Source organism: Delphinus delphis, chromosome 13, assembly GCF_949987515.2.
Source record: "Delphinus delphis chromosome 13, mDelDel1.2, whole genome shotgun sequence".
In the NCBI taxonomy this organism is placed as follows: Eukaryota; Metazoa; Chordata; class Mammalia; order Artiodactyla; family Delphinidae; genus Delphinus; species Delphinus delphis.
Window position 1 is genome coordinate 14,309,384 of NC_082695.1, and position 286,000 is coordinate 14,595,383.

A 286,000-nucleotide genomic window follows, 5' to 3' on the forward strand; every position below is an offset into this window, starting at 1 on the left:
CTAGAAGTAGCCCTGCTTACTGAACTGGGAAAACAACTCAAGAAAATCCATGGGGGATGTATGGCATCGTGAGGCTGACCCGCTTGCTCCCCTGCTTACAGTTGTGTGTAGATCTGATCTGCTTTGAATGTAACAGACACCACCTGGATGCACTGCAGCTCTGGCTTTCCGAGGTGTCCTGAGGCTGCTGCCTGGTACTTGCTCGGAGAAGTCTTTCACGGTAGAAGGTGCCAAGATCCTTGGTTCTCTTGCCCAGCCTCTTAGATGCTGGCTTTGTCCTGAAGAGGCTCTCTCAAGTGGAGACCCTCATGCTTTCTTCCCTCTTATCTGTCTCGCCTGTCTTGCTGTCGAGAGTGTTCTTGGGATTCATCCCTGTGGAAGCCAAGAAGGAAACAGGATTGGGTAGGTAGAGGAGTTGAACTGTCCGCCTCTCTTTTGGTCCAGCAAGCGGTTTTAAAGAGGAAGATCCTTTAAAGCTGTCCCGAGTGGCGGCAAGAGCATCGGACCTCTCTATCCTGTATTGACTAGTCACTGGCAGGGGCAATGTCAGGAAATGGGCATGTAACCTAGGCGAAGGCAGTTCTTTGGCTGAAATAATCCCCCCAGGGAGCTGACTGCTAAGGGCTGTCTGCTAGCAAGTGAAGTCATCAAAATGAAGGGTGTCAGGGGAGCTGAGTGGCACGTCACAGCATATCGCTCGACAAGCATAAGTTTCCCAGAGACGGCATCTCTTCCTCACTCAGTTTGCTTTATCCCAGTCTCCCATGTTGTGAGTGATGGGACCAGCCATTTTTTCTACTTTTTTTTTTTAGCAAGTGAAGCTTGTAGAACTAGAGATTGCAGCAAGGTAGGTAAAGCATGGTGATGGCCGAAGGGATGCTATCTCATTGCCGCTTCCATTCAAAGGAGTACCTTTGTCTTTGAAATCAAGGTCCACTTGCGCTTATTCCTGAGCTCAGAGCAGACAGTCAATCTAGCGAGGCTTGCAGGTAGTGCCAGGTTCTACCCAATTGGCTGGCGGGGTCTAGTTTTGTCACTTCTGGGTCACCAACCCTGAGTCAGTGGATGATGGAGCCATGGCAAGGGTGTCCCATCTGCCCCATGGAGCCCTCAAATCCCAAACTGTCATTCAAGGGTTTCCTCATACATTCTAAGCTTCAGACCCCTGTGGAACGGACAATGTCTGACTTCAACTGGAATTGTCCCTCTGGTCACCTCTGAGTATTTCTACCACACGTCCAGAAGGTCAGACCATAGAGAAGGTCTACACCGGGCCCCACTCGCTGTGAGCTTCCGAAGTCTCAGGATGGGCTCATCCAGAACGTCAGATAATCTGCAAGACAAATAACTCGGTCTCTTAAATGACAAGAAATAATTCACTTTAACCCTGATGATGGGATTCCTGCTGTTGGTTCCTTCCGGAGGTGGTGGGTATTTCTTACGGCCTCATGTCTGGGAGGCACGTGCCAGGACGGCCCACCTTTAGGGATGCTGAGATTTCTCACTCAAACATCTTTTCATTGTAAAGGTTCCTCTCCCCACTTTGATTCATGTGTGAAAAATGTGAGATCCCTAAATGGTTTTGCATTTATTTTACTCAATTCCTGCCCTATCGATTGATGGTGCTTGTAAGCTCGCAATCTTCTAACCCTATCATTCAGTCTACACCTATTCGTGAATAATTATTATCAAAAAGCAAAGCACAGCAATGCAAAAAGCATGTCCAGAGTTCTGCCCAAGGGAATATCTCATATAGAAAAAACTTATAGCTGCCACTCTAGTTCTTTGAACTAACCAATAGAAAGACCAAGTTCAGGGGTTATGGAAAAGATACAAATATTTTGGAGGGGCTTAGGCGAAGACGGTAGCTCTACCCTCATGTCGTTATTCAAAAATTATCTCATGGTAAGTCTTATCTATAATCTATCCACTTCCTGTTCTGTATTTGGAAGCAAACATCATCTGTTTGTATGCATTTCTTAAAAAAAAAAGACATGCAGAGGTGCCCTTCCAGCATGACAGCATAAAGAGTTCTGGGGTGGACCTGTTCCCTGGGGAAAATATTAACCATTTAAAGTCTCTGGAAATGGCCCAAAGGTCCTACAGCAAATGAATATACATTTAATCAAGAAAATCTACAATTTAGAACCGCAGAGTCTTTGGTTTTTGAACCAAGACCTGCAGACTCCCTTCTCCCATCTAGCTCAGTGATAGGTTAAACTTCACTCCAGCATAGAACAGCCGAGGACCCAGGGCCCCCTTTCCCCTCAGCTCCCAGCTTTCTTTTCAGGGAGGTGCAGGGCGTCAGCATTCCTCATCCTGTCCCAGCGACTTGTTGCTGAGACTAAGCCCTGTGTGCGTACGGCTGAGATGCAGGGAACCCCCTCCTTCTACCGGACCACCACCCTTGGGACCGAGGTTCTACCTTGGGTTCTGTGCTGCTGAAAATACTGGGACTCATGGGGCAGGGGTTTCATGGTGAGAAGCAAGCCGAGGAGACCTGGAGTTGCTGGCCCCATCCGCCAAGGGCTCCCCTCCTAAAGTGAGGGTATAGGAGACGCTCACAATTTCCCCCACCACTAGCACTGGAGCTGTGTCTCATATTCTGCTCTCTGGATTGAAAGCCGTAGAACAGAGCTCCAAATCTCTCGGCGTGGAACTGACTTCAAACACAAGAATATGGAGACCTCCAGGCCGGAGGGCACTCTTAAACATGGTAGAAGTTAGGGTAAAAAGCAATTGGGACGTTGATAGCTTCATGGGAGATACAGGCTAAACTACAGGCTGGCTAGTTTACCAGGAAATGGGGGGAAGAGCACCTCAGCTGGGAGGGGCCCTTCTGGGGGAAAGACAAATCTTCAATGCTGTCCGTGGGCATCCGGAAGAGAGGGAATGATCTCCTTTGAGGTTGGATGGATTGGGGTACCTGATCAAGCTTCAGATAAGCCCAACCAGTTGAATCTCCAAGGAGACATGTACCATGTAACAGACACCTCGATTTAGAGATTTCTCAAGTCAAGAACTCAGAATGGGGTAGAATAAATGAGTCCATTTGCCATTTTTTAACAGAATTTTATGCTCTTTAAAGATCTAATTTGTCTTATTCAAAAAAATTGTCTTCTGGAGGTGTCTTTAACAATAGATGAGGTATCTAGGTTGCAAGCTGAGATTAACGTGTTTGTCTCTCTAGGGGACATTGTGAAGAGATTGTTCTACCAAAATGTGGTTATTTTTAATGGAAGCTATTAGGTCTTTGCAATACTGGAGTATCTCTCCTTTTATCAGTTCTGGGTCAAAACAGGCAGAAGCCAAGTGCATCGGGCCTCCTGTGACTATCTCAATGGGTGACAGTTCCTGAGTTCCAAAAGGGGTGGGTCTGAGGTTTAGAAAGACCAACAGTAATGCTTTTGGCCAAGGTATCTGGAGGGCCTGTACAAATTTTGCCAACCGAGTCTTCATGTCCTTAGTGTGTTCGACTAAACCAGAGGACTGAGAGTAGCAATGGCAGTGAAAGTGTTGTCACACCAGCTAAGTAGTGCAGACTTGAAGTACCTGACCAGTAAAACGGGCTGCTCAATCATTGAAATTCGAGAGGCGTTCCCCGGGTACGTACGGTCTTTTCCCAAAAGGACTTTAACCATGGAAGAGGCAGTAGCCTGTCTGCAAGGGAAGGCTTTGGTGCAGTGTGAAAACATAGACCATGACTAAAATGTATTTATATCCATGGGATCGAGGAAGTCGTATGAAATGCATTCGCCGATCTCAAATGGTCCATTAGGCAGTTTAAAATGTCTGGAAGCAGCATGAAAGGACTTCCCCGGGTTGTATTTTGCACAAGCGAGGTGGGCACGCTTTTTCAGCCTTGTTAGCGTTTCCCCATATCTATTCACGCATGTTGTCAGTAGCCGGTGGTTTAATACAGGCACAGTGGTGAGGGGTGGGAATTTGAGTGTCTGGCAGCTTGGGTTTGGACTAAACAACTCAGTTGTATCCCTTTTGCCAAATCCACCAGTGGAATGGTTGCGTTTCTGATCTCTTTTCCTTTCTGAGGTTGATGGTTGGGCTTCTCTAGCCAGTTTTTCTAACTTATCACTTGGGGAAATCTCCCTTTTGGACTGTGACAGAGGTTTGACTGCTGTTGCTTCCTTTTAAGGGTAGCATTCCTTGCGGAAACGTGAGCAAGGTGATTTCCCTTAGCTTCCAGAGAGTCACATTTAGAATGCTCCAGAATCTTACTCGCTAAAGCAGCAGGGAAAAGTACTGCATCCAATAATTCCTAAACGTAGGGACCATTTTAAATGATTTCCACTGGAAGTAAGGACGTCACATTGCTTCCACGACATTCCAAAATCATGAGCTATTCAGAAAGCATGCCTACTATCAGTGCCCTTGACCAAAGTACAAGCCCATGCAAGAGACTATAATTCAGCCTATTGGACAGACGTAGCCGTAGGTAAAGGTGCTTTCTCAGCCTTAACCAAATGGGCAGTGGAAGTAATGGCTCTAAGGCAAGGGAGATCACCTGGGTCACAGGGTCCCCTTGCTGCCTATAATATCTTGTGGGTTGATGGTGGTCCCTGTCTTTTTGGATGAGTACTCCAAGGGCATTCGCATTTCATATACAAAAAGGAAAAAAAGAATCTTGACAATTGGGATACCCAAGAGTCTGTGGGTTCATCAAAACTATGTCATCCAGCTCTTTCCCATAAAATTCTGTAGGGGTGGTCATTCTTTAGGAAAACATAGAGGTTTGGCCATAAGAGAAGTTTGGAATACACTTGCAGCAATCACCAACTAACCCGAGAAAAACTTGCAGTTGACGCTTAGTTTTGGGTTTGGGAGAACTTAGATGCAGACAGACTTCATGGCATCCTAAGTGCAGCTCTTGTCCTGAGATCAGGTGCCCTAAATGGAAAACTGCAATTCCAGTGAAACCGCCCCTGTTCCCAAAGGAATCAGGCTGAAGGCTGATGCAGTTCCAGTTGGAACCCCGTGATTTCAAGAGTCAGGTCGAAGTGCTAAATGAGTACTTGGAGATACAGAAAGCCTTAACCAGAAAGGATGAAGCCTTAAAACAGATCCTGAATAAAACCTGGAGAGCTTCAAAATGCAAAGAGGGTGGAAGCGTGGATCCAGGAGAAAGACCTACCCTCAAACCCCAGGGTCAGCGAGAAAAGCAGCGAGCATCGATTGCGTTATTATGGGAACTGCACCTGTTTGCTCACCTGCCTTAGCACCATCAAGGGTCTTCTCTGGATCCCTATATGGGCCACCAAAATGTTAACCTTAAATACACTGCCAGGTATCTCTCCAGAAAAATTGGGTCTACTCGGGATTGGCATAGGGGTGCCATTCGGGGTCTGCATCCCTGGCAAGCCACATGTAAGTCCCGTGCAGCAAGGACAGAACTCTTTTGTTGAGGGGAAAAGGAAGTTGGGAGGGCTATAGTAAACAGTCCATTGGAGGAATTGAGTGTGTTTTCATTGGCTAAGTTATGACAGTCTCTCATTGGCTGAGCTCTTGCCATACAAAAAGCGTTCTTCCTGTTGGGTTCGAGTATCACTGTAGGGCATGAGATTCCTCTCCTGGCCTCCCAATTCTAATTGAGTTTTTTGTTGTTTTTGTTTTGTATTTACCAGTAGGAAGGGTCTAATTTTTCACATTATGGTCACCAGCTTGGAGAGTCTGCATGGTAGAGCTTTGCTTCTGGCCACCTGACGGAGCTCCTGCCTCAAAACATCACCACTAAAGACCACACACCACCTGTGGGTTTGCCTCTCTCTATATGTTCTCACTGTCACCTCCACATGGAGGTGGTCTTTACCTTGGTCACCTCCAAGCACTCCATGTGTCTGGAAGGTAGGACATAGAAGGTAGGACTTAGGTCTATGCCCAGCCCTTCTTACCATGGTTTTGTCAAGGTTATGACATTCTAATCCAGAATGTAAAGGGAAAAACTTGACCCTTCTACTCAGTACTCTACTACAATAAGGTGACCCTTGAATAATATGGATTTGAACTATGCAGGTCCACTTATGCTTTTTTAAATGGTAAATAAATTGATACTACCTGATCAATGGTTGGTTGTATCTGCAGATACCAAACCACTAATACGGAGGGGCCAAGTAGATGGAGAGCCAACTATAAGTTATACGTGGATTTTTTTTTTCAACTGCATGTAGGGTCAGTGCGCCTAACCCCTGAGTTGTTCAAGGGTCAATTGTTCTACTTCACCCAGATGTGTGGTTTTTCCACACATAAAGCAATTCTGCATCACCGTCTGGGTGTTCTATCATTTAACTCAATTCTGACACCATCTACCTGGAGATGAGTATCAGATCCCCCATGGGTTCAGGTCTCAGTCCCACAGGACTGTTCACCTCCCACTTCAGACACCAATCACAATTCCAGGTTGTTACCTGTGCTTCTGATCGACTGGCTATTAATCGGTGGTTCCCATGACCTCCTCCTAAACTTGCTAGAGCAGCTCACAGAACCTAGAAAAACACTTACTAGCTGACTAATTTATTATAAAAGGATATAACTCAAATCTCCAGGTGGAAGAGAGATATAGGGCAAGGCGTGTGGGGAGGGGGCAGAGAGCTTCCATGCCATCTCCAGGATCACCATCCTTCCAGAACATGCATGTGTTTACTGACATGGAAATTTCAGCCAGCCCTACCCATCACCTCCACCTCCAGGGAGGGGAAAGGGGCTGGAGATAGATTATATCATCGGTTATTAGTGATCAGGTCAATCATGCCTACATAACGAAGCCTCTATAAAAACCCAAAAGGATGGGGTTTGGAGACTTCCAACTCCCTAATCCTAAGGTTGGCTCCCCTGGCAACCAGCCCCCATCTTAAGGGCTCTCCGGAAAGTAACACCGTTAACATAACAGTGTGGTTGAAAGGGGCTTGTTATGAATAACAAGACACCCATTTTACCTCTGGAGCTCTAGAACTATTTCAGGAACTGGGAACAAAACTAAATACTGTCACAAGATGCTCCGATGGCTCTTGTAATTTCCTATAGAAGGGTTTCAGGAGCTATGTGCCAGGTTGAGGCCTAAGACCAAATGCATGTTTATATTACAATATCACAGGGCATAATCTGCAGGATAACCAATATAGACACTTCAGAAAGTCATCGGCTCTTCCTTGCACACAGGGTTCAGCCACAATCCTTATAAAGAGGGACCCACATATCAGAGGCTGCGATGCCCTGTTGTACATTCCAGGCTTTGTCTTGGAAGAACTTCTTGTTTTTGCTGTTGCTACTTTGTCCTTTACTGGCATCTCCCTCTTTCTCCAGCTCCTCTGGCTTCATGGAGAAGCCTGGAGAGACCTCATGAGAAGACCCAAGGATTAGCTTTTTCAGGCCAAGTAAAGTAAAGCCTTCCCTTATGTTAGTGGGAATCAGGATTGGGGGCATCTCAAGCTGGAAACCAGAGAAGATAAACTTGGTGATTCTCTCATGTCTGTAGCGCCGAGGACTTAGCGGTAGGATAAGGGACCAACTCTGAACGGGTGAGGATCTGTATGCCCTTCCGGCTCTTTGTACCTGGTTCTCTCCTTTATATCATAAAATCTGGTTTCTGAACACAAAGAACATGCTATACGGTCCTCTTAGTCTGAGGGTGGGGGATTGTATGTGGGTAACCTCTTCTAGAACAATCTATTTCCCTTGATGCTGCATTGGTGTAGTTACCTGATAATCGAGTTTTAGGTGAACTCAGCCATTGCTGTCTTCTGCAAAGGTCTCATAACATGTACCATCTTGGTCCAAATTCTTAAGTTAAAAACTCAGAAGGGGTAATAAAACTCACTGAGGCCACTGCTGTTAGGGTGTTTCAATCTTTCTCTTCTTAAAGGCAATGTCTTCAACGACTTTGGATTAAAGGGTTCACCTCAACTCTAGAAGCCTGGTGGGAAGAAGGGCCCTAGTAAGAGCTTTTGTTTCTGTTCTAAGCCTTTCCAGAGGCATTGCCAAACTGCTCACCATTAAGGCTCTCCCCGAATGTGACTTTCTTGTTCACTGCTTATGTGGGAATCACTCTGGGGGAGAGATGAGTGTACAGTCTCCACATAACGTCTCTATTTGATTCTATTAATCAAACAAAATTTCAAACACCACTTCCCTATTTAACATTTAATGAACTACTTAATGTGTAGATGTGGGCAGTACACAGCTGTGCAAGGGACTGAGTCCGTTATGAATTGTGACTTCCTTCTGCACTGCAATAAAAATACTGCAGATAAACAATGTGATAGTGCAAATAACACACATTTCAAAGTGAGACTCTGGGCTTCATAGGAAGTAGACTGGAGTCTATCCTCAGGATTTCTGTGCAGGTAGGTGAAGAACAAATGAATAGTCCATGACCAAGAGTCAACCGTGCCTGAAGCCAAGGAACAAAGGGACAGTCCTGTGGCCCAAAAGCAGATGCATGTGACCCACCCTCTGAAGCCACGGATGTAGCCATAGGATGAAAAATTCAGAGGATGCCCGTTTTGTCCTCTCTTTGCTTGCAGTTGAAAAGTTAAGAGACCCCACGTGCCCTTGCAAGTGAGTGACGATGACAAGAGCAGAGACGTGACATTCAACCTGCAATCACTTGGCAGTTTTTAAAGACTTGGCCTTGAGTATCTGGCCTCTTTAATAATGAGTGTCGCGTTGAGTGAGTTCCTCGCTGGCGATTTCTTGGCTGTCGCTGAGGTGACTAGAGTGAGTTAAGTGTTGAATATTCGGCACCACCTGGAATTCTGCAGTCTTGGGAGCTCTTGTAGGGATGGCGGGATCTGCCAGAAGCAGAGGGACAGACTGCACTTAAAGAACGATAAGCTTTGAGGTCTTGTTTTAATGGAGGAGGTGGAGGAACCGAAGTGAGATAAACTCAGAAGGTACAAGGACTTCAGGTTCCGGCGGATCCCGCGGAACGCAGTAGAGCAAGTTCTGCTGGAATATTCCGAGACCACAGACCCAAGTTCCCAGCAGTGGGGCCTTGCTCGGGATGCCCTTGACTTCAGAAGTGAGGTCAGGCTCCTCGGCAGAACCTAGGGAATCTCCTGTCCTATCCCGTGGGGTCCAGGATGGTACTAAATGGGCCTGAAAATGGACTCTGCGCTACCTAAAGTACTCGTCTGGCTCTCTTCCTGGGGGCCTTCCCAGCGTGCATCGGGAGAATCAACTTGCCCTTGGAAAGGGTCCTGAACTGGAACTCCTCACCAGAGAGTCACCTCCTCCTAAAGAGGATAAGTCCCTTCTTAAGGGGATTCCTGCATTTCTTCACTGGACGGAATTCTTTCTCTTTGGGGAACCTCAGATTTCTGAACAATGCTTCTGTGTACCAAAGCCTTCATCCTGATTAATCTGGAAGAAGGACCCTTTGAGTTCCAGTTTCTGCATGAAGTTGTGCCCCTGCTCTTCATCAAAAAGTCTGCTGGTCTACGAGCTGACCCAGTCGTAGGAATCAGCTCGCGTTGTGCGTGTCTCTTATCAGCCTGCACACTACATGCCTTGAATCCTGAAAACGAAATGCCCTTCTTCTCCATGAGGGTCCCAACCGGAGATAGCATCCGTGTCAGATGACTACTCATAGGCATGGGCTGGGTTGAGGGAACCAATGAGAGATGGCCTCCCTCTGCTAGCGTCTCAAGGCTTCATCACACCACTTCCCCTCCCAGAACTGAAAAGGCAGGGGAAATATCCAGGGCTCACGGGGCCCGATTGTGAGCTGGAGCCATGGAAGCTAAAGTCCGAAAGAAATGCGGCCGCTGGTTGGAGGAAGGGGACTAAATACCCCAGCCTCTCTCCTCTTGTGTATCATCTGCTGGCAACTCTCACTGGGTCCATCAACTGGTTCTTTTGCCCTCTGTCTTCCAGATGAATATAAACAAATGATCCTCCCTCTCAGAGCACAGAACCAGGGGCAGAATGCTAGAAAGAGTGGGTCTTTGGAGGCAAACGAGATCAGGCTGACAGCAGGATCTGAGCGGGTGTGCTATTTCTTGGTTTATACTCAACTATGAGGATTGATGGTTTCTGGTATATAGAGCCATGTATGGTTCTCTGCCACTGGGGTCCTTTGCACTGAACCGGCTCCTGTAGATCTGGAGCCTTTCACCTTTTTGTTACAGTTCTCCTGCCTGACCCGGTCATAAGGAGATTCTCTCCAGGCTGCTCCCAATACGCTGCCCTTTCTGCTCTGTCGACCACTGTCGCCGTCACAGCTACCATTCCTGCTTCCACTCGTTCTGCCCTCAGGTTCCCTCTGACGCAGATCTCGCTGCTATGCCGTCGGCTCCACACCTGCTGTCCCTGACAGCAATGCAGATTAGAAATCAAGTGCCTGGTACGTTTTGCAGCAAAATTATCCCTGGTTCTCAGTTTTCACCAGAACATCGTTCTTCGGCTGTGGTTCTCAGCACAATAAGAGCCACGTGTAAGAGGGTGGGACTAATCCATGGCTCAGAAGGCTGGCAAGGGTACAGGGATCTGGACTCTCAGCCCCGAAATGGTCTCTTCACGAACCGTAACAGGAATTATCTAGCATCTCGGAAATGTCTACAGTCTCTGTGGCATGTCCTAGTGTTGGGGGGCAGGTAGATGCCCTATGCAGTCTCTCTCCTGACATCTCTTTGCCATTTTCGTGCCCAGTGGCTCCTGAAGCACTTCTAACAGTCAACACTGGCATCTTATTGTTAGAGGCCGGAACTCAAGGTGTGGTCAGTACAGACGTGAAGTATAAACACCTTATCCAATGACTGGTGGCTGCAGGGGTATAAATACTCCAGCTCCCTCACCGCCATGAGGCCAGCTGGGGATGATTTATATGGTCTCCGGAGCTCGCCCGTAGAACTGAACGCGTTACCCTCTGTGGAACCAGGCTTGATACTAAGGCTTCAATGCTTTCTTGCCTTCCTGGTCCCATTTCCTTGCTCCCTGACTGATGGGTCTGGAGGCCACTTCCTAATAAGGTCCCCTCTGAGATTCCGGCCAAAGCTAAGGCGGTAGGCTACCTAGGTTTCTCACGTGTTTTTTTTTTTGCTTGGAGTGTAGCGCTTTGGAAATTGTCAGGAGTGGATGTAACTGTTAAACTCAGTTTCCTGAATTTTAATATGGGCCTAGCGCCTTTAAGACAGAGGCAGAGATGGGCTTTAAACTTGGAATTCCCTAGATCCTGGCATCAAACCACAAGTGTGACGGGGTTGAGAGGAAAACGGAAGTGAAGACAGCAAGAGGAGATGGCAAAATTGCCAACTAGAATATCAAATAATCCTAATTGCAAGGGACCCCAGGCTGTGACTGACTCTGGTTCCTTATGCTGGGGTCATCCCCCCACCAGGTAGCTAAAAAGCCTGTAAAGTAAGTTGAATAAACCAGACGAGATTTTCTGCATGTAGGAAGGAAACCTACGGTAAATTCTACAGGAAAGCAGGTCTTTAAAAAGAACACTAAAGGGCTTCCCTGGTGGCGTAGTTGTTGAGAGTCCACCTGCAGATGCAGGGGACGAGGGTTCGTGCCCCGGTCTGGGAGGATCCCACATGCTGCAGAGCGGCTGGGCCCGTGAGCCATGGCCGCTGAGCCTGCGCGTCCGGAGCCTGTGCTCCGCAACGGGAGAGGCCACAACAGTGAGAGGCCCATGTACCGCAAAAAAAAAAAAAAAGTACTGACTTGGGAATTCTGCCCACGATCCTATTGCTGCTAAAATGAAAAAAAATAGGGTCCAGGATTCAATCATGGATAAAGGGGTAGGACCTCACATGCCTCCTTCTCATGCCACTGGCACATGCTTTGCCATGACTTTCCCTCTCTGTCCCCCTTTTCCAAGGTCAACTGACTTAGGGTAGAAATAAGGGGGATGCAGAAAAGACTTGTTTCCGCCTTAAATAGAGAGCTTGGCCTCTGTCCTTTCCCAGACACCAGCAAAGACTTCAACTTCGAAATCTCCTCCTTGATGACAAAGCCTGTGGTCCCCCGGCCACTGGGGGAGGATGCCATTTCTTTCTCTTGAAGAACCCTCCTCCCTGGTAACCAGACGCAGTGGCTGAGAACTAGCCGGGCATCTGTTCATGAGGCCATAAATCAGGAGGCCTCAGTTGGGGTCAGGCCTGGTCAGATTGCTGATGGCATTAGGGTAACGAATGGGGAGTGGGGTGTTTATATTAGTTTTGGCTCTCGAGTTGAGGGGAAAATGCCAACGTTTAGCTTCATGATAAACTCAGCCCCAACACATCCCGGGTCAGCAATTTATGTTTTAAAGATCCCTTGGGAGGAGCCGGGGCGGAAGCTCCCTGGGAAATCATGGCCACCTGAGCAGGGCTGCCCTGATGTGGGAGGAGGACAAGACGAGACGCGGATGGAGGGAGGGGGGCTGGACCGGGGACTGGAGCGGAGACTGGGCAAAGGTGCTTGTAGGGAGGGTGGGGGATGCCTGTGTGAAATAAAGGGAGAAGAAGCAGAAACAGGCAGGGAGAGCCTCAGATCCCAGCGCAGATCTGATAAGGGCTCAACTCCATAGGGCCTCCTGAGAAAAAACTGCCCATTCGGGAAGCTCCACGGGGATAGCAATGGCCAGGCCCTTGGACCACCCCCCGCCCAACTCTACTCAACCATCAGCTGGGGTGACCTGGGAAGACCATGGAGACAGCATGGGTGCCGTGATGGGTTGCAGAAGCACTACTGCTATGTGCTCTCGTACGACTGAACAGCAAGTTCTTTCTTGAAGGGGGATGGACATCCGTGGCTGTCACACGGAGGTCTCCTTACTCGCACTTCCCCTTCCAAGAATTCAAGTTCTTTGGAGGGTCTGGCTGATGCATGCAGAAAAAGTGCCCATTTTGATGTGACCCTTGTAGAACACGTGGTAGCTGTAGCTCTTTTACAACTATATCTGCAAGCCTAATGGCACGTGTAATTTGAGAGGTACCTTAATCACCTCGAATGGCGGCAGCCCCCTTATAACTCTTTGAAAAGCCAAAAGTCAAAGGGGCTGAAGTTATGTATTTAGTAAACCTTAGTGTCTCCAAGTGCCCGCTTTGTCGACCCAAAAAGCATAAGAGGGGGGATGGGAAAGAGCCAGTAGGGTTACGTGTTGGTTGAGGTTGGCCTCAGAAGTGTCAAATCCCCAGTGCTTTCAGGCTGGTGCGGAGTGCTGGCTTAGCCCAAAGCCCAGCAAGGTGGAGAAAGGTAACAGGCAAAGAGGCAGAGACTCCAATGCTCATTGTGGCCAGCTGAACTGAACCCAAGACAGAGTGACAGATTGCATTTTCCAAAGATGATCACAGTATTTCCTGTCCACTTTGCCAAGCCCACTCAGTAGCTGGGATCTGCCTCCTCACCCCTGGGTCCTAAACCAGGCTTTGCAGCTGCCTTGACTCATCAAATATGGCAGAAATGACCATGTGTCTTCCAAGACTACATCACAAAAGAGGACACAGCTTCCATCAGGCACTCTTTTAGGATGCTTGTTCTTGGAAACTGCAACCATGCTGTGAGGAAGTCCAAGCGTCCCTGAGGAGAGGCCCATCTGGTAGGGAACCAATAACCAGCACCAACTCATCAGCCATTTGGGGTAGGCGGAAAGAATCCACTTCCAAGAGTGCTCAGTCAAGTTGTCCCAACTGATGACATGGGGAAATGTGGTCCCCACCCCCATCCCATGTCCCAGCAGATCCGTGGACAAAATCAATGGCTTCTGTTTGGTTATGGCATTCAGTCTGGGCAAAAGATACAAAGAGCATCCCAGCTCTGAAACACCAATTGTGAGGTCTGGGAAAAGAACCCCTAATTTTACAGATGAATAGAGGTTCAGAGAGGTGAAGTCATATGCCTGAAGACACAGGACTCATAAGAGAACAAATATTCAAGCCCAGATCTGCCTGACCCTAAACCCTGCACTTCCCTGTGCTACTAACTAACCTGATCATTGACTGTCCTCACGACCTTTCCATACAGAGGTCAGTCAACCCCACATTCAGCTCACACAGTCCTTTTTGGCCTCTCGAAATCAAGGATTCTTAGGACATACAAGATATGAAAGACACTCTCCCTCTCTGCAGACTTCACGGTACGGAGAGGGGGCACCACCATCTCTAGTTGCTGAGTCTCAGAGTTAGACACGGGGTTGCTGAGAAAAGCATGCGTGTTTCATAGCACTGTAAATCGGGCACTTACTCTTCAGGACAGAAGGTAAGCAATGCCTGCCCATCTCCTAGCTGAGCCTCCGTTTTCTTGGCTGTAAAATGGGGATGAGGAACTTGCCCAAGTCTACGCATCCTGGAAGGACTAGTGGTTCAAATCCTGACCCCCTAATCCATTGCTCTCCCTACTACATCCGAGCTACCCCCAACGCCAAGTAGAAGGGAGATGCCAACAATCTGAAACTTATTTCTACCCTGAGCCCCAAAAGATCTCGACCTATAGCTTGCTAGCAACTGCCGTGGACCCTTGTTGCTGGCTCAGACCCCAGAGCTGGTCCCCTCCTATCATACCTTCAAGTCCCTACAAGCACAGGCACCTCGGTATCGTCAAGATGGAAGCTAGCCCGCACGAATGCTGTGTGATGGTGAACAAGACACACTCCTTCTCTGAGATCCTGTAGTCTTTACAGATGAAGGTGTGTTCATTCATCAAGGGGCAGGACCTTTGCTGGTAACAGACGGTGGTTATGGGCTCTGCACTGAGAAGCACGGAAAGGAAACATAATCCACAAGCCAGGAAAACTCATAAGGATGGGACATGGGATGGTACCAAGGAAACTAGGTAATGGCTGATGACACGCTGGTAGTGTCCGTCCCAGGCTCACAGGTACCTTGGAGAGAAGCAGACCCAACTCTTGGGGGCCATGTAAGTGGGAGGCCAGGTCAGTGACCCATCCTGGGATCAGGAATGAGACAGAGATAGGCCAGCCAAGAAATAGGGAGCTGTGTTGATTAGTGCCTGAGGCCACAGGTTTGGTGTCAGACCCTAGCTTGCCTCTTGTCTGCTAGGAAACCTTGGGTGAGCTACTTGAGTCCTTTTCCCCCCAATCTGTAAAATGGGGATAAGGTTACCCAACTCTGAGCACTTGATGACAGTCTATGTAATCACACCCAGTCCTTATTAGTGCCTCGCATGCTGAATGCTGAATAAACTCTTTTAATGAGACTGCAACCGTCTGCTTGTTCATGGCTGCTACTACAATGGGCTGTGACTGGGGCCCCTGGAAAGTCACAGGCTGAGTTTTCTAGGAAATGGACTGAAGTGAAGTTTAGAGGGTGACCTTGGGATCAACCCCTAGGGAAGCGGGGAGAATTGATCTCCAGTGTGAACCCAACGAGAGTGTTGGCCAATCCCATGGGAGCCCTGGAATGACCCTTCTGAGGTATCCTGGGATGGTCTGGCCAGGCCTTTATACCCCTGCACAGGCATGTCACTGTTTGTGGGCTACACAGGGAAGAGCATGACCTTGGGTTGAGCAGCTCTCTGCAGCTGATGTGATCTATGAAAGGGGATCTGTGTGGTACCTCCCAGATATTTGGAGGTGAGGTGGAGCAAGGAAGGCTTCCTGGAGGAGGTGGCATCTGAGCTGAGCTCTTAAAGGTTCTGTGAATAGGAGTTGGCCAGGTGAAAAGTCTTGGAGGGAGAGTCTAGACAAAGACATCACAAGTGAAGAGTAGAGGGAAGGTGGGGGAAGAAAGCAGATACCAGTCCCACTGATGTCCTTGGACATACAAAGTGTGTTCCTATTTCAAGCCTCTGCCCTGGGAACACACTCTCCTAGACACCTGCGTGGCTCACTTCCCGTCCACATACAGGAAGGCTTCCTAAGGAGGCTGATGGCTCCCTAAAACGGCCCCTGCTGCACTCCAAGCCTTACCCTGCTGGACTTCCCAGCTCTCATTGTTCCCTGATAGGGAGGTAGTTCTGTCTTCTGTGATGCTCGTTTCTCCCCCCAGAATAGGAAACTTCCCAGGGACCCTGCCTTGGGCACCCACTTTGTGTTTTCCGCATCCCCAGCACACACACTTGCCTGCAGTCAAGGGCTTTGCCCGAGTGAGGGAAGAGATCGGAGAAAAGCAGGGGCCAGGTGGTAAGACGAGATGAAGCGTATGCGGGGAACTGGGTGTGAAGGAGCTTGTGTAGAAAACACAGTGCAGTATGATGCATTGCCGGGTGCGTTGACAACTGGAATGGATGTCCTGGGGAGGACAGAGTGGCCTTCCTCCCGGAGTCCTGGAGAGACAGGGACTTGCGCTGCAGCTGACGAGGTCCATGTGCCTGTCTCCGGGCCAGATGACACCTTAAGCCATCCCAGGTGTGGACCGTGCCGGACTCCCCAGAGAAGGCCCTTTCAGAGGTCTCTCATCAGCTTGCCTTGAAGTCTCACACCTTCCTGGGCAGGATGTTCCTTTATTGCAAACTCCCCAACTGATTGTTCTTAGGACCAAGCCCTTTGATGGTTTTATTGTCCCTAAATTCACACCAGGCCCCAATAACTTCAGAGCAGGTAGAGAATGCAGAACAGGGAGGGTGCGGGAAGTGAATGGCCCAGGGTCAAGGCAGGAGATTGCAACCTATAAATCTGTGGGCACAGACTTGCCTCTGAAGGCTTCCACGTGTGGGGCGGGGCAGCTCCTGCAGTCTCAGCCCAGGATGCCAGGGCTAAGTGGATCAAGGTGGTCCTCCACCTTCCAGGGCTCCTGCGCGCACCTGCTTCGGCTGCATGGGAAACGGTTGGTCCACGCAGCCAACGGCTGCCCTGCCCAGCAAGGACCAGCTCTAGAACCAAGTGTCGTTGGAGACTTGAATCGGCGAGGCTTCCTATTGGGTCCCACACATCCAGCTCGTGCTGGGACCAGCTTAGCCGACTTGCTGACTCAGGGTCTGTCTGAGGGATCCCAGACTGAGAGAAGAATTTGGGTACAATCGCGTTTGCTAATTTTCCTCCCTTCTCTGTCACATTTTCGCACTCCGTCACGCTTTCTGGGGTGACCGCCCATTAAAGGGGCTTGTTGATAATGTGACCACCTTTGACATTAAGGTTTATCCTATTGGGAGCCTCTCAAGAAACTGCTTAGACTGAACCTCAGGATTGTTCTCTAAGAAGGAAGCTGGGGGTATTTAACCGCTAACCCCAGTGGTCTTTCACCGGCTGGGAGGATCTCTCTGGGCGTTAACTGATCAGCACTTCTGGATCGTTCATGATTATTGTGGCCAGAGAAAGCCCTCAGGCAGAGGTGCTGGGGCTTTGGAAGTTGGGGGGCAGGCAGCATGAAGGCCACAGGATGAGAGTGGTCCACTGATGCCGTAGGTAAATTTCAGGGTGGGCCAGGAGGGTGTAGGGAACGTGTGCTACATTCAGAAACTTGGGTTGCATAGGGTTCCAGCTCCATGAACTCCAGCTTGGGCTGGGAGTTTAGCAGCCGTCATTTATTCAGCCAACAGATATTGAAGTAACTGCTGTGTTCCAGCACTGTTCAAGGTGCTGAGATTGTGGACCTAAAGAATACAGGTGCTATCTCCTATCTCCGAGAAATAGCCCTAATTCTCCTCACCCAATAGTATATAGTCACACTTCATGATATCGCCCTACTTGGCCTCCACGAATACTCAGACAAACGAGGAAATATGAAAGGTGGCCTGCAGCTGATTAGGCTGAGATCTGAAGAAGAGGAAGCCAGATAAGCCAACAGCAGGAGTGAAGAGAATTCCAGGTCAAGGGACCAAAGAGGAAGGGAGGGTACGGTGCGACTGGGTTTGGCATCAAACTGCAGGAGGGCCAAATCTGGCTGGTGGAGGGTGGGTGGGAGATGCCTTTGGAAAGGACAAAGGGAGTTGGATTGCGCAGAACTTTGTAGGTTAGTTAGAGAAGGGGGTTTGGCTTTTATTTTTTAGGCCAGTGGGAAACTAGTAGAAGCATTAAGATGAGATTTTAAAATGTTATCACCATAGGTGAAGCCACCTGGTCTTCCTCCATTCTCTCTAGAATAGTCAGCAGGAAGGAAGTGGGCAGATTCAGGGTATATTTGAGAGTCTGTGACTTGCAGATGGATGGGATATGGGAAGAGACCTTTGGAAGCTAGAATTCTCAAATCTGTTTGTTTGGTCTTTCAGAAAGTAAGGGAGAGATGGAGTTAGAAGGGAAAGTGTCTTATTTAGGGCAATTCCCAGTGCTAAGCTGGGGCTGGCATCACTTCTCAACTCTACGTTCAGTGATACCCAGTGGATAGGCTGAAACTGGTTGGGGGGTGGAAGTATTTACACCAGAGAATTTGGCAAACGCCGTCCATCAGGGCCAGTTGTTAACCACTTTCCACAACACCACTGATATGCCTCCGAAAGACGAGGGTGGGAAGAAGAATTGGCAGGGAGGGCCTCAGCCTCTGAAGCAGAGCTGACGAAGTATTAGGTAACCCAATAGGGAGCTCGAGCAAAGATTGTGAGACCCTTCTAGGAGGCAGAAAGCGCGAGACCCCAGTCCGCCTGCCTTTGCTCCGACACTGCCAATGAGCGGCCCAGGAAGAGCACGATCTCAGCTTGGAGGCTGATCTCAAATCTGTCAGCTAAACCACGTTTCTGCAGCTGAACAAAAATCTCTTTTTTTTTAAAAGAGATCTGGGAGGTCCATCTCCATGGCAGGTCTGCTCTGCATATGTGGGAGGGGGAATCGGTTTTTGTCAAGTGAGACGCACACGTACACAGACCTACTCACTAGGTCCTGCTATTAGACAAATGGGTATCAATTCCCACTTCTGTATCTCCACGTCCTATCTGGACCAGACCTACGTCATTTCCTTCCTGTGCCAGTTACACTCTGTTCTTTTGCATCCTATGGAGTCCAGCCAGTGGACGCAGGAGCCGATCAGAACGTGACAGAGGTGGGGTCACTGACGGATTCCAACAGCAGAACTTTCGTACCTGCTATTCCCTCTGCGGAGGTGTTTGCCCCAGATATTAGCGTGGTTTACGCTTACTTCAAGTCTTTACGCGTGAGAACTTTCCTAGCGTATTTTAAATTGCCACCCTACCCGCATGCCCCTGCGCCGTCTCCACCCATGTTCCTGCTTTATTTTTCTTCATAGCTCTAATCACCAACTGAAGTTGCATATGTTTGGCTTACTTGGCTCCCCCAGTATGGGGAGTACGAGCTTGGAAGTTGAGCACTGAAAGGATGAGATTTCATTGTGTGCGCTGCTGCGTCCCCGGCACCCAGAGCGATACCTGACCGCAGAGCTCTGGCACTGAATAGGTCAGGGTAGGCACCATGTGAGAGGTGCCCTGGATGTGTGCCTTGTATACCTGAATGGCCCAATAGGGTGTCCCCATCAGCAAGGTCCCAGGCGGGGGGGAAATGCCAGGGAATTTAATACAGAGAATCCCTTTCAAAGCCCCTAAATTGTTGCTGGAGCACACAGGGTAAGGTGAGGCAACCCAGGGATAAGCAATAGCTGGGGGCCCCTGCTGCGGAGGATGGAGGGCAGAAGAGGTGGCCTTGACCTCTTGCTTTGGGTGGAGCCATTGGGCTGATTCTGGAAAGGCACTGGATTTCCCCAGCTGTGGCTGGGGACCAGGGAGGGATGGAGGTGGCGTCAGGACCTGGAAATAAGAACAAGGCAGCACCTGAGGAAGAGAGGAAGGGGTAGAAATAGCCTGGTTCTCCTGCTCTCCTCCGCTCCCATTGGATGGACCCAAACCGAAGCCAGCTGCCTAGGAGCCTGGGGAAGTCTGCAGCCGTCTTCACAAGCTGAGCAGAGGGAAGGGTGAGAAATTGATGGAGAGGCAAACAGGTAATGACCAGCAAAGCAGTGCTGGCCTCGCACACAGTAGGTATTCAGGTATTTGAAGACTGGCATTTTCTATCCTCTCAAGGAGGAACAGAATGGAGCAGACCTCTAGGCATGGAGGGGAGAGGCCATGAGGGCACAGGGAGATGGAAAGTACCCTCTGTTACTGACAGTCTTCTGACTCCTAGCCTGCCCAGACATCTCATTTCTTGTCCCTAGATTTTGAGATCCACACCCTTTAAAAAAAAAACAAACAACAAAAAAAACAAAAACAAAAAACCCCCCACCTCTCTCCCCTCTATTTTTAAAAACTGTGAGCTGGCTTGAGTGAATGTTTCTAGTGCCCAAAAAAGTCTTGATTGGAACAGTTTCTGATTCCAGAAAGGCAGCGCTTGGGAAGGGATACCCCCCTGCTCAATAACCTTCTATGGCTCACCACTGCCTTCAGCATCAAGTCCATTCTTTTCTCTGAAAGGCCTCCAACATGGCCTGTAGAGGTTCAGCTCCGTGGGCTGAGATAAGCGTGTATGATTGCTACTGGGGTTTGTCTAGGTGTGTATTTTGGTGTCAGCTGGGCTCGCTCATGCATCTCTCATCAGCTGGGTTTGCGTGGGCAGCTCTGGGCTTTCTCATGTTTTTGAGGGTCAACCGGCTCTAGGTTGACCTTGGCTGGAACAGCTGGCCCTCATGGCCACTGTCTAGCGTTAGGTTCATTCACAGGGTGGTAGCATGTCTACTCCTTAGACTCCAGCTGAAGTCGTAGATCCTTAGTGTGCTACTCAGATCACCTCCCTCAGGACTGAAACAATCCCCCCAGGGGCTGCTAATGGCTCACAGATCAATTGTCCTCTGGGAACTGGCTTCTGGCCCTAGAGAGCCGCTTCCCCCCAACATCTGCTACCTTCTCAGGGGCAACCTACATTCAATGCCTAGTCTGTGAAGGGCACAAAGCTGATATCTTCTCCGCTTTGAAACTGGAATGGCCTTTCAGACTTGTCCCAAGGCTCCCCATGGGGCCCACGGAGGCCTCTGCAGCAGCATGCCAGTTCCGTTTCTCCCAGAAGAAGCCCAGCCCTTCTTCCCTGGCTTCCACAGGTGCTACTGCTAAGGGTCCTCCCCAGGAAACCCACCTGCATGCAAATCCCAGGAAACTCAACCTACAGCACGTGACCTTCTTACTAACAGGTCGAAGAGTTTGACACCCGTCCTTAACACTGACCAGACTACCGCTAGTTACGTGTTAACAACCACCTCTCCAGGGGGAAAAGTTCTGATTTGCCAATTTCCAATTTCCAGGGTGTAAATACTCCCACCATGCCCACCTTCAAATTATCATCTTGAAGTCACCGAATGTGGAATTGGGACGAGAGGGGCAAGATGGGCTTATAGGTCCGTAGGGAGTCAGCCCCAGGACGCTGCATCCCCACACACGTGTGCGTATGTAATTAAACAAGTATCTTGGAGCAATACCTGCCCTTGCTATACGGAGTGATGATGATTTTTCTATCCTTTCACTTTTTATTTTAAAGTGCGTCTCACATATATACACTACCAAACGTAAGGTAGAGAGCTAGTGGGAAGCAGCCGCATAGCACAGGGAGATCAGCTCGGTGCTTTGTGACCGCCTGGAGGGGTGGGATATGGAGGGTGGGATAGGGAGGGAGACGCAAGAGGGAAGAGATATGGGAACATATGTATATGTATAACCGATTCACTTTGTTATACAGCAGAAACTAACACACCATTGTAAAGCAATTATACCCCAATAAAGATGTTTAAAAAAATAAAATAAAGTGCGTCTCAAGTCACGGATTTAAGGCCTCTAATGGGTCCTGACCGTGGTCTGAAATGCATGCGTCAGGAGCGTGTCCTGCTTAGCAGAGCAAGCAGCAGCTGAAGGCTGGAGGGAGGGAGTGTCTGGGGACGGGAATCTTCCTGCCCCTCCAGGGTGATCCGAGAGTTCTTAATTCAGGAGGTGGGGAGGGTAGGGTGAGTGGAGAGTTGGTTCGTTTTGTTTTGTTTTCAAACATTGAAACACTTGCAAAGCGTCCTGACTTTTCTTGGTATAAGCCCCCCTACAGAACTGGTTCCCGCTGGACAACCTAATTCTCCCCACTTGCAAACACACTTCTCAGGGCTTTATGAGACTGAAATGCAGATTTAGTTCCCAAAAAGTACTCAAGACTCTCTCTCATCCAGTACCTCCCCCTCCCCCAGCTTCAGAGAACCATTGGGTTCTTCCAACACCACGGGTTAGGCCATCAAGCCAGGAGCTTGTTGGATAAACAAAGCCATATTCCGCCATGAATACCCGGCGTTGATTGAAGTCACCTCCCTCAAGATGGTGTAAGGCTTTCGGTACCGCCAACAACTGGCCAGCTGGCTATAGCAGGGCTCAGTTCAGCTGGAGGCATGTCAACTGGCTTGTGCAAACTGGAGAAATTGGACACAAACCTGGAGATGGGCTTCCTGTGAGCAAAGTCTGGCAAGACTGGGTCTGTGCTCTTGCCTGGCCACAACCTAACGGCCTTAAACTGGAACTCTCTGCCCTGAAAACCAGGGTCCCAAGAGGGGGCAAGAGTTTGAGACCCCAGAAGAACAGGGGTGAACATTTGGGCATTACAGCCCTGGGGTAGATTGGAAACCAGCGCCTTTCCACGGCCTGTGGCTGGATCTGAGCGCAACACCCGAGGGGCAGTAGCTGACCTGAGCTAGGTAGGAATATAACTCGTTCCCAGCCCAAGGCAGTCCACCAGCTACAGCCCTCACTTTAGCTGTTTGCAGTTGCTTAGAAATGGTGCTGTCCCGGGGAAGTTTCTCTCTTCCCGGGCAGCTGAGCCTCTTCTGTCTCTTTGAAGATTATGGGGCTTTAGGCTGCCTTTAAAGTGAATTTTTCCCCCTGTGTTTTATTATAATTAATGACCAGAAAACTCTTCTCTCTTTTCCCCCTCCTTTATCTCTTAAATATGTTGCTTTCCTCTTTAAAAACGCAATATTTCTTTTAACCCAAGATATGGATGAGTCTGTCCCTAGCAGGGCAGGCCAGGCTTCATCTGTCAACTTGATTATGCAAAGCCTCTGTCTTCAGCCGGCATCTGAGGTGGATTTCAAAGCCATGACTCACGTGCGCTTCCAGGCTTAGGACTGGAGAGCGACCTCCACCATGAGCTCTCCACACAGGTTTCCCTTCTTGAGAGGTTTCCTCCGAGGCCCCGGGTGGCTAAATGATTCCGAAGACTCTCGGAGTACACACGTGTGTAGACACACAGCCACGCAGCGTACGGTTCTGCCGACCTGAGCTGCTTTTCTGTTAGTGGTGTTTCAGAGCCGTCTCTCTTGGCTACGAGAGCCACATCTGCAAGAGCTCAGACGGCTCGGGGATTCAGTGGATAAACGTGCAAAGATGTAGGTAATAAGCACTAGATTATTTCCAGTTTTCTAAAATGCTCTATGGGACGCGCGTTCATCAGAACAATAGACAGATGTCCTCAATATTAAGTGCAAAATTGCAGAAGAGTAACAACATGCGTGCCCGCGTATATGTGCACAGAATAGATCTAAAACAAAGTTTCTCAGTCTCAACAGTAGAGGTATTGGGGGCTGGGTAGGTCTTTTTGGGGTGCTGTCCTGTATGTACTGCATCCCTGACCACTATCCGCTGACGTCAGTAGCAACCTTCAGGTGCATCTGCAGGCGTTGCTGAATGTAGGCTAGAATAGTGGTTCTCAGCAGGGGGGTGATTTTTGCCCTGGAGACAAAGGTACATACCAAGATGTCAATAGTGAATTCTTCCCGGTAGCGGAATTGGAGGAGGAGGCTATTTTACTAATTGACTTTTTAAAGTTGTCTTCCTTTGGTTTGGGGAGGGGGGAGATGCTGAGACAAAGTTTACATACCCAATGTAATAAATATAATTTAAAAACTAAAGGCCAGGTATTTAAAATTCAGAAAGCCCGTGTACTTAACGGTTCTTGCTGACACTGTTAGTACCCAAGTGTATATATATTACTTAGATTTAGGAACGTGATTTACATACTGAGCCCTGTGCGTAGATAGGGCCCGTGAAGTTTTTCCTTAGGGCGTAAGTGTTCTGAACGTGAGGCAAAGTGAGTGTGCACATCCTTCGTTAGTCATACTGTGCCCTTGACAAGAGCTTAATTTGGGTGGACGAGCTTTTGCAAAGTTGAATCTGTTACATACTCTCTACAAAGTACCATCATTTCATCGTCATTGTTTGTTCCGGAGGTGGGATGCCGTTTCCCATCAATACAGTGAAGAAAGTGACGTGTTTGCTGTGTCTCTAGAAGGACCCCTGTGTGCGAGGAGTGGTACAGGAATAACACCAGGCAGAGGCCCAGTCCACACAGCACACCCAAGGTATCTTTAAGGAGGCCTCCCTTCCCAAACCACTCCTTGAAAAGATTCCTGTAATCTCGGGAAATATATCCAGGATCATGCCTCCAACTGGCTTTGATCCACCATTTGAGAGATTGTAAAAGTCCAGAGGCCTGAGCCCCACTCCCGGGGACGATGATTTCACTGGGTCTGGAGCGGGGCCCAGGCCTCTGGACGCTTTGAAAGCATCCCGGGGGATTCTAATGTAACCATACCCGATTTCTTGTGGACCATTTTCTGCCCGAGCCCGTGGTTAGAGGCCCTCTGTGATAAATGAGGGGTGGAATTGAAACCACAATAAAATATTCTTCCACTATGACAGGCCACGTTGAGGATGCCCGGGTTGGAAGTTTTACAGGTGGGCCCCATGGCCTTTGGCCATCTCGGAAGATGGATCTAGGTTGAGGGGCCGACCCACGCGTGCTGTGCAGTCAGCAACAGCAAACGTGCTTCTGGAGGGTTTGCAGACCCCGTATCTGAGCCATGTGGATGAATTGCCACCTGAATTTGATCAAAAGCACAGAGATCTAGAGGTCCAAAGCCTCCAGGCCCAGGGTTTCTCACTTATTGAGTACTAAGTCTCTCTGGGCCTAAAATTGTGCTCCCTGGGAGGGAGGGCTGTGACAGATGGAGACACAGGAGGTCTCCGCTCAAAGCCAGTGATGGATCCCATGCCCTGCCCCCCACCATCCTGCCCATTCCTTAAGGCCCAATTCCAATCTCATCGTTAGAATTAATGATGAACACATTACGAGCACATCGTTGCATCGGCCGTTGAGAATGCAAATGCAAGATCACTCAGCAAGGTCAGAGCACCGTCTGGCTTTGGACAGGCCTGGGTTGGTGACCAGAGTTCCCTGAGCCTCCTTCTTACACATCCTTTGTAAAATGGAGCAAATACCTACAGACAGGAGTCTGATCCGTGGTAGGCAGTGACAAGGACAAGGGGGGAAACACTGCCGAAATCCAAATAGTCGGGGTTTCAGTTAGTGGTAATAGACCAGTGCTAACGTCTAGCTTTTATAAGTGCCCTGGGGACGTAAGACATTAACACTAGGGGAGGCTGGGTGAAGGGTATATGTATTTCTGTGCAGTTTTGCATGCCCGGTCACAGGGGAGGCACAGGTGGCTGGCATGGGTTAGGACCATGGGTTCCATGTGGGGTTCATGTCCCAGCTCTGCCACTGACAGCTGGGATTTTCTTTTTGCAGAAACAGAATGAGGAGGTTCCCTAACCCTTCACCTCAGTTTCTCCATCTGTAAAATGGTGATGATAGAACCTACCTAGTGGAATCGCTTTGGATGAAATGGCATCACGTAAAGGGTTTGCACACTGCTGCCGCACAACTGCATTTTTAGAACTAACTACTGCTATTTCGTACCATGTAATTGGTATTTGCCAATCAAACCATGTAATTCAGACCCTCAGATACTGTTCGGATGCCGTTTTCTAGTCTGGGTATCACAGTGCTTTACCTGTGAGTGGCCAGTGGGTGTCTCTGGCTCACGCCTCTCAACAGTGGCCTGAGATACATCTGACCTCTGGGCAGCCCCTGGCATCCTGCCCACACTGAGGCATGACTGAGTTTCTCTCCTGTGTCACATCTCACATGACTGAGTTTCTCTCCTGTGTCCATCTCAGGGTCATTGCCTGAAACACAGTTCTGATGGTACAGAACTCTTCTGGGGGAGTATCTCTTATTAGCTAAGGTCACTCTACTCCGAATTAAGTCAATTTAGAGCGCTCTTAGAAAGAATAAGGGGTGTTCCTTGTAGTCTTTGTTGCAATAGGTTGTTCCCAATTTCCTCCTAAGTGCCCACGAAGAGGAGATGACTTATATGATGGTAACCCTCACTATGGGCCCCCATTTGCTGCCACAAAGATGAGGCAGATTAAATGTACACACTACTGTATATAAAACAGATAAGCAACAAGGACCTACCGTACAGCACAGGGAACTCTATCAATATCTCGTAATAAGCGATAATGGAAAGGAATCTAAAAAAGAATAGATATATATGTATAACTGAATCACTTTGCTGTACACCTGAAACTAACACAGCACCGTAGATCAACTATATTTCAATAAAATAAATTTTAAAATGTACTGATGTGGAGCGATGGCTAAAACACATTAGGTAAAAATGTGATGTGCTAGGCAGCCTACAATCTTTATGTCAAAAATTAAAGGCATGTATTTCAGCATATATTTGTAGGAAAACACATAGAAAAAGATCCAGGACAGTGCTATATGACAGAACTTTAGGTGAGAGTAGAAATCTATATATACCTCTGCTGCCTGGTACCATAGCCACTAGTAACACACACTGTTGAGCACTTGAAAGGTGGCCAGTGTGGCTGAGGAATTAAGTAGAATTAACATTGAAATGGAAATGGCCTCATTGGCTACTGGGTACCATACTGGATGGCAGAGGTCTAGAAGGTAGAGAGCAAACTTAATAATGGCATTGGGGCGGGAGAATAGGAGTCACAGGGCTTTCCCTCTTTTTATTTGGCTTATTTAGGAAATATACTACAGCACTGTATTACATAAATGAACATTCTTCTACATGCAGTGTGGTGCCCTGGATTGGATCCTGGGACAAAAACAGGACAGCAGTGGAAACACTGAAAATTTGGATAAAGCCTGGAGTGAGTTCCTGTTAACGGACTCTTTTTTTAGTTCTGACGAATGTTCCGTTGTGACGTAGAGCATTAGGGGAAGCGTGTATGGATACGATCCTCTGGACTACTTTGTAACATTTTTGTAATCCTAAAACTATCCCAAAATAAAGCTTATTTTAAATAATACTGATAAGTTTGGTGCTCAGTCTTTCCTAGATGTTAAAAAATCAGACCCTTGCAACTTCTCTGATCAAGGAAAAGAACACACACTTGAACCCTTGTTGGTTCTGGGCTCAGGAAGCTTTGGAACCCTCGACTAATAGGGGGTAAGCTGTTCAGCTGCTCAGGAGCACGATGGGAAGTGTGATACCTGCCTCTGCCTGGTGGCTGGTCTTACGCCCCTACAGTGGCTACCCAGAGATGAGGGTGAGAACCCAAGACACATCTGTCCTGATGGCCACAGCTCCATGAAAAGGTGTCACCAATGCTGGTGCTACACTGAGGTCCCTTTCAGCTCATTCTGAATGTACCTCAAATTATGAAAAAGCCTTGGACGTAGCACTCCACGTTCATCACCTGTGCTGTTGACAGAGCCACCTACTGGTAGGTGCAAAGCAGTTTCACTGTTTCCATTTTAATGAAGAAATGGAACTGAACTCCCATCACCTCTCTGAGCTTCCAGATCCCAGGCCTGAGCTCTCCTGGGCCCGACACTGTTCTACAGTGCAGAAGACAGGCAAGGTCCCTGCCCTCATGGAGTCACAGAATCAAGAATTGTTGGATCCCAGGACGCACCCTCCGCAGGGACGTAAAGATTTGGGGTGAACCTGCCTCATGAGCTTCTAGGAGCCTCCGTTTTCTCGTATAATATGAATGACGACGCTCACGGCCACTGGGATAAGAATTTACTGTGCTTGAAATTAAAACATCAATTTTAAAGACCTGATACGTCATGACAGCTACCATTTCCGACATCCACCATATTCCCCTAAGTGGAAGGAGTCTTGAACCACATACTCTTCTGGAAAGTTCCCTGGTTGAGCTGGGAATAGGGGAGGGAAAAGGCTGTAACTCTTGATGACTTAATTTCTGGCTCGATCCTCAATAACGTAGCAATAATAAACCCAAAGATGGAAAAGTCTGGAATCTGTTTTAGTTTTGTCTTTGGTAAAAAGGTCCATGAGCATTCTGAGTGGGCTCTCCAGTCTGAAAGGCTAGAGATCAGCATTTTCCTGAGAGGAATAACGACATCTTGAGATAAGCGTCTGTTTCAGTAGGGGCATCACAGGGATTTCATGGGGCCTTCCAGCCATGTCGGGATCATCGCACAAAGTGGAGGCAACATAAGGGCATCGTGACTTTCTGGGTTGGCAGGGCTGCCGGCTCCCAACCCCGCCTGTGGGTCACGTGACATCTGCCTTCCCCAGCATTGTTCCTGACGTGAGTAAATGATGATTGTTTAATCAAAACCAGACCCTGCCTCTCACCCGGCGAGCACCTCACCGGCACCAGCCTTCCCCCTCCGCCTGTGAGCTTTTGTGCCGAGGGTCTGTGTCCTTCAGGGAGTTGCTTCTCTCTCCTTTCCTCTTAGCACAAGCCAGCCAGGCTGAGGGCAAGACCAGGGAGGCAAGTTCTTGAGGGTCATCTGCCCGTCCCCGTTTCACGAAGTGAGCTACTGGCCACCTCTGGCCCTGCTTCTTCTGCAAGGATGATCCCAAGGCTGGGTTGGATGATACAGGATGTGAGCAAGGACATTTGAGATGCATTTGCTCCCACGCCTCGTGGAATACCCTTAATGGCAGAGGAGATCGAAGGCATACCCTTCTGTTCAAAAATAATATCATTGACTGCATGATGCTAAAATCTGATGCCAGTGGGCCCTGTTGTCCTGTTATTGGTGGCAGGGCTTGTAGGGGCAGCCGGGATGGTGTGAAGCAGGTCCCAACTCCAGGCCACTCAAACCAGAAATTCCAGCAACCCCTCGAGCTCTGGGAAACCCCTTGCCCCACTCCCAGGAGGCCCTGTAGAGTCTCTGGGAGCTGCTGGACCACTTTCCCTGCTGCCCGTGAGAGCCAAGAGCCCAGCACTAGACTTGCTTCTCCCCCAAAGGAGCAGCCTGGCCTCGCCTGTGTGTTCCCAGGGGAGCCCTACTTTCTCCTGGCTCTCGTGGGCCCCTGAGGTCCAACAGCTAGAATCTAGCTGGTCCACAGCCCTTGCAGCGGGACTTTGGTCCCTGCCGCTGCAGGAGAGGTAAAGTGGAGAGCCTGGGTCACCTCTTCGCCGAGACTTGAGAATTTCCAACCCTCACCTCCCTGTCTGCAGTCTCCGGCCGAGGGCCTTGGCATCCTCCTACACCTCTTTCAGAAGAGTCGTCTCTCTGCCTGTTTGTGTGCCAGAGTGCCCTGTCCAAGGGGTTATAGCATGAAGCAGCCCACGTATTGCAATTCTGAACCATTCTTGAAGACACGAACGTGAGAAATCTTAAGTGTCCAGCCTCTGTGTGCGCCCCTCTTGTGTGTCCTTGGTAGTGTTATTCTGTGTAACCTTACGCGTTTCTGAGCCTCAGTTTCCTCATTTGTAAAATGAGGAGAATAGCGCCCAGCTCAGAGGCTTGTTCTTTTTTTTTTAATTAATTTTTATTGGAGTATAGTTGCTTTACTATGTTGTGTTAGTGTCTACTGTACACAGCAAAACGAATCAGCTGTGCATGTACATATATCCCCCTTTTTGGGATTTCCTTCCCATGTAGGTCACCACAGTGCATTAAATAGAGTCACCCGTGCTATACGGTAGGTTCTCATTAGTTATCTATTTTATACGTAGTATCCATACCGTATATGTGTCAGTCCCAATCTCCCAATTCCTCCCACCCGCCATTTCCCCCTTGGTGTCCATACATTTGTTCTCTACGTCTGTGTCTCTATTTCTGACAAAGCTCATCTAGACCAGAGGCTTTTTCTAAGGATTAAATAAGCAAATATTTTATCAGGCAGCAAGGACAGTGCCTGGCACATCATGTTATATAAATGTTATTTAATAAAGAAAACCCCCGAGTCTTCACAGAAACCTCACGGGGGAAGGGACGAGGGTCTCCCTCTTACCAATGAGGAAACCGTTAGCTGGGGTCTCTGTGCCTCCCAGGCCCCACAGCCGGCCCACGGCAGCCTCCGAATTTTGAAGCTCGGCGTTCTGACTCTAGTCTTTGCCTCAACCCCCGGTTTCACGTTGCAGTTAACTGATTTGGTGACCTGACGCCAGATGGTTTTTCTCCTTGAACGTGGGCATCTCGCATTCTGTAGCCTCAGCGTCCATCCGCCTCAATACTGTCCATTCAAACTACTGATTTTTAAGCAACTTCTCAGACTATTGTCCCGTTAAAACAGATTATGAAATCGTGTCTTCAGCTGTCTACCAGTTAACTAAATCATGGGGGGCGTCGGCGTGGAGAGAGCTGATGTTTAAGGGGGGCCACGGTAACCCCGTGTAGCCCTTAGCCAACTGCTGGTTTGCAAATAACGTTTATATTGGCCTTACTAGGTACTGAGCATTCATCTAAGTTCTCTGCATATGTTAACTTCTTTGAAGCGCAGTTTCTCCATCTGTAATGTGGGGAAGGAGAGTTGCTTTGAGGATTAGGTGAGTTCACTTGCCCGTGATGGTTGCAAAAACTAGTAAGAGAACTAGCATTGGAAGCCCGTGGTTCCGCTCCTGGTCTGTGTTCGTAACCAGCCCTCTTGAAAATGAGGGGGCCAAGAGGAGGCTCAGCTGGGCCCAAGGCTTCTCTGAAAGCCAAGTGCACCACGGGGCCCCGGGCAAGAAGGGTGTGCCTGGCCGTGGGCGGCGTGTGTGTTATTCCTGCCCCACGTTGTGGAACGAGGCCATTTGGTCTGTAGAGGACGTTGAGTAATAACCAGAGAAAGGGCCACTCTGGTTCCCAAATAAACAGCCTCATGAATGATGAGGGGACCCCCTCCCCACCCCTAACCCCCCCTCCCCCCACCCCTCCCCCGCCAGGGCAGCTGCCGCCGCCAGCACTGTGCACACGTTTCCTACACGAAGGCGAGTAAACACCACCAGGATCCACTTCAAAAGGCTCCGTGGGCAGCCGCGGCTGATGGAACCGACGTGCCTTTGGGGGGCTGGGGTGGCCTCCAGTAACAGACGGCCCCAAGATGTCCAAATACATCAGCGTGGAGGCCTCAAAGGCCCAGAGCCTGAGAGCAGGAAAAATAAATAATTTCGTTATCTCTGATGAATTTTTGCCTTTGATCTCACACCCCCCTCACCTCCTTCCATCTCTCTTTCTCCCCACCCCCTCCCCTGATTTTTCTCTCCCCACTACCTTTTTTTTTTTTTTTTAAAAAAAACCTTTCCTCCTCGTGGTTTGATTTATGCCCAAACAGCTCCGAGAGGCTGACGTCCCCTGATGAATCGATGGGGTTGTTCTGTTCCGAGACCCCTAGCAGGAGGCTGGGAGGGGGCAGGGGAAGAGTTGGAGGGTTCGTTTCAAACAGGGAAAGACCCGGCTCCAGTGAGGGGGTTGCTGTGTAGACACACGTGGACACGCATGTAGACCCCTGTTCCATGGCACGTCCGGGTACCTCGAGCTGAGGCAGTCTCTGCTCCCCCTTGTCTGCTGGGTTTGAGCCAACCTAGGGGTGGGGAGAAGGGTACCTTCCTGCCTTCCCTTCCTCACTTGAGGGCTATTCATTCAGAAACCATTAAGTGCTTACTGCATGCAAAGCCCTAGGAACCGAGGGCTCAAGCAGGGCAAGACGGTGCCCAGATCTCAGGCTCTGGAGCCAGACTGCCCAGGTTCAAGTTCTCGCTCTGCAATTCACTAGCTGAGTGACATTAAGAAAACGACTCCACCTCTCTGTGCCCCAGTTTCCTCACATGTAAAATAAGTAATAGGGTCCACATCATAGGATTAAACGAGTTAATACTGAAACCACTGAACAGCAGCTACTGGGTGCCGAGCACATTTCTATGCCCTATTAGTGGGAGAAGCAGCAGAAAAAGCGAATGAGGCCAACCTGGTTTCCAAAGCAGTCTGGACACTCCTACTCACCGTTCATGAGAACCGCGGACCCACACCTCTGCCAATGCTCATCTGCTTGGAAGCGACCCGTTCCCCTATCTCAGCAGGTCCTACGCGTTTGATACCCCTTCCGCATACCCCTGTACCTACCTTCCTTTCATGGACTTCGTTTTATCCCCAAACCCATCCTCTAACGGAGGACTTAGTAGAATCCCTGTGTCAAGAACAAGCAAACTGAGGGGGAACCCAGGTCACACTGATGGAAAGGAGGCAGATCCAGATCTCATTTCCACCTCACGCTTAGTAACAATCATGACCTTCAAGAAATCACAGTCCCTCAACCGTATAAGGGCATCCTCTGTACCCCCTGGAGTGTATAGCTCAACGGTCCCTTCCCCAGATAGGCAATAACTTGCATGGTAGGAGTTTAACTCCATTCTAAAAGCTTGTGGTGGCATGGTGTTGTGGCTTCGGTGATTCCAGACCATCACAAGGCTAGTCCCACACTTCGGGCTATTGGACGGGCATCCAGAGGCTGTGAGAAGCTCACCCTTTCGAATGAGACTGGGTGGGTAAGTGCTGTCCTCCATTAGTGAGAGCCGCGTGACCTTGGGCCAGTTCCTCAGCTTTGCTGAGCCTCCCATCTCCATCTGAAAATGGATAGAGCACCTGGCTGCTAGAGCCACGGTGCAGATCGGATACAACCTTGGTACATTTGCAGATGTCAGACATTTCACTTAGGACCTTGGGAACATGCAGTATATGCAACCACCACTTTAAAGAAAAGAGGAAAAAGAAAAAAGAGGTTACTTTGAGAAAGTAACCTAGTTCCAGCAGTGAAAGTATAAATGCTGAGGAAGTTGTCTTCTTGATAACGCAGATCCCACAGCATTTTGAAGTGTGTGTGTGTGTTTGCTGAGTTACTAAGAGCTGCTGGAAGGGGCGGCGGAAGGGCCACCTTGATTAGAGTGTGGACTCTCCTTACAGCGGTCACCTTATATCCACACTTCCTGCCTGCTACTCCGTCAACTAAGAATACAATTCTAAATGGATAACATTCCAAACAAAGGATAAAATCAACCCAATTAAAGAGGCGGATAAAAGTAGAAGAGGTTAGAATAACAGAATTAGTGTAAAATAACTCCCTTGAGTAGGTTAAGACCCCTAGCTGTCGGTCCTCAAAACACGCGCACTCCCCTGGCTAGAACGTCTCACAGTCATAAAGGACATATATTTGCTGACTACCCCACACCCAGAAGAATGCCCGGGAGAGGGGAAACGTAGGGACAGTGGCTGCCGCCTTCAACGTTGTATCCCACACACGTAGATTCTCACTAGGCATTTTCCCCTTTTTCCTGCCTGCAGTTTTATTCAGTGAGGCCCCCCTGGACCCAAAAATCTCCAATGAAAGGATAAGATAAAGCTTAGAAACTGACATCATGCGTAAGCTAAGATGATAAATGATGTAATCATGGTCTGAAATGAGAAAATAGGTGAAACAATTCTAAAGTCCAGTTAAGAAGCCAAGAACTTCATCGGCTAAAAGGAAGCGTGGTGTCAGTCCTGAGCTTTTTCCTTTGTGTGTTTAAGCTCCCAGGGGACCCTCTAGGTTCAGATGCCTGGATGTCTTCAGACCGAGGTAGCTCGACTCCAGAAGGGAGACACTTTTACTCACCTGTGTTCCCAGGGTTGGACTTGTCAGCAAGAGGCCACGGAAGCGCTGTCTCCTAAGTTCCGGCTGAGCAGGACCCTACGCCACTCTCACCTCGTGCCCCGGCGTGAGCCTGGGTGTCAAACTCTCAGGCTTGGCTTCTCCTGGCAAATCTCCCTCCATCAAAGAAATGAAAAAAACAGGTGTGTGCCCGTAATTCCCAAGCATGGCTTCCTTCCTGCAGCTTCCCTTCTAGAAAATCTCTTGCCCTCCCTTCCTGACTTAGGTGGTATAAGCCTGCCACAGTGATTCCCTCTTTTAGGGATGTTTTCCCACTCAAACCAGTTTGCACCGGCCTCAAAATGTCCCTGTGGTTTCTAGGGGCATGTGTAGGGGTGTCTGGACGGGTCAGAGCAGAAAGGAAAAGGAAGGTAAGTTGGCATGGGATTCCATAGGGTCTGCTGCAGCTGGACGTCCAGAATTGTTCATCCGTGAGCACCAGGTGACCCCACTGGAGAAAGACCTTGACGTTGGGGTCCTGCTGACCAGGGTCTGCGTAGGAAGGAGAAGAGTGTAACAGTCACGGATGACATAGGCTTACCGTGTCAGGTGGCTGTGATTTCAACCTGCTTTTAACACCCACCAGCAGTTTGCTGTTGGACATACTTTACATACCTGAGTCTTCTTTTTCTCTCCTAAATACAATATTATTGTTATTTATTGTTATAAATAACAATAATAGTACCATGAAATAGTATTTCTTTTTTTAAAAATTTATTTATTTTATTTATATTTATTTTTGGCTGCATTGGGTCTTCGTTGCTGCACCTGGGCTTTCTCTAGTTGCAGCGAGCGGGGGCTACTCTTCGTTGCGGTGCACGGGCTTCTCATTGCGGTGGCTTCTCTTGTTGTGGAGCACGGGCTCCAGGCCTGTGGGCTTCAGTAGTTGCCGCACGCGGGCTCAGTAGTTGTGACTCAGGGGCTCTAGAGCACAGGCTCAGTAGTTGTGGTGCACGGGCTTAGTTACTCTGCGGCATGTGGGATCTTCCCAGACCAGGACTTGAACCCGTGTCCCCTACATTGGCAGGCAGGTTCTTAACCACTGCGCCACCAGGGAAGTCCATGAAATAGTATTTCATGTGGCTGTTGGAATTAAATAAATCCATAGGTAGTAAAGGGTTTTGAACCGCCCTGTGCCAGACACTGTTTAGTGTTGTTATATTATTATTCCCCCTGTGCTTGACATTTGCTGACTGTGTGACTTGAAAAATGAAAGTCACGTCCTGAAAATCATATAAAGTGGGGGAGGGTCCATTCCTTCCCTGAGGTTACTGTGAGGATGAGGTGAAGTTTACTCAGACCTGCCTCATGCACAGACCTCGGAGTCTGTGGCGCTGTGTTTGGACCCTGGACCCTCCACACTACCTGTAGCTTTGGGCAATGACTCTGCCTCTGTTTCCTCACCTGTAAAATGGGGATAACAGGACCCCAACGTGCGGCAGTAAGGATTAGCGGAGACAGCACTTGGTGCGTGAGAAAAGCTCTTCAAACGTAAGCTACAGTTAAGTGCCGGGAAGACCTTTTTCTGAAAGTGCAGTAATGAAAGTTTCCATGATGATGCGTCCAGCATTATAATCATTCAGTGTGTGTTTGGCTTTTTCCTCTCTTCTCTAAGGAGCTCTCCGCCGTCCCATCCTATCCTATCATTGTCTTTCCTTTCTCTCCATTCCTTTCCGTTGAGAAAAAAAGGACACCGTCTGAGAAGCTCTCAGCCCATCTGTTTCAAAACTCAGGGAAAGATGCCAAGCAGTCTTCCCAGCTGGGGACTGGCTCGCCTCTGATAAGGATGGAGAGAGGTGAATTCTGAAAATTAAACAAATCCTGGTGTCTTTGAAAGGTCACCCGGCTCTGAGGTTGACCATCCTGTCGGTGACAGACTGCAGGGCCGGCCAGCCGGAAGTGGGGGGCCTCGGGAGCAGAGGAAACCAAAGTCTGGGGCGGCCACAGAGAGAGGAGGTCCCAGGATGTCACTCTCCATAGGTGAGCCGCCCAGAGGATGGAGGGACCTTCCACGAAGCTGGACGTTTGCCAGCGTGTGTGGTGCGCCTACATCCAGGCACCGAGAGTGCAGGAATGACTCCATCCCCACCCCGCCCCCCTCCTGGAAGGACTCACTTTCTGGCAGAAAGGCAGTGCTTTTCCAATGCCCGGTGGCAGACAAGAGTGCCACGTCCAGAGGTGGGCTTCAGATCTCTCAACAGCAACACAGAGGATGGTGCAGGGGCTTCCACTGAGCCTGCTGTGGCTGCCCCTTTTCCCAGGAACCTTCATGAGACTCACGATGCCCATTGCTTCCCTGGCATTGGACGTGGCAGTGGGGATGTGTTACGTTTCCCAGCAGCCTTGCCCCTGGGCACAGGATAAAGGGTCGGCTCTGAGGGACATGCTGTGCTCAGGGGGTGAGAATGGAGGACAGGCACCACACGGGCAAAGGAGGGAGCCCAGCTCTTGGCTACAAAGTATTGAAAACCTCCCATAGCCATAAGGAGGTGGCTAGAACCACACGTTTCCTTCAAGAACTTTTCCTGTGTAGTCACAACTTGGCCAACTGTCAGGCCAAAACCTAGGCATCTTGTGCCCGTCTCAGCTTTGGACATGCCCTTCCTCACTAAGTTAATCGTTCCTTGCTTTCGATTTAAAGTGAGAGACGTGCAACTCTTCCTTTCACTTGAACACGTAGAGGTCACTGTATTAATTGGCCTAATTTCAATATTGTTGTGTCTCAGGGAATAGGGAGGTCCAAGAAGGGGGAGAGACTGGGACTGGCCGGTCGGTAGAGCAGTCAGAACACACACAACGTTTATCGATTAAGTTCCCTGTCTTATATGGGCGCGGATCGTGGTGCCCCAAAACAAGTACAGGAAGAACATCAAAGACCACCGATCCCAGATCACCATAACAAATAGAATAATAATATAAAAGTTTGAAATATTGTGAGGATTACCAAACTGTGACGCAGAGACAGGAAAATGAGTAGAATCCGTTGGAAAAATGGTGCTGGTGGGCTTTCTTGATATAGAGTTGCCACAAACCTTCAATTTGTAAAAAGTGCACTCATCTGTGAAGTGCAGTAAAACAAGGTATGTGTGTCATATACATGTGTATGTTATGTGTTATATATGTTATAGTCATGTATATAATACATGCATATAATATTTTACACAATACAATATAAAATGTATGTGAATGTATGTCCATACAATACATTCATATAGATGCGCATGTACATATGAACACGTGTATCGATTCACGTATGTGTATGTTGTACATGTGAACACGTGTATCGATTCACGTATGTGCATGTTGTACATGTGAACACGTGTATCGATTCACGTATGTGCATGTTGTACATGTGAACACGTGTATCGATTCACGTATGTGCATGTTGTACATGTGAACACGTGTATCGATTCACGTATGTGCATGTTGTACATGTGAACACGTGTATCGATTCACGTATGTGCATGTTGTACATACGGACACGTGTATCGATCCACGTATGTGCATGTTGTACATACGGACACGTGTATCGATCCACGTATGTGCATGTTGTACATACGGACACGTGTATCGATCCACGTATGTGCATGTTGTACATACGGACACGTGTATCGATCCACGTATGTGCATGTTGTACATACGGACACATGTATCTATTCACACATGTGTATGTTGTACGTATGAACACATGTATCCATACATACATGTATATATGAACACATGTATCGATTCACTTATGTGTATGTTGTACATATGAACACATGTATCCATTCACTTATGTGTATATTGTACATACGAACACGTTTTCATACGTATGTGTATATATGAACACATGTATGTTGTACATGTGAACACATGTATTCATACATATATGTACATATATGAATGGATGAATGAGTGATACGGATTGTGTTCATCACATGGGATGCCATGAAGTTTTCTATCTTCCAGTGGTTCCTGGATCAGTGTAATAGTACCTTGTACAAGGTAAAGACATAATATGTGGTTTTGCCGCCAGGAAATATTCAGTGGAGCTGGGGAGATAAAATTATACAAGTGTTTTATACACCTCTGTGGCCCACCATCTTATTTTCGTGTTTGTATTTAATAGGAAAGATGGCAAATAAATGATACTGTGTATCACCTGCTGTTTCTATCACGGGGGGCTCACGGGGCCAAGGAGAACAGGACATCACTGGGGGAAGGGCCTGGGTCATCCCAGGGTTAGAATCCCAACTTGGCCATGATGTGACCTTGGATAAATCACTTCACTTCCCTCAGCGTCTCTAAAAGGATCCTGAGGATAATGGCCATGTCACAGGTTGTCCTGAAGTTTTGAGACAAGGTACTTAGCAGGCGGACTGTCAGCTTTTATATTGTCTGCCATGTGGCTTGGTGGTGAGACGGGGACTGCAAGAGCTGGGTGGGCAGGGCACCAACTCAGTTCTGTCACTTGCTAGCTGTGGAGGACAGAGAGGTGAAGGGGCCTTCCCAAGGTCAGTGTCATCAACGGTAAAGATGGATGACAGGGTCTACTTCACGGGATGACTGCGAGGTTTCAGTTAGTTGGACCACAGAACAGTGCCTGGTACATAACAAGTGTTGGCAGGCAATTCTTCATAGGCATCTCATGGTTCTACCTGTCTTGTGCGTGAGGCACTCACTGCCCTTTCATTCTGGGCTAACTTTTCAAGGATGTGTATAAAGCACACTGCCTTGGAAGAGAGAATTCGTGTCTCGCTCCAGAGCAGGGAATAGTTTTGTTTGGTGTCCAATGCAATAAAGGTAATGTTTCATCTGGGGCAATTTCAGGCAGGTTTGCTTGCAGCCTGTTATAAAAGAGTCAGGCTCCCTAAGCTCGGGGCTTCTCAACTGGGATGCAAACTCACTGAGTGTGCAATGTTCACCTGGGTCACTCCTTGAGGGACGACGGGGACACCATGATAGTGCTGCTTGCAGCGCTGTGACCCAGGAGTCTCACGACCTCTTGACAATGAGTGTTCAAAGTATAGCTTTAAAATAGCCACTATAATAACTATCATTTGCTTCCCATTGCAGATAAGGCCAACCTGGGATGATTTTCACCCATAGAGATGGACAGGTGAAGTTTAATTCATCCATCCCTTGTGGATTTCCTCTGTCTCAAAGGGTGTTTTGAACCTACATGCTTTCCAATTATCTGTCATCTGCCAGGAATCAAACTTATTCCTGTAAAATGGTGGCAAAGGGATCATGTTAAGGTGGGGACAAAATTCTGTCCCTCTAGCTACTTGGGTCAATTGGTGGAAAAGGAAGACTTCAACAATTAAGTCATACATCTGCATCTGGAATATTAACATAAAAATGGCTGTGAAGTCATGCCCGGTTACCAAACCCTAGCCCCACAACTAACTAGCTCTGTAACCTAAGTCATTTCACCTCCCTCAGCCTCAGTTTCCTCATGTGTATCATGGTTATAACACTTACATCATTTAATACTTGAAGCTAAACAATCATATAAACTTAGATATGTATCATCATAAAATATCCTTCCTACCACCACCTAAAAGTATACCCATACCTCAGCTGTGAGCAGCATTTCACTCATCCTCCAGACTGTTTTCTCCTTTACTGTGTTTAATATTCATTGCTGAGTGTATCACTATCTGAAGTTACGTATCGGGAAAGATAGTCTCCAAAATTGGTCACCAACAACTCCGTCTCCCCCCGGCACCGAAGTATGCACCTGCCACTCCTCATAGTAAGAGGTGGAGTTCTTTTCTCCTCTTCTTGAGTGTGGACTGGACTTGGGACTTGCTTTAATCAGTAGAGAGTGGTGGAAGTGATGTTCTGGGACTTCTGAGATTTTAAGAGGACTTGAGCTGCTGCTTTCCCTTCTTGAAGCCCAGCTTTCATGTTGTGAGGAAGTACAAGCTGGACCACTCAGTGATGAGAGGCCCCACACAGAGACACCTCGGAGGATGAGAGGTCATCTTGGCTTCCCATCCGAACCACCAGGTAAATGCAAACACACAGATGACTCCAGCTGACATCACCTAGGGCAGAAGAATCACCCAACTGAGCCCTGCCCAAATGCCAGACCCACAAAATAATGAGCAATCAGTGTTTTTTGAAGCTACTAAGTTTGGGGATGTTTGTTACTCAGCAATCATGATTCCCCTCACCAAGATGTGAGCCCAAATGCTAGGATTTTGTCTTGTTTCTACTGTATCCCCGAGTCTAGTGTGGTACTTGGTACTGGATAATTACTCAAGTGTTTTAATAGGTGGTTAAAGCCCTTCAAGTAGGTGCAGTGTCTTGTTCACCACTGTATTTCCAGTTCCTGGGCAAAAAAGCTTCCTGCCCTCTTATTGATTAGAGATGACTTGTGTACATTCTTTATCTGGAGTTACCTATTCCTGTTTAGTAAGGGCAGACAGACCATAGTGGTATAAGGTAGACCCATGAGGCAGGACAATCTGGGAGTATCTTCACATTTAACCCAGGCTGCCAGTGCCTCACATGTCCACTTTCCAAAGAGTATACTTCTCCCTAACATCTGATCCCAATTCTTTTAGCTGGCGAACTGCACCCCCTTTCTTCCTCTACCTTATAACAGAAGGGGACCCTTCTGCTTCCAATCCATGCTGAGGAGGTGTGCCCTCCTTCTCAGCTCCCATGGTACTGGTTTTCACCAGAAAGAGGGTGTATGAGTCTGTATTTCTCACTGGTTCATCACCTCTGGGTCCTAAGAATAAGATCTGAAGAGAGGTGGTTTCTGCTCACCTTGCCCCTCATCTTCCAGCCCATGAGTGCTTTGGAGGAAGGCTGTGGATGAGAGGTGAGCAAGGGAAAGAGATGCCCAGCTTTACTGTGGCAGCTGCCTCTCCCTTATCTGTCCCCCAGCATCAGATCACTGCTTCAGCTCCCCGAGCTGAGTCTGACAAGCTTGTACGTTAGCACATTTCAAAAGCAGCGTCCACTTTGGGAACCGTGCTGGTGCCCAAGAGCAGTCACTTCCTTTGACAAATGCCAGTGCTGACAGCTGGACTGTGTTTTACATACCCTGGACCCCTGCTGCTCCCCGGGTGGTGCCGGGTAGAACAGGAAGGAGCTCAGAGGCAAGTCATTCACCAAGGGCAGTGACACTTGAAAGGACATCCACTTGGTGGAAATATGTGCACACAGAGGAGGGGCAGTTAGCTCTGATGCCTGACAGTCCTCAGGCTGCCAGTTTCCTAGATGTGTCCCTTGGGCAAATTAGCTCACGTCTCTGAACCTTACTGTCCTCACCTGTAAGACAGAGGCAGTTATCTTGCTGTGTCGTTATCTATTGCTGCTTACCAGATTATATCAAACCCAGCTTAAAATAGCACATGTTTATTCTCTCAGTTTCTGTGGGTAATTGGTACACTGCTTGGCTGTCTTCTGAGGCAGGGTCTCTAGTGAGAGGACAAAACAAAGCGTCAGCCAAGGCTGGGGTCTCAGCTGAAGGCTCAACTGGGGAAGCATTGGCGCCCAAGCTCCTATGTTGTTGGCAGGACTCCGTTTCTTGCAGGTTGCACGTTTCTTGCTGGTTACTGGCGGGAGGCTGCCCTTGGTTCTTTGCCACGTGGGCCTTCCCAGCATGGCCATTTGTTTCATCAGAGCCAGCAAAGGAGAAAGTCTGCTAGCAAGATGGAAGTTACAATCCATGTAACATATCACAGATGTGGCATCTCATCCCCTTTGCCATGTGCTGTTGCTTAGAAACAAGTCCCAGGTCTTATTTACACTCAAGGGGTCGGGATGGTAGTTTTACAAGGGCATAAATACCATGAGGTAGGGATCATTGGGGACCATCTTAGAGCATGTCTGCCGGGCTTACCTCACTCACAGTGGGGGAGTGAAAGAGCTGATGTATGTGAAGAACTTAGTGTAGGGCCTGGATTGTCTTTTTAATAAATTCTCCTAGCATTCAGGGTCCCAGCAGGACATGGATGGCACATTCAAATGATTCAACTTTCCCCCAAAGGGATGGCAAGGGAGCATAGAAAAAAAAAGGGGGGGGGATGTGAAGTACCCTGCGGCTAGTAACAGCAGACACTGTTAATGCCCCTATACCTGAAGAGTATATACTTGTAGACTGAATATTTATATCCCCCCCCCAAATTCATGTGTTGAAACCTAACCCCCAAGCGGATCGTATTAGGAAGTGGGCCCTTTGGGAAGTGATTAGGCCATGAAGTGGAGCCCTCGTGAATGGGATTAGTGCCCTTATAAAAGGGACCCCAGAGAGCTCCCTCACCCCCTCTGTCATGTGAGGACACAGTGAGCAGATGGTAGCCGTGAACCAGGAAGGGGCTGGTTCCTGACACTGAAACTGCCAGAACCTTGATCTTGGACTTCCAGCTTCCAGAACAGTGAGAAACAAATATCTGTTGTCTAAGCCCCCAGTCTGGGGTATTTTTGTTATAGCAACCAGAACTGTCTAGGAAGGAGGGCGCAGTTCCTGGAACTGGAAGAAAAGATCCGTACGGAGAAGGCTGCCTGATGAGAACTGTAGCCCTTGGTGAGGTAGCAGTGGATGGGAGGGAGCGGCCCAGCACTCCAGTGGCCCGGCAGGGAGGGAGCCAGGGGGAAATACGCTGCACTCTCTCCTCCTCTCCCTGATACCCTGCTTCACCTTCCAAAGCAGAGCCCCACTGGAAGTCAGAGGGCAAGTGAGCCCAGGTGATCTGTGCCCCCCTGGTCAGCCTCTCCATAGAGGTGCAGGGAGGATCTGGGGGTCAACAGAACATCCCTTGCAGTCATTCACACCAGCCCATTTCCTAGGCAACTAGCGAACGGAAGGAGAATGCGTGTTTCCTGTTTCCAAAGATTGGAACATCTGCTTGGTTTGAGGATCACGGAGATCCAAAGACCAGTACAGCATAGTTCATGATCTAGTGCAAGGTCAGCATACTACACCTTGTGGTCCAAATCTGGCCCACCGTGTGTTTCTGTAAATAAAGTTTTATTGGAACCCAGCCGTGCTCTTTCATTAACGTACAATGGCAGCACTGAGTAGTTGTAATAGAGAATGTACGGCCCTCAAAGTCTAAAATATTTACCGTCTCGTCCTTCACAGAAGAAAAATTGCCAACCTCTGGTCTAGTGGAAAAAACATATTACGGTTAGTAAAATAAGTTTAAGTTGTTTACAGGACAGCGTAGGAAGAAGTTAAACGTAATCCCTGTTTTTAAATGTAGGTATGTGGTTGGCGATCAATAGCGTCTGGTTTCTGAATTAGCTGCGACACATCATGAAAGCCTCCAAGTGACACTGCCTTTTACAGGAAAGAGTTCACATGCATTGCAGAGGTTTCTATTTTATTTTTCTTTTATGGCCGTGCGTCGCAGCTTCCAGGATCCTAGTTCCCTGACCAGGGATTGCACCCGGGCCCCGGCAGTGAAAGCGCAGAGTCCTAACCACTGGACCGCCAGGGAATTCTGCGATTTCTATTTTAAAAGGTAAACATGAAATGGCTTCATTCAAGGCCCACTGAATCCTGGCATGTAGGTGGCACATGTGTGTACATATAGCCCTGCGTGATCAGCGACAAATATGGGAGACCCAGCAAAATCCATGAAAGCCTTCTGAATTCGCCGTGAACTTGATTTTACAAAAACCACACGTTTCTATTACCCAAGCTTCCTTGAATAGATTCCCCATCTTGTCTTAGCAAACTCATTCTTATCGATCATTAAAATGGGAAAGAAAATAGTCCACAGTTTACTTACTCAACAAATATCTCAGCATCTTTTATATGGCAGGTACAAAGACAGGTGCTGGGGAGGTTTGTAAGCTACAGTCATTCGTTCCTCTCGGAGCCCTTGATCTCAGAGACGATCCCCCCCCACCTCCCCATGTCCCCTCAGTCCTGTTCCTTCCTTTTCCAGCCCACCTTCATGGCTGGTGGGTCAGAATGTTCCACAGCAGAGTCATGATGGTCTCCTGGTCTCCCTGACTCTACTGAGTGTGCCATTGACTTACTAGGTGTGAGATCCAGGCTCAGTGATTCACCCCAGGCCTCAGTTCCCTCATCTCTACAATGGGACTACCATTTCCTGCTCCATCTGGTTCAGAAGGCAGTCGTGAAGATGGAAAGAGATCCTGGAAGACAGATGCTGTGTGATTCCACTCATATGAGTTTCCTAGAGGGTCAAACTCAGGGACAAAAAGTAGAATGGTGGTTGCCGGGGGCTGGGGAGAGGGGAGAATGGGGAGTCATTGTTTACTGGGTACAGAGGTCCAGCTTTGCAAGATGAAAAAGTTCTGGAGGTGGATGGTGGTGATGGTTGCCCTACAGTGGGAAGGTATTGGATGCCACCCAACCGTACACTTAAAAAAAATTTTTTTAAGAGAGATAATGGCGTAGTTAAGCTTTTGTGAACACTGCTGCAGGAAGAGAGTAGCGCCTACTCTCTCGTGGCTGTTGGGCTTTGCTGCCACCCACAGTGGACTCTTGAACCCTGAGCCCTTTGCTCCTTGCAGCTGTCAAGCAGCCTTCCCCACCCCAGCCCATCCATCACTGGGTCCCTGCTCTCATCTGTCTCCTCAAGGCCATCCCAGACACCACACGCTCATCTATCAGTGATGCTGATACCATCCGCCTCTCGCCCACCTTCCCCAGCCCGCCAGCCCTCCTCCAACCTCAGGCTTGTCCCTGCTCCACCTGGCTCTCCCGCCTTACCTCCGTGACCCTCACTTCTGCCCTTCCTAATTGTCCTCCCGCTGAGCAAGATGCAGCCCGAACTACAGCAGGTGCGGCATTGATAGAGATGGGACCACCCCCTGCTTGGAGTTGATCTCCCTGCCCCGTTTCCGGAGACCCTGGGATCCTAAGACAGCACTTCTCAAATGATGGACCTGTGCCCCAGTCACCTTGGGGGTGACTTGTTAAAATGCAGAGTCTGAATCAGGCAGTGTTGGTGGGGCCTGAGTCTCTGCATGTCTGACCAGCTCCCGGGTGCTGCTGGCGATGCTGGGCCAGGGGCCACAGTAGGAGAAGCCACATCTAAGATGCTACCCAATTCCCCTGCTGATGCCTGACCCCGGGAGGCTTTCAGAGAACTCTGAGAAGGAGCTCAGGGGATATTGGGGATCTTGCTTGAGAACTTTTGGGGAAATTCCAATCGATCAAATTGAATGAAATTGGAGTGCGGGGTGGAGATCTTCAATTCATCAAGCGTGCTGTTATCCATCTTGGAGAAAGATAGGTATTTTAGTGGAATTTGAGAAATTCTCTTTTTACAAAAGTGATTGATGGGGGAAGTGGGACAAACCCTCATTACAGGAGAAACCAAAGAGTAATAAGTAAACGCCTCCCTGTCCAAGCGGCGGGGCTTAACCCCTTCCCCTCGTCCCCCCACCCCCCACAAATGAGAGCATGTGGAAAGGAGGAAAATGCTAGCTTTACAGTGAAGAAACCGGCAGACATCACCTTGACCACGTGGTCAAGGTTACCACCACCTGTGAGGGCAGGTGAGCAATGGTGTTCGCACGTCTGTGGTCTTCTTTCCAGTAACCCATCAACCCAGTCTCATCATGAGAACAGCGTCAGTGAAACCCCAGTTCAGGAACATTCTACAAAACGCCTGACCAGTAGTATTCCTCAAATCAGTCAACGTCACAAACAACGAGAAAAGACTGAGGAATTGCCAGAGATCGGAGGAAACAAGATGAGTAATTACAATGTGGGATTCTGGATGAGACGTTAGAACAAAGAAAACGAAATACGACTGTGTGAAAGGTGGTGAAATCTGAATAAAGTCTGAATAACATTTAGATAATTGTTACGTACTGAAGTTGGTTTCTCACTTTTTTAAAAAGAATAATTTTAATTTTTTTTTCAGCCGCGCGGCATGTGGGATCTTATTTCCCTGACCAGGGATCGAACCCGCACCCCCTGCAGTGGAAGTGCGGAGTGTAAACCACTGGACCGCCAGGGCAGTCCCAGGTTTCTCAGTTTCGATGAATATTCCGTGATGTTGGAAGATGCCAGCACAAGGGGCGAGGGGATACGGGAATTTTCTGTATTATCTGTGCAGTTGTGACATCAATCTAAAATTATTCCAACACTTTTAAAGTTGTTTTTAAAGAAAGTAATTAACCTCTAACATTGTAGGCAGAAATATAACTTGGAACCAGTCTCGTACTGGGAGGGGTGGTATGTGCAACAGCAGAAAGGAATTATTTTTATCGTTGGTATTGTTTTAACTTTTACTGTCTCCTGCCAATTCTCCAAAATACTTCTGTGCCAATCACTGGAACACTGTGGGGAGCTTAAGGGAGGGGCACAGTGAAGTGGTTGCCCTGGGCAATAAGAAGACACATTCATCTGTAAAGAAAAACAACAATAAAATGGACTAACAGTTGGTCTGCTTTTTATTATTGCTTGCTATATGCTGGCGGTTCTAAGCAGTCATACTTTTGATCCCAAAATTCACCTTGCAGGCATTGAAAAATTGAAACCAACATCAATTTCTGTTCCTGTGTGAAACAACGCTGAGGCCAAGCAGAAACCAGCTGCTGGTTTTAGGACATACTTGCCCCTTGAAGACAAGACTAGACAACTTATCAAGACCATTTGCTCATCAAGATTCACCCTAAAGCCTAGCCTCACTGTGTCCACCTATCCAGAGCCACCATGTCATAAGCTCTGCCAACTTTGAAACCATTCCCTGCCCTGCAAGACCCACTTCAGAATCATCCAGCCCAACTTCTAAAACCCTGTCAATACTCTGCCCTACTTGCCTTTTGAGACACGGCTAATACTGTCCCTTACTGCAGCCAGTCTAATAATCTTAGCCTTCTTGGTTATCTATTTTAAACCAACAAGGACCTACTGTACAGCACAAAACAAACACACAGACCTAGAGAACAAACTCATGGTTACCAGGAGGAAAGGGGGGCGGGGATAGATTGGGAGTTTGGGATTGACATGTACACACTGCTATATTTAAAATAGATAACCAACAAGGACCTACTGTAGAGCACAGGGAACTCTGCTCAATATTCCGTAATAACCTAAGTGGGAAAAGAATTTGAAAAAGAATAGATACATGTATATGTATAACTGAATCACTTTGCTGTACACCTGAAACTAACACAACATTGTTAATCAACTATACTCCAATGTAAAATAAAAATTAAAAAAAAAACGTAACCTTCTTGACCTACGGTTTTCTCTGCGGGGTCTTTAGGGGGGGTCAGCAGATGTATCATATAGAAATACTACCACAGGTGCACAAAGATGAACAAGCCCAAGATGTTCGTGTGCAGAATGACTTCCAAAGGAAAAAGTAGGTAGTCACCTAGGTGTTCATCAAAGGGGGAACGTTAAATGAATGCTAACTACCGAGTGGTAGGTCATAGGACAACATGCTAACGGAGCCGTAGATATTGATGCTGAAATGTTCTACCCCATTCTGAGATGCATTACATAAAAATCACTAACTTGCAAAACAGGTAGAATACGATCCTCTTTTTCAAAAAACATACTTTCCAGACTCTCTAGATGTACATTTATATTTGAAATATAAAAAAAAATGCATTGAAAGAAAAACTGGAGAGCTCCCCAAACTAGTTATAGTGGTAACGTCTGGGGAGGGTCAACAGAGGCTTTTGTTTTCCTATATTTATTTGTTTGGCTTTCTTTTCTCTTTCATTAAAAGTCTGCTGAGTTTTTTCATAGATTGTCTGTTTTTCTCTCCTGGTCCTACGTCTGGTATGTCACTAGGTGGCCCTCCTGTGCCCAGGTGATCATAAGTATGAGTTATGACAGAGCTGGGAACTTAACTCCATGCAAGGCCATGGTCATGACCTTCCACTTAATGGTCATGACAGTCCTAATGAGAGAAGGAGTTGTTTCTAGTCATAGAGGGGAAAACTGAGACTCAGATGTTATCACGTGGAGAGTGAGTGGTGGGGTAACCATCTGACCCCACGTTTTCTTTCTGCTGAAACAAGCACTGTAGAGACAAGCGTGAACCCCCAGCCCAGACTACAGCTGAGCGCAAAATTGGGAAAGCCCCAAGGTCATTCCAAGGTTACCCCAGTCATATCCCCCACCCAGACTCTTCCGACATAGACCCCGTCTGACCAGTTATGACTCCAGCGTCTCGTAGATTCGGTAGAAATGCAGTAAAACATCTCCTGGAACCCAGACGGCGATCTCAGTCGCATTCAGCCTCTGACATTATAGTTGCTCAGGGCCAGGCGAGGGGGCTGCCGAGTCCTATTGGACTGCTGAGCAGAGGTCCTGACCAGGGCTCTAGGGATGACATAACCTGCTCCAGGACCCACTTCAAGCATTACTTGAAGTAGCAGCCTAGGAGGGCTGGGTTTTAAGCCAGCCAACAAGATCTCAGGTGAAAATCTAGTTCCAGCTCTAGAATGATCCAGGCCTAGGAGAGAGGGTCTGAGTCTAATAACTTCTCCCCCAGGGCCCACCACGGCTGTCTCCTGTGTCAGCTGAGCTGACCGTGAAGCGCTGCAACTTGGCCAGGTGTGTTCCAGACCCTGAGCCCCAAAGCCCTTGTGGGTTCCAGTCAGGGACTCCTAGCGGCAAGCTTGGAGGCTCAGACCTGGAGCCGAAGGCCTTTCCAGTGTCCTGGGCTAGGTCATCACTTCCCCAAGATTCAGATCACATAGTTCATCGACTTCAGAATCAGAGACTTGGTCCCAGGCCCCGGTATTTTCCTCCCCACGGTCATTAGTCCAGCACGTGGATGAGTAAGGTTTTATGGATTGGAGGACCAGTGCCTTCTATGGTATGTGCTCCCAAAATGAATGTTTTAAAGCTATCAGTGTCATTAATGATTAAGAGCATGGACTCTAGAGCCAGTCTTCCAGGGTTCAAATCCCAGATCTGCCTCTTGCCAGCTGGGGGACCTGGAGCAAGTTGCTGAACCTCTCTGTGCCTCCTCTTCCCCTCTTTGAAATGAGGCCGATGACAGTAGTTACCTCACAGAGTTGTTGCAAAGATGAAATGATTGAATATTTCTAAAAACTTAGAACACTTACCATGGGCCGGGCCCTGTGTCATCACCTGGGTAACCCCTGCTGATGCTGTGTTTTTACACTTTCTGACGGTCTTTTTATTTTTAAGACTGTCAGTACAAAAGGGAAGGAAATCCAGATGAAAAGTCCTCCTTATCTAACCACCACCACCCACCTCTCCTGTTTCCCCAAAATAACCAATGCTAAGAGTCCTTTATATTCTTCCAGGAAAAAAAAATTCTACTTAATAATATGGCCTCATATTATTATGATAGCAGTTAATAAGTTTATTAATCCCTGAGCTTGAGAGACATAAATGCCCACATGCTGTGAGCAGGAGATACAACAGCGTTTATTGAGCATTTACTCATTACTCAGGCCCTGGGATGTAAGCGATGAAATGCATTATCTTATTTAATTCTCACCGGCTCATGATATAGGCACTATTACTATTCCATTTCACTGATGAGGAAACTGAGGGTTATAGAGAATGAGCAAACTGTACAAGGTTACCCAGTTGGCACATGGTGGACTGAGTGACAGCTCTTTTTTCAGGCTGCATTCTTGGATGTAGAATGACGAGTGCAAGAAGGATACAGTCTCGAGGCTTCCCGGTTCACACGGCCAGACTCGCTTTGGGAGGCTGACTTTACCTGTTCTGCAGCAGCGTGTGGGAGTTTGACGTCTGGAGTTTGGATGACGGCTGAATGAAGACAGTGCTCCCAACAGAGGGCTTCGCGGTATTGCCAGGGTTCCGGTGCCTCAGGTCTGCACAGCCCGAGACAAGACTTGTGTGTAAGGTATTTATTAATGGGTTGTCCCCAGGAGAAACTTGTAAGGCAGAGGGAGAGGCAGGAGAGAGGGTCCAGCAAGGATGCGATTTCAGGCAAAGTCTCAACCTGATCCCACAGGGCACTCTGGAGTGTAAACTGTACCTTTGAGTTTGTCCCAACTCAGGCGAGGGACCTGGGCTTCTCTACAACCCACCAATCCATCACAGCCTAAGGGCCGCCCCGGTAAAACATGGAGTCCTAGATTCTTCAATCCGCCTGGCAACGAGGGCAGAGCAACTCCAGTGCCCCGGGGGCCACCTGAGGTGAGGTCTAGATTCGGGCCAATAGAAGCACAAGGGCACAGACGCTGGCGGTGATGGGGACTCAGGCAGAGTAAATGGCACCCCAGGGACCTGGGCGGCAAGCCAGTGGAGGCTTCTCCACTGAAGATTCTCACTCCTTCCATCCTGAGCACTTCATCCCGCCCTCTGGATCGTCAAGTTGACGGCAACGTGCACCTGAGTCCCCACCTCCACCCCCATCCCAGGCTGCGTCCCTTCTTCTGGACACCACTGTCCTAGTCGCAGGACCAAGCCATTCCCTTTCAGATCGCAATCTCCTTTGTGAAACAAGGCTGTAGTGTGACTAGGACACTATGATTTTTATTTTCTTCTCCCTTTAAAAATGGCAGAAGATTTGCTTTCAAAGGCATATGACATAAAAGTCTTAAATATAATTTTGTTTTCAGTTTTCATCTACCAGATTCATTGATCCTCTCTCTCTCTCTCTCTCTCTCACACACACACACACACACACACACACACACACACACACACACACACAGAGATAACACTCAGGCTGTATAGAAACAAACACTTCAGCGGACAAAGTGTAAATTGTCAGAGCCCTTTTGGCAAGCAGTCCGATAAAAATCGACTACAATTCAAAAATTCTGTGGCCTCTGACGCACCTCTGGAACTCTAGAAGCAGCAGTAAGGGCTGAAGGAACACGGGCAAGGGTATTGATCGCAGCACGTTTTATAACGTGAAAAAAAGCTGGCGTGACCTTCCTGTCCATCAGCAGGGAAATGGCTGAGTGATGACCCAGCCATAGTGTGGAATATTACGCAACGCCTAAAAGAGAACGGGCAGACCCATGAATTTTAACTTGAAAAGTGTCCGGGACCTATCAGTGAAACAGGCATGCCACAGAATAAGAGTTTGATGTGATCTACTTTTTGCAAAAGGGGGGAAATCCTATGTGTCTATATGTTTCTTATCTGGAGGAGGAAGAAGTTTGGGAAGGTCACACGTCCAGCAGTTCTTGTTGTCTAGCTCAGGGTGATAGGATGATACATCCCTCTGCATTTCGCATTTTTCCTTAAAGAGAGATCATGAGCGCTATTCAGTTACAAAATGAAGACTAAAACCTTGAAGAGTGGCTGGTCAAAGAGGGAGCATTGGGGAGGGGGCAGAATTGGCCTTCCGCCTGCCCCTCTGTCCTCAGTCTGCTGTCCCAGGCTGGAGGGTGGATTGCAGGGCATGGTCCCCCCACCTCTCTGCCGCCCCCTGGGCCCTCCCCAGCGGTCCTCCTGGGATGTCTCACGTTGACAAGCTTCATGCTGCCCAGCCCTCCAGCCCTCAGCAGGCCTGCTGCCCCGGCCCTGACCCCAGCCCTCCCAGAGGTTGAAAGGCCACAGTGAGATAACCCAGCTCCACGCCCCCACCCCGCAGAAGGTCAGTTAAAAAGCATCAGCCTGGAGGAACCCCCTCGGCTGCCTCTCTGGGCTCTTCGGAGCCTCCTAGGAAAACAGCCACCAGGCACTGAGTCCTTTAATGCTCAGTGCCAGGCACTGCACGGACCCCTTGAATGCTTTACCGTGTCACAGCCTCCTCAGCAGAGGGCACAGTTAAGAGCATGGACTCTGAAGACAGACACCTGATATCTCTGGGACTTTGTTTGCTCATCTGTGAAATGGGGATGAGGATAATAGTACCTTCCGCAGCGGGTTGTTGAGAGGATCAAAAGATTGTGTGTGTGGGTGTAAGATTATATGTGTGGATCAAAAGATTGTGTGTGTGGGTGTAAGATTATATGTGTACATGTACGTATTCATATATTCTTTCATCTAACCTCTTAGCTATATCCTCATAGATATAGATATACATATATATTTATATATATTCTCTTATCTATAGTTATGTACATATATATGTTTTATACATTTTATATATTATAACATATGATATTGGCTCTGTTCTTACTATAGATAAGAACAGAGCCAATATTTATTAAGTGCTTACTCTTTCCAGTAACTTCTCTTTCAAATAGTATTTAAGAGCTCTGGTGTCGAACTCAGACTGGACCTGGTTTCAAACCCCGGCTCCACAGATAACTAAGTCTCCCCAGATGATTGCCAGGGAGAGGCTGGGAAAGCATCCCCCTATTGCTACCCCTTGGAGAGTTGGTGTCAGGTGGGAAGTGCCCCTGCAAAATGAGGGACCACTTGGATGAATTTCCCCAACGAGAGAAGACGGTGTGGGCAGGACTGTTGAAAGGGCTTCTGTGCTGCAGGGTGAATACTTGGTCTTCTGGGGAGACGGGCAAGGAGCTGGGTCATTTTGCTACACAGCTGCGGGGGAGGGTGCCACTTATACTTCACGCTGGGGGGCCTCTCTGTGACCTTGGGGCAGCTGCTGCTCTTGGGGCAGCCAACACAGCAGCACTATCAGGACATTTTTAGTAGATGCCACTGGGCAGTGAGCAGAGGATGAGCGGGGGAAGGGGGATCAACTCCTAGGCCCCCAGAAAGCTCACTGCCCCTTCTGACCTCCTGTCAAAGGCTCCTTTCCTCTTCTGTAAATGGGGACAGCAGCAGACAAGGACCTTACAGTAATAAAAACCACAAAATTATTTATTAACGGTTAAAAAGTTAACAATTCAATCAATTGAAACTCCTGGCTTGGCACATTACGTGTACTATCTCATTTAATCCTGCCCACGACCCCCATGATCTGGGGACTCTTCTAATTCCCATTTTCCAGGAATTGGGCAGCAGAACTGAGCACATTATAAGGAGCTGTCACTTACCCAGCACTCGCCGTGCACCGGGCACCATGCCCAACGCTTTCCTTTCAAGGTGGCTATGATGCTTAGATAATGTGGTTCAAGGGAGTGCTCTCCCCAGTCCTCAGACAGGAAAACTGAGATGCATAGAGGTCGAATCCCTTGTCCAAAGCCTCGGAGAGAGCGAGTGTCAGAGCTGAGCTGCAAACCAGAGTTTCTCAGGCACCAAATCCCTTTCTACTCTGAACAAAGGGTTGCTTCCGCCTAAAGAGTATGAAGGACCCCTTGTGGCAAAATTCTGCCTCACTTGAAAACAACTCCAACAGAAAAGGGCAGGATTGATGGGGAAGAGGAGAGAGGGGTAGGAGGGATTGTTTCTCCCCCTGTGCGGAGAGAAGAGAGAGGCTCCCATGAATGCGACTCAGCTATTCCATCCCAGCATCTATAAGAAGGTGAAAAATTAAAACAACACAAATGTGCCACAACAAGAGATTGGTTCAATTGATTCATTTATCTGATGCAATTCAAGAGGCCATTCAGGGCTTCCCTGGTGGTGCAGTGGTTGAGAGTCCGCCTGCCGATGCAGGGGACACGGGTTCGTGCCCCGGTCCTGGAAGATCCCACATGCTGCGGAGCGGCTGGCCCCGTGAGCCATGGCCTCTGAGCCTGCGCGTCCGGAGCCTGTGCTCCACAGCGGGAGAGGCCACAACGGTGAGAGGCCCACGTACCGCAAAAAAAAAAAAAAAAAAAAAAGAGGCCATTCAACCTGATGTCACAGCTCTTTGAAGGATTTGGAAAGAGTCCGTTGAAAAGGTTCTTGAAAAATTGGGCGGGAAACAATCATGTACGGCTGATCCATCTTTAATAGACACAGTCTACATGTTACGTCCTTTGAGTCATATATTAAATCAATGTTGCGTGGTTATACCTGAATGGTAAGATTAATTATAGGCAATTTTTAATATCCTTCTTATTTGCATTTTCCACATTTGATAAGCCTAAATGCTTTATTTTTCCTCTGGAGAAAAACACTGTCCTACGAAAAGATTAAAAATTCTTTTTATCATACTATTACAGAAAAAAGCCTTCCATGGGGGGGCCTCAGTCCACCCAACCTATAAAATGAGGTTGGACTAGATGAGCTTCAAAGGACTCAGTTGTGTCCGACAGAAGGCGAGTCACTGCACTCTGGTTCCTCAAAGTCCCTTCATGACCTGCAGCTAAAAATCCTTCCAGTGGGGACTTTGCAGCCCCCACTGGAAGTGGAAGGGCAAGATCGTCTGGGGACACCTTTCTGGGGGTTGGGTCAGTTCTCTGATCTGGGCCAGTGGCTGCCAACGTGACAAGGATTTCAATCTTGTAGACACAACACGCCTCGATGTTGCTTCTGTTAAATGGGACAACAACTTGCCTCTTGAACCCTGCCCACTGGAGGTGAAGGGAACAGGCAAAACTCACACTGTATGTGGCTCATCCAGGGACCTGTCCTTCCTCTAAGCCTGTCCTCAGCATCGGTGTGGAACGTGGTAAGGGTAAAATCTGGAGAACGGGTGGGAAGTTTGAAAGCCCCCAGGGGAAACACCCGTATGCATTTTAGAATGTCCCCCACCTGGGATGCTGTCACACCCACTGCCTGACACTTGGTAGGTGCCCTGCAGGTGTTTCAAGAAATCCAGCCCTGCCTCACACTCCGTCAGCAGCTCCATCCTCAGGCAAGCGGGTAGCCACTGGCTCTAGCCAGCAAGCCCCGCCCACTGTGGCATCTTCTTCCTTCCAGACCATTAGGTAGGCTTTCTACTAACCTAGCCTGCCACCTCTTCCTGCAGAAGCATTTTTAAACCCATCCAACAATCAACTGACTGATATTTCATAGGACAGTAGGAACCTACCTACAGACCTGGTAAAAGTTGTGCGTGGGTGTTAGAAGGCTGCCCTTGCTCTTTGTGAGACCTTGGGCACTTCCTTTCCCCTCTCTTACCTGGGAAGACACTGAGGTTCAGAGAGAGGCAGTAATTCCACCAAAGTTCACACAGCTGCTAAGCGGAGGACTGAGGGTTTGAAGCCAGATCTGTCTGGATTCAAAGCCTGCTCTCCTCCCGTTCTGCCACCTCTGCCCTGCATCCTAACACAGGACCACACCTTCAATGGAAAAAGAGGGCATTCCAGGTTAGAGTAGGCCATCTGGGCGGCAGGACCCTGGCATAATAATTTGAGAAATGCAGGGGTGTCCTGGTCCTACCGCCTCCCCAGTCTCTCTGCCAACAATCACCCACTGCAAGCTAGTCCTGGATTTGAGATGCTGCCCCAGCGCTTGGTCGCAAAGGCTGGTGTGTGGACCACGGGGCCGAGTCCCTGGTCTCAGTCCAGCCCTCCTGAATCCAAATCCTGATGAGAACAAGATACCAGGGGATCTTGCATGCTGCCCTAGACACCCCGTGAAATGCAGGTGTAATTATTTTTACCCCCGCACCCCACTGATGTTTGTTATAAGCCCCTTGACTTCTCCATGGAGGAGGGAGGGGGTACCATGAGGCATCCTAAAGTTAAACCAGGCGTTACTTTTTGAGCGAAGCACTCACCTTATTTATTGAGCACTTACTACATAGTACGAGGCACTGTGCTTGAGGCGCCATGTCAAACTCTCCAGCCTGATAACGGAAGAGAGGCACAGTTAGCTGAATAGCTCTCCCCAAATCCACGCCGTAATCGGCAAAGCCGGGACTCAAACTCCCACACTTTTTCTAGCGTCTATTCCTCTGGGGCTGTTGTGCGCCTTCTGTGAACACTTGGGCCCCTGAGCCCACATGCCCCCAGTCATGGGCCCTAGACGCCCCTTCCAAGGAAGAAAGATAAATTGAACCACTTTTGCCCATACTTAGCCAAAAAGCAACAAGTTCTTCCCAATCAGCGTCTATCTGTCTCTGTCTCTTAGATAGGTAGACGATGGATGGACGGATGGGCAGGTGGATAGATGGATAGATGGCTATGTCTTCTCTCCCTCTCCCTATCTTTCCCTTTCTCTCTCTCTCCCTCCCTTCCTCCCTCCCGCATCCATCCATCTCTCTCTCTCCATGCTCCCCACATACACATAAATCTTAGCCTTCAATTCTTCAACTGTACAGTGGAGGTACTAAAACTCCATGCCTCATAGGTGTGTTATGAGGATTAAAGGAGTTGATACAAGTAAAGCACTTAGAAGGCATTCATCCATCATCATAAACACTTAAAGCCCCTCATCACCATCATTATTATCCTTAAGCACTCAACAGTGATGCTGGCAGACTAAGCCAGAGCCGGTCCTCAAACCCAAACCCTCTGATCCCATGTATGATGCCCCTCCTGTCACTGGATTCCCTGATTCTTTACGACTTCGTTTCTGATGGAGGGGCATCAGCACAGAGGTGGGCTAGCATGCTGGAGAGATTTGGGAGGGGGATGAAAAGAGTTTCCCAGAGGCCTCGGGGAGATGAACACAGCCCCCTGCCCTCAGCACCCTCCAGCTTCCGTGTACTCATCTCCGTCCTTTCCCAGCAGCTGAAGGTTTCTGCTTCCCTGATTCCGGGGTCCTGTTTCTGCCTGAGCAGCCCAGCTCTCTATGCTTGCGCTCCTGGCTGCCTGAGAGAGGACCAGGTGGGCATAGAGGGCTTTTACTTCTGAGAATAACTCAGAAGTGACAGCAAGGGCAAGAGGAAAAGGAGGAGGCTTCCAATAGGACCCGATGCCCAGCTCCCACTCTGTTCTCCCAAGACTCCTAAGAAGGATTCTCATCATCGGGAAAAGATGGGGGAGGGAGGAGAGCTCAGCCTGCTCTCTGCCTAGCCGGCCAGAGGTTTAAACCATAACTCCACCCACCAGGGGTTTGCTACCTAAATTGGGGCTACACCGAGGACACCCATGTGCAAGGCTGAATTTAAATGCTACGAGATTCACGGAACACAGAGACGTGGAAAACAGAGTGTGAGCTCAGGACGGACTTAGAGAACATGACGCCTGTGTGATGGTTTAAGGATGGCTGCTCCATGGAGAGATGGAGTCTTATATTCCTCGCCTGGAATCTGGGCTGGCCTTAGGGACTAATTTGATCAGGATAGTCAAAGCTATCCTAAGAGGTCATAAGAGGCCTTGCACCTGCCCCCTGAGTCTCCAGAACAAGTCGCTGCCTCCATGCTGTGAGGAAGCCCAAGCTACACGGGGAGGCCCTGGGGAATAAGACAGCACGTGGAGAGTGGGGCAGGCAACAGAGCTCTGAGGCTCCAGATATGAACAAAGAGCCATGCTGCTGTCCCAGCCACCCCAGCAGACCCAAGTGAATCAAAGAGAAAATGCCCAGCTCACCCCTTCCTGAATCTCTGACCCACAAAACCGTGAGCAAAATAAAATGGTGTTCTAGGCCACCAACTTTGGGAGTAGACTGTTATACAGCTGTAGATAAAACGGACTGGCATTTGTCTACCATTTTAAGAATTCTGTCACACCAAATTATTTACGTCTGATTTTCCTCCTTTAAATGGACTGACCTTTTTTACTTTATTTTTTAAATTTTTTTGCCATGCCATGTGGCATGTGGGATCTTATTTTCCCGACAAGGGATTGAACCCATGCCCCTTGCATTGGAAGCGCAGAGCCTTAACCACTGGACCGCCAGAGAAGTCCCTACTTTATTTTTTTATTTTTATTTTTTTGCGGTACGCGGGCCTCTCACTGTTGTGGCCTCTCCCGTTGCGGAGCACAGGCTCCGGACGCGCAGGCTCAGCGGCCGTGGCTCACGGGCCCAGCCGCTCCGCGGCATGTGGGATCTTCCCGGACCGGGGCACGAACCCGTGTCCCCTGCATCGGCAGGCGGACTCTCAACCACTGCGCCACCAGGGAAGCCCTTTATTTTTTAAATACTTAATTTTGGGAATTCCCTGGCAGTCCAAAGGTTAGGACTCTGCGCTTTCACTGCCGAGGACACAGGTTCGATCCCTGGTCAGGGAACCAAGATCCTGCAAGCCATGCTGTGCAGCCACAAAAATAATAATAATAAATACTTAATTTTTTATCAGTACAATAAAATGGAAAACCAGTATTATTAGTCACAAACAGAAGGTAAAAATGAAACCTTTTTCCTTTGTTGTATTTTTATTATGCCTCCAGTGGTAAGTATACCACACATTGGGAAAAACTATGTATTCTCATCTCTCCCTTGGGCTGTCTGGGAGATCTGAAAATCATAATTACACACGTGATACTCCCTGTGTCTGCACTGTCCCTTCTCTTCTTTGTCCCTGAGTATTTTGCATTTGTCCTCCAAGATTTATCTTCGATGTCACCACCTCTGTGAAGCCTTCCAGGGTTCCCCTTTCCAAACATCTGGCAATGGCTTCTGTCTCCAAGCCCCCATACTATGTTGTACCAATTTCTTCTTTACACTCAGAACCCTGTCATACAATGGCATTTCAGTACCCTGGTCCAGGAGATGTGTCCCCACATGGAACTGTGTCTAATCCAACTCAGAATCTATTCCTTGTGCACTAATTCATTCAACTGCTGCTCTGTCTACAAAAACAGGTCTGACTCCTTGATTCTTTTGTTCACAGGCAAATAAACATTCCCTGATGTGCAGCCCACCAGAGAGTTTAGGGGAAAAGGATTGTTTTCCTAATTAAATGGTGCACAAAATGGGGTCCATTTGCCCCAACGGGTGGAATCTTGACACAGAGGTGGTTGGTGGGGATGGGAGCCACTGGGCATCATGTAACTACAAGCTTCCATGGCGGATGGCCCCATGCTACATATGCACACGTTCCATAGTCTATACAGGTGTGTGAGTCTCGTGTAAATCCCAACAGCACACTTGAACATAATCAGGTGTAAGAACAATTTCCTGTAGAGACTCAATGTCAAAATGCTTTCCATCAATGAACTCATTTGAACATCACAACAACACGGTGAGGTTTATCCCATCCAAACTCCATCATTGTCTTTTTCCTATTTCATCTTATTATATGCACACAACCATTATTATTAATTGTCACTAGAAAGGTATGTGATGATAGTTAGACTTTTATTCAATAGTACACCAGATTATCTCTGATTTGATTGTGAAAAAAAAAAAAGAAAAATGTCTTTGCAAAAAGTGTTGGCTTTTAATCACGGTCCTGCCCATGTATATATCGGGTCTCTCTCCTGAGCTGGGATCGAAGTCCAGGTGCCCATCCCCTCAGCTTCCACAACATTGCATAGGATTCCCTGTTGTTCCAGGTTATCGCTCCCACCAGGCACCTGGGAAGAGTTTGCGCATGCTCTTCTTCTAGAACAGAAGTTCTTAACCTGAGCCTGTGGACTCCAAGCGGCTTCCCTGAACCCCCTGAAACTGAATGCAAAAGTGTACATGTGTACACATGCCTGTGAGATGCTAATCTGGGCAGAAGCTTCTAATTTTCATTCAATTCCCAATGGGATCTCTGACTCCCTCCAGCCCCAACCAATGTTTATAATCCCTAAACTTCTCAGCTTTGAAACTATGGACATTTGGGGCTGGAATAGTTCTCTCTCTTTTTTTTGCCAGGTGGTCATTCATTAATTCATTTATTCACTTGTTCTGCAATCATTTATTTATCGCACACTGTGTATTGAAAGAAAACTAACCATCACTGAATATTTACCACGTGTCAAATAATTGACTAGGTCATTTGGGAAACATCACCACATTCAATACTCACCCTAGCCCTCTGTGGAATATGTTATTCCTGTTTTCAATTGAGAAAACCGTGGTTTAGTGGGCATGAATAATGTGTGCACTGTCCAGAAACTAATAGCTGAGCCAGTGGCTGAGATGGGCTTTGAGTCCAGGACTGAACGACTCCAGCAGCAGGACTGTAACGTGTGGGGCGGGGGGTTGATCCAGGCACTGGGGAAGGGGACAGCAGTCCCAGGAAAGGGTACAACAGAGTCTGGGACCACAGAGAGCTTTACTATCTGGTTAAAGAGATATGAAAACAACAAGTATCAATCTCATAGTAAAGAGAATGTGGTACACATCATAATTGAGATGCAGGATCTAGGTCTTCAAAGGAGGGAGAGATTACTTCCAGCTATGATAATTAAAGAAAGTTTCTGGGAGAAAAAAAGTTAAGTAAAGATCTGAAGCATACCATGTAAACTAAAACCCATGATCATGTGTTCATACAACAGGGCCTGGATGAGTCTTGGAGATGGGGGCTGTCCCAGGCATGGGAGGACGTGTGGCAGCATCCCGGGCCTCTCTGAATGCCAGTCACATTCAGTTTCTATTGCTGCTATTGCACCATCCACACAGCAGCTTAAACCACACACATTTATTATCTCACAGTTGTTTAGATCAGATGTCCGACAAGGGTCTGACTGGGTGAAGGTCAAGGTGTCAGCGGGGCTGCATTCCTTTCTGGAAGCTCAAGCGGAGCGTCCATTGTCTTGCCTCTTCCTGCTCTGAGAGGCCACCCACATTCCCTGGCTCTGTCTTCAAACCAGCGACAGCGCGTGTCTCTGATTTCTGGCCCATGGTCACATTTCCTCTGCCTCTCTTCTGCTGCCTCTCTTCCCCGTTTAAGGACACTCGTGATTCCATTTGCCCACCCAGATAATCCAAAAGTATCTCTCTCTTTTAAGGTCAGCCAACAGGCAACCTTAATGGCATGTGGAACCCTTCGTTCCCCTTTGCCTTGTAACATATTCACAGGTTTCTAGGGATTGATAGACGGACATCTTTGGGGCAGGGCGGAGGGGCATTATTCCGCCTACCACCCTTGTAGCTACCCCACCCCGAGTTGTGACAACCAAATACGGCTCCAGACGTTGTCAGATGTCCCCAGGTCACCAGGGGCAGGGGCGGTGGTGGATCACCCCAAGCTGAGAACCACTGATTCCGAAGATTCTCAAACATCTTAAAGCCCAGCTTCTGAGAGTCATCGTGCTCTTTTTTAGTGAGCTCATAAGAATTGCAGAGTCCGAGGGAGAAAAGCACGTGTCCAGCAAATAGTGAGTCTCAAATCGTGGAAACTTCCCAAAACCCCCATGAAGTCATTGACACCAGATGAGCAAGTGACTTAACCCTTCTGAACCGTCACTTCTTCATCTGTACCGAGGGGAAAATAAGAATTACCTTAGGATCATGGAGAAAACGAAAGGCTCCCACAGTGCCTGAGAACAGAAAACCTCATGGGTCAGATGCTGAGGAAGACTGTGAAATAGATGAACAGTGTTAACTTTCTTACTGGAGGTACCCTCAAGTCAGAGCCCAAGATGAAGGTTATTTTGGGAAGTGATCCCGGGTAGCTGGAGCAGTGGGTGGTCTGAGGAGGGACCGGATGGGTGAAATAGGGATGAGGAAAAGCCAACTCAAAGGTGCATTATTGAGCTGGGTGCCCTAAAGACACCTGGGCTCAGTCCCACCCGGGCCCCCTCTGAGGAGCCACGTAGAACACACCTCAAATATTTCCACCCAAGTCACAGGAGGAGGGTATGGGGAGTATTAATCCACCAGCTTTTGACCCCGTGAGTCAAGGGTTTTCCCGGAGAATGTTAACTCCTGGATTTTCCAAGTATGTGTAGGTGTCCACATGGTAGAAGGATTTCTTGCTGTGGGCAGAGAAGCCCAGAGAAGAAAGCAAAAGGTGAGAAAGACAGATGAGGTGAGGTTCTGTCTGGCTACGGCTGCGTGCAGCTGGTTTCCATGGCAATGGGATGCTGGAGCAGAAAGGGAGATGGAAAGGAAAAGAGATGGGGCTGAGAAGTTGCATTCTGCACTGCATAGGTTACTGAGTCACCATGCCATAGGAAGCCCTAGGTTCAAACCGCAGCTTCGCCTCTGGGTAGCCACGTCACCTTGAGTAAGACACATCACCTCTTTCTGCCTCATCTGTTAAATGGGGATGCTGATGGTGTCAATTTCATGACGTTGTTGCAAAGATGAGAAGGCATCGTGTATATTAAGTGCCTAGCAGCTTGCGTTTAATGGAAGGAAGTTCATGATATGGAAGCAACTCGAATACGCACGTTGAACCCAGTATCTGGAAGAGGACCTTCACTTGCTCTTCTTTCTGGAAATATCTGCAGAATGGATCTGAGTCTCCTTCTCTGTAAAATGGAAATAATAATAAAACTTAGCCTCTAGGGTTATAGTGAGGGGCAAGTGAGATAAAGCACGGACACATTCAAATGGGTACCCAGCACATAACCAGTGCCAGGCCTTGGCACTAGTTAATTACACTAAGGGGCAGCTTCAGGGAGCTAAGGTACTGGGGCTGGGTTTTGTGTGTGAACCCAAAATAAGCCAAAAGCAGAGAAAGGTTCTGCCCCGGACTCTGAGGTGATGGGGATATGTTGGAAGGGGCCAGCGCAGAGCTGATGCCCTCTCATCTCACATCTCTAGGGGAAGCTGGAAACCCAGGCAGTACCTACAGTAGGGTTCAGCTGTATATAGAAAGGAAATATGGGGGACCCACAGGGATGCCTCTGTCACTGAAAGACCAGAGTCCCAGTCCCCGCTCTTCCCTGCCCTCGTCGTGTGACCTTGGGCGAGTCCCTTCCCCTCTCTGGTTCAGCATTCCTATCCGAACAGTGAGACTGCAGAACAGCCCAGGATTCTCCAACCAGACACGTCAGGACCTGTTTTCCTCTCTCTCTTCCCTGCCGTCCATCTCTCCTTCCGTGGATGCTAGCCGGGTCCTGGGTGGTCTCAGACACCGGGAACCTCTGGACTATCAGGTCCCTGGCAGGGTTTGCCCGTTCTGTGATTGTCAGCTGGCCACCTCGTCTCCTCCAGCTGTCTGTCTGATAGGACGTGGTGCTCCTTGGTCATCTGTGTCTCCCTGCTCTTCATTTCCTTCCTTTCCCTTTCCCCAGCCCTTGGCTGGTTCTGGTCTCTGGGGAACAAGTGCCACCTGGGGACATTAGCAACTCCATGACCACTTTTACGATAGGTGGAATTTAACCAGACCTCCACCTGGCCTGGGGGTGGGGGGAGGTCACCCTGCCTTCCCTGTCCCTCTCTGCAAGGTTACTGCGAGGCAGGTGTATTAATCACATTTTTTCATTTGCTATATTTTCTGATGTTTTGATGTTGGGAAGTCATACTTACTCTGGAGAGACCGTCCCGCCCAGGGCTAGCTGATTCCTAGAGACAGTAAAGGACTTGCCTGCAAGTGTATCTGTGCAAACCAACCAGTCCAGAGCCCACACGCCAACCTTCTCCTTTACTGGGCTCTCACACTCCAGGTGACTATCCCCCTGCCCTAATCACCCCCAGGGCCAGGTACCAGGCAACTAGGGACAGTCCCTATGCCCCAGAACCTGCTGAAATTACTCAAAGTAGCCAATCTTGAGCCTGCTTACTGTGCCTTGTTTTGCCCCGCCTTTCCCGATGAAATCACAGGAAAAGCTCTTGCCCACGTTTTCTGCTCACTGACTCTGCCTCCTGACAGACCCTGGTGCATACCCATGGCCCCGCAGTGCCATGCCATGCCTCCTGCTTCTCGGAAGTTCTGAGTATAAATGCTTTCCTTCATGGTAGTCAATGTCTGTGTCTACGTGTCTTATGAGACCTGATTAAACCAAAACCCAGGTACATTTTAAACTATATGTGCATCGTCTCCCACGGGGGATTCAGGAAGGGATCTATTGCATGGGCACAGCATCAAATAACATTGGGAAAGTCGATTCCACGTTCACTAACTCATTCGTTTATTCCCATTCCATCTTTGGGATTACCTGGACGGGAGAGTCTCAGCTTGGTGCTGGTGTGCCACGAACGCCTCTTGATCACCTGTTCATCTCTGGTTAAACACACAAATAAGCTTCAAGACTCTGGCTGAAGAGCATACGGTTAAAAACATATCACATTATTTTCATGGCTTTCATGAAGGAGGAAACTTCAGTCATCCCAAGACAACCTCCCAGGGAGGGAGCCACACAAGTCAATACCCCGATTTCATTCTCCCTTTTCTTTTCTCCTGGCAAGGCTCCATTATGGCCAGAATCAACCAGAAGCCAAGTGTAGGGGGACCCCTTGATGGTTCATATAGGTCAGCCTTGCAGGACGCAGAACAGAATGGAGAAGGATGGCAAGACGGTGTGGAGAGGTGGAGAGTAGGGGCAACAGAGAGATCATATAGAGAAGCAGAGGGAGGGGGCAATGGGACCAACTTACATGTAAACCACATTACTGCTGGTGCCTGAGTAGAGGGCAAAGAATCCCTCCCCACCCTGGGAATAAAACCCCCAAAATCCCTTAAAGAAGAGTCACTTGCATTATATATGAATGATCACAGAGTCTCTTTATGACGGGAGCCTTCTCAAATCTTTGACTTTGAACCACAAAGTATTATTGGGGGACACATTAGCCTAAAAAAGGTGTTTCTCAAGCTTTGGCAGTACACTGGAATCACCTGGGAAACTTTGAAAAATTCTGATGCCCGGGTCCCACCTGCAGGGAATCTGATGTAATTGGTCAGGGGTGGAGCCTGGGCACCGGCATTATTCAGAGCTCCTCCCATGACGCTCATGTGCACCTGAGTCTGAGAGCTATGGATTTATGGCAATCTCAGTCCCTGCAGACGATGCTCGTGGAAGCCACCTGGCATTTGTTCCTCCTCCTTCACCTAAACCCCTAATTCACAGGGATTCAGTAACTGTTCACAGGATGCTGGCCTCAGCATGGCATATGCTGGATGTCACAGGCCAGAAGTCTCTTTTTTAAAAATTTTTTATTGGAGTATAGTTGATTTACAATGTTGTGTTACTTTTTGCTGTACAGCAAAGTGAATCGGTTATACATATATCCACTCTTTTTTCAATTCTTTTCCCGTATAGGTCATTACAGAGTATTGAGAAGAGTTCCCTGTGCTATACAGTAGGTCAAGTCTCTTAATGAAATACAGTAAATGGCTGCATTGTAGAGGATAAATACACCCCCAGGGATGAACTGGAAACTCAACCATCCTAATATTGGGTAAAAGGGTTCCTACGGTTTGCATTCCAATTGCTAGTGTCAACATCTGTTATGGGTAGAATTGTGTCCCCTAGAAATTTATATGTTAAGCTCCCAACCCCCAGGACCTCAGAATGCTCTGGCATTTGGAGACAGGGCCTTTAAAGAGGTAATTAAGTAAAAGGAGGTCATTAGGGTGGGCTCTAATCCAACATGACTGGTGTCCTCATAAGAAAAGGAAATTTAGACAGACATACACAGAGGGCAGCTGATATGAAGACACAAAGAGAAGACGGCCGTCTGCAAGCCAAGGAGAGAGGCCTCAGAGGAATCCAACCTGTCGAGACCTTGATCTTAGACTTCCAGAACTGTGAGAAAATTCATCTCTGTTTAAGGACTTTGTTATGGCAGCTGGAGCAAACTAACAATGTCATACACGTATTCAAACAACGCTGCATTCCAGACAACTTAGTTTTGTTTTTAAGCACAGGGCTGCCCAGTCACCAAACTGACGCTTTTCCCACTGGGAAAGGAGAGTGAGAGACAGGGATTCTGGATCCTCAGGCCCGATTCCATCTCTGAGCAGTTGCATCTCAGTGCCTTCCCCTCTGCCCAGGGCTTCCTGGCATCAGCTCCCAAACATACTTGCACTTGATTCCTTGCCTTAGGGTCTGCTTCTGGGGGCATCCAGCCTAAGACACCTCCTAGCCCAGGAATCTGAGTCTTTGATCTGGCCTGACCAGGGGCTGAGGTCACTTTTATGTGCGTGATGCACTTGGCCAGGTTGCCTCAGCCACGGCAGCTAATAGGAGAGGATGGTTTCCCAGGTGGCATTCGGAGCTGCTCCATTTCACCACTTTCCTCTGCAGCAGAAGGCAGCCTCCCCTGCTCCTGTCTCATCTCACACAGGCAAAGCGCCTGCAGTTCTGGACATCACAGACTCAGGTGTAGGCTCTCAGCCTTCACGCCTCACCCATCCTCAACATGCTACATTTGCTGTGACAGGTTCCTACGCAAATTCCATTCAAAAGGGAGGGACCATGAGCCGACAGAGTCTTACGGAGGACAGGGGATAAACTGGGATATTCCCAGGATCTACAGACCTGGAGGTCACTAAAGTGACGGAGAAAGACAAATATCATATGATATCGCTTATATGTGGAATCTTAAAAAAAATGATACAAGTGAACTCATTTACAAAACAGAAACAGACTCAAAGACATAGAAGACAGACTTACGGTTACCAAAGGGGAAGGGGAAGGGGAGGGATAAATTAGGAGTTTGGGATAAACAGATACTACTATATATAAAGTAGATAACCAACAAGGACCTACTGAATAGCACAGGGAACTATATTCAATTATCTTGTAATAATCCATAACAGAAAAGAATCTGAAAACAAATAGATTTTTATATATAAAACTGAATCACTTTGCTGTAAACCCGAAACTAACACAACATTGTAAATCAACTATACTTTAATGAAAGAAAGAAAGGAGAAATAAAAACTTCCCTAAAAGCTGAGAACGGAAAACCAAGTTGCTGTCAACTTTCTCAAAACACCAGGCAGAGGGGACTATAACATTTAGAATGGATAAACAGCAAGGTTTTACTGTATAGCACAGGGAACTCTATCTAATCTCCTGGGATAAACCATAACGGAAAATAATATTTTTTAAAAAGAATGTATATATGTGTAAAACAGAGTCACTTTTCTGTACAGCAGAGATTGACACAACATTGTAAATCAACTACACTTCAATTAGAAAAAAAAAAAGGGAGAAAAAAATCTCTCATCAGCTTGCCCAAACATGGGCAGTCCCCAACCGAGATGCATTTCCTTTGGCTGTGAGAGTGTTTTAGTAGGCTCTTTTTGGAAAAAAAGTCAAATAAGGTTTTTGAAAATTGTCATCATGTGCTTCCAAGAAAACTCAGAACTCTGACCAGAGTGGGAGGTAGTGTGGCCTCTCCTGGGCAGGAGCCTGGGAGAGTCAGGCCAGTTTTGGCCAGAGCTAGCTGAGCCCAGGGCAGAGGAGGTCATGCTCTTGGACGTGCCAATGGACCACTTCAGGCAGGGCTGCCCTGTAGGACTCACAAGTGGCTCATTCTCTCCGAGACAGCTGGGCACCAGGCTCGGGAGGAGAGGTGGTGACTGTGTATCTTGGCAAAGCAGGGAATAGGGTCTGGGAGATAGTTCACAAGACGGGCATTTGCATCTCCTGTCTATGTAGAAGGAGCTGACTCAAGGCTGGAGCCACTGGTGGAGCAGAAATTTGAAACCTTCAGGATCTAAGTCGGTCAGTCTCTCTTTTTAGAGAGAGAGAGAGAGAGAGAGAGAGAGATTCTGGGGTAAAAAAAAAAAAGGGGGGGATATGTGGGAAATCTGAATTCCAGGATCCCTCTAACTTCCAGACTGCAGTTAGAGAGCAGATGCGTGAGGAGGGGTCTTTCACTCATGGGCCATGTGACTTGGGCACTGGAGACCTTAGGACTTCGTAAATATCTCCCCACCTTCAAAACAGGGGCTTGAATTAACCACCACCAAACTACCATCTTCTGATGTCTTTAGGAGGAAATTTAGGTCATGTCTGGAAAATGCTTCCTGCTGTTCGGTTTATCACCACATAAATACGAGAAATAGACTTTGTAAAGGCGTGCCACCTGCATGCAGTCTGTAGGTAAAGCATATTTTATTATAATCCTATGTAATAGGTGCCTTGTCACTTTTCACTAGCAGGGTGACTACTGCCTGGGACTCTCCTGGTTAGCACTGAAAGTCCTACATCCTGGGAAACCCCTCAGTCTTGGGAAAAGCACTTGGGTTGGTTAGGCAACCCAAACACACACACTCCAAGGCCACCCCTGATCTTTTCAAGGATTTTGGCGGTTCACTTGCAAAAACTAGTCCCACACCCCATTGGACCTGTTAGGCACCACATGGAGCCCTATGTACATTCCAAAAACGTGATAGATGGAGCTGAAGCCCCGCCCACATCCCCTTTATCCCTGATGCACCTGCCCCTGAGCTTCTCCGAGTGCTTCAGGAGACTCACAACCATGCAACCTTCCCTGGGAAATTGACCTGGACTGAATCAAGCCACTTCGCCCAGAGATGGACACCCCTGGGAGGCTGTGCCCCACCTACTGGGAGCAGCTGATAATTGACTGACTTGGGGGGCAACTCTGTAATGCAAGTTATGCTCCAGAGTCCCCCGAGGGTGAGGTCGAGGCCAGACTTCACCTGAGGCCACACCCTGACTGGGCCCCCATCCCTGTCCCTTCCTGCTTGCCTCACTCCCTCTCCCTGACCCAGCGGTCTCCAGCAATCAATCAAGTTCTCCTGAATCCCTACCTCAGACTCTGCTTCTAGTAATCCTGCCCTAGGACGATGCATACGGCCGGGTGCACTCCCTTCGGTGTCCCCTTTCCCGCATCTCTTGAAGCTCCTGAAGCTCTACCCTTCTTTCTATGGCCACCAGCAGCACTGAGGCCACCAGCACCCCTCACGGCCTGCTCCCTGGCCTCCCTGCCTCCACTCCGGCCTCCTGCAGGCCACTCTCCTCTAAAACGGCCAGTGGAGGCTTTTCAAAGTAAAGGTCAGCTCAAGGCAACTCCTCTGCAGATCCTTCTGGAATCAAACACTTTTGTGAGGAAAAAGAAAAAAGCAAACTTCCTCAACCTGATTACAAGAAATCCTCAGCAAGCAACAGGCTTAATGATGAAAGACTAATTAAAAGCATTCCCCACTCTCCCTAAGATCAGGAGAAAGACAAGGATGGTCACTCCTGCTGTGTTTATTCAACACTGTACTGGAGGTTGCAGCCAGGGAAATAGGCAAAAAAGAAAGAAGGAAGGAAGGAAGGGAGGGAGGGAGGGAGGGAGGGAGGGAGGGAAAAAGAAAAGAAAAGAAAAGAAAAGAAAAGGCAACCAGATTAGAAAGGAAGATGTAAAACTGTTTCTGGTTGCAGATAACATGATCCCATGGGGCACATGGTGGGGGAAGTCCTGATTTGCAATATTTACTGATTTCTGTGGCTGATTTCAAAACATCAGTATGACGTTCCTGAGTCTGGAGCTGGGAATGACCATTTCATATACGGAGGTGACCTCACCACTCATTGTGATTCTTCCTCTGAAAGCCCTCCTCTGACTTTCACTTACATGGTATCTGGCATGGAGTAGACATTCAATAATTACATGTCGAATTAGGGGGGAAACACTTCTGCGGCTTTCCATTGCTTTTAAGTTAAAATCTGAAGTCTTTGCCACTCAAGCCCCTGCGCGATCTGGCCCCTGACCCCCTTCCCAGCTTCCTCTTGGACCATCTCCCCGCTCACTCACTGCTTTTAGCCACACTAACCTCCCTTCTCTTCTTCCAATGATTCGAGTTCTTCCCACCTCAGGGACTTCGCACAGGCTGTTTCCTCTGCATAGGACGCTGCTTCCATTGACCTAAGTCTTACTCGGCGCTCAGGTCTTGGTTTAATGCAGTGGTTCTCAGCTGGAGGGCATCTGCCAATGTTTGGTGGTCACAACTGGTCAATATCCTCCAATGCCCGGGACAGCCCCTGCCACAAAGGATCACCCAAGCCCAAATGGTAATAGTGCCAAGATGGAGAAACTCTGGCTTATTGCCAGACCTCTTGCTTTGATCACCTTAGAATGGAAGGACGTTTTCCCTAATACTAAAAGTTTTCTCATAATAATATCTCCTGCTATTCTTTCTCCTCTTATCACTTAAACACAATCTGGGTCAGGCCCACAGGAGACAGTCCAGGATATTTGAGAAGATATTTGGGATCCTCTGAACGGACTAAACCATCCCACTTATGTCAGACTCGCAGAAGCAGGAACGGACACTAGGAGTCTTCTGCATGTGATTTATTAAGGAAATGCTCCAGGAGGAAGCAATAGGTGATGGGGGAAGCAGAAGGGGGACAGGGAAGAAGCCAAGCCGGGGTGAGGTTTCCACGAAGCCTCAGATTAGCCTGATCCTGTGGGGAGCTTGGGAGCGTAAATTATACCTCAGAGCTCCTCTCAACTCATCGAGGCAAAGAAGCCGAGCTTTCATGCTCCTGGACCAGTCTGTCATCAGCTAAGGGTGGTGCCCGGGGTGTAGTCTATCTCCTGGCACCTCAGCCTTCTGGGTTTGCAGGCAGGGCAGCCGGTAGCCTGGGAGCAGACCTCCAAAGACAGTTCCAGGTGCAGATGCCAGGAGCGAAAGGTCACGGAAGCTAGAGGATGATCGCACAGATATGCCAAAAAATAAAATAGTGGGGGTGCGGGGGGAGGGAATCTGGATGGAGCAGTGATGGTGCATATCTGCTGAAAATCTGGGTAATCTGGTTAAAATGAACAGCTCCATGTAACTTTTTCTGGTCTGCAAGTTCCAGATCCTGCTTATATGTCTCCCTTTCCTGGGGGCCAGCAGAAAGGGACCAGCATTGGTGGGCCCCTCCTGGGAGCCGGAAGCTGTGACATGACTCAAGGGGCATTATTTGTGCCAACCCCTTACCCACAGTTCTTGCCGTTCACACTCCTTCCATCATGAAAGGTTTTGGGCTTCTCTCCCTTCTCATGATTTATGTTTCAACAAAGGTTGTTCATACAAAGAACATCTGTATATCAAATCCACTTGACTTAATCAGCTCAGAGATGCTTCCTCATGTCTGCCTGAAACTGCTCTGAGCAGTTACATGTCTCCAGAATGTCTTTTAAGACATGGATGGGTTTGAGGATATTTGAGGACTGCCCAAGGTTGTTTCCAAAATCCTACGTGCACATGAGATCTTTGTAGAGAGGGTCTGCTGTTTTATTTAATGATGAGGCTGGCCCATGACCCAAAACACACCTGAAGAGAAGCTCCTGTCCTTGGCAGCGCACAATTTTTCTATTTTAGGATGTTTACTAGTTTGTTAAGGCTGCTGTAACCAAGTACCACAAACGGGGTGGCTGACATAATAGAAATTTATTCTCACGGTTCTGGAGGCTGGAAGTCCAAGATCAAGCTGTCGGCAAGGGTGGTCCCTTCTGAGGCTCTGAGGGAGGATCCGTTTGTTCTTTGCCTCTCCCTTAGCTCCTGGTGGGTTGATTGGCAATCTTCAACATTCCCTGGCTTGTACATGTTTCAGCTGGATCGCTACCTTCATCTTCGTGTGGTGTTCACCCTGCGTGCATGTCTGTGTCCAAAGTTACCCTCTGTAGAAGGAAAACAGTCATGTTGGATTGGGGGCCCACGCTACCCCAGCATGACCTCATCTTAACGAATTATATCTGCAATGACCCTGTTTCCAAATAAGGTCACATTCTGAGGCACTAGGGGTTAGAACTTCAACATGAGAATATTTGGGATACACAATTTAAGGATGTCCTAAGGTCAGGCAGGTGCTGTCTTGTGCTGTCAGAGGCGGTATGGAGGGAGTATGTTCACTAGAGTAGAGGATGGGAGGAGGAAGGACTGATATGGGTGGGGTTGACCAGTTGGCTATGGAGGGCATGAGCCAGCCCCAGCCCATGGACTCTGAGAAGAGTGGCATCCAGGGTTCCAGACCTTCTGTGCACCTCTTATATCTACTCAATCCCCCCTCTTGCCCCTGCCACTGATGTGGGGACCAGTTCACCAATGTGCAACCTAGAAGTGGGTGGCAGTTAACAGTCGTGAGGTCACTTTGACCCATGGGGGATAGGAGCCAATGGAGAAATGCTTCCCTTCTTTATGCCATGGATGAATGCTTCTGAGATGCATTTCATGAGGCTTCCTAGGTCCTGCAGAAGCCACACCAGTTGCCTGTAGCCATGGCCAAATCAGTAACACATGCCCACACTGGCTCTCCTTCCTTCCCTGTCCCTCATTCCTGCTCCTTGGGATCAATTCCCAAGTCAAATGCCTGCACATGAACCCTTGCCTCAAGCTCTGCTTTCAGACCCAGGCTAAGGTATTCTGTAGGCTAAAACCACAGGGAAAGGGGAGTGGGCTTCTCCCTGGTGCATCTGCATGTCCCCTCTATGAACTGATGGAGCTCTTGGAGGAAAAAATTGGTGAGAGGAGAGAGGTCCAGGGGCTGCCTCCAGTCCCTCAGAGCAGGCCACTGGCCACGGCTTACTGGGAACTCAGGAGCAACCCTAAAAGCCCACAGGGCCACTGAACAGCTCTATTTCCTAAAAGCCCTGATGCATCCCACAACTATTGTATGTAAGCTTGCTTCTTCCCTAACACCCCCTCTCCTCCAAAAATTAAAAACGCTCTCCCTACTGACCCACTTCCAAGAGGCATCATCCCTATAACAGCAAGAGCTCACAGTCCTGCAGCCACGGCTTAAAGCTTTGAAGCCTCGCTGACCAGTGTGTGACCTTGGGTGATTTTGTTAGACTCTTTGTGCCTCTGTCTTCTCATCTGTAAAATAGGGATCTTTAACAGGGCTGGCCTCAGAGTGTTGTTGCAAGGTTTAGATGAGGCCAGTGCCTGCCAGGCCACTTCCTGTCCCTCCTAGTTCCTGGTGAGCATGCAATGCATAAAAACAACTTGAGAAGTTTCCATGGAGAGGGTAGTGACCGGAAGGGCTCACGAGGGAGTTTTGGGAGTTGGGGAAGGGGGCAGCTGGGAACATTCTGCTTCTCCATTTGGCTGTTGGTTCCATGGGTGTGTTTAGTTTGGGACAATTCAGTGTGGTGATATGTGCATTCCCCTGTGTGTATGTTATACTTTAATAAGAAATCAAAAGCCTAAAATAAAATAAAATAAAATTATAACCTGGTGCTGTTGGTTGTAATGTTATTGAACCCAGCCTGTAGGAGATAATGGGAGAATTCTTGGCTTGAGCAAAAAAAAACAGTGACTCAGCATTGGGCCCACCAAGCAGCAGCCCAACCCTCCAGTTAGGGAGAGCTCCCAGGTGGTGAAACTCTGAGCTGGTTCCTGGTTGCATGACTTCCCATCTCGAGACCTCGGTTTCTCCATGAGTCAAATGGAAAGCAGTAATCCTTACTGAATTCCAACATCTTGTGTGGTTCTCCATTTTACTGATGGGGAAACTGAGGCTCAAAATAGATCATTACAAATGAGTAGGCACTACAGCTTTGGGGACTACGCAGACTCTATCGTTCCCTCCCAGACCCGGCTCTAGGAATAAGAAGAGCCCTAATAGCACGGCCACAACAGCTGGCATTTATGAGCTCAAACTGGGATCCAGGCTTCTGTTCTAAGTACTCTTTCTTTTTTGAACTCATTTTGTCCTCACGTTATTATCCCCATTTTGCAGAGGAGGAAACTGAGGCACCGCGAGTCAAGGTCAAGAAGCAAAGCCCATGCTCCTAACTGCCCCCCCCCCGCGCCGCCGCCAAGCCCCTGGGTTGCTCCTCGCTCCCGCCCCCCAACTCCCTCTGTCCTTCCTTCCCCTCCCCCACCAGTGCATTTAGCCGGGCTGGGTCCTTGCCAAGTCTCCGCTGTCACAGCGTTCCCATCTTTGATCACCAGTCAGCGTTCTTGAAGTGCCGAGTCTCCCAGATGTTGGGCTGATCAAAGGCAGCTGCTGCCCGGACCCTCCCCAGAGCACAAGATTATAGACGCACGTAGGGTAGAGGCGGGAGGGTGGGAGGGACGCACACGTGACCGATGGAGCAGGGCAGCCCTGGGGGCGGGGCTCGGCGGGGCGATGGGGGACTCCGGCCCCCCGCCCCCCAGCCGGGGTGCTGGTCCTGTCAGTGCAGGTCTCAGAAGGACCGGGGTCCACCGGCGCTGCGCAGAGAAGCTGATGCGGGGGCAGATATGCAATGAGCTTAACTTTGAAAACGCAGAAGCTTCAGGGGCCCAAACCTCAAAAGGAGATCAGAGGCGAAATCTCAGAGATTAATGTAGAGTTTGCCAGTAGCTTTTATAATGACAATAATTCCCTGCAGTTAACATGATTCGCCCCATTGACTCCATCTTTTCTTGCAGGTCGTCAAGAGCTGAATTTTATGTTTACAATTAATTAAATAAAAAGCAGAGCATGAAACAGCATATACAAGATAATCGTGGGAGTTTTGGTTTTGGGTATTTTTGTGTGTGTGTTTGTTTGTTTTTAATACAGTTATGGGAACAGAGTAGAGGCGTGTACACCAGAAAACCTACAGTACTCGTATCTGGGCTGAGAGAAAACATTTACTTTTCATCTTCTTTCATCAAGGCAACAAAATGTATGGCCATGTTCTCCAATAATAGTACCTAAGTTTAGTAAATGTTTGCTGGATTCCAGAACTGGCTTATCTCTACCTTGCACTTAGTATATGCCATTTTTGTAATAAGAATTTTGAAATTTAGGCAAAATAGAAAATGGTGTAGATACTTGGATACCAATTTTCTAGAAGATGATATAACTATCATCATCAGGTAGATAGATGATAGATACATAGATAGATATATGTATAGATAGACATATATAGATACATAGATAGATAGACAAGATATAAGGGTGGAAAAATTGAGCTGAAGTACACAGGGAGCCCCCAGCACCCGTCATCTGACTGGCAGTAGCAAACCCATCTCCCTGCCTTACTCCAGTTTCTGTTTCCCATGGGAGAAATGGAAACGTATGGTGTGCTGGAAAAGCTGTGTTCCCATCCTCAGAAACCCCAAGGCCACAAACGCTAACTGAACCTCAGATAATGACAGCTCCCGTTTCTGAGTGTCTGTTCTGTGCCTCGCCCTGTGCATACTTTTTCTCTAACCCTCACAACTACTGTCATCAGTGGTATCATCCTGGTTTTACTGGCTGCAGAAACTAACGCACAGAAGGGCCAGTGACAGGGGTGCGCTGGAGCTGGCCACACCCACTCTTGAGAGCTGATTGTTCAATTTTCAGGAACTTTGGTGAGTTGTTAAACACGGTCATCCTTCCAAATTAAATTATAGAAAGTTACAATTAAATAAACTATGTTACAAACAAAGGCAATTACTCCAAACTCATCCCTTCCTAATTGTCTTATGACGTTTTGCTGTTATCTTTGTTCTTGTGGTTACTTCTGGCTGGTAGAAATTTTATACAGTGGGGCGTTACTGTGTATCTCTTCCCAACTCCACATTCAGTGACATGGGTAGATCAGCTACAACAGAAGTTACACCATGGTAACTGACAAATGCTACATGTCAGGATTTTGTTTTTTCCAGAGAACCATTATAGAACATTAACCAGCACATACTATAGGCAGTGGTAGAGTCAGGATTTGGAGTATCAGTATATAAGCACAGAACCTGTGCTCTTAGTGCCTGCACTATATTGCAGTCACCCCAGCCCCGATCAGAGTTCCACACTGTCCTCTAAGCCTGGCCTCAGAGCCACCAGGATGCCTCGTCTTCCAGGTACCTAAAGAAATAAAATGCAAGTTTCATGTAAGCAGAGAGAAATCATTCTATGGGGAATAAAAAGTACATGATTTGAATCCTGTTCTATGGATGCTACAAGCTTTAAACGAAGGTCTCAGCCCCGACGCCAGCCCTGATAGGGGGGGATGGATGGTGACCTCACTGGGCAGACGGCTGAGAACTACCCAATGTTGATGAGAATCATGGCTCGCTTTATTGAGCGCTGACTGTATGCCAGGGTGTGTGCAGAGCCCTTTAAGGGAATTATCTCATAGATTCTCCAGGACGCACGTTTTTCCATTCAAATATGTTTAGGAAAACCCAGCCGCTTCATTTTTCTTTCCCCTGATCAAGGTCCAAACATCACATGAATCCTGAGCCTTGGCACTAGAAGGGCGAGCTGAAGCACACACCTTAATTGCGATTCCTCACTAGGTGCTGTATCTGCCTACAGTCCCCAGATATTTCCTAAGACGCAAGAGTAGCGGTAGAGGAGTCACTGCTGTATAGTTTGGAACCCGAGAACCGCGTCCTGGCGCAAGGATCTGACTTCACATGGTCCTGGGAACTGTACACGGTCAAGGGGGTTGAAATTCCTCCCCTGCCTCAAATTTTGATGGGGTAACCCAGAGCTCTTTGGTGAATGTCCAAACGCCCTAGCAAGGTCAAGGTCCACTCTGGACCGCATCTATGTGTCCAGTGTGATCTTTCAAGCATCTCAGGCCCTCGAATGCCTCCTTCATCCACACCTCTGCTCTGTACACACGGGTTGTTCACCCTCCCTCGAGGTTTATCTTCACTGAGCAGCTTGGAGAGGTAAGGGCTTCCTCTGTGCCCTCCAACCATTCATAGAAACCACCAAGAATGAGTGATATTCGAAATATCTAACCAACTGGTCAGAATGGCCATCACCAGTCCACAAATAACAAATGCTGGAGAGAGTATGGAGAAGAGGGAACCCTCCTCCACTGTTGGTAGGAATGTAAATTGGTCCAACCACTATGGAAAACAGTATGGAGGTTCCTCAAAAAACTAAAAATAGGGCTTCCCTGGTGGCGCAGTGGTTAAGAATCTGCCTGCCAATGCAGGCAACACGGGTTCGAGCCCTGGTCCGGGAAGATCCCACATGCTGTGGAGCAACTAAGCCCATGCGCCACAACTACTGAGGCTGCACTCTAGCGCCCGCGAGCCACAGCTACTGAAGCCTGTGCACCTAGAGCCCATGCTCCGCAACAAGAGAAGCCACCGCATTGAGAAGCCCATGCACCGCAACGAAGAGCAGCCCCCACTCGCCACAACTAGAGAAAGCCTGCTCACAGCAACAAAGATCCAACACAGCCAAAAATAAATAAATTAAAAAAAAAAAAACTAAAAATAGAACTACCATATGATCCTGCAGCCCCACTCCTGGGCATATATCTGGAGAAAACTCTGCATGGACCCCAATGTTCATAGCAGCACTATTTACAATAGCCAAGACATGGAAGCAACCTAAATGTCCATCAACAGATGAATGGATAAAGAAGATGTGATACACACACACACACACACACACACACACACACACACAATGGGATACTACTCAGCCATAAAAAAGAATGAAATAATGCCATTTGCAGCAACACGGATGGACCTAGAGATTATCATATGAAGTGAAGTAAGTCAGATAAAGACAGATATCATATTACTTATATGTGTAATCTAAAAAAATGATACAAATGAACTTCTTTACCAAACTGAAATAGACTCACGAACATAGAAAACAAACTTATGGTTACCAAAGGAGAAAGGGGACGGGAGAGATAAATTTGGAATTTGGGATTAACAGATATACACTATAAAATAGATAAACAACTAGGACCTACTGTGTAGCACAGGGAACTATATTCCATATCTTGTGATAATCTGTAATGGAAAAGAGTCTGAAAAAGAATAGAGATATATATATGTATAACGGAATCACTTTGCTGTACACCTGAAACATTTTAAATCAACAATACTTCAAAAAAAATTAAAATTAAAAAAAAATCTAACCAGTAAGCCTGGGATAAAAACCCATCAGAACTGACTTTGACTCAATCAGAAGGGAGGATTTCTAGTATAAACAACTGGTCTACCCATACTGAGCGTCCTCTCTGCCTAGCCCTGTCTTAATACTCATCACGCTGGATCACAGGGTCTCTTCTTCTTTCTGTCGCCCCCTGAGGAATGTGAACAACTGGAGGACAGGAACTGTGTCCCACAATCTTGCTCAATGAATATTTGCTGAGTGCTAAGTGGCATCCAGCCTCACTGGTTAACAGCTCTGTGCTCTTAGCCTCGTCTGTAAAATGGGCCAATAAAGATACATGCCTTGTGATCTGGCTTCAATGCATTTAAAGTGCTGAGCATGATGAGCGTAATCCATCAGTAACGGGTAGCTTTTCATTATTATTTTGTGAGTGTTGGTCTCATGGGCTTGTCGGCTGAAAGGGGAGTTTTCTAGAGGCTGGAGAAAGTGTGACGGTACCGGCTTGGTAGCCCACCGCTCTGCCTCGATGCCCCAGAGCGGGAGTCTGCCCACCCCTCCATCCTGGCCCCTGAGAGCATGAGACCCAAGAGGGAGCTGATCAATCAACAGGACTTGAAAGGCCAGTCGGCTTTCATACACTGTGTCCTCCCAGTGTTTCTCTTAGCTACATGCTAACACCCGTTTGTTTAGAACTCACAGCAAATACATCTCGGAGAGGACTTTGATCCCTGGCAGCTGTGTGAGTGAGGCTGGGTCCCAGGGGCAGACAGAGTCTGGAAAGGAGGCAGGCTGGACTTGCCTCTCTCATGCCCTCTGGGCTTGGCACTTAATTTCCCAAGCCCTGCCCCAGTGTGCTGTCCTTGTAGACAGAATCAAAAGCAAAAGCCCGAGCTCCAAAGTCAGAGGGTCTCCGGTTCACATTCTACCACTTTCCGGCTGCATGGCTGTGGGAAAGTCACTCTACCTCTCTGGGCATGACTTTCTTCATGTGTAAAATGGGCATAAGAATAGTTCTTGAAGCCAGTAGTTCGCACAGCAATAAGTAAGATCGCACATGGAAAGCACTTGGGATGAGCTAGGAACTTAACAAGTATTTGAATGGGCAAATACTTTGCCTCTGCTTGTGAGAAAGGCAGTACAACATTGTAATTAAAAGCACAGGATCTGGGCTCCCCTGGTGGCGCAGTGGTTGAGAGTTCGCCTGCCGAGGCAGGGGACACGGGTTCGTGCCCCGGTCCGGGAAGATCTCACATGCCGTGGAGCGGCTGGGCCCGAGAGCCATGGCCGCTGAGTCTGCGTGTCTAGAGCCTGTGCTCTGCAACGGGAGAGGCCACAACAGTGAGAGGCCCACACACCGCAAAAAAAAAAACTTCCTAAAATAAGCTCCAGGAGATGCAACTGTTGTGAAAAAGTCTCCTATGTGGTTTTCAAATCATGATCCCGCCAAAATGTAACAATTTCGCACAACTTTTTTCAGAATATTACAGAATGTCCATTTCCCAACACCATCAGCGATACTGATTATTATATTCTTTTTTTAATTTTTACCAAATCAGAAATGATAAGTTAATCATTAAAGATAACTTCAAGAAAGTGTTCCAGAAGCGTCGCACTGTGAGGTATATATGTTGTCCTGTGAAAGAAAGGAAAATCCATCAAAATATGGGGCTGTCCTGGGAATGGGAGATCTTCGCTGCTAGCACAGAGCTGGCGGGCTGGTTAGGGTCCATTGACCCCCCCAGGCCCCACCCTTATCCATCCTTCACCCGCCTGTTGGGCTCAGCCAATGGGAGGCACCATCAGGCAATCGGAGGCGGGAGAAAAGGCAGTTCGGTCCCGCCCACGCCCAGCTTGGACCGTGTCCTGAGACAGTGGCTGAGTCTCACTGCGCCCATAGCTCCTCTCTAAGTGGCCCCCGGTCGCCCCCCTCCCTCTCTCTACCTCTTCAGTCCTGGAGTAGCAATGTCTCTGTATTAGTGTCTTGTGACCGCTGTTAACAGATCACCACAAACTTGAGGGTTTAAAACAGTACGCACTTATTCTCTCAGTTCTGGACGCCGGAAATCCGGTTCACTGGGCAGACACCGAGGTGTCCGTGCGGCCAAGCTGCCTCTGGAGGCTCTGGGGAGACCCCATCCCTTCCGTCCTCCAGCCTCGCGTGTCTGCCAACATCCTCTGGCTTGTGGCTGCATCGCTCCCACCTTCAAGGCTGCGCCTTGAAGTCTCCCTTTTCCCCATCTCGCATCGCTCGTCTTCTCTGTGGGACTCAGATCTCCGTCTGCCTCCCTCTTCTAGGTACACACAGAAATCTCAAAATAATCACATCTGCAAAGACACTTTTTTTCCTGTTCTTTTTCTTTCTTTCTTTTCTTTTCTTTTTGCCACATAAGGTAGTGTTCTCAGTTTGCAGGGATTAGGACGTGGCTATCTCGTGGGGGGGCCGTTTCTCAGCCTGTCGCATGCATACCCGTTGCCTTTGATCCTTGGATCTCCTAACCCTGCCCATGACCCTGTAGATGGTCCCTACCTCAAACTATCTTCAAGACCTCCATGGTCTTTTCCCTGCTTGCTACCCTGCCCAGCAGTGTCCTTGCCTCCCATCCCAGACAGAACTCTCCCTCTTGCTTTCTGCAGTTAGACAGCTTTCGTGCACTTCCTCTGGGTTCAAATCCACTTGTTTATCCAGAAATATTTACTGACAAACTCTAGCCAGGCGCTCCGTTGAGCAGGGTTCTGCTGGCAAGGATGCAGGGTTCTGTCTCCCTAACGAGGTGAAATCAGGAATAAGCCCCACCCATTGTGACCAGGTTAGGCCCGTATGTCTGGGGGCCCAGTGGACAGTGTCCTTGAAACCTTCCACTCTGTGGATTCAGGTTCACAAGGATTTTTCCCCTTGTTTCCGCTGCTCTGAACGTGTTTATACATGATCCTCTGGCGCCATCTGCTGGTCAATCTCTAGAACTGCAGACAGGCTTTCTAAATGGGCAGCGCGAAGACCCGAAGCCTCTTACCCAATAAGGAAAAGCAGGAAAAGGATGGGCGGGGTGGGGGTGGGACATGATGGACATTAACAAGAGCCCTGATCTTGGGAACAGGTAGCACCTGGGAAGGGAAGGAAGCAGGAGTGCGCAGAAGGGGAAGTCAGGCTGTGCTGCGGTGTCACAGGAGGCTTCAGCTGACCTTCCAGAGAATTCTGAAGATGGGCTGAGACTTCAGGGTTGCCCCTAGTTGGACAAGGAAGCTGGGCTTCTATAACCGCTCCCCCCCACGCACATCACTCAGTCACTGGACCAGGGCCACGCAGGACGGGGTGAGGCAGCCTCCTGCCGCGGAGGAGTCCTACAAACCATCCTGAATTCATGGAAGGGGAGCTGGGCGGCCCTTCACATCACCCACCCGAGCGAGCAGAGGCAGATGCAGTCCCCGCCCAGCGAGGCTTCCGTCTGGGGGCAACAGGCATTAAAAATGTGGACAAGCGAATATCTATGGGATGACAAATGGCTGAGGGAGGTGGAGGGTGCTTTCAGAGGCCAAATCAGCGTGGCCCTAACGTAGATTGTGGTGTCCTCTCTGAGGATGGGGCATCTAAGCTGAGGCCCCGGGGATGAGCTGGACTTGGGCAGCTGAAGAGTTGAAGGGGGAGCCCAGGATATGCAAAGGCCCTGGGGTGAGGTGTCTGTCTCCGAGGGCTGCTGTAACACATCACCACAATCTGGGTGGCTTAGAACAACAGAAATGTATCCTCTCACAGTTCTGGAGACTACAAGTCTGAAATCAAGGTGTGGGCAGGGCCATGCTCCCACTGAAGGCTCTGAGGGAGAATCTATGCCTGGCCTCTTCTACTCTGCTGGTTACTGGCAATTCTCATCTTGTGGCTGTATGACCCAGGTTCTGCCTCTGTCACCATGCAGAACTCTCCCTGTGTTTCCACGTGGCCTCCTCGTAAGGACACCGGCCATTGGAATGAGGGCCCACCCTAAATCTAAAATGACCTCAAATGACCTCATCTCCAGATCCTTCACTTAATGACATCTACAAAGACCCCATTTCCAAATAAGGTCACATTTACAGGTTCCAAGGACTTTGGGGGTGGCGGGACACGATTCAACCCATGGCAGGTGAGAACAAGGTTTGCACATCTGAGAAGCAGAAAGTGGCTGGTATGGCCAGAGCTGAGTGGAAGGGGAGCAGAGGTCAGCAGATGGACCTCGTAGGACCTTGAGGCTGAAGTCAAGAAATGAACTGTCTTTTCAACCCAGATCCTCTCTGGTAATCGGGTAGCTGTCACCGGGGGCAGTGGGGTGACGAGGCCATGTGTCTCTCTGGGTGTGTGGGGCTCCCAGAGAGCGTGGCGGCACACGGGCCCCGCGTCTTCAAGGCTCAGATGTGGTACCGCTGCTTCTGCCTCATTCTGTTGCTTAGTACCACTCTCCCAGCGGGTCCTGATGCAAGAAGAGGAAACGGGCTCTCTCCCAATGGGAAGAACTCTGAGGCTCCACGCCGAGGATGTGGAGAAAGGGAGGGAACAACGGAGGTCAGCCTAGCACTCGCTCCATCAGAGCTGGATTGGAATCGTGGCTGTATGACTTCTGAGCTGTGACATTTACATTTCCCTTTACTCCTCTCAACAAACAAACGTGGGTAATAGCTAGTTTACAACACTGTTGCCACGTGGATCAGGGACCACGTCCAACAAAATGTGGAGTCCCAACTCTTCCTCCCCAACTTAATCACATCATTGCCTTAAGCCCCTTCTCCGCATAACCCTCCAAACAAGTCAATTGCCAGCTTTCAAGGCTCACCGCCTCCAGGAAGCCTTCCCTGATAGCACGCCGACCCACCATGACCAGAGCGCTACCTTTGGAAAGCCTTTCTAAACAGTCAAATAAGTGATGCCTAAAATGCTTTGGGGCGTTACCTTTTCTACTTCAAATGTCTCAAGCCCCCAACCCATGTGCCCCAAAGAGCCCAGCTTCTGCCTTTGGTAAATGAATTAGATTTTTTAAAATATAGATCAAACACTCACCCCTTCCGCCAGCCATCCTGTTTGCCTTCCTAGAGAAAATCACTGTTACCAATTTCTCGTCTATTCCCCCAGAGATAGCCAAGCACGGGCTCAGCAAACATTTTCTATAAAGAGACAGGCAGTCAATAGATTCGGTTTTGCAGGCATATGGCCTTGGTCACCACGACTCACCTCTGCTGTCTCCAAAAGCAGCCACAGACAAGACATAAGTGAACATGTGTGACTCGGTTGCAATAAAATTTTATTGATGGACAGGGAAATGAGAATTTCATATCATTTTCATGAGTCATGCAACGTGATTCTTCTTTTGATATTTTTTTCAACCACTTAAAAATGTGCAAACCCTTCTTAGCTGTGAGGCCATGACGAAAAACGGCAACAGGCCACATCCGGCCCAGGACACGGTTTGCTGCCCCGCGGACAGAAGCAGGCGTGCAGAGAGACCCCCGCGCCTTTCTTTTCTACACCAACGGGAATATCCTTGTGCACCGTGCTTTTCGCCCTTTTATAATATGCCTTGGCAATTATTCCACCTCCATAAACACTGACCTCCTCCATCCTTCTCTTTTAATCTTCAAAATGTCTTTTTAAAGAGATAGTTAATAAACTCTTTGTTTTAGAATTGCTTTCAATGTACAGAAAAGTTGTGAGGATACTCGAGTTCCCACGCACCCTGCAGCCAGTTTCTCCTACTGTGAACATTGCTGTGGTACGTTTGTCACAAGGAACGAACCCATATTGATGTGTTATTACTAATGGAAGTCCGCGCTGTGTTTGGATTTCCTCAGCTTTCCCCTGATGTCCTTTTTCTTTTCCAGAATCTCACTTGGGACCCCACATTCCACTGGGTCAGCCTGCGTCCTGAGGCTGTTCCTGGTTGTGTCAATTTCCCAGACGTCCCTGGTTTTGGAAGACCTCCACAATTTTGAAGAGTTCCGGTCAGGGATTTTTGTAGGATGTCTCCCCTCCCACCCTATTGGAGTTTGTCTGACATTTTTTCATAATTAGACGCCTCAGGTGGAGGAAATCAAGGGTCCAACTTTCTCTCCATCCTCCAACCCTTCCAAGATCTCTCCCCACGGCTGGCCTTTCCCTGGTGGGACATTAATTACTGCAGAGCCTAGACAGACTTCTCATTGCCTGAGTACATTTGTGAAGGCAGCCGTGATTGATTGGAGCTAGTTCAGATTTTAGATTTACCTGCTTTTTTTTTTTTTTTTTTTAAATCCCCATGTCTAATCAGAGAGCTCAGCCTGGTGGGGGCCAGGTGCCCCTGGATAATAGTTGGTGGGAGAGAAAAGGAGGCTGGAGACAAAACGGGAAGGCAGGAAAGCAGGAAGGCTAATAATAATGTTACAACCTAGCTGTTTATTAAAAGCCCAGGGATATACAGCCCAGGAACGGTTCTTCCTTTCCCCGACATGTGGGGACCATATTTTCTTGGCCCAGAGTTGGGTCGTGCGATTAGCCGAGAGCATTCCATTTTCTTTTAATACCTTTGAAAGGCCTTCTGATTTGTGAATTTCTTTAGGGAGGGCTACGTTTAGTTGCACATTTTAATAAAGGCAGTTCCTGAAAATAATAAAAGAAAAGTACGTGAAACCAGGCCTGGCTGGGCAACCCACACTTGCCCTCTCATAAAAGGCTAAGATCTCAGCACTGCCTCGTAAAGCTTGCTCCAGCCTGTTCTGACCGGGGTTGCGGTGTGCAGAAAACAACCCCCTAATTGTCATTTAATTAAAGAGCACTTTCATACATATCAATAAATAGCTGTTGAATAAAAAATGACTTGGAAACACAGTGACCCCTTGTCACCTACTCTAGGCTTGAGGGTACATTTTTACATGGGTGTGTGTGTTTTCTTTGAATAGACAGTCTACTGTAAGAGGTGGACAGGGCGAAGTCTGACCTTCAGAGTAACCTATTACCAAGCAAGTAAATCCTCAAGTAATAGGTTGAAGAGACACGCCCACATCCTTCCCCTGGAACCTGTGAACATGACCTTACTTGGAAAAGGGTCTTTGGAGACATCAAGTTAAGGATCTTGAGATGAGACCATCCTGGATTTAAGATGGGCCCTACACCCAATAGCAGGTGTCCTAATGAGAGAACAGAGGGGGAGATAGATTGATTCAGACACCGGAGGAGAGAAGACCACATGAAGACAGAGGCAGAGGTGGGCGTGATGCAGCCACAGAGCCAAGGCTCCCCTGGAGCCCCCAGAAGCTAGGAGGAAGGGTCCTCCCGCAGAGACTCCGGGCGCAGCTCAGCCCTGCTGACACTTTGATTTTGGATTTCTGGCCTCCAGAACTGTGAGAGAACACATTTCTGTTGTTTTAAGCCACTAAGTCTCTGGAAACTTGGAGTAGGTGGTAGGGAACCAATACACCCCATAATCCTATGTCGACTGAAAACAAAAATGCACAATCTAAAAATGGAGAATTGTGTTTTATTCCGCAGACTTACTGAGGACTTAAGCCCAGGAGGATACAGCTTCTCAGATAGCTCTGAGCGACTGTTCCAAAGAGGTAAAGGAGATGACAGGATATATGACTTTTTCCGCTGGGGGGAAGAAAAATGTAGTTGAGTATCAAAAGATTACTGCTTGGGCTTCCCTGGTGGCGCAGTGGTTGAGAGTCTGCCTGCCGATGCAGGGGACACGGGTTCGTGCCCTGGTCCGGGAAGATCCCACGTGCCGCGGAGCGGCTGGGCCCGTGAGCCGTGGCCGCTGAGCCTGCGCGTCAGGAGCCTGTGCTCCACAACTGGAGAGGCCCCGGAGAGGCCGCGGCAGTGAGAGGCGTACCGCAAAAAAAAAAAAAAAAAAAAAGATTACTGCTAATCACAGAAACAGACATCTCGAGTTAATGACTTTTGCACTTTTAGTGTGGGAAGATGCAAGAGCCTAGGCTCATTGAAATTATTCCTCTGATTGCATCTTAACTATCTTGGGCCAGGATCCTGTTTAAATACAGGAAGTGGCTAAAACGATTTCCGAGCCTAAGCAGAGCTAAAACGCTGTTCTGCCTACGGGCAATCCCCCGCCAATGTTAGGGACCAGCGTCCCCTGGCGGCCCGGCCACTACGTTGGTCTCTCCAGGCGCCGCCAAACAGCCTGTGCCTGCGCAGAATGCAAGCGCTCAGGCCCGCCCCTTGGAGGGTGTAACTTCCTTGGGTTGATCTCTTTGGCCACGCCTACTTCCGGGGGCGGGCTACGCCTGGAGCACGTGACTTGGTTCCGGCTTGCGGAAGATGGCGGCGCCCAGAGCCGTAGCGTGAATTTTGGTGGTGGTAGTCGCAGGCCATTCGTGCTGGAATCACAACAGTGGGACCGTGCGCCATGTCGCGACTGATCGTGAAGAACCTCCCAGATGGGGTGAGTGCAGAGCCTGGACTTGAGAATCTGAAATTGGGACCAGCTAGGAGCTGGAGGTTGGGAGGGAGGTGCCTGGGGAGAACTGAAGGGCTTTCGATCTCGGGAAGGATTCCCGGAGGATTCAGAGCCCGAAAGGGGCTTCTCGGCAGATTCCCCGTTGACATTTGGGAGAGAGGGACAGTGCCTGCTCAGGGTTTCACAACCGACCCGATGTATGTGATCCCAGCCAGACACCTCCTTCCCCGGGACATGCCAGCCCCCACGCTGTGTCGAATGTCTTGCTCCCACAGCCCTCTTGCCAGTCGCTTTTTTGGGTTGACTCGTGACTGGGTACGACACTGCGCCTGTATCCCTCTCCCACTCGGCACACTGTCTGGGAGGAAAGTGGGGAGCAATAGACTGAGGACCTGCGTTCCAGTTCCCACTCCCGCCTTTAGAGAAGATAGGAGTAAATAGTCTAAGAAAACTGAGTGAGTGTGCAGGGCTTTAAACAACTTATCCAGTAAGTGGGGAGGGGTGCCCCAGTCGTACTTGTCTCCGCCTAGAGTCCGCACAGAACTTGGCACGTGGTAGGCATCCAGTAAATACATGCTGAATGAAAGAGTGAAGAAATAGTTGAATGCGTGGTGTCAGACGGTTAGTGCATTGTGCCCAAGTGAATCATCCGTACCTATTTCACTATGACTTTTCTTGGATAGAGAGCCCCTACACGACTGGTGTGGCCAGTATACTCATTCCCAGAATACAAAATGTGCCGTTTGGATGGCGTGAGAGATCTTGTGTACTCCTTAGAAAGAGTGAGAAAATAAAACCATTTCTGTTTCATTGTTGTGGTTTTTTAACTTTACCTTCCCCCCGCCCCGGCGGATGGGGGGGGCACCTATCATACGATTTTTAAAATTCAGTATAAAACGAGAAGCACAGTCTTTTGTTCCATCCTATCCTCCATCTGTCTCCAGGAGTAACCATCTTTACGGCTTGCATCTCTTGACAAGTTCCTCATCTCAAAACCCTTAATGTAATTACATAGTAAGCTCTCAAAGCGTTAGCTACTACTACTACTGTTATTAACTCTTTCATTCATCAAACAAGACATGCAATGGTAAGAGACACAGCCACACTGAGAAGCGAAATGAGATGGTAGTGGAGAGGGGAAGGAAGGGTAGCCATGCTAAAATCCTCATCCATCAGAGTGAGGCATCAGGAGACGCTATCTAAAGCTGACAGATGGATTAATAATAGATATTTTTTAAGTGTACTATTTAGAATAAATGATGGAAGAATTAGAAACAATAAGTAACAGGCTGGAGGGAAGGGATAGTTAGGGAGTTTAGGACTGACATGTACACACTGCTATATTTAAAACAGATGACCAACAAGGACCTACCGTATAGCCCCGGGAGCTCTGCTTAGTGTTACGTGGCAGCCTGGATGGGAAGGGAGTTTGGGGGAGAATGGATACGTGCATATGTATGGCTGAGTCACTGTGCTGTGCACCTGAAACTGTTACAACATTGTTAATCGGCTATACTCTAATATAAAATAAAAAGTTTTAAAAAGCCAATAAATAGCAGAGACTAGAAGGGAGAAATAGATGACGTAGGTTTCTTATTTTTCATAGTGGGAGTCAGCAGATAGTCATTGGGTAAATAAGCCAAGAAATGAAAGTGAGAGCTCAGTATAGGGACATAGAGCCATGCTTATGAGGAGTCCTAAAAGCAAGCTATAAAGATAGCTTGAGAGATCTTGTGTACTCCTTGTGGTAGAAAGGATACTCCTTTGTACCACAATTAGCAGGCACTGTGTAGTTTACCATTTCCTTAGTTCACACATCACTGTGACAGGCATTTATTAGGTGTCTACTATGCAGCAGCCAGGATGCTGGGCTGCTTGTACGATGGGTCTCAGCCTCCTAGCAGCCCACAGGATAGAAAGATTTCAGTGCAGTCATTCTGAGTCTTGATTTCCTTATCAGTGAAGTGGGGAAGGGCCTTGCTCAAGGTCACACAGCGAGTAAGTGTTGGAGCCAGAGCTGGAACCGGGTCCAGCTACAACGCATGCTCTGCAACCGCCCCTTCTAAGGTCACCTCCGGGGAATCCCAGGGCCTCAGGTTTCCAGCCCTTTTTGTCCCCTTGGCTCTGAGGGCTCCCCGGCCCCCCCCCCCATCGTCCCCCTTCCACCCTAGATGAAGGAGGAGCGTTTCCGGCAGCTGTTCACCGCCTTCGGCACACTGACAGACTGCAGCCTCAAGTTCACCAAAGGCGGCAAGTTCCGCAGGTTCGGCTTCATCGGGTTCAAGTCCGAGGAAGAGGCCCAAACAGCGCTGAACCATTTCAACAAGAGTTTTATCGACATGTCCCGGATCACGGTGAGTGGGTGTGAATCTCGCCCTCTCCTGCCTGTCAACAGCGACCCACTGGCTCTTTCTCTCCACGCTCAAGTCCAAAGCCTGTCCCCTTCCAGACCGTGGCATCTTTGGTCTTCCTCACAGTTCTCAAGCTCCCATGCTTGTGAATCCCCTGCAGCGTTTGCGGAAACAGTTTCCCCAGAGTTTCTGATTCTGTATGCTGGGGGAGGGAATCCAAGAATTTGCACGTCTCACGGGCTTACCGGTGATGGTGATGCTGCTGGTCCCAGGATGAGAAGCGCTGGTCTCCATTATTCATCCACTCGCCCAGTCAGTGGCTGAATTGCCTGTGCCGGGCGTGGTGGCAGGTGTCATCATCCCTCTCTCTGTCCCTCGCAGGTAGAGTTCTGCAAGTCGTTTGGGGACCCGACAAAGCCCCGAGCCTGGAGCAAGCATGCCCAGAAAACAAGCCAGCCCAAGCCCCCTCCGAAAGACAAAGACTCCATCTCCCCAGAAACTAAGAAGGTGCATGGATGGTCACTCCTGGCTGCATCCGGGTGTCAGCAGGGTGGTCACCCCGGGAAGGCAGGGGAGGGGGAGGGACCTGAGAATCCCTCTCGGATGGTTCCCGAAAGCAGCCCTCCCAGGGCAGTGCGTTTCCATCTCCTTTCATCGTGACCCTCACCACCTGTGCCTTCTGTTTTTAGGATGACAAGAAGAAAAAGGTAGCAGGTGAACTGGAGAAGGTGAGTCTGTCCTCGTGACAAGCGGAAGGCGGGCGGCGAGGGCGGGCCCGGCAGTCAGTGCCTTGCCATGGCTGTGGCGCCTTGGTCTTTCTGTCTGATGAAGAATCCATGCCGCCCTCCCTGGGACTGACCCAGCTGGCCCCAGAGGTCCTCTAGAGACTGGGGGAAATGGCCTCGGAAGATGTGCTTACCCTCTGAAGAGTTAGCAAGGGTGAGCCCTGCCTGAGCCTTCTCTGCCTGTTCTCCCTCCTTCCTGCTTCCCTGCCACCCGGCACCTGCAGCTGAGGGAAGATAACGAGTTCCAGGAGTTCCTGTCAGTTCACCAGAAGCGGACGCAGGTGGCCACCTGGGCGAATGATGCCCTGGACGTTGAGCCCTCGAAAGGGAAGAACAACTTGGCCAAAGACTACCTGAACTTTGACTCCGACTCAGGGCAGGAGAGTGAGGAGGAGGGAGCCGGAGAGGCCCCGGAAGGTAAGGGTGTGGCCCCTACCTGAGTGCGCGCCCTGCAGCGCCCAGGCCTGTGCACACATGACCTGGGGCCCCTGCGCGGCGGGCCCAGGAGACTGCGAGTCAGCCGCTGCCCCGTGGAGCAGTGATTATCCCGCTTGCGGGTACGTCGGCTTTGACCGATCCTGGTTCCTTATTCAGTCAGTTGATTACTCACTCAGATATTGATTGAGCACCAACTGTATGCCATGCGCTATTTCAGGCATTGGGGATATAGGAGTGAGCAAAAGACAGGGAATCCTGCCCCCGTGGAGCTGTCGCCCTGGTTGGGGAGAGAAACAATAAAGACATTGGTCTCCTATTTAGTATATGATGTGAATACTGGTGCTGCAGGGAGAAAGCAGGAAAGGGAGGAATGTAGGAAAGGGGGACGGGAGAGTCACCGGGGAAGGCCTCCGAGGAGGTGGCCCTTGAGCACAGGACTGAGGGAGTGAACCTCTGTCCTCAGAAGGGGGTCACAGTGTCATGGGGGGGCGTGTGGACCTGTGAGCGACTGTGGCTCAGCGTGGTGACTGCCGTGGTCGTGGGTGGGAATCGACTTTGGTTAAAAGATGAGGGAATGAATTTAACGTGAGTTTTATGGCTGGTAAAGTCTCTGCAAAGCTGGGATCCGAAGGACTCACTGGGAGTTGGTGCGACTCAGAAGGGATGGGGTGAGGGAAGGGGTTCCAGGCAGAGGGAACGGCATGGCAAAGGCACAGAGGGAAGGAAAAACAGGAACTTGGAGGGGGGTTCCACATGGCTCAGGGTGGCTGCAGCAGTGGGAGCCGGTGAGAAGCCAGTGAGCTCACCGGGCCCGACGAGGAGTTTGGGTTTCACCCTGAGAGCATCTGGGAGCCCCTGGTGTGTTTTGATCGAGGAGTGAGAGTCCTCTCTGTAGGCAGTTGGCGAGGCTGGTGAGGGAACCCCGAAGTTCTTAGTGTGTAGCATGGAAACTGTCAAAACTCCATCAGTTTCTCCCCACTTGACGGTATTTATTCAAGGACCTACTGGGGACTGGCTGCTTGGCACGGGGCCCCTGGTCACCTCAGGCTTGGCACCTTACGTGCCACCCACCGGTCACACCCCCATGCTGTCTGCCTCCAGCCCTCTCGTTTGCTCACAACCGTCACCGGCTCCCAACCTCTCCGTTTTTCCAGAGGAGGACAGCAGCCTCGAACCCAAGGCAGCCACACGGAAGGAGCTGTCAGACATGGATTACCTGAAATCCAAGGTGGTGGAGGCCGAGTCGCCATCCTCAGAGGAGAGTGAAGATGAAGCCGTGAACTGCGAGGAAGGGAGCGAGGCCGAGGAAGAGGGTTCCTGCACCCCCGCCGCCCAGCAGGACAGGGAGGCGGCCCGAGCCGAGGTGCGTGTGCATCGGGGTGAGCTTGGGAGCCTGGGGAGGGAGGAGGTCTGCTTGGCCCTCGCCCACGTTCCCTGCAGCCCCTTTGTCGGGGCCTGTAACGTCGGGGAAAGACAGCTCAGCGGCCCAGAGACCTGTCTTCAGGTCTCGGTACTGCTGCTTGCTTGCTGTGTGACCCTGGGCAAGCATCTTCCCTCTCTGAATTTATTCCCTGTCGCTAACGCAGAGGCTGCCTGCCCCTCTTGACTTGGGGGGGAGGGGGGCATAAATGAGCGGAAAAAGTATCCCAAGCATATTGTACTTCGCAGTTACTAGCAAAGTAGACAGGTGCGAGCCCGTGATCAACAATAATGGATGAAATTAATTGAGCACTTACTGCATGTGAGGTTCAGTACCTGGCATGTCATTTGTCGTTGAATCTCATGGGAATCTTGGGGGATGGGGATTCTTGTCCCCTTTTACAGGTGAGGAAACTGAGGCCCAGAGAAAGGAAGTGACTCACTCAAGGTTTTGGCTGGGAAGCGGTGGGGTCAGCACCCAGACCCAGGTCTGCTGGGCTCTGGAGTCTAGGTCATAAATGTGGGTGCTTCCTCTGGGGATGGCCGCCCCGTCTTCCACCCAGGGGTCCGCTCTGCTTAGGGCAGCTTCACACATCCTTTGGGTCTTCATTCCTTCATCTCCCTCCTCCTCTTTCTCCTTCCCCCTCTCCCTCCGTTCATTCTCTTTCCCTTCTAATTGCCATCTCCTGTCCTTTTCTCCTAGAAATTCTAAAGAGGTAGTCGAGTGTGGCTAAGTCAGGGAGCCGTGGGTTCGCATCCCAGCCCTGATGTGGAGTGGCCGTGGGATGGGGTGAGGCGCTTCTCTCTGGGCCTCTGACCTGATGTGGAGTGGCCGTGGGATGGGGTGAGGCGCTTCTCTCTGGGCCTCTGACCTGATGTGGAGTGGCCGTGGGATGGGGTGAGGCGCTTCTCTCTGGGCCTCTGACCTGATGTGGAGTGGCCGTGGGATGGGGTGAGGCGCTTCTCTCTGGGCCTCTGATCTTCGTCATGTAAGGTGATGCCCAGCAGAGCACTGGTCTCTGTGTCCAGTTTCCAAAACCCCTGCACCTGGGTGCGCACTGGAAATCAGAAGCTCCAGGTTTCAGGGAGATACCCCATAACTTATACGGGTCCATAAAAGCACAGGACTGTTTCTGCAGTGAAGCTAGAAATGATTGCTCATCTACTTGGGGTAGACGTAAACCCTAAATTGTGACGTAACAGCTCAGAGTGGGCTTTGCCGGCAAATGAGTCTAAGTCAGGGCAGGTTTTGTTACCAAACGAATTAACCAAAAGATTAGGTTCCTCAGAGCTGTTTCGATTCTAAAACTACAGAAGACGTCCCAAACCCTGTAAGATTGTTTTAAAGATTCAGGAGGACAGCTGTGTCTGCAAAGTTCACAACATCTGGCACAGAATACGCCCTAAATAAGTGGTAGCAAATGTCACCGTACCTCAGGGCTCCTTCCCAGGCTCTGCCCCTCCGTGTGGCCTGGCGCCCCTGTGAGCAGACCCCCAGTGAGCCGGCCTGTGGTTCTGGCCCTCATCTCAGGGGCACGTGGAGGCTTGGCACCTCCTACCGCAGGCTCTGGCCAGACTCTGCCTCCTTGGCAGGCACGATGCTTCCGGCATTGCCAGCTGGCCCTGGCGCCAGGGGCCTTGCAGCGTTCACTGCGACGCCCGGGTCGGCACCTCCTGCGGCTGCACCCGGGAGCTCACTGTGGCCGTTTCTGTTCTTTGCCATCACTCAGACCGAGACACCAGCCAACCAGAAGGAACGCACCACCACCCACACCGTGAAGCTGCGGGGAGCCCCGTTCAATGTCACAGAGGTACGCGCCAGTAACGGGGCGGGGTGAGGAGCCCCCGGGGAGCAGGAGACAAGGGTGAGGGTCCCAGGAGCCTCTGCTGCACGGGAGCTTCGGGATCAGCTGAGGACTTCAGCCGGAGGGAACTGGGGGCCAGAACGACTGACACACAGGATCTCGGGCATCGTCACGGTCGGGAAACAGGGCCGCCTATATGAGACCAGGAAGGACTGGTCTCAGTCACCAGTCACCTATGCTAGGGGCGGGCATACTTCTGCTGAAAAATTAAAAAGGACCAGCTAGTGAATACTCAGGGCTTTGTGATCAGTATGGTCTGTGCTACGACTACTCAACCCTGCTGTAGCACAGAGGCAGCCCGAGGTGAGAGGTGGCCAAATAGGCCTGGCCGTGTGCCAGTAAAGCTTTATTTACAGAAGCAGGCAGTGGGCCACGTTTGGCCTGCGTACTGTAGTTTGCTGACTCTGGGTCTACACAGGAGAGAACACTTTGTCAATTTCCCTCCTCGTGAAAGTAGTAGAAGTTCAGCCTAGGAAATGTTTTTTAATGTAGCTAAACAACAAGAAGTAAAAATTACCTATCACTCTATAAATTGCCAAGCAAACTGTGTTGAGAGAGAAGTGCTAACCAGATGGGGTACCAGGATGCAGAGCTAATTACCTACAGGTCTGATTACTATAGGAGTAAAGACTGTCCCAGGCAAACTGGAGCAAGCCCCCCTCAATCCCCCACGTCTATATTCCTGACAACCAGTAATGAATTCTCAGTATATCTTCTTAGACATCTTTTTCTTTGTATAGAAACGTTGACCTGTGTTTTTCTTTTTTTTTTTTTAATTAATTAATTAAATTATCTTTGGTTGCGTTGGGTCTTCATTACCGCGCCTGGGCTTTCTCTAGTTGCGGTGAGAGGGGGCTACTCTTCGTGGCGGTGCGCGGGCTTCTAATTGCGGTGGCTTCTCTTGTTGTGGAGCATGGGCTCTAGGCACGTGGGCTTCAGTAGTCGTGGCACGCGGGCTCAGTAGTCGTGACTCGCGGGCTCTAGAGTACAGGCTCAGTAGTTGTGGCGCATGGGCTTAGTTGCTCCGCGGCATGTGGGATCTTCCCGGACCAGGGCTTGACCTGTGTCCCCTACGTTGGCAGGCAGATTCTTAATCACTGCACCACCAGGGAAGTCCTGTGTCTTTTCTTTTTAAAAAGCAATCCTACAGTAGGAACTATTTTGCAACTCTTTTTCCTTCCTCATCACATTATGTCATAAATATCTCTGAATAGTGAATATTCTGTTACAGCATCATTTTTCACGTTGCATGCTATTCTTTACTCTGGACACACTGTGTTACGCTCACCCAACCTCCTAAATTGAGACATGGGGATTGTTTCCAGTCTTCTGCTGATTTGAATAATAATGCAGTCAGCGCATTTCTTGAGATCAGAGGTCAACAGATGTTTTTCTATCAACATCATTTAGTGCATATTTTAGGCTTTGTGAGCTATATGGGCTATTGCACTTTTTTTTTTTTTTTTTGATAATCCTTGGAAAATGTAAAAACTATTAGCTTGCAGGCCGTGGGCAGTATTTGGCCTGTGGGCTATCGTTTGCCAACCCTTGCTCCAGATAAGTACTGTATTAAGCACATCCGTGTATTCAGTACATTTTTAAGTCTTTGATACAGAGTGCCAGTTGCCCTCTGGAAGCCTGGCCAGTTTATACTCCCTTAGCAGAGAATGAGAGTGCACATTTTTGTGAACCCTGGGTATTAATCTTTACCAATGTGACAGGTCAAAATGGTATCTCATTTTGATTTATATTTTCGATGATTCGTGAGGTCGATCATTCTTTCACGTTTGTGTATCATGTGTGTATCCTCTTTTGGAAAGTGCCTGATTATATTTTATGCTCTTTTTTTCTCAAAGTACTACCTTTTTTGAGTCTGTATATTTGCTAATTATTTTTTTAAATAAAACTTAATCGGATTTCGGAGTAACAAGCATTTGGGTTCTACCGGACTATGTGAATTGTCTGCTAATTTAGAGTCAGAGTTCTGTCAGTACCAACCATGCAGAAAATCATGTGCTTCAGTGGGGACGGGGGACATTAGATGGACTTTTGCAAATAAATACATGAAAAATGATCACTTTTTTCCACAAACGGTAACAGAAAATGTAATGGAAAAACAGATTACTTTTATGAAAGAGAAAGAAAAAAAGGAAGGAAGGAAGGGAAGGAAGAAACGGAAAGACAGTCTATTTCTAGATATTCTAATGAAAATTATGTATTGGGGACTTTATAGGTATTCTAATAAAAGTTTTATAGGTTCTATACAAAGAAAATGTTCAATTCCACTGAGGGATTTAAACGAATGCTAACATAAATGTAAAGCCATACATTCTTAGAAAGTAAAAATGCCAGTTCCTCCCTAATTAGCAAATAAATGAGTAAATTCAGTGGGATCACAGAGTTTCGTCAGGATTGGGGGAGTGGGGGTGGGATCCCGGAGAACAGCTGGGAACATCCTGTGGGAATAGACCCTTCCCCTGCAAGATGTTGAAACATGTTTTAAAGCTACAGTAATTAAAACAGTTTGGTTCAGGTGAAGCTGTTCACAGGTTAACTCAATAGAATTGAATTCAGAAATAGACTCACATATGTATAAGCATCTAATTTAGGATAGGGTGTCTCATATCAATGAAGAGAAGAGAGATTTTTCTATAAATAGTAATGGGACAACCAGTTAACTTTTGTGAAGAAAAAAAAAAGGTGGAGCCCCGCCTTACTCCTCATAGCAAGCTAAATTTCAGATGCATCAAGGATTTAAGATAAAAAACTGAGCCAATAAAAGTTCTAGGAGAAAGCATTGAATTTACTTGTAATCTTGGAATGAAAAATGCTTTTCTGTATTCCATATCCTGTAATAAACCATAATGGAAAAGAATATGAAAAAGTGTATGTATACATACACGTATATACACGTATGTACACACACACATGCGTATACACATACATATATATATACACATATAACCGAATTGCTTTTCTGTACACCAGAAACTAACACGACATTGTAAATCAACTATACTTCAATTAAAAAAAAAAAGAATGCCTTTCTAAGCAGTTTGCAGAACTTGGTAGTCATAAGAAAAAGATGGATTAATTGACTAGATAACATTTAAAACTTCTCTAAGGCAACTTTTTGTCATAAAGTCAAAAGACAAACAACAGACATGTATAACACAAACAACAGACAAAAACCTGCTTCTTTCATTTACAAATAGGTAAGTAGATATTGGGACCTACGTATGACCCAATAGAAAAGTGGACGAAAGATAGGAGGTCTTCTAAGAGAAAGAATTCAAATGGCTGGGAAATATGCCTGAGTTCACTCATAATTAAAGAAATACAGATCAAAACAGGAAGGTTACATTTTTGCAGAAATTTTTTAAGTTCAGTAATAAATTGTTTCACGCACTGTTGGGGGAAGTTTGCGGTGAAGCCTTTTGGAAGGCAATCTGGAAGCATCAGTCAGAATTTAAAATATATGTACGTACCTTTGACCTAGCAGTTACCTTGCTGGGAATTTGCACTACAGGCGAATCAGCCAGGTACACCAAGAGGTCAGTGCAAGAGTGTTCATTGCCGCATTTTCTAATTCTAATTTTATTTATAAATTAATGTATTAATTTGTGTCATTTTATTTATAAAAACAAAAAACTGGAAACAACCTCTACGCTATATCACTAGAGAAGTGGTTAAATTAGTGGGTCTCAGCGGGGGAAAGTCCCCACCCCACCCCCATCAGGGAACACTTGGCCCCGTCTGGAGTGCCAACAAGGTGATCTGGGCCTTGCAGTTAGGACCATTTTTGTTTTCTTCTTGGGGCTTTTCAGTATTTGCTAAATTTTTTACTCTCTGTGTTTGTGCATTTTTTAAAAAGAGTTTAAATCACCCTCACGTCCAAATAATAAAGAAGTAGTTAAGAAAATTGGGAACCATCTACAACAGTACTCTATGTGTATCATCCCCGTGAAGTAACATGGACAAATAATCATGCTTTGATGACACGTGAAGAAAGCTGGATTTTACCCCAATTAAGTAAAAAGGTAGTTGGGAAAGAAAGATCAGAAGCAGTACCTTAAAATACCAATGGTGCCATTACTATTCTGTATTTACACTCCTTGTTTCTTCTCCAACTTAAAAAAAAATTTCTTTTCCAAGGCGGTTTTAATTTACGATGGAGAAAATGTGTATAATTTAGAGGAAAGAGAGAGACTACAAAAGGTGGAACACTTCGGTGTCCTTTCTGAATTCAGAAATTTGACCCATGTTTCTTTATTCGGTTTGCACTTTTGGGAAAAAACTTTTCTTCTCCTCACAGAAACATGTCATGGAATTCCTGGCACCCCTGAAACCGGTGGCCATTCGAATAGTGAGAAATGCCCATGGAAACAAAACAGGTAAGGTCTGGGCTGTTTCGAGGGGGCTGGAGAGGCGGATGCTAGAGCTGGAAGCTTGGGGCAGTGGAACTGTGGAGGTGTTTGGAGGGCAGCTACTTTCTTTCCTATTTGTGGTCCCCACTTCTGTGGATGTGGTGAAGGTGCTCAGGACAGGGGTCTGCCTCTTGTCCCCTGCCGCTGGCAGCCTAGTGTGAGGTTTTCACCTGCGCAGGCAGGGCCCAGTCCCCAGGCCTGGGGGCTCAGTAATGACTGCGGCCTTCAGCCCAGATGCAGGGGCCCACCGGGGGCTCAAAGCAAGGGGAGGCCGTGATCAGATTCAGGATGGCCCCCTGGCTGGTGAGGGAAGGGTCCAGGGGCGGGGCCCAAGGACAGGTGGGCTGGGTGGGGGCTTTTGCAGCCCCCCAGGGGAGGGTCTTGTAATAGAGACCAAAACCCACAGGCTTTGGCGCAGGTTACGGCACGGCCACGCGTTAGCTGTGTGTCCGAGCGCACGTCGCTTGACTCCTAGAAAAGTGGGGAGGCGAGGTCTCTCGTGTTCAGGGAAGACTCCACACGCTCGTCTGTGCAAGTCAGGGCCGCGGGCACTGACGGGCAGTCACTGTGGAGGTGGCCCCTTGGTGCCAGGCTGGGTTGCAGCACCGCACCCACAGGCATTTGTCCAGAGAAGGTCAAAGAGCAGGCACTGGTCAGGACAGGGTGAGGCTGGGAGGCAGGCCAAGGCCCTCCCGTTTCCGAACGCTGCCTACAAAGGGAAATTTGCCTGGGGGGCATCAGGGAGTGTCTGCATTTTGGAGATTGGGCGAAAAGTACAGGTTCCCCCCCCTTTCTGCTCAGATTCCCCCAAACACCTAGCACAGTGTGGGTGTTCCTCCGTGACTCCCACGATTGTCTGCAGGGCCTGCAGCCCTTACCTTTGTCTTGGTCCTTTCACAGGGTACGTCTTTGTGGATTTCAGCAGTGAAGAGGAAGTGAGGAAGGCTCTGAAATGCAACAGGGAATACATGGGTAAGGGTGCTCGGCGGCCCCACGCCACGAGGTGGCAGGGGTTCGCTCATTCAGTTGCTCTGTAAGGTTATATTGAGGGCCTGCTGTGTGCCTGCCGGGCACTGCCCTGGGCACGGAGGATACAGCCGTGAGCAGAACAGACCAAAGCCCCCGCCCTCCTGGGGCAGAGATTAGGCTAAGTTTCCTGTAGAGGAAACTGACATCGAGAGGGGAGAGACAGGCGGTAACCAGAGGGGCCGTGCTGTGGACAGATGCAGGAGAGGGCCGGGATTGGAGGAGGCGCATTTTAAACAGGATCGTGTCAGCTTGGGCCACACTAAGCCGGCGACACCAGAACAAAAGCCAGAGGGGTAAAGGGAGCCAGCTCTGGCTTTGTGGAGTGGGGCCGTTCCAGTACAGGGAACAGCAAGTACAGGGTCTGGAGCTGGGAGGTCACCTGAACAAGATATCCAAGGACGTGCTCTTTGGCCTATCCCTGGTATGGACAGGTGATTCAGGTCCAGCCATTGACCCCTTGTGAAGACACAAGTTCTGTTAGGGAAGAGGAGAAACCTAAGCGGTCTTGCTAGCAAGTCAGGTGGTAGGTGTTTACTGAGCACCTGCCGTGTGCATGTGGAGGTGATGGTGGTGGTCGTGGTCTAATCAGGAGCCCGGGGCAGTGCACGGACGCAGTTCAGCAGCAGCACAAGGTGGCTCTTCAGGGTTGGGCTGTCACGTGAGATGATTCCCAGGGCAGTGCCAGGGGCCGTGCCCTGGAATTGGGAGGATGCGGCCCCATGGGCCAGGCGGCCCAGGCAGGCTCCCCCCTGAGCTAAAGCCGAGCTCACAGGATAAGTGAGATTGAGGCCTGGCTTTGGCTGGGGCCGCCACCCTGGTTAACAGAGCCTGGTGTCTGGCGCTGTCACCAGCCACCTTCACCATGGCTTCCGGAAGGCAGCAACAGAGTCTGGAAGCTGGCAGGTTCCGGGCCTCCCCCGGGGCCCTGACTGCCTCTCCTTGTGCAGGTGGACGCTACATCGAGGTGTTTAGGGAAAAGAACGTCCCCGCAGCCAAGGTGCCCCCAGAGAATAGCGCCAAACCCTGGCAAGGCCGGACACTCGGGGAGCATGAAGAAGAAGAGGACCTGGCCGACTCTGGGAGGCTCTTTGTGCGAAACCTGCCCTACACCAGCTCCGAGGAAGACCTGGAGAAGCTCTTCTCCAAATACGGTAGGGGCGTGGCCTCCGGCTCACCACAGGCACCTGCAGCGGGTGGTCCGAGTCCCCATGTGCCTCCTGCAGCTCTTGACCTTGGGCTAATGACGGCCCCCTCTGGCCTCAGTTTTCTCATCCATAAAATGGGCCTCACCATCTCTGAGCTGCTGTGAAGATTCAAACAGTATGTAGACAGCAGAACTCGAAGTCCTAGATGGCATCCCAGGCACCTTTCGTGGTCTGAACCCAGACTCCCTTAGCTTTCACTCACTAAACTCAGAACTGACGGGGTTTGGGTACAGTTTTCTGAGATGTCCCTGGTATCTGAACCCTTGCTCTGCTCTTGGAAGCCCACTCACTGTGTGTGTTGATATGAAGTGCTCCCCAGTCTGAACTCTGCTGTCTAAATAGTCTTGCTCTCCAGACCGGGCATCCGGATGCATTTGCTAGTGAGGGCCGTTTTCATTGTTGTGGTTGCTGGCTTTATTTTGCAGGACACAGACTTGAAGGCCTGTAGTTCACCTTGGCACATGGAGCTGTGCTTGTTTGTAAGGTCGTGGTTGTTGAAGGGAAGGAAGTTAGGGCTCAGAATGGCAGGGCGAGGTCTAGGTGCTTTTAAGATCCCCTGGAGCGTCTCCCCGCTTCTCTTCGGAGACCAGTTGTGGGTTGCAGGGGATCCGAGCTCAGCCGAGTGCTTGTCTTCTGGACAAGGAGGCCCTGAGTAGGATTCTGCGATCAGACAAATTGGTGTCACCTCCTGGCCTGTGTCCTGCTGTCCTGTCGCCAGATCTTCCCGCACAGGCTGGTGCCCTGGTTTACGTGGCAGGGCCAGGCACTGGAGAGGGGGTCATCAGTAGACTCGAAGTATCCATCCGGGAAGATAAAGCCGGGGAAGGAGGACTTGGTCACACCCTGGTGTTCAGAGTGGAAGGTGTGTACTTTAATGTGAGCATCGTAATAATATCCCAGCAGACACTTCTGTGGCCCTACGTCACCAGCAGGCACTGTTTAGTACATGACACGTATTAGTGCGTTTAACCCTCCCCGCCGTCCTCCGAGCTGGGTATTCTTAACGATACCATTTTACAGATGAGAAGCCTGAGGCCCGTAAAACCCTGTGGCTTGCCCGAGGCCACATGTATAGTATGTGATGCAGGAGGATCCAGGCCAGACACCTCTGCTCTCAGAATAGACACACGAAGGGTTGTGGAAGGACACCCTGACCCATGAGGGGGTCTCACGGCAGCCCCTTGCCACCTTCTGTCCTGGGCCAAGCGGCGGCAGCAGCTCCACACTCTCCCTGGTTAAAACCCATAGCTTGACTAGTGCCCAGAGTTTTCTCACCCAGCTCTGGCCTGCAGGACACTGACGCCCTTCCTACCCTCAGGTCCCCTGTCTGAGCTGCATTACCCCATCGACAGCCTGACCAAGAAGCCCAAGGGCTTTGCCTTCGTCACCTTCATGTTCCCGGAGCATGCTGTGAAGGCCTACGCGGAGGTGGATGGGCAGGTGTTCCAGGTGATGGCCCGTGGGGTGGCGGGCGGCTGCCGGGCCCAGGTGATGGGGAGAGGCTGTGGGCGTGTGCGCGTGCGGGCAGGCACGAAACCACACCCACGCTTCTAGGGAAGCACACCTGATGCACGTGAAGCTGCCTCCTGATCCGAGCTGCCTCCAGGGGCAGGGTCTGCTCTGTCCTGTTCACGGGTCTATCGTTAGCCCCTAGAGGAGCACCTGGCCCATAGTGGGCCCTTCAAAAGTGTCTGTGGATTAAATGAACATGCTCTCTCAAAATACCACTTGGAAGAGGAAGGAGTAAGGAAAGAAAGAGTTTTGACCCAGTCATTGAAATGGCCACAGTAGAATATAAGAAACGCTGCTTTCTTCCAAATACCGTGCTTAGCACACAAGCCGAAGCCCCAGGCTGCCTCGCCTCCCTTTCCTGTTCGTTCGTTCGTTCATTCATTCATGATTTATTGATCCCCTGTGACTGCAGGCTGAACCTGGCTCCTGCCCGCGTGGAGCTCACACCCTCACAGGGACAGAGTTGGGTGGGGAGCCCTGCAGGTGTCACTTACAAACCGATCAGCGTCCTCTGTGAAGCTTTGTCAGGTGTCCCCCGACACAAAGTCAGGCCCCTGTGCCACATGGCCAGGCCCCCGTTCTGGGTTCAGGGCGGCCTCGTGGGCATCCTGCCCGAGGCCCCCGTCTTGCGACAAGGGTCTCAGTGCTGGGTCCAGCCCCCTCGTGGAGAGGCCGACATACCCGGGGCAGGATGTAGAAGCGCCTGCCCACTTCCTGTCTTTACCCCCTTCCCCTCGTCCTCCTCCAGGGCAGGATGCTCCACGTGTTACCATCCACCATCAAGAAGGAGGCCAGCGAGGACGCAGACGACCCAGGATCATCGTCTTACAAGAAGAAGAAAGAGTCAAAAGACAAAGCCAACAGCTCCAGGTCCATACCTGCCTCTGACCCAGGCTTTGGCTGCCCCTCCTTGCCTAGCTGCCAGGGTACCCTGACTCCTCGTGGTGGCTTTAGCCCCTCATCCGTAACTTTGCTGAGCCTCAGTTTCCTCATCTGCAAAATGGGAAGGTCAGCGGTGCCTCACTTTTGTGGTGTCGTAAGGATTGAGTCAATGTAAGCAAAGTGCTTGGTCCCTGGTGCTGAGTAAGCGCTTGACAGACGTTAGGGCTTATTAATACCATCGTGGCTTTTGTTGTCTTCAGGCCCTGGTACTTGGCCCACGCCAAGTAAGATGGGGGAGAGGAGGCTTCGGGGACTTAGGAAGGCAGGCCCACAAGCGCGTTTCTTCCAGGCTTTGCATCTGCAAACAGTTGCCCCCAGTCAGCCACGGTCTGACCTCTCTGTTCTGCCTCTGACTCAGCTCTCACAACTGGAACACGCTGTTCATGGGCCCGAATGCAGTGGCCGACGCCATCGCCCAGAAGTACAGCGCCACCAAGAGCCAAGTGTTTGACCATGTGAGTGGGCGCCCTGTCTGATGTGCCCCCGGCTCTGGGCAGGGGAGCGGGTGGGGTCGGGCTGGGGTTGTCCACCAGCTTGTCCTCTGGGGCCTCCCCCATGGAAGCATCCACCCTGCCCTGGCTTCTCGTGGGCGAATGTGGAGCCACGTGCGGAAAGGAACTGACGATGAGCGCTTAGCGTGCGGTGCTCCTCTCGCCCCACTTCCCAGATGAAGAACTGGAGGCCCAGGGTCACACGCCTGGAAACAGGCAGAGGTGGGGTGACCCAGGTCAACCCGAATCCACTGCCCTTGCTCTGAACCACTCTCCAGAGGTGGTCCCACCCACTTCTGGGCCCAGCCAGCCCAGGTCTTTGAGACGAGCACGGGGTAGGTCGTAGGTCTCTGACAGTCCCCCTCTCCCAAGTCTAACCTTGTTCCTTCCGACCTTCCCCCTCCGTCCGTTTGGCTTCTCCAGGTCACATACCTTCCTTTAAATGCTGTGTCTCCAGTTAGGCCGTGGCCAAGTTCATCTTTGGCAAAACCTGGGAGTGTGTTTTTCAGCCAGCAGGCCAAGGATATCCATAGATTTGGTCCATAAACTCGCTGGCCATCGTCATTTACTGCCCCTGCCCCATGCTGAAGGTCAGCGCTGTCCCCCAGAAATAGAATGCGAGCCCCACACAGAATTGTAAATATCCAAGTGGCCACATTTTTAAAAAGCAAAGAGGAACAGGCAAAGTTAATTTTCAAAGTTAATTTTTCAGAATAGAATCTATTCTATTAATTCGATACGGCCAAGATATTATTAGTTCATTATCTACAATATAAAAAATGACAAGCAGTCTTGCACTGCTTTCTTTCCCCTCACTGAGTGTTTAAAATTCAGTGCGTGTCTTACACTGGGTTCGGAAGCGCCGCGTTTCAGGTGCCCAGTGGCTGAGCTTGTGGGCACCGTGTTGGCCGCACAGCTCCGGACCTCATCCAGTCGGGAGGGGATGCAGCTGGTTCAGATCCCACCAGTGCTCTGAGCACTGGGAAGAGAGCAGGGCCCTAAGGGAAACAGTCCTGCTCTTCTAGAGCCTTCCAGCAGAGGAAGACACTAGCTCATTAAAGGTGCCGCATGTTGGCGTGATGGCTTGAAGAAGACTTAAGCTGAGTAAGGGGAGAGGGTGTGAGAGCGAGGCAGGAGGCAGGCTGCTCAGGGGTGCGACATTCTAGCAGAAATTGAATGGAGGGCAGAGGTGAGCTCACAGAAGCCCTCAGGTGGGAATGAACTTGGCATGAGTCCCGTACATATGACTGGAGGGGAGGGAGCAGGCGGGAGATGGGGGAGGGGAAGCTGGAGGGGAGGCGTGGGGTTCTTGATTCACCCCGACAGATGCGGAACCCAGAGCCGTCAAGCCAGAGTGGGTGTCCCCGGGGGGAGCATCCCAGAGCCATCAAGCCAGAGTGGGTGTGTCCCCGGGGGGAGCATCCCAGAGCCATCAAGCCAGAGTGGATGTCCACGGGGGGAGCATCCGCGGGGTCCGGCTCCGTGCAAGCCTCCTCCTCGGGCTGTTGGGAGATGGGACAGCCGACCCGTCACCTGCCCGACAGCCAACAGGGCATCTTCCCTTTCTCTCCCACAGGAGACCAAGGGCAGCGTGGCCGTGCGCGTGGCCCTGGGAGAGACCCAGCTCGTCCAAGAGGTGCGGCGCTTCCTCCTCGACAATGGGGTCAGTCTGGACTCCTTCAGCCAGGTGAGTGCCCGCTGGGCAGCGAGCCGCTCAGAGCTCAGCCCCCCCCCACCGGAGAGCTGGGGGCGGAGTCTCACATCAGCAGACTGATGGGTGGGAGGGTCACGCCTTTCAAAGATGATTAGCATTAACTTTGCAGCTGTCGCTTAAGAGAGAAAGAAAGATCACCAGCTCAGACTCGTGGCCCATCGGACCTGGATGGTGTCCCTCGGGGGCCGTAAGCAAGAGTTTCTCCATGCAGGTGGGGGGGGCCCTAAGCATCCTGTTCCCCGACCTAGCACCTTACTAAGAGCACCTGTTACCTGTTTCGGGATCGAGACCTTTCTTGAATCACAGGGGAAGGTTCCTCCACCTGCTTATTCCTTAGCAGGTAGAAGTTCTTAGGTGTCTGGATGATGAAGTCTTGGAGGGCCCGCTGAGAACACCTGACATCCTCCCCTTCGTCTTACAGACTGGGAACCTGAGGCCCAGAGAGTGGGGTGGGGACTTAAAGATCGGACAGTGAGTCTGTGACAGGGGCCTGGACTCAACCTCAGGGCTTCTGACCCCCAAACTGCTGTTTCCTCAGCCTCACCAAACCTTAAGAGTTTCATCTTAAAAGGACGGTTAGGATGCACGCACCCCAATGTTCATTGCAGCTCTATTTACAATAGCCAAGACGCGGAAGCAACCTAAGTGTCCATCGACAGAGGAATGTCTAAAGAAGATGTGGCACATATTAACAATGGAATATTACTCAGCCGTAAAAAAGAATGAAATAATGCCATTTGCAGCAATATGGATGGACCTAGAGGTTGTCATACTAAGTGAAGTAAGTCAGACAGAGAAAGACAAATACCATGTGATATCACTTATATGTGGAATCTAAAAAAGAAAAACCTGATTTCCAAAACAGAAACAGACTCACAGACTTTGAAAACAAACTGATGGTTACCAAAGGTTAAATGTGAGGGAGAGGGATAAATTAGGAGTTTGGGATTAACAAATACACATCACTATACATAAAATAGATAGTCAGCAAGGACCTACTGTATAGCACAGGGAACCCCACTCAGTATTCTGTAATAACCTATGTGGGAAAAGAACGTGAAAAAGAATGGATATATGTGTATGTATAAATGAATCACTGCTGAACACCTGAAACTAACACAACACTGTAAATTAACTATACTGCAACGTAAAATAAAATTTTAAAAAAAAAGAAAGAAAATTGAGGCGCAGAGGGAAGAAAAGCACTTGACCCAAGGTTTCAAATTAGATTGGTGGCCAAGTGGAGACTCATACCCAGATGTGCCCTATGCCTGGAATCCTCCCATTAATTTTTTTGGGCTCTTTTATTCTCCATCCAGCATGCTTTAATAATAAAATAATTGCTAATGTTAGCAATTGCTAAGCAGCGTGCTTACGTCAACGCTTTTGATTGACTCCTTTCCTGGGACGACCCATGAAATAGGTGCTGTGTCCTCATGTCAGGTGAGGGGCTGAATACATTTCAAGTGCATTTCTCAAGGCCGTACATCTGGTGTCTTCGTTTGGGTCCTTCCAAAAGCCGACTGAGACAAAGATTCAAGCGCAAGTAGTTCACTGGACGGAGAACACTGGCGAGAAGGGACAGGGCGGGGGACACCAGCAAAGGGCATGCTCGTCCCAGTGCCACTGGTAGAACAGTGGGCTGGCACCTTCCCCGGGGGACACCGCCCAACTCGGAGTTGTCCCACCCAGAGGACAGGTGACACGCCAACTCCTGAGAGCCACGGGCAGCTCCCACGGGGTGTTAACTTCTCACGTGTGGCGTCAGGCGTTCTGCAGATCCGGGAAAAGACCCCTAGCACAGAGATGCAGATCCCGGCCCTGGGCTGGAGGGTCCTGGAAGGTCCAGCGAGGGCTGTGGTTGGGCGCTGTCAGAATTTGCCTCGGCTCAGTAGTGGAGGGGCCGGGATTTGACCTGGGGGGTCCAGTTGCAGAGCCCTCTCCCTCATCCACTCCTCGGGGCCGCCTCTCATCCACAGGGTGACGCACCCGAGAGGGTGGGGTCTCCTGGACCTGCTTCCTGAGGGCCTGGCACCCGAGGTCCCACGTGGCCGCCTGGTCCAGAGTCACCCACCGATCAGTACTGGCGTCGGGGCTCAGTGACCCTCCTTTCCATCGTCCCACGTGAGCTGTCCCCTCCCTGCAGGCCGCCGCTGAGCGAAGCAAGACCGTGATCCTGGTGAAGAACCTCCCGGCCGGCACCCTGGCGGCCGAGCTGCAGGAGACCTTCGGCCGCTTCGGCAGCCTGGGTCGCGTGCTGCTGCCAGAGGGCGGCATCACGGCCATCGTGGAGTTCCTGGAGCCGCTGGAGGCCCGCAAGGCCTTCCGACACCTGGCCTACTCCAAGGTAGGGCCGCCCAAGCCCCGCTTCAGGGAGAGGACGGAGGGAGCTGACGGGCGGACAGTCTTGGCATAGACCTGGCACGTGCGAGCACTTGCTGGAAACCAGCCATGTCTGTCGGGATTGTGAATGTCATCCCGCCCCTGGAAGCACCTCTGGACGGGGCAGTGTGAGGGGCAGGCTCAAAACATCCTCCGGAAAGCCTGCCTCAGTTCCCTGCCGATTCTGGCTTTCCTCAGCTTTCTATTCCCCCATGACTTTGAACCATCATCCTCGGCGCTTTGGATATCTTATACCTACAATTAGTTGAAAGTCAATTCTGTAGGTGGGCTACCTCCTGATTTTTGGTCATAAGGAAGAAAAAGTTACATGTGTCAGTGCATTCCTTTCTGTGGCTGCCATAACAAGTTACTACCAGTTTAGTGGCTTAAAAGAAGAGAAATGTATTCTCTCACAGTTCTGGGGGTCTGAAGTCTAAAATCAAGGTGCCCAAGGGCCATTCTCCCTTCGAAGGCTCTTGTGGGTGGGGGGAGGGATCTTTCCTTGCCTCTTCCGGTGCCTGGTGACTCCAGGTGTCCCTTGGCTTGTGGCCGCATCACTCCAGTCTCTGCCTCTGTCCACATGGCCTTTTCTCCATCTCAAATCTTCCCTCTGCTTTTCTCTTACATGGGCGCTTGTCACTGGATTTAGGGCCCACCCAGATAATCCAGAATGATCTCATCTCAGGATCTTTTATTTAATGACATTTGCAGAGGCCTTTTTTCCAAATAAGGCCACATTCATAGCTTCTGGGAGTTGGGATGTGGACATATCATTTGAAGGGCCACCATTCAGCCCACTGCAAGTAGCTTCTCTTTATCAAGGACTTTAATGCTTTGCTGACTGTTTGTCAGTGTCTTGTTTATCCTTCTTTTAAAAAAAACTTCTCTGCATGTACGTATGTGTATACTCACTGCCTGTGAGTGTACGTATGTGGAGGGAGAGAAAGCATGGTTGGTGTCCGGCGGCCCTGTTGCACTTCCTCCAGGAGGGCTGCCCTGTATCAGTGATTCTGCTCCCCTGTCCCACTCCCTGTTCACACCCTTGATTAGAGAAAGCACCGGGGGATGCAGACGTATTCAATGACGGCAGATGCTCCAGCCTCTCACCTGAACCCTGAGCTGCAGCAAGGGGATCAGGCAGCACATAGAGTTCTATACTCTGAGCCTCAGGCTCTTTGTCTGTGTCGTGGACTGAGTCCCTCCCCCGCCCCGTCTCTGCAGTTCCACCACGTCCCCCTGTATCTGGAGTGGGCTCCGGTGGGCATCTTTTCCAGCCCAGCCCCACAGAAGAAAGAACTCCAAGATGCACCAGCAGAGCCGGCCGGAAAGGACAGGATGGAGCCAGAAACAGGTAAGAGCTGGGCCTGAGATCAGGATGTCCTGGGGCAGCAGGCAGGGGAAGGACAGAGGGCTAGGAGGCAGCACTAAATTGTTTATCAGGTATTTCTTTTCAAGTTCTGTATTCATCCTGAGACTGGTGGGTCCCCATCTCTGGAATTTTATAGGCACATAAAATGTCCTTAAAAAAAATAGAGCATAAAAATTCTGGATACAACATAAGGTAGCCAACTATCTTGGCTTATCAAATATAGGTTGTGAAAGGAAAAATTAAAAAACCCACTAGAATCTGTTAACAGGGATTCGGAACAGAGCAAGAGAAAATAGCCTTCTGGGTCGCATTGATACATCCGCCGGCATGGATGAGCAGGGCTGTTGGAGATGTTTATTCTCCCGGGTCCCTGGGATGGTATGGCTCCCTCTGGTGCCCAGTGGCTGCAAAGGCAGGAAAAGGAAGGGAGGCGGGGACCCAACCCTCAGCTGATGCTTCACACTCGGGTGAGGAGGGGGCGCTCCTGGCACTCAGGGCAGCGCAGTTCTTCCCTGTCGGGACTGTTCTGCGAATTGTAAGACATTTTGCTGACCCTGCCCACTGAATGTCAGATCTGCCCCTGTAATTGTGACGATCTAAGATACCCCTTCCCTGTATGCCAGATGCCCTCTAGGGGGCAGTGCAGCCCTCAACTGAGAACCACTTAGGGGACCACGACTCCATCCTAGAAGCAAAGACCTTTAGAAAAGCTTTGAAGAACACCCTTACCCAGACATTAAGATCTTGCCCATCGGTAATATCCCTCCTCCGTACCTCCATCTTAACGTAGGGTTGCCGGCTGATTGAAATAAGGATTAAAAGAAATACATCTCCTGTATACCCTCTCCATTGTCCTCATAAAAGAATGGGGGTGGGGATGGGAATTCTCAGATTAAAGAAGAGTCCTTTAACTGAATAGACCTCCCTGTCCATAAACCTCCCTAGGCTGTCTGCACTTCCCAGTTCATCTTGGATCGGTAAAACCTCCTCAGGACCGGCCCAAGCCACTACAAGGCATTTGGGAACCCCTGGTCTAGAAGCCTTGTTTCAGTCAGGAAGGAAAATTCTTCAGTCTCTGCTTTCTGAGGTCCCCGAAAGCATCCCTTAGCCATTGGGGTTACCTACTGACCACTGATATAAATCTTTCAAAAGCCCCTCACTAGCCCCTGTTGAGTTATTTTTGGCCACAGATTGGATTAGCGTTCTCTTCCACCGTGCTTATGCTTCCATCAAGAAGAATTCTCTTTATATAGTCACAGTTTCTTCTTAACTAGCCATCACCCCCAAATTATCAGCGACCTTGGTTTCAACTTCAGTCACTAAACTTGGACATGACTAATGTTTTTCGGCCAAAAGCAAGTCCTCCTTTAAAGCACAGACTTGCCAGGAGCGAGGGCCCTGGAAACAGATCCAGCAGAGGCCTCTCCTAGCTTTGGCGGGACCACTAAGTATGGTGCCTCCCCGGGGGGCCGCTGCCCTGTGGCCACACTCTTTTGCAGGTGTCCCGGTGCTTCCCTCCCTTCTCTCTGTTGTTTTCTTCTGTGACACTCGTCACAGTTTGTGTTTATCCTGTTTATTCGTTTGTTTTACTTGTTTAACATCCGTCGCTGCCAGACAGTGAGCCACGCGAGGGCAAGGAGTGGCCGTCTCGCTCACTGCTGGGCGCAAGCATCCCGTAGGGCCCCAGGCGTGGGGTAGCTCAGGAATGTGAGTCGAGGGAGTGAAGGAAAGCAGGAAGAAGGGTTTCTGTGCCTCTCTGTCTCTCTTTACCTGTGAAGAGTAGGGCTGGGCCATCCTCGTGTTTGTGTCCCAAGCCCCGGCACATAGTAGAGCTTGGTGACGTCGGCACGTTTGTTCTGCATCGTTGTTTAAGCATCAGAACGTGGCGCCACCCATCGCGTAACCGTGGCTCCCTTCATGGCGCTGATTTATACCCCCCCCTCCCCTCACCCTTAAACTTTGTTTTAAAGGCTTACTGCTTCCCAGAAGTGTGTCATTATGGGTTCCCTTCCTCAGTGTCTGTCTGACTCCCTCACTAGACGTCCATCCCGCAGGGCGGGTACCTCGTCTGCTTGTGCACTGCTGTGCCCCGGCACCCAGGAAGGTGCCCGGCGTCTGGTGGGAGAGCAGTCAGTAGGTGCTGAGTGAATCCACAGGCAAAAGCAGCATTTCCTCCATGCCCGGCCCTGCACTAAGCACTTTGGGTCCTCCGTACGTGAGGCTTACAGCTCCCGGGGAAGTCACTGTCTTCCTTGTCCCCGCCTAGCCCAGTGACTGGGCAAAGCCACCAGCCTCCGAGGCTGTTCCTGCATCTGTAAAATGGGCAGAAGGCCTTTGTGAGAGTTCAGTGAGAAGCCGCCCGAGTCACCGTTTCTCTGACCCTCGTCCTAATTCAGCAGCATAAGGTGAAGTGGATGGTCTCTAACTCAGCCCTGAGCACCAGCTGGATTCCAGCCACTGAGCTGGGGCGACCAAGATGGGCCCAACACATACCGCTTCCCCAGAAGCTCCCGGGCTGCTAGGAGGACGGGTGGGGCTGTTCGGGGGTAGCTGAGATGTCACAGTAATAGAAGTGGGCCCTGGGTGCAGAATGTTCTGGAGCACAGCGAGGGGAGGCTTTGCAGAGATAGCGTGCCCTGGTCGGAAGGTGGAGGGCTGCCCCTGCCTGCCCCCAGCCTCCCCTGGGTGCCCGGGCCTAGGTTCCGGTGTTGAGAGCATCGCAGACAGACTGTCCCCAACAGGCCCTGCCTCTTAGGGGGCTGCTGTCCAGGGTCCTGCCGCCCCTCACACAAAGGAGGCCTTGGAGCTAGGAGGAGGGAGCCAGTAGTTGCAGCAAATAGATCGGATGGGGACCAAGAAGCTGTGCACGCCTGAGCTGATTTCACGCCCCGCTGAGTCCTGTGTCGTCAGGCGGATCCCCGCAGGACTCATCTCCCGAGCCTCCTTTTGCCCTTTTTTGTTCCTTTTCTTACCTGTATCACATACACGGTCCCCTCCCCGGTCCCCGAGCTGTTCCTTTTCACCTGCTGCTCCCCCGCGGCCGCCCCTCTGCACATGGTTCCTGAAGCTTCCCCATTTCCCCATCCCCACTGCCGGGGACCAGCCGGCCCCCAAGCCCTGGATTTTCTCAGGCTCCGCAGGAAGGCAGCAGGAGGGGAGTGGACAGAGAGGGTTGTTTTGTTCACCAGCGCCCCCCACCCCCGACACCTTTCTTTTCGGCGAAGCCCTCCATTCCCTGACCGTTCTCGAGGGAGGGGGACAGTGTGTTTTATCTCCCCACAACCAAGACCCTCACCTCCAGATAAAGGGCTCCAAGTCGGGGGAGGTCCTGAAAAGCTGCTTGCAACTGATAACAGTCTCTGCTGTCAGCCTTCCGCGCAGAGAGCCGGAAGGGGGAGGGAGCGACCGTAAATTCTGCGGCCTGATTATAATAAAGCCCCATGTGGTGATGCGTGACTGGATTTTATTGTGCCAACTACAGATGGACGGTATTCCCCCCTGCCTCTCCCAGCCCCCTCCAGCCCACCTTGCTTTCCGAGCCTTCCTCGCACCCTCACCCCGCCCCGCCCCTGCCCCCATCCCCATCCTGCGCTTCTTCCCACTTTTCCTGGTTCCTGGTGAGGTCGTTGGCAAACATCTGTTCGTTTTGTGATACCTCCTTTTTCCTTGCTAGTCTTCCTGTCGTCACCCCACTTGAGGCCAGGGGCAGAAGCGCTTTTCTTTCTCTTGTTTTTTTAAATTTATTTATTTTCTTTAGTTTATTTTTGGCTGTGTTGGGTCTTCGTTGCTGCGTGCGGGCTTTCTGTAGTTGCGGCGAGCGGGGCCTACTCTTCGTTGCAGTGCGCGGGCTTCTCATTGCGGTGGCTTCTCTTGTTGCGGAGCACGGGCTCTAGGCGCGCGGGCTTCAGTAGTTGTGGCACGTGGGCTCAGTAGTTGTGGCTCGCGGGCTCTAGAGCGCAGGCTCAGTAGTTCGCTCACGGGCTTAGTTGCTCCACAGCACGTGGGATCTTCCCAGACCAGGGCTCGAACCCATGTCCCCTGCATTGACAGGTGGATTCTTAACCACTGTGCCACCAGGGGAGCCTGGCAGAAAAGCACTTTTAACAGTGACCTTTGGCTTCGTCCCTGGCCCTTGGCCGTTTCCACACCTCTCTGGACATGGGCATGGGTCGTAGCAGGGCCTGGCCACTTGAGCGGGGCAGAAGCTCTTCCCAGGGATGTGGCCGACAGAGACACAATCCCCTGCACTCAGACCTGCGGCGCTGGCTGTTCTTCTCAAAAGCCTGCAGCCGACTGGCCTGCCTCTTCCGGCAATGGGCCTGCGAAGGTAGGGATTCCTGACATTTTCCCCTGGCCCAGACACTGTTTTATCTGGGTTTCTGTGCGTTAATTCTCATAATTGTCTTGCAAGTGGACCCTGTGATTGTCTTTCTCCTTTTTTGAATGGAAAGAAGGAAGCATAGGGAGGTTGAGTGACTTATGCAGAGTCACACATCTGGAAAGAGCTGGGCTGTGCCCGGAGCCACCAGCTCCCAGGTCTGTGCTCCTAGCTGTGACCCCACAGCTCCTGTCGGTCACACTAAGTGCCATTTGTGTAGCAGATCATCATCCACCGATATTTTTGGAGCATCTGCTCTGGGCCCGGTGCTGGGGGTGCAGAGGTTACTGAGTCAGATGTGGTCTCGTCCTCAGAGAGCTCTCCTTGTAGTTGGGGACACAGAGAAGTGAACCGATAAGGTGAATTCAGAAAGGGGTAAGGCCTCTGAAGGAGAGGTACCCAGGGGACTCTGATGGCAAGTGGCCAGGCCTGTGCTGGGGACAACTGCACAGGAGGAGCTCTGAGGGGAGGACGTTTGAGCTGAGACCTGACAAGAAGCCAGGCCTGGGAAAATGGGATGAGCAGAACAGGCAGAGGAGACAGATGGCAAGTGCAGAGGCCCTGTGGCAGGGATGGGTCTTGGCAGGCTCAGAGATCAGAATAGAGGCTGGTGCAGCTGGAATGGAGAAGGCGAGGAGACAGAATGGGAGAAGCTGGCAGGCCGGGGACAGGTGCCGACGGGAGACCAGTGAGGAGAACACCCGGTCATCCACACAAGAGGCAACGGTGCCCTGGACCGGGGACCCAGCGTGCGTATGGAGTCGCAAACATTCGAATTTCCAAAGAAGCCAGCAGAGAAAAGGGGGGAGAGAGAGAGAGAGACTCCATTTTCCAGGTGGCGGTGCTAAGGCAGTGCGGGTAAGCCCGTCACCCAGGGCACACAGCTAGTGAGTGGCATCACGGGGACCCTGACCCAGACCACTCTCACTTCGAAGGCCGTGCGCTTTCACAGCTCTGCGCTGCCTCCTGACTGCGGTCTCTGGGCCCCCTTCTCGTGTTCTTCAGGCCCCCTTTTTTCAGCAGATCTCGAGACTGGGATGCCCTTGTCTTGTTAGCTCTTCCAGCATCCCAGGGGGAGTTGGAGATTGGGGGAGGTGGTGGCTGGGCGCACAGAGGTTTGGAGAAACAACGGACACCTCTGTGCTGTTGGAGCAAAGCCAGGCTGCATTTAATCGTGTCTTTTATTTCAAGCTGGATGTTCTCCCGGATGCTGGGGGTCAGGGGCGTTGGCTGACTTAGTAGAAGTGGGAGGAGCCAGGCCAGCCGCACACCCGGGTGGGTGATAGGTCCTAGCCGTCCTCGCAGTCCGCTCTTGTTCCCCCTGGGCTGGGACTGAGGGCAGCTCACCCTCCGGGGAAGGGATCTGTCTGTTCCTGGGGTGCCAACCCTGACTGCAAGCTCATCTCAGCTCTGTCACGAAATCCAAACATCACACTTCCTGGGCAGGGGCCTGTGACCTTTGAAATAAGTGCTTTGAAGCAGACCAGCCCTTGCTCCTGGGGCAGGGATGCAGGAAGGCGTGGACTCTGGCCCTGCTCACAGCCACTGGGCTCCCCGGAGCTGTTGTCCTTGTGAGGCTTCAGATCCCTGGAATGCCACGCTGGGAACTGGCTGGATTCCAGGCCCTTGGGAGAGGCAGAGGGACGGGTCGTTGGGCTTTGCCAGGCTGGAAGTGGGGAGCAGGGCACGGAGGCCCATAAGCTGGTTTAAATCAGTCTGTTGACCGCTGCCTAGTACAGAAGCCACATGCCTCTGAGTTAGTTGCCGAGAGTTTTAAAATGTGGGTTTTCCCATGAAAGGCTGGATTTCCAGCTTCTCGTGAAAGCTCTGAACACCTGGCCACACTTGGGTGGATCTGTCCTCGTGACAGCAATTGGCCAGTGCCGCGAACGGGCTGCCCCTTAAACTGGCACGGTGCTCTCTCAGTCACCATCATCCCCCCCATTCTTTTCTCTACAAAAAAAATTTTTTCAGTCTCGCATGAACCTCTCTCCCAACCTGAAGATGCCTGAGGTTTAGAGTTCAGATGCAGCGAACTCCAGAACTTTCCATGGACCACCGGTTTACTGTGATGCAGTGCTGTGGTCTGCGGTGAGATAGCATCCTCGCAGGCCTAGCCCAGTCCCCGCACGCAGTGGGGCATCTGATTGGCACCCCTTCCTCTCTCCTTTTATCTCCAAGACACGTCAGACGTGAGGCGAGCCAGTGGGGTGGGTGTCCTTCGCAACTGAGGGGCGTGGTCTTCCTTTCCATTGAAGTTCTCATTCACAACCTGGAATCTTAGCCTGTCTGCTTAGCTTTGCTTCCCCATCACTAGTAATACTTCTTCTACCCTGCTTTGCTTTGGAAGTTGGGTTTTGAGGACAAATGGCCACACCACGGAGTCCCGGTGGGTAAAGTGCATTAGTCGCTTGGGTGGGGAAGGAGCCTTTCTGTACATTTCTCCTTTTTTGTCCTGGAGCGAGAGTCTGGATTCTGGTTCACTCCGAGGGAGTGTGAAGGGAGAAGGCTGCCCGTTCAGCTGATGTGAAAGGGGCAACATCCTCACTGTCGCTCTTTCCATTAGGGCTTGAAAGGGTTGTTTTATGACAAAGCGGTTGAAGTTCAGTTAGGACTGGCCAGCAGTCGGCTTGCATCAGAAAGGGCCGGGGGCGACGGAGAGGGCTCTCGTGCTCGGCGTGAGAGCATGGGGGACGGGTTGGAAGCCCCGGAAGCTCCCTTGGCCTTGAACTACTTGCGTGCAAGTGGGCACGAGAGAAGGGAGTGTCCCCGTCCGCTGCAGCTTGGCACGTGCAGGGCTCAGACCTGAGGGGAGGGTCGGGGCCACATGCTCAGAACCATGAGGGTGGGAGCGGGCGGGCATCTTGGAGAACGGCTGAGATGGGGTTTGATTTCCCCGGGGGCTACGGGAGGAGCTCCCGGAGCTTGAACGTGGGAGAAAAGATGATTGTCCCCAGGCCCCGATCATGTGAAAAACTGGGGAGGTTGACCCAAACGGAACACATTTTTCCAGCAGCGGAACTTCTCAAGAGGTCACGACGCCACCTCCAACCTTGTGAGGCTTCCGGCACCCTCGGGTGACATCCACATTCTCCACCAGGGCTCCATCCTGAGCCGCAGCCACACGCCCGCCCTGCTAACTCACAGCCTCACGCTTGCCCTTCCCTCCTCCTGCAATGCTGTTCCTTCAGAGTAGGCGTGTCACAGGGTGGGAGTGACAGGATGGAGCCCCTCGTAATCACAGTCTCCAGAAATAACCGGGAGTGCGTTATTTTCTCTTCTTGTGTGTGTGTCTCGTAAGCTCTGGATACAGAACGTGATTGGGGTCACGTCGTATGTTGTTTTGCACCTTCATTTTTCTCTTAATTTTTCTGTCACGAGCATCGTTCCACGTCTTTAAACATTCTTCGGAAACGTCATCTTTACATATTAGTGTAGCCTTTGGTGGCAGTATAACTCTCCAGACCTCTTGTTTATGAATATAGTGGGTTTTTGTCTTTTTTCAGTTTTTTGCTGTTATGTGTAGCTCTGAATTGAATATATTTTGTGTAAATGAAAACATACTCTCACGTGTATGCTTCCTGAAGTTATGTATGTTGGGGATTTTAAATGAACGTAACATCCCTTAGGTTCAAGGGGTATTTAGGACGTTCTGAGTTTTGCTCCCATTCTGTAATTTTTGCAGTTTTAAGTTGCGTTTTATTTTGAAAGTTCGCCAAATGCTGGTTTTTGAGGAAAAAGACCACGTCGCTTACATTTGCAGCTCACAGTAATTTATTTTGAGGTTCAGATTATATGGGTGATATGATGTGGGTCAGTCTAAGTTAGGGCTCCCGGGTTTTGGTCTGTGCTTCGCACTCTTTTCTCTTTAAAACAGAGGCAGGAAGCATGGCGGTCTCTCCCCTCCCTCAGCCCACCCCCCAGCAGTTGCTAAAACCCAGCACAAGCCGTCCCTTCCTGACGCTGCCCACTCAGAGACACAACCCCCTGGGTCTGGCAGGTTCTGTGCTTTAGGTCCCGGGGCTTAGGCAGATAAGGCATCATTTAACAGATTTGTTTTGGTGGCGGGGTGCGGGGGGGGCCCATGCAGACGGCGAGACCCCAGAAGGTGAAAAGCTGACAGAGGGAGCAGCACACGACACTTCAGCAGAGGTGGAGGAGGAAGAGAATGAGGAGAGCCTTCCCGGGTGCACGCTGTTTATCAAAAATCTCCACTTCGACACGACCGAGGAGACGCTGAAGGGGGTGAGTGACCGCTCGGCCCGGAGGGAGCGGGCGGGGGTGGGCGGGGCGGGAGACCCAGTCTGCTGATGTGGTCACTGTGTTTATCCTGCCTGGACGAGTGACTCGTGGCAGCATGTAGATTAACAGCCAACAGCTACCGCATTGACACGTCCACCGAGCTGTCCAGTAGACATCTCACCCGGAGATCGGAGCCCTGGCCAGACCAGTCTGGGGGCTGGCAGGGGCGCCTGCATGCACTTGAAGGGGACCTGTTGGGATGCGGTGTGAGAGCTGTAGTCAGAAAACAAAGCCCCTCCCCAGATGGTGTCTGCGAGGGTAACCACCCAAAAGTAAACGCCAGCACACCCTCCTGGCCTGGTGGGAACACGCAGAAGACACAGCACTGAGCGAATCTGGAGGACGGGCAGTCCTGCCTGGAGTCCCTGATGGGCTGAGAGTTTTGCATTCATAGGAAGGGGGTGGAGGGGAAGGGGATGGGGAACTCCAAGTGCGCATTGGGAAAATGCCAAATGATAGGCACTGGGGGGCTTCTAGAAGGAATTGGGCCAGAGATCTGGAAGTGGGAATTCTAGTGCCAAAGGACTGGGGTCTGCGAGCTCCCCCACTGGACTGAGAACTGTCCACGGGGAGAGTCTCCGCTTCTGTGAACTGGGTTTGGCACAGAATAAATGCTCGATGCCTTTTTTTTTTTTAATGCATGAATTGGTGACTAGCAGCCTGACTGCCATGAACTGGTTCTGAAAAGGAAGAAGGCCGTGAGGATTGAGCTGATTGGTTTCTGCAAATTCTTTTGCGCTCTGAAATCCTAGAGCTGGATTCAGGAGGGGAGACGGGGTCCACTGAGTCCTAGAGGCAGGAAGGTGGTGGATGGGTGGAAAGGAGTCCAGCCTGCATTGGGCGGGAAAGCCCAGGGTGTCAAGGTGAAGCAGGAGATGAGAGCCTGCACGCTGGGACCCTCTGGCTAAATCTCCAATGTGACTGTCACTTGCCAGTTAGAAAAGCCACCACGGCATTAGAGGTGCCTGGCAAAAGCAGCAGCATTTTAAGCGCAAAGGTTCACCCTCTGGGGCAATGGGAAACCCACTCTTGGACTTTTCCTGGGCTACTTCCCAAATCCGTTTTGGTCTGGTTTGAGTTTACTTTTACAAACAGGCACACGCCAGTAGTGTCCAAAGGCTAGATAGCTTTGAAGAGGTCAAACCAGCTTGTGGAGGGTTTGTTTTTTATTTCTGCTGTGCTGGCCCCCCTGTATCTGGTATGGGGATGTCGTCAACGGGAACCATTTTTTTCCTGGAAGATGTGCCCAAGCTTCAGCCTAAGAGCATCCTTGGAATTAAAGAACTCTGGAGCTGGAAGGTACAGCCAAAATGATCTAGTTCAGGTTCTTCATATTACAGATGTGGAGACTGAGGTTCAGAGAGGTCAGTTCACTGACCTAGGGTCACACAGCCCATTCGAGGCACCGTGGGGAGCAGCGTCCAGCTCACAGGGCTCCTGTTAACAGCATCCTGAGTGGAGAGTTGTGCTTAAGGGTCAGTCTGCCTGGACTTGGGTCCCAGCCTCACTCCTTACTAACAGTGTGACCCTGGGCTGGTCCTTTGACCTTTCTGTGCCTCAGTTTCCCCATTTGTAAAAAGGGGGTGTTAATAGAATCTTCTGCGGAGCTGTTTGGAAGATCTGATTAGAATGAATGAGATAATTCAAGTAAAGTGTTTGAGAGTCGGAATAAGAGAGTCAGTGAATCTCAGCTGCGTGTGGTTCTTGTTTGCTGGTCGGGATCCCCCCTCCCCTCTGCTTCCCCTTCACTCGGTCGGTGAACAGTGACCTGCACCTGCCTCTCCCTGGGCCCTGTGTGTGCTGTGGAAGACACCGCAGTGAACCAGAAGGACAGGAATTCGCACTGGTCAGTTTTCAAATTCTAGCAAGAGAGACAAAAAAAGTAAAGGGAAAAATAGAGCAGAATGTGATTTTTGAAAGTTTTAAACATTAGTTGGCGTTAGGTGCAGGGGCAGTGAGAGGGTCAGGACTGGGGTCAGTGGACTTCAAGCTTCTAAGTGTAGGCCCAGCTTCCCCACTGCATGGCCCTCGTGATTCCTTGGACTGTTCAGTGTCCCAGGTCCTTCTTGGACACTGGGAGCCAGGACCCAGCCCAGCGACCCTTACGGGGAACCCTAAGGGAGCATCCAAGCTACTTAAAGTAGGCCATGATCCAGTGCCTCCAGATATTTTTGGGACCCCCGAGATGATATTAGGGCAAATTTGGGGAGCCTAGTGTCTGACCAGGACCCCCACCTGCACGGCGTTTAGAACCTGGGCTCTGGCGCCTGGATCCAACCATCAGTTCCGGGGCTTCCCAGCTGTGACGCTGGGTGCGTCTCTAACCCCTTGGAGCCTCAGTTTTGTCATCTGCAAAATGTGGGTAGTAACAGCTACCCGGGAGAATCACTGCAAGGGCCGGATGGGTTCATGCAGGCAGAGGGCTCGGGCCAGGGCCCGGCCACGGAAGCGCATCCAGGGGTTAGCTCTTCTCTTACTCTCGCCCTCTCCATGCCTGCAGTTGCCTGGTCCCCTCTGTCTTTCGAGACACGCCTACACCAGGTTGCGGGATTAGCACAGAAATTCTGATAATACCTGTCGACATTCTCTTCCAGGTGTTTTCCAAAGTGGGTGTGGTGAAGAGCTGCTCCATTTCCAAGAAGAAGAACAAAGCAGGTATTTCACAGGAGATCTCAGTTAGAAAGGAACGATTCTGAAAGAAACAGTGTCGCTCTGGGTAGGGGTAAGGGTACCTCTCTCTTGCTTATTCTGAGGGTCTTCTTTCATTCTGAAGCATTGGCAGCCCCACGCTCTCTCGCTTGGCTCGTCTAAAATGGTCCTCCTTTCTGGGTCCCTGGAGACTCCTGGTTTCCGGTGGGAGCAGCCATGCATGTCAGATTCTTCTGAATCTAGACCCTTTGCCACCCCGGACTGTCGGGTGTTTTCAGAGCGGTGCGATTAGAGGGCTGGCAGGGTTGACACTGTTCGGTGGCAGAAGCCTCTCCCTGCTCGCGGCATCTCTGTGCTCTGGAAATCTCCAGGGCAGAGCGAGAACAGACCCGTCTTGGGCTTTCCCTCTTCCCTTCCAAGAGAAATGACCCAGATGTAGAGCATCCGGCACACTCCACTGAGTCACCAGCCACGCACCTCACTGGCCCCTGGGTGCCTGGGCCACGCAGACCCCACCCTCATCTCTCCTGTCAGCCTCAGGCGTTGCCACGAGTCCCTTGGCGTCTCTCTGTTCCTCCTCCGGCCCTGGCTTCCTGCAGGTGGTAGACGGGCCATTGCTCCTGGCTTCCTCACAGCTGTGCGCTCCCCATCCCTTCAATTTGTAGGCATGCCACGTGGGCTGTCCCGTGGCTGTGTCCTGAGAGACTAAGGAGCTAGTGGTTACAGCACACAGCAACAAGGGGTCTGGTGGAGGGGGCCCTGGCTGGACAGGAGCCCAGGCCAGGGGTCTCCACGTCGGACCGCGACCTGGAGGGTAGGGAGGCAGAGCAGTCAGCTGGTGGGGGCGGGGGTGGGTGGCGGAGGCGGGAGAGGGCGCAGTAGCAGGTCGGGAGTGTACTGAAGAGGCAGAAGACGCGCCTAGAAAGGTGGGCTGATTCCAGGTCACAGCATGGCTTGCTGCCAGGCGGAGGAGCCTTGGAGGGGCGGAAGCAGACGGGGGCATAGAATTTGGGGAGTTCCTTGTATTAGCTTGCTAGGGGTGCAAAAAGCACCACAAACCAGGTGGCTTCCACCACAGAAGTTTATTACCCCACAGTTCTGGGAGCCAGAGGTCCAGGATCAAGGTGTGGGCAGGGTTGGCTCGTTCTGAGTGCTTGTGAGGGAAGGATCTGTTCCAGCCTCTCTCCTTGACTTATAAGTGATTGTCTTCATGTTCACATGGCATTCTCCTGTGTGCACCTGTCCTGTGTTCAGAGTTCACCACCACCCCTTTTTTTTTTTTTTTTTTTTTGCGGTACGTGGGCCTCTCACTGTTGCGGCCTCTCCCGCTGCGGAGCACAGGCTCCGGACGCGCAGGCTCAGCGGCCACGGCTCTCGGGTCCAGCCACTCCGCGGCATGTGGGATCTTCCCGGACCGGGGCACGAACCTGTGTCCCCTGCATCGGCAGGCGGACTCTCAACCACTGTGCCACCAGGGAAGCCCGCCCCTTTTCTTTTTTATAAGGATACCGATCATATTGGATTAGCACTTAGCCTCGTGACCTCATTTTTGCCGTGATTACCTCCGTAAAGGATCAATCTCCAAATACGGTCACATTCTGAGATGTGAGGGTTAGGACTTTAACGCACACTGGGGAGCTGGGCACAGTTCAAACCATAACATCCCTGTTCACCAGGAACCGCAGATGTAGTTTGGGCTACGGGGAAAGGCAGCTAAGCACCGAGTGAACGACATGAAGGCTCAGTTTGGGGGGGTCTGGGGACGGAGTTCAGGAAAAGAGGTGACCCCTGAAGTCTGGGGGGTGAGACAGGCTGGCAGAGGGGTCGCCAGCTCCATCCAGGGCTGTCCCTGCAGGCCGTAGTGTCACCGTGCCCCTCTGCAGTCAGACGCTCTGTGGAGCCGGCCCCTCGGCCCTCGGGAGCACTCTTCAGCGTGCGCGTGCTTTAGAACGGTTGTCTGATCTTTCAGTGTCATGAGCAGCTCTTGAAAGCTACACTGTCTTTTTTAAGAGCCTGTATGTGAGAGCCCTACTCTCTGGCGCTCATCCGTCACAGCTTGGGGGGAATCTAGATGGTGCCTGTTCTCAGCGAGGGTCTCAGCAGGAGCCAGAAAGCACGCTCAGCTGGGGTTGTCAAGGAGATGTTTGTAGCGAAGGGGCCGAGTGCCCAGGTCTGGGCTGGGCTGAGGGGACCCACGGGAATGTCGAGGCAGTGGATCCTGTGGGAGAACGCCCCTCCCCTGCAGAGCCCAGAGGCCGTGGGGAGGGAGTGGTGTGACCAGAGCCGCAGAAGGGCCACCAGCAGAGCCAAAGGTGTGGGTTGGACACTGGTGCTGCCAGAACCACGCCAAAGCGGGGAGGCGATGGGGTGCGTGGAAAGAACGGGGGCCCCAACTCTACCTCCTCCACCCGCCTATGTCAAATCGGAGCTTTCCATTGGGTAAACCGAACAGGAAACCAGAAGGCCGGGGGGCCCAAGTCGTGCTCTCTATGGGCATCAGCGTTCCAGGGCAGGAGAAGGGCAGAATGGATCTGCACAGGGTCAGTGAATCAGCAATGAACTTGACTCTCTGTAGTTGCCTTTAACACCATCTTAATGAGCTTTTTAAATATCCTACGGGCACAGACCCTCCAGCCTTGGCCCTCAGAACAGTGTTTTCACGTATCCACTGGAAAACAAATACTGAAAGTCACCACGGGGTGGCGCTACCCATCAGCCATCAGTTCTTTCTGAACCTCCTTCCTGTCGCCCGCAGAACCATGTCTGGGCTGTTTGTGGAATTTCTTCCTGCTTTGGGCCCTCGTTTTATAACATGTAGTTGTGAGTAGAAATGCAGACAAGCAGGGGCACAGCCTCACAAACAATACAGACAAAGATGAGGACTGCTGGGTCAACAGTGGTGAACCCTGAGCCTCGTTTGGGCCCAGCAGCCTTGAGCCGACCCTCTTTGAGTTCAACTGTGAAAAAATAGAGAGTAAAATTAGTAAATCAGCATGAACCGCGGGGGCGGAGGCATGCATCACATTTTGTGTCAAAGAGCAAGGTGTAATTGGAGACCTTATTCTTGCGTGCCCCCAGTTATGCATATTTACATTCAGGAAGCAGAGTTCTCTATAAATTTTGGAGATACCCCTGGCTATCTGAACTCTTGCTACTCACGACCCAGCAATAGGGAACCAGAGGAGTTCTAACGAGGTGGTCACAGCCTCCCTGTCCCAGCCTTATGTCTGAAACCCAGGAACCAGGTGTAACCGGGTGGTCAGAAATACTTTGTAAAGAGTAAGCCTTTGGCGTGCTTGACTTTGATGCATGTGTTCGTATTATGCATTATGTATGGAAGCAGGGGACTGCCCGGGTAGAGCTTTTGCCGCTTGTCGTGGCGATGGTCACCCCTCCCTCCCAAAGGCGGAATTCTATTATGAAGTTAATTATCACGTCGATCATCTGTTAATTAATAGTCAACTGGGCCTCAGGTGGCGGCTGTATAACCTCGTTGGCTGATTCTTCAAGACGACTGGTAATAAATGGCGAGCCGGGAGCTGGGATCTTGGGGAACAAAGAGGGGCATGAAGAAATGAGAATGTCGAGGGGCCGTCCAGGGGCCCTTGGAGCCCTTGAACTTGGTCTGGTGCACCTTCTTTGTTTTCCTCCCTGCCTGGCGCCCCCGTACGATTCCCACCTCTCTCTCTCTCAGGCGCGCTGCTGTCCATGGGGTTTGGATTCGTGGAATACAGGAAACCGGAGCAGGCCCAGAAAGCTCTCAAGCAGCTCCAGGTAAGTGGGCGTTCTCAGCCGAGGTTGCCGGGGGCACAAGGCAGGTGGTGCGGTATCCCGTCAGTCTTCGGAAATTGAGTGGGAATGCCGAGCAGCCCACATCTTCCCAGGCCCGTTGCATTCTCCAGTTCCCTAGGGGACTGTGGTCCACGGCCTTGAACTTCCTCAGCCCCCCACAGTCACTACAAGGCATTCCTTCAGTCTGCAACTCTTGATCAAGAGCCTGGTTTGTGCCAGGCCTCAGGGAGCTGGGTGAAGCAGACCTCTGAAGAAACACGCCACGACCAGGTCATGAGAAGTGCTCGGGTGCAGATAAAGCAGACACTGTGGTGAGGGGAAGGCTGCTTTAGATCGCGTGGTCAGGAGAGGCCCTCTCTGAGGACGTGACAGTTGAGCTGACACCTAATTGACAAGAAGGAGTCAGCTACACAGAGATCTCGGAACAGCACGTGCAAAGGGCCTGGGGCAGGGACTCTGAGGCAGGAGTGAGCTTACTATGTCTGAGGAGCAGAAAGACGCCAGTGTGGCAGGGACAGGGTACAGGGTGGGAGGTATGTGGAGCTGGATCTTGCAGACCTTTTATGGACTGTGGAATTCAACATAGAGGCAGTGCGATCCCATCAGAGGGCTTGGAGCACTTTGGAGAAGGATCTGATTTCTGCTGCAGAACAATGTCTCCAGCTGCTGTGTGGAGGGTGCATCATAGGAGGGCAGGTTGGAGACCGTTGAGTCCTCCAGGCACAGGTCAGGGTGGACGCAGTGACAGTGGGGAGAAGGGGGCTGAACGCGGAGGTGTTTGGGACACAGACTTATGTCCTGCTGAGAAAGGAGCGATGCCCTCCTGCTGGGTCGAAGTACAGGGACAGATCAGGGCCCTGGATGGCAGGAAGGGAGCTGAGGTTACAGGGAGCAGAACAGAGCCCCAAAGTGGGCCAGGCCTCAGCTTAAGACAGTGTCCTCAGGGCTTCCCTGGTGGCACAGTGGTTGAGAGCCCGCCTGCCGATGCAGGGGACACGGGTTCGTGCCCCGGTCCGGGAAGATCCCACACGCGGTGGAGCGGCTGGGCCCGTGAGCCATGGCCGCTGGGCCTGCGCGTCTGGAGCCTGTGCTCCGCAACGGGAGAGGCCACAACAGTGAGGGGCCCGCATACTGCCAAAAAAAAAGACAGTGTCCTCAGCACCTTCCCTGACACCCCACGTCCCCAGGCCCTTCGGTGGCAGGAAGGGGACAAGGAACAGTGCTTTCTCACGAGCCTCTTTCTTTCTGGAGGCCCACTTGCTCCAGGGGGTCCAGGATCCCTTTTAAACCCTATTCAGAATGTCCCGTGTCTGTATAGGCCATCCAGGCAGCGGCAACATAAGATGGAGTTGACCAGGGCCAGGTTGACAAGCGAGCGCGTAGCAAGCCGCACGCCCTCCCAGCTCCCATTCTCTCTGAGACGTGTGCTTGGGCCTGCACAGCTGGGCTGGATACTGGGTGAAAAGGGCACCCATACCGGCCCACCTCCCTGTGAAGCCTGGCTTTACAGGGACCCTCCAGGTGATGGAGTCTGTCCCAGTAGAGCTTGCTAGTCAAGCGAAAGGCCTTGGGGATTATAGGAAATGTAACTGGGCACTTAGCCAATATGATCGTTTTTGTAGAATTTTGATGACCCTCCCCTTGGCCCAAAGCAACTCCAGGGCTGAATTGGGTTTGGGTGCGGTGGTGGGGAGGGATGGCCTCTGGGGCCTCTGCTCTCACTTGGAAAGTCTCTCTGCTCTCCACCTCAAGTGCCCATGGGGCCACTAGCTGTAAACTAGCGACGGGGCCAGCACCACCCAGAACAGAGCCTGGGCACCTGCGCCCCTTCTACCGGGGCAGCCACTTCTTGGCCTCAGCCAGGTACTGGCCTGACGGGCAGGTGGGCCCCAGCCATACCAGATCTTCTCTGGTTTTTTGTTTTGTTTGTTGTTTTTTCAAGAGACACTAGAAATCCAACTTTGTCATTAGATGCTGTGTACTCATTTAACTGGATTTCAGCTCTGCACGCCCAGTGGTCTGTCTTTCTCTTCCATGTAATTCAGGAGCCTGTCAGAGTCTGCCTTGCACACATTAGAGTTATGTTCTGTGCCTCGCTGTGTGCTACATACGGGTATATTGCCGCAAAGAGCTGTTTATACGAAGCTACGTGTGCTGTATTTTATGGGAGACTTTAAAGGATTTTCAAGGGTAATTTTGCTAATACACCAGTTTTGCCTTAAGGGACGCATGTTAAGAGCCTAGCTTTAGATGCATCTCTGCTGTGATTTAGAATTTTTTTTTTTAACGGCATACAATCCAAACCAAACTCTCTCTCTGCAAGCCAGACCAAAGGGCTTACTTTGCCTGAAAATGCATATAAACAATGGAAAATTCTGTGCCCCTTGAATGGCTTAAAGGTCAAGGCCCACTCCTGGCTCCAGAGGACTTGGAGGGCTGGGTCTCCGTAACCACCAGCTGCTGCCCGGGCTCAGCGGGAACCACTTCCAGGAAAAGCCCTTCTCTGTCCTTGACTCCAGCGGGCTTGTCTCCTGGGAATAGTCAGTGCCCCCTCGAAGTTCTCTCTCCCCTCACTCAGCCGAAGCCCACTCTGGTGAAGGACAGGGCTATGGGTGAGTGCTTCTAAGAGGACAGAGGGACAGGCTGTGTTGTCTCATCTCTCAGGGTCACGTCGTGGATGGCCACAAGCTGGAAGTCAGGATCTCAGAACGAGCCACCAAGTGAGTCTCCCCTGCCCCCTCTTCTTTGGATTGAGTCCGTCCCTTTTGTGTTGGTGCCGGTGCCCTGGAGGGTGTCTCATGGTCTTTGAACATCCTCCCCGACCCAACCCCCCTCACCCTGGGACCCTTCCTAATTAAGGAGGTGTCCCGCATGCCATCTCCGATACCCATTTCCCTGGTAAACTGGGACCATGCCAGTCCCCGGAGTAAACGTGTTAGTACACATCTATTATAACAAAAGGAACACAGGCAGGAGAAGCAAGCAAAACCCACTTATCTTGGCCCTATAAATAAACCCAGGGAGACTTGCAAGTTGCTGGAGCCTTGGACGAACCGGAGGCAGTGAGAAAACCTAGACGCCTTGCATTATGGGACTCTCTTTCTTGGAGCTGGATAGCGGCGCCCAGAGACAGCCTCCGCTTAATTTGAAAGAGATTCAGTAGATGTTAGAGATGGAGACAGACCACTGGACCGGATGACCAGTTCCTAAAGTAGTGGAGGTCTCTTGGGAGTTTTAGTTTTGCCCCTAATCCTCACCCTTGCAAGTCCTAGTTGAACTAATACACTGGAGGTGCTTTGAACAGTGCCCGGCATGTAACGCGTACCTGGGGTCAGCCGTTATTGTTGTCATTGTCATCCCATCTGTCCGCCTCAGGTGGTGAAGCGACTGCCTCTGACAATCCTTGGGCTGGTTTAAGGTATTTATTCGATGGTTTTCAGGAAGTCGGTCATCTGTTGTGGTCGTTGAGCAGATCAGCCGCCAGCGAGCTGGCCTGAAGCTGCCGCTGTCTCTTCCTTCTCTCTCTGTTCTTTAATGCTCCCTGTGAAGCCAGCCTCGGCCACCTCTGGTGGTGTCCACCCATCCCAGGCCATCCCGTGCTGAGCATCCTTAGCCAGAAGAAGGCTTGGTGTGGGAGCCCCCAGAAGCTAACAGGGGTTCTTGAGCCATGAATTAAGAGTGGGGGGGGGTCCAAGCTTTGTGCCCTGCAGCTTTGGGTTCTAATCCAGAGGCTGTGTGACCTTGGGCGGGTGATTTTGCCCGTAAAGTAAAATGTGGAAACTGGAGGTTGTGCATGAAGCGTCTAGCACGTGGCCAGCACGTGATCACTCAGCCAGTGGCGCCCGTCTCTCAGCTCAGTCCCCTGACTCCAGGGAGTCAGGCTGAAGTCACCTTGCAGGCTCTCAGTTCCTAGGCAGTGTTCATTTAGTCTGTCTCTTATTCAACAAAAAATTACAGAAAGCCTCCTGGGCACCAGACACTCTTCCCAGGAGCTGGGGAGGGAGATTCCTCATGGGGTTTACATTCTAGGGCAGTGCTATTTGATAGAAGTTTCTGCGATGATGAAAACATCCTGTAATGTTCTACATCTGCACTGCCCAGCGTGGTAGTCACTTGCCACACATGGCATTTGAGCTCTTGAAACGTGGCAACTACCACTGTGTTAATTATCTATCGCTACATAACCAAGTATCCCAAAACTTAACAGCTTAAAACAGCAGACGTTTATTATCTCACAGTTCCTGAGGGTCAGGAATTCAGGAGCAGCTTAGCTGGGAAGTTCCGTCTTGGCATCTCGTATGAGGTTGCAGTCAAGACGTTGGCCGGGGCTGCAGTCTCATCTGAAGGCTCCCCTGGGGTTGGTGGCTTCACTTGCAAAATGGCACATTCACATGGCTGTTGGCAGGAGGCCACAGTTCCTTACCATGTTGGCCTCTCCCTAGGCTTGCACAAGTGTCCTTACAGCCTGGCAGCTGGTTTCCCCCAGAGCGAGTGATCCAAGAGAGAATAGGGAGGAAGCGGCAGCGTCTTTTATGACCTAGGCTCAGAGCAGGAGAGGAGTACACAAGGGGCATGAATACCAAGCGGCAGAGACCGTTGGGAACCATCTTGGAGGCTGGCTAGCCCAGCAACCGAGAAGTTGAATTTTTAATTTTGTGTCATTTTAGTATCGACTTAACTGTTAGCCACGTGCAGCTGGTGGCTGCCGTGTTGGACAGCATAGCCCTAGAGGACAGACCGTGAAGAGAAACATGACTGAATATGTAACGTGCTCTTGGACAGTGATGAGTGCCAGGAACATCGAGCCGGGCTGGGAGTGGGAGTGGGCTGCTATTTTAGTGGAGACAGTTAGGGAGGAGGTGACCCGGAGCAGACTTAAAGGAAGTGAGTCATAACCGTCCTCATAATCACAGCTACTGTTTATGGAACGCTTACCCTGTGCTAGGCACAGTGCAGAGTGTTTTGACGTGTCCTTCATTAAATCCTCAAACAATCCGATGAGGTTGGCACTATTATTAGGCCTGTTTTACAGTTGAGAGGCCAAGTAATAACTTGTCCAAGATCACACAGATCCTTAGTGGCCAACGAGGCATTCACACCCAGATTGTCAACTCATGGCTCTGCTCGTGACCCTCCCCTGCGTCCGTGGAGTGGAGGGTTTCCCTGGAAGAGCAGGGGGACAGGTTCGGGATGGCCTTGAACCTCAGGTGGAGAGAGTTCGTCTCACAGCCCTGACCCACCTCCATGGTTAGAAACTGCTCCAGGCCCCTGGATTCTGCACTTCGGGTTCATGAGGAAATGTCTCCAACAAGACCTTGGGACCAGCCGGCGTCTTTCTGGGCACCTGCAAAGAAAGAGACAGAGGAGACTGGGTTTAGGGAGAGGCTGCCCCCACCCCCCCATCGGAGTTCTTTCCTCAAGTCCCTGCTAGTTCCTGAGTGTCTCAGATGAAGGGCAGCAGACACCCCAGGGTAGGATGTGCCGACTGGACATCCACAGCTGCTGGGGGGAGAAGATAATTAGGCTGCGTGCCACCCAGGGGAGCCCGCTTCCTTCCCCTTTCCTCTCAGTCGCGTCCACGCAGTCTCGAGTCCCTCACCTGAACAGAGGACAGGAGCATCGGTGCTGGTGGGGGGAGGGGGCGGTGGAGTCAGCAGAGGGCAGCAGCTGCTGAGGCCCCGAATAACCTGAAGGCTTTCCGCCGACCCTCCAGGCCAGCCCTGACGTCCGCTCGGAGGAAACAGGAGCCCAGAAAGCAGACAACCTCCAAGATCCTGGTGCGGAACATCCCTTTCCAGGCTGACAGCCGTGAGATCCGCGAGCTCTTCAGGTGAGAGGCGCTGGTCCGGTTCGCGGGGCCGTCGTGTCGGGGGGAGCTGTTGAGCCTTCGGGTCCTCGATGGTCTGCTGAAGGCCAGTGCGGTGGCCTCTCAGAGGTCATCTTCTGGCTGCCTTTGATGTATCTCCCTTAATCTCAGAGATTGCTCTCCAGACCGCTGGGCAGAAACATGTCCAAACAGGGCAGTCAGTCTTCTTCATCCCCACCAGCGACCTGCAGGAGGGGCAGGGAGCCAGGCGGCTGACGCCCAGCTCTGCCCATGATCTGCCTGAAATCCTGCCGCCCAAGTCATCCTTTGCTTTAAGCCAGTGGCCCACTACCTTCTCTGCACCTTTGAATCACCTGGTGACTTTTATAAATACACCTTTGCTCAGGCTCCGCCCCCAGAAAGTTGCATTCAGTTGATCAGGGGTGGAGCCCAGATGTTGGTATTCGGATCAGAGCGCCCCAGGGGATTCTGGTATCCAGCCAGGGTTGGGCAGCACACTGGTCTGCACTGCTGTCTATGGAAAGCCCGCTTTGAAATGAGGGGGGACCACCTGCCTAAATAATGCAGTCCACCAGCAGATGCTACAGCACAGGAGTCAAAACTCAGATCTCTTGGGGGCCAGGCAGCGAACAGCCTGGCAGAGCAGACTGGGTGGGAACTGACGGACTGGAGGGCCAGCGGTGATGCTGGGCAGGGACGCAGATGTCATAGGACCAGTTCTTCCGCGTTTTGAAAGAGAAACTGGCAATCTGGATTCTTGAGTTGGCAACTAATTCACTTTCTAAAAACACTGTGTGGGACAACGTCTACCTGAGGGCCGGCTATAACCCAGGCCACGAGTTTGCAACCCCCATGCCAGTACATTACACTGTTGGGTTTTTCAGATGAGTTAGGCACCACCCAGCACCAAGCCTTGGATGAAACGTCTTTAGAGAGAGGGCATAAGGGGGAAACGTTTATAAAGCCAGGGCACTGTCCAGGCGTGTGCTGTGTGGCACGGAGAACAGACCCTTCTGGCTGTCAGAACCTAAGGCAGATGCCATCGGCCCCAACCAAGCAGATCACGGAAGCTCGGCTGCAGTCTGAGAGTATTCTGGGGACCTGCGGCTCTGCGGCCTGCATAGGGGTGAACACTCAGGATTCTGTGTACTAGACCTTGTTTGTTTAACCTGCATTTGTCCAGTTCTGGCGTGAAGGTCAGGAAAGCTAAATCCCGATTAGGATTTTACCAGTTAGCATCTTGCCAGGTCAGCTGTGGTTGCAAAATGTAAGTCCTAGATTTTGGAGACTGGAAAGTATGTATTATCTTTGTGTGAAGTCTACCCTCTTTGCTCCTACTCCGTGGTGTAAAGAATGGGGAACCCCTTGAAGGGTCTGCTTTAAAAATCCCTGTCGTCTTCCCCCCCATTCTAAATCATACACTGGCGCACAGTTCATTAACAGACATTAGCCCAGTGCTGATGCAAAGACGGGAACCCTGTCGATTTCTTAGTAGCGGGGTCTTATCTATGATCCCAGGGTCCCCTGCGTGGTAGTAACAGCCTGGTAAGGTGGGGTCACCATCTGCAGGAGGCTGTTTTCCATCTCCCAGCATCTGGGGGGACGAGTCAAGAGGAGTGGGTCGCCGTCACGAGGAGGTATGTATCCCGAGCCTCGCACGGCCGCTGGTTTCAACCATGCTTCTGCTTTTTAAAGAGTCCAGTTTAAGAACTGCCAGATCAGAACGGGATGGCTCTGAGCAGCACGCGTTGATCAGGGAACAGCATCCTGCCGAAATGACAGCTCACTTGGTTCCGCAGCCTGTTGAGGATGACACTTATCCAGGGAAACAAAAGCCCGCAAGGGGAAGGGAAAAGCGCTTTGTCTGATCTCACGTTTTATGTTTATTTTGAGAAGACAGGGAATTAGTGTTCCCCGAACATCATTACATGTGGCGTCCCTTCCTGCCATTGTTCTGGTGGTAGTTTTCATCAACCCCTGGAAATCCAGAGCCTGCTTGGAGCCTGGCTTTGTTGTGTGTTCTGGCCGGGCGTTTGAGGCCGCTCTGAGCGCGGGCAGCAGGGGTCGCTGTGAACCTTCTCTGGGAGACGAGCTCTGCCAGGAAAGCACACAGACCCAGTTTCAGACAAAGCTAGTGGCCAGCAAAGGTCAGAGCCAGGGGAAGATGTCAGGGTTTAGGGGAACCAGTCCGGTCCATTTTGCCAGGCAGTTTTCATGGAGTTATCCTACCAGGCATAATCAAAATCACCAGCTCAGTGTGTGTTGGGCTCTGCTACAGGCCTTCCTATGCTGTATCTTTTATTAAGCAGCAGAGCAGCGCTGCGGAGGAGGGATGCTGTTATCCCTTAGTGGAACCACCATCCCGCACGTGTGTCGTTTGTACCAGGCACTGTGCTAGGCGCCCGGCACGTAGCCATTTCAGGAGAGACAGGCTCCTCTCTCAAGGAATTCACTGTTTGTGAAGGAAAGCGACAGTGACAGTCGCACAGTGACACACCCGGGGTGTGAGGGCATGAGTGCAGCGCCGTGGGAGGGCATGGTCTGGTTCTTGAGGCAGCCCGCTGGGGTACAGCAGCTCACCCGCCCTCCGCAGCCACTGGGGGCCCTGCCCGAGCGCTGGGGGCAGCCGTTTCTCAGCCGAGGCAGTGTTTGCCTGGGCCTTTCCTGGGGGCCACCAGCCTTCCACCCGGGCCTCACTGCACCACACCCCAACCCCTTAAACCCAGCCCGACGGGTTCCAAGAGGCCCTGCAGATCCATGCCTCTGCGGGATCGTCCTCTGGGACAGTTCGAGGCTCGCCCTTTAGAAGAGTCAGAGAGTAGACACAGCAGTGAATTAGGAGACAGCAGTTCTGTCTCTGCTGCCCGCTTTCTGGGCCTCAGTTTCCCCTGGCATAAAATAGTAGCCATAATACTGGTGATGACGTGTGCTGCGAATTTCAGTAATGAGGCTAGTGTTTGTCATTATCAATGAAGTGGATTTTTTGAGTGCGACCTCCATGCCAGGCACTGTGGGCTGAAGCGCTTCGCCTGATTACAGCCCCGCGGAGCGGTTGTCATCGGCTCCATTGCCCAGTGAAGAGACCAGCTCCAGAGCCCGAATTCCTGCCCACTGGGTTGTCAGATGGCTCGGGCTGCCACCCGGCTCCCTCACCATGCGGCTGCCTCCAGGGCTGTTAAAAGGATTAAGTGAGATTATGCATGTGGGGCACTTAATACAGCACCTGGTATGGAGTGGGTAGTTACCTAGCATTAGCCGTGGTTATCAAACAGCACAAAGCCAGCGGCTCCAGGCTTTGAACCCAGGGCAGGTCTGACTCTAGACAGAGCCTGTGTCACAGTAGTGCTGACTCCTTGGAAGTTCTCTGCAGCATATCCTTTTTTTTTTTTTTCCTCTTTTCCCTAATTATCTCCCTCCCTCCCAGCTCCCTGCGCCCTCCACTGTAGTGCTGTCCCCCTGCAGCTAGGTTCTGGGGCAGAGAGGGTCAGTAAGGAATGTGAGACCCAGGGCGAGGCCCAGCTGCTCCTCCTCAAGCCCTGAAAGGACATGTGGAGGACAAACCAGGGTTCCCCAGACTGTGCAGGGCACACACGGATGCAGGGAGCCAACTCCTCAACCCACAACCAGAGCAAGGATGGGATGGTCCTCGGCTCACCCAGCAGGTGCCCACAGCCTTAAGTCAGTATCGATTCCAGAAGAAGATGTAAAGTGGGCATCCCCCTGCTCTCTGGGTTGACTGTGGGTTAGGTGTGCGCATGTGCATGCCTGTGCTAAGTTGTTTTGCTCAGTTGTTTTTTGTTTCACATCTCTTTTTTTTTTTTTCGCGGTACGCGGGCCTCTCACTGTTGTGGCCTCTCCCGTTGCGGAGCACAGGCTCCGGACGTGCAGGCTCAGCGGCCATGGCTCACGGGCCCAGCCGCTCCGCGGCATGTGGGATCTTCCCGGACCGGGGCACGAACCCGTGTCCCCTACATCGGCAGGCGGACTCTCAACCACTGCGCCACCAGGGAAGCCCTATGTTTCACATCTTTATTGGAGAATAATTGCTGTATGACGTTGTGTGAGTTTCTGCTGTATAACAAAGTGAATCAGCTATATGTATACATATATCCCCATATCCCCTCCCTCTTGAGCCTCCCTCCCACCCTCCCTAAGCTGTTTTTTCATTCTTTTCCCGCCTCCATCCGAAAGGCTGCGTTTGAAAGACCCCAGGGCAGAAATGTGGTTCAGAGAACAGACCCGCGGACGCTTACATGGAGCCTCAGTCCGTTCGCTCAGTGGAAGCCTCTACATTCAGGGCCTCCCGTCCTGACGCACAAGCGCGTGTGTGCAGAGCCAAAGCATTTGATGGAAGGGTCTCATTCCCACCAACATTTCAAGTGATGGCCCTAATACAGCAAAGACCCCTTGGGAACCAGGTGGCTAGTGCCCGCGAGCACTTAGGAGGCCTCGGACACTGAGCTGGCCACATCCTGGGCACTCATGGTATCAGTGTATCTTCAGAACAGCCCAGCCTAGTGGAACTATTGTTGTGTTCATTTTCTAGATGAGGAAACTGAGGCACAGAGAGGTCAAGGGGCTATTGCTAGAAGGACCCTCAGCTTGCCCATTTCTTTTGTACTCCAGGGGCAGCCTTGATTTGAGGCACCTGGTTTCTGGAAGGCAGTGATCTTCCAAGAAAGAGGTTCTCCAGACAGGGCCAGCCTCGTGAACATCTGACCTGCATAGTCCCGCAAGGCCTCACACTTGGTTTCATGCTCTCGTGTCGCCATCCCGCGATTCTTAATTTTCCAACGGGGGCCCTCAATTCCCATTTTACACTGGGCCCAGCAAACTATGTAGCCAATCCTGCCTGCAAACCAATGGAAAGATCAGATTCGGAGCAGAGTATAGTTTGGCAGTCAGCCAGCCTCAGTTTCCTCATCTGCAGGAGGGGATTGGCAGTCATGCCCACTTATCCTCCCTCCCCAAGCAATGAAAGGCTCACCTGAGAAGCAGGTGCTGCCGTTGATTCAGTGCCTCTCTCCTCACTGCCTCTCTCCTTATAGCAGAGGTTGCAAATTAGCAGGGTAGATGCGGCCCTGGTGTGGCTTACTTGGGCCCACACAGTGTCGGGGACGGGGTGGTGGGGACGAGTTGGTGTTCCATATTTGCAAAGCGTGGGGTTTCACATCCAAGCCTGGTTTCTGACCTGGGAAGAAACATGGAAAGGTCTGAGTCCATCAGGCCCGGGTTCCTCTGTGGCCTTGACTGTTGCTCTACGTAGTGGCTGCTCACACCTGCTCTTGAGCTTCCCACCCGGCCCACTTCACTCTTTCTTACCCGCCAGCCTGGTAGACACAGAGTTTATGATTCCTGGCTGAGCGTCACAGCGGATATGGGGACTAGACAGCCCCTCTCTGGCCCCTCCCCCTCCTCCGGCTTCACTTACAAGTGCCCCGAGTAATGTATCGCATTCAGCGATCCTGCCCCTTAAAGGCTGGCCTCGATTTGAAAAATGTCCACAGCACAGAGGCATCCTTCTTAGGTGATGATTATGGTATAGCGTAAGTCTACAGTGCAATCAGATAAGGACATGCAGCTTGGGTCCAGCCCGCCTGGGTTCATGTCCCACCTCCACCACTTCCTAGCTGTGTGACCTTGGGCAAGTCACTTACCCTCTCTGTGTCTCTGTTTCTTCATCTGGAAAATGGGCACAGACCTCCAAATGACATATAACCTCAGCAGGCAGTTATAAAGATTGGTTTTGGGAACAGTTCCTGGCACAGAGCAAGCAGAGTTAGCTAGAATTCTTGCTGTTGAAAATGAGGCCTTCAGCTTACCCTTCCACTGGCTCACTCCCGACCCCCCAGCCAGGGTAGCTTGGCCTGTCCTCTTTTCCCGCGGCCCCCATTCCCGTTCCACCCAGCCCACCTCACAGCTACCCTTGGAGTGCTATCCATGTGGCTGTTTCGTGTCCTTCACCCCCCACCCCCAGACACGCTGTCTGGTTTGCTGCAGTGGCCACAGGCCCCTGGTACGTAGATGGTTCTCAGTAAATGTTTGCTGATCACATAGATTTAACTGTGCAAAGCCTTGCCCTGTGGAATCTGATAAAGATAGGGCGTGTGAGACACAGAGAGGTTAAGGAGTTTGCCCAGGGTCACACAGCTCTGAAGCGGCACAGCCAGCTCTTTCTCACTCTGGAGCCCCCTCACCCCCACCCCTGGGGTACTGTCCCTGGAGGTCACGCCGCCATCTCTGGCAGGCTAGGCCTTCGGCTGCAGGCTACAGATGGAGAGCTTTTCATCTGAGCCTTTTTTCCCCCCTTCCTCAGAGGTGTGAACCACCTGCCAGGGGTGTGAATGGGTGAGCTCACAACAGGTGTCTGGAGGCCTTAATTACTGGGTTTGCATCTCCTTTCCCCGGTGCACCTGTTGTGCCCACTTTGTGGGCAGCGTCCGTCCGTCCCAGGCCTCCTTTCCTCCTCATTTCCTCTCGCAGTGACCGTGACCGTGGAGGAAGGGCTGAAGACAGCTTGCCTGCCGAGTTGCTCTCACGCACTCCCCCCTTGTCCCCCGACCAGTGGCAGGGTCACTGCCCGTTTAACTCCTGGTTGTCAGCAGCACTTTTCCAAAAGCTGCAAAGCCCTGTAACCTGCATGGGGCCACTTCCCGTTCATTAGGGAGAAGCTCTGCAAAAAACAGGCTCGGGCAGTTCACAAGAACCAGCCTGGACCATTCCAGAAGGGGGGGTTGGGGTGGGGGGTGGCGGAGGAAACCCTCAGCCAGGTTCTGAAAGGGGGCTGGGGTAAGGAGGGCGCAGCTGTCCCCAGGTGCCTCCGCACCCCCGCTCATCTCCCGCCAGGTGTACCCCCGCAGAGCGACCCTAAGAAGAAGACAGTGCATCCACTGATCAGACCCAGCCACGCTCACTCATTGTGATCAGACCCAGCCACGCTCACTCACTGTCCTGCTGCCCCTGGCTGCTTTTAGGCTGCAGCAGCAGAGCTGGGTAGTTGTGACAAAGACCAGAGGACCCACAAGTTTATAAAATACTATCTGGCCCTTTATGGGGGAAAGTTTGCTGACCCCTGGACTAAATTAAACCCAGGCAGCGCCTGCAGGGAGATGGGGCATGCCCTAGGGGTTTTGGTTCTGTCTTCTAGTTTTAATTACACACATAAGGTATTTTTTTCTTCCCCTGTTTATGAAACATACAGACATTACAGGTAAAGCTATAGCCCCACTGACCCTGCTGAAGATAAGATCTCAGCTCAGAGAATTTCTGTGTTCCTTTCTGCAAACCGCGTCCCCTCTCTGACTCGTTTTTCTCATCAGAGGTATCCCTGCTCCTCTGACTTTGCTGGGGTTGTTTTTGGTTTGTTTTGTTGTAGGACTGTTTTTTTTTACAAGCAGTTTTAGGTTTACAGCAAAATTGAGAGGAAGGTATAGAGATTTCCTACGTGCCTCCTTGCCCCCGTGTGTACGTAGCCTCCCTGACTATCAGTCAGCATCCCCACCAGAGTGGGACATTTGGACTCAGTGAATGTGTAGTTTGCAGCATTTTGTCTTTTTTGAATAACATATGCTCCTGGGAACATTCTTATGTGTGTCTGTTGGTGGCCATGTGCATGCTTTTCTATAGGGTGTACCTGTAGGAGTGGAATTGCTGGGTCATGGGGTGTGCGTATTTCAGCTTCAGTAAATATTGCCAAGCAGGTTTCCAAAGTAGCTGTATCAGTTTGCCCTTCCTCCATGAGTGTTCTGGTTGCCCCCTGTCCTCGCCAGCACTTGGTAGTGTATGTCTTTCTCTTTCTAGGCGTGTCTGCTGAGTATACAATGGCATCATCATGTAATATTAATTTGTGCTTCCCTGATGGCTAAGGAAATCAAATGCTTTTGCATACATTTATCATGATTTGGCTATACTCTTGTAGAATGCCTATTCAAGTCTTTTGCCCATATTTTAAAATTGGATTGTCTTTTTTTCTTATTAATTTTCTTAATTACTTTTTATATAATTTTATATATTCTGGGTTCAAGTCCTTTGGTGGATATATGATTGCATCCCCTCCCTCTCCCATTCTGTGGGTAGCTTAGTGGTGTCCTTGGATGAACCGAGTCTCTTAATTTTAAATATTGTCAAGTTGTCATTTTTTCGCTTCCTGGTTAGAACCTCTTGTGTGCTATTTGAGAAATCTTTGCCTCCTCCGAGCTCATGAAGACAGTCTCCTATGTTTTCCTCTAAAATCTTTGACCTTTCACAGGTAGGTGTGTAATCCATCTGGAATTGATTTCTGTGTACGGCGTGAGGTAGAGATCAAGGGACATTTATTTCCCCACATGGAGATTCAGTTGGTCCAACATCATTTATTGCAAAGACCATTCTTTCCCCTCTGCTCTGCAGTATTGATTTTGTCATAAATCAGGTGACTGTGTATGCGAGGGTCTGTTTCTGGACTCTCTAATCTGTTCCACGGGTCTGTTTGTCTACCCTTGTGCTAATACGCACTGTCTTAATTACTGTGGCTTTGTAATAGCTTGCTCTGGGGTGTCTTTGTTCTTCAAGACTGCCTCGGCTCTTCTCGGCCCTGTGCTCATCAGGTCTGTGGGTTTTATTCCTCAGCAGCTGGAGGTTCTGAGCAGAGGGAGTGGTGGGATCTGACTTCCATCTGTGAAATACCTCGTGAGGAGACCCGAAGGGAGGTTTTTGCAGTCCCCTGGGCCAGAGGTGATCGTGGCTTGGACCAGGTGTCAGCCGTGGCAGTGGGATGCCAGATCGGTGCCGGGGGGTGCGTTTTCAGAGTCCTGCTGATGGCTTTCATGAGGACCGTGATGCAAACAGGAGTCAAGAATGACCCCTATATTTAGGTCCTAAGCAACGAGCTGGATGATCTGGGGTCAGGGCAGTCCGGGGAGGCGTCAGCTCCACTCTGCACGCCCACCCTTTCCTCACCCTCGATGCATCGCACATAACAGGGGCCACAGCGTGGTGCCAGAGTTGCACTTCTCAGCTGATCTGCCCACGTGTGTGCATGTGTTTGGGGGTTCGGCAACACCTCCGGTTCAGGGCCGCCCGTTAGCTGCGTGGATGTCAGCCGTAGCAGCGGCGTCGCTCTGTCAGTATCCCTCATGGGCGTGTTCTCTGCCGTTAGGGGGAAGACTGTTGACAGTACTCCGGATGTTTGCACAGCCCTTACCAGCGGGCCCTGCCGGGGCCTGAAGTGCCTTTGTGCTCATGATTTCATTTGTTTCTTCCCCCGCAAGCCTGGGGAACAGCCGCTGATGAGGCAGATGGCTGCACAGCCATAAAACCCCGAGCAAGTGGCAGAGTCGGATTCATGCTCCCAGTCACTCCCTTTCTCTGCTGCTGTTCCCGTGGCAGATTCAAGGGGTAGAGACGTGCCTTTTCTCACGTATCCATGTAGCTCATATCTATTAAGTCCTTGGAATATGCCTGTGATTTTCCATGTCTATGATGCCTCTCAAGACCGATCTTTAAATACGTAACATGCGCTCACTGTGAGCTAAGTACCGTGCCCATTTCAAAGTGCCCGCTTCTGCCTCTGGGATCACTACATTCTAAGAAAATGAGGGGCCCACCTGGGAAGATGATTATAGTTACAAGGCAGAAACAAAACAATGCGGAGGAATCGGTTCTTCCATTAAGGGACTGTCCCAAAGACAGAAGGCAGGAGTCCTTGCCTAACCTCTTTTTATTTGGGAAAAAGATCTGGGGTTCTGAATGGACTCCAGGGTTCCCACGAGCCAGCTGTAGAATGCAGCTCAAAGGACTTACATGGTCCAAATCCCAGAGGTCCCATCCCCACCCTGTGGTGTGACCACATCTTGGATCCAGCTTTTAATGTGGGGGTCCCTTGGTTTAGAGAGGAGAGGTGTGAACTAACCAGGCTATGGCAGATTAGAGGAGCCTGCAGGGCGGAGACGCACAGCAGATGTTACTGGGAATCAGATTTCTGCTCAGAGGAAAAACATGGCAGATACACAGTCCTGTCAGAATAGCTAAAAGAAAAAAACAAGAGTAACACAGAATGCCGGCGAGGATGCAGAGAAACTGGATCCCTCGCGCATTGCTGGTGGGAATGTAAAATGGTACAGCTACCCTGGAAAAGAGTGTGGGCAGTTTCGGACAAACGAGACAGGCACTTAGCACGTGACCCAGCGGTTGCCCTCTTGGGCATCTATTCCAGAGAAATGGAAATTTGTGTTCATACAGAAACCGATACACGGGAATTCCCTGGCAGTCCAGTGGTGAGGATTCCACGCTTTCGCTGCCCAAGGGCCCGAGTTCAGTGCCTGGTTGGGGAACTGAAATCCCAAAAGCCGCGGTGTGCCCAAAAAAAACCCCTATGCACATGTCCAACCACTGATGAGTGGGTAAACCAAATGTGGTCGATCCAGACCCTGCAACGTTATTCTGCCATAAATAGGAACGAAGTCCTGATAGCTGCGGCACCGCGGACGGACCTCGAAGACGTTAAGCGAGAGAAGCCAGATACAAAAGACCACATATTGAATGATTTTATTTATGTGCAACATCCGGAATAGACAAATATAGAGAGAAAGAAAGTAAATTAGTGGTTGTTTAGGGATGGGGAAGGGGGTGGGGGTGACGGCTAAAGGATACGAAGGCTGATGAAATTTTATAAAATGGCTATGGTGATGACTGTACAACTCTGTGAATACACTAAAAGCTGTGGAATTGTACACTTTGGGCGAATTGTATGGTATATGAATTGCATCTCAGTAAAGCTGTTGGAAGGAAGGAAGCGGCACACAAATGTTCATAGCAGCTTTATTCATAATGTCCTTACGTGGGCATGTCGTTAAACTGTGATGCATCCGTACAATGGAATATGACTCAGCAGTAAAGAGGAACAAGCCACTGATACGTGCAGCAACGCGGATAGACCTCTAGAGAATTATGCTGAGTGGACAGAGCTAATCCCCAGAGGCTGCATACCGCATGATTCCATTTATACAGCATTCTTCAAATGACAGAATTACAGAGATGGAGAGCAGATTAGTGGCCGCCTGGGATTAGGTAGGCAAGAAGGGAGGGAGGTGTGGCCATAAAAGTGTAGCACAAGGGATCCTGCGATGAAACCGTTCTGTGTCTTGACTGTCATGGTCACACGAGTGTACATGTGATAAAATTGCATAAACGCACACACATGAATACATGCAAAACTGGTGACATCTGAGTAAGGTCAGTGATAGTATTACTGTCAGTTTTCTGGTTGTGATCTGTGCTATGGTTTTACAAGATGTTACCATTAGGGGAAACTGGGTGAAGCGTATATAGGGTCTCTCTGGTTATTTCTTACAACTGCATGTGAGTCTGTAATTATCTTAAAATAAAAAGTGTTCTGAAAACGAGTATCCCAATCCAAAACGGATAAAAAAAGGTCACTTCTTGAATTAGTGAATTGCCCGTTACAAGGCGTAAGCAAAGGAAGGCTAAGGTGACTGTTAAGGATGCTATGAAAGGGATTTCTGATGGAATAGGAGGCCGGGCTCACTCCCTTTGAGACACTTCCACCCTTAAGTATGTCAGCAGTAGAGTCCGTTCTGCCAGAGAAAGGAAAATCCTCTGGGCTGTGGTGTCTGCGGAAGGTGGTCTCATTCTGTGGTCAGAAGGAAAGGAACACTCAGTGGCCTCACAGTTAACAGCCAGGGTGGAAGGGAAATGGGGGAAGAGAAATTATCCCAACTTGTATGAAGATTATATCCTCCTTATGACTTAAATCTAGGCTAATTGAACTCCGGGAAATGAAAAGACTGGTCTAGTCAGTATATTTCACCTCCTAGGATCTATTCTCATTTCGTAGGTTTAGGCGCGAACCTGGCTGTAGAAAAATATTAAGCTCCAGTTGTTGCCGTGTGAGGCTGAAGTGTTTCTGCGCCCTTTCCAGAGAGCCAAGGGCACCCGGGTACCCAGGCTCTTGTCCGTCTGGGCGCCTCCAGGTTCTCTGTCCTGCAGGCTGGGCACAGAGCCCTGTCTCTCAGAGCAGGCCTCCCCCCATTTAAGATCCTGGGAACGTAGCCCCGAGGAATCTGGTAGAGATGTGTTCTGGGTGATACTTCCTTCGTTTCGGAAGCCTGCTTTGCAGAAAACCGCACGCCAAACTCTTTGCTTCCCTCTTTGAGTGGTCCTGCTCCCTGCCTACCAGGATGTCCACCCAGGGCTGGCCAGAGGATGTAAAAGTGACTGCAGCTCAAAGCAGGACAAAGCAGCGCTTGCCCAGGTGAGGTACTCGGGTTACCTGAGTTCTCCTTTTCCATGCTGTCTTGTCCGCCGGTCATCAGAAGTCGGCTGTCAGCTTGGAAAGCAGCCAGTGTGATTTTCCAAGTGCGACCACCTGGCCAGGGAGTCAGGAGACCTGAATTCTGGCCCAGCTCTGCCTGGCACCCGCTACATAACCTTGGGCGCTTGGTGACTTCTCAGAGCCTCTGTCTGTTGAGTGAATCAGTGACGGGGTTGGGCGAGGCCAGCCAGAGCAGATAGCTTCCCCCTCGCAAGCCGGTGCAACCCCGTTGGTCATGGCTGCTAGAGTTCTGTCTTGGAGAATTGTGAGGCTGCCTGGGCTCCGCAGGAAATGGCACTGTAATTGATTAGCGATGTCTGCCAGGGACCGGGGCGCAGCGTCTGTGATAGGCAAGCAGCTGCAGGTATTCGCTGAAGATTCTGGTATTTATCGCATGTCGCTAGAGCTTTTACGTTTCTGTCTGCCAGACTGACTGGTAGAGCAGTCCCAAACCACAGCCCATGTGGAAGTGGCCTTAGCTTTCCTCTTTAAAAAAAATAAAAATACACTGAAAGTCGAGAGGATATTTCTTTTTGTTGTTTTCTTCTTCCTTTGCAATTCCATAGATATGGTCTTCCATCACAGCTGACATTTCCTTTCGCCCCACGCCTAGACTGATTGCAGAGCAGTTGACAAAGCCCAGACGGTGGAAAGGGGCACCCTGGGGAGAACGTGCGGTTCCCAGGGGACGGTGGGTGGGTGAACGGGAAGGGCGCCTTGTGCCTGATTCCCACCACAGCCGCCTGCTCTCACTTCCTCTCTCTGCGCTCAGTGCCTTTTCAGTTACAAGGTCTCCGCGCTTTGTCTAGGCTTGTTGGGAGGGCGGCAGTCAGCTCATTGTAGCCACCCATAATTGTGCTGTGTGTCACCAGCACCCTGGTGTTGAAAGGCAGCGGGGAGGGAGCCCCAGGAAATCTTGGGAGGCTTCTGAGTAAGAACAGATTCTGAATCGTCTCCTGTCTCAGAGCTTTCCATGGAAAAGGGGTCTTGCCACACTGCTTTTTAGTTAAGAAATAACCCGTGGGTTTAGCAAATATTTACGAAGCATCTCTAATGAGGCAGGGGCTTTGCCAGGTGCTGGGTTACAGAAACAAACGTGAACTCCCAGAAGGGAAGGGACTGTCTTGGTTTAAGGAGAAGTGGATACAAGGTTCACTCCATTAAAACCCTCACAGCAGAGGCCAGGTCATACACGTCGTTGGTCTGGTGACAACTTCTCCAGGACTCCATGTTCGTCTTTGTAGAATGGCAAGATTAACAGCTGTATCCAGTTTGCCATAATGACAAGGTCAACGGTATTGGTAAAGTGCTTGGCCCTTCTCCAGTCCAGAGGACGTTGTATGTGGTACCCAGAACTCCTAGAATACACTAGGAGGGCACCGCTTACTCCCAGCCCTGCTACTAACTAGCCGAATGCCCTTAGGAAGCTTACCTTATCTTTCTGGTCCTCCCCAAGGACACTCTGAAGTGGTGGAGCTTCACAACAGGAAGGTCTCTGCAAGGGTTTTATTTTCAGGAGCATTTCATAAAATCATGGGCCATGACCGTATTTCTCAAACTTGAGAAATGTATAAAGAGCCTCCATTTAAAGAAAAAGAAAAATCTCGTGGTCCTTCCCCGCACAGCGATGATGTAAATATTTTTATTATTATGTTACTTAACTATGTACAAATGTAAAACCCAGAATAAACCGCCAACTTATGCTTATGGTTCTATTAGGACCATAAAACCAAAACACATTTTCAAGTTAAATACAAACAAAATTTAAAATCAATAAAATTCAAATTAACAACATTATTTTAGTGTGACGGATGATGTTGTTTTGCGGAAACCAAATTCAGAATGTGGGTTTTAATATTAGAAAGTCGTAGCCTCAGGTCCAGATCTATAGTCGATTTCGCTACTTTTACGTCAGTCGTACTAACGCAGAGGATGCTTATTTGCATGAGTCAGTACGTGCAGGACGGGAACATGGGTTTGAAGGCTTTATTTGCCAGTTCAGCGTCATCAGACCTCTCACTTGTCTAAATCTCAGCCAGTCATCAGACACCCCTTTTCAGGCAGTGTCGCTGAGTGGTTCTGTAAAGCCATCTTGATCACTTAAAAATAAAAGTTAGCATTATAGTGTCATTGAAAATATCAGTGAATGGATAACCAATTTCTTTTATACTTGAGGACAGAAAAGTGTTTCATCGTTCATTCTGGCTAATCGATCTCTTGTGGCAGGTCAGTACATGTAAAAATAAGTTCCGCACGATACAGCATCTGCTCTTACCCTGAGTGCTGTCTACTCCAGTTACAGGTCTTTTGAGGTCAGCGTGCTTGTACCAAGACTCTTCACAGCCCTGTTACGATACACATATATATATGCACATATATTAAAAATTACATTATCTAAATACAATCAGAAAATTTTAAGATTGTCTTACAGAAGTAGCTAATCCTCTCCACATCCCTGCCCCTACCCTCATATACGTACCCAAATCGATCTGAGAGGCAGCAGACCTTAGGATGAGAAACTCTGTTCTATTAAGTAGGCTCTTACCATAGTACAAGTTTTGAGTCTGGGGTACTTGTGGGGTCCACTTAGACCTGTGGATCTTTTTCCCTGCCAAGCCTACTTAGGGTTCAAATGCCACTGGTTTTTATGCAGTTCATGCTTGTAGGAGTCACTCATTTGGCTACTTGGTCACCCAAAGTTAAATGAAGCTTTTGGAGCTCTTTAGCTTGCCCTCCCCATTTGCTGGGGAAAGGATGGGGGCCGAGGTGATCATAGAAGGCAAAGCAAAAGGCTGCTCAGTGTGGGGGCTGTGCGCTAAATCCAGCACCACCCGTTAGCTTCAGGATTCGGAGCACCAGCACTGTAGTCCGTGACACCCTCCAGAATTGTGCAGTATTCAACCTGTACAGCTGAACGTGGTGGCCCTGGGAGTCCCTCAGATCGGTGTTTCAATGTTGGCTCCTCCATCACCCACTATCAGACTTGGACAAGTCATTTAAATACCCCGCGTCTCAGTATTTGCGTCTGTAAAATGGGGACCATAGTACATACCTGTCAGGGTTATCGGGAGAATTCAATGAGGGGATGAAAGTAAAGCAGTTAGCCCAGTGAAGCGGTTCCCAAACTGTGCACCAAGGCACCTTGGGGTGCCCCAGTGAACACACAGGTGCACTGCGGGCTATTTTAGATTTTCAAGAAGAACACAGCAACATCATCAGCCATAGTGCCAACCACTGTTGTTTAGTTGTTTGGACCTATTAATGATTTAGACTATCAAGCTGTTATAACCAAACTGTTAGGTGTTTCTTTTGGCCTAGAAATGCCGTGAGAAAATTACTGAGGCATCAGGGCACGGTGCGTGAACCAAGAAAGTTTGGGAACCTGTGGCCTCGTGTTTGGTACAAATCACAGCTCGATAAAGAGTAGAGATTGTTTTATAATAATATAACCAGAAAGGCTGTGCTGGCCGCAAGATTCCGTTTCAGCTCTTGAGACTTTGCACTTGTGGGATTGGTACCCAAGATGACTAGGCTGCGCCTCCTGCCTCCCCGCGTTTCACTCCTGTTCGCTGGTAGAATGCATTTCACAACATTGATTTCCCAGCTCAGATTTTGAAACAACCCCAGGCTGCCCGCAGTCATCTCAGAGGGGTGTCGTGAAGCATCCAAAACATAAAAGTCTTAGAAGGAAATTAATTCACTTGAGTATCCATGCCTCACAGAGTTCCTGGCAAGGGCCAGCACCCGCAGTCTGGACCCCGGTGTGGCAGAGGGGGGCGGCCTTGACCGTCCTAAGCCTTTGAAGTGTACACGGCCCCCAGCTGAGAAATCCCTCTGAGCTCTCGCAAGGTCATATGTGATGGGCTGCGGGCCCTGGAGGATTTGCCCGGCTTTCCCTGCACTGGCGAACAAAGCACATTGCAGGGAAGATATGTGAGCCCAGGGCCCAGGGTTTTATGTGTGTGGTTTGGTGTGGTTTGTTTTAATTCCCTTCCTCCTTCTAGCTGCCTCTGGCCGTCTGGCGGGATCGGGGGGTACGCCTTAGCCTGCAGATATTAGGTTAAACTGTATGAACATGCCAGTATGTGGTCAGCTTTGACCTGCAAAACACTTGTATTTAGTTCAGCCTAATGGTAAGTCTTCACCCTTAATTGAATCCCTTCCATGCAGCCATCAGTTCCTCGTGTGCGCACTCTCTTTTTATTAATCTTTTTCTTTAAAAAAAAATAAAATTTAGTTGCACAACTAAAACGGGAATATGTTTTTCTTGTTGAAAGAAAGATTGAAGACCAAAACCCTTGTTCATCAGCTGCTACCCCTGGTCGGTGCCACCCTCCTCCCCAGAGAAACTTACATTATCCGTTTGGCAACCCTCCTTCTAGATCCTTCCTTGTGCATTCCACATACATGTGAACCTGAAGACACCACACACAATTGCGTTGGGTCCATTTAGACCGAAATGGTGCCATGTTTCATGCATCGTTAAGCGTTTTCCCTCTGAAATGTGTCTTGGTGATCTTTCCAATTTAGTCCCTGTAGCTTTACCTGGTTCTTAATGTCCTGCGTTATCTCTTTGCTCTGAGGGAATCATGCAGCCCATTTTACAGATGAGGAAAGTGGAGTTCAGAGTGGGGAAAGTCACAGAGCTGGGAGGTGGCAAAGCCACTTCTGAGTCCCAGCCCAGGCTGAATTTTCTCGCCCCAGCAGCCTTCCCCTGTTCCCGAGCCTCCGGCAGCCTGCTCCGTCATCCTTTACAGACTGACGTGTTATAACTCCCTCCAACCCAACCCAAACCAAGTTGAGGGATGGGACTTCCTGGCAGACCCACCATTCAGGTTAATGGAGAGTTACCATCGATACCATGGATGGCCAATCTAATTTCCAAGGAATTAGAATAGAGTAGAATCTACTTAACGTTGGAACTCAGTGGAGTGTAATTGAATGTTTGACGATCAGGGCCTGCAGGGCCCCGGGTCGTCATTACAAATATCAGTTACCACTGCGCAAGCCGGGCAGAAGCCTTGGTTAATGGGGCATCCTGGCTGCTGGCCTGAGTGACTCTCATTGCGTATGGCGTCCCCTGCGACGGGCCTTGTCCTCTGGCCAGAAAAGCAGGCTTAGAGAAAGGGGCAGCCCTTATCCAGTATCGGAAAGCTCAGGGACATCTGGGGGTGCATCGCGTGACTTTAGCATCATCCCACTAGGTGCATCCCACTTGAGCTTCTGCAAAACACCTTTGGCCAGAGTTTGGACTCTGCAGTCAGGCAGCAGTGCCCTGAGTCATAGCGCGGACCTTCCCTTGTTTGAAGGAATAGGTGTACAGTTTCTTCCCTTTTCAGGAAAAGGAACCTCTGAGAGCTGAAGGAACTTCAAGGTGCCAGCAACTTGCCTAGGAATCTGTATAGGAACCTTGTCTTTTTACCTCTACTTGCAAGTAGATTCTTCACCTACTTTCGGAAAGAACAAGACTTCTCAATTCAGTCAGTATAGAAGTTTAAGAAAAATGTCAGTTGGAAGAAAATTATGTTACAACTCCCAGGCTGAGGAGTCCTTCAGTAAAGCAGTACTTAAGTCTGAGCTCCCTAGCAACCAAAGCAAGAAGGGGAAAAAAGCACCAGCACCTGCTAATTGTTAAGCTACCACCCAGCCCTCTAAAGAGATTCTGCTCCCATGGAGGGCTCCAAGGGGAGTGACAGGATGAATTTTTTTTTTAATATTTTTGCACAAATTTACAGCCCTATTGTGGAATAGAATGCAAAGTTTACACGAAATGTTAAAATGAGTACAAGATAAGTTTGCCTTACACTCACTGAGTCTTTCGAAGTGGGCATTTATTCTCATCTGCCCTTTGGGATAAGGTGCATCTCTGAGAAGTTTTGAGAAGTCTTAAGTCATAAGTGGAGAGAAGAGAATAGGAAGAGGGAATGAAAGAAGGAAGATGGTGCCAGGTCAGGAGAAGGTGGAAGGCCCAGTGCAGGTCACGAGTGCCAAGCTTGTGTTACGGCGCTAGCCCCCGCTGTGAGTGTGTAGTGCATGCCAAGGGCACACGGTCCTGTAGAACTCTCTGCAACAATGGAAACGTGTCCAATGTGGCAGCCATTAACCTGTGTGGCCATTGAGCACTTGCAGCACGGCTTGTGCAGCTGAGGAACTGAATTTCAGTGCTGTTTAATTGAACCTTAAATAGTAAATGCAGTGTTTTTCCTTTTAATTTGAAACAGTCACGCATAGTGGTAGCTGCCATATTGGACAGCACTGTATGACAGCGTTCATACCTTTTGATCTAGTGATTCTGTCTCTAGAGTTTTACCCTAAAGAAATGACTGGACGTATCAACAAGCTTGCTGTGCGGGGCTCTTCCGTGAAGGGTTGTTTATGGCAGGGAAAAATTGGAAATGTTACTATTCAGCAGTGAGAGAGGATGGGTTAAGTGAATTATGAATGTAATGCCAGAAAGAAGACATCAACAGCGTTCGTAAAGAGCGTCGCTGAGAGGGGAACTGCTTTTGTCCGGCAATTAGGTGAAGGAAGCAGGAAGTCCAAATAGGGCACCATGCGATCTCCGAGTAAACACGCGTAGAAAAAAGACTGGAAGGAAATGCGCCAAAGTAACAGTCGCTGTTGGTAAATTCCACGGCGCTTCTTCCTTCCTTCTCTGTATTACTGTGCATTTGGCAGATCGCCTACGTGAGCGTGAAGATTGCTTTAGATTCAGAAGGAAAAGTACTTCTTCAAAATACGACAGCTGTCTGTTGCTCTGTCACAGTTTCAGGGGCCAGGGGGTAGTGGTGCGTGGAGGGTGTTTCCTGAAATACTCTGGTCAAACTCCAGACCCAGTTCACTTGTAAGAAACCCTCTGAGTGGTTCTTGGCTTTCTCTCTTCCCCATCTCTGTTCCACATTGCCCTTGAACTCCAAAGCCAACCCGTTAAAAAATCTACTTGCATTGAACGGAGACAGGACAATATACCACTTTAGTGGGGTTCTTTTGCTCAGCACTTTATAGAATTTCAAAACTCTGTCACATACAGAACTCGAGTCTTTCTTTGTTATTAGCAAGGCAGAGTTTTACTCTTTTTCAAATTCTCTCTTCCGATTAGAAAAGTAACCTCATTCCAGAGTCTTTGGGAAGTTGAACATAAGCCGGAGAAAACCGCCCATCTCCCCGCCACAGGACACAGCAGTCCCCTTTGTGGGTGCCTTCCCTCATCCTCTTTCATATGCCTCTGCAGGCAGGGCAGGTATTAATATCACCATTTCACAGATGAGGAGACAGCGGGGTCAGAGAGGTTAAGTGCCTCGCCTGAGGTCTCGTGGCTGGTTAAGTGGCAGAACCGAGGCCCGAGCCTGAGTTCTAGTCTGCGTTCTTTCCCCAGCTCTATAGGTGAGGTTTGACGTAACCCCCAAATAGCCTCCTCACCTATTCATGGGATGCTGAGAGCCTCTTGTCCTTCCGAGTGTAGCACTTAAAAGCCTTCTATAATGGCTCAGCTCACAGAGTAAGTTACACTGGGCTGATCCTTTCTTTATGGGAGTTTACTCTTTAAAGTAGGCACGGGTGACACAGGCGGGGTTATTCAAGATGTGCATTGTCGCACACAAAACGGAGTAAGCTAAATGTTTACCCGACACATGGACGGAGGAATAAAGGCTTTCTGCAGGGAAATGAGTGGGAAGAAAGAGTCATGTGGAAGAGGTTTTAATCCAGGCAGCATGATTGCACTTCCCTGGGACAATTATCCTCTGCCTACCTTGAATTTAAATAAAGTCCCTTTAATGGCTTGTTCCGCAAAAGCGTTCTTTTTGACCGGAGCCTAAGCCATCACCTCGGCTTCTCTGAATATAGCTGAGCTCAACCCAGAAGGGTTTTAAAAAAAAAACACAAAACAGTGGATCTCTACTCAGGGCCTCCTGAGTATGGCATGTACTCTGGAATTTTCAGAGGCATTCTGTATCCTCAAGTAAGTGAATGTTACAGCCCCTGCCTCCTCTCCCACCTGGGTGATCCTAGCCTGCCTTAGATCCCAGGCAAGGGCTGGCCCTGGCAAAACGAGAAGGAAGTTTCAGATCCGCCTGTCCCTCTGCTGCCCTAAGCCCCCTCCATCCTAGGAAACACGGAGAAGTGCTGACCACACGCTTTGTATTCCCTGGGGCTTACTTGTGCTTTTCTAAACAAGTGTGCTAATGTTGGCCTCCCCAGGGGAGTAACAGCCCAAGTTTGAAGGAAAAAGTTGGCTTGATAATAAAAACACAGCCCAGAGGCCTGGCTGTGGACTGCGGGGAAAGGGGGTAGGGCGGGGAGTGAGGTATCCTGGGAAGGAGCCCGCGGTTCTCTCCCTGGGGCTCCTGATACAGCCTCCCTGGATGGGTGGACAGAAAAGACCCCTGCGGGTTGTTTCCACTCAAAAGATTCCATCAGCACATCCAGCTGCATCTCGGAGTGTGTAGCATCCCTTCAGGGAAGGATGTCTGTCGAACCCATTTTAAAGGCCTGTGGGATCCCCTTTAAGGGGAATGGAATGGGGACAGTCTTCCATGTCTAGCTGGCTTGGGGTTTTGTTCCTAACCCATCTCTCCTCCACCGTGGCCAGTGCTCGGAAGCCGGTGGGGTGGGGGAGGACAGTGGCTCCTCCCCCCTCACGAAGTCACTCATTTGTCTCTCATTTTCGAGTTATTATCGAGCCGCCAGTCGTGAGGGTGTTTTGACAGCAGCTGTCAGCAAGGTGCAGGCAGCTGCCATCGCCTCCGATTGGCTGAAGACACCTAAGGCAGCGTGTGGAGTAACATCCCATCCTGCCCCGCCCCCTCCCTGGCCAGGAGCAGGGGGGACCAGGGCACCAAGGGAGAAGAAGCAAACAGAAGAGCGGAGAAGGCAGACCTCCCCAGCTACTCCAGGCCCCAAGGCAGCCCCGGCTCAGCCCCGCCGCCTCCGGAATCCTTAGCATTTTTCCGACTCCCGCTAGAGAAGGCGGCCGTAAAAGACTCAGATTGTGTCTCGTGTTTTGTTTATTTTATTTGAGGTTTTGGGCAGCGAGGAAGGGGGAACGAGAGAGGATGCATCCCCCTAAACAACTATTTAGGTGTGTCAGAGTTCATTTATTGAATTAGCGAGGTTACCACTCCTGGGGTCCCAGCTGCCAGCCAGCAAAGCGGGGGTGGATGCAGCCCCTGAGCCGGTGGGGGTGGGGGTGCGGTGCCAAGCAGAGAACCAGGCGCTCTAAGCTCTGATCAATTATGGTTACTTTTTTTCTCCCTCTGCTTGACTGAAGTGCAGAGGAATGCGTGTGTTTTCCCTTCTCCCTTGAAGAGTCTCCTCTCTTCATAATATCAGTCACTCCACGTGTTTCTTTCTAAGCGCTGTGCATCCAGGCAGAGGAATAAATAATACTTTGTATTCACTGCCTTCTACCTAAGCCGTTTAAAATTCATTCTTTTCTCTTCCTTTTTTTTTTTTTTTTTTTTTAAGTATGGGGGAAAAAATGTCAGTGACACCAGAAAGCAGATGTTTTGTGATCAGGAAGCGAGCACACTTCTGCCTTAAATTGAAGGCCTGCGGGGCTAATCTCAAAGGCACAGTGACTGCAAGAGAATGTAATCTTTGTGTACCCGACAAGGGAGACCATGTGTCATTCCTGTTTCCTACCCATAAAATTCCCAAATCAACTCAGACTTCCACAATGGGGGTCTCTCACTTTGGGTTTCGGCTGCTGCAGTCAGACTTGGGGCTAAGATGGTCTGGGTGTTATAGACGTGCACCCACCTCATCCCTACTGATTTCCCTTGCCCGTTGGTACCAGAGAGCTGAAAAGAGCTACACCCTCATGATGCATCTATTTATCTGTAGCAGGAGTGTTCAACCAGGGGCATCTGTGCCCATCAGGGGACACTCGGCAATGTGTCTGGAGTCTCTTTTGGTTGTCACAACGTGGAGGGTGCTAGTGGCCTCTAGTGGGTAGGCACCAGGGATGCTGCCACACATCCTACAGGGCACAGCAGCAAATTATCCCACCCAGGATGTCAGTGGTGCAGAGGTGGAGTAAACCCTGGACTGTAGGGAAAGGGACCTTTTGCAGAGGAAACAGCAGAGGAGCTGTGAGTGTCCCAGTGTTTCTAAATAGGGGTGCTGTTGGCATGCGAAGGGGGGTGGCTATCTCATGCCTAAACAGTATTTCACCTGTATAGCTGCCACTTGGTCAATGCCAGTGAAATCCCCCTTCATTGTGACAACCAAAAGCAGCCCCCACAGATCCCTCGGGGGGGAAGGTGCCTCTTGCCTTAAAAATCCCTGCCTTTAATTTTGTTTTTAGTGATGACCACGTGCCCAGTGCCAACGTAGGTTCTCACACATCCCTTTTCATATTTAATCTTCACAGCAGTCCCAGGAGGTCAATGTTTTTACCTCCATTTTAAAGATAAGGAAGAGAACTGAAGCTTAGAGAGGTGACATCCCTTACTTGCAGCTAAGAACCAGGGAAGACAAGAGTTAAGACCCAGACCTGTCAGAGGCCAAACCACTCAACCACTCTGCTCACTGATCCTCTTAGAGCCTCAGTTTCCTAATCTGTTAAATGGGGGGAAATGATAACTGTCCTCCCACCTCAGATGTTTTTCTTGGGACTTTTAAGAGAGAATGCACGTAAAGGACCTTTGAAAAAGTACAGAATACAAGTGTAAGGAAATTTCAATGATTGTCGTACCTGCCAAGAATCTAAAACCACGTGAATAGTGAAAAGCGTTCTTCATGAACCCGTGTCATCAGCTGAGTCAGTGACCATTGGAATGTGGACTTAGAAGGTCAGGTTTAAAGCCAGACTAGGTTGGGGCCAAAATGTGCCAAGTGGCTGCAAAGCAAATACCCTTTGGGTGATGTGCTGTTGGTTTCTTGAGGATTGTCGTACGTGCTGTGTCATTAAACAGACTGGTTATATAATGGCATTTCAAAGGGAATGTTTTTAAAGCATTGAGTTTTTACAAAAAGCATCACAGGCCTAGTGGTAAAGTCCCCCAGCTCAGAATCTCAATAGAGCAACATTCTGTGCCGTCTCTCTCTCTCCAGCTTAGATGGATGACGGGGGTGGGGGGGGTGGGCTGCAAGTCGGGGGGACCAACCGCAGGTCTGGCTGCACATCCAGGTCACCTTGGAAGCTGTAGGAAAGCCTGAGCCCCACCCCAGACCAATTAAAGCGGAACCTCTGGGTACTGGCTTTTTTTTTTTTTAAACACCTAAATGTTTAATAGTGTATTTCTTCAAAAACAAGATTCTTTTTATCATTGCGGTGCAGTTCTCAAAATCAGGAAATTAACTTAGAAACAGCCGTCTTATCTAATCTGTAGACCTTATTCAGATTTTTTCAATTGTCCTAATAATGTCCTTTGTAGAAAAAAAAGTCTGATTCAAGATCCAACCCCGGATCACGTGTTGCATTTCGTTTTCACGTGTCTTTAGTTTCCTCTAATTTTGGAAGCATTACCTGGCATTTCTTTTGTCCTTCATGCCCCTGACAATATCGAAGTCTACTGGCCAGTTGTTTTGGCTTGGGTCCCCCAGTTGGGTTTGTGGGATTCGATTGGATTAGATTAGATTGGATTGCGGCTCTTGGGTGGTGACACCGCAGAAGTGGCGTCCTCCACAGTGCCTAGTGTCAGGAGGCACATCCGATGTCCCACTGCTGGCGATGTTATCTTTGATCACTTGGATAAAGTAGTTTCTGCCAGCTTTCTCCACTGTTAACCTGTTTCTGTTCCCTTTGCAGTTAATAAATGTCTCGGGGGGTGCTTTGGGGCTCTATAAATATCCTGTGTCTGGGCTCACTGTACTGCTTTTAGCATCCACTGACGGGTGTGTGCCTGAATTATTCATTACCAAGCTGGCTTCCAAATGGTGATTTTGTAATTCATTCATTCCTCACGTTTATTCGTTGATATTCTCCTCCTGGGAAGGGCTTTTCTACCCGTTCCCCCCTCCCTATATTTATTTATTTAATTTTTATCAGTGTGGACTCGGGTTATTCAATGAGTCCTAACCCATGATATCGCTATTTATTGCGTTATTGAAATTGTCCCCAGTTAGACCAGTGGGAACCCCTTCAAGCATGGTTGTATCCTTTTGACATGTCCCTGTCTTCTTTTCTTTTTCTTTTTTTGAGCACTTCCTTATTTTCCGGCCTAGCAAGATATTGCAGACTCATCTTGTACTTCTCAGCTCCAGCCCTGGAACCAGCCATTTCTCCAAGGAGCGCTATTTCTTCTCAGGGGGTGGTGGTATTTAGACACCAAGGTCTGGGTGCCAGGTGTGCTCAGGGGTCTCATGGCCGCTGGGCCAGGGTTTCAGCACATTTGGGGCTGGATAATTTTTTTGTGATAGAGGCTGTCCTGCACATCGTGGGAACTCCAGCAGCATCCCTGCCCTTTACCTGCTGGATGTCGGAATCTTAGCGTCTGGAAGCAGTGGGGGCTCCAGAATTTCTCCAGTGGGGAGGTAGGGTGGGAGCTGCATTCACACGGTAATGGAGCACATGTCTTGCTTAGAGAATGGGTGGTTGACCAGTGGAAGTCCTGAAGACCAAGGTACCCCCAGGCCACTCCTTGGAGCCGTCCCTGGTCTTGGTCCTCCTCCCCTTCCCATAGCTCTCTGAGCCCTCCCTCCCCCTCTGGCTAGAGCTCTCATTTAAAATTCACCCCAGCTCCAGAACCTTCTCTCATTCCTCCTGGTACTAAGTAGGCTTTGTCTCGCAACTCTTTTTAGTAGGACCTTAGAGCGCTTTTCAAGTAAAATATACTGGTCCTTTACCCCGGAGTGGGGAGGGTATTGCTAGAACACGGAATTACGGCGGACTGGGATAAAGCTTTACAGTTTGCAGAGCCCCTCCGTGAACCCCTGTGGAGGTGACCCAGCCTTTGAGGCCAGTTCACACATGGGGTCAGTGACTTGTCCCAGGTCCCAGAGCCCCATGGGCCAGGTTGCCGATGTCTCTGAACGACTGGTTAAAACGCAGAGAAGCAGGAAGCCTGTTAATCTGTCCATTCCAAGATGAGTGAGGTTTTCTTTTCACCTCGAGCCGGGGGACCCAGCAGTGCCTCTCCTCCTGCATTACTGCCATTCAGTGTCCGGCACCCCGACTTCCAGCATTTTCTCACCTGAGAGGGGAAGACACATCCGCAGACAGGTCCAAGCTGGACCTCGCAGAGAACAGAGGCCGCCAGGACCCTGCCTGCTAATGGGGCCCGGAGGTTTCATGGCGGATTTTTGAGTATGAGAGGGTCAGCGACCCCGGGTGCCGGCCGGGTGCACAGTCAGTAAGGTGCAGTCTGGACACACCCCCGGGTGGTGCAGGGTGTGTGCATCACCTGTGTGTTGGGGTGGGGTTGGCTTCCATCCAGAGGGGTAATTAGCCACCTGCAGAGCCATTCCCCGTCCCCTGTTATCTCAAGAGTCAGCGGTGTAAGGAAGCAACAGTGGCTTGTAGAATGAGGGGTTTTCTCCAGCTCCTAGAAGCCACCTCCTCTCAAGTCAGGGACACAGGAGGTCACGGGGCCACAAACGTGGCTCCATTTCTTGTCCACACCTACCGTCCAAACTGCTGCTTAGCACAGCATCTTGCCATCCTGTCCTCTCCCGTTCCCAGCTTCCTCTTCCTCCATGCCGCAGGCCCCTGAAGGAGGCAGGAAGCCACTCAGACGCTTTGACAAGCAGTGGCTTTAAAGAAAGACCCTCCAGGCTCTGGATATAGAAGGAACGTAACTGGCGGCCAGAGGAAGGCACAGTTAGGAATAGATGTCCCTACGATTTTTCTAATTCACTAGTTTCTCTCCTGCAAAGATAGATAGGTAAGGCATGCCCACCTGGGTCCTTGTAAGAAATGTTCTCACCCTCCCATCTTTCCACCCGGGGACCTTCTCTGGCTGTGGGAACTTCGATTATTTTTTGGAGGTGGGGACATCAGGCCACACGACACTCATCCTCCTTCCTCCCTTCCCATGACAGATCGTTAAATTATTCCAAGGGAGCCAGAGCTCAGGCTAAATGAGGCTAAACGACTGTATTATGGCAACTGTACCTGCCTCTGGTTCTATCACTTTCTTTCACCGAGAAACTTCGTCGAGAAAAGTCATTATCAGGGCCAGGCAGAGAATCCAAGACAATAAGTGTTCGAAAGCTCCCTCCCATGTCCACACACCCATTAGGTTGCCTGTGTAACAAAGCAAATTGGGGGCATGGGGCATTTGAGGGGTGACTCGTAGGTGTCTAAGTTGACAGGCCAAAAACTAAAGGGCATTTGCATTTGCAGGCTAAGTGAAATTTGATGACAGCAGTGTTTTCAGGAAGAGGGGGAGGCAGAGAGGGTCCCTTTCCTTTTGCAGTTCTGATTTTTACTCTCATTCATTGGTTTCTCGAAATATGGAGTGCATGGTAGGGCCATGGGGGGTACGTAGGTGGCCAAGACCAGTGAGATCCCCGCCCTGGCGGAGCTGATGGACACGTGGGGAAACAACAAACGGGGGACAGCAGACAGTGATACACGCAAGGCTGACTCGTTTTGCGGTGATGGGGTTGGTCGCGCCTGGGAGCATAGCTCATGTGGTCGAGGAAGGCTTCCTTGAAGAGGTGACTGTGACCTGAGACTCGAAGGATGAGAAAAACCTAACCTTACAGAGACGGAGGCAGGAGAGCTCCAAGCCTGAGTCAGTGCAGCTCTAACTCAGAGTCTAACCAGGCGTGGCAGCTACATCATCCTGCACCCAAGGAATTTGAAGCCACTTGAAAGAGGACCCTCGTTCGGACAAGGCTAACAGAACAAGAGGCTTCTTATCTGCCAGGGTGCCAACTGGGAACGGAACTCACGCCTCTGCTTTAAATACTCCGGTGAACGCATTCCTTGCAGGTGTGGGCAGGATTCTGGAACCCACAAGGAACCGGTGGGGGGTGAGGGAGGAGGCACCCAAAGATCAGCAGCAGAAATCTGTCGCACAGGGGTGTCCGAGGTAGCAAGTGAAGGTACAGGATGCCCGGTGTCATTTGAGTGTCAGATTTAAAAAGTGTTTTTAATAAGGTGGATCTTTTAAGTGTAAGTATGTTGCATGCAGTATTGGGGACATACTTATCCCGAACAGTTATTTGTTCTTTATCTGAAATTCTTGTTTAACCGAGTGTCCAGTGTTTTATCTGGCAGCCCTCATCACTACCCCTGGGGCCAGAGTGACAGCATGGGGAGCCAGTCTGTGGTCCAGCGTGGAGGAGGGGCTGCCTGGGGGCACTGTTGTTGTAGCAGAACTGCTGCCAGAGAAGGGTCTGCAAAGCACAAGGACGCTGGGAGGAAATACTGTAACCCCTCCCTCCAACCTGCCCACAGGGGAGTTAGGTGATGCCCTCCATAGCGCATCTGAGAGGGGCAAATGGAGGAGTCTGTGCAACTGAGGGCAGTCTTGGGGCCAGAAAACCTTGGCCTCTGGAGGGTTCGTGCAGTAGAATATTGGATGTAGCCTGAGCTCCCTGGCAGCCTAGGGAATAAGGGAAACAAGTGGTCCCACTGGGCTTCTTGAGTACATGGATCAAAGAGAGAACATTATTTTCTTAGCACTAAACTCTCAAGAGGAAGAAATGAAGTAGCAATCCAAGTATGGTTGAAGGGATCAGTATTTGAGATGTCAGTGGGTCTCCTTTCTCCCCTTTAGAAAAATATATACAGGGAAAACTCCCTGGCAGTCCAGTGGTTAGGACTCCGCGCTTCCACTGCAAGGGGCGCAGGTTCAACCCCTGGTCAGGGAACTAAGATTCACAAGCCACGTGACGTGGCCCAAACTATATATACACGTGTATATATACACATATGTATGAGCGTATGTATATATATATGTGTGTGTGTACACATAAATTGTATACATGTATGTATAATTGTACATATTGGATGTATTACATATACATATATATAAATACGTATTACATTTATACATGCGTATGATTATTTTTATAGAACTTGCACATAGTATGACAGCTATAAAAAGGGTTAGACTAAGTGGCAAGTATATATCTTCATTTGGTTCTCCCCACGCCAGAAGCTTGGAGAAGGATTTAGGTACAGAGAGTGTATTGGCAGGTGACCCGGGGAGCAGTGAGGGGAGGTCGGGGAGGAAGCAGCCATACACAGGGGTGTGACCGAGGCCACTGCGCTGAGTAGCAGGACCTGATCCCACGGACACTCCTGAGAACAGTACAGAAGGCCTTTCCAGAACAGTGTGCCTGAGAGCCTGTGTCCTGCTAGCTGAGCACTGGCCCCCGGGGCCGGGGCTGCCCTGCACTTGGGACTGAGCAAGCACCCGGGGCAGATTGGGGGCCGCTGGAGGTGGGACACTGGCAGGTAGGGGGAATCTGAGCGCTCATGAGGACCGGCCACCATCGCTTCAGCCAGATGCCAGCGTGGTGCAGGGGAGGGGACACAGGGCCTGGCCCCCTGTGCTGCTCCCCACAGGCAGCCGCTGCAGCTGATGTCTTCTGTTTCTCTCCAGAAATAATAGTGTGTACACATGTACACACCTGTGTACTGCCTTCTTCCCGCCGCTTTTCGTTTTAACTCTCTGGCACCTGTTGTTTTTTTGTTTTGTCTTGTTTTGTTTTGTTTTCCACTTGATCACCTATCTTGGCGAGGATCTAGTTTGGGGAGCAGTTTTCTAACATTAGAAATAGATGACCGCAGACTGCCTTCCTACTGCCTGGGAGGTCACTGTCCGTGGTGCGCTGGCTGGGTGAAGGTCAGGCTGAGGGTGTTTGCGTGGTGGGGAGGTGGGGGAAGCACCCTGTTCTTCCGAGCACCGCATCTCGTCGCTCCCGGGGCAGAGTGACCGGCCGGGTCTTCCCTTCTCCTGGTCCTGTGGAGAAAAGCTGGGTGCGGGGCTGCTGGGGTGACACCAGGCCTAGCCATCTGCGATGGCAGGCTCCCGGGAAACCGTCCCTCATGAGGCCCCCTTGGGCAAATGATGCCTTGGGAGGGCCCGGTGGAGAGGCCTAGGGATGCTTTCTGCAAACCTCACTAATTACCAGCTGCCTTGGATTTTCTCACTGCCTCTAATAGTGCCCCATGAGCACACAGGCAGACCTCGGAGATACTGCGGGTTGGGTTCCAGACCACCTCAATAAACAGTATCACAGTAAAGCGAGTCACACACATTTTTTGCTTTCCCAGCGCATGTAAAAGTTACGCTTTCGCTCTGTTGTAGTCTGTTAAGTGTGCAATGGCACTGTGTCTAAAACAACAATGGACCTACCTTAATTAAAAAGTACCTTATTGGGACTTCCCTGGTGGTCCAGTGGTTAGGGCTCGGCATGTTCACTGCCGAGGGCCCGGGTTCAACCCCTGGTTGGGGAACTAAGATCCCACAAGCCCCGCGGTGCGACCTAAATAAATAAAGCAATAAATGAAAAGTGCCGTATTGCTTAAAATGGTTACAATCATCACATCAAAGGCCGCGCTGATCACAGATCACCATGACGAGTGTAACAATGACGCAGAAGTCTGAGATATGGCGAGAATTACCAAAATGTGACACAGACACAAAGTGAGCAAATACTGCTGGAAAAATGGTGCCGATAGACTTGCTCAATGCAGGGTTGCCACAAACCGTCAATTTGCTAAAAAAAAATGCAGTACCTGCAAAGCGTAGGAAAACGAGGTCTGCCTGTAAATACCTGATCAGGGAAAACACCATCGGCTCCCCTAGTTCTCAGGCCCTTGGACTTGGACCGGAACTCGCTTTCCTGGGCCCCCAGCTTGCAGGTTGCAGACTGTGGGGCTTCTCAGCTTCCATAATCATGTGAGCCAGTCCGTCTTAGGAAATCTCTTTCTGTATATCTATGTATGACCTATTGGTTCTGTTTCTCTGGGGAACCCTGATACAGAGCCAGAGAGCAAATATTTTCAGCTTTGTGGGCTGTGTGGTCTCCGTCACAGGTACTCAGCTCTGTGCAGCTCCCCTAGAAGCACCCCTAGATAAGACGTAAGCAAGTGGGCATAGCTGTGCTCCAGCGCAACCTATTGACCCAAACAGGTAATACGGCAGATTTGCCCCCCGCCCATCCACCTTCAGTCAGTGACCCTGGAACACAGCAGTGGTGCTGGTGGAGAGGAGGGGGTTCTCCCCACAAAGGAAATCGCTCCCCCGGAATCGTGAAGTGCAAACCATACCTTCACGGAGCTTCCCAGCTTCGAGCTGGAGAGGATGAGACGGAGCATCTCCATGGCCCCAGGGCAGCCCACTGGGGGAATAGGGCATCAGTCTGTGGGTTCCAGTCCCATCTCTGCCACTTGGCCTTTTAAAGGGAGGCAGGGCCAGGGGCCTTCCCCTTTCCTCATCTGTGAAGTGGGAGTCCAGTTCTGGCCCAGGACCCCTCGCCGCTGGCTCAGGACAGGAGAGAACACAAATACCAGAACACTTCCCAGGGAGGACTATCCTTACCGACCTCACTTGATCTCCATTATTGACTCTGTCATTCACCCCTGCATTTGTTCCTTCTGCTTCTTAGTGAGCGCGCACTAGGAGCCCGGCTCTGTGGGAAACGCTTCAGATAAAATGTCTCCTCTAAGCCCTACCACAGCTCTGTTGGGGGGGGGGAGTTATCCCCATTTTACAGATGAGCAACCCAAGGTAGAGAGTGGGGGAGGCAGCTTGGCCCCCAGGCTTGTGCTTGTAACCCCTGTGTATCCCTTGTAGCACCATCTATGCCTTCTGACCTCTGACGTCTCCCGGTTTGAGTGGGGGCCGTCCCAAATATGGGGTGCTTTATCTCCCGGCTGCCTCTCGGTGCGCAGGAGAGGGGCTGGGGGTGTGAATCTCGGCTGTGCCTCCCTCACCTCCCCCGCTCCCCCGGAAGACGGGAAATGTGGCTGCAGCTTCTTCTGAGGCAGCAGGCCTGTGGCAAACGCACAAAGCCAGAGACAGGATAACTTACCCTTCCCTCCTCTTGAACTTTGCAAATGATGCCCTTTAACTCGCTGGTGAGATAAACAGTGCTTGTTGCAGAGGGGACCTTTCCCTACTGACTGCTGACTTTTCCCCTTTCTCCTCACCTCTGCCTGGGCCTCCTTGGTTTTCTTACACCCCAAATCCTGTCTGGCCCTGATTGGGTTTCTTATCATGGAAAGAGCCCCCACACACACACCTGCGCACACCAAGATATGCCCCACGGTGGGACCCATCATGGCTCTCACGTCCACACACCTGAGACTCATTCCCTCTCCTCCCAGGGCCGCTGGAACCAGCCCTCCGGAGCCCATTTCTCTCTGTCCCAGACTCCAGACCACGCAGAGCCCCAGTCAGGCCCCTTTGGCTCTTGGCCCCTGATGTCCCATCAGATTCCTTTTTTTTCTTTAAACATCTTTATTGGAGTATAATTGCTTTACAATGGTGTGTTAGTTTCTGCTTTATAACAAAGTGAATCAGCTATACGTGTGCATATATCCCCGTATCCCCTCCCTCTTGCGTCTCCCTCCCACCCTCCCTATCCCACCCCTCCAGGTGGTCACAAAGCACCAAGCTGTCTGGCCCATCTTCCTCTTCTCAACTAAATTCCTCTTCTCTCCTGTAATTGAATCGAGCTCCATATTGGTTTAGTTGGCCCCTAACAAATGGTTCTCCCTCACAAATCCATTTTCCACCCCTCCCTGTCTCTGAAAACTCGCCAGCCAGCCTGAGCTCAGGTTGTTTTATTGTTGTTTTCTTTCCCAGGCTTTTAAAAATCATATCTGTCCCAGCCGGAGTGAGTGCCTCCCCTCCCCTTGGCGCTGCCAGGCTCACCAACGTGAATCACCGTCCTCCACTCCGTCTCCCACAGGCCCCTGGAAGGGCCTCCAGGGCCTTCCATCGAAGGCCCATGCTGTGGGTTTACCTCTCGCATCTTCTGCAAGGGTGTGTCAGCTGTCATCCCCTGGTGACGACAGGCTGGCTTTCTTCGCAAGCTCCGATGCTGAGGCTGGTTATCTGAGGCACACTCCAGTCTGAGCCCCGCTTGACCAGAAAAGTGGTCCCCTCCCAGCTGTGACTCGTCGGTCTGGGGCCTCCTGGGGAGACACGGTGGCTGCACTCCCTGCCTCTTTCCAGCCATGAGCAGGGCTAGAGGGATGCTCGGGACTCTTGCCAAGGGGGTGGAGAGCTTTCTAATATGTGGGGGTCTGGAGTGTTCTTCCTAACGGCAGGTGTCAGAAGCTTCTAGAATGCTGAGCTCTTCGGAAGCTGCCTTCCATATCTGTCAACATCTCCTTGGCCTCTTTTTCTGTTTCCTCCATCATTTGCCTGACGGCTTCCCAGTGGCTGGCGGGCTCCAGCGAGAACCTGAGGAGTAGGCTGGCAGGCAGAAGTTACTCCGTGTGGCATGGGGACATGGCACAGCAAAGGAGGAAGTCGGGGAACTCCACGTCCATGGTCGGACAGCCCTGGACGCAGCCCTTTGAGCTCAGACAGACGCCCCCTCGGTGTCACATGCACCCTGGGAGCGCGGCCGCCCCGGGCCTTGCTCTGAGCAGTGAGTTAGAGCATCCGACAAGGCATCAGGTACCTGGTCCCCTCCCCACTCTCTGTTTCCTGTTTCTGAAATTGAGGACCTGGGTCATAAGAGGGACCACGTGCGGTTTGTGCCGAGCACCTACTGCGCACCAGGCACGGTTAGCCCCATCCTGGGCGCTGGCCACTCAGCAGCCCAGCAAGGAAGGAGGACCACACGCAGAGAACAAAATGCACAGCAGGACGTAAGTCGATGACACCCAGGGGCTGGAGTGAGTCAGGTGATGGCAGTGCAAGGCCGGTGCAGGTCGGCAGACCAGGTGGGAAGCCTTCGGCATCCTCCAGCCCGGCAGTCGGTCCCTCTGCCCCTTTGCGGGGCAGCGACCAGGCTCATGGGTCTGTACGTTTGCCTCAGTGATGCTGAGCCCGGGCCGTACCACACGGGGCAGATCGGGGCTGCGTAGGTGCGTCTGCTGTTTGCCCTGCACCTGGTAGCCCCGGGCTGCTGTGCTTGTCCCGTTATTTTGATAGCACGTTTTGGTTTTTTGGACTAGGGTAGGGGTCAGCAAACTAAGGCTCCCACGCCAGCCCCGTCTCTGTAAGTGACGTTCCATTGGCAGCCGTGCCTGCTCGTTCGTGTGTTGTCTGTCGCTGCCTGCGCGCTGCAGTGGCAGAGCTGAGTAGCTGCAGAGCCAAAACCATTTACTATCTGACCCTTTACAGAGGAAGTGCGCATGGCCCTGGTCTAATCTGTGACCGTCAGCCCTCCCTTCTTGAGGCCTTTTAGGAACCTGCCCATATTAACCCCTTTGCCCTTCTCAGCTGCTCTGGGACAAGAAATTAAACAAGTTTGTAAAGTAAAAGTTAAATAGGCTTTCAGTGGGAGGGGGCAGGGTCAAGGGCTTTCCCATGGGTGACAGGCAGAAGCTTAGTGCGTGGGCTTCTTGGCGTCATTCTGTTTTGCCCGGGGGGTTCTTTTCTTCCTTCTGGTTTCTCTGTAGAACGAGTACGCACAGCATCTCCTCGTTCAGGCCGCAGGAGCTGCATGGCGTTGCTGACGTGTGACTTGCTGTGCTCTGAGCCCCCTGCTCCCCGAGTCTCTGTCCTTGGCCCCTAAGTGGTGGCATTGACTCGCATCCCATTCGTGCTCTGGTTCCTGAACCCATACAGGGGGCTGCTGCCACCATCCCGCCCCTCTTCCTAGAGATGCTGCCGGGACACCAGAGACTTGTCTGGATGTTGAGTTCCCTCCTTGTGCTTCTCCAGAGAGATGGGAAGAGACGGGGCCCTGCGGCCGTGATGCAGGCATGTGCGTTGCTGCACCCTGACAGCCCCGAGCTGCTCTGTGGTCCATCTCGAGTCTCCCTGGGATGGCTTCCTCTTGATGAATCAGAAGTGGAAGGCAGTGTTGGTGGCTGTGGGCTGCCGCTTGGCACTTATAATAGGGGGACCATCAGTGGAGAGTTTCTAAACCCCCGGCGACCAGAACTTTCTGCCTATCCACATGTGCCCCTTAAGATCCCTTCAGAACCTTACAAGCTCAACGGAAGTTCTCCCCATATTTGAAAGACCTGGCTTCTCCTTTTGCCTTCACGTCCTCCTTATGCCCGTCCACCTGCCCTCCACAGTCTCCAGTTAGGGCCACTTAGATCACTGAAAGACTTGTGCCCTTAGCTGGAGATGTTAGAACAGGCCACGTGAGTTCGGGAGAATGGCGTGGGCCTGATGAGAATCAACCGGAGATACTCTGGGTTCATGGCATGCAGTCGTCCTTAGAGTTCTGAGCGGTAAAATGGATCCAAAAGAAATGACACTGAGGGACTTCCCTGGCGAGCCAGTGGTTAAGACTCGGCGCTTCCAATGCAGGGGACGCGGGTTCGATCCCTGGTTGGGAAACTAAGATCCCACATGCCATGCGGCATGGCAAAAAAAAAAAAAAAAAAAAAAAAAAAAATGACATTGAAGGGGCCCTTTCTGTGTATGCGTAGATGTGGCAGAGGAGGGGGCAGCCACTGAGTGGAGGTGGTGAGGGCTGAGAAGTAGAGGGGCCACCCTTCATTCAGCCTTCTCAGGGGGCCTGGCCGTGACCTGGCAGCGGGCGGCATGAGGGGTGTGGACCAGTGGCGAGGGGTATCTCCCTGCCCAGCACCCCGTGCCCACCCTGGACAGAGGGTCTAGCTACCTGCCCCGTTTTGCATGGGAGCTAACCCCACCCTCTCCTGCCTCATAGAGACCTCAGGGATGTACAGTCTAATCGAGTATCAGAGGGCCCCGAGTGTGGTGCTTAAGTGGAGGCCCGGGAGTGGCCCTTCTCTGAGTGGCAGCAGCACCGGGCAGAGCAAAAGGTATCAAGTTATAGACAAGTTTAACCCTGCCTGCGGACTTCCTGGATTCTCTCCACCTCCTCTCATATTTTCTGGAGTTACTATGGCGATATTGGGTACCACGGAGATAATTGCAAGAAGCAAGATATGTGGCAGATTAATTCTTTAATCAGATTTAAGCCCACCAGAAAGAGGCTGGGTTTGGGAGAGTTTTTTTTTTTTTGTTCTTTCTTTCTATTTTTTTTTCCTTCCTCTCAAACATTTCCTGTAATGAGAATAACACCAAAGGGTGCTAAATTCGTTCTGAAGGTCCACCTCTGGCTGGCCACATTCTTGTAACGATTTCATTAGCCTGAATTATCCACTTTATTTTCTTGTAACGGGATTAGCTGTACTTGAGACCAGAGAGGGAAAAGGTGGCGGAGAGCATCCGCTGTGTATTCTATTAACTTACCCTGGCAGAGGCGTGGAGCCGACCAGAATGCACGCCCCAGGCCAGAGGTTGCGTCTTCCGAAAGGAAGAGGGAACACGAGCAGTTCCACTGGGCTCGCTCGGCCCGAGGGAAGACACAGGGCCTGGGTCTGGCTGACGGAGGCCTCCTTGGGGACGATTTCTTCTAATTATCTTGCAACACTAGTAGAACACATGGATAAGATGGAGAACTGCTTCTTTTCTCAGGGCTCCAAGAATCACAAAATCACGTCTGGCCCTCTTACCAGATCTCTTTGCTGGAAACCCCTGGGGTGCCCCCAGGAGAGGCAGCCCAGCCCAACCCGCTCCTTGTCAGCTTCGACTTGACACATCGTAAGGGCTCGGAAGGTGTCACTCACTTGGCGCCAGTGCATATCCGTGTAAAGGACAAGGGCATTCCCGATAACAACTTCCCTTTCTTCTTTCCCGGTACCTGCCAGGAACCATGGCATCAGCAGCCTTGTACGGTGGGCTGATTGTCCCCATTTTACAGGTGACAGAACTGAGCCTCAGAAAGGGGACGTCAGGTGCAGGGCTGGGGTCTGAACTCACATCTGACTCCAAACTTCGGTTCTTTCAGTAATGTGTGACTTGACCCCTCACTGTCAAAACTAGACTCGTGCAGCATTTCCCCACTTTGTGTGGTCCCTGGTGAATTCGAGGTTTCACCTGAGTGTTCAAGGCAGAGGCCTTTCACCTTGAGGTGTGTGACTGTCTTCTTTTTCTCTTCCAGATTGTATTTTCCAACTGTGTTCCGTGGAATAACAGTGTCTTAGGAGGTGCTGATAGGTTTTCTTGTTTGAGGGGAGACGGGGTTCAATGGCTGGATGAGTTTGAGAAACGCTGTGTCTTCTCTCTCGCTGTTCCAGATAAATCCTCCCTGCATCAAATATCTTAAAGGGACTGACAAGGTCTGCAGCGGAGAAGCTTACTGAAGTCTGTTTAGGCAGGTCTCTCCCAAATTTATTTAATTTCAGAATGCTTTTTACACAGAATACCAAATAGCATCTTTCAGGACAAGTTTGAGAAATGTTGTTTTTTAAAAGTTACCTCTGATTTCAAAAAATTTTTTTCTGACATGATCTGCCGGAGGAGTATACTCAGATTCAGCAGGCAGTGTTCAGCCTTCAGTTCTTCTGAAGCCCTGCAACCGTGCACAGATGGCCCCCTTCTAGTGCAGAGGCTTTAGAATTTCTTCAGGCCTAGGTTTGAGTTCTGGCCAATCCCTTAAGCAGCTGGAGCCTCAGTTTCCCCATATGTAAATGGGTGCGTGATCCATGCCTCACAGGACTGCTGAGGACGGCGTGAGGTTACGCATGAAATATACTTGGGACAATGCCTGATCCACTGTGTGTGGTGGGACTCTAAAAAGTGCCTCTGACTGTCAGTTGGGGAAGCAGTAGGAAATCATTACAATTTCCGTTTCTATTTCTGTTTTATCTCATTCTTTTAAATGTTTTAAATAAGGATGAACATACACAGTGAAACAGCAGTACGTATGCACGTCACTTATAAATTAAAAGTGTGCATATATTGGAGATGAATGCTCAAAACGGTTTTACTGAGGATGTGCACCAACCCTAGGGGGTTGAAAAACGAAAACCACTGGCTTATAATCCACAAGAAAGAGGCTGTGCCCCATGGAGGCCCGGGCGCGTCTGGCCTGCCGTTCTTTCCCAGCACAGAGCGCGGCGCCCACACCTGGGACCTGGTCAGGAAATACTCGCCGAGTGAAGGCAGGACCCATAATACCCGAATGACAAGGCGCATTGGCGTTCCCGCCGTGCTTCGTGTCTGGGGCTGGGTCCTGGAGAATGGCGAGGGGCAGTTCATTCAGTGCACGTGGAGCCAGCCACGAAGGTGTCCACATTACGTGGACATAGACCACCAAGGGGGCCGACAGGCTGCAGGGGGCCAGGAGGGAGAGGGCAGGGCCGCAATCTGGGGTAATAAGGAGGGAAGGAAATTCCATCACTTTGGAAGTAGACCAGCCCTTCTGATCTCTTAGAATTGAACCAGAACGGAACTTACATGAGCAGATGCTAAAGACGGGGCATCTGGTATCTTTGGCAACACAGTGTTGAAAATGTTTTGACTTTGGTACCAATATTTAAAATCCCGTTTCTTAAAAGAATCTGGATTGCAGGGCTTTCTTTAGAAGAAAGATCTGCCAGTCCTGGGCCTAGCTGGCTGTTCAGGCTGGGCCTGAGGGGTCCCTGCCTGCTCTGGTGGAACAGTGGTCCTCAACCTGGGGCAGGATCACCCTCACCTGTTACAGGTGAGCTTGTTACCACCTGGACTGCTGGGTCTCCCCCAGAGCTTCCGATTCAGAAAGAGGGGAGTGGGCTGAGACTTTGCATTTCTGACAAGCTCCTGGAGGACACTGATGCTACGGGTCCAAGAATCACCCAGAGCTGGGGGCATTTCTGCCAATTTGGCCCCAGCTCTCTTGGTTCCCTCCTACCATCTGTCTGGCCCCAGAGGTCTTTACTTGGGGACTGTTTCCTGCATTATCCTGGCTCTGGCATGTCTCAAGATGTTTTGATACAGCTTCCTCCTCTCTTATCCTCTCTCTCTTATCAGTCCAGCCTGGAAATGACTCAGCCAGGGTCACACGGCAGGTGAGGGCAGAGCCACTACAGGAAGCCTCTGTTTTCCAGTGCCAGGTCCCCTCCACCAGAGTCTCTCAGGCAATTCTGGACTCTACCTGGAACTCGGGCCCAGACTCTGATTCAGAGATAACACTGAACCGCTTATCCTCGGGACTCCTCATCTAGAAAACAAGAGGGTTACGCTTGCCTGCAGAGGACCCTATGAAAGGCTATTGAGAAAAGCTAAGCGCTGTCCTCCACACCTCCTCTCTCCCTTTCGTGGAAACCAGGCCATTCTTCAGCCTCCAAGAGGCAAAAATGAAAGGAGTAGTGCACCAGTGATGATAAGGTAACCTTTCTACATCCAGTTCTCACCGTGATGAGCAGTGCGTAATTGGAAAAGTTCAATCTAATCGGTACTCTTTAAAAGAGAGAGAACAAAAGAGGAAGAAACTCTGAGCTTAAATATACCTCCATGAAACGGCTCCCAAAGCCACTGCCCCCTCCCCACGCCCCCTGGGTGGAGTAGAGGTGCGATCCGGGGTCAATCCACAGCTCACTTGCGTAACCTTCTGGGGGAGCAGCTGCCACAGGTGGAGCCTCGCTGAGACCCCCCACTCCTGTCTGCAGCTCAGCCAGGGCTGTCTGGAGGGAACGATGTCTTTTCTCTCCTACGCAGCAGGGCAGGATTCTGAACCCCGTTGTCTCGGCGCTAGCTCCTTGGTGAGTAATCCAGCCGGCCCCCTTTTTGCTGGCTCACTGCCTGCAATTGAAGGAATCGATGCAGGTACTTTGGAAGGAGCCCCTGGGGGCCAAACACTCCTTGTAATAGCGTGTGGTTGTAGAAGATGAGAGAGTGTCCTGAGGACAGAAGGACTGGGTGTTCCGGCCCCGGGCGTGCCAGTGCCATCGCAGTAGCGTATGCATCGTGTGAGATGATTCGGGTGAAGGACGCAGACCTGGCGCTTAGGGAGGACTCGGTCAATGTCAAGTGCGTGTTTTCATGAATGTTTATAGAGTGTTTTCTGTGGGCTAGGCGCAGGCTAGGTTCTGCAGACACAACAGAGACTGGACTCTGCCGTCTTAGAGTGTTCTTTGTGTCTCTAGAAGGGGGAGGGAAAGACAAATAAGTAAACAAGCCATCCCAGACGGTGCTCAGATGTGACAGCGTGGCTGGTGGCGCGGGGAAGCGACGTTAAATAAGGTGGCAGTGGAAGGCCTCCTTGAGAAGGTGGCATTCGAGCTGAGATTGAATGACAGGAGGGTCTGTGGTGGGAACGGCTAGGCGTGGAGAGTTCTGGGTTATGGGAAGAGCAAGGTCATAGGTCCTGGCCTAAGTTCGGTGGCTTCACGCACAGGAGGAAAGCCAGTGTGGTTGGGTTAGCCTCCGTTTCCCCGTTTGTGAGGCTGGAGGATCGGACGAGCAGCTTTGACCAAAGCTTTCACTCTGTATGCATTCCAGGAGCGGAAGGTTTGGATGATGGGTCCTGTGGCCCAGCCTCCCTCCGCTGCAGAAACCACCTGTCGTCGACGGAGGGGTGGGTTTGTCCCTAGGTGTCCATTCAGCCTGTCCCTCCACCCTGCTTCAGCTGGGGCCCGTAGCCACACGGCGACTCAGTAAGGAAGGGGGAACACGAGACGGGATACCGGGCAGAGCGGCTGCCAACCTGCCACGTTCATTCACCCCGTGGGAACTACCCCGTGAGTTCATGGTGGATGTGGGCGTGGAAGAGAGAGCAGTGAGCGGGAACCAGAAGCCCCCAGCTGTGGACCCTAAGCAGCTGAGACGCGGGGGTTGACCCCAGAGTCCTCTTTTGTCTGTGGGGCAGCAGGGGGCTCACTGCCTGCCTGTAGCTCTTCCCTACTACCAGCCAAGGGTCCCTAAAGACAAAGCTGATGTCTGGCCCACCGTTGCCTCGCCCAAGCACCTTGCACACAGATCCCTTTGGCCAATTATTAATAGACAAGACAGACCACACAGACTTCCAGTGAGCAAAGCACAAGTTCAGGGACAAACTGCCCACTTGGAGTCCAGCTTGGCTCATTGCCACCCGTGGGGCCTTGGACAAGTCACTTCACCCCCGTCGTAGGTAATGACTCGGGGTGACCTTGGAGAAATCACATAACTTCTTTGAGCCTCAGTTTTCTCCATCTATAAAATGGGAATAGCAGTGCCTAGGTCATAAGGCTGTTGTAAGATCATATATAGCCAATATTAACACACCGCGGGGCACATGGCACTGAGAAGGACGGGGGGAATAATGGATATTACGTGTGTGTGTGTGTGTGTGTGTGTGTTAGAAAATTGGTGGTGGTATATTGGAAAGGCATTTTGATGCCAAGAGATTTAGCCCTTTTTTCGTACTCCAGAAGGAACAGAAAGAAGCCTGCAGTTTATTCTTAGCACAGAACCACCCCTTTATCTCATTGTTGTTCACACCACACTGTTGGGGCAGATGATTTTTTTCTTTTTTTCCCCTCAGCAGTGCCTTGAGTGCAGGTGTAGAGAAGTCAGGCCAGCAGACTTCCCCACGTGACTCGGCACTTCTGCTGGGACTCTGGTTCCTCCAGCGGATCCAAATAGGAGAGTGATAAGAACTTGTGTCCAGGGAGCAGGGGAGCCTAGGCTCCTGGGGGTGTGCCCGACCCCTACTCGGTGTCAGCGTGTGGGCTAGAAGGTTGGGCCGCCCTCCCAGCCTGCCCATGAAACCCCCGAACCCAGGCATCAGCACGGCTGCCAAATCATCAGGTTCGGCATCTCTGGAGGGCGCTCTCTGTCCCCCACACTTCCTTGTCCCCACTGCACCCCACCCCATCCCATCACTTCAGTCAAGGAGGAGAGAGAGGATGGTTCATCCCTTTCAGTAGCAGAGCCAACCCCCACCCCCGCCACCGAGCCGCTGCCATCCAGGGCTGTGGCAGGTCCAGTCAGAGGGCGCCAGGGGAGGGGATCCCCTCACGCACGCAAGACACACACACACACACACACACACACACACACACACACACACACTCTCTCTCTCTCTCTCTCTCTCTCTCTCTCTCTCTCTCTCTCTCTCTCTCTCTGTGTGTGTGTGTCTGCGATCAGGCCTGTGTGCCAGCGCGATTGCGTGCCTGGACTTGTTTACGGGGCCCAGGCATAACTGGCTTGCCTCACTCCACACCTTGGTGCGCCCTCCCCACCTCCTCCTTCTCTTCCCCCTCCACCCCCACTGCACCTCGAAAGAAATTAAAAATGTGACAACAAACACCCACGGATCCCCACCAGTCACGTGCTCCTGGCGCGGCGGAGCGGGGCGGGGCTGCGGCGTGGAGGAGTAATTGGTGAACCCGAGGTGAATGAAATAATTGGAACAGTGAGGTGTGAGTTTGTTACTGAAGTGTGAGCAGAGTGGGGGAGGGAAGGAGGGCCACGTTTAAAAGCCCCGTATGTCCTCTTTATTCACAGCTTCTGATACAGTAATTGCTATTTTGTGGTTTCTATTATCTACACAGTGGGGAGCATCCGTGTCTCCTTCCCAAGTGGTAGAGTCTGGGCTGGCGGGGGTTGGGGGGGGTTGGTTCCTGGGTGCCTGGTCATCTGCCTCCCTCTCCGGTCCCTGGCGGCCCTGCCCAGCCATGCCCAGGCCTCCTCTCCCAGGAGACGCGCAGAACTTCCTGCAAAAGCCGCTCTTGAAAATGGCTCTGTGGGCTTTGCTGTCAGATGAGAACTTTAATAATGGCTGGTATTTATATATCGCTTATCTCCAAGGAGCTAAAGGTACTTCATCGATTCCCCCACCCCAGCCTTTTTTACCTTTCTTTTTCTTTTTAATTCTCTTTTGATATCTCTCTGAGATCATTAGTATCGGCTTTATTTTTTCCCACACAGTAGTTACACAAGCAACTGAAGCCATCCCTCCTGAGCTGGGAGGGAAAGCTCGCCTGAGTTTCGAGTCCCAGGCCGTGGGGCTTGGGCAGGTCACTTGGCCTCTTCAGCCCTTGGTTTTCTCATCTGTAAAAACAGGAGGCAGCGACTCTTACCCCACAATCGTTGTACCTAGAAACGGTATATTTAAAAGGCCTAGCACTCCACAGGCACTCTGTCATTGGCCACTGGGGTGACAGCCGCAGTGACGGTCTTGAAGCTCCAGCCATTCATTCCGGGGCTTCACGGGAATCGGGAAGTTCGTTCTAAGATCTAACCCTAATCTTCCAGCTGCTCTGGAAGCCCTCACTCTTTCGTGTCGTGAGGAATGGTGGGATTTTTTAAGCTCCTAGGGTCTTGGGACACAGCATTTCCTTGGCCATGCAGATGTCTGTCTGGACACCCCAGACGGGCAGTGACCTCCCCCACGGCCCCCCAGCTCCCTGGTCCCCACCCTCACTCCCTCGTGGATCGAGGATGCCCCTCCGTCCTGGCTTTTCCCTGCCAAGCTCCCAGATGCCACTTTTCCAGGCCACGTAAGCATGGCTCCTTTAGCTTCTCTCATCAGCTTTTTTTCTCCACCTTTTAATTATTTTCCTCGCCTTTCTCCGGACCCTCAGCTGCTTACCATGCATACAGCGTCCACAGCTTGCAGTGCACTGCAGAGAGGGAGGAATTAACCTCACCAGTCTCTCCCTCTCTCGGTCTCTCTTGCGTACACATACGGGTGAGGTCCCCAGAAATGAGCCACGGCTAAGAAGAACTGGGCAGCATCAAGGGACGGGAAGTTAGAGCCCCCGTGGGCAGAGGCAGGGGGTTTGCACCCAGTGCAGGCAGGAGGGACTGGGTCTGAGTCGGCCTCCCTTGCCCTGGGATCTCGGGCAAGTCACTGGACCCCTCGGAGCCTGCACAGCCCAATCCTAGCCGTCCCCGTACACGGCCTTCCTTCCTCATTGCCAGACAGGGCCAAGCCTCAGAATGAAAGCCCCGCTCCGGAAAGTGGCTGGTCCCCTCCAGATAACTGAAGCGGGTGAAACATCGCGCAGCACAGAGAGCTCCTCCAGCTTCGCATCAGACACTCCCAGGTTCACACTCTGGCCCTGCCACCTACTCGCAAGAACCGCTACCTCCCTGAGCCTCAGTTTCCTCATCTGACAATGGGGTCGGTGAGACCAATAGTAATTAACATTTGTGCTCTTCATATGTACCCCGTGGCCTGGTTCGTGGAATCCTCACCACCACCCTCGGAGCGTAGGTGCGACATCCCAATGGTCGCGTCCGCCTTCCAGGGCTGCTGTTTCTTCGGTCCAAAACTACCTCCAGGCGTCCACTGTGAGCCAGGCCTGGGGCACCTTACTGCGGATCCCGTGATGGGCAAGATAGATGTGGTTTCCACTCTCGCAGAGCTGAATTCCAGCCCCAGGGGAAGGCAGAGCGTTACCCAGGCATCCACACCGCAGCGCCCTGAAGCACGGTGGGCCCTGACGGCTGGGGGCACATCCGCCCCCACCCAGAGCAGGTCAGCCAAGGCTGCTCACGGAAGCCGAGGCCTGAGAGCCTGGAGGCTGGGCCGGGGGTGGAGAGTCAGGCAGAGAGACCGGCCCACCCCATAGGTTGTCTGTGGCCGTGTCTGCCCAGCGCCCAGCATGACCCAGACACACAGCGGGTGCTCGGCAAGGCCTCCCTGTGCCCTTCAGCCTCCTGAGACCAGGTCTGAATCCGTCAGATACACTGTCCCCACAGTCCCCGTGACTCTCTGAAGAACTTGGTGCCAAAGCGCCATTTATGTTTACCCAAAGGAGCCTGCCAGAAAATACGTGCGTCCCCTGCCCTCCGTGTCCAAGGCCAGCAGGGCTTCGCTGGAAGAAGAGGCAGCGTGTCTGTCGTGGGGCGTGTCGGCCTTTAGGTGGCAGAATAAAGCAGGGTTTGTGGGCAGGACTCCGCTGGGTTCTCCCACCTCACCTTCGTGTTGGTCCCCACCTGCCCAGCCTCTGGGCCGCTCCAGGTGGGCCACGAGCCCCAGCCGGGGGCTGGGATGACTGACAGGCCTCCACTGCCCATCCTCTGCAGCCCCTCCCCTCCCGGGAGGCTGGCCGTGGAGCCAGCAGCTCAGTTTCCGTGGCCTCTGCTCGGAGAGGCGCCAGCAGAGGGAGCGGAGCTGCCGGGGAGAGTGCCGGGGAGACGTGCAGATTCATTTTGAGGCTTCATAATGCCGCATTTACACACCGTCCTGCCTCCAGAAATTGGGCGGGCAGATGCCTGGTCATGCCGGCAGGGCTGCGGGTTAACGCCACAGATTCAGCTTAGATCATTTCACGAGAGCTTACGGCCTTTACTGTGCCTTTTGCCCAGTCGGTCTCTGGCCCCGAGGCATCCTGCACCGTCGTGTGTAGGTGCGTGTGCCCGGGTGCCCACAAGTGTGTGTAGATTTTCAAATAAAATAATACCTCTTTGCAGATGCCGCGCACATTAAATATTTATCGGCAACAATTTGTGCGTATATGTTTGATAAATGGACCTGAGGATGGGCTGGGGGCGGGGGAGTGAGAGAGGAAAGCAAGGGAGGCCCGATCCTTTTGTCCGGGAATTTCTCAAAGGTTTATCCAGGGGGAGAGGGGGCACTGGGGAGATGGTTGGAGGCCGTGTTTACCTGTTTGATCCCTGCTGGATGCGGGGGGGCGGTGGGGAACACCTGCCTTTTCTCCTCCAGAGTCAGCTTTGCCTGACTTTGGCTTCGCGGATATCAAAACCCTGAGGCAGGAGTGGGGTTTGGAGGGCGTGGCTGTGTGGCATTCAAGTGCCAAGCGCTGAAGAACCATCCCAGGTCCCGGATCTGGGAGAAGGGACTCACCCTGCTTACGCAGTCAGATTCGTGGGGGTCCGTGGGGAGTCCGTGCTAACCCCGAGTCCGGGGCCCTGGCCTGGCCAGTGCCTCCCCAGCCCAGCCATGCGTGCACGGGGCTGCATCCCCCTTGCTGAATATTCATTCCCCCCACCCCCTCACCCCCGGGAGGAACGGCATCCCCAGTCTGACGGTTCCCTCCCTGCTGGCGTGATGGCCAGGCCGGAGGGAGAAGGCCACCCAGGCCCCCAGGACACGTGCTGGCCAGTGGGGAGCTGACACTGACACGAGTGTTCGTGCACGTGGCTGTGCACACGTACCCGCCTCGTGCATCTGCGGGCACTCCTCTCTTCTAACTGGAAAGGGTTAGCGGGTGAGAATCGGTCCTGCCTCCCCCCGCCCCCTTTGCAGGCCTCGATTCTGAAACTCCCGTGTTTTTATTCCCAGCACCTTCGGGGAGCTGAAGACAGTCCGCTTGCCGAAGAAGATGACGGGGATGGGCTCGCACAGAGGGTTCGGCTTCGTCGACTTCCTCACCAAGCAGGACGCGAAGGTGAGACCAGGGCCCCTCCCTCCTGGCCTCTCCTTTCTGGGTCCTTTGTGGGAGAAGCAGCAAGGCCTCTTCACAGACGTGGGCGCGGCCCCCACTCCCCATTCGGATTTTCTCTCCCCTCCTCTCCCCAGCCCTGCTAATTTACACAATGTCCTTGGAAGAAAAGACCATGGGCCTTGTGTTTGGAGGAAGGGGCAGTTCTGTGTCCCGGGCCGCTCCAGGTCAGACAGAAAGCGTGGGAGATGCTGTGCAGAGTGTGGAGAGGAGCCAGGGGACAGCGCTCGGAGAAGAGGCCGCCAGGCACCCCAGTGGGAACCCGCGGGGACAGCTCTTTCCCCTCTTCTTCTGCTGGTGCCTGGGGCTTGTGTTTTGTGCTGATTTCAGGTGCACTCAGGCCAGGCAAGTGCTGCTGTGTGTAAGCACGTGTACGGAATTCCTTGGAGACAGAACCACCTTTTATTTTTGAAGCAAGGCAGCCCCTCTGGGTGTGGGCTTGGCGCAGTAGGTCCGGGGTCCTCGTCCTCCGCGGCAGCAGACCAGGGGCAGAGGCTGTGTGACCGGGGTCCGCGGTTGCTGCTCTCACAGTCCCAGGTCAGGATCCTGGGGGGAGGGGGCCATGGCGCTGTCTTCGTGGGCTCCCTCCGAGAGCCTGTGCCACAGGCAGCCTTCCTCCTGGCCTGTCTTCCCTTGAGGGTGCAGTAAAGCAAGGGGCACGTGTCACTAATGGCTGGGATCCCCTCCGCCTCTGAGGAGGCATCTTCAGAAAAGCAGAGTATTTGTTGGAATCACACTCTTGGCCAGCAGCAAATTGGCGTTGCCAGAGGCCCTGTGGGTGGAGCTGAAGGTGTCATCTCAGGGACACAGCTGCGGCCTTTGTGGGCCCTGGGAACACGCACAGGCAGAGAGGGTGCCCCAGGACTTCAGCAGGCCTGCCAGCCACCTTTGTCTCAGCGTCTTGAACTCAAGTGCACGCTTTGTTGACACGTGGCCATGTTTGTCCAGACATCTGCGCCTCTTTCTTCTCGGCTGGCAGTCTTCCCCTCGCCTCCTGTCATGACAGGAGGGACCACAACCCCTGCGTGCAGCCGGCCCACGGCCTTGACGCTCACCAGCAAGGCAGGCACCTGCGGGGTCCCCCCGCCACTGGCTCAGAGAGAAGCCAGGGAACAGCCGTCCAGAGCACTGCACTTACTGCTGGCTGCTTGGCTTCCCCGGCCCTGCCCTGTGCCTCAGTCTCCTCATCTGTAAAATGGGAATGATGACAGGTCCCACGCCCACAGGGTGAAGGCAGATGGTGACACGGGTCCTGGCACACGGTGCTCGAGATGAGTGAGCTGTTTCCTCCTCGTTCCCACCAGCCCAGGTCCCTTCAGAGCCACCAGCCCTCCATCTGTGGACAGGGAAGAGAGGGGTGCAGGCAGCGCTTTCTCCACTGCGTCCGTCTAGCCCTGAGCTTCTGTGAGTGTGTAGGACCATTGTCATCTGTTTTATGTCAGGGTTCCTGTGTGAGACTGCGATTACGGGAGAAATGAAGGGGGATTCACTCCCAGCCCCAAGAAAAATCTCTTATTAAGGACCAGTGCGAGGGCTAGCTGTTAGAGCACAGACTCTGCTGCCCGAATCCTAGCCCTTACCTGCTATGTGACCTTGGGCAGGTGACTTACTTTCTACGTGCCTCAGTTTCCCCCCTTATAAAACGGTAATAGAATTCCCCTCACCGAATCGTTGCGAGGCTGGGATGAGATGATAGTCTTAGGACAGGATCTGGCCTCCGGGAGCTCCGTCTGTTAGCTGTGATGAGGCGGATGGTGATGGTGGTGATCTAAGAAGAAGGGAAGGAGCAGAGAGAAAAGTTGTCCACGCCCTCCAACTAGAAGCTTCTTCCACGCGGCAGCCTCCCTCCAGAGCTTGAAGTCAGAATTAACGTGGCTCTCGCGACCCAGAGGGCTAGACCAGGCGTGGACTGCCAGCCCTGAAATTCCACGCTCCCGTCGCCAGGATGCAGTCAATATAGCTTTGTTCCCTGGGGTCATGGGAACGGGGCGTGGGGGGGAGATGCTCAGGTAGCCGGGCAGTGCCAGTGCCCGCTTGGCTAGCGCCTGGCGCCGGAGGCCAGGCTGCAAATGTTCTTTGCAGAGCCTAGCACAGCCTTCTGCTGACTTATGGAGGTGGCTCCTCCCCCTCTGTCCCTTCCAACCTGGGCTCCAGGAAGAGAAAGGGCAGCCGAGGACGGCGAGGGCTCAACCCACACCCCCTCCAGGACGGGCTCTTGCGGCCCCTCACCTCCGACAGGCGGCAGCCTGGCTCCGGAGCTGTCCCGGCCCCGCCATTCCCGCCTCTCACCGCACCAGGACGGGCCCTCTGCCGCCGCTGGGCGAGCTGGTCTCCCATGAAGTCTGAGCCCACCGGGAACGCACCTCTCCCGCAAAGATTCCTTTGCTCTTTTTGCTTCCCGGAGAAGCTGCCGTGACTTTTCCTTCTCCTTCTCCCTGTCTGTCTGAAGAACTTTATTGTCCCCCGAGTGGAACATTTAGCGCTCTCCACTGAGCCGTAGAGCGTGCGCGCTGCATGTTGGTGAATAGAATTCTGAATATTGTAAATATCTGGTTAGCTCGAGGGCAGGCGTGAGTTTGAAGAGGGAAAGCAATGCTGGAAGGAGACATTGAGTTAGAAACCCCCAGAGACCCTATTTTCATTTCGAAAGAAGGAACTCGTGGGAATCCCAGGGCTGGTACGAGAAACCCCAGTTTCTCAGGACAAGTGCCGCCCACCACCCCACCACCACCCCCAGCGGTTCTCCCTTTGAAGCGCTTCAGGGAAGAAGACCTGCTTTAGAAATCCTTCCCGGGGCTTGACTGAACCCTGACCACTCGGCTCCCTCACCGAGGGCTTCACCCCTGCTTCCTGCCGTGGGGCGTCCTCCAGGAAGAAGTGGTCAGTAACTCTTGTGGCGTCAGAGCACTGGAACCTGGAGGTGTAAGCCTCCTGTGCCCCGGGGCGCCAGGCGGTCCTCAGAGGGGAAAAGAGGAGACAGGGAGGAAAAGATGAGGGGAGCGGACACATATTAGGGGGAGGAGGCAGGGAGGGAGTAGAGGCCGATGGTAGAACCTTGGGTCTGGAAAGCAGTGGAGAAACTAGCAGTTTCCAGGCTGGGCTGTGAACCCGGGGATGTGACTCAGGGCACAGTACTCTTTCCTGGGCACCAACCAGTCCACTTTGCCAGCTGGCTGAGGAGAGAATTAGGCACCCTGGTTGGTCCCTGGAGGCATCCGCTCAGCACCCCCATCTCTCTGTGGGCCCCAAGCACGGGTCATCTGCGTCCTCCCCGCCCCCAGGGACCCTGAGTCTTCCGACCTTGCTCCATGACCCCGTGTTCCACCCCGCACATCCTCGGGAACTCCGTCATCCGTCAGGCCCCTCTGGGTCAAGCACACGCCCCAAACAGGGAAGAGAATCCTAGCGCAAGGCTCCACGAAGAGCTCAGGGTAACCAGGCAACTGATGACAATAGCCAGAGGCGCCCGCGACCGGCCGAGCTGGCTTTGTGTGTGACATGTACACCGTACACGCATTGTCTCGTCCCAACCTGCAGCAGCCCCGGACTCAGCTGGAGATTTGCATAACCCCCTCCCCGGTTTCTCCAGGCGCTTGTTAAGCTCCATGTGTGCAGGGTCCTGGGAACCAATGGGAAGCCGGGACCTGGCTCTGTTGCTGAGATGCTAAACCAGGGGTGGGACCTGGCCGTCAGCCCCTGTCACAGGCTCCGTGAGCTGGCATGTTCTCCCAACCTAGGGCATTTCATCAGCCCCCGATGTCCCAGGCATGAGTGTCAGTCCCTCTGAAAGGGCTGCTGTTATTATTATCTAAACCTCCAAGTGTGATGAGCCCACATTTCTCAAAGAACCTTCTCCCACGTGCTGGAGGGAAGCAGGGACAAAGGTCGATGAGGGCAGACAGGAAGTCCCAAATAAGGTGGTCTTCCCCAGTGCCTGGGCCTGCGCTTGTGTGTAGGGATGTTTGTAGTGTCTCAGGTGCCACGTGTTTCTCTGGGTCCTGATGATGTTTCTGGAAGGGCAGCCTCTTGGCATCAGTAAAAAACCATCAACTTCTAAAAGCCCGTCTTTGGCAGGGACGGCACTGGGCATTTGGCACGTCAGCGGGAGGAAGCCATTTGACAGATGGGTAAACTGAGGTTCGAAGGGTGGCGCCACGTGCCAGAGCTGGGAAACCCCGCGTGTCGATCTGATTCCAGAGTCCACGGATTAGCTCTTCCTGCCTTCATTCACGTATTCACTTAAGTTGAGTGCCAGCTGCGGCCAAACCGTGCGCCAGCCCCCTCCTCTCTACACCACACCCCTCACCTCTCACCCATCCCCGGCAACTCACCAATTAGACATTTGGAGGAAGGCCAAGAGGTTGGCCCTTAAAACATCTCTTGGGAACAAGCCCAGGATGAAATCAGCTCCTCCGGGGCCCCCGGAGGAGGAGTGGGCATTCCTTTAGGGGCCTCCAGAGCCGCACACTGTCTCCTGCCAACCGTCCCAAGCCTTGGAGACAGCAGCTTTCTACCTGGGCAGGTGACCTGGGATTCCCAACCAGCTGTGCCCGTGCCCATTGGCCAAGTGGCCACCAATAGTCACTGGGCTTCCGTTTAGAAGCCACCACCTCCTCTGCCTTTACTTGGACTGGCTGGTCACGGAGGAAGAAGGGAAAGAAAGCAAAGAGCAGACTTGCAGCCTGGAAACCAGAACATTCTTTTTTTTTTTTTCCCCCATGCATGCACCTTTAATTTCTCCCTTCCCGGAGCCCACCGAGCCTTTGTACTTTTGCAGTTGCAGCTGTTTTTATTTGCCACCGCTGCTGTTGTTTTAAAAGGTCTGTTTTCACATGGAATGTTATCCAATTAGCAGAGCAATGTGTTGGCTTAAATAAACACTTGGGGGGAGCCGGCAGTAGGGAGATGGGATGGCGGTCGGCGTTGGCAGGCAGCGCTCTTCTCTTCTCACTGGTAAACAACCGCAGCTTTAACTGGGGAGTCGTGCCAGTTAACGTCTCCGTTCTCACTTCTCACTTTTGTATGGTGCCGGGGGAGAGGGGGGCATGGACACAGCCCCAGGCCCACCCCAGTTGGGGTAATGCTGAGAGAGTTTCATAGGGGGGTCCCATCAGGCCTCTCCACACCCATGGCCTTCGCCTTGCAGATTCCGCTGAAACAAGACCAGTGGTGGGAAGAGGTGACGGTGAGCAAGACAGAGCTTCTTAAGGCAGGGACAGCCACCTCCTCTCTGGGTGCCCAACCGCGGTGCAGGCGCCGTAAACGGTGATCGCCATCAGACAAGCGGTGGGTGGTGTGCGCTCCACACACAGACACACACACACCTTTGCTCATCTGAGTGCAAGGAGTGCATAGAGTACAGCCTCCCAGGGGCCCCGAGGGTGTGCAGCCAGGGTCTGAACGGGACATGGCCCCATGGAAATGAAGGCTCCGTGGGCTGTGTCCTCCCTAGACAGCCCATGTTCTAGAAAGGCAGGGCGGCACAGTGGTTAGCAGCGTGGCCCGTGGAGTCAGAGCTGCCTCCTTCCATCTCCGTGAACGTGGGCAAGGGGCTTCATGTCCCCACACCGCAGGCTGTTCATGTCCACAACCGGAAATGATCTGCGCCTTGAGGCAGCCATGAAGATTAAGTGGAAAGCCGCGTGCCAAGCACTCACCACAGGCCGCGGCAGGGCACCAAAGGAGCAGAGGCAGCGGAGCGTCCCGGGCCCCACGGGGCAGAGGTGCTGTGCTTTGAAGCCGAGGTATCAGTTGCTTTTTGTCTCCTGAAATGTTAACTGGCCACAAATCCAGGAATTGGGGTGCTATCCCCACTTGTCTGTGTTAGGTGTGTGCGCTCGTGCTTGTGTTTTTTTGTGGGTTTTTGGGGGGGTTTTTTTGCAGTACGCGGGCCTCTCACTGTTGTGGCCTCTCCCGTTGCAGAGCACAGGCTCCGGACGCGCAGGGTCAGCGGCCATGGCTCACAGGCCCAGCTGCTTCGCGGCATGTGGGATCTTCCCGGAGCGAGCGGGGCACGAGCCCACGTCCCCTGCATTGGCAGGCGGTCTCTCAACCACTGCGCCACCAGGGAAGCCCGTGCTTGTGTTTTAAGTGCAGGTTTTCCCTAGTTCCTATCATCAGGGCCCAGGGATAAAGGAAAACGTGTTTGAATCCTGAGGCTTGCATTTCAAGGCATGGATTTGCCCTCAGCTCCACGGCATTGTAAGTCGGAGGGGCCCAAGGTGCTGAGTGGAGGCCCACAGTTGAAGTTAGTAGTATTGTGCAAAGAGCCCCACTTTTTCTGGGGACCAGCTCTTCCCCAGTGGAGGCCAGAGGTAGCTGGAAGATTTGCTGGGAGCTCACTTACAGGAGTCGGGGAGCATTGGTACAGGGACAAAAGTGATCTCCCCCTTAGAGCTCAGCATGCTGTCCACAAGGAGCCGATACAGAATGTCCCAGGGCAGCAGACTGTCCTCCCAGAATCACAGGCCCCTGTTTTTCACCCCCCTCGGCAGAGAAGGGGCTGAGCCCCCGGCAGAGAAGGGGCTGAGCCCCCGGCAGCCCCAGCTGGGCCGCGGCTCCCTTTCCCCGGGCTTGGCTGCTGTGCTCTGAGCCACGTGGTCATTCTTGGCCACACTTCCTCCAGGATTCAGGGGCACAGATGGTTTAGGGCAGGTTGGCGGCGTCCGTGTTCAGGTGGATTTGGCATCCGCCGAGAGATGCGGCCCTCCCACTCGGCGAGAGACAGCAGAGGGGCTGAGAGATGACCTGGACGTCTCAGGACAGGAGGCCTGGCCTCAGCCCAGCCCGGGAGCCATGGCCCTTGGGACGGGAGTCCTGCCAAGGGCATCACATGGGCTTTTGTTGCCAGGAGGCAGAAGCCCGTCTTCCAGAGAGAGCCGCAGAAAGGTCAGGCCTGGCACTGAGCTGGCAGCCTTCCGGTGCCTTCCCTGTTCTGGAAAGGTGGCTGCCAGGCCTGGGCACAGTCTAGCCGGCACTGGAGGCCAGGGCTCTTGGCGCCCACAGTTGGTGGCTTAGGTCAGAGGAGATGAAAGAGGTGTGTTTCCAAGATAGCTGAGGCGGAGAACCGGGTGATGGGGCAGCTCCAGACTCCGGCTAGACCCGCTCAGAGTAGCCCTTGTCGGGCCTCACGTTGTCTAAGACCTGCTCTCTGAAGGGGGCAGTCCATCTGCCCCGGGTCAAGGCAGAGGGACTCCAGGCGACCATCTGTGTCAGCAAACAGAACCTAACCCCAGATGGTTCAAGTGAAGAGAGATTCATGGAGGGGTAAGAAGGGCTCGGGGGGGCTCGCCAGGGATGTGACCCACCCCCACCAGGGCCAGTGGCAGTGGGAGCTGTCGCCACCTTAGGCTAAGGGACCTTGAAGGGACAGGTGAGAGCCTGAGCTGTCAAGGAGGGGCCACCGGCAGGAGCTGTGGTCCTGGAGGGAGGGGTCCAGGGAGAAAGTCTCCCGGCCTCTCTGCCCCTCCCTCCAGCCTCTCACCGCCGCCTCCCATTTGCTCATCCTAAATGGTACCCGAGGCCAGCGAGCCCTGGTTATGCCCTCCAGGGGAGGCAGCTCTGAAAGCCCGGAGAGGGGGTGCAGGGGAAGATCAGGAATAACCAGCGCGGGCCCATCGGGTGATGAAGGAAGTGGCCCCGAGGTGGCCGGGGGGCGGGGGGGACCTCATCTTCTACAGCATCCTCCTCTTTGCCAAACCAGCGCACCCTTGGAGTTCCATTCTAGACCTTCAGGCTTCGGCAGTGACCCAGCTGGGCGATCGGGTGTTAGTGGCACAGGAGACTCTTCCCATCCCAGGGTCCCAAAGTCACGCATGTTGGGAGCGGGGCCTCCTGTCCGTCTCTGTGCCGCACCCAGGACTGTGTATGTGTCAGCTCTTGTCCTAACCAAAGGCAGAGCCTCCCACTTGTACAGGACAGGACAGTCGTGGGCGAGACGTGCTCCTTTCCCTGCTGCCCTCGTGGGCTGAATCTCAGGGGTTGGAGGAGCCAGGGCAGTACATCTAAACCAGCCCTCCGTCTCCAGCCGGGACCAACCTCAGCGTCCCTCCCAGTCTGGAGACGTGATTTCACGACCCTCGGTGAAGGTCTCGCTCCATGGTTCGCCCTGCAGAAATTTACCGAGCACGCTCTGTCCTGAGCTCTGTGCCAAGGGTAGCCAGGATAGAGGCCTCCCTCCGAGGTTCAAGGTCGAGCCAGGGAGCCCGGCACACAAGCAGGCATTAACGGGGCAGGCGTTCTCAAGGAGGCTGGGGGCGCAGGGCACACAGAGGGCACCTGGCTGCAGTCTGTACGAAGGGAGCCCTTCCGAGGCTGAGAGGGACGTTACGAAGGCCCAGGGACGGAACACATAGAGGCTGAAAGGAAAAGTAAGGAGGAACTTGACCTGCATACCAACCTTGGCCTCAGCTTTCCTTTCCTTGAAATGGGAGAATGATGTCTGTTCTTATGAGTAGGTTGAGGTCAAGTGCTTAGAGTTCTCTGGAACCCAGGACATCTCTAATCCGTGGTATGAAGGCCCTTGGATGGCAAGGGAGGAACACAGGCAGCAGAAGCAGGATTTGGAGAGAAGCAAAGGGCTGGGAACAGCTAACTTTCCACTTCCTCCATTGCAGCTCCCGGCACTCTGTGGAACCCCGGGCACCCCGAGACGACCGCAGCCCTAGAGCTGAGGTTCGGGAAGTCTCTGTCTGGGGAGAAGGTGGTGTGGGTTTCGGTGGAGTCTAGTGTAGACACAGACCTGGGAGGAAGCTGCTGGAGGAGGGCAGGCCAGAGAGGCCGGGACTGTGCCTGGAACCTTCCCCTGCACTGGCCCGAAAGCCCCAAGGCCCTGGGGCTGTGTCTCCCCGTCACCCTCCCCGGGTCTCACATATAACAGGCTCTTTGCGTGAAGCACCACCACTCGGAATTATCCAAGGCCAGTTTTAGCCAGGAATCCTGGCTTCCTGCCTGCGATAGTTTGGGGCTACCGCATTCCAGCCACTAGGGATGGAAACACAACCTGATTTCCTATTAACCTGAGGGGACTAGAATCGGGAAGGGTAATTCTGCTATTTTTGGAGATTCACACATTGTGCTCTAACCTCAAATACAAAAGAGCTTTTGTACCCTACTTACCATTCTCCCTGCTCTTTAGCGTGATAATGGGAAGTTGAGGGCATACATCATAATAATAACAACAGCCAACATTTAGGTGAGAATTATCACGTGCCAGGCAGTGTGGCATCAGACTTAATAGTTCATTGAATCTGCGCATCCATTCTTTGCTGCTGCCTCTCATTTTACACGTGGGGAATCTCAAGCTCAGAGAGGTTAAGCAGCTTGCCCGAGATCACACAGCTTGTAAGGGATGAAGCAGGGATTTGAACCATAGTAGCCCAGGTCCAGAGCCCCCAGTCTTAGTTGCCATGCCCCCTCACCTCTTAGAGTGAAAAGCCCTTCCAAAGAGGAGATGAGAATTTGCAAGGGGTGATGTCAGAGAGAGGCTGGGAGTGGGAATTTGTAGCAACTCCTATAATGAACAGAGACCGCTCCAGGCTTTGTGTGCCGCAGGGATGGAGAGTGGGTTTCCAAGGGTAAGAAACACAGATATGACGGCTGGAGTTGGGGCATCTCGCCTGGACTCACCTGCCAGGCTCCAGTACCCCCTTGTTCTGACTCTGACTTAGTTCCTACCAGATGCCACCTCTTGGCCGCCCCCATCCGACCGTGTCCCCAGAACCGCAGCTCCTCAGGGACCCTGGCACCAGGATGGAGTACCCGCCATGCCAGACTCCCGACCAGTTTCACTCCCCGCTCTTAAAACCCCAGCTCCCCCAGTCAGGCTGTTTCTCTGCCTCACCAGCTGAGAATGCATGTGTTTTAAAACTCTGAATGGGCCATTCCGGCTTGGAGTCCAGATGCATTTTTATATCTGCATGGAAAAAAAAAAATGCAGAGGCTCTGCTGGCAGTCAGAAAGAGTTTTTTAAATTAACGTTTAAAAAAAAAACAAAGAAAAGAAAAAGTTTCCTGCACCTGGCCCTTCTCAGAAAAGCACGAAGGAGAACAAAAGCATTTCTTTAATTTGGGCCCATGTCTAATTTTTAAAAGACACACGTCCCACCCACCTCGCACCGGTGCTTTTCAGATGCAGCCGTCTATCAGATACCTACTCTCTGCCACCCTCGGGGCTGATGGTATGTAAGTCTCACAGTTAGCCCCATTTGACAGGTGAGGAAACTGAAGCTCATTTGGGGGCAGTTGGCTTACCCAAGGCCACTGTTGCCTTCCTAGGCTGCTGTAAGAGACTGGGTGGCTTAAAACAACAGAAATGTCTTCTCTCACAGTTCTAGAGGCCGAAAGTCCAAGATCAGCTTGTCAGCAGTATTGGTTCTTCTCAGGGAAAATCTATGCCATGCCTCTCCCCTAGCTTCCGGCGACAGCCTGCATTCCCTGCTGTGGATATCACTCCAGCCTCCTTTGTCACGTGCATTCACCCTGTGTCTTCACATGGCCATCTCTTGTAAGGACACCTGTCACACTAGATCAGGGGCCCATCGTACTCCAGGATGTCCTCGCCTTAATTTAACTGCATCTGCAAAGACCCTGTTTGCAGATAAGGTCACAACCTGGGGTGCCAGGTTGGGATTTTCACATCTCTTCTTTTGGGGGACCCAGTCCAACCTCTAACAGTTACAGTGCAGATGAGGCCAGAGGGGGACTGGTTCCAATCCAGACCCCTGGTTATACACTGCCTCTTCACAGCATCAAAGAAGCAAGAGGGGCAAACCCCGTGGCGCCTCTTCTCATAGCAGGTGGCGCTGCCTGCAACCCAGAAGCAGAGACCAAGACGCCACCACTGGCCACTGCTGCTCCCTGGTGCTGACAGCGCCTGGGAGCCCGCGCCTTCAACCTAGCACTAACCCGAGGCCTCTGTGCCGAGAGAAATTGCAAATGTCTGTGGTGGCAACACCACATTCACGAGAAGTAGCATCTATTGAGCAGTTACTGTGCACCCCCAGAGTGTTCTGGGCATTTTGCATGTTAACTCTTTGTCTTCTTCTGTAGAACCCTAGAGGATAGTGCCGTTAACATTCCCATTTTACAGATGAGGAAACTGAGGCCAGGGAGATTCATTTAACTTGCCCAAGGCCTTGAAGCTAGGAAGTGCAGGACCTGCCCTGCCCAGGCAGGGTGGCCTCAGAGCCCAAGCTCCTGGCTACCAAGTGCAGTGACCTCTGTGTACCTCAGGGGTGTTTTGGGAAGAGCCCCAGCACAGAGCCAATTTAGTTCTAGACCTGGTGATGTTTAAGAGGGAACTCACTGGTGCCGCATGAATCCATTTGTAGGAAGTGTCCAGAACAGGCAAATCCACAGAGACAGAAAGTAGACTGGCGCTTGCCGGGGGGCAGGGGGAATAGGGAGTGGCTGCAAATGGGTAGAGGGTTTCTTTTGCAGTGATGATGACGAAAATGTTCTAAAATAGGTCTGGTGGTGGTCACACGACTATGAATAGCCTAGAAGCCATTGAATTGTAGACGGGTGACTTCTATGATAGTGACTTGTATGTGTGGTGAGTTATATCCCAATAAAGCTGTTACAAAACAAAAGTCAAAAAGAGGGAAGTAGGCAGAGTGCGGGGGGGCGGGGTCAGGAAGAGCGAAGAGCGGGAGGCAAGAGCATGCGCAGGTCCCAGGCCGCTGAGCCCGGGGCGGAAGCCAGTGGCTGGGGGACCACGGCAGTGCGGTGGCCAAGGGAGCCTCAGCGGAGGCCAGCAGAGAGAGATGGGGGCGAGAATCCCCAGGACCCGCGGAGGACGGTGCCACCCAGTGACAGTGAAGGGCCCCTGTGGTTGTCATCGAGGGACCGGATGGGCTCGGCTTCCTCAGAGGCACTGCCCCTGGCAGCCGGGTGGGAGGCCAGCCGCCTAACGGGGTCGCTGTCCCCAGATGGGATGGAACACGGGAGGGAAGCCGGCTGCCCGGCCCAGGCACCAGTCACAGCCCAGAGAGCGGATGTATTGAGCACACGGCCACTTGCAGCATTGTCCCTGGGCACGTAACCCACTAATGGGATAGAAGTGCCCATCAGCTCCCTACACCCGCCCCGGGAAGCAGGTGTCACGGGGCCAGAGCTGGCCTAGGTTTGCGGTGCTGGCGGGTGGGAGACCAGGCTGTGGCGTCTTCCGGTGGGTCTTGGCTCACGCGCTGTGTTTCGTTCCAGAGGGCCTTCAACGCCCTGTGTCACAGCACCCACCTGTACGGCCGGAGACTGGTGCTGGAGTGGGCCGACTCCGAGGTGAGCCTGCAGGCCCTGCGGCGGAAGACGGCCGAGCGCTTCCACGGTAAGAGAACTGCCGTCCGCCGGCCGGGCTGGGGGACCAGGTTCCTGGACCTCCCTCCGTCTCCTTCACATCTACCCTTCGCCATCCATACGCTTCTCTGTGCCAGTGGGAGGTGCTGACCCGAGTGGGTGGCATTGGTGGCCTCCATGCCCTTTTGGTTTCCCAGTCAAGTCAGGTCATTGGGAGGCCTGGCAGGATATCGGGGAGAGGAGCAGCCTGGGTGAGGGTGGTTATCCCCCCGCCCCCCCTCACTTCCTGCCTGGTTGCTGCCGGCTGGCTGTCATTGCCCCCAGAGGCCACAGCTCACATGCAGTGGCTCTCTGCACCCAGCACTCTCTGTCCAGGGTCCAGTGGCTGACCCAGGGACCCCTTGCCCCGATTTCCCTGCGCCTGCTACCTGTTTACTGGACCCTCCTCAGTTATCCAGTTTGAGCGCCTTCCGCTTCCTGCCCGGGCCCCAATGGTCACAGGACCCAGCCCCACCTCTTATACACCTTGGTGGCCTCACACAGCCTCGCCCGTAATGCAGTCCATCTCCAGAAAATACTTAGCCCCTGCCGTGTCCCAGTACGAGGAGTGCCGCGGTGACCTCGGGGGGCTTTGGGTCCAGAAGGGCCTCCCCGCAGAGGTGGCGTTTGTGCCCACAGGAGGGTTGCCCGGGGTTGGCATGAGCGTGACACATCGAGAAACGAGGCGGCCAGTGTGTCTGGGGAGGGCAGCCAGAGGCCTCACACAGGCTTCGCCTTCTCTAGCACGTTGTCTAGAAACAGCGTGGAAGCCCTTTGACTCTAGCTCCACCTGCCAAACCCTTCAGAACACACCCCCGTGCCCACCCCAGCGGCCTTTCCTGCCTAATCCTTCCCCACCACACCTCCCGTCCAAACGCCAGGCAGGACTCTGTGTCTTTGCATATGCCGTTCCCTGTGCTTAGAATGCCTTGCCTCTCAGTTTTGTTTTTCTCGTTTTTTCCAACCTGGCAAGTGACTATCCAGCCTTTAAGGCCCAGCTCAAATGACACCTCCTCCAAGAAGCCTTCCCTTTCCCCACCCTCCACCCCCAGGTATCAGTAATGGCTCCGTCCTCTGCTCTCCCACCTGTGTTTCTAAACCTCCTTGCCACGTCGTCATGTATTTCTTTTTTTTTTTTTAATTCTATTTATTTATTTGGTTGCACCGGGTCTTAGTTGTGGCAGGCGGGCTCCTTAGTTGCAGCGTGCACGTGGGATCTAGTTCCCTGACCAGAAATCGAAACTGGGTCCCCTGTATTGGGAGCGTGGAGTCTGAACCACTGCTCCACCAGGGAAGTCCCCATCCTGTATTTCTTAACGATTCTTCTCCTCGCTGGACTGGCGCCTCCCGCAGTGTGGAGAGCGTGCCGTCGTGTGCCGTCATGTCACCTCTGTCACTGTGATTGGTTCATCTCCGGGCCCCCGTGCCAGCCCGGACCAGTCCGAGGCTGGGGAGTACATAAGCAAAGGCGAACGAGAAAACAGAGCCGTCAGGGCTAAGTACACAGTCGCAAGCACACAACTCAATAAGCCCCCAAATCCTGCTGTGCAGGAGGAGAGCCTGTCCTTATCGACAGCCATTGACCAGCCTAAATGCACCCATCGGCAAATGTTTGTGTAAGGGACTCTCCCGGCCCCCTGCCCCCCACCCACCCACCCCGCAGGGGAGTGCAGACTCAGCAGTCCTGCCCTGCATTGGAGAGTAGCCTCCTTCAGTAAACTGAGCTCCAAAGACAGCATTTACTGCCTTACCCCAGCAGAAAGCCTTGGCTGGAGGCGTTTCTGTGGGATTGGCTGTCTCCCCCTATCAGCTGCAGGCCGAGGCCCAGACAGGGGCAGATACGATAATAATATCAAGAAAGACAGCAGGCTGTTTGCATACATCTTCCCATTAATGCCCCAACAGCCCCGTGAGGTGGGCCTGATTAGCCCCGTTTTGCGGATGACAGAACTGAGACCAGCCGAGCACTAAAGGGACTCGTGAAAGCTACTGTTTATTAAAGGCTTCCTCTGTGCCGGGCCGTCCTCTGTATGTGACACGCGTTGTCTCTTTCATCCTCACGGCAACCCTTCCAGCCATGGGCACGGCTGTCTACATTTGACAGACAGAGAAGGAGGTTCAGCCGTGTGCCCAAGACATGAGCAAGCCTGGAGAGCGCACAGCTGGCGTGTGAGCTCGAGGGCGGCTCTGGAGCCCTCTGCCCCGCCCTGCCACAGCCCCGCGCGTGGCGTTCTAGTAGCAGATGCCACTTGTAAAAGCCTTGGGCCTCCGCTAGATCTAGGGTGTGTGTGTTTACCGCGCGGCCTCCTTCCTCCTGAATCATCCAGACCCTGAACCCAGGATGTACAGGGTCCCTTCCCGAAATGGAGGGGATGAATACCAAATCTAGTGAGAAACATAGCTGGCGCTTTAGAATTGACACCCTGCGATGTGCGTGTTACCTTGTCCCCATTTACAGATGAGGAAACCGAGGTGCAGAGGTGAGAAAAGGCCCCACCAAGGCCAGCGCTGGGTGTCAGAGCCCAGCCATGTGTTTGCACTTTTTTTTTTTTTTTTTTTTTTTGCGGTACGCAGGCTTCTCACTGTTGTGGCCTCTCCCATGGCGGAGCACAGACTCCGGACGCACAGGCTCAGCGGCGAGCCTGCCATGGCTCACAGGCCCAGCCGCTCCGCGGCATGTGGGATCTTCCCGGACTGGGGCACGAACCCGTGTCCCCTGCATCGGCAGGCGGACTCCCAACCACTGTGCCACCAGGGAAGCCCCTGCACTTCTTTTGAGTCCCCTTGAGGGGACATTCCCCCCTCCCCCAGGTTCTGGAAGGGGCTCCTGGCTCTGAGCTAACCAAGTGTGCAGAAAGGGAGCCCTGAGAGACCCTCCCCAGCACCGCGGGTGGATGTCAGGGTCCCAGCAGGGAACAGAACTTACCCCAGGCCTGCCATGCGGAGGTGGGGGCAGGGGGCAGAGGTGAAGGGGCAGCAGGAGGAAGTGATGCCCCTGGGCTCCAGGGAGAGCAGGGGCCTTGGGGATGGCCAGCTGGTCCCCAGGTTTGGAGGGATGCAGCCAGTGCCAGGGCCCTGAACCAAAGCAGGGAGGGAGCCAGGCAAGATATGCCTGCATCCCGCTCGCCCCCTTCTCTGCTCTGCTCTCCTCCCAGGTCTCGCGTTGGCCCATCCGTCAGCCAGAGGGCCAGGCTCCCCAGTGACGGCTCCTTCCAGGGGATAGAGTAGGACAGGGGAGGGATTGGCAGCTCCAAACAGAATATCCAGCGTCTGTGGTGACCCACGAAGGTCAGGGCATAGGGCGGAGGTCGGGGGGTGTTTTCTGGGGGGCGGGACCAGCAGTGCCTGGCTTGGCGGGGATGTGTTCCATCCAGAAGGGTCACTGGCAAACATGGCCAAGTGTCAGACCTCTAGCTGGCCTCACCTGTCTGGGGCGTGAAAAGGCAGCAAAGAGGTAGCCTGAAAGTTCGGGGCCTGAAGAGTCTGAAACAATTACCTATCATACTTACACAGCACTCTTTCCAAACCAATATATAATCCTTAGAAAACAAAAGGACGCTATCCAGAGCACAGCAAGATATGAGGCAGGGATTTTTAACCCAGAATCCATGAAACCTTGTCTTCATGGGCCCTAGTCTAGGGCTGGCCTCAGAGGGGCTGTGAACACCCAGAAACGGTATCATCTGGTGCGTGTGTGCACGTGTGTGTTTACCTCTCTGGCAAGAGGATCCTTGTTGTCATCAGATTTTTCTCTCAGGTCATGGTCCCCAAAAAGTTAGTTTTAGGAGGAAGAGCATCAACTTTGGAATCATCAAGTCCTGGATTCTGTGGCCTCCCAGCTGAGTGTCCCAGGACAAGTCACTGTGCCCCTGGGGCTTCCGCTTCCCATTTTACAAATGGGGATACAAGGGTACTGCCTTATGGGGTACTGGTGAAGATGGTCAGGGCAATAACGAGCAGCACGAGCTGCCCTTTTTTTTTTTTTACCCACACAACACCCCTAGGAGGTAGATGCCCTTAATCACCCCATTTTACAGTTGAAGGGACTGAGGCACGCAGAGATGCAGTAGCTTACCCAGGATCACACGGGCAGTAAGTGGTAGAAGCAGGGGTTGAACTCGGACAGTCTGGCTACAGCGTTCCATCCTTGGGGTGACTGCGCCCTACATCCTTCCCAAGTAAGCAGGACACCGCGGGGGGAAACAGGGTAGACGAGTTGGCCGAGAACAGGTGCTCTGCAAATGTCAGCCCTCTTACCCACCCACCCCATTGTCTGTTTGATGTCTTTGGAAACGGGGTACCCACGGCTGCCCTCGATACTCAGAATAGGGCTGCTGGCCTCCTGCCCTCCTGACTGGACCCTTTTCCCCGCTCTGCCCCTTCCCTGTGGTGAAAAATGCCCAGCTTGTTTGTGTTGAAATCCTCATTGTTCAGAGCATCCAGGGCCCTGGCAGACTCCGAGGGCCGGTGGGATCCATGCCCAGTTCCCTCCCCCGGCCCTGATCCGTGCCAGGAAGGCACTCAGGACTCAGGTGGAGGCCCCGAGCCCCATTTGCCCAGCCTGAGCACCGAGGCCACGACAAAGGGCTCCCTGGGGAAGGTGGGCCTACGGCAGGCGTCTTAACCATTGGGCGGGAACCAGCAGGAAGCTTGCTGGGGACACCGTGGCCTCTGAGCTGCCCTCGGGGACAGAGTGGGGGTGGCCAGAGAAATAGAGAAGAGCTTTGGCCCTACTGTGGCCGGTACAATCAGAGTTCACCTCTGCCTCTGAGCTCCAGCTCCCCTGGGGGAGGCTGTGGGGATGGGGTGCTGGTGGGCCGAGAGCTGCCCAGGCCCTGTGACCAGCCCTTCTCTCCTGCATTGGTCCCTGACAAGCCTAGGTTAAGCCACACATTCCCCCCTCCCCCAGGTTCTGGAAGGGGCCCCTGGCTCTGAGTTAACCAAGTGCACAGAAAGGGAGCCCTGAGAGACCCTCCCCGGCACCGCGGGTGGATGTCAGGGTCCCGGTACAGCTCCATGTGCAGTTCAGGCCACGTAATACTAATTACTATTATTATTGCCATGACAACTTTCATCTGTTAAGCCTCGCTCCACGCCAGGTACTATCTGTGGGGCTTTCACAGGTATTAATCCTGCAGAATCCTGGGAGGTAAATACCGTCATTATCCAGACGAGAAAATTGAGGCACAGAGAGGGCAGATGATTTCCCCAGGGGCGCCCAGCTACTAGTGGCCGAGTCAGGAGTCAGACCTGGACTTTTAGCCATCCTGCTGGCTTCATATGAGCAGCTAGGCACCGCTACCCCTTAACGTTCCACCCTAGTGTGTGTCCTCATGTCCGTTCTGTTACCTCAGGTAAGTCACTCGGCCTCAGCTTTGTCATCTGTACAGCGGGACTAGGGTGCCTACCTCATAGGGGAATTGGGGGGCTTACAGGAGATGAGGTCTCTAAAGCTCTCGGTGCACAGTGAGAAAGCAGCAAGTATTACTTATCCGCCCCTCCCCTGCAAGGCGCGAATGCTTCTTCCTTCTCTGGGCCACCAAGAACACTCCCTGTTTTCCTTGCATTCCAGTGGAGCCAGGCCGAGGGAGGATGCTCTCTGGGTGGAGGAATGAGACATAAAGAAGAACCGCAGTTTTTAGAAGCCCGGACAATAAGGAACGTGTGAGAGAGAGAGGGAGGGAGGGAGAATGAATGAGAATGAATAGCCCGTCACCTGGGCAGTGCTCAGGACGGTACGTTTGCATCTGTAGATGCCACCTGTCCCCAGGCCTGGCACGTGGTAGGCTCTTAATTAGTACACAGTAACAGCAAGGGGGAGGAAGGGGATTCCTCGCTGGTAAAAGGGCGTGATGTCTTGCTTTCCGAGGCAGTTGTGGGAACTAAACACTCAGCGCCCAGTCTGGACGTCGCCACTTCTCTAGGCTCCCTGTCCGCGGCCAAAACTCTTTTCAAAGCCCCCCTCCCGGCACCCGCTCCCCAGCAGGAGGGTCTTCATTTCACCCACTGTCCCGGTATCACGGCGGTCCTCAGATATTCCCTTGCGAGTTGATGCTTACGAAATGCCCATCAAATGAAACAACCGAGGGCAGCTCTTTGAAAGTTGTTCAAAAAGCTGCCCTGGATAGGCAAAGCCCTTGACCCCAGACAGCGGTGCTTGGGCCGAGGGAAGGGCAAGGTGGCCCTCTTCCACAGAACCGCCCTCCCCTCTCCCCGTCCTCTCCCTGCCTTCCTTCCCGGCCCCCGGAATCAGCCTTCTCAGCTGCTGCTCGGCAGCCCCCGGCAGGTGAAGTGCTGTACTTCAGTGCCTCGGTGCGGGCGGGTGAAAGGAGAGAGCGCAGAGGGAAGAAAGAGGAAAGTCGGCCACTGGCTGTGTCCTTTTCTTCCCGAGCGTGTTACAAACCAGCAGGGTCGCGGCATCGCGGCATCGAGCAGCTTTCAGGGCCCTGGCAGGCCGCAGTACCTGCGAGCGCCGCTGACAGAGTATAATGGTACGGAAGCAACCCGCCCACACAGCCCTCTGTTTTCCAGCGGGCACAGCCGGGGAGGCCTGGGCAAACAGGCTTTTATTGGGCCGGGAGCATGGCTCTGCTTCCCGGCATTGTCTTATTCCAGCTGGGAGGACTGATGGGCTGTGGTTAGCGGCTGCACCTTTCACCTCCGGAGCTGGGAGCGCAGACATGACCGGCATGGCAAGTGGCTGGCAGCGCCGCCGTCGCCCGCCTGTCCGCCCGCCCCCACCCTCGGCCAAACCAGGCCAGGCTGGGATGCGAGATCTGCCATCTTCAGGCCCAGACGATGGGCGCCTGTCCCATCGGTCACTGGCCTCCAGCACGGTGGCCCTCCTAGCCAGGAAGGAGGGAGCCCGACTCCTGGGGCCCTTGCCCCGTCGGCCTGGCCCCCAGCCCCCCGTGATTCAGATCTCAGCCAAAGTGTCAGAGATTCTACTTTTCCCCGAAAGTTCCCTTGTGGCACCGTGTACCTCGTCTCCCTTGAACTTTGTGTTCACGTGTGTGGGGGTTTCACCTCCCTGCTCCCCGAGAGGCTTTATCCTCCAGGGAACAAGGCCCTCTCCACGCCCACTGCCTTGGCCCTGCATCTAGCGCAGAGCAGGTGCTCAGTAACAATCGGTGGGGTGAATAAACGAACAGATAAAAGTCCTGATCGTCAGAAGGGCCCGTCCTAGTGGAGCGTCAGCTATGTACTGGGCACTGCAAGAGGGGCCCTGCATGGTGTGCAGCCAGGTGGCGCTAACCTTGACCCTCGAAACACCACTAGTCTGGAAGAGGCAGTTGTGTGCCTTCTTTTTAAAGGTGAAGTCAGGAGAAAAAGAAAACAGGAGAGAGCTCGGTCGAGGACATACTGCGTGCAGGGGACATTGCCAGGTGGTTTCATGCACTCTCATTTTAGCCTTGCAGCTCCTTAGAAGAAGTGCTGTTCCCATTTTTCTGAGGTGCAAACTGAGCCCCAGAGGGGTCTAGTAACTTGCCTGAGGGCACACAGCTCTGCACACTACGGAACAGCTCACCGTATTTAGCCACTCCCTAGACCCCCAGCAGTTCCTAAATTTCAAATTATCCCCCCTTTTATTGGATCTGGGCTCCACAGTCCAGGTAGGGCCGTGGTTACAAACTACAGCCCCACAGCCAGATTCAGCCTGCAGCCTACTTTTGTAAATAAAGCTTTTGGGGGGAACACAGCCATGCCCGTTTTTCACGTAGCGTCTCTAGCTGTGTCTTCGCCCTGTGAGGACAGAGTTGAGTAGCTGTGACAGAGACAGTGTGGCCTGCAAAGCCCTAAAATATTTACTATCTCCCCTTTTACAGAAAAAGTTTACAGCCCCTAGGGCTTGTGAGATGGCTGCCCTTCTTTTGTCTGAAGCCACGGGTGGCTAATTCCTCCCACATAACCCCCCTTTCTCAGAGAACGTACAATTCTAGAGGCATCATAACCCCACCCGCATCCTCCCAGCTAGAGTCCTCTGCTTAAAAATCCCCAGCTCGGGCTTCCCTGGTGGCGCAGTGGTTAAGAATCCGCCTGCCAATGCAGGGGACACGGGTTCAAGCCCCGGTCCGGGAAGATCCCACATGCCGCGGAGCAAGTAGGCCCGTGCGCCACAACTACTGAGCCTGCGCTCTAGAGCCCACGAGCCACAACTACTGAGCCCGCGTGCCACAACTACTGGAGCCCACGCGCCTAGAGCCTGTGCTTCACAACAAGAGAAGCCACCACAACGAGAAGCCCATGCACCGCAACAAAGAGTAGCCCTCGCTCGCCGCAACTAGAGAAAGCCCACGTGCAGCAACGAAGACCCAGTGCAGCCAAAAATAAATAAATACATTTATTTAAAAAAAAGAATCCCCAGCACTTCCTGGAACAGAAGCCGCAGTGCCTTGCTTCCCACTTCATTCATTCACTCACTCAATTCTCCATTGATCGTCTAATTATCCAGCCTTATTCAGTACTGAGGACAAAGCGGCAAGCAAAAGAGAAGGTGCCTGCCTTCATGGAGCTAGTATTTGAGTGGGAGAGATGAATGATTTTAAAAAAAAAACGGTAATAATGAGAAAGTTATGGTGATCGCAAGCCCTGTGGAGGAAATGCAAAAAGATAACATCATACACTCAGGAGTGTGAAGAGGGAGGAGAGATTCCAAATGTGGTGGTTGGAAAAAGTCTTTCCGAGGAGTCAGTGTTTCTGTGTGATCCAAAGAAGCCAGCCAGCCCAGGATCTGGGAGGAAATCATTCCGAGCAGTGGGAGCCGCAGGTGCAAAGGCCCTGGGGCAGAAGCATGCTCATCGCAGGCCATTGTGACTAGAGAATGAGTCCAGGGTGGAGAGTGGTTGGAAACAAAGCTGCAGAGGCCAGAAGGGCTCCCTGGTGGGGTCTTGTGGGGTGGGGCAGGGAGCCTGGCATTTATTCAAGATACAGTGGGAAATCCCTCGAAGATTTAGAAAGAGGAGTGCCATGGCCCGGTTTACACTCCATCCCTCATCCTCGCTGCTGCATGGGGCATGCATTGTAGAGGAGTAAGAATATGGAATAGGAGTCCCACTATGGTCGTCCCAGCAAGCCACGGCGGTAGTCTGAGCAGGGACAGAGACAGGAAGGGTGGAAAGAAGCCAGGGGATTGAGCATATGTGGTAAAAGTAGAGCTGGCCAGACTTCTGGGAGGCAGGAGGGAAATTAAGGCCAGTACAGAGAGTTTTGCTCAGAGCGAGCCACTCACAGGATGGTGGTGCTGCGTGATGATGAGGCCCTGGAAGCTGGGAAGAGTGGGTGGGGGCGGGAGTGATCCGGCCGCACGGGGTTTGAGACACCTATTAGGACTCCCCGTGGGATGTCAAGCAGATAGATCTATGAGTTGGGAGCTCAGGAGCGAAGTCTGGGCTGAGATATAAATTTGGAAGTCATCAGCATACAGATGATATTTAAAGCCTGCAACAGTTCACCAACCCCCCCGCCCCCTGCCCATAACTTAATCATTCACAGGACGGCACACTTTCAAAAGACTGGGGACCAGGAGAGCCCATGATCCCCATGCCAGCCCTTGCAAATATGCCTCACTGATCATGGCCCTGAAAACATAACCATCGGGCTTTAAAAATCACACTCAGGAAAGTTCAAGCAAGTATGTGAAGTCACAGAGATTATTATTCAAAATATCCCTCTGCCATGGATCTTTCCAGCTACCTGGAGACAGAAGGTTCCTATAGGCTCCCCTCGCCTCGTTTTTATTCCTCCATTTGGGTGCCTTGCATTCCCTCCGTACGGCTTTGCTGTGGCAGCCCTTCCTCCAGAGCTGTCAGAGGCTCCAGCAGAAGACAGGTGAGGGAGGGCTGTCCCGGATTGCCACAAAGGGTCCTGACAGAGGAAAGGTCACTATGGGCACCCGGGGCCACCCAGGAGGTGTTGCACCCCTGCCCCCTTGGAAGCGGGTGCCCGCCCCTGTCCAGGGTGCTGAATCTGTTCTTCCTTCTGCTCCCAGCCCTGTCGGTGGGTAGCAGCAGGAGAGAGGTTGAAACCGGCCGGGAGACCCACTCTTTGTCACATGCCCCAGGCCACCCCAGCTGATGCAGGCAGAATCGAGAGAAGAAAAATCAAGAAGCCGGAGTCAAGGTGGCTCCTCGGTGGCAACTGCTAGCAATGGTGCAAATGGCTGAGCTGTGGCCAGGGAGCCAGGTTCAGAGAGCCGAATGCTTCTCCCTGCAGAGGTGCTAGGGAGGCTGGGGGGGCCTGGAGCAAGGTGGAGCAGGTGTCCTTGTCCTCCAGGTCACCCCCTCCCACTCCTCCCTCCTTCCACCCCCCACTCCCCGAGCCTCTTTGAGTGGTGTTTTGGAAATATTTCCAAGCGCTTCGGCAATATCCTGCACACTCTCTCCCCTTTCCCCCGGGAGCGGCTGTCCGTGCGGGGAAGGTACTTGCTTCCAGTCCCGCTAAATTGTTATTGACTTGTGTTCTCTGCGTTCTGCAAACATTTCACTCGGCTGTCGCCACTGAGGCCAGGAATCCCTGCTAGGGCTAACGGGGAAGCCAGCTGTGCCGGGCCATTTCTCCTGCTCTTCCTCATTGATCATGGAATTAAACTGACAGAAGGAGAATTTCAGAGCAACTTGGGAGGGGAAGGGGCTGGGCCCGGATTGGATGAGGGTTCGGGGACCTGGGGACCAGAGTGCTGGAAATAGGGTCAGGAGGAGGGTGGACTTGCCTCCAGGGTTGTGGCTGGTGACAGAGGGTGGCCAGGTTTGTTTCCGAACTGTAGGCTGGCCCAGGCCTGAGAAACCCAAGGAAAACACACAGACGAGGAAGTTGTTATTGCTGCTTCATGACCACAAGTGAAACTAGTGGGGTTCTGTAGACAGAGAGTAGAGAAAAAGTAAGCCAGAGGCTGCACTGGTGAGCTGTCGGCTGAGATCACAGATCTTTATTTTGCGTAGAAGATAAGGGGGAGAAAAAGTGTTTTGTTTTAATTAATTGTCCCTATTTTGCTATCAGAGGATTTGACCTGAAAGTCAAGATTATGGCCTCTCTTGAAAAATCAGGTCTGACCACCCAAGGTCCTACATTCACATAGAGTAGCTGGGGTCGAGTTACATGGGCTTTTTTTTCTTCTTCTTCTTCTTCTTTTGCCGCAGTCCGCAGCCCTCCCTATAGTCACCCACCCAGACCGTTTAACTCCATCACATTCGCACTTAGAGATTCTAGTGCAGACAGCATCCCACCTTGGCCCCTCGAGACGATGTAATTGATTCTTTCTTTTTAGCCTCTACTCCCAACCCAGGGCCTTTGCCAAGAGGAAAGGGACAGGTAGTTAATGTCGACCAAGCCCCTAGCAATGGGGAGATCCCTCCGGGCCCGAGACAGGAGAGTGGGGTGGGGAGCGGTGGGGGGCGCCTTCCAGCCTCTCCTGGTTTCTTTTTCTTTTGTCCTCTGCAATGAGTCACCTTCTCCTGGACACTCCCCTGCCTCCCCGGCCCACACAGGCCACTCCAGCATCTGTAACTAATGCAGACGCGTGCAGCACCAAAGCCCCAGAGCCCCCAGGCTTAGTGGCCCACGGCCCTACCAGGGCTGAACCCACAATAATCCAGGCCGGGCACCTTCAGCAGCCCTGGTGGATGGAGAGCCGCCAGCCCGGCCACCTGGAACTCCTGTGTGCCCTGGATGCCCAGAGCACAGAGCAAGATGAACCCGCCGGGCTGCCCCGGGGCTTCCTGCTTCCCAGGAGCCAGAGTCCTTAGCACTGTGATTCATAACGGCTGTAGTCACGGCTGTCTCAATAGCCAACGTCCACCCCAGGCCATTTGCATCAGAACCTCTGGGGGTAGGGTCCAGGTATCTGAGGTTTCCCAGACGATTCTATCAGGCCGTGGGCTGGGAACCAATAGCTTCTTGAAAAGATGGCTGATGCAGGCACTGGGCCGCTGCCACGCGGCCTGAGTCTGTTTCACGCCTTCCCTGTTGAGAAGTTCCTTCTGAGGAGTCTGGGCTGGCGTCCCCCCCGCAGGGCGGGCAGCTGAGCCACGGGACCACAGGCATCGCCGTGGGGTGACGGGAAGACCCTGGGACCAGCCTGATCTGTGCTCAAGGCCCCATTCGGGGGAGTCTTCCCCAAGCCCTAGAACAGCTGCTTATGCACCTGGAAGATGGGGCAGTAATATCACCTGGCTCGTGGGAGACCTGTGAGTGAGTCCACACCCAGCCCATGCCTGGAGCCCAAAGAGGCTGGGCTCAAAGCCCGGGGATGCTGGCTTCTCTGCCTTCGTGTACGGTCGGCCCCGGCTCAGCCTGCTAGGTTCCCAGTTTCCTGAGTACCGCCCGCTCTCTGGGTGTCCTTGGACGACACCTGCGTTGTTACTTTTAACATGACTCAACAGCTCTGTGTGCACCCAAGCCTTATCTGTTGACTCTGCTTGTGGCGGGCACTACTGCCATGCGCTTTCTACAGAGAGCAACTCGATCCGATGGCCTGGGACCAGTGAGTGACAGAGCTCAGAGCCCAGCTCCACCCGCCCTGGGACCCCAGCATGGCCTCCGTGGCTGCTGGCTCAGTTTCTCCTTTGGCGGCAGTATCCCTGGCACCAGGCCTGGCACATAGTATATATTCAATGACTGTTTGCTGTGAATGACTGAGGGCTGGAACCCTCAAGGCCTGAGATCAGGAGAGCAGGCACTGTTCCCAGTTAACAAACAGGAACACCGAGGAAAGGAGTTAAGAGGCTCCCTTAAATCCTTGAGGTGGCAGAGGTGGGCCTGGGGCCCAGTCTCCCGTCTGCCAGCCCCGAGCAGGGGCTTTCGGATCACGCCTGGTTCTTGGGGGACCAGCTGTGTTCTGCAAAGGCACATCCATGAAACACCTCCTGGTGCCGAGCAAGGGCCACGCGTTTGGTCTTAGGAGCCAGGCTGATCGTCTCTAAAGAGCGCCCTTTATTCTGTGATCATCTAGTGCGTGCCTGCTGTGAACAGAGCCCTGGGAGGCAGACCCGTCGCGGTATCTGAGGGTTTTGCCCATGGGGGCTGCCAGCCTGGAGCCTGGGAGGCAGGGGGACCCAGGAGCAGGCAGCCTCACACGCCAGGCCAGCCCTCAGGGTGCCGGCCCCTCGCAAGACCCACATCCTGTGTCTCCGGCACCGTAACGTCCCCAAGGGTGGGGACCGCAGGTTGCTTGTGCCCCCCGATGGCCTGGGGCAGCAGGCCACTGAGTCCGAAGGCTGTGGTGCCTTGTCCCAGCCTGGAATCCCGCCCTCCACTCTCAACCCTAACCTCCTTCCTCTCCTCCCCTCGAGGGACAGACCGGAGAGAGGGGCCACCTGCTCCCCCTCCCCCCTCCCCCCCAGCCTGTCGGAGTCGCCTCAGGTACGGTTTTAACAGGGGAAACCTGCTACACGGGCCTGCACTTTACGGTTTGCCAAGGCCTCGCCTGCCCTTTGTCTCGGGGAGTAGCAAGCTCGGGACCTCCAGGAACAGCTAGAAAACACCCAAATAAACGAGACCTCCCATCTCCAGGGGCAACTGGCACACACCCCATCGGCTATCCTTAGGTGGGGACATGGGCCCAGTGTGGCCGGATCAGCCAGTTTCGAGAGAAACTAGAAGTGGAGATTCTTGTGTAGCCTGTCTTGTGTTTCCATATTAGTAACTAAGGGTTTTTTGAACGTTCCGTGATGTCAGCAAATCCAGATGCCCTTCAGTGGGCCTGCCGGCTGAGGCCTGCTTCATTCCAATTGGTCACCTGTAGACAATGGTGTCTTAGTTTGGGTTCCCTGGAAGCAGCCCCTGACCAGCTAGGAGGGGAGCCAGTTTGGGGGATGCAGGCCACAGGGACCCCTGGGAGCCGTGTGGCACCTGCCCCAGAACTGTCCCCTGGAGTCGAGGGAGCTGGGACATTTCTCCAGGGGGCTGAAATCTCCAACACTTCCAGCCTACCCTGTGCCAGGGCCACGTGTGCCCCTGTGGCCAGAGAAAGCTCCTGGCCCTCCAGGCGGGGAGCTATGAATACGCCCCAGAGCTGCCCGCTAACGCCGTACGTGACCGTCAGGAGGGGGGCACCCACCGCGGCCGCCGCATCTGTCGAGGGCCGGTACTGCCATCCCCATTTTATGGAGGAGGGAAGTGACCTGCCCACGCGCTCTCAGTAACAGTACCCATTAACGACAGTAAGGGCGTCACCTCTCCCCCGCGGCTCCTGCGTGCCGGGTGCTGTTGTAAAGGCCTTCATCTGTGCCCTTCTAACGCCCTTTGGGACCCCAGGAGCTGGGTGCTGTTCAGTAACTACCGAGACTGAGCACAGAGAGGGGAGGCCTCGGCCCCAGGTGGCTCAGCCGGGGGGCGGCAGGCTTGCCTCCGGGCCGGGCAGCCTGGCTACAGCCGGCAACGCCATCAACTCCGAGCCCGGCCGCCCCGGCCGGTCACAGCTGCCTCCTCTCAGGGTTCCTTTCAGGATCCCCTCCTCTCCGACCAGCCCTGAAGCTTTGCCCTGTCCTCCCGACAGCCCCCCGCCCGCCTGCCTGCCCTTGCCTTGTGCACAGGGCGCCGGCGCCAGCCAGGGACGGGAGAGAGATGCGGGCTGGCGTTCTGTCAAGGAATTAATTGAAAAATAAAATCATTAGATGGGAACTCCAGAAATGCAAAATGGTGGCTGGAGAGTGGGGAGGGGGACGGGGGCAGGACTGGGGGGTTGCTGGGGGACGGCTGAGCTTTTTGTCAAGTTAATTTCTTGGGTGTTGATGTTTGGTGACATTCACTTGTTGTTTATCTCCGGGTGCAGCTGTGATACTGAAAGAGAGCGCACAGCTTGTTTCGTTTATTTATTTTACACCTTTCTCTGGTTCTGCATTATGTTTGTTCGGTGAAAACCCACTGAGGCTTTTGATGTCGGGGAGATGGGATTTCAGCAGCTGTTCCCGGCAAGCAGGGCGCTCCGCGTGCGGATGGGGCCTGTGGGGGGGGTGGTTGCTGGGTGTTGTCTGGTGGGGACTCGGGGCCCGACGTGTCCTCTGGGGGGCGGGGCGGTGCTGGGGGCCCCGGCCTGAGCCAGATACACCAGGCCCCAGGGTACCAAGCCCTTGGGGCGCCAGGCTCCGTGAGTGAACTCACTGATCCTTGCCGCCGCCCCGGGAGGTCGCGTCTCCACCCCCAATGTACAGACAGGCAGCCGAGACCCCAAGAATACAAGTGACCTGCCCAAGGTCACTGAGCGTTAAGTGGCAGAACTGGGACCTCAGACTGTCTGACTTCTGGGTGTCATGGAGTCAGCTGGTCGCTAACGACTTGCCTGCCACTCACCCCACAGCTGTCAGTGGAGACCCCTGTGCCTCTGGTTTCCAGCTGGAGGAGGGGGAACCATACCTGCTTTGGCCTTGACCAGCCAAATCACTTCATTCCCTTACTGGACAACTATTTATTGCTCACCTACTGTGTACCAACCTTCCTGTGACAGCCCCTGCCCTGCTGGCACTCCCTGGCCTAATGGCAGAGGGACACATTAAATCAACACCTCTGACATGAGCAGTAGTAACAAAGATGGTGGTCGCAGCACTGTCATGGAGCCTGACCAGGTGCTGGCATTGCTCTTTTCTCTCCTCAGTGCTCACCACAGCCCCAGGAGGTAGGCATTCCTAGTGTCCCCATATTACAGATGAGGAAACTGAGGCCCAGAAGGGCTAAGTCTGCTGCTCACAGCCTCACAGCCAGTCCATGCCTGGGCTGTGGGGTCAGTGCCCCCTGTTCCTGAGCACAGTTACAATAGGTGCTGGGGACAAGTCAGGGGGCTCTGAAGGGCTTTTGCAGGAAGAAGGAGCCCTCACCTCCCGGGGAGTCAGGATGGCAGCAGAAGGCAGCCACAGAGAAGGGAGGGGTGGCGGAACAGCCCCGTCCCCCCACGTTATACGTGAGGGGTTGAATCTCGGACGGGGCACATGCCCTGCCCAAGGTCACCCAGCTCGGGAATGGTCAAAGCCAGACGCAGTGGCCACACGCCCTGTCACCACAGGGTCCTGCGTGATCTTGGCCCCGCCCCCAGGCAGGGCCCCTCGGGAGATGCCACAGAGCTCAGCACAGAGCATGCGTGGGTTGCAAACTAGACCGTCTGAGGCGGAATCCAGGGGCTGCCACGTGTTAGCTGGGGGCGGGGGGGCGCCTCCGGTCTGTATGCTCCTCTGCACCTCCGTTTTCCCACCCATGAAATGGGGGTGATGACACCAGCCTCCGGAGGGTTTATGAAACTAAGGTGAGACACCACTTGTTAAGTGCCCGTCCTGTGTGTTTCCTCTTCCAGCTATGTCGCCCCTCCCTCTGGGCCTCAGTTTCCCCAGTCATGGTGCCTCTCTTCCCGCCACTCCATTTGTTTGTTTGCTGTCCCGACAACTGCAGTTTTACTTTTTAAAAGTTACCCACATTGGTGCCCCTTTTCATTCATTCACTCAATCATTCATTCATCCATTTTTATGTTCAACAAATGATGACAGAGCACCTACTGTGTGCTGAGCCCTGGGACGGTCTCTCGCAGTCTGGCTCACAGTGTGGTGGAGCCAGGCCAGTGCAGCGCTCGGGATGTTCCGGTGACAGAGAGGCCCTCGGAGCTGGCCAGGCCCCTGGTGACCCTGGGCCGTGCTTCTCTGAAAGGTCCCCGAGGTGGGCTGGTGCCCGAGGGGTGCCCTGTGCTGGCCACTGGGGGCACCCGGAGTTCACGCCCCAGTCACCGCCTGCGCGGTGCTCCTGGGCCAGCTGGGTAAGAGCCACCCGTGTGCCTGGCACCTGCCCCCTTGCCAGTCTCAGAGTCATGCTCAAGCCGTGGGAAAGAACAAAAATTCTGCCAAGGAGAGCAGGGGCAGCCGTCCAGGAGCCCAAACCTATCCCATCGTTAGCCTCTGGGGGGCGGGGGGGGCAGTGACAGGACCGCAGGTCCTAGTTTGCCGCCCTTCTGTTTCCCGGCTCCTACTACCTGCCCAAAGGTCCAAGTTCCAGAGACCGTTGCGCACTTCCGGCAATTATTTGGAAACCCAGAGGGGGCGGCGGGGGCGAAGGAAGCAGGTGTCCGCCCCAGCCCCTCCTGTCCCCCTCCCTCCTCATGACTAACAACATGGTGATGATGGCCTGAGGCTCCGGCCGGGCGGGCCTCCCACCCCTTCCTCACCCTCCCCGAGGGGCCAGCCCCTCCGCGTCCCCCCTTTCTGCCCCATTCGCTCATCCCCTCGTTCAACAGCTGCTCACAGGCACCCACTAGGTGCTAGGCAGTGCGCTGAGGCAGGAGACACGGCCGTGAATGGGGTAGCTCTGTCCCCAGACGAAGAAGCGCCCGCCGGGTAGTGAGAAGTGCTATGGGGCGAGGCGGGCTTGGAGAGCGGGGACCTGTCGACAGCGGCCAGGGGAGTCCTCTCTGAGGAGAGGACGAGGGAGCAGGGGTCTCCGGGTGGGAGCGCACTTCATGGGCCTGGGAGGGCCCGGCCCAGGCAGTGCCTCGAGATGACCACGGAGAGCTCCCGGAGCGGAGCAGGAGAGCCTGTCCTGGAAGGATCCCTCGGGCTGCTGTTGGCGGGGGAATAGGTGGCCCTGAGGGTGAGGGCGGAAGCAGAGTCCACTGAGAAGGTGCGAGTGCTCGGGTCAGGCAGTTAGCCGCGGAGAAGAGGAGAAGGGTCAGCGTCCGGGTCAGGTTCTTAGGAATGAGATGGAGAAATAGCCTCAAAGAGGTCAAGTCACTTGTCCAAGACCACCTGGAAGAGACCCAAGATGCTGCATCTCGAGGGCGAGCGTTGGGCTAGGCTCTGGGGAGACCCGCTGCCTGCAGGAGCCCCAGACCCAGTGGGGAGGTGGCAGCTAAGGATCGCAGTGGCAATTTGGCCCACCCGGAGGACTTCACAGAGGAGGTGTTGTTTGAACCAGGGAAGGAGAGGCTATTGGGACAGCATCCGACAGCTGCCTCAAAACAAGCCCAGCGTTATCTGGGGGTGAGGCTGACCATGAATGACTGGTTAGACAGCAGAGGGACTGACAGAGTCAATCTAAGCCCAGAGCCTTCCCCCTCCCACCCCCACCCCATTCCCTTCCTGGAGGGCCGAGAGGACCTGCACACCTCCCCCCTCCACCCTTTGTCTCCCTGGCAGTCTCTGGGCAGCACCTGAGACTTTTATGAAAAGAGGAAAGACGGTGGGCTTTGGTGTGTCTTGGGTCCTGGTTTCATCACTTCCTAGCTGAGTGACCTTAGACTTACCTGTCTTTGCTTCAGTGCTCTCACCTGTGAGAGGTAATAATAATACCTCCCCATGGGATTGTTGAGAAGATAAGAGCCATAGCACAGAGCAGATAATCAATAGTGTTTGGCACCCTGGGGACATGTATTTTGCCGAGCCCACCATGCCCTTTCACACTGTGCATCTACCTCCCCTTCCCCGTCTCCTCACAGAGAACTCCTCTGCATTCTTCAAAGCCCAGGTCAAATGCCCCTCTTCTCTAAAGCCATCTCTAATTGTTTTTCCCTCCATGCCTCATCTGGAGTCCTTGAGCATCCAGTCACCCAGCATTTACTAAACACCTACTGTATGCCAGCCACCTACTATACCATTAAGAGTCTGCGACTCCAAGAGAACAGGAACTTGTTTCCCAACCCCTGCCCTCGCTTGACTTGGCCTCTCTGGAGGTTCTGGCTCCCCCTACCTCAGGCAGAGACTCGCTAACCTCTGACCTGCCGGGAAGGGCCTTCCTCCCTTCTTTCCTCGGTGGGTGGAAGATGGGCAGGGGTGGCCGACAGGGCTGGGGGAGAGGCTGCCCCCTGGTGAAGTAGAGACTAAGCCTCCGTGTTTCTCTGTCTCCCGCTCTGTGCTCTCTTCCCCTTTCTCATACCTCCTTTGATGCTCCTTCCCCCTCTTGTCTTTGCTTATTTCTTCTGTCTCATCTCCCCACCCCCACCCTGGGTCTGTACCTGCTCTCCTACCTCCCACCCCTTCCCTCTGTCCCTTCCTGAATCCCCTCCCCCTGCTCCCTGTTTGCTCTCCCCTTCCCTCTCCCTCTCTGTCGTCTCTCTCTTTCTGACTCCCAACCCTCTCGGCTGTTCTTTTCTCCTCTCTTGCCATCTGGGCTCCCGCAGAACCCCCAAAGAAAAAGCGGTCTGTGGTGTTGGACGAGATCCTGGAGCAGCTGGAAGACAGTGAGGACGGCGGTGACGAGCAGACCCTTCAGCCGTGAGCTGGCGCCGAGGGTACGTGGCTGCAGAGCCCTGGGGACGGGGCACAGCCGCTCCGGCTCTGCACCCCCTACCACGGGGGCCGGGCGGGCCGCACCGCCCGGTGGGGCAGCAGCAGCAGGCAGCCCCGCCCTCCACTGGTCCAAGGTCGGAGGGGACGATGGCCTCAGCCCACTGCCCGGGCATCCCGGGCCCCAGGCACTGACTGCGCCTGCTCTGCGCCCAGCACTGCAGGGCCAGAGAACAGGCGCAGGATGCCACCGCGCCGGGCAGTCCCTCTTGGCAGCACGAGGATCTGGAAGTGGCAGAAACCACCGAGCCCTGCGTCCAGCCCAGCCATTGGCGGTTCCCGCACAAGTTCCCCCTCTTGCTTCTCCTCCCAGCAACCCTGAGATGCAGACAGGGCCTCACCGTGCTGGCGCGAAGGCCAGGGTGCAGGGGGACTTCAGGGCTTGCCCCGGGGTGCGCAGCTACATGGGCGCAAGGACCCTCGGGCCCCGCTGCCCACGAGCCCGGAACACTCACCAGGCTGAAGGCAGCTCTCTGGAGTTGGGCGCTTTGGGCATGAAGCCCCGCTCCACCCAGCACAGACTGGGGACCCTGCCAAGTCAGCTCAGCTCCCTGGGCCCAGCCTCCTCAATAACTGCTTCCCACCTCAGAGGGCTTTAGCGAGAAAGAAATGTAATAATCGTGAAGAACGCCAGGAACAGTGCTGAGCGTGTGAGGTGGGCTCCAGAAGCTTCTGTTCTCGCTCCCCCTCCAGGGCTGCTAAGCTGGAGTTCCCGCCTCCGTCTCTCCAAGGGACTGCTCACAGCCTGGGACGTGGCCTCTGTCCTGCCCCTTCCTCACCACTTGGGACCACGGGCCCTGGTTCAGTCACAAGAGCGTCTTCCGTCCGTGCTGACCATGGGGCCCCTCACGAAGCACTAAGCTCCAAACCCAGACACCGGCTCATTGGTTGAGCCCGGCTGTGTCGCTAACGGCAGACGCCCTCTACTCACAGGCTGGGGACGCCGTGAAATGCAAGCAGGTCCCCAGCCCTGGCAAGCAGCGTCCCAAGGCTCATCCCAGACCTGGGGTGCCCACACCCACTCCCGCCTGGAGATTCACACCCAGCGCACACCAGGAGGGGCGTGGTAGAGAGGAAAGAGCTAGAACCCGTCTGCCCTGGGTCTGAACCCCAGCTGTGTGACTTTGGACTGGCGAGGTCCCCTCTGACCCTCAGCTTCTCTTTTTATAAAATGGGGGCGATCTAGTACCTACCTCAGAGATGGTGCTCGGACTACATCAGCCAGTCCAAGTAAAGCCCAGAGCAAGCACTCGTCAGCGTTTTTGTCCTTCTTCATTTGGGGCAGCTGGGCCCCGAGTGAGAGCCCAGGGATCTTCTGACTTGCTGTGTAAAATTTGGTCTGTGTATTTTTCTGGGAGGAGGTTTCAGTCCACACCAAGCAGTTTTCGGAGTGGCCTGGAATCCAAGCAAGACCACACAGCGCTGACAGTCCTGCAAGGCTGCGCGTGTCCCCAGCTCCCTGGGGGGCAGGTGCTTCCTGATCCATCCTAGGTTATCCCTGGGACCCAATGGAAGCAAAAGACACAGACCCGGAGTGGCTCACATCCCAGCTTTTATAGTGAGGTGTCTCCCCGACATCAGACCATAGAGCCTGCGTGGGGTCCCTCGGGTGACCAGGCTCCCAAGTTTCCGTGGGTCCCAGGGATGACAGGGCTGGGGTCCACCCCCTCCCTCCCCACTGCTTGTCCCGTTAAGGGCCACGTGGATTCTTCTGGTTAAAGAAGATTGCAGACCCGTGGGCCTGGCACGGGAGGAGGCGACATTGGCACCGGCTTCACTGAAGGTACTAGAATGTCCCCAGATCGGAATTCACCACCTCCTGGTGTTGCCATGCCAGCTCGGGCTCTGCATTCAGACCATTCTGGGTTCCTGGTAACATCCACCACTCGCCAGCCTTGTGAGTGTGGGCCAGTGACTTAACCTTCGATTCCTCAGTCTTCTCATCTTTAAAATGGGATGGTGCTAACAGCACCTCCATATACCGGGGGTATTGTGAGGCCCAGAGAGCTTCAGGCACCTGCAGGAGGTGAATCTGACCCCAGGGCCTCGGGTCTTTCTTGACCTTCATGCTTTACTGTCTTCCCTGCGTCCAGAAGAAAAAGCAAGCAAGCCTGGGCCCGAGCCCAGAGAAAGCTCAGGACCAGCAGGGGAGCGAGGGGGCCCGCGAAGCCGATGGCCTGAGGGCGCAGCAGGCGGGAAAGCCACCAGCCGCTCAGCCAGCTGCACGCAGGGAGACTGGGGCCCCTCCCCTCCTGCCTGCCCGTCCCAGCCTGGCGTCTGTACCCCCAACCCTGGGGGCTTACTGTCTGGGGGGGAAGGGCTCCCCCATAAGCAATGGAAGCAGTCACTTCAACTCCCCTAGAGATCTCGGGGGGGTACCCATCACCCCACCTTCGTGCCACACCTGGCCCTCACCAACGCCCATAGCAGACTCCACGCTGCCCCAGGAGCACTGCATTCTCCACATGCAACTCTGAGCTGGATCACGGGGAATGTAGTGTAAAGCCCTGCGGCCCTGCCCCCGCGTGCACACTTGGAGTAAAACCACACTCTTCACCGCGATGAGCAAGAAGGCCCTGCCTGCCCTGCCGCTCACTTACTGCTCTCCGACCTGGAAGCACAGTCCCACCCCAGGGCCTTTGCACTTGCTCTTTACTCTGCCTGGGACACCCTTCCTCCACTTTCTTCCTGTTTCCTTCCCCCATCTCCACCAGCCACTCTGAGATCTTCATTTAAGCTTCCCTCCCTTCCTCAGAGACAGCCCCGACCACCTTATGGAAAGTAGCCACGTTCCGTTCCTCTCCATGCCCAGCCCCTGCCCCCATGTCGTCCTCAGCCGATCCTGTCCCTGTTCCTTTCAGTCACAGCACCTGGCGCCTGGAGGCTGAACAAGTGTCTCAGTAACCCTGAGCCCTGTCCCCCACCCCTTTGAAAGTAACTCTTTAAATAGGAACTACTAAAGCTCTCGTCATTTTTATTATCATAATCATCATCAGCATTATTATTGGTATTCTGGAATAAAAAGTATAGCTAGGTAATAATAAAATAAAGCCAGGTCTTTAGCCTGGCCCAGAGGAGGGCCCACCTTTCCCCCTTTGAGGGAGAGGGACTGCGTGAAAGCATTTCAGAAGAAAAGCCTCCACCCAGTTTGTGCCGGGTGAACTGGGGAGACTCCGGGCCTTGGAGCCAAGGCCCTGGGGAGATTGACGGTCACTGTTGCCACCAGAGCAGTGGGGCACCGGGGGAGCTTCCAGGGAGGGGGCTTCAGGTGAGTTCGAATGATGATGGGACATCAGAGGTCCCAAACCACCAGAAGACGTAGGAGAGAAATTCCAGAAATAAAGCACGGAGGTCACACCTGAGGAAGCACGAGCATTCTGAGGTGGGTCGTGGTGGAAAGGAGCCCGTGTATCCAGGAAGGCAGCCTGGAGGGAGTGACCTCTGCCCAGCAGCCCCCGAGCAGGCCAAGCAGAGACGTGGTTTACCCAGTTGCTCCTCATATGAAGCCAAAGCCAGACTCAGGATGGGCCCACGGTTGCCGTGGTGCAGTCGGGAAATAAGTGAGCCCCTCCCCCAGAAACAGCCGGTGTCGCTGTGCTTATTCCTGACCTTTTCCATCCTGGGGTTACCCATGGGCACCGATGCCATTGCCACAGTAGACTGGAAGCCAGGCTCGGGCCCTTGTGTCAGCGCTTGTAGGTCATTCCACAGACCCTCAGCCGTGGGGTGATCCCAGGGTGTGAGGTCTGCCCCCTTCCTCCCTGGGAAACGCGAGCTGGCATCCTCCAGCCGGTTTGCACGCTCTGCAGGGGCTGGTGTGGAAGATCACAGGACTGGAGTAAGCCCAGGTCCCAGCGGAAGCACCTTGACCCTGGGAGGGCGCCAGGCATTTTGCAGTGTCTCAGAAAGGAAGGGGGGCGGGGGGGAACGGCACAGGCCAGAGGCAGAGAGAGGGTGGTGGAGTTAAGTCCTCAAACCAACGGCTAATCCTCACCCCCAATCATTCATTCATTCATCCATCGAACACTAGGCATCCCTCTGCACTTGGCACTGTGCTGGGTGCCAGGAATACAGGGACAGAAACACTGGATCCACACGGGAGTTTGTCTCCTGGGCTTGAAGACCCGAGAATCGGGCGGAAGACAATTTCCAGCGGCCTTTGCCCCCGTGTTTGTCCTCCTTTCCTTTTGCCGCCGCCTTGGGCTCTTTTGTCTTCTGTGGTGGGGCCCGTCCCTCCCAGCGCCTGTCTGTGCTCTGCAGTATCTAGGAAAGGATTAGTGCAAGCCGAGCATGGAGGCTTTGGTGAGCAGAGCCGAGTTTGGTTTCAACATCTAATTCAATTTGTTCTGCCGAGATTGAAATATGAAATGGTTGCCAGTCAAACGTTCAAAGGACGGCGAAGGGAGAGTGAGCGCCTGCTGAAATTTGAATTTTAATGAAAATGACTTTAACCCTTTGGTACGCCTTGCAGAAATGAAACACGCTCCCCTCCCACGAAAAAGCCTCTCTGGTTCTCTTTGCTGAGCTTCGCTAATAACATGCAATCATTTTTTTCAGCAGTATTAATAATAACAGATTAATAGAATCCTGGCTTAATAAGAAATTTGTTCTCCCATCTTGCCCCAGCCACTGAAATAGGCACCTTCCCCTAGCTGACTTTTCCAAACCCCACGTCAGACAAGCCAGGCCCCCGTGTTGCATGCCCTCGTAACACCTAAGCGCCTCCCTGGCCCCGTCACAGCTGTAAATGGTTGTCTGTGTCGTGGTTTCGTGTCTGTCCTCCCTCCTGGGGTTGTCAGCCCCAGGAGGGCAGGATCCATGCCTGTTCCCTGTGCACCGCATCTCCTGTGCCTCTTGGGCAGGAAGTGGTTGGTAAATATGTGATGAAGGAACGAACGCCAACTTTGTCCTCCCAGCAGCTGTGGGAGGTAAGTTTACGAGATTGTACAGAAGTGGAGCCTCCAAGGGGGAGGCGACATTCCCAGGTGACACGGCACAAGGGGCTGGCCCCGGGACTCGCGCCCAGCTCCAGGTAGCGGGAAGCCTGAGTTCCAACCTGCCTCGAGCTCTCCTGCCCCGGGCGGCGGGGCAGCACGTGCTCGCAGGAGAGCCTGGCCCCACTCAGGGCCTTAATGCACACCCTCCTCTCGTCACCCCTGCACCGCGGGCTGCGCTGCTGTCCCATTTTACAGATGTGTTCGAGGCTCAGGAAGGAAGGCCGGCGTGTGCCGGAAATCAACAATCTGACCTCAGGGCGGCTTGAATGAAAGGCATCCAGTCATTTTTCCCCTGACAGGTCTCTTCCTGCTCAGCACCTACTTACCATGAACTCCTAACATGCTGTTTGATTTTGTTTTTAATACCATCGAATGCCGTCAATCCCCAGTGCATGGGCACATGTTGGGGCTCAGTGGGGCTGTGGAGGGCACCAGGGTAGAGCATGAGGGTGATGGGGTACCCCCGAGACCCCCGGAGGACGGTCACCTCCCGAAGGCAGAGCCCGTGGCCTCATCCCCGGGGGCTCCCATTGCTGCAGAGCCCAAGGAGAGGTCTGAACCTGAAACACCTGGGCACAGACATCCCAAGATGTTTGCTCAGGCTGCTGTGCACCAGGCCCAGCCCTGGGTGCTGGGAGAGACACTCCCGAGCCCCCAGGAGCTGACAGTGGGATGTGGGGAGACAGACAGCAAGCAGATGTTTTCTCCTCTGGTGCTACTGAGGCTGCTTTCTGTACGGGGTGTCCGGAGGGACCGAGGGAGGACTCCCCAAGGAGGTGGCGTGAGAGCAGAGTGGGAAGGAAGGGACGGAGGGGCAGTGGGACTGGGAAGACCACTGTGCAGGCTCAACTGGGCTGCCGAGCCCAGGGCCCCTGCAGTAATCCAGGGGAGGCGTGGCGGCTTCAGCCAGCAGAGGAGGTGACAGGCAGCCGGGTCCCAGATGTTTTGAAGGTGGAGCCCAGGGGACAGACTAGAGGTCTGGCTGTGGGCTGCGCGGCGCCATGGTCTGGGCCCTTAGCCCCGGGAAGACAGAAGCCAGCATGTGCTGAGACAGGCCACATGCAGGAGCTGGCCCAGAGGAGAAACCAGGAGTTGGGTTTTTACCGCGTTCAGTTGGAGAGAGCTGTCGGGTGGAGATGGAGAGCTTCCCAGAGGATGCGTGTCTCCAGTTCAGGAGAGAGGGCTGGACCAAAAGTGTAACAGGAAATCATCTGCTTTGCTTTAGGAAATCTAAGAAGCAGCGTGGAGGCTCACAGCCGCGTGCAGGCAGAGCTGGGATGTCCTCGCTCAAAGCTCACCAGTTCCCAGTTCATTTTGAAGCCACTTTTACGTGGTTCCAAACTCTCTTGACCACAGGACCCCTTTTTCCAAGCAAAAGTCTTAGAAAAACCAAGAACCCCAATGTAGAAAACAGAGAAAGTAGAACCGCTCTATTCAAAGTCAGGGTGTAAGGGCCCCCCACGTGTTCATCCTCCCTGTCAGGAGTTGGTTGGAAAACCACTGATGTAAACATGTCTCATGAAGCATGGAGTGCAGGCTTCGTGGTACACGAGGTGATTTTAGGCAGCCCATAAACTTTATTTTTTTTAATTTTTAACTTACGGGTTTATTTTCACATGCATGTTACAATTGGAAATATACAGCTAGCTCATCAAGCCAATGGTTTTGCCAAGCCCTAAGGAGGAGGTAAAAAAAATAGTGAATTTGTATAAAGAAAATTATTAAGAACATGAATGTGATACAAAGAAGTGGTAAAGGGGGCTTCCCTGGTGGCGCAGTGGTTGAGGGTCCACCTGCCGATGCAGGGGACACAGGTTCGTGCCCCGATCCGGGAAGATCCCACATGCTGCAGAGCGGCTGGGCCTGTGAGCCATGGCCGCTGGGCCTGCGCGTCCGGAGCCTGTGCTCCGCAACGGGAGAGGCCACAGCAGTGAGAGGCCCGCGTACGGAAAAAAAAAAAAAAGAGAGAGACAGAAGTGGTAAAGGGAATTCCCTGGCTGTCCAGTGGTTAGGACCCCATGCTTTCACTGCCAAGAGCCTGAGTTCAATCCCTGGTCAGGGAGCTAAGATCCTGCAAGCCACACAGCTTGGCCAAAAAAAAAAAAAGTGGTAAATAAGGGACATGAGTGATCTAAACTGGGGGTTGGTAGTCTGCGGGCCTGTGGACCAGGTCCAGCTGCTGCCTGTTTGTAAAAATAAAGTTTTATTGGCACACAGCCATGCCCATTGGTTTACAGATGGTCTAGGCTGCCCTCCTGCTGCAGTAGCAGAGCTGAGTAGTTAAAACAGAGACTGTATGGCCTGCAGAGCCCAAAATATTTACCGTCTGGACCTTAACATCAAGTTTGCCAATCCCTGATCTAAAGCAAGCCCCTCTAATCTTGCAGCTCAGAAAGCCAGAGCCAGAGAGGGCAGGTGGCTTCCCCAAGGTCACACCGTGGCACTGCTCCCCATTCTGTGCCCTTCCCATCCTGCCACCTCTGCCCAGACCCAGCCAGGCTCCCTGGGCCAGAATCCCAGCTCTGCCACTTGCCGGCAGCGTGACCTTGACCTTGCTCCTCGGCCTCTCTGTGCCTCGGTCTCCTCATCTGTGAACTGAGAACAACGGCCGTACGACTCCTGGAGTTGTGAGGATCAAGTGAGTACAGTATGGTCCCTGCCATGCAGCAAGCACTGTACGAGCGTTCGCCACAGTTACCCCATTCCCCAGCGTAAGGCGTGCCCCCGGGCCCCGGCAGGCTCTCGCCATCACCCACCACGCAGCACAAACCCCGAGCCCAGGGCCTTCTGGCTCAGCAGCAAAATAAGAGGGGCCCTGCAATCTAATTAGAGCATCGCCAGAAGCCAGGGCTGCGTCCCCTCCAGCTTCTTTAATAGACCCCACTTCCCCTTAATTGCAGCTCTCATGAAAACGATCCACTGGGGCTGCAGTGCCCCATCCTTGGGCTCAGGCCAACAGCAGACATTTCTCTGTAGTCGTGCAGATTTCTGGACGGCAGCTGCTTCTGCCTTCCCTAGGAACTGTCTGGAGCCCTCCCTTCTCCTGGACCCCCAAAACATTCCAGGCGGTAATATCGCCGCCATCTTGCATGTCTGTGTGTCGCCCCGCGGTTTACAAGGTGCTCTCGCAGCCTTGAGTCTCGGCTGCAACAAGGCAGAGGCTGTCGCTCTCATTGCCCAGGTGAGGAAACTGAGGCTAGAGGACTGCAGTGAGCCGCGCATGACTAATACTCCAGGAAGATGCTGGAATAAGGCAGGCCCCCTTGCCTCCAGGCATCTTCACTGGCCACCGCCCACAGTCAAAGTTTTGGCTGCTTGGGAGAAGGAAGGACGCTTGAGGAGTGGTGGGCCACATAAGACATAGCCTAAAACACTGGTTCCTTTAATGATTCTCAAACTGTATTTCCCAGAGGAGCTGGGATGTGGGTCCAGAGCCCTTAAGCCCCTCCCCGTCCAGTATTTCTAGTCTTGGGTTCAGTTGCCCAGCCCTTGTAGAATAAGCATCTCACCGCAACAGTTCTGAGCTGGGAGATCTTTTGTAGACTCTGAAATGCTAGCCAGCTTCTTCACCTGGTGCGCAACCAAAGAACAGAAGCCAGCTAGAGATGCAGCCAACTGTGGTGGCCTTGCAGACGGACGGTGTATTAGAGTGTGTTTCCCCTGCTGTGACAGACCCAAGAATCAGTGGTTTCAAGAAGATGGAGGCGGACTTCTCTCACGTGACGTTGGGAAGGTGAGCACGCTCGCTCTGACAGGGCACTGCATAGTGGCAGGGACCCGGCTGCCTCCGGATCACACGGCCAGCAGGGCTCTCTCTGTGCAGGACCCGGCCAGCAGGAGGACACAGCCTGGGCCGCCTCGTGTCACTTCTGCCCGCATCTCTTTGGCCAGGACAGAGTCACATGGTCAAACCTGCCTTCAAGGAACACTGGGAAATAGTCTTTCTCCTGGGTGGCCGTCGGCCCATTAAGACATGGAGGTCCCGGTGCTGCAGGAAGCAGGAGAGGGAGTGTGGGAGTGGCTATAGCAGCATCTGCCGTGGACGCAGCCAGGCTGCTGCCCGGCGTCTTCACGGGTCATTGTCAAGATCAATTTCACTGTCCCTGATTGTCACCTTTTGAGCTGACTTTAGAACTCAGCCCCACGTGAGCGCCATTCACAGATCCAAAAATATTCTTCCATGGATTCTTTTTTTAAATTTTTATTGGAGTCTAGTTGCTTTACGATCTTGTGTGTGTTTCTGCTATACAGCAAAGTGAATCAGCTATACGTATACCTATATGCGTTCTTTTTTGGATTCCCCTCCCATTTAGGTCACAGCATTGAGTAGAGCTCCCTGTGCTATACAGTGGGTTCTCATTAGTTATCTATTTTTTTAAAATTTATTTTATTTATTTATTTTTGGCTGTGTTGGGTCTTCGCTGCTGTGCACGGGCTTTCTCTAGTTGTGGCGAGCAGGGGCTACTCTTCGTTGCAGTGCACGGGCTTCTCATTGCGGTGGCTTCTCTTGTTGCGGAGCACGGGCTCTAGGCACACAGGCTTCAGTAGTTGTGGCACGTGGGCTCAGTAGTTGTGGCTCGTGGGCTCTAGAGCACAGGCTCAGTAGTTGTGGCGCATGGGCTTAGTTGCTCCGCGGCATGTGGGATCTTCCCGGACCAGGGCTCGAACCCGTGTCCCCTGCATTGGCAGGCAGATTCTTAACCACCGCGCCACCGGGGAAGCCCTAGTTATCTATTTTATACATAGTATCAATAGTATATGTATGTCAATCCCAATCTCCCAATTCATCCCACCCTCCCCGTTTCCCCCTTGGTGTCCATACGGTTGTTCTCTACGTCTGTGTCTCTATTTCTGCTTTGTAAATAAGATCGTCTACACCAATTTTTTCAGATTCCACATATATGCATTAATATACAATGTTTGTTTTTCTGACTTACTTCACACCGTATGACAGTCTCTAGGTCCATCCACGTCTCTACAAACGACCCAATTTCGTTCCTTTTTGTGGCTCAGTAATGTTCCATTGCACACACATACCACATCTTTCCATGGATTCTTAATGCAAGAATTTGGATAACGGGTTTAGGGCCCAAGTGCTAGATGTCAGTGAAAAACCCCAGAAAAGCGTGAGGCTCTTGTTGCTTACACACAGCTTACGCGCGAAGACAGGTTTGCTTACTGCCCCGTTGGCCAAAGCAAGTCACATGGCGGAGCTCAAAGTCAGCAAGGGAGGGGACTAGCAAAATGCATGGACGTGGTGGTGGAGGGGGTGAAAATCGGGCCGTGAGTGCAGTCAGGATCCCACACACGACTTAGCATACCCTGCACCCATCCCTTCCCTTGGGGACCATCTTAGTGCCAGCACCCATCTGTGGCCCGGATGACTGGGACACCTCGTCTCCCACTTTCCCCCACTGTTTCCCACCTGCTCATCCTTCGTGTCTCGACGCCACTGGCTCTGAGCAGTCTCCCCCCTCCCCCTGGCCACCCAAGACTCGGGTGCCCTCCCTCAGAGCTTCTCAGGGTTGTCACTGCCACGGTGCTTCCTCATGGCACAGTGTGTGTGTGCTCTGTCCCCAAAGGAAGCCTTCGAGGGCTTGTCCACAAGTGCGGGGCGGGGAGGGGCTCCCACTAAGCGTTTGCTGGAACCCAGGTCGCCCCTAGTCCGACCTCTGGAGAAGCAGGCCATGAAGGGACTCTTTACTGCCAAACCCAGGAAAGTCCTAGCCAGGCAGGTGAGCCCAGCCTCCGAGATGAATCCTCTCTCTTCCGGAGCGTTCGCGCTGCCAAGGGACCCAGATGGCACTCATCAAGCCCCTGGGTGTCACTGGGCCAGCGAGTTAATATCCTCCTGCTGGAAGTTTCTCTGCTCTTTGCCCTCTGATCGTCACAGCCACGTGGGCCCCAGAGCTGCCCAGGGGTCACTGACAGATTCCCTCCAGCCGGGCAGCCTCAACCCCAATCCTCCTCGAGGAAGGAGAGCCGGCCCCTCCCCACAGTGCCCTGAGCGCCCAGTACGTGGGACATGGTTCCATCCCCGCCCCACCCCCCTTTTAAAATAAGCCCTCGGGTTTCAAAACAAAAAACAAAAAAAAAAACCCGTTCCTTCTGGTTCCCAAGACTCAGTCCGTTCCAACCTTGTTTTCTTTGGGAAACGTTTGAATTTCGAAATCGGAGTTTGGATTTAGCTTCATTTCTCTGCATACTGACCCCTCTCCAATCCCTAGGCCTCCCTGCCCTGGCTTTCGAAGCCGGGAATCAGGGCTGGGCGCACCGCCCGTCTCGTTTTGCAGGCCTGGGCTTGTGAAGCAGACCTTCCTTGTTCCTGCTTGGAGAGGCCAGCCTTGAACTTCCAAGCATCTGGAAAGCGGTCCCCGTTTCCGCATCTCTCGTCTGTTCAGCTGGGTGTCTGATCTGCGAAGAAGCATATAGACAGATCTATGCTTTCAGCCCCCACTCAGCAAAGCAGCTTTTCAGGATGGAGAGGGGCTTGCATGTTCTCTGAGCTGATCGTCAATATTTACTTTCACGCCATCTTGCCTGCAGCAAAAGCCCCCGGACCCTCAAGACACGGTACTTGCCAGAAACCCAAGCCCTTGGGGGTGAGAGGTTAAGTTCCTCCCTTTAACCCTGAAGCACAGGCTTGAGAATCACACCAGCCTAGGTTCTGCTTCCCAGGTTCCTGAATCTCTGCATCTGCTCCGTCTGCAAACAGAAAACACTGTCCCTCCCAGGGGGTTTCAAGCCCAGGGGAGATGTGAGCTGAGCCACAGCCCGGGGCCTAGTCCGGGGGAAGCACTTTACCATGCATCCCACCAAGTTTTACTGAACGCTACCCTGTGCCAGGCACCAGATGGTGAGCCAGGGGTACAAGACTAGGTCCCCATGGAACTCAACCCCAAACACCGGAAGCGAGATTGCAGACCGGGATGCCCCTGCGGTGTGTGCGTGCAGACATAGTGCGGTGCACCAGGAGAATAAGGCTGGGGAGCCTGACTCAGATGGGGGTGCTGGGGAGGCACCTCTCAGAAGTGATGTCCCAGCTGCGGGGGGAGCGGGTAGCTAGGCAGAGAGGAAGAGGAGGTCCGGGTGGGAGGAACGGCCGTGCAAAGGTGGAGCGGTGAGAACTGGGGCGGCTGGCTGCTGGCCTCCCTCCGCCCCAGCCCCCGGCCCCTCCTCCCTGCCGCCATCCGGACTGGGAAACCCAGCTGGTACCTCCCGGTCCCGGCCACTGCTGGGCATGGACGGCCGTCAGCCAGGGACCGCCGCTGTGTGCCGGGGCCGCTCAGATCCCCGCGTCCTCAGAGCAGACACCTCCCCAAGGCAGAGTCACGTGGCAGCTGACTGAGGTTTCAGATGTATCCACTTATGAATATCAATCAGGCCTGGTAATTCACAGTAAGTGGGCTCCAGATTGACTAATAAGCAAGGCTTTCACCCCAAACCAGGGCCGGGGAAGGAGAGTGGCAATGGCGTGCGGCGGCGGGCAGGTGTGGGCACGATGTGACCGGAATTGGGAAACCTGAAGGCAGGGCTGCAGATGGCAGTGGCCCGTGGCCACTCGCTCCCACAAGGGGCTGCCAGACAGCTTGGGGAGCAGGGGTCCCTTCACAGCAGCCAGCGCCCTCGGGGGAGCTGGGGGCAGGCTCTGGGCCCGGGACACAGAGCACATGGAAGGGGCTGGGAGAGGGGACGCAGCCTCTCAGGGGTGCTGACACCCACCCTGGCGTCTGGCTGGCATTGAGGGTTTGGGACCCCAAACCCGGCCCCTCTGAGGGAGAGGAGGTTAACCTCTCCCTCAGGGATCTCCTGACCGCAGTTACGGGGTCTAGCCAGAGACCCCAGGAGAGACCGGTTGCCTGGGGCAGACCATCCCAGGAGGACCCACCCCCTCGTCACCAAGTGAGGAAGAGCTGGTCCTGGCCTGGGAGTTGCAAGCACTTCCCGTGGGTGACAAGCTCGCTAACCCTCCCCGCAGCCTGAGGTCAGGGAATCTGAATCATGCACAGCTGGGTGGGAAAAGCCAGACTGCTGGGTCGAAATCCCGGCTCCACTGCTTACGACAAGCTCTGTGACCTCAGGACCAAGTGGCCTGGCTTTCTGTGCCTCGGTCTCCTCTTCTGTAAAATGGGGATGACAGGAACGCCCACCTCGGAGGATTCAGTGAGCGGGCCTGGGCGGGGGATCGCCCTGCTGTGTGACTCAGGCTAGACACTGCACCTCTCGGAGCCAGGGCCCCATCCACAGGCTGAAAGAGACATAAAGCCCCCAGCACACTGTGGGCTTGGGAGAGGTTCCTTCCTCCCTTCTCTTGGCCTCCCCCATTGTGGGCTTGGTTCATCCACCATCCTAAGTGACCATAATCACCACTGCTCTAAACACGGATTAACTTACTTAATCCTTCACCTCCCCGCGAGATGGGCACCATTATCACCATCCTCGTCTCCACTGAGGAAGCAGAAACCCAGAGAGGTCAGGTGCTTTGCCCAAGACCACACAGCTCCAGGGTCAGCCAGGGTGGGAAGCAGGCGGCCAACTCCGGGCTGTGCTCTTCACCTCCAGGCTGCGTCCCCACTACTCCCCACCCCGTCCTGACCCTCCGTGTCTGCCTCTGCCTGGAAACACAGCCCCACCCATTTGAGAAAGGCTGGCAAGGCTCTGAACCACCCTTTCTGCCCGTTCCTGTGAGCTGGAAGCTTCCCTCCAGCCAGGCTGCTGGCAGGCAGAGCCTGTCCCTTTTCCTCTCGCACCTGGAGGAGTGTTTGGACTCTTAACCAGAGCTCGCGGGGCGTCTGCAGAGATTACATCCTACTGCATCCTTGACTTTCCTGGTGTGATGCCACCTTGGTGCCACAGTCCCTAATTATTAGGACGAAACCCGTTCCGAGAAGCGGCATCCACCCTCCCACCCCGTCCTCCCCGTGTGTGTGGGAGCGGCATCAGTGTTCAGACGCCCAGCGAGGACCCGTGCTGTGTCTCCAAAGGCAGTCGCTTCTGTCAGGGATGGAGGTCAACCCAGAGTAAGGACTTGAGTAACCGGGGACCCACATTAGAAGACCCTGAGCCCTCCGGGCACACCTGTGACAGAGTCTCAGGGCTGGGGTCTGAGTCCTAATGACTCAGCCATCTTTCTCTGAGAGCTAAGTTCTGGCCCTGTGGATTCAACGATAAAATGAAGTCCAATCATCCAGGATTGAATGCTCACCACAGCCCTGCAACCCACGGGCACTGCTCTTTCCCCCCATTTTTCAGTTGGGGAAACTGAGGCTCCAGGCTATTCCGGGGACATCCCCAGAGTCTCCCAGCTCCAGAGAGGCTGGGGTGTTCCTGCTGGGTCTCCCTGACGTTCATCCCCAAGCCCCAGACCGCCCGCCGAGGCCTTTGAGAGAGAGCGCGTGCGTTTATTCATTCATCAGAACGTTGACCGGCACCTTCCCTGGGCCAGGTCCCGGGGTCCAGGGGGAAGAGGGCAGACACAGCCCCTGCCCCTCGGGGCCCGCAGGCTGGGCGGGAGTGGACTGCTGAGATGGGGGGGACGCTCCAGGGGCCCTGGGGAGGTTCCTAGCTCCGCTGAGGCATGTGTGTCTGTGGGTCCTTTGTGCAAAGGACAGGGGAGTCACGCGCATGCAGCTCTGGGTCGTCCGGAGCTTAGCCTCGGCTTCAGACAGCAGCCAGGACGCGTATTCAGTGTCCTCCACGCCCCTCCCCACTGCACCGGCTCTTCCTCTGATTCAGGGCAACAAACAGGTAGTTTAAAAACCGCAGCCTCTGTGACCCAGGGAGGCAAAGAGGTCGGTCGCCTTCATCACAAACAAAGCCTGGGTCCATCCTCGAAGTACCTGTAATATAACGTCAGGCAGAGAGAAGGGCTGGAGATCAGAGCACGGAGATGGCACCGGAAGTGGGGGCGGGGGGACAGCTTCACATGGGCTCAGGGACGGTCCCACGGATGAGGGGACAGTCATCTTCCATCCCTGGGTCCTTGTGAGGATCAGCTGAGCCGAAGCTCACCAGGGGCCTCAGCTTAGCGCCTGGCATGAAGTAAGTGCTCAGTAAACGGCTCCGTGGGGGCGATAAGCGTTGTTTGCCTTACGATTCTCCGTCCCACTGATTCTTAAGCAGATGCCGGGTCAGCTCCAAACTCCCCAGTAGAAACTACAAAGATGGATGATATTAACGAGGGGCCGTGGGGAATAGTTGAGCCAACTTGCTGCTGCTGCTAATTTTCATCTGCATCTCAAGTGGGCCTCCGGGCCTCCGAGCTGCAGGGGAGCCTGGCGTGGATTTGGGGGGTGCCGCAGGCACCTGCCTCCTGGTCCAGGGCCTTCCAGTTATCCCTGCTCCGTGGAGTGGTGAGGGCTGGCCATCGGAGCTCAGGAAGCCCAGCCCACTGCCTCCCATGAAACACTGGGTAGTTTCTCATTTTCCCCTTGAGCAGTTTCACAGCCCAGTTAAACCTGCAGCAAAGGCTCGCTGGGATGGAGACCCAGGCCCAGGAAAGGAGGTGGGTGAGGGGAATAAATACACCCTGCGTGGTGCCCTGCCCCTGCCAACAGCAAATGAGAAATAACCAGGAAGAGCTCAAGGGAGAAAGTGATTTACAGATCCCAGCCCGGGCCCCTCCCTGGACCCAGTATTAGCCAAATACATAAATATCCCCAGCATATAGATTCCACTTGGGACATTTATTTTGCAAACCAGGCTGCAGGCTATACAAAGACACCCCGTTTCAGCTCTTTTAAAGCAGAGGTTTGCCCCCTGGCTTATACCCCTAAAGTGTGGTTCCGCCGCAGAATTCTTTTGCTAATTGAGATACTCTTTAAGCGGCCAGCCAGACGACCATCTTTCGTTTATCAGGGCTGTGTTGGAGTTGGAAGTGCTTCTGTTGAGAGCCTCCCCTGAGCCAGGTTCTTACGAATAACGCCTGTCTGTACTGTGTGAGTGGGGCTCACGTGCCCATTGTCCAGATGCGGAAACAGAGGTCCAGAGAGATGGACTACCTTCTCCAGGGTTACACAGCTCAGAAACAGCAGAGTCAGGGCCCAGGATCTGTCTGGTTCCACAGCCAGCGCTTTTTCCAAAAAATACCCTGTTGGGCAGGGGCAGTGAGGGAGACAGGGGTCGCTCTGCACCCATCATCTCGTAAAGGGTCTCCTTTTCAGGCTGGTCTGGGGTCCAGGCAGTTCCAGGCCAGCCGCCATCCTGATAGCATCATTTTACCTTCCGGCTCACTGTTCCCCTTTGTAGCTTGCTTTCAATCAGCGTGAGCCGCTGAAATGAGATACCCCTGCAAGTGTCAGCCCAGGCCCACAGGCAGGCCGGACACCACATACGGGCATCTCCAGGTGCTTTCCCTCCCCTTAGAACCCAAATCAGATTTGAGCAGGGACTGTCCAGGCTGGGCTGCACTGAGCCCGGCTTCGCGGGGCCTCAAAGCGTCCAAGGCTTCGGGGGCCCAGCCCCGCCGTATCCCTGCCTACCTTCGTCCCAGTCTCCAGCCTCGCGATAATTCTCAGAACAGAATCGTCCAGCTCGGGCCTCGGGGCTTGGCCTTGCAGGCCCTCTGGGGAGCATTGCGTGCCCTCGTTTCCTTCAAGAGGCTTTCCTTCCATCACCGTGTAAAGTAGGGTCCCCCGACACGCTCTAATCCTCCTGACTCGGTTTCATTTTCTTCCTAGCACTTAACAGCCTCTGACGTGCTTTCTGTTGATCTGTTTATTATCCGTTCCGCCCTCCCCATCAACTAGAATGTTCCCTGGGGGCAGGTGTGTCCTCTTGGTCACTGTCCAGTCCTCAGAGCCCAGCACAGCTCCTGGGACAAAGGCGGGCAGATACCGAGCGAAGGAATCGCTTTGGCAGGTTCAGAGTGGTTTCTTCCTCCTTCAGTAAGGACGGCCCCGCCAGGCGAGTCTCAGCCCCACTTCACAGATGAGAAGACTAGGCCCCGGGGCCCGTCCAGGTGCAGAGAGTCGCCGTTTCAACCTTCAGGGGTGGCGGCCACAGGATGCTCTCCCCTCCATGAAGGAGGGATGTCCAACTCTCGGCAAACTGCTGCTGCTCTCTGAAAGTGACAAAGGGGAATCAAACCAGTCAAGAAGTTGGAAAGTTGGGTCGGCCGATGTGGCTCTGAGCCCCGGGCGGGGCTGCAGCTGCCGTCTGCACCGGAGCCGGAGCGCCGCGGGGTCTGGGGGTTTGCTGGCAGACGGCGGCTGAAGGCTCGCGCCTCGACTTAGTTAGAATGCAGCCGTTAGATCGCTCCCTCCTCTCTGATGGCGGCAAGTGATTGACACTTACAAATTACCCAGCCGAAAGTGTCGAGTCTTTGACCCCTGAGTAACATCTTTGGCAAGCCTGAGATTTGCCGGCATTTTGTCATCTAATTACTACAAATCCCTTGAAAATTCACTGGCTGGTGAATTTTTAATGCGGGGCAATTTCAATGTGATGCATTGCCCAGATGGGTTCTTGCGTTTCTCACCTCTCTCTCTCTCTCTCTTTCCCTCTCTCTCGGTCTTTCCTCTTCTCTCTCTCTCGTGCTCACACTCCATCCCTCTTTGCTTAACTTTAATAATCTCACAAACTTCTGAATGAGCTTGTAGCAAGCCCCCAGCCTGAGTCTGGGCAGAACTGTTGGAGGATGTGCTGTCTGCCCATCTGATCATGTCTGTGCTCTGTTCTTTGGAAATGGGCATAAGACTGACCATCAGAAGAACATTTCATCCTTGCCTCCCAGCCAGCCTGTGCGTCTCTGCCTTCTCCCCCTCGATTTCCCCAACTAGCACAAAAGACTAAGATGCACAAATAAACCAGCCTCCTCTATGACACGCCGTGCAAGTGGTTACTTTCCCCGCGCAAAGGGGCTGGTGACTGTTTGCAGGGTTGGTTACTTTCACGCTAAATCCTTGGGCAAAGCAAGTATTTCAGCACGTTATTTTATTTTTTCCCCTCGTTCTTTAGACCCTCGGAGGATGGCACTCACTGAGGCAGGGTAGAGATGCTGCCTTTTCGGAGCAGAGGAGAGATTGTACCTTTCACTCTGGGTACCTGGACAGCCTCCTGCCTCCCCCGACCCCGAGGGGAAGCCCTACTTTCTCCATCCAAGCACCACACTGACCCGCCCGTGCTGCAGAATGAACTTGGAACTTCAACCCCCAGGATGCCAGCACTTAGGGCTTGCTCCCCACAGGAGCAAAACTGTCCTCAAACCACGAGTGAGGAATGGCCCATGAATGGGAAATCCAGCTCCATTCTCTCTCGGAGGGTCGCCCTCCCGTTCCTACTCAGTTTTTAAATATTTCTTATGCTTTGTTTTTTCTTCACCTTTTCTCTGCATATCAGATTCTTATTTTTAATACAAAAACAAGAGGCCTTTGAAACTTCATCCCCAGAACAGCCCTCGGTGTTAGGTTTTCCGAGTTGACAACACGGAGGGTGAAGACCGCGGTCGCATCTGTGTTCTGGCTGTTGACCTCGTGGAGATAAGTCCCCTCCAGCCACCCACCCGCTCTCCGTCCCCCTATTCAGGGAAACGAGGTTTCGCTTTTCAGCCCCATTTCTGGTTACATGTGTACACGGCTGATAAAATATTCCACTTCACCCCTTCTCCCCATGGGACCTGCCGTCTTACGGGAAGAGGGTTTGTATGACAGCGACCGCGACAGCCCGCGTGTCGCCTGGAAACCGCAGTTGGGGCGGGGAGGCAACTCTCTCCCTGCAGCTCCTCTTTATTCAGATTCCCTCTTCTGGTTCTGAGAACGGCCGTCGCTGGAGAAAAAAAGCCCTAAGCCTCCTCTATGGGCTCCGGACAAGGCCCAGGCGGTCGCCCTCCCGTCCTTGAAAGGGGAGATATTGCCCAAGTCCCACCCGTTTGCTGCCACCTTCCCTGGACATCCCCTGGGGCCACCCAGACACGCAGAGCGGTCAGCTCTGCCCCGGCTGTGACTGCTCAGGGCTTCAGCTCCCCTTCCCTGAACACCCTCGAAAGCTGGGGCCAGAACAGAATCCGGGTGGCAACAGGTTCCAAAGAAGCAAACTTGGCTGGACGGAGGGGACCCAGCAACCGGAGAAGGGGCTGGGCACTGTTTACGGGGACGGGGATGTCACGGCCAGCGGAGGTCGTCCAGGAAGGAAGGAGATGAAGGAGGTCTGTGGATGGGATGTGACACCGCACTGAAGACACTGACCCCTGCTCTTCTCTCCGCTCGCTGGCTTCTCTCACATCTCCCTTCACCTGTAACTCATGTTCTCAAATCCAGAACATTCCAAAGGCCAAAGCGGGGCTGAGGGAGACATCCCCAAGGTTGTTTCTAACCTCCTTTTTCAAAAAGCATCAGCTCCCTTTGCTCTGCGTACACGGGAGCGGGGACTTTGCACCCAGCGTTCTGAAAGCTGCCCCCGCAGATCTGTGTCTGCAGAGCTCCTGCAGGCTGGATGCCGAGGGGCAGAGCCACAGATCCTGTGCAAAAAAAGAGCTTCGAATAGGATGCGGGGTTACTGGAGGGGCAGAGTCTTCCAAAAGATTGGAAGAAACTGGGGTTCCAATAAGAACACGACCAGCATTTAATAAGCACCCACTCGGCGCCAGGCACCAGGGTGGCAAAGATGAGTGACGTGGTCTTGGCGTCGACGGGCTGAAGTTTAGTGGGAAAGACCTTTGCATGCAGATTTTCTCTTAGAAGGGGAGCATCAAGGTGGGAGGTCGCCACGGTGAAGGCAGGGCAGCTACAGTGGCCTTCGTGGGCGAGGAACCACACGTGCCTTGAGACCCCTCTAAGGGGGGCTTGGCAATTTTCAGGCAAGTCTTTTTCAAACAAAGGTGCCCACTTGCATTTTGTGTGAAACACAGCCCAGTGCCTCCATGCCGTGGTTCGATGAGCACAAACTAGCAACACTGGGACCACATAAAAAGAAATGCATTGGGGCTTAAAAATAAGAGAGAGAAAAATAATAACAATAAAATAAGAGAGCACTGCAGATGGTTAATTCTGTTAATCTGCCCACTGATGTGGCCCGTCGCCCCCTTTGTGGTCCCCAAGACGGGAATGATGCAAAAAGGCTGATGGGAAGTTTGAGGGTGTCTTTATTATGCCTCAAAATTCCTCTACTGTTTTCTTCTTGTTTTGTTTTATTTTGGAGTCTGTGTGCGGACGTGGATGTGTTTGCGTACACACATTTTACTCCGAACAGAATTGCTGTTATTCAAAGGTCTGGTTTTATTTGAACCGTAGTCTCCTCTTGACGGTATCTGCCAACTGTTCTGAGACTATCGACTTTTTTCCCCTCCTTTTCCCTTATTCATTCAACAAATATTTCTTGGGAGCCTGGCACTGTGGTTTGCACAATGACATACTACTAGGACAGAAAGTTCCGATGTCCCTAAGTCTCATGGGGAAACAGATGATAAAGGCGAATTATACAAATACATGTATAATTTCACGTAGGGATAAGGGCTAGTGTAAGAGCCGACTTTGGTCTGGGAAGGCCACTCCAAGGAAGTGACATTTAAGCCAAGACTTGGAGATTGAAAAGAAACCACCCATGCATGACGGAAATGGAGGTGGGATGAGCAGTATGTCGGGCAGAGAGACAAGTGAGTCCCAGAAGCAGGGGCACCTTTCTTTGAGGACAGAAAGTTGGCCAGCATTCCTGGAACATAGTGGACGATGTCAAGAATGGACTCGAGAGATATTTAGAGGCAACCGTCGAGGACTCGCCATTCATTCAAACAGGAAAGACATAAATGTTCCAACAGTGAAGCGTGGGAGGTGGGGTAGAAACAGGATGCAGCAGATGCAGTGGGATAAACGGTTGTTTCCAATCTCCTTCACCTGTGCTGCCCGCCACTTGCTTTCCCAACTCCCCCTGGCAGCTAGAGGCGTCTAAGAGACAGTTCTAAGCAATCAGACTTAAGCAGAAATCTGCTAGAAGCTTTGCAGGAAAGCTTTTGTTTTCCGGATAAAGAGTGAAACTGCAGCACCTGTCTCTTTGCCTTTAACTTGGATGTGATGCTTGGCACTGCAGCAGCCATTTTGCAACCTTGAGGGAAAGGCCAAGAGAATCACAAAGACAGGCAAGCCATTTAATCCACACTTCCCTCTAGATTTTTTCATTAGATGAGAAGAATCACCCCCATTCATTTAAGATATAGTTAGTTGGATTTTCTGTTATGTGTTGTCAAAACATCCCTGGGCTGGCACATGGAGTAAGGAATTGGGGCTGAAGAGAAGTGAATAACAATACGGGTGAGTCTGAGTTCAAAAGCAGCAGCCTTGAGATTCTAACATGGAGCACCCGGTGTGGAAGAGCCATGTTTGAACTTTGATGGAGAAAGAGCCAAAGGTGATAAAGAGCGAGAGGAAGAGGATTTTTCTGCACAAGCCCTGAAGAGGCCCTCGTGCTATTCCCTGGGTTTCTGGGTTTGAGGTACATTGTGACCATAAATGTTGTGTGGAACAAGAAAGAAAAATGATGAGAATGTGCAGATTCTTTACACAATGTTAGAAGAAGAAGCAAAAACAACATTTATTCGGTGTTTTGTGTTCTCTCAAGAGGCCCACGTAAATCCTTGCTAAGCGAAGGTATGCATTGAAAGAGAAATCATACAGTAGCCACAGACTCCAGATTTCCTAGAGTTGAGGCCTCAGAAATGCAATGGTTGAAAACACAGATGACACAGATGGGATAGATGTGGAGCCCTGGTTCCTAGCATCTGGCATCAGGGCCATCCTGATTCTACTCCCTTAATCAGGTCCCAGCTGAGGTCAAGGGCCAACTGGACCAAGAGAAGCCATCGTGCCTCAGGGGGAGGAGCCAATGCTGCAGCTCAGATGCTGAACTCACAGCTCTCTGCCTAATCTTGGGGCACGTTGACATTCAATCAACAAACAATGTATTGAAGACCTACTATGTCCATACTGTCTCGGGTGCTGAAATTATCTGGGTGCAAAGGATTATGAACATAAAAGGTGGATGTCAAGGTAGCTGTCAGAACTGAGACTCAAGAACGCTGTAACGGCCACCTTCTCTGCTAGGAAGTGTGCTTTTAGCTGCCTCTCAACCAGGATGTGATCTATGCCTGAAGTGGCGTGAATGCTGAAAATCATTTGAAGATCCAGCAGTTTGGAGGAAGTATCCCAGGGCCTTGGTGTCATTGAAAATACAAAGATTTCAGGGAAGAAGCTAGGAGACGTGCCGCAACCCCGCGTACCTTGGACTCAGTTCTGTTTTCTGCCCTGCACTGCCGCAGCTCTGTCCTCTCTCCTGATGCAGGGACGTGGCCACATGTTATTCTAACTTCCTTTTCTGAGCACAAATGGGCTGTTGGTTTACGAACATTTACCGTCAAAAATTAGATTTGGGGGTGTAAGGTGAAGGAAGAAAGGAATAAAATACCATTTAAATCGGGACATAGACACAAAAACATCTGTATAAGAATGCCCAGAGCTGCTTTGACTGCAGTAGCTAAAGACTGGAAACAACCCAAATGCCGATCCACAGTACAATGGGTAGATAAACTGTGGCCCGTTCACACAACCGAATCCTTGTCAGCAGAGAAGAAACAAAGGATGGACCCAACAGCACAGATAGCGTTTCACCGAGTGAAAGAGGCCAGACACAAAACGGCGGTTACTCCATCGGTCCAGAGTTCAAGGAGAGGCCAAACTAACGGCTACTGATAGAAATCAGAACAGTGGCTCCCCTGGGGAGCGGGTGAGTGATGGAGGGACTCGAGGGAGGCTGCCACGGGCTGGAGATGTTCTATATCTTGATCTGGGTGGTGGTCACATGGGTGTTTACCTAGGTAAAAATTCATGGAAATGTGCATTTTAAGTTATATGTGCATTTTCATTTTTTTAGAAAAGGAAGACTATAGATTCACGTGTGTGTCATCCAATTAGAAAGCCTGTTATGTGATTTCATCCTGCACCTGCCTACGTATTAGGATTCCCTGGGGAGTTTCTTAAAAACACATGCCTTGACCCCACCCCCCAGGGATTCTGAAATAACTCATCTGGGGCACTGGTGATGTTTCAAAGCTCCCCAGGTAATTTTGATGGGAAACCAGGGTTGAGAACTGCTGCTCTGGTAAACCAATCCACAGCCACACATGGAGCTTCCAACCTGGCCCTAGGACTTCCGTCTCAAGAACAGCCCTAGCCTCCCTCTGTCCAGATGTTTTCCATCTGTTCCAAGAGATAAAGTATCAGAAATGATTGAAAGTTGGGATTGTCTCTAGTTCCAAAAAATCTCAAGCAAGAGGTTGGCACAGACCTCATGGAAGAACAGGCTTTGTGGAAAAGATGGGTCTCAAGTTAGACGAGTCAAACAAAAGCAGATGGAGGGCTTCCCTGGTGGCGCAGTGGTTGAGAGTCCGCCTGCCGATGCAGGGGACACGGGTTTGTGCCCCGGTCCAGGAAGATCCCACATGCCGCGGAGCAGCTGGGCCTGTGAGCCATGGCCGCTGAGCCTGCGCATCCGGAGCCTGTTGCTCCACAGCGGGAGAGGCCACAACAGTGGGAGGCCTTCGTACCGCAAAAAAAAAAAAAAAAAAAGCAGATGGAGAGTGGAAGGATAAGCATTCCAGAGTGGAATGGCATGAACGGAGGCACAGAGGCAGACCAGCCTCAGTGTGAAGAGCACTACCCAACTCTCAAGGCCTCAACCAGCTGGGAATCCTCTCCCTCGACTCTCCTCTGCCTTCTCCTCCCCTCACATGACCTCTGTACCTCCCTCGACTCACCTCCCTGCAGGGTGACTGTCCATTTTGCAAGCCTAACTCCTTCTTAAACCACAAGCTCCCCAAATACCATGATTGACATATCCACTTTTGAACCACACACTTTCTGACCCAATTTCTTGGACAGACAGGGAGAGAGGGATAAAGTTTCCAACAGGGAGCTGGGACGTCAGGCTGAAAATGGTGTCAAATAGATCTGACCCAAAATCGCTCAGCTTGTAAGTGGTAGAAATTAACTCAGGATCAGATGCCGGACACCATCCGTTTGCCCAGATCTACTCTCCTCTGTTCTCCACCTGCTGTGTGCGTGGGAGGCTGGCATCAATGGACCCCCTTTCAGGCTCCCAGGTGTGTGTGGCCAGCAGGAGGCCCTGGAAGAAGATGAGAGGCAGAAGGAGAAAGAGATTGGGGTACAGATTCGCCAGCCCCCCTGCTGTGGGGTCACCATGACTGTCTCCCTCTGCCAGAGGCCACAGCTCCTGACCCACACTTCTGTCCGTCAGCTACAGCAAGGTTTCTCAGCCTTTGTTTTTTATCATCCTTCTCAGGAGACTTATTAGACATTTTTCCCCCTAATCACTTCCCCTCCTCCGCCACAAGACTGTAATACCACAGATACACTGTAGGTCTGTTTCTATGTGCTGTGTGTGTATTTGTGCTTCATAAATCGAGTAAGATTCTCTCCATAAGAAGAGTAATAGTAATACCCCCATAGAGTCCCAGAGCTCCATGTACATAATTTGAAAACTGAAATAATAAAGAATGTTTATGGAACACATCCTAAATGCATGGCACTGTTCTAAGCACATGACATTTATTGATTCATTAAATTTTCCCTGCCATGTGTGATCCATAACTGTGCCCATTTTACAGATGAGCAAACAAATTCAGAGAGGTTAGGTAACTTACTTAAGGCCACACAGTAAGTGGCAGCACTAGGTGAAGAACTCAGGGAGTTCTCTGCATGTGTGTGTGCATGTATCTGTGTGTCCGTGTGTCTGTGTTTGTGTACATTCTTATAATCGTGATGTTTGAATGGAAAAGTCTGGAAAAATGGGCACTAAACCATAGGCAGTGGTTACTTACAGGACTGAGAAAACAGATGGACCTTTACTTGTAATGCTTGAAATTTCAATCAAAAAACAAATAGAGATTTTGAAAAACAAAGTCAATAATACTTTTCTTGCTGACCCATGAGTAGGCCCTGAGTATGTGACCTTGTGTGTGCCTATGCATGTGTGTGTGTGTTGGGACGGGGAGAGAAACTTCCAGAAAGCCACAAGCTGGGGGGAAAGTTGCCCGGGTTCCCGGCACCATGACACTGGATTGCTAGGTGATGCCGTGGTGCTCACAGGTGACCAAGGGCCATGCTGTGTCCCCCTGACTTCCTCAAGGTCTGCACCCACATGGGGGGGTGGGCACTGGGGTGCCCCCAGAAAAACATGCACCTGCCTCAAGCCACTGGAACTTGCTGGAGCCATGGGCCTCGCCCTCCGGGGTGCCCACAATCACCCTGCGAGTGTGAACACCCCCCCAAGTCCCCCAGAGTTCACAAGGCAGGAAATTCTCATTTTCACCCAGGAGACAGCCTGTCTGTCGGGTAGCTAGGAGCCTCCTTCTATTTTTTTTTCCTGAATGATAATTTCCCCCCTTTTTTTTGTAGCTAAAAATCACCCAGGCTTGTCCAGACGAGAGGGCAGAAAATTATGCAGTGAAAGAGAAGGGAAGATAATTTCTCTGGGTCACAGGCATTCTCACTTGTCATCCGTCTGCAGGAGAAGTGGAGGGTGGGGGAACCAGCCAGGATGCGAGGCCAGAGGATGAAAATGAAGGCTGGCCCAAATCTATCACTGTCTACCTCAGCGCTCCCTCAGGGGGTGAGCTGGGGGGGGGCGGTGCAAGGGAGGGACGGGGGCTTTGGGCTCTGAGCAAGGGGTCGGGAAGAGGGGGAAGGCTGCAGAGGGTGGGAGGGAGGGTAGCCTTGCTGTCCAAGCTGAACGGGCCCCCCCTTCCCCTCCTCAGGCCTCAGTTTCCCCATCAAGAAAAGAGGGATAAGAACTCCCTCCTCCACTCACCACCTGCACCCCTCACCCACACCGGAGATAACAGATGGGAACATTCTGGAGAATCTGGACCATAAAAACACAAGATATGGGAGGTAACAGCATTGATGTTCACCAAAGGCAGATGAAGCTTGCAGGGTGGGGGTGCGAGGGAGGGGGTTCAAATCCCAGCACCATCCCAAGGAGGGCTTGGGCAAATCGCACTCCTGTCTGAGCCTCAGTTGCCTCATCTGTCAACTGGGGATAAGAACGCGAGCCATCTCATACGGTTATTGAGAGGATGAAGTGAGACTTATATATAATGTGTCTGGCCTATTGTAATCTCTCAATCATAATAACAACAGAAACGATAGAAAATTACAAGGGAACCATAAACAGTCGCCCACATTAACAAGGGGTAATGGGTCTCGATTTCTCATGCGTTTAAAAAAAAATGTCTCCGAAGCTTTTAAAGAGAAATACCAAATCTACAGTCAGACAGACTGGTTTTAGTTTTAGTTCTACCACCCACCGTGTGGCCCTGGGCAAGTCACTTTACTTCCATGGGCCTCAGTTGCCCCATCTGCAAAGAGCAAGTTGTGATACCTCTCAGGGTCACTGGGAAGATTAGAAATACTCAGTGGGGGGCTTCCCTGGTGGCGCAGTGGTTGAGAGTCCGCCTGCCGATGCAGGGGACATGGGTTCGTGCCCCGGTCCGGGAAGATCCCACATGCCGCGGAGCGGCTGGGCCCGTGAGCCATGGCCGCTGAGCCTGCGCATCTGGAGCCTGTGCTCCGTAACGGGAGAGGCCACAACAGTGAGAGGCCCGCGTACCGCAAAAAAAAAAAAAAAAGAAATACTCAGTGGGATGTGCCTAGTATAATCCCGACCACGAGTCTACAAAAGTGCTGGCTGTCCGTCATTTCACTTCATTTCCTCACCTCCCTCCTCCTCTTTGATTTAAAAAAACCAAAGCCCCCCTACTCTGACTTCTCTTCAAATCTTCAAGGTTATCATGTTCCTCCTGTCTCAGGGTTTTGGCGTCTGCTGCTCCCCCCTCCCTGAAATGCTCTTCCATGCCCTCTTCACCTAATCAATGCCTCCTCATCCTTCAGACCTCAGCTCAGATGTCAGAAAACCTTTCTGGCCAGCCTGTGTCTCCTGCCCTGATACTCTCCCTCGTAGCATGTGGAGTGTGTGATTTGGTATCATCACCTCCTCCGCTGGGTGGTAAGCCCCATGTTCATTTGTTGATTCATTCATACTATAGATATTGATTGAGGACCTACCATATGCCAGATTGAAAGGGTTGGGAGGGCCAGCAATCAGGAAAAAGCTAGATTCTTACAAGGAAATAAGTGCAAGAAGGCAAACATGGCTGGATCGAAGTGAGGGAGGGAAGGAAAGAGCAGGAAGAGATGAGGTGCAGGGGAGGTTGGATTTAATACAAAAGGCAAGGAGAAGTTGTATCAGTCAGCTACTGCTATAATAATGCTGCCAAACAAATCACCCCAACATTCAGTGGCTTGAAACAATAAGCATTAAGTATCGCTTCAAGAGTCTATGGGTCACCGTTCTGGCTTTTTCTGGGCTCTCTCATGCCTCTGTGGTCTGTGGTGGGTGCTGATGGAGGCTGGCCTCTCATACATGTTTGAGGCTCAGCTGAGCTAGAATGGCTTCTGCTGGGAGAACTTGGCTCTCCCCCATATAGTCACTCCAGGAGCAGGTTAGCCTAGGCTCAGTCTCCAGGTGGAGGCAGGGCTACGAGAGAGCGCTGAAGCTGCAAGGTCTCTTGAGGTCTAGGCTTGGAGCTGGTGTAGTGTAACTTCTGCAATAATCTCTTGGTCAAACCAAGCGTGGAAGCCAGTTTGGTCCACCATTTCTCTATCCCTGCGAAAGCACAGTGCCAGGCATAGGTGAGGATCTCAGCCAATATTTGTGGGATGGATGGACAGGTGGAGGGATGACGGATGGATGCTCTTGGCCTTTGGCTGGGTCAGAATTAATGATGGGGGTGGGGGATGGTGGTAAAATCCCTCAGCCTGCACAATTAGGAGCCCCAGCTCCCCCTGCCCCAGGGCTGCGAAGAGGAGAGGCGACAGCGTTCTTCCTCCCCAAGTTTAATTAAGTGATCTGCCTCCATGGGGCTAATCCTGTTATCGCTGCCCAGAGCTGACCACAGGGGCGGTGTAAAATGTCAGCTGTCTGGAGGGCCTGGTGGGACGCTGAAAGCCACTGGAATTTGGGGACAGGCAGGGGATGGAGCGGAAGCCAGAGCCCCCACCGGGGCAGAACGTCCGCTTTCCAGACACACACAAAGGGGCTAAGCTCACTTTCAATCCCATCCCAGGAGGAGGCTCAGAGGAGGAGGAGGGAGTTGGCTAAGAAGCTTCTGACTTGGGTGGACTTTGCTGTGGCCACTGCCTATCCCAGGCGCCACATTCCAGAGGGGAAGCTTCCGGCCTCACATCCCCTCCTCTCCTAAAGAAGTGGACACTCCCCTGTCCTGGACACACAGTTCTGGACCAGATGAGCTTAGGTTTGGATTCTGTGTCAGCCATTTCCTGTGTGGTCTTGAGGCAAATTGCTTAACCTCTCTGAGCCTCCATTTTCTCATCTGTACAATGGGTGTGGTAATATCCATCTTCCAGGGTTAGTGAGAAGATTCAACGAAACACCTAGAACAGTGCCTCACATGTAGTAGGTGCTCAGAAACTGCTGTGCAGAGGCTTCCTCCCACTGTCAGGATCACATTTGACATGATGAATGGTTGTCTTTTTTCTCCCCTACCTATCCATGGGCTCCTTAGGAGCAAAGCCTGTGTCTTAGACATACAGCCACTGCCCTACTCCTTCAAGGCCACCTATCACCTTACGGCTTGTGACCAGCACCCCCTGGATGTGTGCAAAGCACAGGCTAAGTGACCTTACCAGGCAGCTCTGCTCATCACCCAACCCCAGCCCCTAGCCCAGGGCTTGACTTGCGTTGCCCCAGCTTTTCACAAGTGACTCATTCATTCATTCATCAACAGATATTGGGTGATGCCAGTTCCCTGTCTATAAAATGGAGCATGGGAACGGAGGGAGGGTCATTGGACAAGACAGTTCCTTCTTGCTCTAACATGCAATGGTCTGGGGGGACTTAGACCCCTCCTTTTCCCTGAAAGTGATTCCCTAACCTAGTGCCTCATATTCCCCCCAAAGGCAGAAGTCTTGCTGGTCCCCAGTCATGAGGACTCAGGACACCTGCCAAGGTGGGAGCAATTAAAAGCAGGTGCTACTTGGGAGAGAGGAGCAAAGGTCCGGGGATGCAAGTGGGGAGGAGAAGGCAGAGCCTGAGGCAGTGAGGACCTTCACTAGTGTCCCAAAGTGACCCTGCAGCCACCCTTATAATAATCACCAGCTTGTCCCCAGAGCTTTGCATTCGTCCTATGCTGTCCTAAGCACTTAGATTTCATCCTCCAACCGACCTATGAGGCAGGTACTGTTTTTACCCCCGTCTTGCAGATGAGGAAACTGAGGCTCAGAGAGGTGGCCAGAGTCACACAGCTTGTACGTGGGGAGCTAGGCTACCAACGCTCTCGGGACCTCTGTTTTCTCATCTGCAAAATGGGGATGAGTCACTGTGCCTGCCTCCTGGGGTGCTTGGGGGATGGCAGAGCTGTGTGTGTGCCTGGCACAGAGAGAGCGGGCCAGGGAGGCGCCCCCAGCACGTGGCTGCGATCTGGCCGGAGTCCCCGGGAGTCACCGGCCGGAGATTGGGGGAAAAGGCTCATCTGCCTCCTGCCACCGTGGTCTCCGGAAGTCACGCAGAAATGGCGGCCCCAAAGAACTCCATAAAATGCAAGTGGTAGTTAAGTTGGACTCCTGAATGAACAGGAGTAATTAGTGCACTTCACGCAGAGAGTGAAACCCAAATGTCAGACAATGCCAGGGCCATTAAAGCCGCCTCTGCTGCAGCTCCGGCCTGCCGCTGGCTGGGTGTCCACCTGGCCGCTGACCTTCTCGAAGGCTGCGGACAGCACGGCAGGAGGGTAGCCAGGCCGGGGGACTGGAGTGTGGGACACGAGGTGGGCTCTGCGATCTGCTCAGCTCTGGGTTACCGACAGAGCCTCCTCTTCTTCATCTGTTAAGTGGGCTGTTTCTGCCTCCTAGGGCTGTAGGGAGAATTAGATTCAATCATGGGTCCCGAGTGTTAGTCACATGACAGCCGCTCTCCAAGAAGTGGGTAAGTACCGTGAGGGTAAATAGTGCCCGACACATCGTAGGTGTAGCAAGTGCCGCTGGTAACCCACCCACATCACCTTTCCCCAGCACCCATCCCCAACTCTTGAGGTGGCCGCTAATCCTTCCGTTTCCAGAGACACGCCCTCTGCCAATGGGAGCTGCCGTGGAGTAGCGGGTTTTTTCACCCCGTCCCCCAGCTCAGCGCACAGCCAATGCCTGGTTGATACAGGAATACAAAAGGTCCACCACTTGCTTCAGGAGCCGGGGCAACGCTGTGGTACCATTCACCCTCCCGAGCTCCCCATGGGACTCTAGCTAAAACGACATCTTCACCCAGCTCCTTCCCCTGCTCCGTCCTGCTTCCCTCACCCCTCACAGATCTCTCCTGCAAATGCTCCTTCAGTAAAACACTTCCTGTGAATCCCCGTCCCAGGCTCTGCCTAGCAAGGGAGTCACGTAAGATCATAGGTGTTCAGTAAAGACTTGTGGAATCAAAGTATTGTCTGTTATGCTAAAAACACAGGACCAGGATTAGGGTGAGGCAAGTGAGGTGCCTAGGGTGCGCAATTTAAGGAAGCACTCACTCTTACAGTCATGCACATGCCTAGTGCTGCTAAAAAATTGGAAACCAATTATGCATCGATCGATCAAGAACCAGCTGTGTAAATCATGGGACATCCTGAAAGAGGGCAGAAGATCATGGTTATGAAATTGATCCTTGAGTCAGATGTAGATAGACCTGAGTTCAAATCCCAGTTGTGCTACATTGTAACTATGACCTTGGGCAAGTCATCTAGCCTCTCTGAGCCTCTTTTTCCTCATCCCTAAAATGTACATGATAATACCTCTTTCACAGGGCTGTTGGATGGTTTGATGAGATTATGTTAATGGACTTTGCACATAATGGGTGCTCAGGAACGAGTAGCCATTGATCACAGTGAGAGTGTGATCAATGGCTGCCTTTGAGAGCACTTAGAGCAACTTTGTGAAGGTGTCAGAGGTGGGATGTCTCCTTCCCACATCTGCCCTCTTGGTTCCCTCCCAGATTGCTCTTGGACTTCTCAATTCTGATTCTCATGTACTGCATCTTAGACTAAATTATTGATTTTTAATGTTGCATACATTCCCTCTGCTTACCAATGGGCAGCTGGATCAATGTCTAAGGAATCTTTCAATCATAATTATGATAAAATGAGGTGTGCATAAGTGCACCTCGTTCCATGAATTGACCCCAGCAGCTAAAAGGAAGACCACAGCAAATGACACAGAAGCCCCGCTCCAGAGGCGGGATGACAAAGCATGGGCTTTGAAGAACCATATCTGGCCGTGTCTGGTTCCATTACTCACTGTGTGGCCTAAAGCAAGCTGTGTTTCCTTTCTCTGCCTCAGTTTATGTGTCTGCAAAACAGGCATCATAAAGCTCATACTGTTAGCTAACAGTGACAGAGCGTTAACTATGGACCCATGCACTGGGCTAAATTAATCTATTTACATGACCTCTAAAGTTTGTAGCGGTGGTATTATAATGATCTCCAGTTTCCAGATGAGATGGATAAACTATCCAGGGGGAGATTGACAGCTTCCGAAGGTGGTGGGCATCTTAAATTCCAACAGAAGCTGGCATGAAGCAGGGTGCAGGAAAGAATGGGAGACTAAACCACAAAAGCCTGGGAGATGATAGGATGCTGTGAAGGTCTGTGATGCTGCCTGATGAGCCATCATGAAGGGGCATATGAAATCATCTTTTTGAGTGTTCCCTGTGTAAAGTGAAACCCAGCTAGATTTTAAGGGGTGATGAAGGTCTTTTCTGTTTTGCTTCCTCTGGGGATCCAGCCATGAATTTTTTGCCTTTCAGGCATTCCCTCTTCTTCCATAAATGCATCACCACTTTCTGCAACTCTAGGTCCACAGAGCTTGGATGAGGCTGACCCACCTTCAGATCTAGGGGTGATCACATGACTCAGGACTGGTCAAAATATTTCATCCCTCCTGGCCTCATCCACTGGTCTGGGATGGGCATGTGACCCAGATTTGACCAATCAGAGCATTTCAGTCCCCTAGCTACACTGATTGGTTCAGGGACGGGCACATAAGCAAGTTGGTCCAATTGGAGCTAGTCCAGGAATGTTTGTTTTTCTGGAGTGGCTGAGAAAGAGGAGTCTCTCCTTATTCCAGAACTGCAAACAGTGAGGAAGACTGAGCAGGGGACTACTAGTAGCTATCATGAGGAGCCTGAGAATGAAGCCAACACCCAGGAGGCAGAAACAGGGAAGAAGAGAGACAGACACATCAAGCCCTGATGATGGTTTGAGCGCCTGGATCCAGCTGAGCCTGAAGCCATCTATTCCTGGATTTTTGCTACATAGGACAAAAATTTTTGTCTTAAGTCAGTTTGAGCTGGGTTTTAACCATAGAAACCCAAAAAGCTGTTTGCATTATTTTTTCCCAGGGAAAGCTTTCCTCCCACCATCACATGATGTCATTTCTAAGCGACAGTGTGGAACAGCAGAGAGAGCATCAAATTTGGCATCAGACACACCTAGATTAATATCAGAGCCCTGCACTTAGGCAAGACTCCCATTGTTCTAAGCCTCAGTTGTTCCTCTATAAGATGGGGCTATTAATAGTCCCATCACAGTATAGATCTGATGGGAAAACGTATGTTAAACTTTTACATGAGCTATTCTTTCTACCCAGAATGCCCTTCCTTTCCCTCCTTGTGGACTTACCCTCTACTCATCTTTCAGATTCTCAGCTCAAGGGTCCTTTTGTCAGGGTTACCTCCCCTAATCCTGCTGGCCAAGGCCAGTTGGTCCATGACGTTGTCCTACGCTTGGTAGCTCTTGTCACAGTTTCAATGTGTCATTACAGGCATGGTTATTTGATTAATGTCCACTCCTCCACTCGAATGTAAGTTGCAGGTAGGCAGGGAAGTGTTGGATTCTGGTCACTGCTACGTGCCCAGTGCCCAGTGCCCAGCACACAGCCGACCCTCGAGAAATGTTAGTTGTATTAACCGCTATTGAACCCAGTTTCCAATCATTTGAGGCAAGGGGTGTTTCTGATCACTTAGCCTACATAAAGTGAGTGTCGGACAGGTACCAGGATGCCATGATTTCGGCAAGTGTCTACGTGGGTCCGTCTATCCTGAAACCAAGGGAGATGGGTGGTGGGGTCTATACGCGGTCAGTCTGAGCCATGTAGATGACAGATCTGCATCCATTAGTCAATTAAATTTCACTACGCCTTTAGGACCAGGAAGGAAGGAACAGTGGCCACAAAAGTGGCCTTCAAAAAATCTATGGAAGGGATGAGCTTAAAAATAAGGAGACACCGGGCTTCCCTGGTGGCGCCGTGGTTGAGAGTCCGCCTGCCGATGCAGGGGACGCGGGTTCATGTCCCGGTCCGGGAGGATCCCACATGCCGCGGAGCGGCTGTGCCCGTGAGCCATGGCCGCTGAGCCTGCGCGTCCGGAGCCTGTGCTCCGCAATGGGAGAGGCCGCAGCAGTGAGAGGCCCGCGTACCGCAATAAATAAATAAATAAATAAATAAATAAATAGTAACAAGGAGACACCATGCTATTGCAGACTCCGGAGGAGTCATACTTCTGGAGGGTTCGTAACTCAGCTCTGCCACTGACCAGCTAGCTGTGTGGATTCGGACAACTGTTAACCCTTTCTGATCCTCACTTTCCCCATCAATAAAAGGGAGATGGTCATCCCTGCCTCCCAGTATTGGGAGGAGGCAAACTGACTGGATCCAACTCCCTGTCCTCCACTCAAGCTGTGCGACCCTGGACCCCTGATGTATCCATTTTGTGCCTCAGTTTCCTTGGCTGTAGCAAAAAAAACCTAACTTACAAGGAGGTTGGAAAAATGAGACAATTTAATGAAGTGCCAGGAGCCAAGCCTGACTTTCACAGGCCTCCAATGTATGTGGTCACTGCTATTTTCTGCTACCTCTGTATTAGGATTATTAGTAGGAATATTAATATAATGTCAAGCATCCTACACAGTGCCTGGGGGACCATCGGTCCCTTTCTTTTCTCCAGATGTGCATCCTGGCTGTGTCCACTGGCTGACCCACCCCAATTAGGTGACTCTCGTGTTAATATTGACACACAAAGGAGGCAGCTGGTGACCTCTGAACTCAGCTCACTGGGATCACAAGCTGAGTTCGGCCCCAGCCCTCAGCTCTGAGAGCAGGACTCGTAATCTTCTTTGACGTCAAAAGGAGCTGGCCTCGCCCTGACCTTTGCTCCCCAGCTCTCTGATTCCTGGCGTTCCCAGGGCCTGACGGCAGTCGCACTGCCCATAGCACAGACGTGGCCTGGACCAAGTGAAGGGAGGGCTGCAAGAGCCAGCGTTTCCTGCTAGAAGAAGGGAGAACCTTCAACTCAAGAAAGCTTAGCTGGCTTCTGGGTAGAACGTGGATATGGGGGGGCAGATTGCCAGCCAAGGAGCCAGTTAGGAGATCTTTGCCATCATCCAGGAGGGAGATGCTGATGGCTGAATTTGGGTGCTAGTGGGAAATAAAGCATGGATAGGACAGAAACTGGGAAGGTGGAATCTCAGGGCTCACTGAGGGGTATTGGGAGGGATGGTCTAGGAGGAAGGTCCCTTCCCAAGTGTACACACACAGGTTTTCGGGTCTTTTTAATATTTATTTATTTATTTAGGCTGCACCAGGTCTTTGTTGCGGGACGCAGGATCTTCGTTGCGGCACGCGGACTTCTTAGTTGCGACAGGCATGTGGGATCTAGTTCCCTGATCAGGGATCGAACCTGGGCCCCCTGCGTTGGAAGCACAACATCTTACCCACTGGACCACAAGGGAAGTCCCACACACAGGTTTTTTTTGTAACAAGGGAGGAGTCCAGGCACCTCACCCGCTGCCCTTGTCCCTTCCATGTGTGACTAGAACTTGGTAGTTAGAAATTACTGAGCATTAGAAATGGCCTTGTGTCTCTACCCTGCTGTCTCCACCCAAAACCAGCACTAGCCTCAGCCCTGCCTACCCCCCAACACGGAGCCCGTGAAACAGACCCAGAACCTGGTGATGCCCGGGAGGAGTTGCCATGGCAACAGGCGTGTCAGCACGGCAAGATGGGGAATTTTACTGACCCATACCCAGCCCACTGGCTGCCCTGTAGACAGAAGGCATGAACCATCAACTCTCCTTGGAGCTGGCATTGGGGAACTTGGCTCTGGACGTCCCATCAAAGGAGAGGTTTGCCCATGGATGTGACTAGACGAAGAGCACCGGGCCAACCTGATGATGGAGCTCTCTGGGTCCTTCCAGGGCTTCCCTGGTGGTCCAGTGGTTAATACTCCACACTACCACTGCAGGGGGTGTGGGTTCGATCCCTGGTTGAGTAACTAAGGTCCCGTGTGCTGCACGGTGCGGCAAAAAACAAAACAAAAACAAAAAAACCCAAAAGAAGGCTCTGGGTCCTTCCAGATCTTTCTATGATGCCTTTGATTATGGTCCCTTCTGGAAGACAGCCTGCTTCCATTTTCTCCTGGCAGCTCTCCCCTCCTGTGTTGATGGGAGCTGATGCCCCACGCCCTGGATTGACTGACATTCAGCTGAAACTTCTCTCTGTGACGGGCCTGGTGCACACGGTGGGTGGAAGAGGATGAAAGAAGGGTCAAAAGAGTTAAGATTAAGGATGTGGCCTCTGGAGCCAGATTGCGTGGGTTTGACTCTGGCTCTGTCACTCACTAGCTGTGTGACCTTGGGCCGGTAACTCCACATCTCTGGGCCTCATCAGCAAAATCAGGGAGTGATCACTCCAGCACTCACTTTATTGGATTTCAGTGAAGATTAAGTGAGATGATACTGGACAGTGTCTGGCGAGTAAGTGTGTTCAATTCTCATCATGCTTTCCTTCTCTGAAATCATTTATTCTCGGGAGGAGAGGAACACATTTCTGGCCACAGAGCCACGAAGATGCAGAGGGTTAAATAAAATTGTAAAAGCGTGAACAAGTCAGAAATGGATGTACTGACAATTAAAAAGAAGGATGGTTTTAAAATTCTATCTGAAAAGAATAAAATAAAATATTATCTGCACTAGACTGTAAGCTTCCAGGAGGTAGCAAGCAGGTCTTTCTGATTTATTCCAGTTCTCCCAACACCCAGCACAGGGCACAAACTCCTATTTTCAGAGTCTGAAAATTCCATCAATTGTAAGAGGCACCATTCATTTAATTACAGTGTTTCCCAAAAATACATGTGGGTTTTATATATGTAATATAGCTCAATTTCAACATGTTAAAAAGAAAAAAAGAAATTGATCTTAAAATTGGAGAAATAAAGGAACAGATCATCAATAAATGGTAACTGCCTATGTGAATGAATGAACGGTTGCAGAAACAATACAAAGGAGTATGGTTAAATACCGTGTGCCACCAATACTGGAAGATTTAGGAAGAGGATGCACCATCACAAGCAGAGCATATCTGGGAAGGCTTCCTGGAAGAGGTGGACCATGAGTGGGACTAAGCAAGAACTTATCTGACTTAGGAAGAGGAAGAAACAGTGGGGGAGGGACATCTTGATAAATCAGGAAACCAAGTGACCATCATCCCCTTCCCCTTGCCACCCCCCGCCTTAGGCAATGGAAGATGGCAGAATTATCCAGGGAAGTGACTTCTATGTCAGCTCAGAGGAGTCAGGACCAAGCCAGACATGAGTCTCAAGATATGGGCCTGCATCAGGCTAAAACTACATGGGACTTAAGATATGGGCACTGGAGGCAAAGAAGCCTGGGTTCGTATCCCGGCTCTGCTTGCTCCTCAGCTGGGCAACCCCAGGATGATGACTTGGCCTCTCTGAGCACCGAGTCCCTCACCCAGGAATTGGGGAGACCAATAGGATTCTGAGGTCAGACATGCACAGAATCAGGCATGTAGAAAGTGCCTCATAAACATTAATTTGAGAATAAATAGGATATGTTTTCTACTGAGGGAAAAGTTCTGAAAGTGAAAGGCCACCAGCCAGGAGGCACTCCTTCCAGCCCTGGAATTTGAGAGTCCCAAGCTCCTCAGATGAGTTACTACCCCTCAAGCCACCAAGATTGTTGGCCTATTGATGGGTATAGGCAGGACCGGGTATTTTGCAGGGCCCAGTGCAAAATGAAAACGTGGGGTCCCTTGTTAAAAAATTATTAAGAATTTCAAAATGGAGACAACAGAGCATGAAACCAAGCTTGGGGCCCTTCTAAGCGCCGGGCTCTGTGCAATTACAGGATGCAAACCCATAACGTGGACGCTGGGCAGAGAAATGTGCCCTCCAAGCTGCTTCTTTGGGCTTCTCAGTGGTCACCCAGCCTCCAGCCGTAATCCCGGCAGACACTCGGAAAGGAACATTCTACAGGCCCCAGCATGGACGGGAACACACTTAATTTGAACACAGCCTTGTGAAGTAGGTAATATTGTTATCCCATGTTACAGATGAGGGAACTGAGGCACACAGGGAAGGACCACCAGGTAGGCCACCAAAGGGCACACAGCTGGGTGGTGGCTTAAACCCAGGTCTTTGGGAACCTGCACCCGCGGAACCTGGAGGTATCTCACTCCCACTAGCTCACTCCTTCTAGAAGCTGAAATACACATTCCCTGCAATGCTGGCAGCCTCAGATGAGGTTTAACCCAAATGTGGGAGGCCACACGGCCAGAGGTTTAATCCCAGCCTCCGTGGGCACCTCCTGTCCATCGCACCCCCCTCCTCCAGCAGGACAGAGTCCGGCGTCCGCCAACTTGCTCCCCGGGCCGAGGCCAAGAGTTAACGTCGGAAGGGAGCCGGGAGAGTGTGAGAGCGGAAGGACATGTCAAATCAATCATATTTAAACAAAAGCCTCTCCCGCCCAAGGGCCCTTTTAAAAGCTGCTTATTTAATTAAAAGTCCCATTTTCCATATTTATGGCCCTTATTCAGTTAAATATTAACCGCTGGGGCCAGGGCTGGTGTGTGCTTTGCGAGCGGCGTGTGGCGAGGTTCATTACCGAGGCCGGGATTTCTCCGATGGCCGCGCGGCCACGGGATCAATGCGCTTCCTTGGACAAACACCCGCTCCTGCCCGCTCCGCCCGCTGCCCCGCTCCTCTCGGTCTCCCGCACTCCCACACGCTGTCTCTGCCCGGAGACAGAGACCAAGGGCAGTGAGAGACAGTGAGGGACCCAGAGAGACAGGGAGAGACCCACAGAGACAGAGAAATCCGAGAGACAGTAAGAGACCCAGAGAGACAATGAGAGACCCAGAGAGACCCAGAGAGACAGTGAAAGATCCAGAGAGACAGAGATCCACAGAGACTCAGAAGACAGAAAGAGACAGTGAGAGATCCAGAGAGACAGAGAGAGACCCAGAGAAACTCAGAGAAACAGAGAGAGACCCAGGGAGACAGTGAAAGGTCCAGAGAGACAGAGATCCACAGAGACTCAGAAGACAGAGAGAGACAGTGAGAGATCCAGAGAGACAGAGAGAGACCCAGAGACAGAGATACAATGAGAGACCCAGAGAAGCAGTGAGACATAGAGACCCACAGACACAGTGAGGACCCGGAGAGACAATGCATTGTTTTTCTCTGCGTCCACCTGTGTGTCAGTCAGGACCACGTGTCAATACATACTTTGTGGGGCCCAGTGAAAAATGAAAACGTCAAAAATCAAGACTTTCAAGACGATTCTGCCTGACGGCACCAGGGGCGCGCCCTGGTCTCTGCCAGGATCGAAGTGTGTGCTGGGTCCAAGGTGGCAGAGGTGACAGGCACGGGGGGTGGGTAGGAAAAGCCCACGCCGACCCCACTCACTGCCGTTCCCAGTCCCCAGTTCACTGGGAGATTGGCCAGAAGACGAGGAGAAGGGGAAAACTGGCATCTCTTAAGGGTTTGATCCCCAAAAGCTCAGGGATAGGAGATCTCGGTTTCTGGAACTCCTGGGGGTGATGGTCCCTGGCCAAACGCAGCCATTAAAAAGAAACGAAACATCAGGTGAGGAAGGTGTCTGGATCCAGGAGGGTGCTCGTGGCTGCACATCCCACATCACACAGAATCATCATCACACAGCAAACCTTAACCAGGCTTCCCACGGGCCTGGCACCACCCCGGTGCTGTCCAAGGACTGACTCATGGAATTCTCACTTCCACCCTATAAGTTATTCCCACTTTACAGATGGGGAAACGGAGGTTTGGGAAGGTTAGGTAAGGAGCCCAGTGTCACAGAGCCAGTGAGGGGCAGAGCTGGGATTAGACCCTTGTCCTCTGACTCCTAACCACACGATAGAAATCACCAGAGTCACTAAGACCAGGCTGAGGGCCACCACTGCCCTTTATAAGCCCTGGGGACCTCACACAAGTTCCTGACCACTCCTGCCTCAGTTTCCCCATCTGGGAAGTGGAGGAGGAAGATTCTTGCGGTCATTTTGCATTTGATTTTTGGTTGCTGTAGCCTGGGTCCTACTCTCCATGCTACAGCTCCTGGTCACTGCAGTCGGCGGACACACTCAGCTGTGTCCAGAAATCACTGTCCTTCCCCCCACCTCTTCTAAGCCCTGCCTGTCCCTCCAGCTCTGGTTCTGCCCCATGACAAGACCCTCTGGATGTTCGGGACAAAGCCGGGGTGCTCCATCATCATGTATTCAGTGCTCGAAAGGGCAGGGCTTTCTCTTCCCCCCCCCCCACCACCACAGGAAACAGCAGGGTGAATGGAAAAGGTGCGCTTTGGGGCCCCAGAGTCCTAGGTTCGAATCCCACCTCTGCCAACTCGGGCTGTCTCACATCACCTCTCTGAGCCTCAGCTTCCCCATCTGCAAAATGGGGAATAATAATAGTACCTCTTATTAGTTGTTACAAGGATTAAAGGACATGATTCTTGTAGAGGGCTTGGTAGAGCCTGGCACCCAGGGAGCATCACTGCAGGGCCTGGTGGGGCTGCTGCCCAAGCTGCTGGCCTGGCCCCCTCCTGAGAGCCATGGTTCCGAAGGACAGTGGGGCTCTAGTTCCCACCTACACTTTGCCCATCTCCCAGGGTCCCGACAGGGCAAGACTCGGGCTGCAGTGCCACCTCTGGCCCTACTGGGACCTCAGTCCTTAATCACGCCACTGCTCCTTCTGGGGCCTCATTGTACCCATCTGTGCAATGGGGATTGTTGAGTGTAGAAAATCTCTCTGGGCCGTTTGCAGGGCTACTGCGTCTTGACAGCAGACAGGGTAATGATGAACCTGACCTGAATATGAGAAACTTGGTAAAATGCGCCCATTTATGTTCTACAAGGACCATGTGAAAACAAGCAGTGCCCAGACTCTCAGAGGTGTTAGGTCCCAAAGCCGGGCTGTGAAGGGCGCCTTCTACATCACAGACACACGCAGGCATACACACGGACACGCATGCACACAGCGCGTGCACCCACACACCACACCTTTGGCCCCATACTCTACCCCTCTGTTTGCATCATGTTAGGAACTTGGTTCCTTCCACTGCTACCCCCTCCCCCAAAAGAAAAAAAAAATCTGAAAAGCCAGATTAGAACTTCACACACACATCGCCGGGAAAAATCTATGTCTCATTTTCATATCTAGCAAAATAAAATGACACCAGAACACTCCAGCAAACCCCTAGAGGGGGGAGCGTGTCTGCCAAAGATGAGGGGTGGGGGAGACACCTTTCCCAAAGGGGGGAGGCCCCGGCGCCAGAAACACGGGAGGGGGCGTCGGGCCTGGTGAGAGGCTGGGGATGAAATCGATCAGGCCATTTTCTCCTGGGGCTGGAGGAAGGCTGGGGGTCCTGGGAAGAGCCTGGGGGTGGGGGGTTGAATAGAGGGTAGGGAGAGGGAGAGAGAGAGGAGGAATAAAATCCCAGGGATGGTGGTGTGAGTGAGGGAGCTGGGAGAGAGAGACACTAGGTTATCAGAGAAGTGTGAAGACAATAATACAATCTGACATTTCTGAAACAAGACCCCCCGGTTGCCATGGCAACGTCTCATGTGGGAGCAGCTCCCAGGAGACGGCTCCGAGATGTACTATAAATGATGTTTGATTAGAATTTAAATCATTTAGGCAGAGAGAAGATAGGCCTTTTGTCAGCAAGGGGACCTGGGGGTGGAGAGGGAGGGGGGCAGGAGTGGTGGCGGGGGAGGGGGCGCAGCCAAAGACCGCGGGGCTTCGGCTCCGCCAGCCTGGGTGTGGAGAGCGGGATCGGAGGTCAGTCAGGGGGTTGATTACTTTTGCCCTCGGCTTCATTCCCGTTTACAGTAACCTTTCCATGGCGGCCAGAGGGACTTGGAGGGCAGGAGAGGAGAGGCCTGGGGGGACGCGGGGCTGTGGGAGGGGAGTAAGTGAGAGTGGCAGAGATGGAGAGAGACAGAGATCATGAAAGAGCAGAGGGAGATGGATGGGGAGAGGAACAGGAAGAGACAGAGAGAGAGAGACAGACACACAGACATGGAAAGGGGCAGAGATTATGAGAGACAGAAAGAATACAGACCAAGAAATAGGCTGAGAGACATGGAAAGAAGGGACAGAGGGAGATGAAAGAGACTGGGGAGAAACAAAGAGAGACAGAAAGACCAAGAAATAGAGAAAAAGAGATGCAGAGCGAGACAGAAGGGGTCAAAGCCAGAGCATTTGTTGCTAAAAGAGACAGAGACAGAGACAGAAAGAAACACTGAGACACAGAGGCAGAGAGACAAGAGACCAAAGTGAAAAAGAGGATTGCTGGATCCATGCACTGGGAATCACTCTCCAGCCTCTATAAAATGCATCAGGAATGTTGGAGCCCCAGATGAGCCCTGCACTTAGAAAACGCCCCGCCTCCACCTCCCACTCTGGTTTCCCCTACCCACAGGGAAATTTCCTGGACCTGGAATTCCTGGGCTGGGGTTAGTGACCCAGAGAAGAGGCATTGCCTGCTTTCTGGTCTCAGGAAAATGGGTCAGGGTGACCCTTCCCATGAAATCTTAGGCAAATCACTTCTCCACTCTGACCCTCAGTCTCCTCATCTATAAAATGAGACGTGTGAGTCAGATCAGCATGTAGACAATGAGTTTTGTCCGCCTCATTCAGTTCTGATTTTTAGTTGCATTTGTTGCCAACATTTAAAACTTGGGAGACCTCATATAAATATTTGGATTTCTGGGGTCTTAAAAAAAAACAGGAAAGTCTATCCAAGCTGGGCCTGCACTTCTGCATGGCAGCCACTTGCTGGAGATGAGTAGCGGTCATCACTTTCAGTCTCCAGTTTGCCACAGTCCTCACCACTCCCTTTTTTGTCTTATACCCAGCTGCATTTTACTCATTTCCAGGTCCAGAGGAAAGAATAATCCACTTCTGTTTCTGTTTCCGTATCTTACTATTCCTGGATATTTTTACTACTGGGAGGTTAGACTGTGATCAGATGTGGGCACCTGAAGGGTGACTCCTGGAAAAGCCAAGAGGCAGGCAGAGCTGACAACCTGTGAGGCAGGGAGAGGTCATTTGATCATTTCTGGGAGTAGGTGGGTCGTTCAACATTGCCGTGCCCGTGAGCTGCACACCAAGAGGGGACCCTTGAACTGGAACCCCCATTAGATGAGAGGTCCTTGGGGGCCCAGGGGATTTGCATATCCTTTTGACTTGAATAGAGGCATAATCAAGTTATTGCATGTGCCACACTTAGCACAGTGGCTGGCCCATGGGGACTCTTTGTGGCATCTGCCTCTGGTTCCTCCTGCCACATCCCCTCGGCCCACCTCTAATTAAGTGCAGGTCTGTGCAAGCAAGCTGAGATTCACATCTTTGTTGATAGCATCCTATCTTAAGAGTATCTTTGTGTGGGCTTCCCTGGTGGCGCAGTGGTTGAGAGTCCGCCTGCCAATGCAGGGGACACGGGTTCGTGCCCCGGTCCGGGAAGGTCCCACATGCCGCGGAGCGGCTGGGCCCGTGAGCCATGGCCGTTGAGTCTGCGCATCCGGAGCCTGTGCTCCGCAACGGGAGAGGCCACAACAGTGAGAGGCCCACACACCGCAAAAAAAAAAAAAAAAAAAAAGTATCTTTGTGTGTCTTTCCTCCAGTCCCAGGTCTTGTCTGATGCCATGGGAACCCGCTGAACTATACACAGTGTAGCCTGGACATTTAAGTTATGGTTTGTATTCGCTTCCTGTGACTGCTGTGTCAAATCCCCATGCTGCTTTCGGGGGGACCCAAACTCAGACAGTGCTCGATAAATGTTAGTTACTGCATTGATTGAGCTGGGGGGTGATAGACACCCAGTTTATTACTATTATTTTTTGTTTGTCTGGTTTTCGGCCGTGCCACGTGGCATGTGGGATCTTAGTTCCCCAACCAGGGATCGTACCCGTGCCCCCTGCAGTGGAAGCGCGGAGTCTTAACCCCTGGACCACCAGAGAAGTCCCAGACAGACACCCAGTTTAAAGTGGCTTAAGCAAAAACAATTTGTTTTTCTCATTGACTGAAAAGTTTATAGTTATATCTACGACTTCAGGTACAGCTGGATCTAGGTCCTGAAACAACGTCATCAAGAACTTGTCTCTTTTTCATTTTGAAAGTTGTGTTTTCCTCTGAGTTGGCTTCATCCTCAGGCAGCCTCTCCTCACAGCTTGGCAAAGATGGCCCCCAGCTGCTCCAGGCATCACGCACAGCAAAAGAGAGCGACTTTCACCCAAGAGCGCCAGCAAACATCAGGTATCCCTGTTCCTTAGCTCTGATTGGCTCATCTTGGGTCATGTGCCTCTGCCTGAACCAATCACTATGGGGAGAGGGGATGTGGTACTCTCACTGGCCTGCCTGGGGTCACCTGCCTATCCCAGGACCTGGGGGTAGGGTCAGCCCTATAAAGGCCACCTGGCCTGAGAGCAAGCAAGCTGAGGCTCCCCTAAGAAAATGTGGGTGCCTTTAACATTAGAAGACGTAAAGGGGAAAGCACAGACATCCTCTACTAGTAAGATCGTCACGTACTGTTAACTTTAGGTAAACCTCTGCTGAAGATGGGAGACGAGATACTGCCCAGCAGGTGGGGGCCTGAAGCTGGGCGGAAGGGAAGCCAGGCGTGGTACCAGTCAGTGGTGCCAACCCGTCCTGGCTGGAGGGAATTCTCAGGATCAGGAATCTGCAATCTGAGAACTTGTCTATATTTTTGCAATTTCTATTTTCTTCACTACGGAGCTGAGGGAAAGCCAAAAGGAAATAAAGTTCCTTTCAGAAATGCCTGTTTGTGCCACACGAAATGGCATATGAAGAGAGAAAGCACCTTTTGTGGAGGCTTGGGGAGAAAGAAAAGGGGGTCGGGGCCAGTGGAGGCAAGGGAAATGTGTGGGAGGCCCCACCCCGTGGGGAAGAGGCAAGCAGGGGTGGGGAGGAAGAAAAGGGTTCTTTCTGCACAAGCTGAGTCCAGGGGAAGTTTGAGTGCATTGATTCTTGGGAATCATACAGACCTGGATGTGAATCCCAACCCCACCACTACCTAGTGGTACGACTTTGGGCTTCAGTTTTCCCATCTGTGAAATGGGGATGATTATAGTACCTCCTATGCCTTTTGTGAAGATTAAATGAAACGATACATACGAAGCCCTTAGCCTGATGTGCTTGAATTCACGATACACAAAATAACACGGTGTTAAATAAATACAGGATCTGACTGTACTTTCTTTTATTTTTTTAAATTTTTGGCTGCGTTGGGTCTTCGTTGCTGTGCACAGGCTTTCTCTAGTTGCGGCGAGCGGGGGCTACTCTTCGTTGCAGTGCACAGGCTTCTCATTGCAGTGGCTTCTCTTGTTGCGGAGCACAGGCTCTACGTCCGCGGACTTCAGTAGTTGTGGCACGCGGGCTCAGTAGTTGTGGCTCACGGGCTCTAGAGCACAGGCTCAGTAGTTGTGCCGCACGGGCCTACTCGCTCCACGGCATGTGGGATCCTCCCAGACCAGGGCTCGAACCCGTGTCCCCTGCATGGGCAGGCGGATTCTTAACCACTGCGCCACCAGGGAAGCCCTGACTGCACTTTTTTTGGCTAACCCTAATCCTGACCTGTTTGCGATTAGGCTGTGGGCCAGGGGCTGGCTGTCTCTGGGCCACCTCGTGTGGGCACAGAACTGTCCGGAATCTAAGAATGCAAGACTCAAAGCTGGCCTTCCGGTTTGTTATGACGGCGTATTTGTCCAGGCAGGAGGATAGAACATATTTTATTTAAGAGTTGGTTTGCTCCATTTATAACTTTTAAATCTCAGACATACAGTATGTGGGCTTCCCTTTGTCTACTCACCTCTGGGTTTGCTGGAGTTAGCAGCCAGTTGCCCTCTTCTGAGTCAGACGTATCCTGTGCTGTGAGCAGGACCCAGTTCCTTGCAGACTAAAGGGGCAGAAACATCATGAGGGGAGATGCAGGGGCAAGAGCTGGGAGAGGAGAGGCAGAGAAAGGGAAGTAGAGAGTTTGCCAAGAAGAGGCAGGGAGTGTGCAGGGTTGAATTGTAGCCCCTCAAATTCGTGTCCATCCGGAACCTCAGAATGTAAGTTTATTCGGAAAAGGGTCTTTGCAGATGTACTTAGTTAAGGATCTCAAGACGAGGGTGGGCCCTCCGTCCAATGCCTGGTGTCTTCATGAAAAAAAAAAAAGAGTTGAAACAGACACACAGAAGGGAATGCAACATGAAGACGGAGACAGAGATTGGAGTCAAGCATCTATAAGCAAAGGTACACCAAGGCTCGTCAGCCGCCCTCAGAAGCTAGAGAGGGATATAGAACAGATGTTCCCTCCGAACTTCTAGAAGGAAACACCCTGGCCAACACCTTGATTTCAGACTTCTAGCCTCCAGATCTGTGCGAGGAAAAAATTCAGCTCTTCTAAGCCACCCAGTTTGTTGTCATTTGTTGCGGCAGCCCCAGGAAACTAACACAGGGAAAAGAGGCACGCGGGGCAGGGGACAAGCCAGGACAAAGGCTTGGAGGTGCCAGGACGCTTCCTCTGCCTTCAACGAGGCTGGACATTCCCATCAGAGCTACCCAGAGGCACGTGCCTTTGTTTTATATGGTTACAGCACTAAGACATGTGTTGGTTTCCTAATATGTCACAGTATTAGACTGTGAACCTTGGGAGGATGGGGAAGTCATATTCTTTAATGATTCCAATGCAAGCTTTGGGTTAACGAAAACCTATATTAATTACTAATAGCATATTTCATGCCCACTGAGCAGCAAGCCCGGGTCAAGCATTTTATATACAGGACCTCTTTGAATCCTCACCTCTAAGGTAGGTACTGTTATTATCCCCACTTCCCAGGTAAAAACTCAAGCTCCCAAAGAATCGCTGCATTGAGGAAAATAAAACCAACAACTCCCCTGCAATAAAAACAACGACACTTCCACAACACTCAGACGTGCCCAATAGCGTCTAAGAGTTTTACATATGTGTCAACCTGTTTCACCCTGACTGTAACCTGATAAGGGACTTACTATAATTCACCCCATTTTACAGATGAGGAAACAGAGGTTAGGAGACATTCAGAGCTTGCTCAAGGTGGGGCTGGAATTTTCACCCAGACGGCACCCCTCCAGCAAAACTGCTTCTCATTTATTGAAGGCCGGCCATGTGCCGGGCAGTATGATGGGCATTCTACGTGTTCAGCGCTCCCAACCACCCCTGGGTGAGTGCACAGTGATGACCGTTTCATGTGGAATATTTGAATAATAAGCAGATGATAGCAGAATGCAAAGAGACTGTGACATCGTGCTGCCTTTGGTCCTTGTTTTTCTACCCACCCCCTATCCTTCCCACAATACTCCCAGAGGGCATGGAACATTGATCCTTGGATCCCAGATACATGGCACAGTGCCTGGCACGTCGTAGGCATGCATGTTTCCTGAGCTGCCCACCACCTACAGCCCCCACTGCATCTGGCATGGCCCAAAGAAGGGCAGGAGGCTAGTGAAGCTATTGGACTGAATTTATGCCCTCCCTCTCCTCCCCTCCCTCCCCCTCCCCCTCCTCTCTCCCCTCCCCTCTCCTCCCCTCCCCTCCCCTCCCCCTCCCCTCCCCCCTCCCCTCCCCCCTCCCTCCCTAGGGGCCAGTGAAAATGGAGAAGAGGAGAAGGCAGGATCCACTCCAGTGCCACCTTGATGGGCTTATTTATTACCCAGTATAAATGGATCCACTCTGAAACGTACCAAGCAGAGCGCGGCAAATGTGAGGGTAGCAGGCCTGCTCGTCACCACTGCTGCCCCAGGGTGAGGCCACGACGGGGCCCTTACCGGTACCCCAGCAGGGCTCTCTGCCCCTATTGTCCGCTTAGCAGATGGGTGGGGGGCGATATCACTTAGGGATAAGCGTCCTCTTGTGGCCCCAGCTGTCCGGACCCAAGCTGGAGACGTGGTGGATAGATAGAAGGTGACAGCAGGACATTTACAGTTCCGATGGGCTGGGAGGGAGCTGGGGCAGAGAAAGGTCAGTGCAGTTGATGATACTTACGGCCAATAAGATCGAGATGTGTGCATTTCAGATGGACAACAAATCAAAATTTTCAGTATAAGTATGTCCCAAATTCTGCACGGGATATACTTTTACCAAAAAATTTATTTGTTGTCTACCTGAAATTTTAATTTTACTGGCCATCTTGGGTTTTTATTTGCTAAATCTGGCAACCATATGCCCAGAGGATTCTGATGCCCAGAGAGATAGGAAAACACTGGAGTAGATGACGTCCTTGTCAACGGGAAAAATCCAAAGATCTAAGTCTCATGGTACCAAGGGCTGGGGCTTCCGCATCCACGCTGTGGTTTGGGTTGATTTTCTCACCACTTTTATGGATGTATCAAGGCATGATGGGCTCAGAGACACCCAGGACAAGGGGGATCTGGGACCTGAGCCTGACTGCCAATGTCCTGGCTCTGGTACACTGACTAGAGGCTCTTTGCAATGGTCGTGCTGCACGTTACATTCTTCTCCTAAATATCATTTACTGCAATGCGCTATAAGCATAACCAGTCTTATTACAATTTGTAGGAGTTTAACTTATTTGCTCTTGGTCTAGATTCCACCAGGCCAGTAAGCAGGCCTGTCTTGTCCTCTGTGGTATCAACGCAACGCCTGGGCAATGAGAAATACCCAATACCGATGGCCAAGATAAATAAATGACGAAGTTCTGGGAGTAGCAGCAGATCGTTTTCCTGGTCTGTGTCCCTTCAATATATCAGTCAGTGTATCTTTGCTACTCCCGGTGTGATCCAAGGACCAGCCCCATTGGCATCACCTGGGAGCTTGTTGGGAATGCAGAGTCTCAGGCCCTACCCTGGACCTCCTGCATCTGCTGAATCTAGTTTACCACTCGCTTGTGTATCATTTCCTCCAAGTCTCCAAGTCACAGTTTCCTCAGCTGAAATATAGAAGATAATAAGGTCCTTTACTGCCTCCTTCTTACCCTGTCGCCTATATCAGATGAGAGAATGCACTGGAAGGTGCAAAGTTGAATATGCTTCTTGCAAGGTGGCATTCTTATTATGAGTGGCTGGAAGATTATAAAAGAGCCCCATACGTCCCCATTTCCTTCCTAGCTCATCTCTCCCTCTCACGTCCCCAGTCCCTAAATAAAACCCAGCTTCCCCTTCCCGCCTCTCCCTGCTCCTCCTCTCTGAGTTCCTAACCGCAGGCAGAATCTTCCAGGTGCTTATCAGTTTGGGTGGCTTGAAACAAGCATTTGCACGCGTCTATCTGAAGGAGGTCAGGGGTGGGGGTGGTTGGGCTATGAGCAGGACCAAGTCGAATACAACTGAGTCCCCTACACTCTGTTTTGTCTTGTTGCAAACGTGCTGTTTGACGCGGGCCTGATCAAACACGTCCCTGAACCTGGGGGATGTGGGGAATGGCGGGAAGAATTAACATTTTTCTCTCTGAGGAGCCTGCCAGCATTCCGCCCCGTCCTACATTTGGGCCCCATGGGGATCGCATCCAATTATAGATGGACCTCCAAGTCCAGCGACCGCCTTCACATCCCGCACCAGTGCTGGAGGTTTTCAAAGGAGTGAGCTAACGTCTATTAATGGTTTCAACGTGCCGGGCTGTGTGCTGGGTGCTTTACAAACATTTTGGTGGGGTTACTGGGGGGATAAAATGAAACACAGGGTTAATGCATTTCCTGGAATGGAGAATTCCATCAACTGTAGCTTTGCCCCCTTGATTTAATAACAACCACATTAAATGTATAAGGCGACCACTTTCTGGCTACTCAGATGGTGGTCCATGGGCTGGCAGCATCCGCTGTCACCTGAGAACTTGGTAAAAACGCAGCATCTTGGTCCCACCCCAGACCTACTGAACCAAAATCTGCAATTTAACAAGATTCTCCAGGGAAACTGTGTGCATTCCAAAACCTATCTTGCTTTCAGAATCATTAAAATATGGGGGAAAAGACACATTTTAGAAGCAAGGACATAGGCAGATGTCCATTTCAGATGAGGAAATTGAGGCTCAGAGAGGCAAAGTTACTTGTCCAAGGTCACACAGCTTATAGATGACAGAGTCAGAATTTATAGCTCGGATCTCAAGGCCCATGTTGTCAGCAGCTTGAAATCAGGGGATTAGAAGCGGCAACAGCAGGGGAAGAGATGGGGGATCCAGCCCCATGATCTTCCCACCTCACTGCACTCTACTCCACCCCCCAAAATGGAGAATGTCATTGTCATCAGTGATAATCAATACATGATTTTTGATGTCAGCTCAAGATAGTTACCAAAGACCAGGTGTGTTTTTCCTGTCTCTTTGAGAGACTGACCTTGTCAACTACTCTGGGCCTGGCTCAATATTTCCAGGTTAAAAAAAAAAGTTCTGCAGGGTTTAATGTTGACGATGTTGATGGCCATATTGTAATGATGAAATAGCGAGTGATGAGCCGCATGGAAGAGCTCTCTGCTTGCCATCTAGGTCTCGTGTATGTGTCACCCACCCAGAGAGGCCATCCTTGACCACGTGGTCTAAGTTAGGCCTCCATCCCTTTCTAGCACATTGAAATGTCCTAATTCTAAGCGTGGCCCTTGTCATTGATGAGACGATCTTGCTTATTGATTGACTTGTTTATGATCTGTCTTTTCCCCAATGGCATATCAGCCCCATAAGGGCAGAGATCCCATTTGCGTAGTTTATCACTGGATCTTCATTGTCTAGAGAGGGCCTGGCACGTGGTAGGTGCTCAATGGGTATCTAAGTTGATGAATGAATGAATGAATGAATGAATGCATTTTTAGGTGGATGGATTATTGTTTGGATGGACGAATGGGTGGATGGGTGGGTGAATGGGGCTGTAGATGGGTGGATGGATGGTTAGGAGGGTGGATGGATAAATGAATGGATGGAGAGAGGAATTTTAGACAGTCAGAGGATTTGAGAAGGCTTCAACTTTCCACTTTAGACTTTGAACCGTCAAAGGAAAGTCGCCAGTGAAAACCACTTTAAAACATTATTCCCGTCAGAATGGCCATCATCAAAAAATCTAGAAACAATAAACGTTGGAGAGGGTGTGGAGAAAAGGGAACACTCTTGCACTGCTGGTGGGAATGTGAATTGGTACAGCCACTATGGAGAACAGTATGGAGGTTCCTTAAAAAACTACAAATAGAACTACCATATGACCCAGCAATCCCATTACTGGGCGTATACCCTGAGAAAACCATAATTAAAAAAGAGTCATGTACCACAATGTTCATTGCAGCACTATTTACAATAGCCACGACATGGAAGCAACCTAAGTGTCCATTCACAGATGAAGAAGATGTGGCACATATATACAATGCAATACTACTCAGCCATAAAAAGAAACGAAATTGAGTTATTTGTAGTGAGGTGGATGGACCTAGAGGCTGTCATACAGAGTGAAGTAAGTCAGAAAGAGAAAGACAAATACTGTATGCGAACACACATATATGGAATCTAAGAAAAAAAAAATGTCATGAAGAACCTAGGGGAATAAAGACACAGACCTTCTAGAGAATGGACTTGAGGACGCGGAGGGGGGAAGGATAAGCTGGGACAAAGTGAGAGAGAGGCATGGACATATATATATACGCTACCAAATGTAGCTAGTGGGAAGCAGCCGCATAGCACAGGGAGATCAGCTCGGTGCTTTGTGACCACCTAGAAGGGTGGGATAGGGAGGGTGGGAGGGAGGGAGACGCAAGGGGGAAGAGATATGGGAACATATGTATATGTATAACTGATTCACTTTGTTATAAAGCAGAAACTAACACACTATTGTAAAGCAATTATACTCCAATAAAGATGTAAAAAAATAAAAAACATTATTCCCATCAGAAGTGAAAGAAGGTAAGTTTCATTATGAAAGAAGAAAATTAAAAATAAATAAATAAAGGGACTTCCCTGGCATTCCAGTGGTTAGAACTCCACGCTTCCACTGCAGGGGGCACGGGATCGTTCCCTGGTAGGAGAACTAGGGTCTCACATGCCACACCGTGCAGGTGGAAAATAAAAAAGAAGTATTTACCTGGCCCGATGGCTCTCAACTTCAAGCAGCTGAGGGTATTTAGAAAGTCAAAACAAAATGATAATCTTCCCCCTCCCCATTTTCTTCCTTTTCGTTTCTCTCCCTTGTAACTCAGTGGGACTGAAACTAAGCCTTCTCCTTCTAGACTCTTGATAGCTTGCGGGCAGCCCCTGTTGGCCACCAGGTTCTCGCTGCCTCTGAACCAGGACCTTCGCAAGCCCATATGGCACCTTGGTGAAAACTAGAAAAAGCCTTCCCTTCTTCCAGATGGGCATGGCTCTGGGCCATGGAAAATGGTTGGGTGAGCATCTTCTTGGCTTGGGACTTTTGTGCAGGGACCAGTCTGCCCAACTCTGCGCGGTGGCCTTGTCTGACCCCCAGGACTGGTTTGTTTCAGGCCCACAGGCTCTGAGCTGCCAGTGACCTTCCCGCGTCTCCTGAGTCCCAGCCTGATCTCCTTAGGTAATTCTTTGGTCATTTCCTAAGCAAAAGCCCACAGGGAGGGGAAGTCTATTCTTAGTCCCCATACGGCCGACAGAGGAATCTTTCAAAGGGCTCTCTCGGCCCAGAAAGTTCTCTCTCTCCCTCCTGTCTCCCCTGTTTTCCTCTGCAACTAATTGCTGTAGTCTTCAGTAATAAGAGCATCCCCAAACTCCCAGCGACGTGGGCTCCACCAGGTGGCGGTCTGAATGGTGAGATGCAGCCCCCTTCCCTCAGCTTTGAGGACAGCTGTGGATGGAGCGGCCGGCCCACGTCCCTGCTCACGTAAGGATGGTTCTGAGTCCCATGGCAAGAATCCAGACCTTCCGGGACAGGGCGGAGACTGTGACTTAGCAGTGAGGACCAAAAACATAGGAATTAGAAAGAATGGGATTCTGCCACATCTGCTTAGTAGATGTGAGTTCAGGCAAGCGACTTGACCTCCTGGAACCTCTGTTTCTTCTTCTGTGTAACAGGTATAAAGATCCCATGTTGCAGGGCTGTGACGATGAGATGTAAATGGCTAGGGTTGCTATTCCGGTGGGAGCTCTTGGAAAAGTCGGGGGAGGGGTGCAGGGAGATAGCCTCATCCAGTAACCCGGACATGTCATCCCAAGTGCCAGGAGCCTGAGGATGCTAGGAGAGAGGGAAGCATGGGGAAATGGGCCCACCCGGGGCTGGGGCATTTTTCCCATCAGTGGGTGGCAGGCTTCATCCTCAGAGGTTGGAGGAAACTTTGGGCAATGTCTTGATCTCTGTGGTTCCCTGGTCAGAAAGAGCTGGGAATTCGGAGGAAGATTTGTGTGTTCTAGGCAAGGCCAGCTCACCGGGGCCTTTGGGCTGCTTCCTGTAGACTCAGTCTCCTCGGCTGCTGAAGGCTGATGCAGAGGGTCCTTAAAGGAAAGCTGATGAAAGGTGATGAGGGTGAGAACACTCTGCAAAGTCCTTTAAACTGGGAAGTGCTTCAAAATGTGGGCAGGTACTTTATAAACTGTAGATTGCTTTACAATTGAAAGGTACATTGTAAAATTAAAACCTATAAGCTCCAGTCCCTGCCTGGTCCAAGACACCTGAAAAATCTCCTATTGAGGTGACGTGGATAGCGCTGAGGCAGGGATACACAACGGGTGGGGATCTTGGCAATGGGAGACCAGATGGCCGTACGGACAGGGAAAGAACCTTGACCAAGAAACCGCTGGCCGGGGAGCTCCAGCCCTCACACTGGGGTGCATCTCAGCCTCGACTCTGGGTCCTGTGCGTCCTTCTGTCCTGTCCCGAATCTTCCTCTCCTTCTGAATTGGTGTCACCTTCAGGGTTGGTTTGGTTTTTTTCTGATATGCAGATTCCTGGCCCTTCCCTGAATCACATCCACTGAATCATCATCTCTGTGGGCTGGGCCCAGGAATCTGCATGTTAACAAGCTCCCTGAGGGATCCTGGTGCTCTGTGTTGGCTAAGAAACACCAGGTGAGCCCCTGAGCCCCTGTCCATGGTGTTCCTAACACAACGTCGGGTGCACAGCAGGCACCCAGCATATGCTTGTTGAGTGGACGCCTGAATAAATCAAACCTTCACAGGCCTCAGTGTCCTCATCTGTGAAATGGGAGGGATAATCATCCCTGCCTTGCCCACTGTCCTTTGAGGCATTTCAACAAACAGCGTGCAGTGAGGCGAGTGCATATTAAAGGTTAAGAAATTCAGTCCTAGATAATCCTTGAAGACCAGAGTGTCCTCCTTTTATTTTTCTTCTATTCCAGGAGAGCATTTTCATGGTCCATGGCAAATGCTAAAAATATAAAGCAAATAATAAATGCCTCTGGGTCAGAGACTGATTCCGTGTGGCCGAAGTAGAGGCTATCTGCTTAGCCATGAACCAGATAAGTGTGCACGGCTGGACGTGGCAGGCAGGGACTCGACATGCGGACGTGGTCACATTATTGGACGTCTGTTGAACACCAACACCATGCGATACATCGCACTGGGCATGGATTTGTGAGTCTGCTGGGCAGTGACCCGAATTCAGTGCTGGGTAGAGCGCTGGGTGCATTGGGGGAGATCAATAAGCAATTATAATTATTATTACCATTAATAATAAATGCTACATGGTCTGGACAAAGAAGCTACGATGAAGTGGGTGCCTTGGAGCCCAGGCTTTGCATGTGTCGGCGAGCCGGCCCGACGTTGCCTCTGCTTTCAGCTCTGTGCAATTACAGAGCACTGCTCTGCAAGGGGGAGGCTGGGAGGGGACTGTTCTTATAGTCTCTGCTCCCATGGTGTGCTTACTCACCACTTCCCTGGGAGGGTAGGAAAGAGTAAGGGCTCCACAAGGAAAGCAGGGAGGTCAGGAGAGATCCCTAGGGGTTGGCTGTTTATGAAGGGAGTCCAGAAGGTTCTGTTGGGTGGTCCGGCTCAATGGACCTCACTCCCACCCTGGCCCGGGCAGAGTCCATTGCTCATTCTCCCATCCATAGTTCTTCGCACACCCTCTCAGAAAGCACTGCTCACTTTGAATGCATGTGATAGCAAGGTGGACGTGTTCCCCAATGGTTAGGCACACAAGCTCAACAGCTGGACCTCTTGGGTTCTAATTTAGGCTTCACCACCTATGAGCTGTGTGTCCTCAGGAAAGTCACTTACCCTCTCTGGGTCTCAGTTCACTCCTTTGTAAAATGGTGATAACAATAGTGCCCATCTCATGGGGCTTTTGAGAGGATATAAATAATAAGTATAAAGTGTCTTGCACACAGTGACCACGCCAATGGTCATTGTTGGTATTTACCATCCTGTGTCTTGTTCATCACTAAAAGCCTGGTATCCGGCACAAAGAAGGGGCTTGGTGCATGTGGGTAAGTCACTGGCTCTATGAATAATCACAGCCAGCATTTACTAACCGTTCACTCTTTTTTTTTTTTTTTTTTTTTTGCGGTACGTGGGCCTCTCACTGTTGTGGCCTCTCCCTTGCAGAGCACAGGCTCCGGACGCGCAGGCTCAGCGGCCATGGCTCACGGGCCCAGCCGCTCCGCGGCATGTGGGATCTTCCTGGACCGGGGCACGAACCCGTGTTCCCTGCATCAGCAGGCAGACTCTCAACCACTGCGCCACCAGGGAAGCCCCTAACCGCTCACTCTTGCCAAACATTATTCTAAGCAACTGTTTGCATCTGTTAACTAGTTCATCTTTGCACCAATTCTTAGAGGGAAGAACTTCTACTGTTTCCATTGAACAGATGCATTACTTACCTTGCCCCACATTGTTCAGTTAGTAAGGGATGAGCTAGAATTTGAACAGCCAGTCTGGACCCAGAGCCCATGCTCCTAATCACTGCACTGGACGGCCTCTTGAAGGAAGGAAGGAAGGAAGGAAGGATGGGGAGAGGGAGAGATACATGAGATCACTAGATGGATAGTCAATAAATAAACTCATGGAGAGATGAAAGAGTGGGAATTGACCTTACAGAGTTACTATGAAGATTAAAATGAGTAAAGGCACTGGCCCTGGAACATAGTAAGTGCTCAATAAACGTCAGCAACGATGATGATAAATAAGTGGGTAAATAACGGATGATAGTGAATGGGAACAGTGGGTTGGCATTTGGAGCCTCTGACCAGCCAGATCTCTCGAGGAGCTAGCAAGAGAGACACACACAGGCTTGGATTTCTCTTCCCGGTCCCCGGATGGGTAATTTGAGCACTAAAAGTGGGAGGACTCTCCCAGGGTCACAGTACTGATTCTGGAGTCAGGATTCCACTCCAGAGTAACCCCTGGGCACAGCCTCTGTCCTTTAGGGGTCCTGAACTAGCATCTTACTGTGTCAGAATGACGAGAATTTTCTAGAAGACCGAGGCAGAAGCAGAGGGAAAAGCCCATATTTTTCAGTTCACCAGGCATTTATTGAGAGCCTACCGTGGGCCTGGCGCCCTGTGAGGGGTTTCCTCATATGCCGATCCACGTTCTGTTCACCTGGCCGCGGCTTCTGGGCCCTGGGGCCCTGCTGCGGGACGAAATCTTGGTGACTAGGAGTGGGCAGGACCCAGAGTGGCTGCCTTCAGAGGAGAAGAGGGTTCTGGTTGTATCAGTCAGGTGACACTATGATCCCCACTGGTGATCACGGCACAGACCACAGGGAGGAGGAAGGGCCTGTGGCTGCCGCTGTGAGCTTTTCGTTTGCTCCTCGTGTGCATGGGAGAGACTGTGAGATGCAGGCCAGGGGGAGGAGCCATGTAAGGCTGGGGGTGGGGCTCGGCCTATGGTTGGGATCAGGGTTCAGTCTAGGGCCAGTGTTAGGGCTCAGTCTGGTTCTAGAGTTGGGGTTTAGTCTGGGATTGAGATCAGCAGTCCATCTTTGGGCAGGATCAAAGCTCTGTTTGTGACTGGGGTAGGGAATAATCTGTGACTGTGTTCAGGGCTCAGGCTATGAAAAGAGTTCAGGCTGTGGCAGGGATCAGGGCTCAGTTTACAACCAGGATCAGGGCTCAGTCTGTGACTCGGATCAGGGCTCAGTTTACAAGCAGGATCAGGACTCAGTCTGGAGCAAGAGTCAGGGCTTAACCTGGGGCCAGGATGAGGGTCCAGCCCTTGACTAGGGTCAGAATTGCCCTGCGGCCATAAGTAACCATGGATGTGCCAAAGCTGGAGTCTCACACCCCAGAACCACTGACCAGAGCATCAGTGTCAACCCCATCCTCACACCCCAAGCCCCTTGCCCTGCCTCCACTTCCGCAGGATGAGTGTCCCAGAGTGGAGCTCCCCTCCCTCCCTCGCCTCAGCCTCAGGCCAGCGCGGCGTGGCCCGGCGTGGCCCGGCGTGACCTCATCCTTGCCCAGCCTCCGTGTGCCTCCCTGCCGCCTCCCTCCCTCTGCCACCAGCTGCCGCCTCCGTCTGCTTGCTCTCTCCCTGTCTCCCCTTCTCTGCCTTAGAGACAGCTATAAGTCTCCCGTGAAATATATACAGGGTAAATATATAAAAAGCTTGTGCCTGCCTGCTGCTCATGTATTCATGAAATAGTAAATAAATTTTATGGGATAATTTGAAGGCTGCCAGGAAGCCGGGAGATGAAAACGAGGGCCTAATGAGACGGAGTATCAGGGCGGCGCGCACACAGTCGATCTGCAGCCGCCTGGGCCCAAGCGGGGCGAGTCCATCTCCTGTGGCCCAGGGTCTCGCCGCCAAGACACTTCGCAGGGGCTTCTGGGGGTCATAAACCACGGCTGGCTGCATCTGGGGAGGCCCGGGCTTGGAGAAGTGGTGATGGGTGGTTGACATCCACCTTCTGGTAAACCCAGGGAGGGGGAGAGGTAGGCTGGGTCCTTTTCCTAGCTCTGCCTGGGACGTGCTGTGTGACCTTCAGCCAGTCACATCCCCTCCAGGTACCTTGAAGGAGAAGGTCCCCAGGCTGGGGCACGTGGCTGTGACAGTCTCTCTCAGAGTCTTCCTGCTGTGTGCAGCACCGCATTCTTTTATGCTTGTTGGATGAATATCTGTCTCTCTGCTACACTTCCACTCCATTTGCACAGGGGTCTGGGTCTGTTTTGCTTAATGTTTAGTATCCCGAGTGTCTGGCACAGAGGGGGATCTTCACAAATATTTATTATGAATAACGGAATAAATGAGTGAAAGAATGAGCGTGTGACTGAAACATCCAGAACAGACCCAATCCCACCCACCACCCTTCACTGCAACCCCTGTGGTCCAAGCCACCATCATCTCATGCTTGGACTAGTGCAAGAGCCTCCTGTCCAGTCTCCTGCTTCCACCCTGCCTTCCTACGGTCTGTTCTCCCCACGGCCACCAGAGGTACCCTGCTAAACCTACTGAGTCAGATCGCATCCCTCCTCTGCTCAAAACCCTCCGTGCCTCTCATCTCACTCAGAGAAATAGCCAAAGTCCTCCCCATGGCCCACAAGGGGACGTGTGACCTGCCGTCGGCCCCTCTGGCCACCCTCACCCCCTACTACCTACTTCTCCTTCCCTCCCTCACTCCACTCCAGCCACTGGCTGCCTCTGCTCCTGGACCCCACCTCAGGGCCTTTGCACTGTCTGTTTCCCTCTGCCCGGAACATTCTTTGCCTGGAGAGCCTCATAGCAAGCTCTCACCTTTTCCAAGTCTTTGCTGAAATCCTATTCCCTCTCTGATGCCACCCTGACCACCTTTCATAAAAGTGCATCCCAGACTTCTCCTGGCTCTCCCTACCCTCGACCCTGCTCCACCCCCCCCCCACCTCCCCTTGGTCTGGGCATCAAGTGTCCTGAGGGGTGGGCAGCGTCCTGAGAGAGCGAGGAGAGAGAGGGGAGCAGGGAAGAAAGAGACCCATGATGGCTTGAATGGGCATAGAGAGATGTGTGGCCTCAGGGGAGGGGACAGGCCAGCCTGGAGCCTGGGCCTAGGAGGAAAGCAGGACCCTGATGGAGCTCTGTTATGGGCTGAACTGTGTCCCCCCCACCCCCAATTCATATGTTGGAGTCCTAACACCCAGAACCTCCGAGTGTGACCTTACTTGGAAATAGGGTTGTTGTAGATGTAATTAGTCAAGATGAGGTCACTAGGATGGGTGCTAGTCTAATATGACTGGTGTCCTTATAAGAAGGGAAAGTTGGTGTGTAGCCACGCACACAGGGAGAATGCCATGCGGACACAAAGACAGAGGTCAAGTTGATGTGCCTAGAAGCCAAGGACACCAAAGATCGCCAGCAAACCACCAGAAGCCAGGAGGTAGACAAGGAACAGATTCTCCCTCGTAGCCTCAGAAAGGGCTGGCTCTGCCGACACCTTGATCTTGGACGTCCAGCCTCCAGAGCTGTAAGTTTTAAGTCAACTAATTTGTGGCACTTGGCTACAGCAGTCCTGGCAAACGAATCCGAGCTCTGAGAGGCAGAGGGAGACTCATGGTCCTCTAAGTTCAATCCAGGCTGGAAGTGACTTCAAGAGGTCATGGGGGCCACCCCTCTGCCTCCAAGCAAGGACAGAGAGGAAAGTCTGATTCTTTCAGGGATACCTCTGAAACTCCCCTCAGGCCCATGAGATTGCCAGGAAGTCCTTTCTAAAGCTGACTTAAATTCTGCATGCCGTAGTTGATATCTACCTCTTGTTCTAAAGAACCTACCCAGCCATCCTCCCACGTTTGGATATGACACTTGACTAACTGCACTAGAGTCAGACAGACCTGGGTTCCTGCACTGGCTCTGTCACTTACACGCTGGGCGGCCTTGGGCAAGTCAGTTCATCCCTGAACCTCTGTCTTCTCCTCTGCAAAATGGGAACAGCAAAGCTTGCTGATACCTCATGGAATTATTGTAAGGATTAAATGAAGTCAGTCACAGGAAGCAACTAGTACAGTGCCAGGTAGGCAGCAAGAATGAACTGGATGCCAGACGTTCTTATTACTATGGGTTTGTTGTCAGGATTAAGTGAGATATGACGCCTTAGGTGCTGAGGGGCTGCTCCAGCCAGCACACGTGCCAACTTCAGCTTCCTCAGCAGACAGAGGGACAGATCCATATACCTCAGACATATGAGAAACACACGAGCCCGCAAATCATGGGCTTCCCTGGTGGCACAGTGGTTAAGAATCTGCCTGCCAATGCAGGGGACACAAGTTGGATCCCTGGCCCGGGAAGATCCCACCTGCTGCGGAGCAACTGACCCCGCGAGCCACAACTACTGAAGCCCACACGCCTAGAGCCCGTGCTCTGCAACAAAAGAAGCCACCACAATGAGAAGCCTGTGCACCTCATTGAAGAGTGGCCCCCGCTCGCTGCAACTGGGGAAAGTCGGCGCGCAGCAACGAAGACCCAAAGCAGCCCCCCCAAAAAAAAGAAAAGAGCCCACAAACACCTAAATAAACAGAAGGCGTTAGTTTTTGAAAATAAAGCGCCAACCATATAGTAAGCACTCAATTAGCTGAGGCAAGAATGGTTATATCTTATAAGAATACGGACATTACCTCTGCCCTGTCTCTGTCGTCAGTCTGTGCGTCTGTAAAAGGAAGTTGCAGGTCACACCTGTGGTTTCTAACTCGGTGTCCCTGGGCCACAAGGTGCGGTGGGGTCTTTGAGGAGTGTGTCACTTGACATTTATACGATAGTCTCTCCGTGTGTACATTATCTGTCCTTCCCGGAATGGGTGTGCTTGGGAAATCCAACATTTGCCATTGACAGGCTTTCTCTACCAAGCAGAGAATTGCCCTGTCTCCCCTTGTCCCTCCCCCCTCTCCCCTCCCCACTTCTCCCCTCCCCCTCCTCCCCTCCCCTCCTCCCCTCCCCCTCCCTCCCTCCTCCCCTCCCCACTTCTCCCCTCCCCCTCCCCCCTCCCCCCTTCTCCTTGTCTTCCCCTTCCTGCTCCTCCTCCCCCTCCCCCACTCTTTCCCCCATCTCTCCCTCAACCTCTTGCCCTTCTCCTCCCTCTCCCCCACCAGCCTCCAGCTCCTTTCCCACCTCCTCCCTCCTTCTGCCAATTCCCCTTACAGCAGTGAGCATGTGAGGACCTTGGCCCTCCAAGGGGCTCTTGTTATCCCGGCAAAACTTTTCCCAGCAAGCCCTTAATCCGTTTCCTCCCACTAACCCGGAGAAGGCAGAACTAGCAGCAGCCAGGGTCGGCAAGGTCTGTGGGCCAGACCTCGGGCTCCTCTCCCCTCCCCCCCTTACAGGGATGCTGGAGGAGGGAGGGGGGCTGGGAAGGCTGGAGGGGAGGACCCCTGGGTCTCTGCTGTTCTGGTCTAACCCCCTGCACATGGAACAAGAGGTCAAACAGAGAGGACGAGCCACTTCTCCATGTCCTCCCGTGCATGCTGGTGGTAGGGTCAGGATTTGAACCCATGGCCCAAGGGTCTACTGCTCAGACAATTATGCAAACTCCACACTAATAGTCATTGTTGTTATTATGATTATTTTCTCATCCTCAACGTTTCGCACGAATTGTCCAGAACCGTGTGCCCAGCCCCGAGCTAAAGAATTTATGAGCATCGTCTCATATAATCCTCCAAGGCGGATTTACCGAGGCACTTCTGAAGCCGAATCTTCAGGGCTTCTTACTTGCACGGGCTCCTTTTAAAAAAAATATTCACTTCTGTAGGTAACTTTTTATTCATAATTAAATTTTTTCTTAATTAGATCCTCCAAAATTGTATAAGTTTCAGGCTCCTCCAAACTTGGATCCACCCTGGAAGGGGTACTCTTTTTATGCCCATTCTGCAGAAGAGCGCTACGGGGCTCAGAGAAGGTTCTTCATATGCCCAAGGGCACACAGCCTGGAAGAGGCAGGGTGGGAACTTGACTCCAGAGTCGCTGCCCTTGGCTACCACATCATGCAGGCTTCCTGTGGAAAAGAAAAGTTCCCATCCCATCCAGCCTCCAAATCTTCTGCCCCTCCAATGACAGGGCTGGTGGCACCAGGGCACTCGGTGGAATCACCCGGGCATTATAGGGTAGATGTAAGTTCGAGAAGCAAGGAACAAGCAGGAGAAAATGGTGGCTTGGGTGGAAAGACACGGTGGCCTGGACAGGAAGTTTGTGTGGACAGCTGTCACGTTCCAAGAAAGATGAGGTCAAAGCTGCAGAAGAAGGTGGAATAGGAGGTCCTACCCTCTTGGAATTTTCCAGCCACAAGTTATTATGTTTCTTTTCGTAAGATGTTTTAAGCAAAGAGAATGAGTTCTAAATGAAAGAGTTTGGGAGTGAATTCATGAATGAGAGTCCACACCGTCCGCTGCTACATCCTTAGTCAAGCCACCAACACAACCATCTCCTAATTAACTTGCCTCCCTGCTTCTGCCTTTGCCACTCTCTTCGTCCAACAGCATGGAAGCCACCATGCAATTCCCTGCTCAAGGTCTTCCAATGGCTTCCCATCTCAATCAGAAAATATCAACAATTAGAGTGGTTTCACACATACACCCCCACATTACCTCTCTGACCTTACCTCCCACTCACTTTCCCCTTGTTCACTCACTCCAACAATGCAGCCCTGTCTATATTCTTCAAACTCTCCAAGTATAGTCCTACCTCAGGGACTTTGCACTGGCTCTTCCATCTTCCTGGCACACTCCTTCTCCACATAAGCACATGGTTTGTTCCTTCATCAAATGTCAATATACAGGGGACTTCCCCGGTGGTCCAGCGGTAAAGAATCCACCTTCCAATGCAGGGGACGCGGGTTCGATCCCTGGTCGGGGAACTAAGATCCTACATGCCGCGGGACAACTGAGCCCACACACCACAACTACTGAGCTTACGCGCCTCAACGAGAGAGCCTGCATGCCGCAAACTACAGAGCCCACATGCCGCAAACTACAGAGCCCACATGCCCTGGAGCCCACGCGCCACAACTAGAGGGAGAAAACCCGCACGCCACAACTAGAGAGAAGCCTACACGCCGCAACGAAGAGCCCAGGCACCGCAACAAAAAAGATCCTACGTGCCTCAACAAAGATCCTGTGTGCCGCAACTAAGACCCAACGCAGCCAAAAAGATAAAGAAAAAAATGTCAATATATAATATTGCAACCCTGCACCCACTGTCTCTTATCCTGTCCCTGATTTGTTTTTCTCCTTGACATTTACCACCATAACACATTACACATTTTATTTATTTATCTTGTTCATTATCTGTCTCCTTCCCTAGAGCGTCAGTTCCATGAAAGCAGAGATTTTTGTCGGTCTTGACCGCTATCTCCCCAGCATCCAGACACTGGTGTCAGACACTGGCAGACCTGTTGAGTGACGTGGCATCTTCCTGCCTGCGATAAATACTCTGAGCAGAGAAAGTGTGGTCTGGGGGGAACTTTCAGGGTGTCTGGAGCCGAGCATCTCTATGAATGACGCCTGGGCAAGGGAATCTATACAAACGGCTCACGGAGCAGAGCGCGAGGCAGGAATGCAGAGATCAGCGTGCGCTGCTTGTGACACTGCTGGTCAGCCCCTCCACCTGTCCTTTCTGGGGCTGCCTCCTCGACGAAGTAGAGAAGGGCTTTTCTTCTTTTCCTTTCCTCCAAAGTCAATCTTTATATTGATTCCTCCACCTCTGGCCGCAGTCAACAGGCATTGAGAGGGGCTGAGCGTGTTGGTTTTACTTAAGAGCCAGCATAGCCTCCAGCTGCCCCATCAGGCTGCAGGGACCCTGGCTGTTTGGCACAGACACCCCTGGGGCTCTGGAGAGACACAAGCCAGCACCCAGTCGTGGGCAGGCTGGGTCAGTCATTTATGTCCTAAGGATTGTCTGGGCACCACGTGTGTGCCAGGCTTGATGCCTAAGTTTGAATCACTGGGTGATTCATTCAGCTAACATTTAGTGAGCACCTACTATGCCAGCACTGTTCTAGGTCCTGGCATACAGCTGTGAGCCACAGAGATGAAGATTCCCTTTCCTTGAGAGTGTGGAGGAAAGAGGACCCTCCTACACTGTTGGTGGGAATGTAAATTGGTGCAGCCGCTATGGAGAACAGTATAGAGGTTCCTCAAAAAAATTTAAAAGACAGCTACCATATGACCCAGCAACCCTACTCCTGTGTGTATATCTGGAAAAGATGAAAACTCGAGTTTGAAAAGATACATGGACCCCAATGTTCATAGCAGCACTATTTACAATAGCCAAGACATGGAAACAACCCAAGTGCCCATCAACAGACTATTGGTTTTAGAAGATGTGAAATACACACACACACACACACACACACACACACACAATGGACTATTACTCAGCCATGAAAAAGAATGAAATATTGTCTTTTGCAGCAACATGGATGGACCTAGAGAATATCATACTAAGTGAAGTAAGTCAGATAAAGACAAATATTATATGATACCTCTTATACATGGAATCTAAAAATAATACAAATAAATCTATATACAAAACAGAAACAGACTCACAGACTTAGAAAACAAACATATGGTTACCAAGGAGGAAGATGGAGGGGATAAATTAGGAGTACGGGATTAACAGTATGGGTTGCAATATTATATAGACTTTTTTTTCTTTATTAACAGATACAGGGAACTATAGTCAATGTCTTATAATAACCTATAATGGAAAATAATCTGAATATATATATTATATCTGAAAAAAATTCCTCTCCTTGTAGAGCAGGAAGCAAGGGAAAAATAAGAAAACTATCTAATATGTCAGATGGTGATAAATGCTCTGGAAAAAGTAATGTGGGTGTTCACTGAAAAATTCTTTCACCTTTAGGTTTGAAACTTCATAATGAAATGTTGGAGACAGGGACTTCCCTGGTGGCACAGTGGGTAAGACTCCACGCTCGCAATGCAGGGGACCCGGGTTCGATCCCTGATCGGGGAACTAGATTCCACATGCATGCTGCAACTAAGAGTTCACATGCCACAACTAAGCAGCTCACGTGCCGCAACTAAGGAGCCTGCCTGCTGCAACTAAGACCCAGTGCAACCAAACAAGTAAATAATTAATTAACTTTAAAAAAAAGTCTCAGCTTATAAAAAAAATAAATGTTGGAGACAAAGGGGTTAATAAGACCTGTCTCACCAGGTTGATGTGAGCACCAAGCGGGATGAAGTCTGCATAGTGACCAGTCCAGAGAGGACACGATGCATGATAGCAATTATTACCATAAATAGAGATGCTGCATGGAGCACAGTGAAGTGTTTTGAAAGGAGAGTGAGAGAGTGTGAGGTCTGCAAGACCCAAGTTGGTAAATCTTTCCTACTGTTACAATTTTAATTTTTTATCTGTTTGAATTGGTAGTACTTGCACATGGTACAAAATTCCAAAGCCACAAAAGTGTATAAAGAATGAAAGCTTTGGGGCTTCTCTGGTGGCGCAGTGGTTGAGAGTCCGTCTGCCGATGCAGGGGACGCGGGTTCGTGCCCCAGTCCGGGAAGATCCCACATGCCGCGGAGCGGCTGGGCCCGTGAGCCATGGCCGCCGAGCCTGCGCGTCCGGAGCCTGTGCTCCGCAACGGGAGAGGCCACAGCAGTGAGAGGCCACCGTATCGCAAAGAAAAAAAAGAAAAAAAAAAAAAAAGAATGAAAGCTTTTCCTCGTTCCCTTGTTCCCCAACTACCCAATCTTGCCCCCAGAGGCAATCAATGATACCAGTTTCTTACAATTCTTTCCAGGGATACTCTCTCTATATACATAATTGCATATATATAGTTTATTTTTGTCATAATAGCATGCTATACACTGTTCTAACATTTTTTTTTTACTTAATATGTCCCGGCAATACTTCCATATCAATACATATAATTCATCCTTATTCTTTTATATGACTGCATCGTACTCCATTGGATGGATAGACCATGGTTCATTTCTTTGATCCCATATTGATGGGCATGTGGGTTGTTGCCATTGTTCGTTAAACCTTTTGAATGGTACCATTGTTTTAAAGACTCTGAAACTGAATTTCGCATATCTCAATAAATCGAAGAATTAGGGGGCTTCTCTGATCAAAACCCGTAGCACATGATTAAGTCCTTGGGTTTCTTCACTCCAGCTTTTATTAAATTATCCCAATTTATCCTTTCAAATAGATGTCTTTTCTTAAGTAGTGATTTACCACAATTAAGCCCCCCAAAATTAAATTAAATGAATTACGTCTCTTACGTCGGGTGTCTGCAAGAACCAAGGTTGGGCGCAGTAATGGTCCAGATGCTATTAAAAGCAAAGGCAGTAGGATGTGCGCTGGGTTAGAAGGGAAAATTCATAGCTCCACTGATACGCCATGATAAATAATTATGAGTTATTAATTTTAAATTACATCTTTAATGTGTTGCATGATTTTAATTCCCCCTACAGTATTAATATCGGACTGGCTTTGATTAATTTAAAGCAGAACAGAAAGGTGCCAATTAAGGGAACTAGCTGGGAACTTTGAGGTGTTTATATCTGTCTCTTGATAACCCCCATGGTGGTGGGCAAGGTCATTGCTCAAGGGAAGCTAGTGATTATCCAGGAGAACACTGGGTGGGATGTGTCAAGAAGAGTGGGAGATGGATGTTAACCCTTTGAGTGCCAGGGAGGAGAAAGATAAGGATGGGAAAGCAGGGGGGCTGTACAGTGCTTTGAATGAGCCCAAAGCAGGTCAGAATAAGGCTGGGGATCCCGTGGCCACAGGGAGGTCTCCAAGGACCAGGACTCCTGAGTGCCAGGGTTTGCCATGTCACCCCAGACCAGAGCTTTGACCTCCTTCTGCCTTTATAGATCTCAAGACTTGGAAAAAGGGGGTCACACTCAGTAAATAGGAAGCCATAAATTCAAGAGTTTCCTAATTCGCTAAATGGAAACAGAGTAATGCATGGGACAGCAGCTCACCGTTAGTAAATGGCATACTTAGAGACACTTTGGGGCGGCCGATGAGCAAACGTTTTATTTTACAGCTAAGCGTTCACTTTCATGTATGCGAGAAAGAAATACATAACCAGCCCACTGAATTCATGATTTCATAAATAATGTTACTTAGGTTGAGGCTACATTTAAGGCGGAGCGGGGGGAGAAAAAAGAACGATCCAAAACAGAATGAGTAATAGTTGTATTTGGCGTGGGGCTATGGCAAATAAAGAATAATAACGATGATTATGAGGGTGATACACAAGTAACTGAAGTTAGCACCATCAGATTAACGTCATTACAGCCACACAGGACAGCCAGCCCTAGGCTTGGGGAAAGGAGATAGCACTTAATAAACACGAAGCAATGAATCAAAGGGTTTTCTACTTAGCTGAATGGTGAGAGGGTAATGCCTGGTATTAGATACTGTTAGGATATGGTACCCATGAGGATGCCCTTTTTTGGGGGGTGGGGATGGATATTATATAGCATAATAGCACATAATAGCAAAGTGTTTAGTTGAATGTGTCCCAGCCCATCAAACTTTTGGTTTCATGAACAGTAGGTTAAGGTTGTATTTAAATTTTTTAAAAATGTGGGATTCAGAACAAAATATGATCTAAAGCATCATTTTATGGGGTATTTGACTATGGCAAATCATAATAATTATGATGGTGATACACAAGTAACTGAGGTTGGTGAATATCAATGTCACTACAGCCCCATAGGATAGAAATCCTAGTCAGGGCTCTAAATTAATGACGCTAGATGTGAGTGAGCTGAAAAAGAAGTCACCACAAGCCACCGTGTGAATTTATGACCCCTTCTTTTCCATGACAGATCAGCCTTGACATTGCAAAGCTCTTTCCCATTTGGTACATTTGATTCTTAAAATAATTCTAGAGATGCACCGTGCCAAGGAAAGTGCCTGAGTCATGGTGGATGCCCAAGTTATGATTGTGGAGGGAGGGAAGGAGACAGGCGGAAGAGAGACCAGGACAGATTGGAGGAAAAGATAATAGCAGGAGTTCGTCCACACTAACATGATTATCCCATGCCAAGTGTCATCCTATTTAATGCTCGTGACAACCCCATAAAGCAGGCATTAGGTGTTCTCTTTGATCCTGATTCACAAAGGAGGTCACGGAGACTCAGAGAGGTGAGGCGACTTGCTTGAGGTCATCCAGCTGGGAGGCCACAGAGCCAGGTTTTATGCCTATCAATATTTTATGGTCTCAGAACCTGCACAGAGAGGTTAAGCAACCGGCCCAAGGGCACACAGACATTAAATGATGGAAAGCCAGGCAGTCCAGATCCAGAGCGTCAGCTCTCCAACACAGAACTACATGCCTTATAAAAGAGATACACAATTTACAGATGGGGAAAACTGAGACCTAGCGGGTGCTAGTCCTAAGGGCACCGACTCAGTGTAGGATTGAACCTAGGCATCGGGACTCCCTGCTCCAAGTTCTGGTCAACAAAGGCGACTATGTCTACATGACTCCGTTAACACTGAGGAAGGGTCTCTTCCTGGGCGGGTCCTGCCAAGCACATAGGAGGTGCTCCCTCGTGGTCTCCTCCACCCTGGCTCTGCTCTCTCCGGACTCAGTTCCTTAGCCTGCTGGTCTCCCGTAAGCATCCCCTGGGGCCTCCCCCCACCCCACCCCCACCCCCGCTCTAGGGGCATCTGGACACCCAGCCTGAAGTCCCAGGCTGAGGCTTCTCAGCAGAGCTGCAGAAGCGAGACAATCGCATTAGGTTCCTGGAGCGAATTTGGAAGACTCGTCACGCCCTTGAAAGACCAGGATTGGCCGCTGGACAGCAGGAGCAGCCGGAACTGGTTCCTGTTCAAAGCTCCTTCTTCCAGCGGCATTAAAGATGGGTTAAGATTCAGAAGGTTAGAGAAGGGCCACTGAAGCCAGCCCTCGTCCCAGATAGGACGGCCACGCGGGTGGGAGCTTCCCGTCAAGCGGCAGCCGGGGTCCAGAGATAACAGCAACAGCTGCAGTAACAATAATCGTGAGCGCCTGCCAGGGGCCAGTTCTGTGCTAAATGCTTTCGGTCATCTCGTTTTAACTCTCACGGTCCCCAAATGAGGAAACCAAGACACAGAGAGATCAGCTAACCAACCCAAGGCAACCCAGCCAGTTTCAGGGCTAAACACAGACTCTGCCTTATGTCTGACACATTTCGTGTTTTCACTAGCCCGTCCCCCAACTGTAACAAGTTAATTGTCTGAACAATTTGTTAAGTCCCTGTCTTCCCTGCTGTCCCATAAGATCAAGGCCAAGGTCCCTGTCTGTTTCTCTCCCGCCATATCTCCAGAGTCAAGCAGAGTACCTGGCGTTGAATGGGTGCACAATACATTTTTGTTGAATAAATTTTGGAAAGAGGGAGGGAGGGAGGGAGGAAACATATCCCAGGCTCCCCCAAGAATGCTTGACCTCAAATCTCTGCTTGTGCCCTCTGGAGGAAAGAGGACCCCAGGAGGAGGGGAGATGCTGAAGAAGGGGGAAGTGTGGATACGTATAAGGACCTTCACACTGTGCAGTGTGTGACCGCTGAGCCCTGGACCCAGAATGCAGAGACTCCAAGCTCTAGTCCCCAGTCTGTGCTTAACTGGCCATGTGACCCCAGTCAGGTCAGTTTATTCATTAAAAGTGGTCCTCAGTTTTCCCCACGTCCCTGCCTCCCGGGACTGTTCTGAGGATGAGACTGGAATATGCGCTACTCACGCCCAGACTGACCGATGAGAGCATTAGGCTCCCCTTCCAGCTGGCAAAGCAGAGATAATAAAAGGAGGACAGTTTCCTGCAGCTTGGAGATGGGCTGCCCAATAGGGTGGGTGTGAGGGGCACAGCTGGGCAGCTGTGTGGTTGAATCTTAGTTCTGGGGTTTGCGTGCTGTGTGACCTTGAGCGACTGACTCCCTCTCTCTGGGTCTCAGTCTCCAAGCTATAACTTGTGGATAATGATAGGAGCACCTACCTTACAGGGTATAATGATGATTAAATGAGATGGCATTCGTAGCGTGTTTAGTGCCTGACCGTGGTCAGCACTAACCGTACATTCACTGCTCTCTCTAATAATACTATGTTTTAGAAGGAGCAGCCTGGCAGCCATGCCGAGGGCTGTGGAGGTAAGGAGGGCTTCCTGGAGGAGGTGGCGTTTAGAGGAACAGTCAAGTGAGTTTGATCCTGAGGATTAAATACAAGCCTCAAAGTCAGAATGGAAAAGATACATTTGAGGGGAGCAGGAGAACCCTTATATTTCAGGGTCTCATATAGGGCAGGAACTATGTATAAATTTAAACTTTAAATTGTATTTTTTTCATCTCAGAAGAGGCAATGCACCTCCATGTGTATCGGCTATCAATGACCACAATAATGCTGCGTAACAAACCATCACAAAACCTCAGTGTGGTGGTCAGTATCCAGGCGGCTCTGCTAATCCTGACTGGGCTCATCTACACGTCTGGGCCTCGGCTGGCTGTCAGCTGATCTGGGAATAAATAGTGACTCAGCTGTGCCCCACGTGGCTCTCATCCTCCAGCAAGTTAGCCAGGGCCTGTCCTCATGGCTCTGGGCAAGATCAGGGCGAGCCCAATCGGGCTAGTGATTCTTAGGGCTCTGCTTGTGTCATATTTACTAACATCCCATTAGCCAAACAAGTAGTGTGAATGAACCCAGAATCACAGTGGACGAGGACTACAAAATCACACGGCAGAAGGTCTGAATGGGGGGATGGATGAATGCAAAGGGGCCGGTTTTGTCATCTACTGCACCATGGTTCAACAGTCTACAAGTGTAAAATGTGTGTCGTAAAAATCTCCCTTCTACTTCCGACTCATGGCAACCACTATTATTGGTCTCTTCTGTAGCCATCCATCCGGAGATATATTCTGATCTTACAACATCTTTAATCATTTTTATGCCTCAGTTTCCCCAACCCATTCCTCACCATCCTTCTAAATTCAGCACCTGCCGACGGTGTAGAGGCTGTGATGTCAGTGCCACTTGGGATGGCTTCTGTGATGTCTCTACCACCTGCCGCCAGTGTGACCTTGGGCACGTCATTTCCACTCTCTGAGCCTTATTTTCCTCCTCTGTGAAATGGGAATGATAGTGTGTCCCTTGCAGGGGTTATTATGAAGCACAAACCCCACACATGCGAGGGTTGGATACGGTAATTGCTAAATGCTTTGTCGTTATTATTATTGTTATAGCTGTTGTTGTTAGCTCAGGAAGGCATGATTTGCTCCAGTGGTCTCAAGGCCTCTGGGATTCCTAATGGGAAAGGACTTTCCTTCCCACGTCCGGGCCCTGGGAGCCAGCTGACCATCTGCCAGGAGGGCTTTCTGTTTGACAAGCTCTTATAATCTTTGCTGTGATCACGACTCCCTTCCCGGTCTGGGCTCTCCTCTGGGACCTTGCCGCCTCTTAGGCTAAGCCTCTGCTGAACCTCTGAAGATCTGAGCACCTGACCCGCGTTTCAATACTCCCAGCCTGTCCCTGAGCTTGTGTACTTCCTGGATATCTGCTCCAGAAAAGCTGCTGCACACTCTGTCCTTCCAGAAGCCCCTGCCTCCCCAGCACTAGAAACGTTGATTCATCCCGGTCTTTCCCTCAATAAATATTTATTGAATCCTCCACTCTCTGCCAGGCCCTGTCCTAGACCCCATAGCAATTGTCAGTAACATCTGACTGTTGTTTCTGAGTCTCCAGTGTTGTCAGGGCTTCTTGAGAAGGAAGTTGAAATGCTTGGCCCAAAACAGGGTAATTAGACCCAATTTGTGGTTCAGCAATCCATGAGTTTCCAAGTGTTTGTCTGAAGTCTCTGTCTTAGGGAACACTAGGCAGGTTCTCTCGAAGCAGACCTGTGATGGGGCTTCATAAGGAGCCAGTGACTGACTGAGAAAGCTCTCAGGTGAAACCTCGAGGGGACTGGGGGAGGAAGGACAGGGCAGGGGGAGATGCCAAGCAAAGGCGTGACGTCTAGTCCCAACCTGATAACCAGGGGAGCTCTGCATCGTAAATTGCACCGCAGAGTCTGTCCCACCTTGAGGCAAGGGGATGGGGCTTTCGTACCCACGTGAGTCAGTCGTTCACTACAGGCTACCCCGGCTGTCTTGGGGAGGCTGACGTGATTCCAAGGCACTTCCGGGAAGGCAGCTCCAATCATCCGGGGCAATCCTCCCGGGAAAGCTGCAGGAGTGAATGCAGAGCCGGAGCAGCTGCAGCAGCTGAGGGATGGGCACACTGAACCGTAAACGAAGTCCCGTGGAAATGGACAGGGCCCCTCTCTGCCCCTTGGGATGAGATCAAGGCCAGGGAATGGGGGCGGGGGGGACACCCTGCCTGGGCTCCTTCCCCTGTCCTTTCCTGTTCAGGTTTTTGCATCACGTCCCTGCCCCAGGCTCCACTTCTAGGGGCCCCGACCCAGGAAGATCCTCAAAGCAACCCTACATCGTTGGTACCGTGACACTCCCCTTGACAGATGAGCAGCGAGGTTGCGTGCCCAGGGACATGCACGGCACAGGTGACCGAGCAGGATTTGGCCCTGGTGTGTCTTAGGAACACGCTCAGGCTTGGCTGGTCTCTGTGGAAGCCCATTGCAGCTGAACACCTGCCCGGGAGGTGGCAGACACGTGGGCGTTCCATCGGGGGTTGGGTGGACCCGGGTCACAGAGCCCTTCTCCAGCAAGGACACAGGACTTGCCCTTTGGGATGAGGCCGCTGGGCAAACAGGGAAACAAGAGATGGTGTGGGGGGCAGGTAAAGAAGGAGGACAGCTGCTGTGTCCATCAGGAAGGGGGGCAGTGGACCACCCATGCTCCAGATGGGCCAGGGTCCCAGGTGGCCGAGTTACCCAGCTCTGAGTCAGACAGGGCCAGCTTCCCCCTCCACTTCAGGGGCACTCGGCGTTCCAGCAGTCACTGAGGACATTGAGACCTGCCCTCGTCCGAGCTCGGGGCAGCTGCCGCTGAGATGGCGTAGCTGAGCCAAGGACGTCTGAAAATGGCCAAGAAAGCCCCACACACTATCAGAGGCTGCCGGCTTTAAAGGTCACATCCAGAAAGAAAGGCTTTCCTGCGTGGCCTCATCTCCCAAACACGGATGTTCTGGACTTGAAGAAGGAACGCCAGAGGCCATTCTGTCTATACCTGCCTCTCAATAGGGTCTGTGTCCCCAAACCCTGCATCAGGGGGCAGGCTTTGCCGACATTTACTCACCGCCCCTCCCAGACAAAGAATCCAGTCCTGGCTTGCTCTGCGGACTGGCAGATCGGTCCACCTCATCACACTGTCTCCCAGTGTCTGACACATCAGGTAATGGTTCTTCTTCTCCTTGCCTGGGTATGTAACAAGGGAGATGTCAACTCATTCATTCCATGCAAATGAATTGAGCACCTACTGTGTGCCAGGCTCTGTGGGATACAGCGATGCATAAGGCGGACAGTTTAAGTGTAGGTGGAGGGATACAGACCACAAATAGTAAACACACAGCTAATGCGTGTCAGGCAGCTGATAACAGGATTAACCCTGCAGAGGCAGGGCACTTAATTAACTTTGGGGAGGAGAGGGGAAGGGAAGACAAGGTTCTTAAAGGGACAGGCCCATGGATCTCACCCCGGTCGGTGATCAGTCAGGACCCAACCAAGGGCGGATAATCTCTCGTTCAACAAGTATTCATCGAGCATCTACTGTGCGCCCAGCACCGTGCTAAGCACTGAGTAGACAGGGATGAGTGAAACAGACAAAGATCCCTTTCCACATGGAGCTGGCACTCTTGTGGGGGAGAGAGAAAACTGCTACAAATAAGTGCATATTATTAATAACAGTAGCTGACATGTATTAAGGCTTCACCTGCGCCAGGAAGTGTTAGGTGCGGACACACAGGAGGTTGCAAAACAGGAAGGACCTAAGCCAGCAACTAAATGGACAAGTTCAATGTGTCAGGGGAGATATCGGGCTGAGAGGGCATAGTAAGCCTCAGGCATCTCCTCTGGAAAATGGGGACAGCAGTGGAACCTCTCCCCTGTGATAAGAATTAACCTGATATAATATGTGGAAAATGCTCAGAACAGTACCAGGGCCTTGTAAGAACTGGGTCACTCTAAGCTAGCATTATTATTGAAAATCAAGGCACTCAGTTCTACCCTGGAAGCCTCACAAGCTCCATTTCCTCATGAGGAATGCCCCCTCCTTGTGTCTTCACATCTTCCTTCACACCCCAGAGCATCCCAGAGGCCGTTTCCATAGCAACTGTGGAGCACCCCACCCCCACACCAACTTCACAGTCGACCAGTAGCCCGCACCCACAACACCTGGCAAGACTGGGTTAACCACAAGCATTCCCATCAGTGTGTTCTCACCATCCTCACAATAGCTCAGGGCAGTTGGGTGGACTGTGCCCATTTTCTAGATGAGGAAACTGAGGCTCTCCTAGAGGGAATTAGTAATGGAACTAGACCTTGAACCTCCAAGGAAAGTCAAGAATTCTCAGCCTCGTGACCTTTGTTCTTGCTCCATCTTCTCTGTCTAGAAGGCTTTTTCTTCCAGTCTTCACAGCTAGCTCCATCTCACCCTCCAGGTTCAAATGTCACCCCTTCCAAGAGAATCCTTCCCTGACAACCCCTAAACCAGCAACTTTCATGGACTTCTGCTTAATCATACTCGTAGCATCAATGACTCTGAAACAGTCTATCTCTCCCTGCAACTAGAATATCATTTCAATGAGGACAGCAAACTTCCCTGTCCTAGTCCTGTCCAGACATCTACTATTGAATAGAGTTCAATAAATAGTTGTTGAATGAATGAATGAGATCAGGGGATATGAACTTGACACTTCCTCCCTTTCTCCTTAAAATAGCAAATACCTAGTTGCAATCAGCATGGGGAGTGCCAGTTTTGGTCATCTATTGTTGCATACCAAACATCTATTGGTTAAATGCAGTGGCCTGAAACAATGACAGCATGTATTTGGCTCACGAATCTGCAGTTTGAGGACAGCTCATCTCCGTTGCATTCTGCATCAGCTAGAAGACTTGAAGGCTGGGGCTGGAATCCTCTGAAGGGTGCTGCCTTAGTCTATCGGGGCTGCTGTAACAGAATACCATAGATTGGGTAGTTCATAAACAATAGAAATTTATTTCTCACAGTTCTGGAGGCTAGGAAATCCAAAATCTGCTGGGAATCAGATTTCCTAATTCCTAATTCATAAATGGCTATCTTCTCAATCTAATCTCACATGGCAGAGGGGGAAGGGACCTCTCTTGGGTTCTCTTATAAGGGCACTAATCCCATTCATGAGGGATCCACCCTCATGACCTAATCACATCCCACAGGCCCCACCTCCAAATACCATCACCTTGGGAGTGGGTTTCAACATATGAATTTGGGGGGGACACAAATATTCAATCCACGGCACGTGGCTCACTCACCTGTCTGGAGGTTGATGCTGGCTGTTGGCTTGGGTTGTTAGCCAGAACACCTATACATGGCCTCTCAGTATAGCCTGAGCTTCCTTACAACATGGCTTCTGGGTTCCCAGGGTGAGTGTCCTGAGAGAGAGAGTCAAGTGGAAACCATATATGATGTAGCCTTGGAAATCATACAGTGTCATTTTGGTCTCATTCTATTTGTTGAACCTAACACAAGGTCACACGGGTTGAAGGGCAGGAAAATAGACTCCACTTCTTGCTTGGGCGGTGGTGAGGTTCTCTGTGATAAGTGGGAACATGTGGGGCCAGAAATATGGCCATGGTCATTTTTGGAAAATACACAGCACCCATCAGAGACGGTTCCAGAAGGAGGTTAAGGCAGAGGGGTTTACAGTCTAGGGGACAGGGTTGGTTGGTAGTAGCGGGTCCTGCTCACTAATGTCCCCTCTTTTTTTTTTTTTTCCCTCAGTACGCGGGCCTCTCACTGCTGTGGCCTCTCCCGTTGCGGAGCACAGGCTCCGGACGCGCAGGCTCAGCAGCCATGGCTCACGGGCCCAACCGCTCTGCGGCATGTGGGATCCTCCCGGATCGGGGCACGAACCCGTGTCCCCTGCATCGGCAGGCGGACCCTCAACCACTGCACCACCAGGGAAGCCCCTAATGTCCCCTCTTGAATGTCCTCTCCCTAACACCTCCCCCCCATCTCTTTCTGGGACACTCTATGACACAGCAGCCTCAGATCCTTCTTGCCTTTCTTAGGGAGGACAGCATTCTCTGACTCAAAATAACACTCCAAGTTCAAGTCAGCTCAATTCTCTTCTGGCCTGTTTTTGTTCACAGGGAGAAAGAATAGTGGTCATTACTTCTAAGCAGGATGGGAAAAGATGCTCGTTGACTAAAGACTCTACCCCTTGCCAGTTCCAGTGTCCCCCATGCCCAGAGACACTTCCCAGCCGTTGCCTGATCCAACTAAGATTTAGACTTGATCTGTCTTCCACCCCCTTCTTGCCAAGACATAAATACCTGAGTCCCTCCCGGACATCTCTTAGGTATCTGGTTCTGAGACTCTTTAGGTTGCAAATGGCAAAAACACAGCTCAAACTCTCATAAATAATAAAAAGGAAGAGCATTTAGTGACTCATCTAACCGAAAAGCCAGATGAAGCCAGGCAGTTGAGAGGGCTGCCTCCAGGGCTCAGATAGTGTCAAGGACTCATCTCTTTCCCCTCAGTAGACTTCATTCTCAGGCTCAACCAGCCTAGCCCCGCACTTCCAGGTTTATATCCTCTTACGAGCTTCAAATCCAGTCAAAATCTCCTGGCAAGTCCAACAAAGTTCAGGGACTGCATCTCATTGGCCTAGCCCAGGTCACGTGGTTGTCTTTGAGCCAATCAATGATCTGGGGATGGAATGCTTTAATTGGTCAAACCTGGGGCACGTGACCAATCACAGAGACCAGGAGGGTGAGCCCCATTCAAGACATGTGACCTGAGCATGGGGGAGAGGAGAGTTCCAAAAAGGAAGGTCAAGCAAGATGCCATTTCTTTAGGGCAAGACAGGTTCACACAAGTGGAGGTGACATTTTGTGCTGTGATGGATGAAAGGGGGCAGACTGACACAGCCTCTCTTATCAAGGATTTTACCCTTTGATTGGAGTCAAAAAATGCTCAGGAAACAATTCAGGGACAGGGGAAAAAAGAGAATGGGCAGAGTTAAAGAGATATGCGTTAAAACTACACATCTGAAATGAGATAGTTCGCAAGTAGCGCTCAGGGCTGAGATCACTGCCGTCCAAATAGAAAGATGTGAACCACATATGTTATTCTGAATTTTCTACTGGCCTTATTAAAAAGAAAAAGTATAAAGAAACAGCTGAAATTAATTTTGGAAATATATTTTATTCAACCCAGTATGTCTAGGATATTATTTCAACATACAATCAATTAAAAAGTATTAACGAGATATTTTACATTTTTTTGCACTAAGTCTTTGAAGCCCACTGTGTGTTTTACACTTAGGGCACATCTCAATTTGGATACACCACGTGTCAGGTGCTACATAGCCACGTGTGGTTGGTGGCCACCGTGCTGGGCATCCAGCTCTAGACCCTTGCTACTCAAAGGGTGGTCTGCAGGCCTGGGGAGCTAGAAATGCAGAGTCTCGGGCTCCACCACAGACCTCCCGAAACTGAGTCTGCATTTAACCCTGTTTACCCCACTGATTCCTATGCAACGTTAAATTTGAGACATGCTGATCTAAACCAGCGCTGTCCAAAAGAGCTTTCTGCAATGATGAAAGTGTTTTATATCTGTGCTGCCTGACGTGGTGGCCACAAGCCTCATGTGGGTACTGAGTACTCAAAATGTGACTGTACGACAGGGAACCAAATTTTTCATTTTATTTCATTTTAATTTAAACGGTCACAATGGTTATCTATTGTATAGCGCCGGCTTAAATCAATATATGTTCCAAAATCTTAGCCATTATGATTATTGTTGTTGTTGTTATTGTTACTTGGCCAAGGGGAAGGAAGGAATAAAATAAAAATATGTTCAGCAACATGGGCTCATTGTTTTTGGGGTAGGTACGTAATTATCCTCATCTGGCAGATTTGGAAAGTGAGGTTCGGGACATAGTAAATAGTAATGATCATGCTGACATACATCATTGATCAAGCCCACCTGTATGTCAGGAACTCTATATACTTGGTTTGTAACCCCTGAACCAATGTGTAGATACTATTACACCTACCATTTTACAAATAGGGAGGTTTGGGAGGCTCAGAGAGGTGAGGTGACTTGTCCAGGGTCACACAGCATTGGGGTGGTCCCAGGCCTGTCTGACTCCCCAGCTGGGGTTTCTCCCAAGGCAGAACCCATGATGTACTCCGAGTAGTTGGGGTGTCTTAGCCACGCTTGAGGGGATCTGCAGTCTGAGGCACACAGTGGATACGCTCTGTCTGGAAATGCTGCTCAGAAGTTGAGGGGGGGGCACCACAATGACCTCCGGAGGCCCCTCGCTGCCCTCCAGTGGGGCAGTGGCAGATGCCAGGCAAACACTGCAGCCCGCATGAACCTCCAGTCGCTGTCTGGAGCAGTGCTGAGTCAGCCCAGGCTGCGGGCAGCAGGCACCAGGGAACGTGAGCTGCTTCCTGAGTAGCCATGCGGGAGGCTATGGCCAGTGAGGTCCAAGGAAGCTGGCCGTCCGTCTCAGCCTCTGCTGTTTGCTTGTATTTAACGCCTCGCTCCATTTCCAAGCGAGCGTGGGTGCTGTGTGTTTGTTTGTCTAGCGACAGAAGGCAGCCTCACAGGGAAAGCCACCCCCTCCCTCCCTGGCACCCCTCCACGCTCACACCCCCCCGCCTAATGCTGCGTGGCGGGAACAGGCAGATGATTAAAAAGTGAGCTGAGAGCATCCAGAAATGGCAGCCCCTCCTGCCGTTGCCTTCCCCAAAGGGGCTCATCTAGACACGTGAGCCCCTCCAAAATGTAAAAGACCAGGCCATCCCCACATGGTGATGGGAGCCTGAGCTGGGAACTTGGAGATTATGGGTTCTAATTCCCAACAGGTAGAGAAATAATAATGATAACAACAATGAAAATAGCAGGTACCATTAGTGGACATTTACTAGACACCACACACTTCTACATTAATCCATACAGTAGCCCTTTAAGCAGGCTCTGCTATTATCCCCACTCTACAGAGAAGCAACAGAGCCTCAGAAAGGTATTTGGCCAAGGTCACACAGCAAGGATGTGATAAAGGCAGGATTTGAATGCGGGTCTGCCTGGAAACCAGGAAGCCGATTAGAAATGTACTGTATAGGGGAAAGCGTGGGTTTGGGAGTTTGAGCTCCAGTTCTGCAATGTCTGTATTGTGTGCCCTTGGGAATCTAAGTGGCTTGACCTTCTGAGCCTCGGTTTCCTCATCTGTACAGTGGGCTCGATAAGGCCAAATATACATGGAGAGTGGGGGAATTAAATGAGACGAGACACACAATGTTCAGGAAGGAATCGGCGGGGGAAGGAATGTCTGTCACAAATGGAGCACAGTGCTGGTATACAATAGGCACTTAATAAATGGTGTGAGTCCACACCATAGAAGGAGAAGCCCCTTCCCCTTTAAACCTCTGGGACCCACCGCCTGGAGCAACAAGGTTCTATCCACAGGGAGAATTAAGCATTTTGCTCACATTATCTCATTTAATCCTAACCACAACCCTCTGTGATTAACCCCATTTGATAGACCTGAAAACTGAGGCTTCAGAAAGTTTGATCATCTGATGAGGGGCTCAAAGCTGCTAAGCATTTGAGCTAGGAAAGCAGTCAGGCTCCAGCAGAGTCACAGTGCCAACCAAATGCCCTGTGGCAGACCAGAGCCAGGCCTCCAGCCGGGGCCGCCTCCAGGGCGAGCTCCGAGGGTAGTAACTGTGATGTGTGCCCCTCACAGATGGAAAGCCAGAGGGGAGCTGGTACAGACTCACACACAGCTGCTGCTGCTGCTGCTGCAACGTCCTTGCCCCACTGCTGCGGACGGCCATCACCATGGCAACCGTCAAAGGCCAGCTGGCCTCAGGTGTGAGGAGGGGCTATGGCACCTTGAGCCCTGGCCCTGGGGCCCTCTGACCACTCTTGATGATGTGTCCAGTGTGGCAGCCTCCGGAAGTCACCAACTCTGATGGCTGGGTGGAGGGAGAGTCCCCGGAAATAGACCCCCACTGACCACACCCCACCCCCTGCATCCAGGGTCCTCCTCCAGCCCCAAGGATGCTGCTGCCCTGAGAATCTGGGGTTCTTGTCCTGAGAAGGGCCGAAGGTCCCGGCTCTGTGGGCAGGGGCAGCTTAGCAGTCATAGCTCTGTGCTGCAAATATTAATTATATCCTGACGACTCTCCAGGCAGTCATTATATCTCAGCTGCTGGCAGCTGCTCCTAAAAACCTACGCAAGGCGTCTCTGGGCAGAAGGAACCTGCCCCCGTGGCTGGAGGGGTCAAACAGGCCCTGTAAGCATGTGGGGGCAGGACGAGGCTGAGGGACTCTGGGAGGGAAGGGAACCTGCTGTCCTTCAGGGAGGAGGAGAATTAGGGAGCAGTGAGACGGGAAGGGGCCTGGATGAGAAGAGAAGACTCTGGAAAGACAAAATTTTAAGGGTGTAGAAATTGCTCAGTCTTTGCTGAAAATCACTTGCATTTATTGAGCATTTGTAACGTACCAAGTGCTTTAATGGCTTCTGCTCCGAGCGTGTCCACAGACCTGCAGCCTCAGCATCACTTGGGAGCTGGTTAGAAACGCACAGTCTCGAGTCCACCCCAGGTCTAGCGAATCAGAAGCTGCATTTTTAGAAGTCCCCAGTGATCCATGCAGAGGTTGAAGTTTAAGTCCAGCTTTAAGGCATTATCACTTTTAAACCTCCCACAAGGTGATGGGGGAGGTACCTTTATTATCGCCATTGCACAGAAGAGGGACTCAGGCTCAGCCAGGTGAGCAACTGGCCCAAGGTCACACAGCTTAGCGAGGGGCAGAGCCCTGACTCATGGCTTTCTCCAGCAAATTCTCTCTGAGCACCAACTACACACCAGATACTGTACTGGGTACAGGTCTGTCTTACTCCAATCCTCAAGGTCTTAACATGGTACCTGCTTTCTGCTGGTACAACTAAAACAGCGTCACCAACAGAACTCACAGCTGAACAGCACTCCACAGTTTATGATGCTTACCCACCCACAGCTCTCATTTGACCCTCACAATCAGCTGAGAAAGCTGCCACGATAATCCTCACTTTCGAGGTAAGAAAACTGAGGCTTGGGAAGGGACAGTGATGTCTATAAACGAAAGGGCACATAGAAGGTTTCCATACGGAGGACAGGGCTCTGCTTCCTCTGGGTGTCCCCAAGATTGGAGACCTTGGGCAGAGGCCACAGGGATATTAGTTTAAACACAGCATAAGATTCTGCTCAAGCTGAGGACCCCAGACCTCCAGGATAGGAGCTCCCAGGGCAGAAGTAGACTCTGGATGCAGTGGCTGGGGTGTGGCCATTGGGATCTGTTTCAGGAGGGGGGACTCTCCCTCCAGCCAGCTGGAATTATTGGTGACCTCAACCTCCAGATGCCACCAGGCTGGACATATCATTAAGAGTGACCACAGGGCTTCCCTGGTGGCGCAGTGGTTAAGAATCCACCTGCCAATGCAGGGGATACAGGTTCGAGCCCTGGTCTGGGAAGATCCCACAT

At 51.7% G+C, this 286,000-nt stretch overlaps 1 protein-coding gene across 4 annotated transcripts; it reads left to right on the forward strand.

Annotated features, from left to right (window-relative positions):
- Positions 1-84,965: 84,965 nt before the first annotated feature.
- RBM19 (RNA binding motif protein 19) lies at positions 84,966-211,470 on the forward strand. 4 transcript variants are annotated; one of them, XM_060028122.2, is made up of 25 exons: positions 84,966-85,081; positions 87,268-87,450; positions 87,829-87,954; positions 88,137-88,175; positions 88,457-88,649; positions 89,825-90,033; positions 91,820-91,900; positions 96,270-96,348; positions 97,282-97,353; positions 98,358-98,561; positions 99,934-100,064; positions 100,876-100,997; positions 101,428-101,524; positions 103,137-103,247; positions 105,421-105,621; positions 106,878-107,007; positions 115,494-115,648; positions 118,300-118,360; positions 122,049-122,128; positions 124,811-124,866; positions 127,860-127,976; positions 173,353-173,458; positions 185,716-185,836; positions 204,926-205,036; positions 211,314-211,470. In XM_060028122.2, exons 1-24 carry the CDS (start codon positions 85,046-85,048, stop codon positions 205,021-205,023), a joined length of 2,808 nt encoding a protein of 935 aa, XP_059884105.1. In that variant the 5' UTR covers positions 84,966-85,045; the 3' UTR covers positions 205,024-205,036; positions 211,314-211,470. The 4 variants fall into 4 exon arrangements, with proteins under 4 accessions (XP_059884105.1, XP_059884104.1, XP_059884103.1 ...); XM_060028121.1 differs by lacking the exon at positions 211,314-211,470 and adding an exon at positions 205,248-207,362; XM_060028120.1 differs by lacking the exon at positions 211,314-211,470 and adding an exon at positions 205,785-207,360.
- The last annotated feature ends 74,530 nt before the right edge of the window (positions 211,471-286,000 follow it).

Bases quoted from the DNA above. Each gene is read 5' to 3' on its own strand.
- RBM19 (XM_060028122.2), top strand. From the start codon at position 85,046: ATGTCGCGACTGATCGTGAAGAACCTCCCAGATGGG. The intron at 101,525-103,136 runs GTGAGTGGGCGC...TCTCTCCCACAG, and splicing joins AGAGCCAAGTGTTTGACCAT to GAGACCAAGGGCAGCGTGGC. The intron at 124,867-127,859 runs GTGAGTCTCCCC...CCGACCCTCCAG, and splicing joins ATCTCAGAACGAGCCACCAA to GCCAGCCCTGACGTCCGCTC.